The sequence below is a fragment of the Apostichopus japonicus genome, chromosome 20 (genome assembly GCF_037975245.1).
Source record: "Apostichopus japonicus isolate 1M-3 chromosome 20, ASM3797524v1, whole genome shotgun sequence".
NCBI classification, from domain to species: Eukaryota; Metazoa; Echinodermata; class Holothuroidea; order Aspidochirotida; family Stichopodidae; genus Apostichopus; species Apostichopus japonicus.
In genome coordinates, this window is record NC_092580.1 from 2948351 (window position 1) to 3192143 (window position 243793).

Here is a 243793-nt window from a genome sequence, read left to right on the forward strand (position 1 = left end):
TTCGTTATTATGATTGATACGTATGTTTTGTCTTGGTTCCAGTCAGGACGGTTTATAATTTGCGGTACTAATTTAGAATCAGTACCATCCGACAGGCTAAAAGATCGCGCTCTTTTTGATGGGGTGAGCGTTGTTAAATGGGGCTTGGATATTTTGGGGGACTAAAAGAGTTTGGAGGGGTTTTAATGAAAATAGTACATTAGCTTCAGCGCCAATGTCCCTTCATTTAACATCCCCACACCTTCATACGTTCTTATTATCTTAATTCCAGCGAGATAATGTCACCCTTGATAGTTATTTCTGTTAATCCATATCCTGCTTACTATCTCTCTCCCACATTCATGTAAACACTCCCTATCTCCACCTCCCGTTCTTCTATCTCCTAACACTATTCCCTACTTCCTACCCCTAATTCCTAACCCCTAACCCTACTTCCTAACTCTACTTCCTAACTCTACTTCCTAACCCCTAACCCTATCCCCTACTTCCTAACCCTACTTCCTAACCCCTAACCCTAGTCCCTACTTCCTAACCCTACTTCCTAACCCCTAACCCTATCCATACTTCCTAACCCTACTTCCTAACCCCTAACCCTATTCCCTACTTCCAAACCCTACTTCCTAACCCCACCCCTACCCCAATCCCAGCCCCTCCCCTGACCCTCTTCCCACCTTCCTATCCCTCTTCACGTACATATATGGATTAAACTATACCCCTTTAATTCATTCAAGCGAATCATTCACGCGACGCACCTATTCACTGTCTGTTATTCTATTGAACGGAGCACACACGTTCAACCGGATTATACAGTTGTTATTCTGCCGATTCGAAGTAAGCTTTCACATTCATATGGTACGGATTCTAAAGTCAGGCCTAATTTGCTACCGGCACACATAATTCAAGTGGCGTCGCTATTCTTATGAACAACAAACTCAAGTTTAAAGTATGCAAGGATTGTATCACCCGAAAGGAAATTAAACAGCTCTAGATCTAGTATTAGGTTATCTTACATTGTTGTTTATGGTCCAAGCATAGATATCCCTTCATTTTTAGATAATGTTAAGCGTATTATTGACGATTCTATGAGTGTGCATGTCATTGTTGTTGGTGATTGGAATGTAGTGTTGAATCCTGGCTTGGATACCCTAAATTACCTCTACGTCAACAATCATGGAGCAAGACAGGTTTTAAAGCATTTGTTGAATGAATTTAACTTATTTGATTTTTGGCGGGTCCTACATCCAACAGATATCAAGGTGTCAAAAAACACCTCAAAAACAAAGTCGTTAAAACTTCTTTTCTAAATTATTTTGGACATTTGAATATAGCTTTGTCATCCAAAATGTCGCACGGATATTTGTCAGACCACCCTATGATTAATACAATTTTTAAACTGAGCTTTGTAGCAACTGATAGGGGATACTGGAAATTTAATAATTCTTTTTTGAGAGATAATTCGTATAGGAGGATGATAAAGCAGGTTTCAGAAGATACCATATATAGAATACCATATAAGACATGTTTGATTATTGCCAGAACTACACAAGAAAAGTGATTGATGCAATAATGTCCCCTTTTGGGGGCTCATGTATTACAGTACCATACACTTGTCCAAGCAAATCTTATTCGATTCTTCATAAAACCAGGCATTTAACTTAAATCGTTTGATGTTGTTTCACTTAAGCAGAGTAACGGAACAGTAAATAGTTTTATGGTGGTAACAACAATCACCGAATTGAATTGTAAGTGCAATGTCGATGGAAATTGTCAATGTCTTTAGAGTTAGCTGACGCAGGAGCAAATATTTCCTTACTTAATTTTGCTAGGTTAGGTCCCCCCCCCCCCCTTCTTTCCAATGACATAACTCAGTCAACACCCATTTTGTCGAACTGAACTATAAGACGAATGATCCTTTATAAAAACAAATATAGTGTGGTTGAACACATATGATCTTTTCGCCAACCAAATCATATAAAAATTAAAAAATCAAATATAGCCATACACGGAAAACTCGCCCTGCTATAGACTTTTACCCATACCTATACCTAAAATGGTCAATAACAAGAAAACACGGCCTGCAATAAGTGCGCACATAGGACTTTTTTCCGAAGTTTTCTTTTTCTTATTTTGTTTTTATCTTACTATGAAATCGGTAGACACTACGTATACTAATTCTCTAGTAATAACGACAAGTTTAACATATCCAAGTCAAAGTAAAAGTCACAACTTAAAAACAAAATTTTCACTACAACAAAAAAGCAAGAAAAGGGACACACCCTAACTCTAGTACGCTAACATACGGAAAACTACCATCGATTTGTTGAATCACCAATTCATTAACAGCTGATTGTTCTGGGTGCATTAGATTGTTAGGCCTTTTATTACTACGCAATTTTTAAACAGGCGGAAATAAGTGGCATTGTCATATAGGGGTAACGTTAAAATATCATCCACGACAGAGCCAGTACTAAAATCTCACAACTTGAACCTTGTATAATCATGACGGAAAGTGGGTGTATAGCGGTAGCCTATTCATAACTACTTTATAGGAAAGCACTTGTTTCTTTTTATTTACACTATTGACATTTGTTTACACTATTGACAGATTTGGTTACGGTGCTGGTTAAACGTATTCAATGACCTAGCTCGTGTGACCGGCCTATAACAAAGAACCCACAAAATGGCTTTGCACGGCTCGAACAGGAAAGTTCATTTTGACAAAGCATTGGCATTTAATCGTTCAGTCTCGCGCTTGATGTGAATTAAATAATGCAGTCATTCAGCGTGAATAATTATATAACAATGCACACTTTCAACACAAAACAAAATCTAATAATTTCTAACATTCAGCAATAATGAAGGTGTTACTCTATTCACAATTTCAAAGTACTCACGAAAACTTATCAAACAGCTACAGGGTTGTACAAGCAGCCACGGTCACGTCAGTGTATAGTGGCGTAGTATATAGATGGTAGCCTGTACGTTATACTGATGCTGAAGTGTAAAAGCAAGGAAAATATAATTTATCTAAAATTAACTGTTTAGTTTTAACTACAGGTTTCTCCATCGAGAAACATAACAGAAAAAGAGCATGGCTCATTATGTTTGGTTAATTCACTATAGCATCAGCGGAGCCGTGATTGTAGTTGAGAATCTTTGAAAACGCACCAAATTCGTACGTTTTGTTTAAATGCTTACTGTCTAGTTTTGTTCAAACTTAGGCTATGACCAGCAGGGAACTTCGGTTTATCTCAGTGATAAAATGTTCTGCTGTTTCTCGGAATGAACGCCAGACAGGATTGAATTATATTACTTTCTACCCATTAATAACATGATTGGGCCACTGGTAACTATCACAATCATTGCAACAGCCCTCGCTAATGGTGGAAAGCACCTTTAGCTCGATGAAATGAAAGTTAATCAAGTTATTATATGGTCATTGTGCCTCTAAATTGCAATATACTTCAACTATTCTACGACAGATGTGAATTATAAATTCGTATGCGTTCAATCCAGGGACGTAGCTAAGACCTGATGCTTGGGGGAGGGGGGATGGTGTAGTGGCTGCATATCCAACTGGATGGGTTTGAAGCCAGAAAATTACGACTGCTGCCTTGTACCCCCCCTCCCCTCCCATCCCTAAACCACCCCGCGCTACTCGTCATCGATACGGTCAGTGTCAGTCAGACACCCCATCTTTGGCGACTGCACTTTTGTTCCGATCTTTTCTCGATACATATGTACCGGGCCACTGGCACTCACTTCACAAACTTATTAGCCCCCCTCCACCCGCCCCACCCCTAACCAAATATTTTTGTGAAAATTCGGGCAATATGCTGATAACTTTTCGGGCACCTACTGAAAGAAATATAATTTGTAATGTGTTTTTCAATGGTTAAACTGATATTATTATTGCCGTTAATATTGGAACGACTTCCCCAATAATTCTAACCAATATTAAAGGGTAATAACACGGAAAATGATTGTAGATATATGTTATTGGCATGCGATAAAATGCACATTAACATGTGGAACGCGCGCGAAAAAATTGGTTATATGTTTATCGGGCAAGTCGTTAGGGGGGCCAGATCAAATTGGGCTCCTACGCCTATAGCGGTAGTTCTAAAAGGCATTTTTTTTAATATTCAAAATCATACAAAGTTTTGTATGGTGCAGAATAAGAATTGCGAGATACAATTTCTCAAAGTGGCAAGGAAAACGTGGTAAATATGACTGATTAAAGGGCAATTTTGACCGATATTTTTCAATTTTTAGGTCATTCACAATCATAGGCATATATGAATAGGCCTAGATAAACTAGAATGAAACAGTCGGAAATTCCGACTGTTGCACTCCAATTTGCCAACTATCGTCAGTTTTGCCAAGTTTGAGGTGTAAGACACCCATACAGCCTCCCCCCCCCCCCTCTCGCCCCTGGTTCAATCTCCCATTCATGTACTTTTCGCTGCCCAATTTGATTTGTTAGGGGTTTTAAAAGTAACAAAGTCCAATATTTCAGGTAGCTGAACTTAAAATAAGTTAAAATTCAATTTCTCATGTGCAACAGCTTTACTATAATCTTTACTTAGGTAGAGTTCAAGAATGTTCAGTTGAACCCCCATGCTGATTTAAATAATCCTTCAATAATGTGAGTTCTTTCACAGTGTTATCATATAAACCAGTTTGATCAAAAAACACTATTGCAACAAAGTTGCAATAATTGCAAACTGCATACTTTTAGTTTTTCTAACATAATACACAAAATGTGTTCGAATTAATCAAATAAAAGCGCCTGACAATAAAAATGAATGTTTTATGACATTTTAAATATTTATCTACATTTGTAAATTCAACTATTCATCACACAAGTTTTGAAAACATGCACTACCATATAATGATGTTGCTTTTATCAGTTACAGCACAAAAAAAAGTAAAACTCATTATTAGACATTGGTTAGCTCATTTGTAAATTTGTATTTAAGTGTTTGTCTAACTTGGTAGCATCACATAAAATGATCAATGATATTCTAAATAATGCAGGCATTTCTGGAAAAGCATGTTTGCCACTTCCGCCATCTTTTATAAAAAAATGTAAAATATTAAATTATCTACATATGTAGTGGATTAAAAGCAGTACCAGCGTATACATTTCTAATTGTTTTAGGCATTACCTCTTTCAAGTAATTAATCAGTTTAGTCAAATGAACTTCGTAACCAACTAATTCAAATATCTTAAAACATGTTAAGGAAATGCAATGTCTACAAATCAACCAAATAATTAATGCAAATGTTAAAACATTTAACCAAATATAAACAATATATATAATCCTATATATATATATATATATTCTTGCAGAAAGCAAACGTACTTGAATTAATACGTTTCTTGAATTTAGCTAGTCTATCAAGTGGTAGACTCAGAAGGAAAAGGTAGTGGGAGTTGACTCGGATCTCTCCATTCATCCATAAATGTACCAATTCACCAATCCAAACATATAGCTATATACATATACAAACACACATACATAGTTTGACATTTTCAATTTACAAAAAGAAGAACATTCTTGCTTATTTCATTCCCGTTAAAGCATCTACTTCTCCCTGTCAATTGCGACATCCACCAAAAAACAGTTCTCTCGTTTCATTGAAATGAAACTTTTCGCCGTGTTTTGCTCTTCTCTCGTGCTCTGACAATCTACATATAGAATGGCATCTGTATATTCTGTCTTTTCCTTTATGTTGTTTCATCGTGTAGCCTAGTCGTCTCCAAGAATGATATCTGTTGTATTTTTCTTCATCGCTACCAATTTCCTGAATTGTCTTTGAAAGCATTTCCAATGACGAGAAGTCTTGAATGAAAATGAACGAATTCGGTGGAGCAACTTTTTCGTATTCTTCATAATCACAAGTTCATAATCACCACAAGCCCCAAACATAGAGATATCCAAATACTTTTTCAAGGAAAGAACAAGGTCAAGTCTTTTATATTGTCTGGAACTAAGAGAGCAATGCGAACTCGTCCACATTATTAATTTAGTCTTAATACTGAACCAATTCACATCTTCATCCTTCGGCGAATCAAATTTTTGGAACCACCCATACGGAGTTGGGATGTCTGATTCAGTGTGATAGATAAACGATAAATTAAACGTCACCCCTCGTATGTCTTCGGGTGGTCGTAGAGACACACATGTCAGCGGGGACTCATTAGTATGTAGCACCCAAAACTGAGACATGTTCCGTTTGTTATGGAAATCTTTCCACTGAGTTCTTGTAATGAAGTTAGTAGCCCCAGTAGAAAACACAACTATATCGGCTTCTGCCACTTCAGCAATAACATTATTAACGTAAAACAGCGTTCCTTCGCAATGGCACCTTAGAGGATAGTCGATTATAGGTTGATGACGTCCACGTCCAACAATTACGACATGCACACTAGAGTAGTTTTTTCTTGCCATGAAAAGAGTACGTAAAGTTTTGTTGACAGTCTTTGCTGGCTTGTAGTTGTTACCAACTTTTCCCCGCAAGTGCGATGTTACGTATGTTTTCAGAATCCAAACGAAAAGAATTGCCAAACCAGCAGATATGCTGAGCCATTTTTTCAAGCGCATTGTGAGTCCGCAAGTAATTATAAGAGTTTAAGAGGTGATACTACAAATTCGAATAACACACAGAAACGAAATATTCGGGCCAGTTCGTGTGTTAATGGTGTCATTGACTTACACACTACAGTCGTCACTTTCAAGGCCTACCAAAGCATCGATAGAAGTTTCAACTGGAATGGTGTGAGGCCCGGAGGAGCGTCACGTAAACGCCTCCGTACATAGGTGGCACCACTGCTGGAGTAGTTGTCCTGTTTGTGTGTATTGTTTTATTGTTCCCTGGGGGTATGTCTTATCTAATATTATTATTATTATTACGCCGTTATTTATATAGCGCATAATCCACAAGCTCTATGCGCTTTACAATTAACCCTGGTCATTGGTAACTTGTCACACATACACACCAAAGTGTGCACAATTCAAACAATCTCTCCTGGGGCACAACAGTGCACCACAACCACGTGTCCCCTGGGGAACTTCCCATAAGGTGCATCCACAAACCGGCGCACGCAACTATATTTACAAGTCACCTCGCAAGTCCCCATTTATACACCTTTTATATACAAAGTGAATTGTTGTAGTTTCACATGCTTTTTTATACCTTTTGTTTCCGTCTCCCTTTCAGCTGTCCAGCTCTCGAGACAATAGTCTGGTTCCTCCGTAGCTATGTGGAATGTTCGAGCCACGTGAAGATCTAAGGTTTCGAATCAGTATTTGAATTAAGTTAGGGCACTTGCAAATTTGGTTGCCAAGAGTGTTCTGTTTTTGGTGTTTGCCATGAGAGCCAATGCAACGTGTAGCAATTGATATCTACACATGTCAATCATCACCGAAATCGGGATTTGGAATATGTTAATGAGCTAAATCGATGATATGTCGATTTAAATAGGTATATGTCAATTTGAGTTGCTGAAAACTGGTATAAGTCCAAGGAAATGGACTTATACCGATTTAATTCGACATATCATCGATTTAAACTGGTATATGTCGATTTAAATTGACATATACCGATTAATTTTCCTAATCATCGATTTAAATCGGTATATGTCGATTTAAACTGATATAAGTCTTATTAAATCGGTATATGTCGATTTAAATTGACATATACCGATTTAATTCGACATATCATCGATTTAAACTGGTATATGTCGATTTAAATTGACATATACCGATTTATTTTACTAATCATCGATTTAAATTGGTATATGTCGATTAAAATCGATGATATGTCGAATTAAACTGGTATATGTCGATTTAAATCGATGATATGTAGAATTGAACTGGTATATGTCGATTTAAATCGGTAGAAGTCAATTTAAGCTGCTGGAAACTGGTATAAGTCGAAGGAAATTGGTATATGTCGATTTAAATCGGTATAATAGTCGATTCCCCACGATTTGAGACTGATGGCCCGCCATATACCTACGCGTGTATCGGTATGGTTACCTACTGAATCATACAGACATTCCAGAGTGGTTTCTTCAAAAGCCATGTATTTGGAAATTTCAGTATAAATTAAAGAAAGGTTAGTAGCTATTAGTTAGTTCAGCAGATCCCTTATTAACTATAGTGTTCACTACACAGTTGATCACGATGCCATGATATGTGTTATATGCGCTATTCGTTCTGAATATATTTATAGTCTTAACTATAGAATTGAAACATTGATTACCAATGACTCATTAGTTACGCAGATTCAAATGTATATGCATTCAGAGAGTTGTATCATCATCACGTGATTTTTGTTCTTTCATTATTAGGTATACAATTATAACTCTATTTAAGTGGTACATGGTGTAACAGAATCAAAGACTACTATGTTCTTTTTTTATCCAAACTAGTGTCACACAGTATGCGCCCATTAAACACAATTGTATTTTTAACACTTTTCAACAACATTTCGTCAGATGTCGGGTGATGTTATGTTTAACTTTGTTAGGATGTTTCATGTTCAGTCGCTTTCAAAAGAAGAAACCAAAAGTTTCATCAACATTTAAACCAAGTTATTTTAATTTTATCTAATTGTTTTCTCTCTTTTTAAGTAATTTTCGGAACACCCCATTATATTATTATGAAGTGATAACCACATACGTTTGATAATTTCAGTTAAGACGATGTAATGCCATGTAATGACATATGATTTGATTTTCTTGTAGAGTCGTAAAGATTAATAGTCGTTGCATACTATTCATGAAGTAGGAATTACGTTGTAAAAACACCCGTCTTCTTATTGGGGTGGGGGAGGGGGTTGCATTGCATAGCGCGGAAATTGACATTAATGTACTGTTTAGAAGTCATTTAAGGCCTAGATACAACATAGTTCAACAAGGTATTGCAGCAAAATATGACTTACTATTACTTCGAAAATGTCATAGTTCGAAAAGCCCTTAAATTTATCATTATTCCATTAGGTCTAGTCTACCTCTTTGTAGTTTAGCCATACCTAAACTACCTAACCTCTGGCATATAGGCAGAATTGCACTGTTTTTTGACTTACTGACCTTCGATTTCTGACCGTTGAAACTGTGACGTCATTAGTAACGGAGACACTACATCCTATACCAAGGCATACTACCACCAAGTTTGAATCCCATATGCACCACGAGTAAGGAGGAGTTCGCGACACGCATTTCTAAGTGCTCACTATACACACTTTCGGACATGCTTCATCATCTGACTCAATCATTATGGAACCCCAACATCTATCTATTCCTACATCACCATGGTGGATCTCCTATTGCCCGTAATCCCACAATATATGCAGTCCCATGACATTTGCTGTTATGATAACCCATGAGCATTAATAGTTCTCCTGGAAAGTTATACCTATAACGATTGTCCCCGATGTTGTGAAACAACTGGACAGTAAGATAAATGGTATTTATGTCAAGAGGCGGCCGTTGAAAGAGGGTCAGCGTTACCGCGACTCCTAAATTCTTTTAAGAATTTACGTTTCTACTTGTCCGGGGGTAGAATGAATTACAATAAAGAACAGTTATATGGTGGTGACGGACATCTCAAGCTAAATCTTCCATATTTTCATAATTCTGTTGCGAAGTTATTATGGAAAATAAAACTGCCTATAACCTAAGACATTGAATTGAAAGGAGCACGCATAGTAGAAGGAAGCTTATACTACTACATTTCATTCATTTATTTTTGTTCTATGACAACATAAGTATGACATATGACATAGAAGGAGATAAGAAAAAAACTTGTGAAAGGAAGTGTACTAAAAAAAACCTGTAGGGCTTGTCGGGTAGTGACACTCCTTGAAAATAACAGAACTTTACCAATAGAAAAGAGAAACAAAAAACAAAACAAACAGAAACCACCCTTCCTCTCCCTTCCCTCACCCCCCTTCCCTCACCCCCTTCCCTCACCCCTCCCCGCCCAGTTTCATTTCACAGTTCTAGTACATGTTGATGAAGTACTTTTGTAAGTTTTTTCTAAAAGCAACTAAAGAAGGCATCGCCTTTAAAGTGAAAGGTAGGGGATTCCAAAGTGCGATGGCCCGATGATGTAACCTATTTTTAAAGAAATTGTTGTGACATTGTCTTGGGTGCAGGTAATCAGCTTGCCAGGTATTTTGAGCGTGAATGCTTGAGTTTTGTGTAAAGAAGGCATTCAGAGTATCTGGTAGCATTTCATGTAATGAACGATAAACAGAACTGAGGACATTGAGAGTAAAAAGATCAGTAAGCATCAGTAAATTCAAAAACTTAAATAACACGTTTGTGTGATCCCTTGTGTGAGAGAGAGTAATATGTCTGATCGCTCTTTTCTGTAAAATAGTTAGCTTGTTTAACAAATGATTACTTGTGCCAGACCAAATGATACAACAATAAGTCAAATATGGTAGTACTATAGTGTTTGATAAAGAGAGACCTTAAAACGTTTCTGGAAGGGTGTGTTTAAGTTTTGACAAGATGCCTACGCCTTTTGCAACAAGAGAGGAAATATGGCTACGCAACAGAACATACTTGGAGAACGTATATACAACACACATTGTAGGCAAGTCAGCTGGGAGTGTTACAATCTGTTCCTACACAATAAGCAGCAATGGAGGTCGAAATTAAATCTGAGGGCTGTAGCTGTTGATATGGCTGAAAATGTGGAATTTATGGAGCATGAAGTAGAGACTGTTAAGGAAGCCATTAAAAAAAAGTGAAAAAGGATGATTTGGAGACCTGCGGTGAAACGTTATTGGGATGGAGAAGGTAACCCATAGTAACATGAAAGATTTGGAACAAAGATCCCGAAGAACAATCTTATTTTTCTTAAGGTCTCCCGGAAGGCAGTGAAGGCATTTCTTCAAAATGACATTTTGAACACTCTCATGGGATTAGAAGGTGATGTTACACTTGAAAGAGCTCATTGGTCCCGCAGCGGACCCCCACGCTAAAATAACCGGACACCGCGTCCTATCCTTTGCCGCTTTGGTTTATTTGCTGACAGGTACAACATTCTAAAGATTGCTCCTTCGACGTTGTAAGGGAAGGTTTTTAAAGGTAAGAGAATTTTCATTAGCTATGACTTGAGTGTGTCTGTCCGAGATAGTCGAAATGAACTCCGTAAACAGCTCCCCGAAGTAACAGGACAGAGCAGTGTGAAGTATACATATACATCCCCTTGTCTTTCCCTGTGAACCTCATTATAGTAAAGGAAGATGGAAATAGACAAAAATTGAATGGTAAATCGACTGGACTGTTCGCTATTATGATTGATACGTATGTTTTGTCTTGGTTCCAGTCAGGACCGTTTATAAACTGCTACCGGCACACATAATTCAAGTGGCGTCGCTATTCTTATGAACAATAAACTCAAGTTTAAAGCATGCAAGGAATTTAAGACCCGACAAGAAATTAAACAGCTCTATATCTAGTATTAGGGTATCTTACATTTTTTGTTTATTGTTGTGTATGGTTCAAACATAGACACCCCTTCATTTTTTGATGATGCTAAGCGGATTATTGACGTTTCTATGAGTGCGCATGTCATTGTTGTTGGTGATTGGAATGTAGTGTTGAATACTGGGATTGGATTCCCTAAATTACCTCTACGTCAACAATCATGGAGCAAGACAGGTTGTAAAGCAGTTAATGAATGAATTTAACTTATTTGATGTTTGGCGGGTCCTACATCCAACATATATCAAGTTTACGTGGTGTAAAAAAGCACATCCGAAATAAAGTCGTTCAAAATTCTTTTTAATTTATTTTGGACATTTTAATATAGTTTTGTCATCCAAAATGTCGCACGGTTATTTGTCAGACCACTCTATGATTAATACAATTTTTAAACTGAGCTTTGTAGCAACTGATAGGGGATACTGGAAATTTAATAATTCATTTTTGAGAGATACTTCGTGTAGGAGGATGATAAAGCAGGTTTTAGAAGATACCATTACTGATTATGTGTGTTTTATGTGTCTTTTTATGATCTTAAGAATATTAGTAAACTTGAAAACATATTCAGTTCGTGATAAAGTTCAGTTAGTTTTTGAACCCTCCTCATGAATAATCCCTGAGGATTATTCATGAGGATCTCTTATTCCTCTTTTATTAGAAAGACTTAGAATAAGAGAGAATTGTTTCATCAACCAACACACTGTTATGCCTCACTTACAAAGGTCGAACAGATATTATCATAGAAAAACTATATTTTGTGTCTTGTTTTGCAAAACAGTGTAAGAAAAACATATCCAATGCCACGAGGTACAAATTCTAAGCTATACATCCAAGCAGAGGATTATTGCAAGCTCAAGGTTAAGATATTGGGATATATTCTTCATTCTAAAGACATGTGTACATCTATAACGGCGACATCAGTGCATGTGTTACTTATATATTTATATACTTATATCTTCAGTTAATCATTTTATTCATTAGCCTACACCAAAATGCCCACTTAAAATTAAAAATTGTTCTAGTACACCAAATTTTAGTGTTACATGCATGAATCACTCCATATGAGAGAACGTTTACTGTTCACACCGTTGACAACAGCCACTAAATCTAGGTTCCACAACCTACTGATAAAGGCATTGTCATGCCGTTGATAACGTTTTTCTAATGATTGTTGCACTGCCAAGGGTTATATTCTGTATTTGGTTAACCTTCTTATGTGTCAGAAGCTTGTTACAAACTGTCAGAAGCTTGTTACAAACTGTTAAGCTGGCAAGCATTTAAAACTCGTTCTTTTGCTTTCACATAATGAACCTTCAGAGTACGATAATGACGTGTAAACGTCTTTTGAAGCAGTGTGGTCGAATATTTGCTAGGCTTTTCAAACTTTCTTGTCAACGTTTTGAAAATATCTGTCTACGTCATTTTCATCGAACTGAAGAAGTAGTCTTATGTTCTGTGAGAAGTCGAAAGACGATGAAAATTTTCCTTTGTAACTTTTCGTTTCCAGCGCTTTCAGAGCTATTTCATGTTCATATTCCTTTAGTGTAACTTCTTTTTCTATCTTAAACTTTTCACTTTAACGTTTTTCTCTTTGTTTCCCAATTCTAGTTCACTAATCTTCAATTTGATTGATTTTGTTTTTTGAATTTTTCCCTTTCACCACAATATTTAACAACTATACGATTCAACTGAGGTTTCTTAGCAGCAGGGGGTACTATAATGATTAGGTGCTAAGCTCAATCTAGAAGGTTATCATTCGGATATTTGGACATTTGGATAACCCATCTACATCCTCAACATTTAGTTCAATACGTGATACGAATGCTTCAGCCGTTGTAAAAGCCATATCGAAATATACATACAACGCTATTACATACGCATAGAAACACTTAAAAGACAAGAGACACTAATTTAATGCACATTTTACTATTCTGGTAGTTTTGGAAAATATGTAAGTTTATCCAATTGGACAGGCCCCAAATAATATATGTTACGAAGTCCAGATACTATGAATTGGAGACGAATACAATAAAGTAGATAAGAGAGGTAGTCTTTCAAAAAGAATCTAAGCAGTGTCTCTTGGTGAAAACAAACAACTAAACACTTTGGATAAAACACAATATGTTCTTAGGAAATATATGTAAGATCTAATGAACAAACTTACGGCAAACGTGTATAATTGGGTTTCAGAGCAACAAACATTTCTTGAATTTAGCTAGTCTAATAAGTATATTCAAAATAGAGAGGTTGTGGGAGTTGACTCTGATTTATCCATCCATCCATTAATAAACATACAAACACACATAAAAAGGTTGACATTCTAAATGTACAAAAACAAAACGAAATATTATTGCTTATTCTATTCCCGTTAAAGCATCTACTTCTCCCTGACAATTGCGACATCCACCATAATATAGTTCTCCCGTTTCATTGAAATGAAACTTTTCGCCGCGTTTTGCTCTTCCCTCGTGCTCTGACAATCTACATATAGAATGGCATCTGTATATTCTGTCTTTTCCTTTATGTTGTTTCTCCGTGTAGCCTAGTCGTCTCCAAGAATGATATCTGTTGTATTTTTCTTCATTGCTACCAATTTCCTGAATTGTCTTTGAAAGCGATTCCAATGACGAGAAGTCTTGAATGAAAATGAACGAATTCGGTGGAGCAACTTTTTCGTATTCTTCTCGAGTTGCGCCGTACACAACCGGTACTTGGTTGTATATTGTTAATGCGTCCCAAAACTTTTCTGTTATATATTGCGAGCAGCAACTATTTTCTAAGGCCAGAACAAATTTATATTCGGAAGATGTTTGCAAATATTCATCTCCACGAAGTTCATAATCACCACAAGCCCCAAACATAGAGATATCCAGATACCTTTTAAATGATAGGACAAAGTCTCTTCGTTTATATTGTCCGGAACTAAGAGAGCAATGTGAACTCGTCCACATTATTAACTTAGTCTTAATACTGAACCAATTCACATCTTCATCCTTCGGCGAATTAAATTTTTGGAACCACCCATACGGAGTTGGGATGTCTGATTCAGTGTGATAGATAAACGATAAATTAAACGTCACCCCTCGTATGTCTTCGGGTGGTCGTAGAGACACACATGTCTGCGGGGACTCATTAGTATGTAGCACCCACAGCTGAGACAAGTTCCGTTTGTTATGAAAATCTTGCCACTGATTTATTGTCATGAAGCGTGTCGTCCCCGTAGTATATACAACCATGTCGGCTTCTACCACATCAGCAGTATTATTACTTACCTCATACAGCGTTCCATTACAATTGCACCATAGAGGATAGTCGATTGAAATTTGATAACGTCCACGTCCAACAATTACAACATGCACATCAGGTTTTCTTTTTGCCCTGAAAAGAGTATGCAAAGTGTTCTTAACAGTCTTTGCTGGCGTATAATTGTTACCAACTTTTTCCCACAAGTATGATGTTTCATATGTTCTCATAATCAAAAAATAAATAATTGCCAAGCCAGCAGATATGCCGTGCCATGTTTGCAAACGCATGGTGTGTCCGCAGATAACTATAAGAGTGTTAAGAGGTAATACTACAAATGCGAAAAACACACACTTGAACGAAATTTTTAACAGCTCATAAAATATCACAACGAAATTCACAAAGAGTCGTCAATAGTGGTACGAACATTTTTACAAATGCACTGATCTAGACGATAGGGGTGGCCAACGTTTACGATGTACGGATCTACTATATAACACACTACTGCATTTTCCAAGCAGAATTAGTGTTAATTATGGATGCTTTTAACCACCGCACTGCTTTAATATTGATCCAGATTTGTATAATTACGATACGTTGTTTTCTAAGAACCCATTCGTAAAATTTCAAATTATTTTACTTTTCGGTTATAAGGACATAGCCGAACAAAGTCAATGTTTCGTAAAATAGCGAACATTTCTTATCGCAATTGATCAATCATGAGTGATGTCGTTAATGCACAGGTACAAAACATGGTTTGGCTTCCTCCAAAGTTTTCGGAATCCCAGAAAAATTACCATTTACCATACATGATGGCGCTCATTACATTGACGTTTAAAGCTCAAACGGGCTAGCGCGTGTGTTTAAGGTGTAGTACCACAATTATACCTTCCACAGACTTACACACTACACTCGTCACTTTCAAGCCCTGGCAGAGCAGGGATATCATTTTTCAACTGGCATATCATACCTAGCAGAGGTATTGCTATGTCACGGCACTTGCTAATGATTATATCATGACCGTTTAGATTTTTGAAATACTGAATCCAAACCCCTTTTTTCTGCTCGTTCGGAGTAATATCAAAATGTAACCAAATAATTTAAACAAATAAATGGTTGACATCACCATCAATCCTCCTTACTTTCACATCACCTGTACCTCACATTATTCTATTTTACATAAAGACAGAAAAAGCAATGATAGTAGCTGAGTTTTAGTTGGAATTCCGGAAGTCAAGGCGCAAGCTGCGCTAAGAGGTCATTCAGTTTTTATAGCGGATGCGGTGTAACCATATATTATGCTTCGGTAAAATTCTGTTAAACTACAGATAATGTGCCGTAAACGATTTTTAAAGGTAATCTCTTGTGAAAATAAACTGATTTATTACTGCTTTTAAATTCTGAAAGGTTTCTTATGACACCGTTGTAGTTCAACAGTTCCATTGCAAATCGAGTAGGCATCGCATATGGTTACCATTTCTTAAACAAAGGAATTCAAGCTAGACCATGGGCACGCAAATTCATCGCCTTGACCAACTGCTCTACCTTTCTATAACAAAGTCCTTAAAACAGTAGGTCACTTACCGTATGTTGCAGTGACATTCTTTATATTTTCAGTGATTAGAACAACCGCATTCATTCGGCAACCTCGCCTACGGTCGTATGTTAGAATGATAGCTTAAATGTACATGTACACTTTGTACCTACGTACGTGCACAATGTTCGTGGTGTCTGCATTATAGTACAGTACGGTTTTCCCCAAACAAAGTACTGTCGCCCTAGTCAGCATAACCATACGATAATGGTCGCAGAATATTGCTGTCTGGTTTACAAAACATGCATCATATAATAGTTTAGTTTAACTGAAAGCAATTCTGACTCATACTAAAGTATTTCGATACTTATGTAATTATAAGCAAAGACGATACGAAAACTAAGTACTAGGTCACGTGATCTTTGTAAGCAACTGTTGTATATCAATTAGCTATTTGATGGCGATCTGTCATAACAGAAACGGGCAAGTCCTATAAAACTAATGATTCAATCGTCACAGATTTAAATGGTTATAAGGCTTACAAAATATCCAACTTAAAAATGATTGACCAATTAAGCAATCACATTCGCTTTGACCAAGTAAGACCGTTGAGATTAAGAAAGAAAAACATGAAATTTCGTGGGTTTGATGATATTCTTTATTGACAAACGACGTCATTTTCTTGTGATTTCTGTGGTAATGCACTCTCTTGTGCAATTATAGCAACAATTACTTTGGGTGACCACTGACAGTTTCTGTTCATTGATAAAGCTATATATCCAGCAACTTTTGTTTAGTTTTCTTGTCGGACTGAGGTTTGAAAATAAAGAAAAGTACAAATGCAATGTTCATGTTCTAATTAATAAGTCATAATGCAAACAGTTAAAAAAACGAAACAATATTGAATTAAAATTAATAATATTGTGACATGTGATTTGTAAAAGACTACAGTGCATTGGAATTATTACACTAACAGAAAATCGTTGCTGAGCATGTGCATTTATTGTTTAATAATTGTAACTGTCCGTTCTGTCAAATACCAGAACGTTATGGACTTAAAGTACCATTCCACCCGAAACTAACATGCACCGGTTGGTCGTAGAATAACAGTTGAATGCTGTTTCAATTACATAACGGTGCTTGCAAAGGATCTGTCTTTACGATTATTTAACCTTTGTACAATTACACATCATTGCCGTTTTGTATCAATAATAGCACCTCCGTACAATATTTACGTTGCATGTTCATAAAAGGTGTAACAAATTCATGTTGTTTATGGTCTCATTGATAAACTGATTTTACTGCTGACTCATGGCACAATGGAGGAATAGGTTTGGAGGATCATTTGGCTCCGATTTGTACAAAATCATTGAGTCCGAATGTGGTTCAGCTTGTAGTTTTATGTTTAAATTATGAAACATTTTCGGAAGTTCGTCATAGTAGGTATCGCACCATTTTAGGTCCTTTCTGAAACTGTCCACGCACCGAGTCTCATTTACAAGATACAACATATGGTCTAAACAGGGTCATTATGAAACTCCTTTGGAGGGCTACCACAAAGATTTTGTAAAGCGCCGATAGCGCTGTAACACATCTTAGGATTATCGTATCATGAAGGAGAAATATGGCTTATTATCCAAAATCATCCCGTTTGCGACCTCATTATTGCAGTAATCGACTGGCTGTACCGAGACACGATTTATCCTAAGCCAACCTACACCATTCCACAAAGACTAAACACACACACACACACACATTGTAAACTGGTAGGTCTCGCATTGTGCCCCATATTAATTATTTTAGAACATTTGAAAAGCAAGAGATTCAAATTGTACTTTAGAAAGCAATAACAGCAGCGGTGCTCACATCGTTTTCAACTTCCTTTATTTATTAGAGATCATAATACTGTCCTTCGACGTCATTTTCATCGCACTGGGACTCAGATGGATTGTTCTTTACAATGAGGTCTCCTCCCTGAAATCAGATAAGATCGAGTAGTAAAGATGTATTAGTACAGTTCAGGCCATACCCAAATTATTTTTCTTAATTGTTGCTTAATTTACGACACACAATGAATCTAGTGTTTAAAGAAACTGGGCCCCCCACTCACTTTTTATAATATACATTCCGGCATTACCTTTAATACATACTTCTTACTACTTTCCATCACTTTCTTGATATCTCTAATCGACGGACGTTCATTGCAACTGTGTGTTAGACACATTCTCATGATTGAGGACCTGAAAGTAAACAAGAGAAATTAACCCAGCATTTGTATTATAAAACATGAACACAATATTTCCCAAACTTTGCATTTTGCTTTCCAGATGGCTCCGAACGAAAACACAAACTTGACATTGTATGTCTTAGAAGAAGGTCCCTTTAAATACTGTGCATATACTTACATTTGTAGATTCTTTCCAGCTACCAATGAATGCGTTATATTGTCATAAGTACATAAAAAAATACTTAAAAGAACGAGATCAGTCTTACAGTTCACGTGGGAGATGAGATGTCTGGAGAATTACAGTCAACTGCCGGAACATTTCATTTTCGTGTAAGGTAACGATTTCCTTCAACGTTTCGGAGCCTATAATTTGGAAAACATGATTGTCAAAATGTCGAATCTAAAAAAAAGGAATTATTTCTTTATCATAATGTTTGTAACATAACTAGTTACCATCATTTAAAAGTTCATCCTCTGACTATTATGAAACTGAATTTCTAATAACTTAGGCTAAACTGTGATGTATCACTGTTACACTCGTGAAGATTATTAATATATTTTTAATTAATTAGGACGCGGCTGTGTAATGGATACAGCTGCGACGGAGAAGATAAGAAGGTGCGATACATAACAGCAACAGTAATGGGGTAGGTTGGGGATGGGGTGGGGTGGTTAGTGAAGCAAGCATGCTGGGAGGAGGGTAATCGGTCTCGTGGTGGCATTTCGCCATTAATTATACTGTACTGATGTCACCTTCCTACACTTCAGTCCTATCGGCCTTTGACGTATTCTAGCTGTTATCATCTATAAAACACTCCATATATATCATCAGTTATGAAGCTCGGACTGACACAGTTGCAATGACAAAAGGTTTTCTTGTGCCTTCCACCGTTAGGCAAAATGAAAACTGAATAATCACCTTTAAAGAATAATTCATAATACAATACCAATAAATATTTCCCAGAAAGTTATGCCAACCGCCCAAACGTCGCTACACTCTGTGTAATTCAAAGATGACTTGCATTCTGGCGCTAATGACCAACTTGTGTTATCGTCCTGTGGATAATAGAAAAAAAAATCAACATTGAAATAAGCATGATGTATATCAACGACAAGGAAATTTTTTAAAGAATTAAGAGGAAGAAAAGGCTATCATTTTAATTACCGATTTTATACGCAGTACCAAAAACGATTCCGCATCTTTCAAGGAACAAAAATGTTGTAACTTGCAAGTGCCAGACATGTCTACTAGTACTTGTTGAATGCATAAACCCGGATGACAGCACTACGGAGAAAGCAAATAAGTACAGTCTGCTAAATGATTCTGAAAACCAGCTTGTGCAATGGCGTTTGTATATGAAACAAAAGTCTTCCTTAATGTTATAGCCTTCATGGAGCTTAACTCTTTTTTCCTTTGCGTGGTAAATTACTTTCTAATATTGCCTTCTAATGTTATGAAGCGACAAATGACAATAGTTAAATATTTTCTGATTGTATTAGGTATACGCTTTCACCCAGAGCAAAGAGTACAGTCAACATACTTATTTGTTGTTTGGTCCGGAAATGAGCCGTGTCAATAATGAAAGTATCATGGAAAATGTTAATTATAAACTATCCCAGACATTTCTAATTCTAGAACCAGAAAAGAACGAAAGAATGCAACTGATTGTATTATATGTTCGAATATTCGTAATATTTAGGTGTAAGGAATCGGAAGATATCTATGATAGGCAATTTTCTATTACGGAAACATTCGTTTGCAAATCTTAATAATTTGTAATCAAGTTAATGACATTTATGAGCTAGAATGTTTCAATCAAAGAACCAAGCAGTATTCAAATGCATAGGCACTGCATATTCTCACAGTCGGAATAAATAGAAGTATCACTAATAGTAAATTATAAATACCTCCATTAATGTATATGATGTAAGTATAAACTTCTTTCTAATGACCTACCGCTTGAAAAGCAAGGAATTCCATACCACTGACAATACCCAATCCGTATTGTAAAGTTTCTACAACACTGGTCTCGTGCATGACAGCGCCAATGTTAGCGTAATCGGACATTAGGTGCAAATTCAAGCTTTTCATCTCAAAACACTCTTCAATCATATAGGTTAAACCTGTTTTGAGGAACGAAAGAGTACATTTGCTTCTGAGAGTATCAGTCTGAGGAATATTGTTGTTATAAGCATTCATCTTGAAACATAATGAGATCATCGCCACTGAGAATGACGTGATCTCGTTATATAAAATCATATATATTACATCATATAAAATATAGAATACGATCAAATAAATCAGCCAGGTTTGAGAACAATGATATGAAACTGGGTGTACTTTATCATAGATAAGAAGTTTACCTTTTAAGTAGAAAATACACATTTCCGTTTATAATTAAACCTTTTCTTTTTGTTATTTAAATATTACCCTTTTGTTGCAAAATAAATATAGACAACCCTAATAAATAGGAATTGAAAAGTAGCTATTATAGAGAACTTGATTCCAAGTGGACATTAATGTGGTATAATTATTGCTTAGCAACAACATAAACTTATATTTGCCTCTTTTTTTATTTGAACATTTTGTATGTTGTTTTAACAATTTCGATGGCATCCAGACAAACATTGAGGAAACAAGTCTTTATAAAAAATGGCTTACATAATTTCTCGTAATCGGAGATTAATTATTCCGTTATTCCAAACGTTGTTTGGATGCATGTTTTACCATATATTGGCTAAAAATATCAATTTTGCAAAGGCGTATGTAAGAGGTCAACGTTGGTTAATCTTAATCTCATATCTTCGTAATTTATGATACAAATAACGAATAATCTCTTGACATTGCAACTGATATTATTTCATGTTCAAACAACTAAACTATCGGATTGTTGCCCATAAAGTAGAAATATATATATATATCATGCCTTTTATGTCTGAGAATAGAGTTTAGGACGACAGTATGTCAAGATATATTATGCAAAATGTGTTTAATTAAAGCATATTGAATTTAGGAAATACCTTCGTGTTGACAGTATCCTAACGTCTTTAAAACGTTGATGTGGTTGAGCAATTTTATCTTCGTATCAATGATGTTGTGCCACAACGATTTCGTTTCTTTGGGCGTGGCACCTACAGATGAGCAAAAATTATTGAGATCACGTAGGAGTATAATTTGTGAAAAGTATAATTAATAATAAGTTTTATAATGACAATACGATAAACTAAAAGCAGCCAAATATAAGATACATTATTTTCTTATTTCCAGTCAAAAGTGTCCAAACATTATTTATATGATGTACTGGCTATGATAGTTAAACAGACAATTCGTTGCAATCGTGACGAAAAAACCAACCATCAACGTAGGAGATGGTTACATTCAATCTTTCGCCTTCAGAGCATGACAGCGTTCCAGTCCATTTACAAATTCCAGGCAATGAATCTATTTGTTTGATGAAAGAAATGTTTTGCCATCCGTATACTTTAGAACTTTCTCCTTCGTACGGATTTACAATATCTGTTTCCTCATATTCTGTGAAACAAAAACGGTAAATGAGTAACTATAAAACTATGAAATATCCATGAAGTTTAACGACGATTTCGACTCAAACACAGCTCATGAAATACACTGGGTTTTTAACTAGGGGTGTTTATGGAGGTAAATACCTATGAAATACTTCATACTTATGAAATGAAGATGTTAAAGGTCAATATCTATGTTAAGGTTTATATCATTGTACACTTTGTTCACCGATCTTTGACGATGTAACTACATTGAACGTACAATTGCTGTGTTTGTTATTCAACAATGATTTGTTTCTATGCATGTTTTGTACATGTTGTTTTGCAAAAGCACAGTGACGGGTATAGAGTTTCGCTTCATAGCATCATAGAGAATTACCTGTGAGTGCTCCATCGAAACTGTCGTTGTCTTCGGGTGGTGAAAGCTGCAAGACAGATACGTGTCTATGGGCAAGTAAAACATGATCTGACGTATTACACCAGACCGTCTTTGAATTCTTCAACGTAGCCAAATAACAGAATGGTTCACGTCAATGCTTACTTAGAACTGAGTACGCATGGTTGAAGCTCCTAGGTGTACACAAACTATTTATTGATGTGTGGTAATTGTTTAAACACATCAGCAAAGAATGATTTCCTGTTGATTATTCAAAATGATTTTAATTGTATCATTTGTTCGACTGAAAGACCAATAGAGAATTTAGCTATAACGGATTAGCTCTATAGAAAGAGTCGAATCTATTTCTGTGATGTTAAATATCAAATGCATGTAACCATCCGTACGAGAGTCTGAAAATTAAAGTCTTATTTTACACAATATTTATCGCATATTTATAATGTCAACGAAACGTGATTCAGGATAATATTATTAATCTTAATATATTGAACACTATATAACATATGGTGAGATTGTGAACTAAAGTAATTTCACATTTTATAGTTCTTTATTCTAACGAACAAAAATAAATTACAAGATAACTGAACAAAAATATTTATTTTATATTTACAACACACACAAGTAATCATTTGTTAAACAAGCTAACTATTTTACAGAATAGAGCGATTAGACATATTACTCTCTCTCACCCAAGAGATCACACAAACGTGTTATTTAAGTCTATGAATTTACTGAAGCTTACTGATCTGTTCAGTCTCAATGTCCTCAATTTTGTTTATCGTTCATTACATGAAATGCTACCAGATACTCTGAATGCCTTCTTTACACAAAACTCAAACATCCACGCTCACAATACTAGGCAAGCTGATTACCTCCACCCAAGACAATGTCACAACATTTTTTTTTAAATAGCTTACATCATCGGGCCATCGCACTTTGGAATCCCTACCATTCACTTTAAAGGCGATGCTTTCTTTAGTTGCATTTAGAAAAAGCTTACAAAAGCACTTCATCAACATGTACTAGAACTGCGAAGTGAAACTGGGGAGGGGTGTCAGGGAAGGGGGTGAGGGAAGGGAGAGGAAGGGGTAGTTCTTTTTGTTTTGTGTTATTGGTTCTATTTTCTATTGTAAAGTTCTGTATTTTCAGGGAGTGTCACTACACGACAATCCCTACAGGGTTTTTTAGTACACTTCACAAGTTTAGTTTCTTATCTCCTTCTATGTCATATGTCAAACTTATGTTGTGATAGAACAAAAATAAATAAATGAAATAAATGAAACAGGTGAAAGTGGACAATGTCAAAGTAGAGCTGATTGCATTGAAAACATTGCGTATGATCGTTATATGAAATGCTGAAAACAACGATACCTCTGTATTTGAGTAATGGAATGTTGTAAAGCTGTTCCGAAAAGAAGAAGAAAAGGGAAGAAAAATCTTTGTGTCAACATGCATACGGAATTGACTGCATATTGAATGATGCAAGCTTCATGGGAATGCCCCAATACTCTTCATTTAATTAAAACTTCGATTTAATTTAATTTTTAAAATCAACGAATCGTAACAAAAAAGAGAATGTTAAAATATAATAGTGAGGACATTATTACTGACAATAAAAAGCACAATATATTACTATAATAAGTTATTAAATCACAAAGAGTAGAACATGCAGTTGAAAGATAAATTAATGATTGAGGAGACTATTGACAAAGTTTATCAAGAAAAAGTGTGGAATGGAAGTCCCCGGAGAGCAAGCAAAACAGGCGAAAGAAAAAAATGGAGTAAACACTGACAAACTAATTTCAAAACAAATGACAACACCACTCCATCCAAGCCATCGCTACGATAAAGGTTACAATGAATTAGAATAGTTAGACGGGATAAAAGATAAGAAACGTTAGGAATACTTAGATAACAAAGGAGCTTTGTTACAAGTTGTAAACTTAGCAATGGTATGTACAGACTTGAGACTGTCACTCAAAGAATTCCAGGTCGTAGGACCTTTGAAACAGATACAATGCTGAATGGAATTCCAATAGTTTACATGAATGCTGAGAGAGTTGTAGAATCTGTGTGGTGGTTAGGTATACGAAATAACGATTGGAGAAAATGGAGTTTTAATCACGTAGGTAGAGTCTCATTGCAAACTAGAACAAGTTTGAAGTTTGATGATTGCTGTTGTCATAAATATTGAGGATTACTGCAACAAAGAGGGAATAGCTAATTTCTGTGATGGAAGGCACTGTCCCCTGTTTTTGTTGAAGAATATGAAGTTTCTGCAGACGCGAAGGATTGTTGTTGGCCCAGGCAGAATTACAGTAAGGTAGGATAATGTGTCAGTTATCATTATAATGGAGAATGCTGTTTGGTAGGTGAACCTCAGTCGGTTGAAAATACTGATTCCTTTAGAAACATTGCTGCACACAATCTACCCAGTGCTTTCAAGTTAAATATCATGATGTAAACCCCTAGGAATTTAGCAAGATGAAAAAATGTGATATGATTGTTGTAGATACAGAAAATATAACTCAGGTACGAATCCAGTGGTAATTGTGATGAATTTTCATTGTAATAAATATATTCTGAAGTTGATAATTTCATTTAAATAACCACATTCACTAACGATAGCAGTGTAGGATTTCTGTTCTGTATCAATAAAACAGTGTGTACAATAATATCTTAGCTATGTACCTATAACAAATTTGCCTCTTACACTTAACGGATATGACCAAAACAAATGTTACCAAAAGACATGATCTGTATCAGATAAAATCGGTGAAGCCTTAATATCTTACCAAAATAGTCAGTACATACAGGAGATGACAAGGATTTGCAGTTACTCTTCGACATTGAATATCCCATTATCATCAGTATGCTGAAGATTGTCTGCTATTGTATGAATAGTTTCACAAATTTCATACAATGTCGGATTTGCATTGCAAAGCATTAAACATTCAAACCCAATGTTATCATGCTTAACACAATAGCTTTACCTCTATCATTTATCCGGTAATTCTCTGTATGGTGTCTGCAGATAGTGAGCATAAATTAATGCATTTGAAATGCATTAAGTTTATTCAGCTTTAATTTGCACAAAGTTTGGCTACACTGAATATCTGTTTATGAAGACATGCCTCGGCGGACATAATTCAGATAGATTCACAGTATTAATAACAGATTAAAGCTTAAAGGATCTATGTATTAATATATTCAACCAATTGGAATATGAACTGGGCTTTTGTCAATAATAACATTAAGATTGATGACTCATTGAAATCAGCCATAAACAACAAAAATGTATAGTTCTAGTCTGTCCTTAACGTACTTTCATTGAATGGCTAGTAAATAGATACCTACCTCTCCACTGAAGGCAACCAAAGGTTACCGCACATATAATAAATGCGGAGATTATGACACCTGCACCCAAACATGCAAGAATTAAAATATCAGACTCATCTATAAGCGGTGCATCCGTGGTGGAAGAGAACTCCCTCAGTGGAGTTGACGTTACTGCAAATATATCAAAATGAAACATTAAAAAGGCAGAGGACGGACACATGACTAGTCAAGAATGTTTTGGTGCAGACCCACCAAATAGCCTGTGCGTTATACCTGTTACACTAGTTTTCTGTCGCAAAATGATGGATTGAAACAGTGATTACCGATACATTGTTGCCTTCGTCTATTATTTGATACATCCCCTTAGATCTCAGTTAAATAATTATGCTGAGAGATAAGTTAACTTATCATAGAACTATGTTATATGCTATGATTATGATTACATCAAAACAGAGGTCGCGAGTTGACAAGGAGTGTCACTCTCGTCATTTGGTGGTGCACTAACAAGGATAGTTTAAAGGAAAATTCGTGTTTGACGGATAAATGATGAGCATATCACACGCATCTCGATATCTGGATTACGCGATTTAGGAACTGTATGCAAAACAAACTTCCTCGTTCATCAGTAAATATAAATTAGCACTACCCTTTTAAGGTTCCAGTAACATTGCAGCCGATAAACTCTTACCGTTGATAGAATCTTCTTCGGATATGTTTGGATGCATTTTGGTGACTATTTTGCAGCAGGTCGCGGATATATACTGAGCTCTGAACCAAAGTTTTCAATTGATCTTTTGGCTGTGTTTGATCGGAGTTGCTGCTCTCGTCCTCTTTCACGTGTACGATGTTATCCACTTTCCATGTGAGATTGACAGGACAGTGTTTACTTGGCTGCAAAAGCAATGTACAAACTAAGGAATTGATTCAATCAGAACAAGAGGAGATGGACAGTCATTTTGTGTTTCAAACTGCAGGACTGCCGGACTTAGAAGAGAAAACGTCTATAGGACGGGATGCTCACTAGGTACATTGTATATGGTAAAAGTTTGTTGAAGTGAACAATTTTCGCTTTTACAGCGGTATTCCGAGACTTAATTATATTCCTTTACATCAACATACCATCCAATTATGAGATTGACAAAATTATTGTCCTAAAAAATGGTGTATCAAATACTTTTCGTGTTAAGTTTAATGGACAGGACTTACTGGAGCAGTGAATTTCACATAGACAAATATGTTAGATCTTTGGAGAAAAAAGGTAAAATATAAACTTACTCAGTACTCAGAAGGACTGGATTTAGAGTCATGAAATGAGCAGTACATATCACACAAAGTCCGTGGCAAAGATCCGCAAGCTATAATGTATACTTGCGTCATATATGACAATCAAATCTCAATGTTATCGCTGATGCATCATGCAAATCTCATTCTTCACATACGGAATGAAGAGCGATATATAACGTTTATGAACTTGCATAGGGAATGACCTAAGTTTCTAATGTTTGACAGTTCATTGACTTTCCCAATATTAGTTTCGGAATGCTGCACAATATGTATTTTGCTCAAACAGTTAACATAATTATCCAGCATATATCCATTTGGACACTTTTGTCTGACATTTTAGTAATGTTTAAAAGTTTACAACTCATTAAGCTCTTGATGGATATACAAGTTCAGGAAACTGATAGTAATAAGTAAAAGCTTAAAGTAATTACAAATGATTATAAATAACTTTACGATTTGCAGTGATCCAGTTGTATGTAAGTGTAAGCTATTTCTCACAATTTAGCTTAATGTTTAATCTTAATGCATTGTCCTTTTAATATGGATCAAGGAAATATAGAACATTCCACTGAAGCCTATTATGCTTCCTGCAGTTAATGACTTTTAATTCAAGTATCATAACACTCATATAATTTCTTTGAAGGTCTTTAATACCCGAATGTTTGATGAATTACATTATGAATTTTGTCCCTTGCAATTGAAAATATGAAGCTTATATGAGGAACAAAATACGTGATCACTTAATGATTGCTAGAAAAGAAGACAAATAAAACTTGAAGTAAGAAAGGACATACTCAACACAATATGTGTTGTTCATTTAATACAACACCCGAGGACTCCAGGTATTATTACATAAATATAAATATAAAATGATGCAAGTGTAGGCCTAGAGTGTGGATGGAGATTTGTAGTGCGGTGCAAATGGGGCATTTGCCTCAGGCTGCTTAACAATTAGACTGCGGATGTTGAGGTTTATGCACAACTTTGAACAACTGGTCCCTGTCCATACCACACGGACTGACACACTCCGGGCACTTATCGTTATCTCAAATAGGATGGCTGTTTGGGGCAATTGCTTCATAAAACAGCACTTATACATGCACGTAATGTACGTTTATATTACGATTCACTGTTTACAATTTTGTTCTAATGGGGAAGTACCATTTGCGGTAAGGGTGTCTAGGATAACGTTTTACAGACACAGTGTACCATTTGATATCCTTCGCGAACAATGGAATCTCCCCTAGGGCATATATATTTAATTCTAAAAGTGAAAATTTATTCCTTTCCCTAAGCTGGTGTGTCTTTACACTGTCGGGAGATGTTATTCACTCATAATTGTTTTGGAGGATTAGAGCAATTTCGAACAGAACAAACTTCCGACATTAACTTAAGGGTAGTATCAGTAGCCTACCATGGACTATTAGCCAAGTTTAAACATTACGCTGGTGACGATTACACCTATTATTACAGTCTTAGCCCTAAGTCCTACCCATACCCCCCCCCCCTCCGTTCAGTCTCTTCTTCTTTTCAATACAAAAACAGACATATTATTCCTTATTTTCTTTAATATCGAAAGCAGTCAGCCTGATATAAAAATGATCTGCCTCTTTTTCTATACCGCTTCAGTCTAAGTGTTTGCTATTCTTGCTGTAAACGTGTTTGACTACTGTTGATTTGACATATCGTTAAGCTTATTCAAAAACAAATATTAATCACTGTATAGTCAAACTTTAACGTAAAAGGGTGGATCCGACTACGAAAGCTCTACCTAGTTGTAGCATAGTGGAAATATGAAAAAGTTTACAACTGTGTACTAAGTCTATGGTCTACTTTTTATACTATCGGTCTATATCGGTCTAAATTAGTCTAACAAAAGCAGTTATTGTGATCCGATAGCAGTCGTAGTTATGACCATCATAAACACCGCGTATATGTTTTGTGAAGGCGGTGATGCTCAGCTGCTTCTGTTATCTGGAAGATAAGTAGTGTGCTGAAAGTGTCCTGTGCTAGTTCATGCTGAAAGTCTGTGGTACTTGACCCAACTCATAACTCACCAAAAGTTCTTCAACTGTCTACATTTGCTTTCAAAAATATTTATCTTTTGACATAAGTAGACATTCAGCCACTGACGTAGGGAAATCAAATGACGAACACAAGAGTGCTATGTTAGCGAGACTTCCTGTTTTGATGCATTCGTCGCAAACTCTGTACTTAATTGTATTCTTTTGCCAACAACTCAGTCCTTCCGACACAGAGTTAAACGTGATAATTGTGGTTCCATGAATGCCTAGAATCGACATAAATTTATGCTTATAAACTTGCAGAGTTTGTTTTGACGTTTTCATTAATTATTTGAAGGGGCAAAACAGGAATAGCTGCTCTGATCACATGTAAAAGTGACAAGCATTCATCTGAAAAGAAGTATGTTTTTATTAATATGAGGAATATTCACCTTTTTTAAAGATCCATCGCCATAATTTCATATTTCCCCCTCTTTCCCTTATGCAGTAAAAATAAAACTGTGAAAACCAATGTCTGATGGTTTGTTCTATATTTCAAACCAATACTATACAATACAATGCAAACTGACATAATATTCCTAGTTGGATTATATGCTCCTTGATGTTTATTTAACAAACCAGTTTTATGATTGTGACCTTAAATTGAACGTGGAAATAAACACGTCCTTGTTGCAAGAATACGCAAAAACAATGTAAAGGAGATTGACATAACATACTGTAGGTATTTTTAAATATTGACAAGTAAACAAGCGGTAAATCGGTAGTTCAGTGACTTAAAATAAACCCAATTAAGAGCAAGACAAGAAAGAGTATGCTATTTGAATCTTTTTCAGTTTCCTTTCAAATCGTGGACCTTGATCGGTACGGAAATTTTCTGGAATGTTAATGAATATAACCTTTAAAGGAAACATTTTGCAATTGTTCTGTCCTTTGATCAAGTATTGCATGCAGATTTACATTCTTGCTGAAATGATCCATAATAACAAACTTATATCTACTGCTACGATAAGTTAAAGGTAGCCTGTTATGTCTGAAGAAGATGATATTTAGATTGAATATTCGTATCGTGATGATCCAGGTAATTTGTCACGATTAGAGCTTTGTGAACGATCATGTCTACTGCGATATGAGCAATCGCGAGATTCTGATCTGTTCCTCTCACGATATTGATGATCTAGTCGGTCTTCCATATTTTTGACCTGGTTAGTAATTGTGTTTACTCGGACAGACACTTTCTGCAACGACTCCTGAATATGTTGTATAGACCTTGGAATAACACTATGGCAACTAAATAACTGTTAATAAGTCTTCCGTCATATTTTATTTTTATTTTACTATGTTGTAATCAGCTTTTACAGGCGCATTTCAACAAAGCTATCCCAAAATCTAAATGCCGGGCCAGATAGTCTTCCATTGAGTGTAGAAGCAGGTTATATATTTCCTTTGGCGTTGGGTGGTCAATACCGTTTATTAATTATAATCTACGACACCATTACTGGTAGTTTTACAATTGTAAAATGTCATCATTATCGTCACAGCTAAACGAAGAGAGCATATCAACTTTAAACGACATAGAAGGTGACGTAACGTTTATGTTAAAGCGATCCATACATAAATAACTAACTACATCAAATTTAACCCTATTTATTCACGAGATTTGTGAGTAATTTATATTAGATAAAAATATTTATTGCAAAATTACGTAACAATCAAAATACATTTTATCGAAAACAGAATATACAATACACATTAATCGCAAATTTACAAACATTTCCCAAATTTTATGAATATGGTATGAACGTTCTATATATATATATAAGATAATGTCAACATTTTCCAGATGAACAATTATTATACAAAATGTTGTTGAACATTCTCGCAACAAAATCCACCAGAAGTTTATAATATTGTGGGCTTCTCTTGTCCAATATTCGGCGTCTGTAGTTTGGTTTGTTATTTACAGAAAAATTAATTCTTTTTTTCACTTTTCATTGGAATATTTCAGTTCCAAGATTTCCACAAAAAAGTCGTAGTATAGCTTCAGGGAATGTGATCGCCAGATATCCGAAATACAGAGTTCCAAATTTTTTTGGTAGACTTACGGCTATGACGTAATGGTAGAAATGAAAGTCATAGATTTTAACACCTTTTAGTATGTAGTTTTTCCATAGACTTATATGAACCTTTTTCTTTGAAACCTATATTAAATATAGCGTCAGAGGCAAAGCATGGTCCGGCCATAAAAGGTACCGAAATTACATAAGGTACACATACATCAAGACTTATGAAATAAAATGTAAACACTTATTTTGCATTTCATTTGCATACAGTAATATTTTACACTAGTCTACTACAATATTATACGTTAAAGTAATGACATCACTTGACAACACCATTTTTAAAAAGTTTCCAATACTTTTAATTCGTGTTTCGTTTCGTGGAAACATTCGAGGGACTGCGTTCGTTCATAACGCTAATATATATTGGTACCTATGAGGATCAATTAGTATATGAAATATAAATGTAACGGTATTTCGTTGGCTGTCACGTGACGTATTGTGTCCATACCTAACCGTTGTCAAGAAAAGTATCCATCTTCTTTAAAACTGAAAAATTAAGAAATGCAAAAAAAGAAGAAGAGATAGGTGAAAGTCTGTAATTATTAACAGTACTGTTAGCTACTCTCTTGAATGGTAGTTCAATTGCAGACGCGTTAACAGGAATTTACAAACATATTCCAGCTCTAATGAAATGAAAGGTTTATTTCGAGGAGATTAGTACCAACAGCTTTTCGATCATGATCAGTCGAGTGAGTGGAACTTTTTGCATTCAACAAAGGACGAGGCTTGGAAACAATGTAATTAACATATTAATTAAATATTCTTTCTGGTAACAAAATTGACTTTATCATACCTTTATGTTGTTCATAAACGTTTTCCGAGCTTCCAAGTCCATCTACACAGATATAAGAAAAACTGTCATTGTCCGTTTACATTAATGTTCAAAGGAAAGGATCCACACGTGTATTTACCCCCCCCCCCCCACCAAAAAAATGCAGAAAAACTCAGTGAGTCATTGCATTGTTAATGTGCACATTTCGGTATATTTTTTTAATCTGGTCATGTCAACATGATGGTCAATGTGTAAAGGAACGAATGACACACAAACAGTTTTTATTATTACCATAGGTTACGTAATTTAATAAAGGTACCATACACTGAAACATAGTGTCGTTAGCACAAATCAATTAATTTAAACTTACCAGACCGGACGAATCTAGTATAAGTTTCATTTCACCCTTATTCATCTATTGTGGTATCAAAAGAAGGAAAGAAAGTAAATTTGACTATGTTTATAGCTTTGGTTGTAAATTAAAACAACTATACGCTTATGTTAACACTGTAAACATATAGCAGCTGGTCGTTTGATTCGTTAAAAGAATTTTATTGTAATGACAATCATGTTACGTGTAAACATAAATCAGTACTTCATTCATTTGAAAGGGAGAAGTTTAGTGTTAATTTTTTTCAAACGTAAAATACTATTTATACAGCAAACGATTTGGTAACAGTTTTGTCAACTTTTTATAACGAAAATCAACCTCGCACTGAGGTCACAGAACGTATCTTGAAAAACACATATTACCTTATACGATTTTATAATGTGATTAAGTAGTTTGTCCTTCATGTCAACTCCGATCTTTGAATGGAAACAGAAAATTGAAACGTAGTGTTTATTGATATAAGTTGTACAACTCGATTGAATACTTGAATGAAACAAAAGCCACCAATAACGTTAAGGAGAAAAAGGTGTGTTGTGTCCATTAGTGGTAAACCATATTCACCTTTTAGCAATTTTTGCACTATCCAAATTCATTTTGTGGTTTGTGTATTTTTTTAGTTCGTAATTGATTAAGGACTTTCATAACTTAACGTTACAACCTTTCAACCTTTTCTTGCGTCTAATGAGCCCGAAGAACTGCCACATGGAAAGTAGTGGTATTTGACGACATTGATTATAGGCCTATCCCGGGAAATCGAACATACGAATCTTCATCAAGAGCAAAATTGTATTTAAAGAGAAAGAAAAGCTTGATTGTGATTGGCTTCTTGCAATTTTGCTAAGAGAATGTTAAGTACCTGTGCTTGATGTACCATCGTCATGATCACACGGTTACAGTCTCTGTGTTAGGGGGACTGGGCTTGAGAGTGTATACGTTTGTGTGATTTCCATGCTAGAGCTAAATCTTATATAAATTTTCCTAAAACGAAGCTTGATTAGGAATCATAATAGATTGGTGACAGACGTTAGCATATTAAATATTCATTGACAAGTGACTAAGGTTTAACAAGTTAGTAACACATGGTTCAAACTCGTGAAAGTACTCGAATCAGGAAAGTATAATTTAATTTAGGAAACCAACAATTTATCGACTTACCAATTCTTCAAGTGAAAGTGAAGCCACGTAGCGAATCCAATTTTCTTTGTTCCACTATGGGAAGCAACAATCATTATATTAAAACGAAATGCTTTTCAACTCTATATATGCGAAATTTTACGACCCTCTCCGAACTATCGCTTCTACCCACACCTTTGACCAAGCCATAGCTACATACGATCATGTTATTTGTTTAATGTGCTCAGCTAATTGGGTGGGGTATGGCATTATTACTCCTTTGAGCTGTGATGTGTAGCAATAGTAGAACATCGATAGGTGCATTTAAGAAACCGTGAAAAGCTAATTTTACAGGGAAGACTAATATAGCTCATAAAAATCTTCTGTATTAAATAATCAGGTGCCTTAAAAACAATATGTCATAAAAAGGTTTAAGAATAGAGATAAACACATGGTAGCAAAATTATCAGACGCAACGGCGCTTCCGTAAACTCAGTGAAAAACTGTTGATCTTATTTCGTTTTCATATATATTTTGATGCATATACATCATATGCAAAATTCTGTTGAAAGTAAAATTCCAATGCCGTTAAAGACACAGGGATTCATGAAAATGAACAGAAGCTACTTACCGCATCAGTTCGAATGTAACCATTGAGCAGTTGTTCAAATACGTGTTCTGACATCTGAAATTAGAATAAACCTTTACTAGCCTTTTACTATGTCCAAATCAAGCTTTTGAGTACATTGACTATTTGTGGTGGTCTACATTATGCCATCAATGATCTATAAAAGGATTTCTGAGTTGTATTGAATGAAACAGGGATGTCTTCCCTGGAAACATAGTATACAGGATGATGTAGCTTGAAGAAACGTTAGAACGGTATATAGAGATCGCCGTCAGCCAAGGGCACAGCAATTGGAATACTAGTATCTGGTTTAGTTGCCAGAAAGCAATTGCACTTGTTATTGTTACAACATTTATATCATGGAAGGTTCATCTCGTATTATAATGGAAATATTTATAAGAAACGTTGGTTAAAGTCCATTCGTCGAGCACCGGAAATCCTATATATATATTTGCCTGTATATGAAGTGGTACATTAAAACTTTATAACTTATAAAGTTATAAGGAACTTACGAGATTTTCTTTCAGTATTGTCTTTAGTTCTGGGTTGACAATTTCACGAACTTTTACCTGCAGAACAAGATCAATTCATTATTTTTTAGTATTTGTGAACAGTGAGCTATTTTCGAGATAGTCAAAAGGAGATAAAACGACAGAATGGTTCAAATAACTCGTTATCCAAAGTTACAAGAGAACAAATGTTGGTTGGGTTTTGAACGTTCATTGTCATTACAGTTTAGATTCTGTCGCCCCAATGGAAGCAAATTTCAATATTGGATTCGACTTATGTCATCAATTTAAATATAGGATAAAATCTCTCTTTGTTTAAAGAGTGGCTTTCACTGCTGCTGTGTGATATGCTTTTTTCAAGGAAATATACAGTATGTTGCCAACTCATTTATGAATATATATTAATGAATATAATGATTTCATTGTTCAAGCTAGTGATATGATGTACACATCTTTAACGATTGAAAAGGAAGAAACGTTTTCACATACTTTCTTTTCTTTAATAAGATTTTGAATTTCAACTGAATAGATTCCATCCGTAATCTGCAATATGGAGAAATATCGATATTTAGTGGAATGGTTAGTAGTGGTGGTACACAGCAAAGATTATCGCATGAGGAATTTCAAACGGGCAAAAGCATGCACATGTGGTTTTGAAATAATGCTCAAAATTTGTATAACAATTGAGTATATATTATGAGAAGTACTGCAATAGATAGCATTTAAATATTTTAATATTGTACGGTTTATATTAAAATAAAGTTTTTTTTTCACTTACCGTTTCTCAATTTAAAGACACAATAGGTTATTATTATGTCAATGTCAGTTTCAGCTTAAGTAGTTCATGGTACTTTATCAAGTGTGGACAATAATGATCGTGGACATGTATAGAAGTATATTATCTCGATGGAAAGACCCGTGATTAAATATATTACGAAGTGTTAGACACAGCAGACTGTTTTAAACATTAGCTCTGGTATATTTAACTAAGACATTTAAAATCACCATTCTTGCGCTTTTCAAAAGCACGTTATGCACAGTTTCTTTTGCATTACATTCATGTCATTAAAATAGCGCAGAAGACAAAATATTAAACTTATCGACAGCCACCATTCCTTGTTTGCCAGTTGTATCCTGTTCGAGCTCTATTAAGAGCTCCTTCAGGCTTATAAACGAGAACTAAAATATTGAGCTTGTATTAAGCAGCTCGCGTATTATGAGACCAGACTCAGGAAAAAAAACGAACATGTAGCATTCAATGAAGTTTACTAACTTACGAAATTTTCTTTCAAACTCATATGTAACAGTTCCAAAAATGAGTTTGTAGAGAGCTGTAACAGAAGAAAAGTAAACAGGTTCCATTGAGAATATGAGCATCACGTTCCTGGCTTGGGACATATTGTTGAATATGAATGTCTGGAAGATTCCGGTACAACTATGTCGAGTTATATCCCTCTTCCCAATTAAAGAATCATTCGATTAGAAGGGAGGGAGAGAGAGGACGGATAATCAACAACTTCAAAAATTACGCGGTCTTGCTGTAGTTGTAAATAGAACATTTAGCTTTTAATAAGTTCAGTTGAATATAAAGCGGCAGTTGTTAAAATTAATTGTTGTTACTCACCCAGCTTTCTTTTTCAAATGAAACAATTGTCTTATGGTAGTCAGTCTTTTGTATCTGAAGCGCAACAAAATAGAGTTTGAACAGATGCGTGACAATTACGATAATGTTTTTGCACATCATCGCCTTGACGTCATTTATTGTATTGTATATAATGATTATGACCAGAAGGGTTTAAATATTCATTTTTCCACATTCATGTGCAGCAGCTAATCTACTTACCATTTCACCCTCAATGCTCCCTACTATTATATCTGAAAACACTTCACTTGGGATCTGAAAGGGGGAAGAAAAAAGTAGTGTATGTAAACTAAATTGTTATCTCGGGGCAACTTAACATCACATTTATGAATGAATGTTCGTAGGCTGAGTTGAGATGGGTGTATAGACAAGTCAAAACATGACGACTCTGCAGTAAATTACTTTCAAAGAACAGCGAAACCAAACATCAAAGACCTTTCAGGTTGCCAGGTCTTGTCTTCCAATGAAACGTAGAACTAGAACGATAATCCTAAAAGAAACGAATAAAAACTAAAATAGCCGATCACCAAGTTAAGAAGCATCACTCACAATCACACAATTACAAAGCTAAAACTTACTGTCTTTTTGTTAAAACTGAAGACCACAACTTGTAAAAATATCCTTGTCACGTCCTGAATTGGAAAATAATATTTGAAATGAAATGTATCTCGTTAAACACATTGATAATAATCAATTGTTATTTCTTTATGGCTAAATTATGCTTGACTGAAACATTCTTGATAAAAATATTCAAGTTTGTATTCTTTTCTCTTGTAAGTGTGGATGGAAAAATGGATTTAGCAGCTTCTTGGTAAAAAGGGTCTTGTTTAAATATTTATGCTACTTTGCAGCTTACTATGCAGTTCATTGGTGCAGCCACAACAGGCAATAGAGTTCTTTGTATGATTAAGAGGAAAACGAAAACTGACATGGAATGTCTGAACAAAGACATTGGTGTTCCATTGTAGGAATAGTTAGATTTCCTCAGGAATATACCGTTGGGACTTGAAATATATGCTTGCCTTAAGACTAGAATGGCTTCAAAGTTTCAACGATGTTGTTAGGTTACGCCACTTACTGGGGATATTACATGATAGGGGCAGAGATATAAATAAATGAAATCATATCCACGTGTCGTTTGTGTTGGAGAAAAATACTTTCAATGGTTACGAGGCATTAGAAAGTTTTTGTAAGGCTTGCAACATCCTTTGATGGTTCTGTGTTATGCACTTTTTCCATAGAATCCTTGATGTTTCCCTGTTTATCCTATTTTTTACTAAACTAAAATTAAGTAACTGCAGCTTTCGAAAACATAACTTCTTGCTCTTACAGTAATACCATTAAACAAAATAATTAAAAGGACACAGCAGTGTATGGTAACATCTTGCTCATGTAAAATTAACAACAGTTCATCGCCAACTTTGACACAAGACGAATACATCTTAAACTATATACCTTTACCTTGTTGTTTTGCAACGATTCTATAAGTTTCTCCCTCCATTCATCTTCCGTTGTCTGGTGTATAAGAATAACATATATAATTATATAAATAATAACAGTAGGATATTTTGTCATTATGTTGAACGGTTACAGTAATAACATTACAAAAGTATTCATTAAAAAGGACACAACAGTGTATGATAAGTACTACTGTAGAGAGTGTGTTGTCAAGTGGCTAAAGCAATGGAATGTCTATCTAAGGATTACATGTTCGAATCCTGACCAGATCATTACATTGTGTCCTTGAGCAAGGCACTTAATCTCTTCTGCTACTCTTAACCGAGGTGTATAAATGGGGTCTGTGGGTACACTCCATAATTGTGGTACACTGTAGTGCCCCGAGAGGGATTGCTTGATGCTATATTTTAATGAACAATTAATTTTCAGGGTTTTAAAGCAAGTGTCAGTCTGGGTAAAAATGATATGCCCATATAATTCAAGAGTAATAGAGGTGACTATGTATTAATTATTCGTTTAAAAAACGAGTGGGACAACTTTTTCAAAGTGATGTTCACATGCAAGATTTCGAAAGGCGAAAATGAAACAATAAACTATGACTCCACCCGCAATAAGACCAATCAGAGTCTCTACGTTATTTGATCAATTAATGTAGACAGTTGACAGCATTAGACTTATATTATGAAGTGGACATGATTATATCACCTCTTGACATATCGCCATCATATTAATTGTATCTTTAAGAGACTTATATAATATTTATATATATATATATATGTTGATACTAGATGAGACTAGTGGAACACTAGTAGTTGTTACTCGGAGTTTCACGCGTTATAGCGATCTTCAGACAACTCAGAGTTGTCTGAAGATCGCTATAACGCGTGAAACTCCGAGTAACAACTACTAGTGTTCCACTAGTCTCATCTAGTATCAACATATATTACGCTCTGTCCAATGGACATAGAGCACTCTGCGCCAAGATAGACGCCAACCTACTCTCTCTCTCTCTCTCTCTCTATATATATATATATACACACATTTGTACATACCAATACTTTGCTCACTAGTTGCTGTAGTAAGGTGTACACATTTTGCCGTTCAGGCTCCTGTTTTGAAAAGTAACAAGACTTTCCATAAATATTTAACAGAGACCTGAATCAGCATATGAGTACATTGAAAATCAGGTACCGTGGATTTGACATAAAAAAGTTCGGTTGCAAGGTCTCTGCAAAAGTATAAATTTCCACGATACTTGAAGAACCAACCTTTTTATAACATTCATGAATTGACTGTAACAGATACGGGTACGGAACCTGTAAACAACCAAGGAAGATAAAGAAAGTTAGGCATTGCTCGAAAAAAGGAACGATGAACCTTGAATCACATCAATCAATTTTGGAATTAGTGATATCCTGTTACAAAGAAAATGTGCATTTCTAAAAACAAAAAAATCATAAATGAATACTTGTATTCTTTTCGCTTGAGATATTCTAATAAATGTTGTAGGTCGCACAGCAAAAAATCAATATTATCTCTAGTGACAATCTGACATAAATAATATGCTCTAAACGACATTTGTTTCTCTGAATTTTAGTTCATTACGTCCGCAAAGTGAAATATCTTAGTTAAAACTTTATTTAACTGCTACTCAAGATAGGACAAAACAAATCGACGGCCCTGCCTTTATGCACTTCAGCATACAACAGTGAATCAGTGATGTAATAATTACCTTCTCGCCGTCGCCATCAAAGCTAATGTTTTTGAAAACGATGTCATTTGATATCTAGTTTGAAGAAAAAAGCAAACAGGAGACAGTAAAGTATACTAAGAAGGTTAACATATGCAGGTCAGTTAGCAGAAAAAAATCACTAGGGACCGTTTTAAAAAATACTGCAATGCTGTAAGATGTATGATAGATACAAGCATTAAAACGACTGCTTCATTCAATTTCTTGCAAGCAACAACTGTTATCATATTGAAGAACATAAATAAAGTTTCATTCTTGCTGATGATGATTGATAATGATTATGATGTACTTACAGCCCCTAATATGTAGTAATGTAATAAATGATCCGTTGTTTTCTTGTGTTTGTACTGTGGCAAAATAAAAGCAATTAAGTTAGAACATATATATGATCCTAATTAAAGATATAAAGACGTACTTACATTATGCATACGTTTAATTTGTTATCATGTGCAAGTATATACATTAAATTACCAATATCTTGTTATTCTTACAAAAGCTTTGTTTTTGTTTACTCAGTATACTCAGGCAAGGAAATTTAAATAACTTTGAAATCCTACCTAATTTGCGCCTAACATTTATTTAAGGGTATACTCAAGGAGGGTAGTGTTTAAATATACGCCAGATAAAACTTCATAAAGATTAGGATTGCACTTAAGAGACGGACAGGATTGTGTTTGCCGTACAACCCAAATAATTTCCTTACCTTGTCTTCTATCTTTGTATATTTTATTATTTCATCACGTATACGTTGAAATTGGACCTTCAAAGAAAAAAATCATATTGTATGTAAAAGTGGAAAATAAGCTACAAATTGTTTTAGGAGCCGAGGTATGCAAGCAAAGTAAGGCTTTTGGCATACGAGAACGCTGGAATGAACTTTTCTGATAAGGTGGTAGTCCTAAATTATTCAAGAATGTGTAGAGATCGAGAAAAGAGACTCACCTGTTCTTTATTCAGAAGAGGGCTTGTAATTAAAGTGTATTGCTGAAGTGTGATCTGTTGTAAAGGAGGAATATGTAATATTAAAAAAAAAACACTTGGTGATGTTTAAGTGCAAAATTGCGATGAATGATATTAACCAACGGTACAAAAGGTTCAAAAACTAATATCTGTCAGTAAAAAATGGTTAATTAATAAATAAAAAAATCGGATTCATTGTGTGTTGATCATAAATCAGAGTGACATAATTGAAGCTTCAGTAGAGTCGTTATTTGTGCGATATCATGTCATTAAAGGATTAGTTTATGTGAAAGCCAATTTAGATGTTTATAATGCAATATGATGGAACCAGGTATTAATCGATACATTAACACATACACGCAAACGGACTTTGATTGTGGTATTTGTTATATAACAGTTAATGTTACCTGCTCAGTCGAAAACATTTCTCCCGTTATCTCCAAATATTCGTCAACTGAAAGCTACATAAAGAAACATTTAACAACTTAATTAAGAAATATATACAACAGTATGCGTCATTATATGTAGGGTCATTAAAGTCATTGCTTTATTCGTAATGTTAAGTGAAAGAAAAATATCTCATACAAGAGACTGACCTGATTAACTTCAACTATTGTTCGTAGTATTTCAACACCCTGGAAATAGATAATGTTAAACAGAACAAATATTTATGTTTACTCTAATTAATCTACTTAACGTTGTGATTCTTGTTTTGCATATTTTATGAAAGACTTTCAAAACATATCAAGTGCTCCACCAAATCGTCTCTTACAACTATAAGAGACCATTTACAAACAATTTAATGTGACAGACACAAATACCAAATGCATCTCAAGAACCAAAGTATACCTCTTATCTAATTGAATGCTACTAAATAACTACTATATATCTCTACGATCGGAATAAAGAGAAATTAAAGAGAATAACGGTGAACAGATGTGGCATTATGAACATACGTTAGCCTTCGGTTCAATGGCCGCAAAGAGTGTCATCATACAATGCAGTGTCTACAAATGTAAGGTGAAGAATTGGGTTAGATAACACAATAAGGTTATATAATACAATTAGGTTAGATAATACAATAAGGTTTAACTTAGATAATACAATTAGGTAAAGATAATACAATTATTAACCTATTTGGCCACAGCAAGAACAGCAAGAAATGTTATGTAAGGAGAATCTTTTGATATATATAAAAGGATAAAATGCAAAGTCGAGGAAGGAGGGGGGATTAATTTTTTGACAATATTATTTTATTTCAACTTCCTGAACTCCCATTGTGTAACGTTTGATCCAGAAATTGAAGTACCAGATGAGAAAACTTACAAATAGTTCAGGTTTCAAGAAAAAACAATTGAATTAATTGTTAATGCCTTTATCACATCCGTCTAGTCATAGTGATCATGGATTTTTGAATGGTGTCGTCGTTGGATCGTTGAAGCCGACTTCTATGTAGGGATCATTGATGTCCACCCCACTCTGAGACATGCTTAGGCTATCAATTCTAAAATTAGATCAACAATAAGGTTGATATACTTTGTTTCTTTGTGGGATTGAAAAGTGAGGAAGGGGTGCACAGTTGCTAACCCTTGGAAACGCGCCTGTTTGTATCTATCCATTTGTTTTCTATCGCTACCGTAGTACAATGAGTTTTCTTAATGGTTCATATGTACTTACTTTGTAATCTGCTTGCATCTGTGTTACAAGCGACTGGAGATGATCAAATGGGTCCCCCTTTAAATTGAAAGAAACATAAATTTAGCACATCATTATAGACTTAGCAATAGAGCTGAAAGGTTCTAATAAGTTATAAAGCGCTGTGCAAAGTACTTTTGCCGCCCCTCTCTACCACAAAAAAAGGAAGATAAGTCATCGATCTTTCATATTTTTTAAATCTAGAATTTAAAAGTAAACTGCATCAAGATTCCCTTTGCATAAACCAGTTTCTGAGAGGAATACGATTCTGGCCATTTTGACGGAGAGTTTGATTAATTTGCATTACTATGACACTTTTCATTCAACCTTCCTTTAACTGAAATAAAAGCCCACAGAAGACTGTATTACCTATTGAAATGTTAAGGAGGCGTGATATATTGTGATCTTATTGGAAGAACTCTTTGATCAACCGAAGAATGCATTCATGTAATGTATGTCTTGGATTTCGTGGATCTACTTGTGATCCCTGCACAAAAAATCATATAAAAAATCACTGCATATACTCCTCCATGATCTGACTTATGGACGGTTCCAGTTCAATAAAATCAAAAGAGAGCACATACCTTTGAATTACTTTGAAATGAACTCACTATCGTCTGCAGATCTTGAACCGTAGCCTTGAATGAAGAAGAAAATTAGACGAAATCATTACAGAATGAATACCTATTTACAGTTTTATTTAAAAAATAGAAAAAGAGTTATTTTCAATTCCATTTTACACAGATCCATATTTTCATGATATCTTCACTAGTCGCAATTTCAAGCAACAGAATAAACGTGTCTTCAAGTAACATAGTAACAAAGTAAGGTTTAAGGTAAGAAAACTTTTTTATGTCATCGAACTCATATTTTGAGAAAAAAAACATACGTTGTATAGTAACTACTTTTCTTACCGTGTCATCCTTGCACTTGGTACAAAATTTCGAGAAAGAGTTTTCAAGTTTGATCTGCAAAGGTAGAATAAAGTAGCATATTACCTTGACATGGTCGTTACAATTATAGGTAAAAAATAATATATTGTCTAATTAGTCAATATAATTGTATAACATTTCAAAATTACAAACATTCCTCTGTAATCACTCGGCTGTTTAAACTTGAAACATTTACTGTGGCTAAAGCACCTGTGTGATATAGCCTTTTTACTTGGTGATATATTCTGAGATCTTTCAAACCGCAATGTTGTTGGCCATGTATTGAAATACATAAATAGCTATTCTACTTGCATGAACACGGTTTAATACTATTTTTTTGTTAATATTATTGAAATTAATAAAAACTAAAGTTACAATCCTTAGAACAAAATTTGGGAGATTAGGAGGTTGCTTAAAGGAAAATGTTAATCAATGAAAAGGCCAACGATATGCAACATTTATGTTAATTTTTCTCTATTCACAGAGTACCTTTAAGTACCTTTCTCAGCGTTACACCTGAGTCCGTGAAATGTTTTTTTTTTAACGATAGTTGATTAAAAATGTAAAAGGGATAACTAAGCAAGCACTCTTGGTTTTCTACACCTGGCACTTTCTCTTCAATATGCTGAAGAATCTTTACCTGCATCTCTGTCGACATCTTTGGTGTTACATTTGAATCGGTAAAATCTTGGTTCTTCTGTCGTTGGATGATTAAATATGTAAAAGAGATAGATAAGCAAGTACTTTAGGTTTCCTCCCGGTTTGTTGACAGGTTGCTCACAGTAATCTGTCATCATTTGAGTTGTTTTAGAAAAGGTTCAAATAAATAGTAAAATTTAATTGCTGTGAGGATATAACACCGAATGAGAAATTTTGAGCGAATGGCACAGAGAACAAACGTTTTCAATACAATACCGTTGGGAACTACATGGTTTAAGTGACGAATCAAGCGACTTCATGAAGTATCATGTGACTTTGTGCCTTTACATAAAAATGTAATTATTACATAAAACAGATCAACCTCATATAAAAAAATGCTAAGACAAATCTGATCTTTTAAGTAAATGTATTCCTTCCCCGTTATTGCGAGTTTATTTTTCAAACTTGGCATTCCATTTTACATATCGAACACTTATTATGAAAACACGTTTACATACATTTGTTGGTATCATTGAGACCGTTTCCCCTGCATCCTCTTTATCGGGACCATTTGATGTTCTTTTTTTCTTTTTATTTCGCTGTACTGAGAATTTGAATATGAAGATTATATTAAATATTCCTTTATCATTTAAATTGTATGGTGGGAATACACAAATCTTAAAAAAAAAAACATTTTATTACCACAAATTGTTTTTGTGTCTCTGCATGCTAATGTTGTTTCTAATTAACTACCTATTTTCGTTACTCTTTATCTCAGCCTTATTTTTTGCAGTCATTGGTTACATTAATTTTCACTTGTTTATTCTTTAAAGATAAAATACGAGAACAAAAAATTGCTTTGTGCGATTATGTTCTTCCCAAATAGAAATATTTCACTGGGCAGCGACATTAAATTTATCTCATAGTGTCTTTCATTTTCGTTGCTACAATTTTGAAAATATTAACGCTCTCATAAGTGATTGGCCAAGCAGTGTTATCAACTCCTATGATGCTTTAATTAATCTACACAAATCGTAGCCATCGAAATCGAAAACCTTGCACACTCTGTATACTTGGCAGTAATGAAAATCACCATACATTTATAAAGACAAACAGCAACACCGACTGCAACAAAAACGGTAATAGCAATAATAATTATTATTGCTACCACGAGCCCTGCGTTGTTCGATTGTTCTAGTGGACACACTTCCTCACCTGGAAACGAAATATAAACATATATACGTTATGTATTAATTTGTACTTATATAAGTACCAGATGAAAAAATCTTGCTGGTTCCTAGTTTTGCCATTACCGTTATCAAATGCATTCAATATCTTGCTTCAGTGATATGTTACTACCTATCACTATATTATCATTATATTATATTATATATTGATAGGCTACCCAGTTATGAAATTACATTTTCGGCTGAGCAACATGATATTCATATTCACCCATTAAAAATGATTCATGTGCAAGGGAAGACTATAGCAGGTTTTTTTTTGCTTTATACAAAATTATTACTGTTGTGAAAACACACACACTTCACGTACGTTAATTTGATGAATAATTTAAAAACAAAACTGAGAGAAATGGAAAAGTGACTGTAAGTATGAGAACATCTTAACTATGTCAACCAAACAATATGCATTGCTGAACAATTCATTTTCAATAAGATATTTTCTCATAGTTAACTAACTTCATTGAACTCAATATGGACATAGGGGATAAACAAACTCTCGCGACTTTTCAATCGAATGAAAAGTAATACTGCTAATACTAAATTAAGACATTATGATAATACAATCATGTTTAATACTTTGAATTATGGTACCGGTCTTTCATCGAGAAAATTGCTTTTTGTAGCGAGAAAGTTAAATGAAGAAAAACATACTTAGTACGAGGTCTACTCTTGATGGTTTAATTCGTCTTCCGGAAACGTGTGGCACAGCCGGGCACATGAAAGCAACCTTACCACACCCCTTTATTTCGTATTCAACTGACAACAAAGTACAGAAGGTGCCATTTCCTTGCTCTAGGTGCGTTTCTATTTTCTCGTTGAACAAACTGACGGCAGTATTTGAACCAGGCCCGACTTCTACTGTCAAGTCAACGGGTGGTCTCGCTCCTGATATGGAACAGCTTATTGTTCCGGATAAAGAAGAATATTTGATGCACTGTTCGACCTTTTCACATCCTTTGATAACTGTCACAGGGTTTCGTGGCATGACTGTAGATGAATATCATATATAATTGGAACACGTTTGATGTATAAATGATTCATGAAATAGTTACATTTTCTTTTTGTTGTTTCTTCACTAAAATATTAATTTCTCTACAGATATTCATTAGTTTTTATCTCTGTCCCTTTGTATCAACCAGAGTGACCATTAGTATAGCGTAACGTGCAGCATTTGAAGTGTTGTTAGGTACTTCCCTAATAATAATCAAAGGCTACTGCATTTCCAGATTATTTTCCATTGACAATACTATTCAAGTGATACACAAACATACCATAGACGATTGATGAATACTAGCATTCAATGACACAAAACTTGAAAAGAACTTACCTAACACTTTTAAATGTACAGTATGCTTTGAAGCGTCAGTTTCATCACTAGAAATGCATTCAAAGGAACGTTCGTCTTCATATGTGAAACCATTAAATTCCACCCTCCCATCAGGCAACACATTGCAGTTGAATTTTGCCGCACAAGGAAGATGTTCGTCGTTAGGCCACGCTTCCATTACTATTTCCTTAGTTCCATTTATTGACGCGGTTTGAAGCCTGCCAGTGGGTTTATCATTCATTGGGCACTTGATTTGAAAACGTTCATTGTCGTTAACGTATTTAACTTCTGATGTTATTCTCGAAACTGGAAGGTTCCCTTCGACCAAACATGATGCATTTGTTACTTTAGCTACTGCATGACCAGATGCGCTACATGTAAGGAACTGCAATGTGAAAGCCCTTTTGGGATGTTTGAAAGTTACAATGGTTGTGTACAGTTGGGTAGTGTCGTTAAATTGTTTCACTTCATTGCTGAGAAGAGTAGTACCGTTATCATTCATTAATTTCAACTCTATTTCAGGATTTGTATCCTTTGCAATGCACAAGACAGTGTTTTCATCTGTTTCTTGATATTGTTTGCAAAATGATGGTGACGACATGCAGTCGGTTATTGCTAAATCTTTTAAAATAACTGTGAAACAAAAAGAGAGGAAGAAATTGATTGAATACTGAGGGTTACCGGCAGAGGGAATGGGTAATTGACATCTTTACCAGGTTTTGCGTTTGTTTTGGTATGAGAGTAAAGTAGTTCAACTAGTGTAGTGGGGATATAGTTCAATATTTCTATGAACTTAAACTTAAGACAATGTACGGGTATAAGTTCAAATACTAATAATTGTGTAATTACTCACACATTTATTTTTCATAGTTACAATAAATCATTATTTAATCCCTTTCACGCTATAATGTGTGGTAAGAAGATCGATGATGGGTATATTCGGGAGGTAAAAATTATTAACAGCTTCAACAGCAAATATAAAATACCCAGTTTTTACCTTTCCGTCAATAAAAAGATTGCAGTAAAATATATTCATGCAGGCCATTTTCATGTGAAAGTTGCTTACCCAAGACAATAACCATGATCTCAGATCTGGAGTTGCTTCCATCTGAATGCAGGATTGATACCGTGTAGCTCCTCTCGTGACTTAAATTAACTTCGTTGATAACCATTGATCCATCATCCAATATGTCATACTCTCCTGATGAATAGCCAGTCCCACTTTTCCTGGTGCCATCAATCCGTAAGAAGGAAAGGTCGGTTTCCGTGAAGTACCACCTTACGGTGTGAAAATTTCTGTCGTACTTGCAAGTAATCACTGCTTTCTGGTAACGTTCAACATAGTACTTTTCTTCACATTCAGCTTTTGGGAGGTTTACATCTTCTGTGCAGGTATGAAGATCAACATGAAGTGTAGGAAAAGTACTTTACAATCTAACGTCAACATCAATCTTAGTTCTAGTGCTTGTCAGCCTAGGTACCAAGCCCATCGTGATTATTGCTAGCAACATTTACTAATATTATCCACACATCCATAACGTCATGTTATTTTACAGAAGGGGCAGTGAACGTTAAATAACGATGAATGCGCCGTCTTTGTTCATAAATGTTGTACTGACATTTCTATCTCCATGAACAATTCCCTATATTTTGCGAAAAAAACTATTTTCCTTACATAGTTATAGGAGAATAATAAGAAACGTTCGATTGATTTTCGTAACAGTCCTGAGATGCGGTGACTGCATATGGCTTAATATCTTGGTTAACCATTACCAACTTACCGTTTTCCGAAGGGGAGAGGGATAACACATGGAGACATATTTGCCGTATTTGAGAGTTATGTCAACTGAAACAAGGCGCACTGACATATATTTCCTCAAAAAACTTACCACTGACTATCAGGAAAGGCAGCAATGTTAATGTAAGAATGAGTTCTATGTACTTCACTTGTAGAGTCATCGCTATAATCGAATGGCGGTTCTATGAAAGGAAGGTCTATGGAGAAGATTACAAATAACGATTACGAAATGATATTACTGATATAGATCATAAAATTCACTGTTATGCAACGGTATCATAAGGTTTTTATCATTTCTGTAGAAATGTATAGAGTACTAGCCACTGGAAAGTTGTATTAGCGTGGGCCTGGATCGACAGCCATTAGAAACAGAAATAAACCCTCGAACTTTAGCTGAAACAACGATAGAAAGTTGCTTCTTAAATTTAATTAAAGAAACGCATTGAAAATGCCACTTTACGGCCGTTCATGAATTAGGAAGAGTTTTTTCGTTTTCAAAGAAACACTATCATGGTCATAGAAAATCTTTGACAGAAATTGTTACCACAATATCATTCTACACCTATATACCATGCTGCGTAATATCGACCAATGAATATCTGCCACAATGGTCAAACAATTCAGACTTAAAATACATACCGATATAGACCAGTCATTTAACAACACTTTCAGATTAACGGACCAACGTGATTAACTATAGCCGTGGTGTTAATCAACCTTATGAGAAACTGGTAGTAAAGGTAGTGTGAATGTTAAAGCAAACATTACTAGTCAGTCGATGTATAAGCCAAACAGAAAGACTACGTGGTATGTCGGACTGTGTGAGATATATCACGAAATTGTTCAATAACTCAGTACAGAGTCCAAGTTGAAGTCATTGATGGTTTTATCTATGATCGATGCTTACGAAAACTGATAAACTGATAACTACGAGACAGTGGTAAACAACTTAATAGCTGCATTTTGTGTTTGCAATGGTTGTTTACCGTTTCATACAATCTAGAAAATGTAATGTAAAGTGAAACCACAGTTCACTTGACTTTTGAGTTGCTGATTTTTGAAACACATCAGCGCAGTCAGATTAACAGTACCTTTGAAAATATACTGCACTGTACCATAGATTAAAATGATACGTTTAAAGTAAACTGAAAAGCTACATTCAATCTATCATTATTTCTTTCATCGTCACCCTTTCAAGGTTTGCATAGCGTTTATAGCTTTCACCAATATCAATCCTAAGGGAATATTGTCCTAAGAGCATGGTTTTTGTTCACTTACCCGATGACGGTTCTATTATTTGTTTTTGATTTGGCTGAGTATTTCATCAAAAATAATTTTATGCGGTATTTGTATCATTTGTAACGAAACTCAGGTACGAAGACAACATTGGCATATCTTTAGACATCAACTAATGAGCACACGGAGTGATCGTAATATTACCCGACGTACATGCTAAGCGTTGATCATCATATATACACCTTCTTTATTATAAATGTTGCACTAAAATTTCGCCCTCATCCATTTTTCATCAACCCTTGGAGTAATACGGGTGTAGGAAACGGGGGGGGGGGGGGGTAGGTGCACACGGGGTACAATTCTATGGTATGGATTAAGACTGTGGAAACATCGATACAAACAAGATCGTTTCTGGACTCTTGTTAGGTAGATTGTTGAAATTGATCCTTTGATCATTAATTATATTATATTCCTGATAGTGCTTTATATTTTTCCTTTAACAGTGACATGGTTAAACGATTGTTTCGTGGTGTAATGTTACCTTATGTTGAAAACATAGCTAAAAGTTGCCAATTAAATCGTCAAAGTTACAATGACACATCGTCTATGCAAAACTTATCATTGTGTGAACTAGTCTCATAAAGGAGTTTCGATCATTCCAGGAAATACTTAACTTAAAGAGGTAATGCGATAGCCTATACATTACATTTTTGACGCATTAAATATGAAGTACAGTCATATTTTCTACTGTTTGAGAACAAACGGCACAAGGTTTTTCTGAAATGTGGTATGCATTGATTTAAAGGTCATATTTAAACACTAAACTCGAATAAATTGGAATTAAATACGCTACCATTAGTTACGTTTTCAACCTCTAACTGAACAACGTAATCCCGTCACTCAATTTAACAGCATTAACAGATAGCCTATATATCATGAACATATGTGAACCAGCTGTAGTCTTGTATTTAACTTATCAAAACACTTTGCATTCTTTAAATGAATAGAAACTCACACCCTAACTTACCATCGCAGAGCTTTTAATCATCACGTACTTTGGGCTTACGGAAAGAATGCATAGTTGATAACTGAGCGACTCGTTTGCAAAGACTTAAACATCTATTGAATCATGTATGTGCAGGAGCAGACCTATATACTACTAGTGGTGATGTCTAACGTGAGTGTTTGTTATTGTAATCATTTAAGATTCGTGATATTCAAGGAATAGATTGCCTTAGTCTGCCCTTTATTGGTAAATAAGCCACCGAAACTCTACATTTTGGGGATGACAGACGAGGCGCGACCAAGAACGCCTATAACGAAAATAACGGACAGCAGGTTGTTGAAGAATTTTGAATAAATGTCTGCCTTGCAGGCCAGAGTTGATAAAGTTGTTTACGAGGTGGAACAGTTTTGAATAGTTGCAATCACTAGTGCATACGTATTGTCTGAAGAAACTGATAGAGGTATGATTACATCCATGTTAAAAAAGTATATCGAACGACTTAGATTTATAGTAGAGTCATAGAAACTCTAAATAATCCTGTAGAAATAAAGACTAATTGTTCGGTAAAGAACTGTTAAAGTTGGACACGGTCTTTAACTAAGACACAGATATGCACGTCATTTGTGAATTAGGTGTTACAAAATATACGACATGAAACATTGTCTTAGTGTCCTCAGTGCGTAAACAACCGAAGACCAGTTCTGCGACTTAGGTTGTCAGCTGCGTCTCACGTGATCGAGATCGTGATTTCACAATTAATGGATTTTAACACAAATTAACAAAATCTTTTCAACTACATATAATTTGCTTCTGTGGGATTACCATATTAATTAACTTTCTTCTTTAAACTGTCCTTGAATTTAACGAAATAATAGTCATGTTTTAAATGTGTATGCCTTATATTGTCATGCTCTAATCTTTTAATTAAAAAATCGATATACTTACATATTTAACATTGTTTTAACAATCCATAAAGTATTTGCCAAATTTGTTATTACTGTATGTACTTATCAGACTAGTGTTGTCATATACACCATCAACTTTTATGATGTTTAAGTCTTATTTATCTCCAGCGTTGCATCAGCGTCCCTTTTGATTTCATTCCTATCTGACAATACACAGTAGATGTTGTTAATTGTTGTATAGTGAGGGACATCATCTATACTCGGTTTGATTTTGGAATCTGTTAGGTTTAATGTGTGAGTTTTTGTTTATCCTAAGGTTTAAGAAGGGGATGGGGTACTTGGGTTGGTCATCAGTAAGGATTTTAAATAATGCTATGTAATACACGTGAAGCCAGACATAACACAGGGGTTTACTAGAATGCTCTCTCAGCTCATGTTCGAAGTAGTCCAGCGTGCTGACCTATGACAAATATATTCTCTCTTTGTTTATTTGTATTTCGCCTTTTCGTAAACCATATTTCTTCGGCATGTCATACAATATGTAATTTACCGTTACATATATATGTATAATATTCAATAAAGAGAACAATATATGTCTTTGCGTGACAAGTCACGCCTACATAATTCAGTTAATGTTTGCTTACTCATAATTACAAAAGCGATGCGACAACTATTAGAAGTCACCTCAGATAAGACTATGTGTTAACTAAGAACTAAGAATTAAGACTAAGAACTAAGACTAAGAACTATGTGTTAGAAAACATACTTTAGAGGTGTCTTAAAAAATCGATTCTGACTGTTCATTTAAATTGCTGATCTGCTAGGTAGGAAGGAAGCTTAATATGTTGCATTTTAAATTCTCATCTCAAAGGTCAAAAGAGTGACACTAAAAACAATACACATATACACTCAAATGCAAAAATTATAATATAAACAATGTAATATAAACATTTAAATTGCTGATTTTCTAGGTAGGAAGGAAGCTTAATATATGTTGCATTCTAAATTCTCATCTCAAAAGGTCAAAAGAGTGACATTAAAAACAATACACATATACACTCACATGCAACATATAATATAAACAATCTTTTATAGTTGGGAATGTGATAATCAATCACGCTGGATGTTTTTATTGCTGTTACTGTAGTGGCCGTTTCATATACGATAAATACAGAGGCACCACCCCCCCCCCCCCCGTCACACAGACACACACACATGCACTGTTATAAAGAATATAACAACAAAGTCCCAGTGTATGATACATAGATACATAGCAGTCGACTTTTTTTACGTTGTGTCAAACTTGAAAAAGTAAAGCACCTTTTAGCATCTGAGGAACATCGATTATTCCAACCATTCTCAGAGGAACACCCTACCCCTAATACCCCTCCCCTGGACGACCTAAACTATTACCCCCAACCCTTCCGCCGTATCGAAAAGGTAGTTGCGCCGCTAGATAGATACTGTATGTAACGTCCATCTAGAGCAACGTCTGAAAGTCTATTTCTTATTTATTCTGTACTGTGATCCAACAAATTGCCATCAACGAAATCCACTCAAATCACCGAAAGTTATTATTATTCGACCTTTTAAATGAAGAAAAGAAAGATTTTTAATATCTTTTTTAATGCTTTAAAAGAAAAACATTCGGTAAACAACGTTTCTGATATCGCGTCATTTCATAAGAAAAAAGTAATAACATGGTGAAAATGCAGCATCATTTCAGCCAAGCTCGTCATATTCGTCGTATATGTCAGTTCCATTGCATTCTTTGTCGAATGGGCTTATCTCCATTGTCAGAAAACGTTCTTCCTAGAAGAGGAAAATGAAAAATGTTTTTGGTAAAATAGCACTAAAGGAAACTTGATTGAATACTATACATTAAAGTTTCTTGTTTTTGTCTCAATTTATTCGTATGATATGCTATCATAATAACTGTAGATTTCAGACACGATCAATTTGAATCATTAGGTTTTAACCTGTATTTAAACAAATGATCCGTCAATTTTGATGCTTGGCTAATATTAGAAAAAGTGCCGAGCTTGTATTTAGCACCATGAAGTGAAACAATCTCTTCCTTATTAAACGTCAACAAAGATGTAGTAAAGTGAAAAAGAACCTATAAATATGAAACATTGGTCAACCTTTTCTTGGCACAGTAACTACTGTGTCTTATTGACCTCTTTTGTAATGAACATCAAGAAATTATTTTGGTCCTTAAAATGGAATGTGATTACCTTTATAACACAGCTTTGCCTGTTTTCCATCACTTTCTTAATTTCTCTTACTGAAGGACGGTCGTCAGGTCGATAGGTTAGGCACAGTTTCATGATTGAGGAGCTGCAAAAGCGAGAAAAGTAAAACCGTTTTTCATTAAGAGTCGATGCAGATCGGTCGTGTTTTTTTTTGATGAAAAAACACAATAAATTGTGCATATTGTTATAATTAATCTTTTTTGCGAACGGTTAGTGTAATTTAATCAATATACCTTAAGTAATAACAATTCTTTCAAATTTCTAGAAGAAAGGACAGCTTACTATTGAAAATTGAGATAAATACTAAAAAAATACAAAAAAAAACATGCATCGGACAGCAAGAAAGAAGTGAATGATTAGAATGTTCAAATCTGATACATGAAACATAATTTGTAGTAAATGTTGATGATATTTATATGAATATCGAGCAGACGTTGTTGACAACAAAATATATCACAAACGAAATAGTAAACGTCTTATGAATGTAAAATCACATTATTGCCAGAATGAATAAAAAGTAATAATCTTACAGCTTCTGCGAAATATCAGACTGCTGGTGATGAAAGCTGAGCTGCTTCTGCATTTCAAATTCATGTGAAGCAACAATTTCTTGTAGTTTATCTGATCCTATTTGAAGAAAAAGACCTTGTATTCAGAACAGTTATAACTTACTCTCTTAAAGAGATATTTTGAAATATCCTATTTACTGTAAAATTACTGCTGATAATTTTTCTTTCCTTAAATCTTTTTATATAGTGTACATTCAGTTGCGATAATTTCGTAAGGTGTTTGTCTCTTTCAAACTGCATTGTCTATATTAATTTTCAACCATAATATAGAGCAAAGAGACAAAACTGCATTGTCTATATTAATTTTCAACCGTAATATAGAGCAAAGAGACAAATCTGTAAAGAAAGGTTGCAAGAAGCTGCACTTTGTTTCTCACGAGCAGCGTTGTAACGGTTAACTTGGGGTAAAGTTTCTTTACATGCTATAGGAATATCTAGTAACAATTATTAAGAAATCCTAGCATGATTTAATTTACTATTCCAGAATAATTGAATGCCAGACTTAACTTGAAATACAAACATTTGTTTACGGATGATATCTTTTAGTTTTTTCTTTTAGTTTAGAAAAAAATGTTGAAATTGTACCTAGAAATATTTCCCAGAATGTTATTCCAATAGCCCATATGTCACTGAACATTGTGTATGTGTCTGAACTCTTGCTCTCTGGGGCCAATGACCACAATGAGTCCTCGTCCTGTGGATGCAAACAAAACTGTCTAATGACTTTAAGAAATATTGAAAGAAACTAACCATTCTATATATTACGTACATTGTTGCCATAAGTTTTTAATTGGCTGAAAAACGGTGAGAACTGAATGGTCGTAAACTTACCCTTTTTATATTCATTTTCAGAAATGTTTCCGCATCTTTTGAGCAGCAGAAGTTATGTAACTTGCAAGTGTCAGACATATCAACGAGAACGTGCTTGATGCATAAACCTGGATGACAACACTTTGGAGAGAAAAAAAGGTATGCAAGTTCTTTATTATAGGACAAATGTATTATTCATATACACCAAAGTTTGATAGTAACACACGATAAATTTATTCAAATTACGGTTAGGCGGGAAAATATCACCCATTACTCCAAATTGTTACTGTTGGCTAACATTAGTATCAAAAGGAAGGGAAGGCACGCGTTCCTTTGACTAGTCCGTTTGTGTTGTTTAGTCTTATACTAGATTTTCAATTTCCAAAGATTTGAAAAAGTGACTGCATCAATTGTTGTAAGATGCTATGTCAAGAAAGAGTTAGTGATTAAATGGTTACTTTTGTGAAAATCTGTTTATGTTTTTGAAGTTATAATTCACGCGCAATCAAAACCAATTTTCTTGTCAATATTTCCTGTTATTATGTAACTTTCCTCCAAATAATCACCTTGACCAAAGGTTTTTTCAGTGACGAAACGAAAATTTAACGAGTATAAATTTGTGATAAGTACAGTTTTACCTATACGTCTAGATTTGAGCTTTTCAAGCATGCGGCAAGAAATTATTGTCGGGGTCATAAGCTCGTTATTGGATCTACATGATTCGCAAATGAAACACTATCAGAGTTTAGTCGCACATGATAAGAAACGGTTAAATACAGTTAAATGCACAAAGTTCTAGTTCCAGCCATTGTCGTTCTTACCCCTTGATACGTTAGAAATTCCATGCCATTTACAATACCTAGTCCATATCGCAAACTATCGTCCAGGTTGGCTTGATGCATTACTTCGCCAAAGTTGGCATAATCTGATACAAGGTGCAAGCTTAAACTTGTCATTTCGAAGTACTCTTGTATAATGTAGAGTACACCTGCATTGAAAAAGCAAATATTGCATTTAGATGCACAAAAACTCACTATTACAGCATATGTATATCTAAAGTCATAAACATATATGTGCTTATTTATACTGTGTAAGAAATTTTAACTATTGTTTTTTTAACATTTTAATTGTTGCTTAATGGTTTGCACACATATTAAACCCGAAGAACCCAATACTATTTGCAAGTTTATAGCTACTATGTATAGCTACAGCGTTTGCTCTGTGACTGTGACAGACTTCGGCTTTAAAAGACGGAAGTTTGGTTAAGTGACAGAGTGCCTTACTTTCTCACCGAGTCATGTGTTTTTTCTTTGTAAAGAACATTGGTAACAAAATATATCTAGGGTTTGATCAAAAAAAAAATTATAATGATGCACCTTCTCGTTTTGGTGAAAATGGAATATTTGTTAAGTCACACAAAGCTTCGCGCCAAACAGGAGTTATAGAAAATAAGTTCAGCACCTGTAAACATAATTACCTTCGTGCTTACAATATCCGAGCGTATTCACGATGTTCTGGTTTTTGGCCAGTTTAAGTTTAGTATTGCTGCAACTATGCCATAGACGCTTGGCCTCTGCCGGAGCATCCGCTGAAGTAATTAAAAGATCAGAAATATTATACATCGACTAATGATAGAACTTCCTGGAACCGACGTATTCACAAGAGGTAGTAAGCTGCCGAATCAATAAATGACTATACCCACCTACACACACATTTGGATTTTATTAGGCTCTTTACTCTGTTATCGATTGTATTTGTTCTAGTACTGTTATAAAGTTTGTTGAGCAGTAAATATGGACCTGTCGAATTGCAAAAGATGCTTTGCTACCTGTAAATAAATTTACCCTACCCTCAACATAAGATATAGCTACATTCAGTCGTTCACTATCGATACGGGATAGCTTTCCAGCCCATCTGCAGATTCCAGGCACAGAGTCAATACTTGTTAAGAAACAAATATTATCACGAGAGTATATTCCCTCGTTTTCTCCTTCGTAAGGGTTCACAACATCGTCGTATTCTGTAAAGAAAATGATAATTATAACTGATATTGTACCTATTCCTAATGACCACAAAAAGCAAGTTATACCATTTACATAATTGTTATTTTTTCAGGATATTAAGTATAATATCGTTGCTACTGCAATAGTTGTTTTCATCTAAAGGATCAAGTAGTTCTGGCGTAACGAAGTTTTTCACCTTGATTCAGTTGTTATTAATTTACTGTATGTAGACCAAGATATGGCCAGTGCTATCAAATAATTTACAGCGTTGTCTTGTAAGAAGAAAAAAACAATCAGTTACCTGTCAAAGAGCCGTAAAAACTGCTTTCTTCAGAAGTATTATCATTCGATTGCATTTGCAAGGTAGTAATATGGCTGCAAAGAAGATTCTTCCTGTATTAATTGTCTGATGAGTTCACAGGGTGAGCGTAAACACATGGAGGTAATACTGTCATAAAACTGCTAATTCTTCCTCGTGTTAGCATCACACATCGTGCATACCTTTCTCCATATTACCAGTCGATACATTCGTGGTAAAACACTATATAGACTACATGTATGGTATACTGGTTGAACAGACATGGATGAGTGAAATGAAATTATGCGGTTTTCCCATTGTAAATTCTACGCTATTGTTTTATAGGTACTTGTAATGTACTTGTGTTGAACGAGCACTGATTACAATTTTTTCGAGCATAAGTGCGCTGAGTACGTGCTCAAAAGTACTGGAGTACCGTTCATGTACTGGAACCGTGTATATTGACAGTTTAAATGAAAATATTGCATAAAGCTAACTTACCTCTGTAGCTGACCTACGTTACGTTGTAAAGCTGGTCATGATAAAACAAAATAGAGTTATATCTTAAGTTATTTCGCAAACGACAACTATACAGCATTTTTTGTCATTTGGAGATCCTTGTTTTATATTCTTTTATTTCCAAAGCCTTTATTTATCTACAGTTCTTTTCGGTTGCTAGTAAAATGTTCACACCTTCACACAATACAGGATAAACTTATTTGCTAATCACAGACTCAAAGCATTGTCAGATTCAATGAAATAATGAACAAATGAACTAAACTCAGTTAAAAGGCGGTGGAATTTAAATTAAACAGTCCAACACAAACCTAATTTGTCCCACTGCTGTGTAAGCGTCACATCAGATACGTAGGAAGGAGATAGGAATTTAGACAATGGTTCTCCTCTATTTCGAAGTTTAACTACTTGCAATAGGAACATTGGTGCTTTTTAGTAAGTCACTTTGTTTCAGCAAATGTCACAGTGATTGATATGACTAAAAATTTAAATAGCAGCTGTTACCATGATCAATGGCAATCGTTTAAGTAACATGGAAGAATGATGTTCTCTTGTAGGTGCTTACAATTACATTTCACGCATCCACAGGTGATGGCACACACGAGGAACACAAAGGCCAAGAAACCAGTACCCGAGTAAGCCATAACAATTATATTAGAATCAAAACTGGACGGCGCAACTGAAAATAAGATACGCATTAAATGTGTGTTAAATCGGCTGTCCAAATTAAGGTTAAGTAGTCAGAAATTATAGTCGAAACTGACATCGATTAAAGTAAAATTTCTTAAGAACATACTTTTACACTTGCATGACCAACTTGAGAGATTGCAATGGATGCTTACAATTGCAAGAAACATCAACAAACTTGAGGTGTGAGAATTGCTAAAATGCATGAAATAGGCAGCTGAAACAGAACATACCGTGTAAACTGACCTTTACAAATATCACCACCATTTGTCGACAATTTGAACGAAGTAATGCAACATACCATTCCAAAATTAGCATACACTAACTGTTATTCTAATTAACCTGCTACATTCGATGATGTACGAATTTTAGTCCATGGAAGGATTTGTCCATTGTTCGGATGGACAGCTTAAAACAATGCTTCAGTTTTGTATCGAACTTACCATGGATGTAAACAAGTTTCGAATTATTTCCAAGCAAGCAGGTGATGTTATCGTGATTACGTCTTATAAAAAGACTCAGCACTGAGCCAGACGTAAATATTTGTTCTTTTGTTGTATTAACTTGAAACAGTTTCTCTTCTACTCCTTGCAGTGTGTCAATACCGTTCACCTTCCATTTATATTTTATTATTGGGTCCACTAGATCGCTATAGCACTGGAAGTTGTAAGAGGTGAATTCCTTCAGAATAAGGAGCGAAGGACATTCTTTTTCCATACAAAGCACGGTAATGCTAGGATCTGTAAGATAAGGATACGTTACAAAAAAGTGATCTCTAACTAAGGGTACGCTTAGAAGAATTTTTTATATACCACGCCTTGCCAATGAAATTGGATCTTTACCGATCAAACGTAAATCGAAACTTATAAAGCTGTCAAAACCTTAATTACAGTATACATATGAATACCAGTCATCAATTCATACATACCTTTAATATTCAACGTGTAAGTAAACAATGTTTCTGTCCCATATAAACATTGGTACGTTCCTACATTATCTGATGAAAAGCGTTGGAAATGTAAGAAAGAATAAGTATCATTAATTTTTCCTTCTACATTTTCGACTCCTATGCCACCAGGGGAAAAGTCACTAGCGAACAATACTTCCTCATTAAACTTCCAGATGGGGCTGTCGGATTGGTTTCCGCCATAAATGCAATATATATAGGGAGAACTCCCACGAACTACTGTCTCGTTTATACGAACAGGCGTCACTGTACAGAAAAAAAAATAAATAGGAATCACGACTCTAACATTGTATTATATTTCAGTAAGATATAATACTATTCTTGGTAATTATGATCAAAGCGTGATATATTAAACGAAAATATTAAACGAAAACTTACTCTTATTGATTAATTAAGGGACATGACTCTTAATGGATGGGCAAATGTGGATATAGTAGTTTATGCATTATGGTCATTGCAGCCAACTTCCCCACCCCCAAATCAAATGGTGCATTCTGTGGTATATTTAGACTGCAATTTAGGTTTTTATTAGAAGCTCAAGACGGAAGTTTGTGCGAATAAATAATAATAGACTGATTAATGTAGGGACCTGAACCTTTATGATAGGAGGAGGGTACACCCGAAGTAGTGGTCCTTTCCCGGTAGAATGCAAACACCTCTCAACTGGATTGTGTGCCCAGACGGCGTTGGGGGCAATGGCCTAAGCCACCACTCCCACTATGCGAAATTTAATTATAGCACACCGAATGACATCGGAAATATGAACAACTTTTTTGTGATTTATTTTCTACTTGGCTCCGCACTGACCTGAAAGTTACAAAATGTTCCTTTTTTAATCGAGGAAAAACCGGATCAGAACTCAATTAGTAAGAAAAAACCGGAATGGATCGATAAACATACCCTGTCCGTTTAAAGAGGATATCTTATTGAACAGGAAGAAGGTAAAGTAAATTGCGATAACCTGAAAAGATTGAACAAAATAAGGGATAAATAGTGAATATTTAAAGATATGTGAAGTTCATCGTACTTTGCATCCATGTAAAGTGTTTTCCATACCAATTTTAACTGTACGCCATACAACAAAGCCTCGTTAAAAATACAAGGTGGAGTGCCATGCCACAGAACTTTCAAATTAAATGTGTATTAAGCCTCCTCGAGGGGGGAGGCTGTCAATGAAACTATGTAATTTTTTAATAAGTTAATAAACAGATTAAACAACATCTCAAGTACATTTTTAATTGCGACATTAAAACTTCCATGGGATTCATAAACTTCGTTAAAATATTACCGTAGCTACTTGAGTTCAAGGACAAAATCAAGTGCAAATGGTTTTGATTTCCTGCATGAAACTTTCACTGCTTTAACAAAAGAAATGTTTTATTCTGATACTTTCCGGGTTTGCCTTAGCTAAAGATCTGATTAACTTTGTAGTAACATATGTATACATTATTGTTCGTCATTAGATACAACAGTTTGGAATGAAAAACCCTTACATTTACTAGTAATTTTTTATTATTTCTACCTCCAAAAAGTAAGAAGAAATTGCTGTTAACTAGTATACGTACCATTTTCCACCAGCCAATCAGAGCTGCGTTTTTACACATGGAAGGTCCCTGAATAGTTTCCGAATGAAGGGTCAGTGCTGAATTGTGTGTTTGCTGTAAGTGAGATTGCCAGAGATGTTGACTCACGAGTGAAACACATTTAGTCTTCTTAAAATCAACACAGTCACATATTTCACATTGAGACATAAGTAACCATTCCCTTCTAATATAGTTTAACACACTAGTGCACTGAGAATTCCTTGTCAATAGAAGTGAAGGTTATATAAACGTACGACTACATACAATCTAAATTATTAGCACCTACCCTCAGGCATCCCTTGTAGTCAATGGAGATGTTAATTTTCTGTGAAAACGTATTCATTCCATATTAACCTTCATATGCTTCCCATCAATAATTAATCCGACCAGTGTTATATGTTTTCATCAGAAATGATAGGGTAATGAGTGCAATATAATCGCACTTCTTTCATCCGAAAGCTGTCCTTGTGTTTACTTTTATATGAAATACAAATACTTGGTAACGACAATTTTGTATCATATACATTGTCTTATCAAAATAATACTAGATTTTCTAGACATTCAATACATAACGCGGCAATTATATAACGAAATGCGTGTTGTATAGCAATCATATGACTTCCACTCTAACAATAAACAGACTACATTTTTTTTTATAACTAACTAATAACGTTTATATCGTGCCTTAAAACTTGATGTAGTCTTACCCGCAGAGAAACACTGGCTTGCACACATTCAGTATTACTGCATATAAATATCAGGCACAACCATGTTCATTGAATTCAACAGATGTCATGCAAAATTGCCACCGTCCGGGAGAAGTATTTCTTCCAGTTACTGATTTACTGAAGTTACGATATTAGTTCGTGAACGCTCTATAAAGTAATTTCATCGCTTGAAAGATACTTCATGTTGTCCTTGAAGACTAAAACTTGTGGTAGACAGCAAATATCGCGAACTTTGCATCAATTGCCATAGGAGGTAGTATGCGTACATTGAAGTTTGTAGTAATGATTCCTAGAACTGCTAAAGCTGAACATCTCGTCATCTGCCATAAAAGAAACTCTTGTCAATACTCAAAATAAATATAAATATATTAGTTTCCAAAACAATGACCCTTGTAATTGTAATCAGCTTGTTTCAGGATATACATTTTGACTTTCATGCTTTTGTTAACTTGACGTGCGTCTCACTAAAAGTTTCGTCATCTACTCGCCGTGTTGGTGATGTAGCACAAAGGCATGCGCTTAACTTGTAATGCCTGGCATTTAGATTCTGTTAATTAAGTTATCCAATCATTCAACAGTTCGACAGCTAGGAAGGCATGAGACAACTGTTGGACTAATGTTAGTGTTTGCTGATATGAGGCAAAGTAATAGAGATGTGATTTAAATGAGAATTATCAAAGCCCTGTGAATATCTACAGCAACGTAACAAAGTTATATAGAAACAGAAGCTCACGAACATTTTCCAGCAAAATTTTAATAGTTTTGTGACATTACCAACTTCAATGTGGGATAAACTTTTGCATCTCTAAAATGAGGAAAATATAATTTTTTTCTTCATGCAAACAAAAGTCCATAATCAGGGAGGTAAGGAAAGGGAATTAAGTGGTATATTTAAGCCTCTGTCAATAATTTGCAAAAAAATCAAGAAGCACGAAAGGGATATATTCCAAGGAAAGGTCATTAATTGCTCTTTATTTTTTAATAAGAAATATCTGAGAGTGTTGCAGTCTTTGCAGGCCTTGCCTATTACACCTTCAGCAATGTGACATAATACATTCTAAACGAATGAGAACTCCACTCTTCCGGAAATGTACAATGTCCTTAAAAATTGGTATTGGGAAACACATAGTTTGTCTGAAATGTAGCAGCTTCAGGGGTTTACCTGCATTGATCTTGCTCTGCCGGCTCGTAGGGCCCTGTACACTTTGTCAGAAATGGTTTGCCATCACACTCTCTCTCTCCACTCACCTCTCTCTCCACCTCTAACTCCTTATCTCCCTATCTCCCTATCTCTCGCTCAGAAATACCCTCCCTCGCCTCTGAAAACATCATATTTGGTATAATCTGTTTTTCGATAAAATAGAACGACGATGCCTTCTTTCAATGTAAAAATATAGTACAATATCATTACAACTATATCGTGATCAATTTAAAGGAAAGACCGTAAACAAAATACTTGGTGTTGGTGATTTTACCTCATCGTGAAAGTTCTTTTAGAACGTCTACAAGAACGCGAGGCGCTTTCTAATTTCAATATAGTAAGGTACATAAATTGTATGAGTGTTGTACAACTACATATTCGACATATTTTCTTTCTGATATATTTCTGTTATAAGGGTACATGTAAACACATTAATGCCTCTGGATCAACCCCGTGAATTGCTTATTTAGCCGGCAGATTATTGCGATCAGCGAATATCACACAGAGTAAAGATAACATAAAACTCATGCATACATTTACAGAATTTTCAAATTTATTTTCTCTTTAGCGAACAATGAGCGATATACAAAACGCACGGGATTCAAATATATAACATTGCAAATGATTATTAAAAATCAAAATTAAAAATCAAATGATTGATTAATATAGCAATTTCAGATACCTAATGTTCCAAACACTTTTGTAGTCGGAGTACATTTTACGAGTGCGATGTCGGAAAACGTATTTCTGGAAGATGGTGAATATTACTGGATAATTCGGTTATTTTCGTACATTATCGACCATTTGTACCAGCATACAATAACACGTCCTCTGATACTTGTTTAGTTGAAATGTTTTAGCTTAAAAAAATTCAGTTCTTCACAAACACAATAGGTCAGATGAAAAACTTATCACAAATTTAAGCTGGTTTAGAAACTTATCAAGGGCTAATGGTCTTCAAATCATCACTGATGGCCCCGTTGTTTGAATGAACCAATACTTTATTTTTGATACAGGATCAAACAGTAAGAGCTCAAAGTATCCCTTAAATGGGGAATTATAGCAAAATATAAGCAACCGAAACGTGCATGCAAGTCTTACATGCATTTTTCGCGATGGCATTAAAGATGAGAAAAAGCATTGTTTTATACAAGCATACCAAATACGATTATTTCGATAAACTGGTACAGCTGATATTTGACAAGTTGTCATTGTAATAATATTGTAGATGTATTTAACCTAATTACATTCCAATAATTCAGTCTTTAAAATTGCTGAAAACAATATTTAACCACCGATAATACGTTTTTTCTAGAGGTGACCAATGATTCTTAACTGCAGTATCCCTTTAAATGAATGCTTATTAGTTATTGCTACGTGCATATCAGCATCTGTAAACAATAATGTGGATATCATTGTACTTCAACCTTTGCGTAAATAAATTTACCAGATATGCGACTCATGCTGATACAGAGCAGACCAAACTTGTAACCAGATATTGCAGAGAAAAATGTGTGAGTCATTTCATTGTCATGTTAATTGTTCATGCTCAAACGTTATGATGTGTGGTGAATATTCTGTAGCGTGTTACCTTTAGAGCTATACTGTCACTTGATATTGATTATGTTATTTCCTTATCTTGCCAAACTGTCACAGCTGAGATGCCAGCTTTACAGCATTCTTATTGAACACATGATGAACATTAGTAACATACTCTTTGCATCAATTAAAGTCTCTTTTTACTACTATGCAATTAGCATGGAGACATCGGGCACACACGTAACACAAGAAGCTACACATGCATATTTTCTTTTATCAAAGGGGCCTCTGCGAATACTATATTTGTTTCTATATGTTAATAATGGATTATTGTTTGACATTTATCGATGGTAGTAACTTGCACCCATCTTTTCCAGGTAGTGTAACATGTCGAAATTTAATTGGACTCAAGATGCAACTTTACGACACAATGTGTCTCTTTTGCAACAATTTATTGAAATGCTGCCGATAAAATAACGTCATTTAACAGTCAGCTCTCATGATCAGTGAATGTAGGAGTTGTCAAATTTTACAAGCTTCAGTTAATATAAGCCAAATTAATCAGAAATTATATTAAAATGTAAAAATTAAAGAAAATCAGGAATTCACACATGGTCGGAAGTCATATAGTCGTTATCTTAGTTCGCAATACTTTTCTTGCCATCCAAGTTCATGCCTCTGTGGTTCAAAAGGATTGCATTTATTATCCTCTACCGTATCCAGCTGAATATAAAAGCAAACACAGAATAAAATGAAAAACCTAAGTCAAAACATATGGCAATTAGTGACGTGCGTGATAGTATGTAATATGTTTTTTTTCACGCGGTTTATTTAATTTATGGGTCAATTAAAGCAATATATGCTAAGCGAGTTCTAATGTTGGAGAACAAAATACATTTGTTGTTGTTATCTCGACGTCTCCTCTTTGGGAAATTAAAAGAATTGAATGTTTTGTTTTTAATCTGCTTACCCAACAAAGTCTAACAGTACACAAAACTGCACCATGCCCAGGGTGAACATTAATTTGTTTCCTAAGTTCACGATATTTGTTGTAATGTAAAAGTTAAACAGTGCTTCCTACTAGTAGTCTTAGAGTAATTCAGTCCTAGTAGAATTCATCATATTTACTGAAAGGTACAAAGTGTCTTATTGTTTACCATTACGACTTTAACATCTTCAATCGATGGACGATTCTCAGCCCGATGGGCAAGACACAGTTGCATGACTTCACAACTGAAAACAAAATTGAGGAAAGGAGTTAAAGTTAAAGTTAAGATAGGGCACGTGAAGAAAATTTAGGAAAATAACATAGTTTTCAGCTTGCTTACAGTCTTTCTGGTAGATGAGACTCTTGAAGCGACATTCTCAGTTGGCGATTCATTTCAAATTCATCCTGAACAACTATTGATTGGACAGTATCACAACCTAATTAAAGAAAGAAAAATATATGTTAATGCATGAATACGGTGTTGTAAGCTATATAGTTCTCATTAAAAGTTTTTATTTTTAAATTAGGTTCATACGTTGCCTGTGTATGTATTTAAAATGTACAGAATTATTTAATTGCTTAGTGTTCTATTTACTCATATTTATTAAGACCTAACACGATGCAAACGTTAATTGTACTGGAGAAAGGAACTGAAACGGTACCTCCATGAAATATTTCCCAGAATGCAATGCCAATCGCCCATACGTCACTCGATGTTTTATATTCACTAGATATCCTGCTTTCGGGAGGCAATAACCATGAACGTTCTTCGTCCTGTAAATATTAATTAATGTAAACTAACATGTAACGAAGTCAATTCATTTGTCAAATGCTTCTTCATTTTTAGTATTATTCACTTTATATTTTACCGGACATTTCTCTGCTGTAAAAACTTGCAGTTGCAATGGCGTGGCAAAAAAAGTAAATGGGACACCATAATAACATTTTAAAGTGTCACCTATACGTTAAACGTGATTGACTTTATCATTCATCGCGCTTTTGTATTGGATTGTGAAGCTGCAGGAGCAGGGCCGGATTTACCAATGGGCAACGTGGGCAGCTGCCCACGGGCCTCCACAACAAGGGGCCTCCACATAGTTCATGAAAAAATATATATATAAGGGGAAATTTGAAGGAAAAAAATTAAATGTAGACTGACAAATATCATCAATCAAAATCATATTGCGCGCGGCATCCGCCATGCATACGCTTGAAGTCATATTCAATTTTAATTGTATCTCTTTCTGAATGGTAGAAACAGCTAAGTGGTTGTTTTCCCGTTATTGCAAATCACACGTCGGCAGACAAACATGATTGGCCTAATATCCAAAGTCATCAATCTCAACGTCTATTTTCTTTAGAACTACGTTAATGGTTTTGGTTGAAACATTTCAGTACACCCTGACAGTGCGCCTGTCATCACCTCCCGCTAGGTTTCAGACAGGTATTGCTAATTGATTCTTTTCATGTGCAATGATGAAACAACTGTCTTCTCACCCCCTCTACACACACATACACAGGCCCGTGCGCGTCTGGGCAGTTGGCAATTGGCATTAACATGTTCGTCATGAATCATGTTAGTCCAGTCCAGCTCGTTCGTACTGAGAGTGAAAGAGGTTGTAGCAATTCCTTTTTACTTGTACTGAAAATTTTACAGGCAAACAGGCCTACATACCGTCATGAAAATTCTTCAGAAATCACAAAATTTACTTCAGAAATCACAAAATACTGCACCATTTCGCATCCAAGAACCCTTAATTATTGGAAAAAAATCCAATACCCCTCCCCTTACACACCTCCCCCAGGACGGCGATCACTGGAGGGGGGGCCTCCACCACTGAAGGTTGCCCACGGGCCTCCACATGTCTAAATCCGGCCCTGTGCAGGAGAGTATGCACGGAGAGGAAACTTATATTCTCGCAAGATATGCATTTGTATAACCTTTGCATCTTTAGAATGGATGACAGATAACGATGACAGTTCAACAATGTCGCATTTCAAAGACACATATTAAGTAATATTTCCACGGTAGAACAAAAAAAAGTACCCCAGATCAAAACAATATCTAGTTATATGGACTTAGAAACAGAGTATTGGAATAAGTTAACCATAGAGTTCTTACTTAACATTATCACATTGTGTACAGATCCACATAAAGTATTACTTTGTGGAACGTTTGCGGTATACTGTAATACAGTTTGACGTAAAACAATAGATAAAAAATATAAATAATGAACATATTGTTAATTACACTGGTAAATTCGTACTATGCGTGTCTCACCTTAGTATTATACACTGTCAGTACTGACTGTGCATCTTCTACAGGGCAGAAGTTGTACAACTTGCATCTACTATAGTTATCGACTAGAATCCATTTGATGCTCAAAAACGGATGACAACACTGTAACATAATAATAATATGTTTAAGGTTAAAAACAAGAAATGGTTTTACAGAGGCATGCAATCAGGTTCTTTTTACCTTATGAACATTGATTTTAAGTGCAACTTATCATGCACATATTTGAAATAAAATAACATATATTTCTCCCAAATGGTAATTAAACCAGTTCGCTTACTCTGTAAAAGTCGAAAAAGAGGGCAATCCATGGAGTTGCATACCTCATCTCCTTCATGACCCTTGACATTTTAGTCCAAATTGACCTTTCGCCTAAATTAACTTTGATCTCGACCCTCAAGAACCACATAAGTACTATTTTAAAATTATCTCATCACTCTCTACATATCGTGTGGTTAAATGACCATTTCCTACATGTTGACAAGCGGGAAATGGCACCTGCCGACTAAGATTGAACTTGATATGAATTCGGGTCTAGTAGTTCGCGACTCACTTTGTTTGCTCACTGACACACACTTACTCACATTTCTGATGTAGGGTGATTTACAATATCTCATTTCACTATAAACCACATGTAGGATAGCAGATAATAAATATGCATTTCCAAGTGCAGAATGCTAAAAAAAATGCTGTGATGCGATCATATGTAATTAGAACTGACCTAGTTTTAATGAATTATCAATCGTTAACAAGGGTTTGGGTCAAATATTTTAGAAAACATTAAACATTTGAAGCAGCATGGCTGCATAAGTACTTATTATTGTTTTAAAGTGGTGCATGTGTACTGTTGAAACAGCTCGCTTACCCCTTGTTGGGAAAGAAACCACATGCCATTCACAATATCTAGTCCGTACTTCAAAGTATCTTCCAGGGTTGTTCCATCAACTACAGCACCAAAGTTAGCATAATCTGATAGTAGGTGTACCTCTAAAGATGTCACACCTACGTTTTCTTGTATCAGATAGAGCATACCTGTATTGGTGTACCATAGGACATTTAACATTAATGACAAAACATCAATGAAGTAGAAATGTCCTTTTAACGATTACCATAAGGAATTGGTGTTTACAGCAATAGTGTCCAATTGGAATTCATATTATAATCACGTGTGTTTGAGATCGGGTTGAACTTGTCTTACATAAAGCAGTATGATCAAGAAAAAGGTAACTAATTTTAGGGTGTAATTTCACAAATTTGAAAAAGGGTTTCACCAGCAATTAGAGGTATACTTAGAACAGAAACTGTTTTTATTTTCATGTAATCGTGTTGAAAAGTTCGTTCACTATTATTAATCTAAAGTATACAATGTGGTTCTTAGTGAACTCTTGGCCTTATCTCTTATGACAGTCTCTTTCGAGATATTTTTTTCGAATCTCCTAGCTTCTCCTACCTTCACTCTTGCAGTAACCGAGAGTCTTTAAAAGGTTCGCGTGATCTGGCATGTTGATCTTAACATATGTACAGTGATGCCATAAATGTTTCAGTTCCGGTGAAGAAGCAACTGAAAAAAATAAATAGATAACAAACTTGAGGGCAACGACTCACGTTTAACACAAATGAATATTAATTACAGTGAATATGTGATGGAAATTACTCTTTTGCTAGCATTATATTTTCTTATTATACAGTTTGTGTTTGTCTTTGTATTGAGATACGAGAGGAGTGCGATTATGCAATATGGGAATTCATAACTAATGCGTTTTTTTTCTAAACGGTATATTCTTAGCATGGGATAGTGTTATCAATCTTTCCAATACAGCTCAATTAAAGTGCAAGACAGTGATATACACCATCTACAAACGATATTATTGTTTCTTGTTTTGTCCCTTCAACATCTCTTATTGTTTCAGTCCACCGACAGATTCCATTTCATCAGCTATCTTTTCAATGAAAGAAACATTTTGACGTGGGTATATTCCAGAGTTTACTCCATCATATGGGTTTTCAACGTCATCATAATCTGGGTAGAAACAGAAGGGAGATTATATCCATTGTGTAGCACAAATAAAACTGTTTTTTATCAAAAGAATATCAACCTGCCGCCGTGCTAAGTGTTCCTGAATGTTAAAGAGACTAACGTTAAAACACATCCATTATTTAGGAGCATTGTTTTAAAACATTTTACACAACAGTTGAATCTACGAAACGTTCCTCTGAAGACAACATGGGTGTTGTGTTTTTACTTTCTGTCAGCTGTGTTATGTTTAGACATATAGGAATTGCACTAGAAGCGAGGGAGAGAAACAGAGAGATGTAATTATAACGAATCATTATACTTCTTTACACCATTTGCTAACACATACCAATATTAAGTACATTTGACACAACAATTATTTGTGTAAGTAGTTGACCACTGAGATACAAGGAGCGGCTACCTTAGTAACATACCAAGTATATACCAAGTCAAACATGTGTTCAGAACTCTTTCCGGTAACCGTGTTTCTTCGTATCACTTCTTGGATAACAAATCAACGCAATGAAGATTAAATAATTAGTTTTCTGTCATTAAATCAACATGAGCAGGAGTGAACTGTTGGTTCTGTATTTCTGGCAAATCCATGCTATATGTTAGCATTAACGTCCTAAAATTTAAATTAAGGCACATTCAAGCATTCGAAATATATGCCTTCCAGCTAGTATTGATATCTACCATGCTACTTAGATGGATGTATTTTACATAATGTAGTATACACGAATGCCATTTAAGAAGGATGTGGTTTCAAGATATATATTTTCTAAATTTTACAAGATAACTCTCTGTTACACACCCCATGGGAAGATTGCCACAAAGCGTTGCACGTGGTTACATATTTTTGACAAAAGAACTGTATTGGTCTGATAATCACATGTTTGCACTTATTGACGAGATCAAATTGCTTGAAACCCATTTCTTTCTTGTGTAGTTATTGACGCTGGTAAGGCCTAAAGACTACGCTATACATATAACGAATAAGTCACTGTGTTGTAATACAGTAATCATTCACCTAGCTAGGTCGGATAATCCCATTGCATTGACAACTTACATTCAGAACATTCAATAGCACGGTTAATCTACAACTGTACAACAGTGGTTCAGCGTTCCTAAAAAATACGTGAAGTCTAGCATTTTTGACGGATCCATGTCCGCAAAACAGTACATGTCAAAAGAGATTTCGATACATTTAATATAACTTACTGAAGATAATTCGGTTTAATGAAGCAGCCTATATAGGAAAATGTTAAATTACATAGATTGCTAACGCAGTTGCTGTTATGATGCTTTATAGCATATGTAAATAAACGATGCTAGTTACCCATGAAGGAACCGTAGAAACTGCAGTCATCTTCAATGTGTCTGTCTGGGAATTGCGAAATGGATATGTGGCTGAGGAAATCAATTTGATATAGTTATGCATAATTTTTGGTCTATACTATCTCCACACTGCTGTCTCCAACTGGCATATTTCACAGCCCACGTATAGCTCACGGAATAAAATGTCACATGATGTAAATGTTTAACGTCAATGTGCATTAAGTTTTCGGAGACACGTTTTGAACATTGGTCTTGCTTTGGCCACACAATCTTTGCATTTAACATTCATTCATACCATAAAGGCGATGGATGAGGTTTTTCCTATATGTATGTGCCAGTTTCAGTCATTGTGTCGTATCGGTACGTTTATAATAGGGAAAAGAATAGGGTTTTATTAAGGCTGACCTTTGAACTAAGGACGGTATTCGTCATAGCTACACACTATCACATACCGTAAATACACTCATAACGTTTGAACTCCGTCGGCTTTTACAGTAATTTAAAATCATTTTAACCATTAACCTCGTGACCTTGCCGATCTATGTTTATTACTACCATGTTATATTTTTATAAATGTTTGAGGGCCGTTGATGCCATCACACATATTTTTTTATTTAATCTACTGTGATTTCGATTACATACATCACTACATCCCATATTCTGGCATTCCATACGAAATTTGATTAAGCATTTTCTCCAGCTGGTTGTATTGCAATGTTTTGACTTCGCTTTTGTAATTAGTTCACCAGATGTCAGTTATTCTATACTATTTATACCATAGTAACAACTATCCTGCTTTCTAATGCGCTTCTTTCCTATTCTTGCAAGACATTTGAAACGATTTCAAACATTGTGATAGAAAATTTACATTCCCGTGGCGCATTTTGGACCCAAACCTCCAAATCAAACTCCACCTAATGGTATCTTGTTACGATATGATACATTCAAACTAATGCACACTAAATTCAACATTTCTTTTTATTGCCACAAAGAGTGTTAGCTGGACAGCAGTTTAATCATTATTCAATGGTCAGTGAAGTACAGGAATATCCTTTGTCACATGTATGCGTTATATTATGTTAGTAAAGAGAGAAAGCATTACAATACAATTATCAGTAAACATGATGCTAGTCAATGTTTTAAAATAAGGGTAATACATCGTTCCTTTGCAAGCGACGCATAGATCGCTGTAAAGCTGTGAATAATAAAGAACATCGAAACTTTTTATAAGTAGCACGAAGAGTCGAACAAATAGCTTATTGTATTTATACTTTAAAATGAGAGGTATTGTAGTATTTGCCTCGAAACTGGAACAGAAACTGTGAAGCGTTACAATGCTATTCTATGTTACATTGTTTCATCACAATTTTCAATTGAGGATGTAGGTTCGACAGATTCACGTGGTCAGACTTTTTTATTCAATCATTAAATATGTATATACAATATATTGCTAATCGTGCATTATTCTTTTATGGTAGCAGACACTCACCGTTGCACTTAAGAGAGACAAAAGTGATTATAAGCACAAGAATGAAACAGATTAAACCCGCACTGGTGAAAGTGACCGTCATGATCATTTTAGGAAATGTTGCGGTGGATTGTATCACTGTAAAAGGTAACATAGTTTGAAAAAAAAGACGGAGGCACATTAATATAACTAGTATGCTTGGAAGAAATGATAATTGACAACGAACACTTAAACTTATTATTTGGTAACAAAAATGATTACTTAGTACGTGGCATTACAGTAGCAAAGCTTAAGGTTTCTACCGAATTTGTAAGAACACTGTCTGTGTGTATCACTTTTTCCTCAACATCTGTAAAAAGACATCATTATTCAATGTTTTATCAAATTTAGATCAAAAAATTACGGTAAGCATTCAGTAAAGCTGATTCTGTGGCAATGAGGGAGAATATTATTCTACCTTATATGTTACTTCCTATTCTTTCCAAGCTAAACAGCAAATATTCGGTTTGATATGCTTCACGCGTGTAATCTGATGCATTCCCACTGGTACTAACACAACAGTATTCCGATACTAGACCTAATATGTGTTGCTCTCTGTGAACCATTAATATAAATAGTTATAACTATATGAAGTAACTGTCATTATAATCAGTTGATATATTCTAATTCATATCTGAACATACGTTACAAAATAACATAGTCTATTTAGTAAATCACACTTTTGGAGCAACCACAGACACTTGAAAAAAAACCTCTTAACTGTAGAGCACCACGTATTTTCTTATTGATGATCGTATAAACAATCCACATCTTCAATTGAAAACTTGTCGATGTCTACACATGACCTTAATAAGAAAAAATACTGCAAACAAATTACTTTGTAAAAAAAAATTTTTTAATTCAAAGTACCTGTAATGTTCAACTTATATGTATATGTATCCCCTCCAAAAGAACATTTGTATGTACCGACATTAATCGGTGTAAAGGACTTAATATGTAGATAAGAAATGGTAGAACCCAACCTTTCTCCTTTAATATTATCAACTCCGATATCATTTGGAGTGAAATTTTCCGCATAAATGATTTGAACATCAAACCACCAAGTAGGACTGGCTGAATGATTGCCTGACATATGACAGGAAATAGATATAGAGTTCCCGATGACAATTGTCTTTTCGACATAAACGTCTGACACTGTTGAAGAACAAAACAATTAACGCATTTATTAAAAAAGACATGATACTCCTTGTTTTAAAGATGTGAAACGCCTGTTATAGGTACATTAATTGAACTGAACACATTAATTGTGACGTCATAGGAGGCGGGCCCGGTGCTCCGAAATAAAAACGAAGAAGAATAGGAGCTCAGTGACGACACACAATGTGGGAGAATTTGTTCCTACATATTTGAGATGGATACTGGTAAGGATGATTTGTGTTTTTAGATAACCACGAAGACTAAAAGACGGATCTTGAAGAAACCGACCAGCAATTTATTCCTGTAAGTCTTAGTTAAGCCAGGCTGTAGTTATATAGTATTGTGTTCGTCTCGTCGAAATGTTAGCAAAGGTAATCGGTTTGCCTTAAATTTCGCTTAGTCTTCAATCTCTTTATAAATTAAATAGCTTGATGGTAACATAAGCTCAAAAATGTGTTAGTAATATGCAAAGTAACGTACAAGTGAAATCACGAAATGAGAATTTTTTTTGTATTAAGCATTAACTACAGAGCATTAACTGCAGAGTGAGCTACACATTGTGTAAGAGTGAATATTTTTCAACTTACTGTGAACAAACAACACGAGGGACAGAGAATAACGACAACTTTCCCGAAGCTAGGACTGAGGGAAAGGAATTGCGTATTTTGCCACCAAACTATGTCTTGGAGGGTCGTAGTTTCTTTGTACTGGTAACTGGCCTTACACCACCAGTGTGTATACATACCACCACATTAATACTACTTACAAGCTCCCTGGCCCTTCAATCTTAAACTCCTATCATGGTCTTTTCTATTTACTTGTTTTTAAGGTTATTAACCGAAATATTAGAAGATTTGCACTATGATATTATTCTTGTCATTTCCTTTTTCGGACTTAAGCAATGGGCACAAACGAGTTGTAGTCTGAGTAAAATTAACAAATGTCACATCAGTATAATGCCAACTGCACTTAAGAGCATTTGTTATGTATCTGCTTTTAAAGTGGAAGGTGAATTAAAGTGGACAGGGGAAGAAGAACAAGATTTTTTTTTTTCACATTTGTGTATCTAATGACATCAGTCGTGATTGCCTTAGGCAACCTTTATATAAAAACCGTATAAATTTCAAATCAACATAAAATAATCAACTACTGCATTGTTTATTGAAGCGTTCAATTACAGAAAACGAAATTAATGTCTAGTGACCGGTTGAAAGTAAACAATGAAATATAATCTTGGTAATGTTGCATCGATCAGTTATGTTAGAAAATAAAATAAAACATATTTAAATCACGTCTTTTAGTAGGCCCTTACTAACCTTACAGTGAAAAGAAGTGACATATATGATATACTTGTTTATTTACAACCATTCACCACAACCACTTTTTTTATAAAAGCGAAATAGGACCGTGGTCTCTTACTCTACTGTAGGTATCGCCTGTTGCAGTCAAGGTGGTTTACATTGCGCTTTAACTTGGATGTACACATGTCAGACAGGAAATTGTCTTACGTTGGTAAAGCTAAGGCCGGTTCCGCTATCTGTTCTGTCAAAAGCTCAAGTAATGGAAACTTTCAAATGTTAAATATAAACTAAATCACTATAAGGTACTTGAAGTTCTAGGTACATTGTTAATTAGTATCAACGGCTCATTATATTTCACGTAGCAAATTGAGGTTCTTAACTAATTGAATTTATTAGCAACTACTATGTTTCTTTGTCTTTCACAATGCTCTGAGTATTGATATAATATTAACTTTTATGAGTGTGCTCTTTAACTTATTAATTGTGGTTTACTTGCTAAACGGACACAAACTTTCTCTTGCATTACGTTACAATGATATATCGGATTCTAAGTTATGCCTAATTTTAACCAAGCCATTATAACTTTTTGAGAGCTGTATTGTGTAAAAATTGGCATTTTTCTAATGGATGTAAATATATATTAACTTGGTAACGAAATTAACAATCTTGCAACAAGATACTCATTAAAGACAAAGTAAAAGAATGAAATATTGATCCTAAACTGTAAATACGATACAAGAGGGTACAAACATATATGAATTACTTCGAAAAACTATTCCTTATCAATTTGGTCTGGTCCTGTCATCTAGGGGGCCTGCCTTTTTTTTCTGCAGAAGAAAGTCGTTAAGCACACTTCGATGGCTGGACCAAGAGATCCAACTAGTGATATTATTTAGTTTTTGCATCGTTTGGAATTGCAGGATATTCGTAATTTCGGGGTTTCGTCATTTACGTATAGATTATTGAACAATCTTCTGCAGAGTAACTTTTCATATTTCATATACAGACGGCTCCCGGCAGTTTCATTTTTTTGCAGAACCCTACCACCCTTTCACTGTTCCTCACAAAGCGATACCGGGCTGTAGAGGTGTTGAACTCATGACTGGCAATATTGGTTGCAAGCTAAGCATACAAACTATTAGGCATAATTTACAAAGCATTATATCAGCCTGTACTAGTTAAGTCTTATTGTTGTAAACATGCATGCTAAGGGTTTATGTGCTCGTTGGTGCCTAAGAAGAAGCCGACTACAACACATGCAACAATTGGGAAATTTAGACAAGAATGCAGTTTGCAAAAGAAACTTATCATATGAAATATACAACTCCTTACCATGTTTTTAAAAAATATTTTGTCCATACTGTCCCTGAAAATTGCCTCATTTGGGCATACAGAAAAATTTTAGATGATGAATGAAAAGAAATTCATCTCTTTAAATGTTACGCCGATAGTGCAAAAGGATGACACGCTTTAAAGAGTTGTTAGCTTTGTGTTTGTATGAAAATTAAGCTTTTACCTGATTCTGTTAAAAAGCCGGGCACTCAGCAATGTTTTTTATTCTACTTTAAGGTCCTGAGATAACTTACAACTTCCAACTAGTGATAGCCGTCGTTCATTCGTGCCTTTCCTGAAATTTAGATGATGAAGTCGTTACACTTTTACCTGAATGCAAGGGACTTCAGAAAGACCCTGTATCTCCGTGTAATACGTGAATGATATTCTTTATAATTTGGCTGTTAAATATTCCAACAAGCATACAACAGATTTAATATTGAGAAACTTTGATGGGAAGGTATACGGGCCACTGTCGTGCCCGAAATGTCAAGCAACTGTTTGAGATAAATAAAATGTGGCAAGTATAACGTTTTGGCTAACAGTAGCAAGTAAATATATTGCAAGATGCCTTATATCCAAAACAATATTATCTGTCATAATAACATGGTTTGTAAACTGTTCCATAATTAAACCATTTCACCAAGTACTGAAAAATGTATGTCTATGAATGTTGCGACAATGAGGATTACGTGAGGATTATACAGTATACACAACAAGTCTGTCTATATCCAAACTAATACAAGTGAAAACAACAAAACTAATAGGAATAGCCAATCTTTACTACAAATAAGATCTATGCATGCTAACTAGGGATGTTCCTTTGCTGTTATAGTGATTTTCCTGGTCGAAGCAGGAATACATATTTGGTTGACCAAACAAATAAGTCACAAAAGCTGGTTTGCAAAACGCCAGAAAGTGCAACAAAACTTACTCACCTGATACTGTTTTAGCAACAACACGTAGGTCTTTGCGAGAACTGGGCAGTGCCTTCCAGTCGTCGAGTGTTTTCCCAGATCAAATTACTGTTAAAAAAAAGTCTGTTAGAAAACAGAATTTTTCTGGCAGCAAAATTTCCAGGAATTTCTGCAATTCCAAATTGCAGATACTCTAGGTAAAGTGTACAGTCCAAATATGTTATTTATGCAATGTTTTGTCTTGAATTATAAAAGTCTTTGTCCGTAAAATTACTATAAATATATAATATTAATATGACCAGTTATTTAAAACTATATTTTATGTAAAATACAGAGTCTGAAAACGTTTTTTTTTATACAGGTTTTTCTTGAAATATGTCTTTTTCTCTGTAAAAACAAATGTGACTGTTATTTTACTGTATCTTCTAGGTAAAATAAACAGTCTTTAATTTTATAGGCCAATTACAGTTTTTTCCTTGCAATAAATGGATCTTTGTCTGTAAAACCAATGTATGGTCGCTGTGATTATATTGTATGTTAAATAGAGAAACAGATAAACAAGGCAAGGATGGTTACAGTAATCTCTTGTCACATAGCAGATTAAAGCGGTTTATTTTCAATTTTGCTGTTATATTCACAAGAAAAGTCTTTCACACAAATTTAACTCAAGTCACTCAATTAATTACAAATTTGATATGATACGTACTTTTAATGCAGCTGCAAATGTAGTGCCTGCATACCCAAGCATGTGTCAATTACAGCTGTTGTCACTTTTAGCTGTCTAATTGAATTATTTATGATCAGTGAGGTTATAAAAGAGAAAAAGACAAATTATTGTTTTCTGAAACTTTCATTAAAAACGTCAAAACTTGTTTAAACATACTTTGAATGCCAAAAGCTAAAGTTATACATAAGACTAAATGTCATAAGGCAGGCGCTGATTGAGGGTGTTGCGGATTTGTTGGGTGCCCTGGCCTCCCTTTTGGAAAAAGTTTTGCTATTCAGACCATACTGTCATTGTTTGGAAATGTACTGATAATTTCGTATGTGTCCTTGGGCCACTACAGGAAATCCTGGATCAGCTGCTCACAGTTTTCACAATTAACTGATTATAAAACACTAGCTTTAACACTTGAGACTTGCTCCACTCCTGCTTTTTCCTCAACCTTTCTATTGCTCTACAACAAGGGTTTTTTCTTCTTTCTAAGTACAAATGAACTTGATGTATGCGAAGTTCACTCAAGTTCACCGCATTATGTGAGTAGAGGAAGTATAGTCTTCACTATTCACTGCTTCATTTTCACGCTTTCTGCATCCGTCACCCACTCCTGCTTTCAATGCGCCCCCATTACAATAACGGCAGATGATTTTTTGGACTTGACTTGACTATCCAGTCCGTGAAGTACCTTCACTAAAAATCACAAAATTGTACATTAAAAAAAAATTGACATATTCTGGAAAATGTCACATGATTTTCCTGTACATTTTCATTAGAGGGAATAAAAATACTTTTTTAGTACACCACTTGCTGTACATAAAAGGTCTGTTAAAATAACAGAAATTTACATGTAAATATAAATACCGACTTTTTCTGGAAACATACGACAGGAACGTCTGGTAGTTTTACATTTCTTTAACAGTGTACTAATTATACGTTTTGTTTTGCATAACGCATGCTTTCCATTTTCAACAATATAACTTGCATTCAACTTACAAAGGTATGCCTCCAGTGGATATTTCTGACTGAGACGGAAGATGGAATGGCGAATAAACTGACAAGAAGATATTCCGCTTAGTATCTCGGATGTCCGTGGCTGTGTGTATTTTGTTATTGATTTCAGTGAAGCCGAATGAAAACTGAAATTATTCGTAACTCTGCAGAGTAACATTAATTGTTGTGTTTCCTTTCGTTTATTTCACATTATATACTTTTTCAATTGTTACGTCTCGATCGATAACCTTTAGGGTTACAAACCTTGACTAGACACGACCACTAAAGAACCATCATGAGCCACTTGAGTCTGCGTCTGTCTGCAAATGAAATGTTGTAATTCAAACAGTCTGTTTATACGGGGTGTTGTATAGTACCTTGTTCAAATGGTTCTGTTTACTGTTCATCTTTTCTAAACAAAATCAATAGAAGCTATGGCTTTTTGTTATTTTGTTGTTGAATGTTTTCAAGAAGATTATTTTTTAATTAAATAGGATGTTTCTCCTCTCAAAATTTGACAAAGGGTACTTTAACTAGAAAGGCACTTATTCACGTTTCAAAGAAATTGAACCCAAACAAACATCATTAGCCAAAATAACAGAGATCAATTTCTCGAGCAAAATCCCACAAATAGCTAAGAAGACTCTTGCTGCGATTCGGGGATATCATAGTTTAAACGTTGTGTCAGGTAGTTATCATTTGTTAAATGCCTCTTGGATCTAAAACAATATACTAAAACAATATACTTTCTTTTTGTTTTCTCCTCATATTCAAAGTGAAAGTGTTAATAGTGTTGAAACCACTGCCATCAGTATGTAATTTAAGAACTCAATGTTTTAGATCCAAGCATTTGTAAATCTATCTCCACCATATGGCGCGAGAAGGCGGAATATTTTACGTACAACTATATATATGCTGTACTCGCGAAATACATACATGGTCATAAAAAAAATTTAGACATATTTATATATATGTTTACACATATTTATTCCCTGAGAATTATATTTATTCCCCTTAAGTATATATTTATATATTCTCCAGGCGTACAGAAAGTATTTTCTTAATAACAAATATGTATTCTGTCAAAAATATATATTCTCTCACACAAAAAAATATTTTTTCTCTGCCGAAGAAATATATTTATTCTCTAAGAGAAGAAATAAAGAATATATATATCCTTTTCAAAAAGTATGTCAATTCTGTGAACGAAATTTTTTTTCTCTATCAAAATATATAAATTCTGTGACAGAAAATATATATATTCTATAGAAACAAATTATTGTCTGTGCAAAAATAAATGTTTAATCTTTGTAAGAAAAAATAAGTATTCTCTTCTTCACATTTAGAGGTTATTAGTTTAGAACGTTAGCCGGTGTGTTACGTAATCAATTTGCCAAGCCTTGTAAAGGAAACGAACGTGGAAAAGTCACTTGCACAGCTCAAATTTCATGCGGTCTACCGCGAGTGCCTATTAAAATGTCCAAGGCAGGTAAACTGTTACGACAGTGGTGCAGAGCGCAGTTTCACTGAAATGTATATTTTTTTTAGAGAATATATATATTTTTCCTCGTAGAGAATATATATATATTTTTCCTCGTAGAGAATATATATATATATTTTTCTCTTAGAGAATAAATATATTCTTGGCAGAGAAAACATATTTTTGTGTTAGAGAATATATATTATTGACAGAATATTTACTGTAAGAGAATATATATTTTTGCACAGAATACATATTTGTTTTTAAGAAAATACTTTATGTACGCCTGGAGAATATAAAAATATATACCTTAAGGGAATAAATACAATTCTCATGGAATATATATATGTGTAAATATATATTTAAATATGTCTAAAATTTATTTTTTAAGTTAACCATGTATGTATTTCGCAAGTACAGCATATGTATATTTGTACGTAATATATTCCGCTTTCTCACGCTATACCGAGAAGGTAAAAAGGTAAAAACAACATTGTTTAAAATAAATGAACACATACGAAAAATTAGACAGATGTGGTTCGATGATGTAATGTTTAGTTTTGATCAAGTCTTCAGCCTTGCAATTTGAAAGAACATTAAATCTCACATATATGAAAAATGCAGTACGAATTTGCTTAGCTGTTTGTTTAATTTGTTCATAACACTTATCTTCATCACAAAGAAAACAAATTATAGTAGGGTTTGCATACGTTACGGTTTTAAGAAAAGCCCAACCCCCATCAACCACGTCACACAGTCACCCCTCCCCCTTACACCGTTAACCCCTTTACCCCTGTCACTCCCGTCACCCCTGTCACCCAGTAGTCTCTGTCGAAGATTAAATAAGACTTCCCATTTTACATAAGGAATCTATTATATTATTATATACGTTTTGGGCAATACATGGCACAAAAAATGAGCTTCCAACCGCGACGAATGTAGTACATGACAGTGATGACCGCACACAAAATGACACCTCCGGAAGAGCCATGGTAGGAGTATCATGCATGTGTGGCTCTATAAACAGAGATTTGGAGAAATAAAATGTATACCGATCGTAAACTTTTAATTATACTTATATTCTTATATACGTATATACTTATTTATGTCTTACCCCTTACAAGTATCCTGATTGTGACACTATCGTCTAGGATATCGGTTGGACCATGCATTAAACACGTTATCTCAATGTTGTTTTCCAATTTTGTCTCTAAATGGATTCTGTAATTAAAAGTCGACGGATGGTAGACGTTGTAGTTTTCTTCAAGAATTGTGTAATTTTCATCAGTAAAATCCATGGTTTGCCAAATTAGTATTACTTGCGGTTTAGTACCAAATGCAATACACTCTACAGTAAGATTAGCCCCTCGTTCTGCGGTATAGGATCCTGATACGTTGACACCATTTACGATGATCCTTAAATCAGGAACGACTGAAATAAGGGACGATTGAGGAATATATAAAAAAAAAACTTCTAATAGGTCAAGCGTGTTTGTAACAGACATTAACTAAATAATGCAAATGTATCATGATAACGTGTTTGTAACAGCTTTATCGCAATTTTACTTGTGCCTCGTCGTTTTCCTCTTGCAATCAGTTCAAAGTTGATCTTCACCACAATTTATTTGACGTATAGTAAAAAAAATAGTAAAATAGAAAAGTTTATCAAGTAAAACTAAATTATTGTATACTTTTAGAGGAAAAGAAACTAACAATATTGTTGAAAGTCGAATGTGAAATGAACAGTTGTTTTTTCTCACCAACTGCTAAGAGGCTTCGAACAGTAAATGCAACCAGGTTTCCAGTACTCCCTTGACGTCGGCAGCTGACCATTAGTTGTGAAGTATTTTTGCTAAGAAAATGTTGAAATTCTGCTTCCGTTATTCCGAAAAAGGATTGGGTTAGATATTTTTCTCTACCCCTCTTGGAGAGATAAGTAGTATTCAATGTGATGCGCAGTACGTTATCATCATTCTCTTGTGGACCACGATCAGTACACCGTAACCTGTACATCCTTTCCGCTGTTATGTATTTGGATTTTTCTAGGATGTAATCATTCAGGTAAATCTTCAGCTTGCCAACTGCTCGAAGGAAAACAAAATGAAATACCGTGTCAAACGAAATAGTCGCTTGCAGTGTAAAGTCGGTCGCCATCAAACATACATGAACTGAGACTGGAATTATTGTTACCTGAATTGACCAAGAGGTGTTTAAAGAAAATCTACAGAGACGTAAACCATCTCTTTAAGATATCAAAATACAGCGAATACTGGTGCAAATTTTGGTTTTGTCACCATGAAACTTTTAGATTTCAAAGTTGGTTACTTTGTAAGACGTACTGAGACCAATTTGTTCATGTTAACAAATCTCAGTGATAATAACGAAACTTTTGCATCCTGACCTATGGATAAGACGGAAAATGTTCATATAGAAAATTGATATATAAGTAACTAGACTAAATGTTGCTTAGTAGGCAATAAGAAGAACCACGACATAATATAACAATGATATATATAAAAAATGCCCCTTTAAACAGTAAAAGCTTTAAAATTCTCCATTCTTGATGACAATAATTCAGCAAATCCATTCATGAATAAATTTGTGGTTATAATCATACAGTCCAAAATTGATGTAAAACTTTTTACATTTTGGTTTTGGGTGTTCTAGAAAATTCCGATCAATTGCAGACAATGTGATTACAGTTGATATAAAGTTAACCATGTTTACCCTATTTAAGGAAGTAACTGACCTTCGTCAACTAAGTTATAAGTGCTCTGTATGGAATTGCCAACCAGGCATTTATAAACACCTCTGTTGTTATGAGAGAAATCATAAACATGCAGACGCGAATATCCTTCGTGGTCCGCTAAACTTCCGTTAACGTTGCTAAATCCAAATTCACTGGGCAGCAGGGATTCGGCAAGCATTATCCTACCGTTGAATAGCCACACCAGAGAGCTCTTCGACGGTGTGATACAAGGACAGATCATGTTGACTGAATGGCCAGGAAGAATTGATTCTGTTATTATCAACTGAGCTAAACCTGGATTAAAAGCAGGAAAATATGATGTACACTGTACCAAATTTTCTATTTATTTATTCTATTTATGATATTATGTACCAAAAATGTGTTATACATATATCAAATGGGAGAGTAGCTTCTCAAGTCCAAACGAATTGTCACAGATTATATTTTGAAAAGAAGTCATAACGAGTAACGTCAAGAAATAAAGAAGAACAAATTACGCTAATAATATTATTATCAAAAATTACTTACTTGATGTAAAAGTGAAGAAAAATAGTATCCCAAAAAATGTATGTCGACGTCCCATATTGCGTATCTTTGAAGAAATTGGTGCAGGCTATTACAGGAGTCACAGAATATACAATGGTATTCACTATTTTACCTAAAGCTGAAGAGAATGGAAACAGGTACTAAAAGTATTGCCCTTATCCAGTTACATAAACTTAGTTACAGCATAACATGGTGGTTATGACTATAATTTCATGGTACAATGTTCAGGTTGTGTTTCGCAGACGTCTTTATCATATTATTCTCTCTTGTGAATTGATCATCCAATCATTAAGACGGAAATTACAAAGTAACGTCATGTAAGGCAGTATTAGGCAGAATCAACTTAACCCGTTTCAAATCATCTACTATTAAGTTGTTTATCAATTTCTATAGCTTCCTTATTCAATTTGTTACTTATAAACACGTTTAAGATTATTAATAAATTAAGGACCTCGAACCTATTATTGTTGCTGCTTGAAGAACAATAAAGTTACAGTTGTATTTCATTTTCATAATCACGGGGGGTAACCCCCGCTTTCTCCTCTATTTCCATGCAAACTTCAGGTGAAACTATTGCTTTACAGCTTTAATACTCCCATACTGCCATGTGGTTTTATTTTCACGTGTCATTCATAAGCATACTTGTTGAGTCGAGCCACCTTAAAAAAAAAACTCGTAATTGAGGCAAGTCGAAGACAACGCAGCAAGTTAGGAGTTCAATACCAATTTGAATACAATTCAGTCGTCACACAATAAATGATGTACGTGGTTTCACAATCGGCGGTTGTCAAGATCACCAACAAATATTGTCCCGAGTAATATTTTAAAGAGTTATTCCCGTGACAATCAATTTAACACGATTTTTATAGCTTCCATATAAAATTTGTGACTTATAAACACGTTTAAAAATATTTATAAATTAAGGCCCTCGAACCTATTACTGTTTCAGTTTGAATAACAATAAAGTTGCAGTTGTATTTCATTTTCAGAATCACGGGGGGTTATCAATGCAACACGTACCATGAATAGATAAGTACTTCAAACCGAGTTAACTTGTCCATAAATCAAAAGATGGTTGATTAATTGTACCCTTTTTGGGGTATATTTACAGCACAATCGTTGTGGTGATAGCTCATTCAAATGCATTAAACTCAGAATATTTGCTTAGCTGTCAATGTTTCTGTATTTTATAATTTCATCAAATTAAAACCCTTGTTAGAGTTGTTGATTCTGTGCATAAAATGATTTTAATATGATAAAAAGAAACAAACATATTTAGCTCGATTGTAATGATGACATTATTCTCTCGTCTGTTGCCAGAGGCATGTGTCACAGCATAGGATATCACCGGATTGATATAGCCACATATTCGTCATATAAAAACTCTTTACGAGGATTTGGTTCAGACAAATTGTGCAAGTTTGCTGAGAAATCAAGTCCAGCCGCTGTAATTATTTTCTGAAAACGAAATATTAAAGCTATTAAAGTAATCCCTTTAGTTTTTCTAAATTGTTGCATTTTTATGTTATATATCAGCAATAGTGTCATCTCACTTGGCAACTTGTCTCACATTGTAATTTGAACATAACCTGAATGTGGCGTTATTGTCCATTATTATTAACTTCAAAGATTGTTTATCGATTTTAGAACATTATATTAGAAGCTCAAGACTGTAGAAGGTAAACAATGTACTTCGTTTTGTTTCAGTAAGTAAGTTTCAATGCCCTAGTATGGAAACACATAATGAACACTGGTACCGTAGGCTGCACAGAAAATTTACCGTGTATTTTTGTCCTGCGTGGTAAGGTAGTCTCTACATTAGTGATATAGTTGCATAGGTAACTTCAAATACATGACTAAATGGTTTAAGTCAGGCATGTCGAGTTAACAAAGCATTCAATGAAAATTGAAGTCAGCAAGTGACTAGATGTGAAAGATAAGAGCATTGTTGGATACATGACATGAAAAAAACTACACCGGTCAATACGCTGGCCGAGTTCGTCAGAAAACGTTACAGTTACTACAGAACTGTATGTATACATTGATCCAACATTGTTCATATGTCTCAATGATACATCGTGTGTCGTTAGAAACGAAGAACACAATCTTAACCGTTTTGCATTAAATTCGTTGAAGTCCAAAGGTAACACGTATATCGCGATTAGGTTGATAACATTCAAGATATGTTTATTTAGTATGACCTACAGCAAACAACTGTACCCTTAACATAATTCAGTTTCATTTCGTCGACCAGTCCACCATATAACAGAACGGTAACGATTACAACGACAGTGTCTGATAGATGAAACGCTTTTTGTCGAAGGTTGGTATTACCTCCATTTGTTGAAATAATGGAAAAGTAACCTTCAAGTCAGTACCGTTTAACAGTTGTGTATTGTTTATGTGCGCAAACGTTTATTTTCTTTTGGCGATTCGGAGTCAAATCACAAACAGAAGATGGAAATTTTACAACGAATTTATTGGATCTTGTACGTGCTGGTCGTTGGTGTACGAATCTCTGGTAAGACTTCCACTGAGGCTCTTCACTTAAACCGATAATAAAGTTATACTACTGGTCAGTAAAGAACAATTCTATGTTCCAAAAATTTGCATTACACTTCCCTGACGCATGCGTTTGATATTTTCATGATGTAAATGTAATTGATTAAAAACAGAGGACGTTTTTGCTATCTAATTTCCCTCTTCAAGAATAAAAATTGATACAATTTTTTCATAAGATCTTGTGAATATAACAATATGCATTAAAAATTTAGTTAAATCCTGATTCCTGCTTTCAGATGTTCCCATTTTAACCGAAAGATGAATGCCAACGGACTTTTATGGAAGGATATCGCATTTACGATAGGCTATATGTAAACCCTTTTTCGACTGCATTAAAATATTTAATAACATTGTATTAGGCTTTTATGTCCGATTGAAGTAAATTTAATTGTTAGCTTTGACATGAAGTTCATCTTAGATTGTTTGATACTTTGACATATATCTATATTACACTACATTATTATGTACTCCTTTGTTCTCAAGAGGATTTAATAATATTCTCAAAATAAACGTCCTGTTCTTGTGCCTTATTTGTAATTTTTTTCTCAGAATCAAGACTCATTTGTGAAGGTACTTATCGTGTAACCCAGAACGTGAAATCAGTTTTATCTTGCCAATACGAAAGTTCTTTTTACGCTGTTCGCTGGTTTTTTGATGGGAATGACCAATCTTTCTTAAGGATAGATAGACAAAACAACAAATATGGCAGTGGATACGATTCAGGGGAATTTGACATCAAATCAGACGGTTCCATGATCATCAATAACCCTGAATTCAGAAATGAAGGAATTTACACCATATCTGTCCTACACGAAGATGGAAGCAGCACTAAGGCAGACATGGAAGTGAACATCATAGGTAAATTAGATTTGCTTAAATATTTTCAAGTAGGTTTGGTATAAAACATATCATTTTTCCTTTCCTTTATTATTGAGGTAATTTGGGGTATGTTAGAGATATATTGTCTTCTGTATAAATTGATCATGTGTTTCTTAAAATACCGTGTGAGGGTTATATCATGAAATATCGGCTAAATGTTCCTACTATTTTCAAATTATCACTGCCCACGCCAATGTCCCAAAGCCATTAATGTAGTCGTGTAAATGTGATTAATTGAGAAAACAAGACAAGTGTGTTCGTTCCAAAGTTTTGATTTATTAATTCTCAGTTTCAAAATACTTGTTACGAATCGTGGAAAGGGAAGCAACACTTTGCTTTCGTCATTTATACTGCTGCCTACTGAGCCCGGTAATAGTAGTGCGTTGTATCACATTTTTTTGAAATCTGCGACAGCCTGATAGCTATGACTGTGTTCACATGTTCCCCAATTGAGTTACTTTTTGACTGCAAAATGTAACAACAGTTGTCTCATATAAACCAAAAGTGACTACTAAAGAAACAAGTTAGAAATTTCTCCTGCGACAGGAGAAGAGCATTCCATTACAATGGGGTAAGAACTCAGCATTCTCTCACCCTATCCCCTCGCCTCTTTTGGCGCTTATGATGTAAGTGAAGCCAAAGAGGAATCCGTTGTTAAAGCTTGTATCAGTCATCCTATGGTAATATTCAATTAATGAAAATATAATAGTGGAGAAAATGGGTGGTAAAATACTGGCATCAAACTGTAAATATAAGTTACGAAAGTAATCGTGACAGGGTTTTCCCTTTATGGAATAAATATTGAACAAAATCTCACTATCTCTTAAAACAGTGCCGTTGGAAACAATCAGCGTTGAAGACTGTAGGACATCTTCATCTTCACAGTGTGTGCAGGATGGGAAGGAAGGCACACATGTTTTAATATGTGTGGCACGAGACGCTCGTCCCAAAATTGATTTAACATGGCTCTCTCTAGGCCCAACAGGGATGAAAGAGACCCAGCCAGATGAGACAAGAGAAGACAGCAATAATAATTTGCATACAACCATTTCTACTCTGACTTACGACGCAAAGAAAAGTGTTTTGCAGCTTTTTACTTGTGTGGCTACTGGATTTGCTGTTATTGAAAACAATAACAGTTCAGTTCTAGTAACAAGTGACACTGAGGATATTAATGTGACCTATGAAAACAAGTTTGTAGAAATTGGGACATCATTTATGCTAAACTGTCCATCAAAGTCGCACAAACTTGCCCAAATCGAAGCTACTTTTCTTAATGGAACTAAACAAATGATTACAGAAGCGTCATTAAGCCATTTGGATGGGAGATGTGTCAAATATGACATTTGTCGCAGAACGGATAGCGGACAAGTTGAAATAACCGTTAGAAAATATGATCAGGAAGGATCATATGTATGTACTTCTACAAACGGCGAGGTAACTAGTATAACTAGGACTAAAATCAGTGTTACAAGTAAGTGCAATTGCGTTCCAATTTTGTTTGATGGAAGAAATTGTTATTGCAAATAATAAATCACTACTTCCTTATTATCATATATCACAACAACCTTAAATAAAATGACACTATGCCTTATTGACGTTAAATGAAATGTATATGTTCACGTTTACTTCGTTGGTTTGATTCATTAGTTCATGTTACATACTTATCATTGGCAATTAAAACAACAGAAAATAATAAAAGTAAAACGGACGAGTAATACAGGAGTTGAAGAACAAAGCATCCACAATATACCTTACACCTACAGACTCCACCCCTCACCCCTACTATCCCTTCCACCAGCAACCCCACCCATCCCCTGTAAAGCACAGTACATAACAGTGTGCTCACCCAATATAAAATAAATTTCAAAACTAGAAAGTTACACATATGAATACCTACCCATATGGATGAACTATCTACAAAGACTTCGTTGAAAAACTTAAACCAGCACGTATTGTACCAGGTGGCGAATTCCGTAAGTTAGTGGCATGAGGCAGTTGAATGCTGAGATCATTCATTACATGCTCAAATTTACAAAGATATTCTGAAACAGTATGGATCTCATGTTTTGAATCACAGTTATTCGATTCCCTTGTGACAATATATCGGTATTGGAAACTATGCATCGCATATCATGCATCTTGAGCTTCCGAACGAACTTACTTACGAACAATATATAAGTCAAAACGGTTTTATTGTATTGTTATATGTCGAATATACAGATTTTCGGTTTCATATGTTGTTGGTGATGTTAGGTTTTACAATCAAGTTATTTTTATCCGTGTAAATGGAAATGCCACAAAGTCTAACCCTGGTTGAGAGAGAGAGCCAATGCTGACTCACCTAATTGAGTTTGAGATGTGAAAACCCACTGTTATGTTCTGGGTTCTATTTAAAAGTTGTGCAGTGTTTTATCCCTTATTTTCTTATTTGTTTTAACACTGTATAATTTTTATAATACCTTCTTACAAATAGCGTTAGGTTAGTGCACTGTTTGGTTTGGTCTTTGTTAATAAATTACACTAACTGGACATCTGGAGTTAACTGATCTTCATTGGCTAGCCGTCCCAAATATCCGTACCCACACGGGTGTCCAACATTAAAAGAAAGTACATTTTGATGAAAATATATTCCAGCTAATATTAAGCATCTTAGACGGTTTTCATTATACTGAGTGACAGCCATACTTGTATTACTTTTCAATTTTTTTGGCTGCGTTTTTCATTACTCCTTTTTTAAATTTCATTCCTCTTGTGTCAGTTTCCCCAAGGAATAAGTCTGTTGCGATCGATGGATGTGAAAATGAAGAGGTCTGTTCGATACAATCCGCTTTGTCTGGAAGGATAACATGCTCGATTGAAGGATATAGACCTCCAATGCCACTTACTTGGGTTCAACTTGATAAACCCAGCTATACTTTAGTGTCGAATGTGGAAAGTCGCACCGTCCTTAACAATAAAACCGGGACAAGCACGTTTCATGTAACTGCGGATTACAAATTCGAGAACTGCAGTGATCAGGCGGAACTCGCGTGTGTTGCTAATGCATCTATATATCAACAGAGCGAGTTCTCCTCGACTGTATCGTTAAGCGCAGGTGCAGTAATTGCATATATATATATATATATATATATATATATATATATATATATATATATATATATATATATATATATATATATATATGTATATATATATATATATATATATATATATATGTATATATATATATATATATATATATATATATATATATATATATATATATATATATATATATATATATATATATATATATATATATATATATATATATATATATATATATATATATAAAGCATCTTAGACGATTTTTCATCATACTGAGTAGCAGCTAAAGTTGTATTACTTTTCAACAGGTTCGACTGCATTTTTAATTACTTCTTTCCTACATTTCATTCCTCTTATGTCAGTTAATATATACCGCAACGAGAATTATATCATTATGAATCATTATTTCTGCTAAGTTTATGTAAACATACTTAACGTCTTCTTTATATATTAAAAGAGTACTGGGACCACAATTTATTAAGTTTATGTTATTTCTGCCGGTTACTTTCAGAATGCTCTACAAATCCACCAAATGCACCTGCCATTGTCATCCCTTTGGTTATTGTGATCATCGGTGTTTTTGTTATTCTCATCGTGGTAATAAAATACAAAAGAGGTATGTTTCACAACACATGTTATCGGCGTCTGAAGGATTTTGTGATATTAAATGAGACAATAACCTAACCGTCGTACTTGCTTATATACTTTTTATGGAGAACAAAACACTTACATTTTAAGAAATTCTTGTTTTGTTTCGTTACGTCTGGGAGCAATCAATTTGTAAATATGTGATGTCATAGTTGCATTAGATCTGAGACCTTTCTCGTTCTCTGTTTTGGTACTTATTGCAGGGTAGCCAATGTTGAACTTAAATATAATGCCATCATTAGGGTAATCAATAGGTCATATTTTACATTCGGTATTGCAAAACCCATCTTTATCATGGGAGATAAATATTTTAACCAGGAACAACGTAAATTATTGAAGCACACATATGTGGATCATGCAGTGTTTACACTTGACCACGTCTCCAGCCTTGTTTGTAAAGAATCACTAACTCCGAGATATCTCTAAAATTGAATAATAACTAACTTAGCTGTTTTGGACCAATGATGATGGTTGGGTTTGTGTCTCATATAATATTTTGTTATCATAATAATTTGGCATCTCAAACAAGTTTGTGTGATTCGAAGCACCATAAATTTTAAAGGTATGATCTGCGAGGGTTATGTCAGATGCCATTTGAGTTATTTTGGTTTCAATTTCAACTCGATTTTTTCTCTATAGTTCTATGCCTTTACACTTATTTTCTTCACATGAGATGATATCAGAAAACTTTGGCCACCACATAAACAAGCTGAAGAAGATGAGGAAGCGACAATGGAATACGTTAGTTATTTGTACATTTCAATCCTTATGCATCACCTTGGCAGTGTTTAATCTAACAATAGCTCTTATGTTCACACAAAGATAACCTTAGTACAGAGCAAAAGCTAGGTTTCTCATGTAGTGAAAATAAAAATTTCACACCAGTTTCAGGCAATAGGTGATCCTTATCTAACTACTCGATTGCATAATTACCTTAAGCAGTGATAGAGTGAAAAGAGTGACTTTGATTGAAGAAACTTACCTTTAGTTCGCTAATTTGTAGCTCAATGTACATATAATAGCATAAACTTGTAGGTGTTTACAATCTCTTTAAATTATAACATTGTTTCAATCTGCAGAAAAAGGTTTCAATAAAATCTGAGATGGTAGAGAATACAAGTGGTGAAACTTCGTCACTCATCGAAGGTCATCAAAAAACAGAGGCAGTTGTACGTAAGACGTTCCTTGGAATGATTACATTGTTTAAACTAAAAACAAAACCAGTGCATTTTAATAATCTTTACGTTATTAAAGTATATCCTTTATTCTAAGATAAGAATGCTTTGACCAGATAAATTACTTGTTCTATTATTATTTCACCTTTAACGAGAGTTATCCAAGTATATACACGATCTAATAGTTACGATGTTACTATTTCGATGTCACTATCTACAGTATTGCCTTGCTCTGTTTCTATCTACCTTCGAAAAAACAGGATGCCATAGCTAGTGTGCCTGTTACCCGGTTTGATCAAGACCACAGACAACATTAATAGTCTATTTCAACTTCCACAATATTCATGGAAAGTTTTTCGTTTTCCAAGATTCACTGTATCTACCACAGTAAAAACAAACATAATGTTGCATAACCGAAGGATGTTCAATATTTCTTCTAATACTTTTAACAGACTAAGGATGTCATAAATGGCTTTAAGAAAATACTGAAAACATTTCACAAAGACGTCAAGCAACTTAAGGTATGTAAATATTATTCACATTTACTAGTCTGGGGGAATCAACTGTGTATTTAAGCAAATGAGAATGAACTGATACATTCTACTGGCCAAATCGTGAAGGTTGTGCGCTGAGTTTACTATTTCTTTGAAAAAATGTTATAAGGGGAATGTTATTTTTTGTCAAATGACAACTGCAAAATTAAGTCATATCGCACTGATAAATTCCAAAATTTCATTCTATTTGTAGGTAGAGTCTAGTTCATTTCAGAAACTACTTGAAAATTTCGAAAAGGAACATAACGTAAGTTATTCTTTTAGCTCATCAAACCTCCCTAAACATAATCACCCCAAATGTATCCATTTTGTTTATCCGTTGATGTTATTAGCAAAACACTGTTATATTCACTAACTGTGTAGGGACTTTGAATGTTTGGGGTAATATTTCCATCCTTTTATGACCTCTTTTGTAATTAAATGTGATCCCAAAACACGAAGATATTCATGAATAAAACAATTAACATACATGCGTACATACATTTGATGTGACAGGTAGCTAACATCATGTTCGACCATCCAATCTCTGCTGTAGTGTCTTGTTCTATGTGTGTTTATGGTACTACTTAAATGTGGCATGGTTTGTATACTTAACTATTTTGTTTTTTTATTATGTACTATGCATTTGAATAGCGACATATTCTTCACGCTTTTCTAACGACAAATACAATAATCATTTTTTTTTCGGATAGAAAATTCCATCCAACAACTCATGCTACAGCAAGGCTTGCGCTCTAACACACTGCTATCATGACAAGTATCGTGATTGTTATAAAAATAATTACTTTTATTTGCATAACTTTTACAGGTGGATATGACAACGAAATTGCACCATATTGTTCGCAAATTACAGAAAAAGGTATTTGTCGTTCTAATTGATTATTTTTAGATGCCCATAAGTTAAAAATTTAATATGTTTTCCAATGAAAATACATTATGTTTCCAGTCATGGAGAATAATATATTTTCGAGATGGTTGTTTTACTAACCCATTGGACTGACACCTCCTTGTGATGTTAATTAATTGATATTTTAGAAAGAATAATTATTTTAAAGTTGTTTGCTAGATACATTCCTGATGAATTATCTTTCAAAAAAATTAACTTACATGTAGGAATATACATTTCAAAGTACATTTGTCATCCATAAGCGATCAACATTGTTCACGTATACAAATAAAATAATTATAATAGGTTATATTTAATAGCATCGGAAGTCGAAGAGGTAAAACGGAAATAATGATAAATTAATTCTTGATTATCTTTCCTTGAAGGAAGCCTTACATGTAGCATTATATTTGGCTGAATGTTCAACAACATGGGTGAGTAAACTTAAACAAGTAAGTTTGTGAAACATTGATCGTTTTCCCCTTTGGTTGTGCGACTCACATTAAACCAACAATTCCATCCATTCAGTCACTCTCAAACCGCTTCCATTCCCAATACCAATCTCTCCCTTAAAATCCACTGTACACCAAATTAAACTGCCAAATGTCCTAAGGGGCTTTCGATTTGATTATTTTAATGAATGACATGAAGTTCTTGTGATTAAGCTATATACAAAATAGGACATTAACCAACTTGAAAAGATTAAATATCTACAAAAATGAGACTATTTGATGCCAATTGTTATATATAACTTCATTTATTCTATGTAAGCATCTGTCTGCAAATTGGTTCATCAGCTAGCAAAGCTATAAAATTCCAAGCATCTTTGAAAGCACATTATCTTACAATTACCAATGTCTGCTTAAATTCCTCTACTTTAAATGTAATGTAAAATATGATTATGACAAACACATTACATTTTCTTTAACTTGCGCCATTGTAGACTGACGAATACGTTAAAATCATTTGTGGGCTTCTGAAAACTAAAAAGGTACGTATTACAATTTAGTATTCCAGTTTATTTCTATGAACATTTATTGGAAGGTGTATACTTTTACATGAAACCGCAAGGTGTAGTAAAGTATAATTGTACTAGGTTCTTCCAACCTTCGAAATACAAGTGATGCAAACTGGTGCTTGAGAATATGCCAACACAGTTTTGTTAAGGGGTTGAACAAACTTTTCCTGTTCTAGGTAAAATTTGGAAGGAAACAATTTAATTGTAGGTCTCATACATCCTTGATGATGTTATATAACAAGTGCAATGTAAAGTAGGTAAACTTCGCAGTCGGTAAAGGTGAAATCTTTTACATTGTGTATAATTTGAGAAGGAATAAAACCCTTGGTATATCAGTAGTTATAGACCGCGTACCTTGATGTTTTTCTGTAATAAGGTAACTTCTACGGTCATAAAAGGTTTCATTAATTTTATATGTGTATGGACGTGATTGGTTGATGCATTCGTTGTAGGTTCAGTACTTACTATTTCTTGAGAACATTTAATCATTGTGAATTTTTACACAAATTACAGATAAAAACCGACCAAATGATCCGTATTTTAAAGAACAGCGGAACGGTAAGTCTATTAGAAGTTATCCCTTGGACAGCAAAATCAAATTTACAAGACAAGTCTGAAATTAATACCGACTTATTCGATTTACTTTTTCTTAGTATTCAGAGAAGGTACCTGATGTTCTTCTGCAACTTTTTGAGGAGAAAGCCGTAAGTATTTACTCTTCTCTAGAATAACTGTAATTGTCAATCTTAGTAAACAGACGTTTATAAACGCCGGGCGATATGACAAGTCCAGGTTGATCTACAAGGAAAGAAAGAATATTTTGTATGTTCCGTTCAATGCAATGTTAACAAATTATTTATCTCGCACAACACAAATTAATCACAGTTCAACATGTGTCGCGTGTTTGTCGCGTTCAGTTGTATTTTGTTTTATCCTGACAGCGCAAGTAAAACAAAAATGGTGGTATACAATGATTCCAATTAATTGTTGTCTTCTTATTATACAACACCATTAGATCAACAAAAATGACATGCTAAAATGTACTGACAGAAAAGCTGGTGACAGCAAAGTTGGTGGCGATGATAAGGTAAGAAAAAATGGCAGATGTCCAGATTATGCTAGATTTATGTGTCATGTCAAACGGCATTTGATAGAGAATTGCTGTTGTGAAAATGAAAGTTAAAATACTTTCAACTGTACATACATTGCTGTAAAGTGCCATATTTATAGCCTTTTTAGAACTGATGATGTAGTAAGTTACGTTAGGCATCCATGTCGTATCTGAAACGAATTTGTGTGCTTGTGTGTGCTTAGCATTATGACATAGCCAGAGAATTTATGCTTAGTATTCCAATGAAATTGTCATTAAATTACTATGTACTGTTTTCAACGTAACAATATTGAAGTTGGGGCAAAATGAAATATATTTATATGGACTATACTTCTGAGCCTCCGTCAATTAAACGATCAAATTATAAGAGACAGAATGGAATCAATCTGTTCTAATCAAGTTTAACAACACTTAATGAATCTGCTCCATTTTCTTAAATCCAATCGGATATTTTCCACTGTCAAATATCATTTTAAGCTTGAATGTAACCTTTGTTTGTTCGAAATATTCAAGATATCGTACGCATGTTTTTTTTTATTAATGTGCAGTAATAAAAGTAAGCTATACATTGTCTTCCTCCTCACTATTGAAGATCAATATTTATATGACCTTCTTTTACATTTTTTCTTCAGATTTTCTTCTTGTCCTTCTTACCTTCCATACAACGACATTTCAATCAGGTATCTAATTTAAGTTTTGTTGCGACTTAATTCAGAAACGATAAACGTCGCACCTTAATATGCATATCAGCATGCAAGGAAGTTGTGGTACTTTTGAACTCTTCGAGTTGTTTCATTAGGATTTCATTTTATTTTACCATCAAATTGATTATACAGTCAGTCTTTGCACTCATTTTTATATAGATTATTTAAATTATTGGTTTTTTACATTTTGTACACACGAAAGACATTTCGAAAATACACTGTCGGGTTATAAAACACTTTTGTGTGCATTAGCGGTTGGGAAATTCCCAAACTGATCTATTTACAGAATTGTTCGTGAATATTATTTCTACACTTAGTAAAATACTATGCAAAACTTGAAAACAAGTAAAACTTCCGTGAGTAGTGTTCTTCAAACAGATTAATATATAGCTTGCAGTATAACACAATGTCACTTCACATGAATTTCGTATTGTTTTGCGTTTATTTTGTTATTATTTCATCCACAGTATGGTGACACAATCGGAATTGCAGAATTGTCCAAGGATATTTTAGCTAAACACATGGTATGAATCTTTGTGTTAACAATGCTTATATGAATCTCAAAGTAAATTGATGTTTTGACATTATTTTCAAGTATGTTCGGAAGTTTGTCAAAATTCAGAAAGGACTAATTTACCGAATATTAATTAATAGCCTTCAGTAGCTGATAAGACTACAATATAACCGGGAACAGGGTCAAGTTTACATTGTCTAACTTCTGTTTAAAAGTGGTATAACACAGCAAAAGTAACTGACTTGTAAATGCAAATCATCGGAATAATCTCGTCAGAGTTTGAAACTGTTAATAAGTACTTCTTAATAATATGATTTTCACTGCTTTTATACTGTATTGTATTTTAATTATGAGTTTGATTCGTTTAGATGAAACATTAATGCAGGATAAAATAAAAAGACACTTTTGTGTTTTATCAATCGAGAAAATTGTTTGGTAGCTCTCTATCAATAGTGCGACAAATCACTACACTTATTTAACTTTATCTTTACAAAAATTTCAGCCTTCAGATAATGAATTTTTGGAAAATACTTTGAAGTCGGAACTCACAAACAAGGTGAGTTCAAAGGGTTAACTTTCATACGTTAACGCTGTTAACCAATATATTATTAGCATGTATACTTCACCACATAATCTTTCCTACCTCTATATGTAAAACAATTTGGTAACACAGAGGCACGATATCGACTCACCATAATAAGGGAGAGTAAAAACAGAAATGGAAAAAAGGGCCATGACCTGTTTCTATACCGTATTATCAGCTTCATTGCGAACTTGGTGAGTGTTGGAGAAATTGCCCCTGTTTATGCTGTCGTAGAAGTCTCTCAGGTAGAATTGTATATTGGCCGTATATTGGCCATTATTTGTGTCCCACAAAAAGACGGTGATCGACACCTTCTTAGAGACGCTGGAAATAAGCTCATTGTTAACGACGGACTTCAAACTTGTCGGATGTATGACAGGTTATGAGTCATGTGATCCAAAGCAATTGGTGAAAAAAATTATATATAATAATAAAAACATGTTTTAGCCAATGCGCATATAAAAATGACAACATATATGAAACTATTAAACCTATTAACAAAATATACCTTTCAGTGTTTATGTATAGTAATAGTTAACTTAAATTCCCAAATGATTTTATGAGTCAAGAACGTGAACGGTTCTAATACCTCTCCTTAACCTAAATATTGTGGTTTTTACTTGTTTTATGGTGTTCATCTCAGATTATATGTTATGTTTGTTTATAATCTGGAAAACCATGGACTTATAAGAGTTTCTGGTATCAAATTTGCCTTTTTTTACCCCTCACTACTCTCAGTATAAATAATCAGCTGTTGTATGATTTTGACAATTGGTCGTACAAAATACCATACACAAATTTACAAATTTCTGAATTGATTTAAAAAAAGAAACTGATCATTTAAAGAAACAAGAAACTTAGTCATTGATTTAAGTGTACTGCCGATGACCCCTTACATATGTTTTATCACTATTTATCTTTAAACAGAAAATACGAGAAACATATTTGAAAGTACTGCTCTTCTGTCTGAACGATGGAAAAGTAAGTATAATTGTCGCGATTATATACTTACAAGACAAGTCAGTCTTTCACGTTAGTTATATGTAAACCGTTAATATACCATTATTTATTTTGTATACTAACGCTTACAAAATATTTCCTCAACGTAAGCTTGAGTTTCAAAATTATTTGTTATTCTGTAAAGTGATAACGTTCTTACCCGTGCATAGTATTCCCTTTGTCTACATATGTCCTTCACAGTTTCAAAATATGCTTTGTACATGTGTCATCGTAGTGTCCTTATGGCAAAAATCTTGAAATCACGTTTCTACAAGCGCCACTCAAAATTTACTCTTTGACAGGTTGAATTGGAAGTTTACACCAACATATGCATGGAACTGATTGGGGGGGACGAAGAGGTGAGAACAGCAGTTATTATCGTTTTTGTTTTTATATTACTTGATTTAATCCTTGATAACTTTAATAGAATTGATGATTCATGATGCCGTCCAAGGTGCTCAATTAAATGATTTGTTATCATAATTGTTTTACCGTGTGAACATTGCCTATATTTATACAAAGGGATTTAAAAATCAAAGCAGAAATAAATGACAAACCTGATATTCTGTAATTTTGGTTTTTATTTATTATCGTAGGTAGAGAAAGTTACATATCGCGACGTTTTACTTCAATGTTCAGGCGAAAAATGGGTGAGTTTATCAAAAGGAGTTTTCAACTATAGAAGTGTACATATATCACATATTGTGAATGTTTTTATTCATGGCATTATCATGCAGTTGGCTTAGAAAATAGTATGAACGGACTAGGCAAGATAATAAAACAAATCAATAAATTGGCTTCAATATTTATTTGTATTTATCAGCATGCTTCACGTATTTAAATGTTTTAATTACTGCAAAACGAATCAGTCACCCATTACATTGTTAATTTGAACAATTCATCAATAGCCTTAATAGTTTCTGATTTTGTTTTTGTTATTTTCTATTAGGTTTGATATGCCCATTTTTCTTCTTTCATACCATAATTTTTCCATTCTTTATTGGCAGCTTCAGCCCGAAACCTTGCTCAAATGTTTGCAACATGATTTACAGGAAGACATAGTAAGTCCTACGAGCGTACTACATATTCAATATCACAATATGTCGTTGATGGCCATCGTATTGAAAGTACCATTGTTTGTCGGTTCAAGTTACAAGTGTGAATTTTTCCAATGTATTTTTGCATTGCTTCGTCTCGTTCTCATTGCCTCATCAAAGGCCAGGTCCGTTAACTGAGCACTACTCCTACGTAAATGGTCACTTACTAGAATCCCCTTTTTCGTTTCTCACGTCGTCAAGTGAAGTTAAATAACTGGAACGAACGGATTATACATTAAAGTATAAATACAGAGTACAATTAAATTAAATGATGTTAATTCCGTGATACGAATGCACGAGAACACTACATATATTCGTAAATAATTTATTGTATTAACCTACATGTGACATGTCACGTAATTTATAGAGAAATAATAATATAATTTCTACATTTATGAAAGCTCTTGTCCACATTTTTTGTTTTCAGATTGATGCAGACATGTTCACACAGATCGTGACGAAGCTGTATTACGTCGGAAGGGTAATTACTAAATACACGTTTCTTTATTCTGAATTATCAGATCAACGAGAACTAGGAGTTCTTTTATAGCAAATATTTTATTTCTATTTTCGTTTCACAGATTAAAAATGATGAATACGTAACAGAACTTTCAAAGCCCAAGGTAAGACAATAACATTATGAAACAAACTGGATAGAATACAAAGTATAATTTTAACAAATAAGTAAAAAATAATTAAATTAATTTAACAACTGTATTTCTGTCACCGCTTTGAGCAGTTTATTAATTGGGTACTGAAGACTATCATAGAAAACTAGCTGTTCGTAAGTGTGTTTCATTCCCCTACGTGATTGTGTACCACGAATCTTGTGTCTGTGTACCGTTTAGTGAATACTTAAATTCTCCTTTCAGATACCTTTTGAGCATGTTTCTCGTCATCTGAAATCCTCTACTATCGAACACGTAAGTAAAGCTTTCGCTTGCCGTTTGGGTTTAACGTTTTAAGGTAATGGTAACAGATTTTTTTTTAAATAATATGACATGAATAAACAGTTGCATTATATTAGTTCGTATCCAAATTTTGGGATGCAAACAATTGTTTTCGTATCAATTTCCTACTTTAGAAGTCATGTGAGAAACTTGCAAGGGCGGTTGTGCAGTTCTTTGCAAACGAAGAGGTAAGTTCATGAACACATCAAGGTATCTTCACGTATCAGGTGCTGTGTGTTATTAAATCAAATATTTGACTACAATATAATATAGCGATAGTTAGTAGAGGCAATACGGTCTGAGGCAGATTCGAGGGAATCGGCTGTTAATCAACTTGTGGCAGCTTCCAAACCTATTTCTGTATTCAATAAACGAAATTTGAAGCAAGTGATATATATGTTTGAAGATGTGTTGTTAGAGAATTGAACATCATTACGAATACTGTACAAAATTGTCTTGCCAGAAGATATTTTTCTAATTTTTTATCAATGAAAGGGTCTAATTTTTGAATGTTAAATAGTTTTTAATAGGCATGTCTCAACAAAAGAGCAACAATACTGACTTTATTTAGGTTTCGTTTATATGAGTCGCGTTATCTTCGTGTCGTATATTCATCCTATATGCCAGACTCTCTTAGAAACCTTTTCTAAAATGTTGTTGTTAAATTTCAGATTAAAGAAGATGCTGTGCTTCTTTTCATAAAATATTCCGATGTTTCCAAACCTTCTACCGATGAGGTAAAGTAAATAGTATATAATTAATTTTAGTTTACGATTATTGAAAAATTTTCACTTATTGTCTAACTAAGTAGACTAGAATATGAAGTGATTGGCCATGTAAAGAGTATACCATGGAAAGCTTTCCTGTCATAAATAATCTATAACAATAAGCTTATATTGTTCTTTTACTGGAAAATACGTTTTCCTTACCACCAAGAAAAGGGACAAAACATTAATAGTATTAAAAAGCTTTATGTTTCACACTTATTTTACTGATGGAAAACGATAACTTTCGAATGTTTCATTGGGATTATGGTAATGGTTAGTGTGAAAGTTGTCTTTAATGTAACCATCATTTTGTCTAATTTTACTTAAACCTTACTAGTTTGTTTACTTTTCATAATCTCTCTTTTGCAGTAGACTACGTTGTAAAAGTGAAACTTCATTTGTCTTTTCAGATACCCTACCTACATTTCTTGCATTCTATCCGTGATATGTTGGTAGAAGTAAGTTTTTGTTTTGTTTTTAATGTTTCTTGCAGTAAGTCGTAACATACAAAAGACGGTGTATGGATCAATAAAGTTACAAGCCCACATTATTATTTAATGACACATTGATGACACAAATAACAACATGTGGTTTAAAAGTGTGTTGACGTTTGATTGGGGAAATAAAGAATTTTCTCGGTGATTTAAGCATATATGGTGTCCTTTATGCAATTAACTATAGCTTTACCTTTGTTTTCAAGTGAATTCGTAACGCATTACATACTCATCCAGATGTTTTAAATTCAACCACTATAAAATGCAGTATTTGTTTGCTTTTTTTACTGGCAGAAACAAAATCGGGAAGAGCACGTCTGTAATCTTTTCCATCGTATATTTGATGAAGCATTGGTGAGAAATTTAGCATTATGTAAGATCGAACACTTTTCCTCATGGTTCCCCTTAATCAGGACAGAAACCTTCCTTAAGCTATATTCTGCCTAGAGAGTTAGCTTAGACCAAGTCACGTTATTTTATGATCTTAGCGCCAGCTGTAATTTTTTATGGTTGCAACGTAACACTTCTTAGATGAGCTATTTTCGATAGAGCCTATCTCTCCTGTTGCGCTTCTGGTACAACAAATATATTAAATTTATTTGTAGATATTTCATTCTTCTCACATGCAATAGTCAAAACGCAGAAAAATCAATGACAAAGCTCCACAGGCACAGATAGTGATTCCTTAAGTTAAATATTACAAGCACAGCTGCAAGTAGGAACATTCAGGTAACATGTCCTTGACGTTACTTTCTTCCTTGACAAACAGAAACACGAAAAAGACGTCGATAAAAACGAGATGTGCACAACACATGTATACGCGGTAAGATATGTCAGTTTGGATTATTATTACATTTTTGAGGTTCTATGTATATACACTTATGCAAATGATATGAAATTAGAGATATAAACTTTATAAAGTATGGCATGTGACTGGTATAGTGACATCAATTATCCATTGACATAAACAAAATGTAATGTTTCATCCCAGAAAACAACCATCCCTACTTCATGATGAGAAAGATTTATATTTCGTCCATCGCAGCCGAAATATTTCGTGCGACTTTTCAAAAACAAAGACGGGTTATAGGCACTGTGGTTCAAAATTTGTAAAAATTAACACATTATTAATACAGAGTATTATTCCTATATCACATGGTTTTCTTATTCGTGTTTTTCAGTCTCATCGTGAAAGAATTAAATTCAAATTCTTTTCTTTGTAGGACATTGAAGAAAAATTTCAGCAGATTGTTCTCCTCAACTTTGCTAAACACACCGTAAGATTACCATTGTTTCTTTTAGCGTTGAACCGCTACTTTTATAGTAATTGTGAAGTTTAAGGATGTTGAAATAGTACCTTAAGCTGAATTTGTGAGTACATTTTTGGCTTTAACATTTCATGTTTGATTAGCACTAAATGATATATTCTTTAACGTATCTCCCATTGTTATGGTAATCACTCGTAATCCTTTTATATCAACCATGGCGATATTTATATTTGATCAATCACAAGACAAAGTGATGTAGTTTTATTCTTCATCAGAATTTTCGGTAGGTTGGTTGAATAAAAAATATGTAAACTTCCTCATTATCAACAACTTTGAGAAATTAAACCTATAAAACTGACCTTCAAAATAAACTCCTTATAGTAATCGGGCAAAATCGGCTGTAAATTGATTCGGTTGATTTTAGTGTCATATAAATTATAACCAAGACAGGACGAAGGAAGCAAACTCATAATTCTACTTAAATATGAGATTTATGAAAACTTCAAATAGTATTTATCATTAGATAAAATACCTTTTGCTTTGTATTTCCAGATAAACATTAAGGAATATCTGGAAATTATGAAACGCTGCTTCAAGAATGCAAGGGTAAGAAACAGCAAGAGACGTAAGTTATTTACATTTGGCATTTTGTCAGGATTAAGAGGAAACAAACAAATTGAAATGTCATTTACTGACGATTCTCATGTCCTTAATCTCCAAAATTGTCAATATAAATGTTAAGCAAATATGTTATTGTTTCCATGTAAGCCAACAGATCGATGCACTTCATACAAAAATCTGAACAGGGTAGAATACCCATAAATTGTTTGATAATTGGAGTCGTAGAGAGGGCTGGGGAAGAAATGAATTTCTCATTTGCAGGATTAGTTTTGTTGGATTAGTTCACTGTAGCCATGAACTTTTATATTTATTGATGCGTGACGTTAATAACATTTTGCTAAACAAAATCCTCAATGTCAAGAATGTATTCGTCAATAAACCTTGCATAAAGTTCTGTAGGTTTAGTTCTGCAGTTGAAAGAGAGATGTGTCGTGAGTAGACTAAATTGATAGATATTCATCTCGATAACGTAAAAAATAACGATTCTTGTTTTGCTGTATTTAAGCCCACAATATGGCGTAGGTGGAAAACGATATTTTATTGATGTTTATTTTTTCCAGTGCAGTGAAAAGAAAAAGATAATGACAACATCGAAGTAGTCCCTCTTACAATTTTTTTACAACATACGGTTTTGAAGTTTATATTCGAATGCTAACGTCTACAAATGCAGATAAGATATACTTTACATATATTGAAACTGTGTTTTTTACTAGAATATCTATAGATATTTGAAATTCAACATTACAACGGATTTATAACCACAAAAATTACAAAACATTGAGCTGCTTACCATTTGATTTCAAGTGAAAAATCCAGTAACTTTAAATTTGCAAACTTTCCCCAGAATCAGTCACCTGATTTTTCAACAGTTCTGGCGGATTGTTCGTTGAAAACATGGGTAAGGATAAAACATTTTATTACTAATGCCGTTTATTAGCAAACGTGTTCCAAGTCAGGTTTTACAATTTAATGTGTAATGTTATCATAAATAGTGCTACTTGCAACGACTAAAAGCAACTTTCTTATTTACAGATAAACGCGGAATCTCTGCTACAGGTTCTACGCGGCAGTTTTGAGAGCAAGTTGGTAGGTACCAAATTTTCCGTAAGGAATCTCATCTCTTATTCTACTATCTTGTTTCCAATCATTACTATAATCATTTATATATATGGGCAGAGTACTATCCTAATGTTAATATAATAGTTGCGTGATATCTGTTGCGAAATGTCATGTCAAATTAAAATAATTTTTACAATTTTACATACGGTACCTTGTCTCGAAATGAACCTAAATTAAAGACATAAGATGCTTCGTTTAATATTTAGTTATTACAATAAGGCAATTCACAGTGAATCAGAAACTTATAACCTACAATGACGGTATATGATACTCTGATCATTTCTAAAACCTAATAATATCAATAAAATAACTCAATATTGATGACATCATCAATCTTATTGCACATTATCTAACTAATAACGCGTTCCTATGGTTTCGGAAATGTGCATAACTTTCATATTATATAATTATTATTGCTTTTTTTTAGCTCGGTAATGAACCTCTCTTCAAAATTGTGGTAAAGGCCTTCACTAAAGGACGGGTAAGTACTTCAACAACATATGTGACACATGAATATGACATCTAGATATGAATATTGAAAAGTCGAATACCTTCTGCGGAGAAGTGTATTCTCTGCTCTGAGTATCGATTTTGAATATCAACTTTTTAACTGTGTATTACACTCTTACCAAGTTAAGTGAGTTATACCTAAGAAAAAGCTTGGCCTATAGGTTTGTCGCAATGTCATCTATAGATAAAGGAATAACGATTCCTCAATTTCGCACAAATGGGGTAAGCTGATAATTGCTATAATAAATTCCTTCAAATGATTTTCGATTGTAAAGACAGCGTATTTTGTGTTTCTAGGATTTGAGACTTCAATACAGTAGTGATTTGTTTGTTCAATTAGGTACAGGCAGCAGATCTAGTGGCAACAGTACGAAACGTCATAAATAACAACAGCGTAAGCTAAACAATTACATTTTCACAATTCTTACCAAGATGTTCTTTGATTGTCAAAAATAGAAACTTCCTTCAGGTGGATATCTTTGGTTTATACGTAATACAATCATCCGTAAGAATTTTCTAAATAAAGGCAGCCATCACTTAAGACCTTACTGCATCGAGTAATATCAAATTGTTGTCAATACTGAAGGGTGATATCGAGTAAACCTTACTGTTATCGTTAACAACATGGACATGTAACAGTTAATCCGAGCAATACATTTGTGTCTACTCTAACATTAGTGTATTTTCTTATGTTCTCAAAGAGTCATTATAACGGCCTTGAAGTAAGCTTAAAGCTGATATTTGTTCTGAACTTTATGAAGCTGTCGTTCCGTTTTGATAATTGAAACATATAACATTATACCTCATGACATGCGCATTGAATGAATTGAATGTTGAAAATTGTGAAATGTTCAATCTGCATTGTTGCTGTGCTTCTTTTTTCATTCGGTAAACAATTCTCGATCTGGAGGTTATTGTTGTTAGTTTCAATTTCGATCGGAACGATACTCGTTAAGATTGTGTAAGGGCCATATATTATTGATTTGATATAAGACAACATGTACGATTTAAGGCCTTAATTGATAGAAATCCTTCATTTTTATTGCAAAGAACACCGATGGGGCTGCAACAATGTTCATAGATTTTGTTACAGAAGTATACCTTGATCATGAGGTAAGTTTTTGAAGAGGAAGCTTAATCTACTGTAGAATTATGAACTAACTGTTGAATAATCGATCACGGAGGTATATCTTTGAAGCATGTTAGGAAATTAAAATCCAAAGAAAGTAACAATATGGCAGTACATCAAACAAGTGTAGATGTTTTATTTAATTGTTTACTGTCTGGCGATTGGTGTTAATATATTTGCGTTATTTAATTGCATAAATAAAGTTCTTGCGATTATGTCCATGTCCCCAGATTAAACAAAGTACAAAGATAATTAGTTTTATCTTCTATGGGGCAATAGCCAACTCGTTTTATACGAAAACTCCTGGACCAGTTAATCCGCGCGCGTTGTACACAGAACATTAGAGGCACAGTGCGTTCGCAAGAGCTCGCTCGACGCTTAACCTTGCTAATTAGTACATGTGCGTTATTCTGCCAGTACAATAGTTCCCATTCAAGCTACAACCATCGCGACGGTTCGACCGTGTTTGTAGAATCCGTTTGTATATGTTCTGCAAAAGACGTTAAATCAAATTGTAAGCATTCATTATAGTCGATACCTTACAATTGACGAAGCACAAACCGTTTTCATAAACGCAACAATTTTAAGGAAACTATCTAAACCATAGTTTTCACCTGAACTAACAATTAACATTTATGTTTTCATATAGTTATCAGAAACGCAGTTAGTTGAGATCACAAAAGACTTTGTCATCGACAAGACGGTAAGAATAGAATGTACAATCTTCTATGCTTAGACTATGGGCTTTGTTGAAGACTTTCTTCTTCTTTTCTTTGAATTCATGAAGTTAAGATATCTATGTGAAGAATAATGTAGATCACGAAATATTTCTCATTTACGTAATATCTCTAAAAAGGTATAATGACGTGTATTTAACAGAAAGCACGTAATGAAGGCAGTACATAACTCATATTCTTTCCCTTTGATATTTGTTTTATTTTCCCTTGTATGTGCAGGTACCTGTCCAGCAAGTTTTCAAAAGTATAACGAAATCATCAAATCCAAAGAAGGTAGGTCTTTTTTACAGGAAACATAGTCAATAACATTAATGTTACTCTGATCAAACATTAAAAAGTTTATTTCAATTTTATGTTATTAACAGGTTCCAGTCGAAACAGTTGTATCAGCAATTGTTCATTACTGCAAGACATTGGAAGTAAGTTGTTATTTCAAGTACATTTCTAATAAATAAGGATTACATGTGTGCCGTACGTCCTATTCATTGAAAATATGTTTGTGTAAATTTAAGTGGCAACACCCTTATGAATTTCTTGAAGGCAAATGATGCTAATCCTAAGAAACGAAACTGAAAACAAACATCAACAAAACTGGGTTTTGTGAATTAGTCTTGGCACAAAGCTGTAAAATGACCGTACGTTTACATAGGGCGGAGTCATATTTTTTGGTATTCTTTTCATAAGCACAATTTATTTATAAAGAAAGCACGTGGAAAATTAAGCAAGAGAATGTCGATCGAAAACTTCAGGATATTAGTTTCATTTATATCCGTAATTATATTGATTTGAACTATATTTTCTTTTGTAGGTGTCGCTTGATGATGTGAAGAGTGTCATTGGCTACGGTGACTCGAACAGTGAAGGATTTGAAGAGTCATCTTGCAATGTAATTTCATTCGTTTTTGTTTTTGCTGTGTTATTATTTTATTAATAGTTATTTGAAGTTCATTAAAGTTCACTTGATATACAAAGTTCGTCTTAGGTTTATATCGGATATATTTATGTATCCATTACAAATGATAATGTTCGTTGACGTATTAAATTTAGTACTGTAGTTATTATGATTGAAAGTGCTGAATGAGCTATTTCTCTTTCTTAATTTTTATCGATAACTGGTAATACGATTCCGGGTTGTTACTTACTAGGACTAACTAGCGATCAGAGTCGTTCTATTCAAATATAACCCAGGAAAAACAGAGACGATATTTCAGGAGAAATATGGCTCTACTTACATAGAATCCATATATTAATGCTTAGATTTCCGTTCTACATCATGTTGTTCATTTACCTGTTTGTTTTCAACTGATTTATCTTTTCCTGGCGTTTAGATTTCGTATTTGTACTTCTTACACTCCATTCACCAAAACAACGATGAGGTGAGTTTGAAACATTTATATATTTGTAAATCAATATTGAACACCCTTAACATCGCCCTCAACAGTGTGCAATAAAATATACACAACTCGTAACATCATCGTCTAATTACTTTCAAACACGTGGACACAACGCTGTAATAACTAGGATTATCACACTATGTAACAAACCGTAAATATGCTGCAACAAAGAATCCATACTTCTCTGGCGAACCAGACTGTATACATAATGCACGTATTATTCTGATCCCATCATAGAACTTGTAGACCTAATTCTCAGTAAAATAAGAGATGCTCCAAACAACTTGTATGTCCACAAATTCATAACAATTGTATACATATAACAAGTAAATTCATGGTCAATTCCTTAAGAAAACATCAAAAACAAACAATGATAATCCATCTTTCGTATCATTTTATCATTAGACCATACAGGAATTGTTTCATGGCGTTATGATAGAGGCACTGGTAAGTACGTAACAATCTTTGTTTATATGCAACCGTTCCCATACTCCTGGATATATAGATACACAGCATATGCATGTGGCATTCGTAGGTAATAAAGTACCATGGTGTGTATGGCCACCCGATACACACAGAGAACACAGTTACTACTGTAAATCATAAAGTTTTGTACCAAATCCAGTTCTATCCAGTTGTTGGGATTTGTTGGGATTACACATATCCTCAGTTCTTACTGTAAACATAGTAGCACATGCTACCGATTTATCAGATTTGTCAGCACAATCCAGTTTTTACTGTGATACAAAGTTGTAAGATATACAGTAGTTACCGTAATCTCTGTGTGAACCGGTGAGTATGGCAAAACCCACACAAATGTTTTCTGAGAATGGACCGTCGTTTGAACACAATTGGACTTTATGTTAACATTGTTTTTATTATTCCGTAGGTTGATGGTTGTTACGTTTGATAAAAGAAGCAGTTCTATAATACTTTTAGGCCTACTCTGAAGTCATTCATTACCAATATTTGTTTTCATATTAAATCAATTTCATTTCAGAAGAAAGAGTTCGTCTTCAACAGCGAAACTGAAAATAAATTTCATAGAGAAAAGGTAGGGGGCTGGTATCATATCCTATGAAAGATTACTCAATATTGCCCATGTCGTAGACAGCCTATCAATGTGTAATATAGACATTAGTAATAGCATGCTCGTATAGTAATTTCTTATCTCCCTCCAAAAATGCTTTCATATTTGTTATGATTCCTTAACATACCGTTTACCGAGTAATAAAAGTCGATTACTAATGAATCAGGCTGCTTAAAAGAAAGTAATGTTTCCTATAACTCTCACAGAATAATGTTCAAGTACTTTTAGTGAAGTGTTATTTTTCCGACTTTTTTTTAAGGATCAAATGAAGATATTTGTACGCTTCCTTTTATTTCTTCGGGCAAAGGATACGGTATGTATAGTTCTTTCCTACACGAAAGCATATTAACATGTTTTTCCCAATATAAGAATCAAAAGTAACGCCCGCGCTGATTTCGTTAACATTTTGTTCGTTGATGCATAACTTTCGTTTGACTAATATTTATATATTTGCTATATATTGATTAAAAGCCGGTACCACTTTGGAAGCTCAGTCATAATTTTGTTTAAATACAATATTAAATATTTTGTTTAGTCATTCGCCTCCTACTTTTTTTGTAGTAAAACTGTTAACTTCTTCTGTGTTGTATTCTTGGCCTAATGTATTAATATTTTGCTTACTTTATTAAATTGATTAAACTATTTATATTTATTGACAGATCAATGCTGATAAACACAAAGCATTGTTGTTGCGACGTTCACTGGTAAGTAATATGAACTCTTCCTGTGATTTCAAGACTATTCTGCAACATACCTATCCATTTTCAAAATTACATCAAGGACACACATACGTCATCAATGTCGACCGCAATTGAATCCAGTTGTATCGTGAATACGCACTTTGCTAGGTATATTTCATATTTGTCCGCAAAAACATATTCATATGCAAATTATCACATTTCATTTATTTACAAAAGGAGGAGTATAAATGTGTAAATGTCTTACACGTTTGATATCACCATTTCTATAACTATACGTTCATTGATCTACAGATAGATTTGAGTGTGTACAATGACATTTTAATGACCGATGCATTCAAAACCTGGGTAAGTTTTTTTGTTCATGTTCCTAATTTTTAACTCATGTATCGAGCACTTTCACGCATTCATTCTCTTGTCGATGAATGGCAAATATTACACGATTGCTATGGTACACTTGAATATGAATAATAATGACTTATCAAATACATGCTTTTCACATCCGTAACAAAAACATTCAAGTCGTTTCCTGCTTATATAGACTCTTTCTTCTTACTTGCCAGTTAGAGCAACATAAACTGATTGACATCTTACAGCAAGATTATCATGACGGCTTGGTAAGTTATAGAAGAGAATAACGAGAAACATTGTTATACTTTATTTAACACGTCCACAAAATGGGAATTATATCTCAAGTTTGCCAATGTCATAAAAACACGCATGTTACACTCTAAGACAGTTTTTTTACTTTTGCTGATACGTAGGTCAAAATATAACGTGTATTACTCAAAATGAAGGGACATTTGATTATATTACATGTCCTAGGTTTGGTTATCAAATGAACATAATGTACTTAATCTTCAATAACTATGCAGTACTCGATAGTTAGTCCCATGATAAGCACTTAAAGCGAATTTTAAGAACCTTTGTTAACTGATCGGTCCTTTTCGTTGGTTCGTATTGAAAATGGTAAACCTTGTAAATTGTTATGTAATTTAATGAGATGTGTTACAGGAGGGTATGGGATATTAACAAGATTCAACTTAAAATTAACATAAAATTTAGTATTAAGTTATGCTGTCTAATATCAGTGCGATTGAAGCTTGGTAAATACTTCTTAAAAACATTTTTCTTAAATACATTCATATGCGCTGAGTTACTTACTTTCGAACAGATTGTCGATGGAACTGTCATAGGAATTGCCGTGCAATTATATGTACAAAAGAAGGTAAGAAAGCTTGAAATGCACAGATTGATTGTACAATACTATTGTCACCAAACCATACATGGGGTACATGACTTTCAACTTGTGGAAGCTTGGAAATCACTTACTATACATATACGTTTGGCATATTTTGCACTCAATTTTCAAGCATTGTAACTTGGTTTGCCATTGAAATAAACTCAAACACTTTTTTAAATAGTATTGTTTTGTTTGGGAAATTGAAGTCACAACTGTCGACTCAAATTAAGAGACAGGATGTTTCTTTCCAAAACCAATATTATCACTTAGCTTAGATACTTGCATGTCACATGTACGTGCCAATCCGTTACAGTTCACAATCAAAGTTAAAGAGTTGTTATTAAACTTTTAAGGCTTTGCAATAATTAATTTCAAATCATTTCATTTGCGATATGAAGTATTTTGAACATGCATTCACTTGACTGAAGTACCTTTCTTGCGTAGATAGATGGTATAGAGCTGACAGAACTAACGAAACAGATTTTGAAGGAAGATAAGGTGAGTAAAGTAAACAATAACTTCCGTTACCTCAGTAAACATCAGCAAATTTACATACCTAACAGAATTCTTAAAGTAATCGAGTTTTATGTAATTTATTAATTCAGTCAGCATTTAAATTAACTATTTATTTGTAAGCCATTGTCACTGTATCATATTTAATTTCTTACAGGAGAAGTTTGCAAACATATATGAGGAACTGATTATTTCATCAGAAGATTCTGAGGTATGTATTAACTCATGTTTCGTTGTAAAAGTTTCTTTTCCAATCGTTCTCATAAAATTCTACAACTTTCAACTTTCTTTAATATCAACTTACAGGAAGGAATGGAAATAACAATTAACGCTATATTGCAGTACTACAGTGACAATTTGGTGAGTAATAACAAGCTGTCAGTTAAGTTGTTATACCTATTGGTTTCCATGGACCTAATATATGAACTTGGCAATACGAATACTGTTCAACCATTACTGTACAGCTGTGTCTAAACTTCAATTTATGTATGTATTTTCCTTTAACTTTATTCTCATAGATATCACATGATGACGTCTTGAAGAAAATAGACTTCACAGGACAACACACCAAGGAAAAAAGACTTGTGTCAAAGAAGGTAACAAGTCCACATTGTGTTAACTGAATGTACTATAGTCTCCGATTTCCAAATACTTTTTGGCATCACAGTATGCATAAAATCATGATGCAGACAGCCATTGGTTACAACGGATTCTCTTTCTCTTCCTCTAGTTTCCTTTTGTGTGTTTTTTAAAGATGAATCTCGATCGGTTGGAAGATGTGAGACTTTTATGATTTTTATGTAATACTTTGAATTATAGCATGATCACACAATCACATTATATATTTTGCTAAGTCTACAGATCCATTATTCGTTGCAGACAAAATTTATTTGACAAAAAAAATCAATCGTTTATATTCATGTGATTGTGGATGTTTGGCGTTTAGAATTTCAGCCAAGCTACACATATGACTACTACAAGACTGCAATTGAATCCAGACTACAAAACGTCTAGAAATTATAACTTCTGCAATAACGTATACCAGTGTTATAATTACATTAAACGTTGTACAATGTAGGACACAGCGAAGTTGGACTTTGAAGTTAACATAACTAAAGCAATTTCTATGTTATGGCTCAATTGGTTTACAGTGTCTTCATTAAAAATGAATAAGTTAAATTTGTATTGGTTGCTTCACTTCTCATTGATTTTCCCCCTTTTCTCGCAGAAAAATCTTACAAAATTGTATGATATCGTTGTAGAGAAGTCACTGGTAGGGTACTCGTCTCTTGATTACTGTAATAAATTATGTTTTTGCCACAATTATTTACTTTTACTCAATATGAAATGAACTTTTTGGGCAGCTTGTACAGCGATGTTCCTCTCAACAGGTGATCGATACAACGAGTTCCACTTGTTCAACATACCTATGAAAGGAAACAGATATTTTGGGCATTTTAGGCTTCAAATTATATGTTTTTATATTTTCTAGATTAATTAGACTGTCAGAAGGAGATGTAGTTGAATAACTGATTACTACAAAGAAATGCATTGTTACGTCCCAAAGTTGCCGATAAAGACCTATGTCTTAAAAACGTAATGTCGATAAATACTTAATGTCCATACGACATTATATCATATGAATGAACATATGGTGATTACATCGAATTATTAACTATTCATACAGTGTACTGACTATTACTATTTACTTAAATGTGGACCTTGTTTCTATAAAACTTGTGTTTGAAATAAATATGTCATTGAAGTAGGTTAATTATCAGAGAATTGATCGAGTTGCATTTTGGAGAAAATTATCATATCGTGACATACCACTGTACCCAAAGGCTCAACCCCATTTCCAATAAAAAAAAAGGATATGTGGTTTTTGTAGTGCTTGTTTATACTTGCTGTCACGCAACAATATGTACTCCTACAACCTGGTTTCAGGGAAACAACCATTTATGTGTCATGTGTTCTTCTTACTGTTTTTTTTTTAATAATGAAGGCTAATGGAAAACAGACTGAAGACGCTGTTACAAGCGAAGAGGTAATTTCATAGCATATACATTACTATTATAGAAACTTTCAAATGACTATAATTTATGTCACAAAGGTTACTGATACCTCGTTTAGTGCATTACTTAACATAACTATAGATGAAATGACGATACGTTGATGTTGATAGGTTTTGTTTTTCTTTATTGATCACTTTTGTAATACATTAAACACAATAAATTATTTTAAATTTTCTTCTTATCTTAGAATCGAACAGATATCTTTCTACGGGTTTTGCTTGTTAGTGTTACATCTGACAGAGTAAGTTCAAAGATTTAAAGTATGAAGTTTTGCATTAGTGAATTAATATTTATCATCACCATTACTGGACTTCAAATGCATCAAACCACTAATTAAATCTTTTGATAAGCGGTTTTCAATGATAATTTTGTTCACGAAGAAGAATTGACGAGCAAGGGTAACGTTCTTTATAACAAGAAGAACTGCTAAACGTAAAATAACAGCGATAATTGCCAAAAGGTATTACCATTTCTTAGAAAACCTGTTTGTGGCCGTATACATGAAAACCACGCTCTCTTGCTTGATCTGACAACATTTTCTTTCCCTGCAGATATCTGTTAACGACTTAATAAATATTGCCAAGCAGTTAGTGAATGAGCAAAAGGTAACATATGTGTTATTATATAGTACATAGGTGTTGGCTTGAATGTTAAGTACGTGTTTTTGTTAATATGTATTTGTCCCATTCCTTTCTATCTATGAAGAAAATTTTGTAATAAATAATAAACATAGACGTTGTAGCGCCTGGCCTGACAAACCTAAGAAATAAATTATCTACCAATACATGCGGTTCAAGACCTGTTTTACCATTTGTCAACAGATAGAAGAACATGCTTTCTTCGCAGTTGTTTCACGAAACACCAATGAAAATTGGGTAAGGGAGATGTGGTATTCGTCCGTGGTAGTTATTCTATGGATATGTATTCTATGACAAGACAGTATACATATGTGATTTTAATCTGTAGTCATGTTTATTAATTATTTACCTATTTGGAGGCGCAGATATTTATCTTTCTTCAAATAAATTAATATATGGTGAAGTAGTGCTTAATTTTTGTTATTTCATCTTGCAAAAAAAGTGCAAAGAATACATTAAAAGAATACAATGTTGACTGCAACCCACACTTTAGATTGCACTGCTGCTGTAGTGTCGTTATTATGCCGAAGAATAAAACCACAAAAGGAAAATAATTATGCAAATTGTACTGTCATATTCCCCAGCTCAAACTAAACTTTCTTGTTGTAGAATTAATAACCTAATTTAGATGAATTTATAAGCACAAACAAACTTTGTTAACAACCTCAGAGTCTCGAGTCCAAGAAAAAAACAATAAGACTTTATCTTTAACAAGATGTTTTAGTTCAGTTCGAAACGTTAAGCAACACTGCATGTTGGATAAAGCACAACCATATGAGCCATTCAGAGTATTAAATGTATAAATACCATTTAGCATATAAAAGTTTTTATTTCTTTCAGCTATCGATAGATGTCCTCAAGAACGTTTTGAAGGAAAGCTTGGAGCAAACTTTGGTAGGTCTTGTCTCAGTTTATATATTCGTGCGACAATGCTTGGTAATTTTCAAGCAATGTTTTCTACCCAGTGGTACTACAATTCTTATATTTTTCTTGTTCCAGATAACTGCTAAACAGTTTGTAGAACTAATGACCAACGTTTATCTTCATAAACGAGTAAGAATATCTTGCAAATTTGCAATTATTTTGACATTTCTTTGATTTGATGTATGGAATCATATGCTGTCATTTCATCTGTAATTGAGTTACATTATCAGTCTTAGTGTTAGTCATGTCATTGGTGTGAGTCACTGTTAATATGTTTGTTGTGAACACGATACTATTGCCTTATGAAACATATTTTCAGGGGGTGGGGTGATAGTAAACACAGTACAATTAATTACTATCTAAACGTGTTACACCAGCCTGATCTTTATCAACAGATTGAAGATAAAGATTACGTTCAGACTATCGTATTTCTTGTTGATAAGAAACAGGTAAGTAGTTGGATGCGAATGAATAACTGTCCCTTCCTACAAATCGAGGAGAGACCAGCCCAACTCGGATCATCTTAACAATTGAAATATTAAAGGAAAGTGTATATGCGTAGTCTGTCTTAATGTATGCGCACATGATCTGATAGAGAAAAATACGATTGACAGTTAAAGACCTCAACCATTCAACCAAATTATTAGTTGCGCCAGTCGTTCATAAAAAAAAATTAGTTTGCATTATGGTTAGACATCATACTGTCCCAACGTTTTCATATAACCAGTGAAATGATTGCCAAGTGTTTCTCTGCATTCACAGATAACACTCGATCAGATTTTTCAGCAACTAAGGACTACAGAAGAGGCTAATAAAGTAAGTTTTGCATTTAATATTCATTTGTAAATTTGGTAAGGTAAAAAATTTCTGTTCTCTTGACCATATATGCTGATTAAGGACTAATAAGAAGCAAATAAGTAAGTTATGCGTTAGTAATTGTTTTTGAAATTTGTAAAGGTAAGAAGCATATATGCTGAGCCGTTAACTGTTGTTTCTACATTCCAGCAGTCGGCTAAAGGAATGACGATGGACGCCACTCTCCACTTATACATTAGTACAAAAACTGTAAGTGGAATTCACACCAGTTGTTAAGAAACATTTCACTGTACCATCTTTTCATTATTTTTTAAGACGTCTTGCAGTACACTGTTTTTATTGCATAGTTCTTTAGCTTTTTTGTGTAATTTTCACTGGTCACTTACTTTTACTTTAGTTTTTACATGACCACAAATTATCTTTCATCTTCTTCCCTTTTACTAAAATTTGGTATATCAGGTTACTCTGGACGATGTAGCAAATGCTATGAAGAGGAGTTATATCCTTAAGATGGTAAGCACAGAGCCTTCCTTATTCTAATATTTGTTATATGTTTATCGTAACTTACAGACATTCCTTAAAATAAAAATATCAACAAAAGGTATACCGATTACTGGATAGTGCACATCACCAGTAATGAACACTTACCGATATCTGATTCAATACCTGACTTCAATAGTATAAGCAATCCGTCTGATTTACATTATGTATAAACTATTTGAATTTACTACTTTACACAGACCCCATTTCAAGAATTAAGCGAGGCTCTTCTGACTCAACATATGCAGAATAAGGTAACTTAATGGTTACAGTTTTCTGATTGGCATGGTAATTGTATAGAATTAACTGTGAGGTAATTATTATGAAAAACAAAATTGTAAGCGTTATTGCATTTTATTTCCTCGATTTCTGTTGTTTTCTAGATTCCAAAGGCCACCGTAATGGAGGTCGTTAGATATAAAGCAGATGCAATGGAAAATAAGGTACTAGCATTTTTTTTATTTTTTATATCTAATTTCGTTATGATCACCCATTGCATGACCCTCACTAGTATGATATTTTTATGTTAAAAACAAATTTGCGCGTCCTTTTATCAAATTTTGATTTGGTTTCTTATTGTCTTGTCTTAAATTTAATAGTTGAATAAATTTCACAATCGTTCGAGTAATTTTATGTTCTATTTACAGTATGTCTGCCTTTTCTGCTGCGCAATATGCACTTGTACTAAATTAGTTGAGACTAGTTAGAAACTAAGTTATATGACATTTTAATGTAGTGTTACCTTTAAGGATTGTGACATTCAAAAGGGTTCTTCAAATGAAAGTTATTATCTGCATGTTGGTCTTTTAAGCAATCTGACGTGTTATCGTTTTGCAGATTTCATATCCATACATGCTTCAAAGTATTTTGCACCGATCGATACTAAAGCAAGTAAGTGTCCTCTTGAATAAATTAAGAACAAAAAAGCCCGATGAGTAAGAGTTTGAAGTTAAAGTGTTTTACAAGTTTAGTAAAACGTACAATGCATTTTGAACTTCATTACGTAGAGAATTGTGGAGAATTATGCAATTAATCAAATGATGTTTCACGATCATATTTTTCGATGTAGCACCGAACATGATTTAGTACCTTATTTACTCTTAAAATATTTCCATTTCTTAGTCAATTAATTTCATTCATAAGATCACGTATCAATCAGTAGACATATCAATATAACATCATATGCCAATATATGACGACAGTCTTTGTTCACATCTTTACAGGACGTGAAAGGAAACTTATTTGAACTCTTTAAAGATATCTTGGAAAAGGCGCTGGTATGAATAATTTGTTTTTGTTTTTTATCAGGTTTGACTATTTTGTGTGATTATTATATGTTTGTTCCGATGTCTTGTGCCTGTTCTTTTTTCTTCTTTTCACGTTTGGATGATAGGAATTTAACAAATTAATTCTATCGTATCTCGCACTCCGTCCATACTTAAATCAGTATTGTTATTGAAGTCATAACCGCGTTCAAATACTGGAGAGGACTGAATGACTATATAAGAACGCATTGCTCATATAGATCACATAAAGATTACTGGATCCTCAACAATTTCTTCTTTTTTTCTTTTTTTTTGTAAATAATACTTACAGACTGACAAAGGACAGCATGGACAGGAAATTCGAAGCCAATTAAAGGTAAAACGAAATCTACAAATGCATGATATTACTTTTCTCTTTAGCTATTTGTTGGTTACATTCGCATTTGTAGAATACTTATATTGAATCATTGTGCATGTTATCGCATGTTTTACTATGAGCAATACCATTTCATACTTTGTTTAATTGATTGAGTAACATGGTCAACAAGAAATACAGTGTCCTTAGCTCCTATTATTTATATAAAACGTAAGGTGTCATATGAAAGGCTATGCACACATGATTACAATACTTCATTTTACTCTTACTAATAGATTGAAAATACCTCTCTGGTGTTCATGCGAGCCCTTTTCTTTGGTCTAGAGAAATTAGTTGTAAGTATTCGTATATGAGATATTAAGAGTAAAATATACTATATATTGTGTAATATTTATACGTAAGTATATACTATTGTTATGTTATTTTTATGATTGATATACCTCGCACGAAAAACTAATATTGAAAAAGGATTTATCTTCTGTTTCTTTGTTGTTGTTCTTTATTCTTAACGTTTATAGATTGATACCAAGGAATGCATGGCCATACTTACATCTAGTGTAGATGACATAAAGGTGAGAAGATATGTTTGAGACAATAAATGTTACATCAGCTCGTTAAAGTCATATTGTATTTTCAACGAGCATAAATCTGGAAAATACTGAATCATATCTGGAGAATACTAAATATTTGCGTATATGCACCATATCTTATTTTATCAATAATGCTTTTGATATGCACAAAGATGGGCATTCTTCATTGAATCTACCTTTTACTAAGTACAAAGAGACCAAATCAGTCGTGACACAGTGTTTGCTACCAAGCACGTACGACGCAATGTACACAAGTATTATGCAATCCCTAGTAGAAACTTTTAACGTACCACCCAGTTCATGATAAGTTAAACCAACTTTCCACAACATGACAGATCTCCAAAAAACTACAGTTTGTGTGTAGGGAATGATGGTTCTTGTGCCTAGCCTAGTTCAGTAGAGAAAAGACTTCTCAATAATGGCATTTGTTGTTGCGATGAGTGGAATCGCAGAATTAGTGATAAATGAGGGACAATAAAACGAGGGACATAATGATATCACTGATGCAATGACGGTATTACAACAAAACTCGATTGACAAGTTAAGCATCCTCTTAATATTAAAATGCCTCCCTTCATTTCTAAACAGATAAAAAAGACTGAGTATACAATTGCTATCAATGTGTATATTAAGGAAATTTGGGTAAGTACTATGCTGATTTGTAACAATGCCAAGATGAGAAGATTTTATTTCTACAATAGATGACATCGATAATTTAACCTTAACCTGTTGTATGATTACGTGATGTTGAGGAGCATAACTAATAGCCAAACTAAAAACTGTTGTTAACATTTTGTTTGTAGTTATATATGTTCTCACTATCTTACATCATACAACATGTTCTCCGTGTTTACGGTGGTCGTATCAAGATGCTGTGTAATTCGTTTGCGAGATGCTAGATCGAAGTCAAATCTTTGTACATACTCCTATGTTCCTTTGATTTTCATTAACTGTTTCCACGAATTTCTCTTCATGTTTTCTTGTTATTAATTTTTTTGCATATGCAAAAAAATTAACGCCACTCACTTCATTCTGTTAACAGGCAACTGTAAATGTATCAACTGAGATACTTCATATTAGCCTGCGTGAGAAGTTGGTGAGTTGCAGATTTGGAGATTATTTGAACAATGCATTTGATCAATGGCCAGTCTAGAATTAATTATGTGACTATAAACTATATAACATGCCATATTTTCTAATTTACAGATTACAGATGATGTTCTTTCTTCAGAACTACAATTTTTACTGCAAAAGAAGAAGGTAATTTTAATTGACCTTGGCATATTCAACTTCTTTTCAGCAGGGACGTAGCCAAAACTTTTAAAGGGGGGGGGGCAGAATTTAAAGGGGCACTTCTCGCAATGGGAACATCATTTGGGAGTATTGTACTACGTAGCAGACGAACTTTCAGGGGAAAGATTGAGGAGGGTCGCTTTGCTTCCTTATACCTGAAAAGAGGGCTTTATTGATATTTCCTGCTTTTAGTTAATTTTAATTTCAGGGTACTCAAGGGGGGGGGGGGTTAGCCCCCATTGCTTACCCTGGCTACGTCCCTACTTTACAGTATTGCTTAATTGTTAAAATAAATATTGTTCAGCATCATACTTCCATTTATGGAGAAACCATCTAACTAACATACCGTTCTTTTTGCATTAGTTGAGGTACAATGACTACAAGAAGATTATCGACGAATGTCTCACTGAGAAAATTGTAAGGTTTCCTTTATTTCATTTTTAAATCCTAAAAGGGCAAAAGCCGATCAATATCCATGTTATGCACATCTTATCACAATTCCAAATCGAGCACTGCCAACTACTCGGGTCATGTTTTCTTTTAAGTACATGAATTTTAACATTGATGTTATTACGTAATAATAATATAAGTACACTTTAAAAATTTGTTCAGTTTATCCCACATTCAGCATTGGTAAATTTGTATAAAACGTTGTATGATAGTTTGAAAGATACGTCTACATGTAATCCTTCTCAATCCTCCTCTCATTTCAGTTGACTGAAAACTGCTTCAAGCAGATGGCAGCAGTTGACATAGCTAACGACGAGGTAAATACATATATAATTACATGTTGGTGTATACTTACACCAAAATCATAGGTGAACATAACATATTGCCCCAAATATATCAGGTCAAATACATTTTCTGTTCGGATTTATTTGAACAAATACTGTAGTTTATTTATATATTTCATGTGTCGTTCTGCAACGAACTCGTAATTAGCCGTAGAAGTGCAAGTTATATATTACATTTATTAGATAAGAATATAGAACAATCATCAAGTCTTGAGTTTCTACACTAAACTTGACGGTTTGATTTGTAAATTATCATTTTGTATCTATTTCTAGGCTAACGGAGAATCCTGGTTGAGAAATTTTGCTTCCCTCTCGAAGAAAAATCTGGTAACGTTATTTAATTACAACTTTTTCCACGTGGGTCAATTTATCCAATCCAATTGCCTAATGTCCATTGTGTTTTCACCCACTACGTACAATATGAGAGGTTAACAGTCAGTCTGTATATTCTGATACTTGACATAAAGTGACGTTCTCCGTTATTTTCTATGTAGATAAGCGACGAAGCTAGAACAGAGCTGCTCAATGCAGTCATCAAGAAATGCTCGGTAAGAACGATATTCAATGTTCTCGACGTAATATGAAAAAAAAAGAATATGAGATTATGTAAGAACCGTAAAGGTATGTAACATACATTGAAAGCCATATTCATTACCGTCTTATCTGCATTTGTTTAATTTAACAGATCTCGAAAACGGACGTGAAGTCAATTTTAGATATACATTTAGTGAGTATTCTTTCTTACGGGTAGTTTCTCATGATGTTGTCTTTATTGTTACAGAATTATTTTTACACAATTTTTTACGTTTAGTTTCATACCATTATTCTCAGTGTGTTGAGAATTGGACCGAAAGAACTATATTACACTGTTTATTTTTACTCTATTATGTAGATGGTCTTGTGATAGCTAAATTCATTTCTTCCTCAGGGTGATGTTGAAACACGAAAGCAGTACATGGTAAATCTTAAGGTGGGTAATACGACAAATTGTACTCTCATGCTATAAGTGAAGAAATGCCAGATACACGAAGGAAGTGTTAAATAAATCAATGTGTTTGTTACAACTATCACACAATAAAAGTCACGTAAGGCTAAATGATTAACATTAATTAATGAAATGAAACAGTAGCTATAATACTACTGCAACTGCACAAACAGCTAAAGAGAATGGAAGTGATATTACTATTCCCTCTTCCTCTATATACATGCCATCGGAATTACCGCGTACCAAATTGTTCAAGCAAATGAACAAACGTTCTAAGCAAAAACACTACTAAAAAGCGTTTTAATGTGTCATGTTCTCTTTCCTTTTGTCTATTTTTTTTTTTCAGTTTCCCGGGGTGATGAAAAGAGCCAAACCAGCTTTTAATTAAACATGTTGACTATGACGTGAGTTGCTTATCAGGTAAGACCAAGTTTGCAAGAATAACTGAGTGAAACATATATTTTAAAAATGTATGGTGCTTCATCAACTTCATACCAAATGCCGATATGTTTCATCCAAACAGGCCGAATCAGTATTCCGTCTCAAAGTAACATATGTAGTCCATGGGCTAGCAGGACCCACCGAGCACCCCCCCCCCCCAGACTCTCCGCGAGTGGTATCATTTTCTTTGATGAGGGTGAACCGAAGTTTATCTGTGCTTTTGAATCTTGGTCGACCATAGATAGCACAGGTGAATTCTTCCAGACCAGCAAACAGCTCATCTGTGACCTACCATTCACGTCCAAGCTCTGCCAGGATGGGCTGGAATTTTGGAAGCTTCTGCATCACTTTGATTGGTTTCACTTTCCCTTTCCCTCGGAAGGCACTGGTTGTGTCACAATGTGTGAAAGCATGTAGGAGGGCCAGCAACGCCGTGCAGTATTCTTGAGTTAGACCACTTGCGAATTCTGTTATGTTGATGATTCGCTTGTTGTTGCCTGTTTCGGTGTCAAAACGCCAAGTCACAAGGTGGTGCTGGTGGATGTGGAGCTGGATTGACAGGGTTGATGTCACTGTCGTCATTGTAGATGGCAATGCAATGTTCTACTGCATGTGTGACATACCTAGCAACTTCAAGGAGATCAGCTACAAAGTGTTTGACATCATGCCAAAGTCATCTGATATCATATTCAGCACTGACATGTACAATGAAAACTCGATAAAAGCGTTGGAAAGACAGAGAGTGGTCTAACTCAAGAATACTGCAAGGCATTGGTGGCCCTACATGCTTTCACACATTGTGACACAATGTGTGTTGCGATGATCCTAAATTGCATCTTGGTCGCAACGTGGACCTGGCGATGCTACCACCCTGCCGTGGGGTGTTGCAACAGCATATCTGTAGAGTTAACTACCAGGTCGCTATATGGAGACGTGCAGACATTCCCATTCAAGACGTTCCATCGCCAACAGATGGACATGGATGGACTCTGAAGTCTGGTTTCCTGGAGCCATTGTGGGTGGACGGACCAATTCTTCCCCAAGCGCTAGTGGACGAAGTGGAACTACTTGACCCAAGCTGTGAATCAGATGATGAAGATTCTGATGACCAAGACTCACTACCTGCTCCATCAGAAAGCGATGGCAGTGACAGTGAGGGTGAATTGTAGTACAGGTGGAAAGTTACATCAGGATAACTGTAAATTTAGAGAAATACTTGCATCACATGTTGGTTCTGAATGCCAAGCAGCCATTTTGGAATTCAAGACGGTTGAATATGTTACCAACAAAGGGGCCCAGCATTAATATCACTGAGTCTAGTGAAATACTTGACGATAAAAACATGGCAATGTTTTATTTTGTTTTATTTTTATAATGTTGTTGATCTTATTAGATTCCTTAACTCTGGAAACATGGGTTTGTGAAAGTGAAAATAGTTCCAAATGGCGGCCATTTTGAATTTCAAAATGGCTTCCTCAGCACAATGTCCCAGTGTTAATGTTGTTATTCTTATTGGATTCCTTGACCCTGAAAACATGGGTATAGACACCAGAATTATAACTCTATGTGCCTCAGAAGCTGAGTTATAGGTAAAAATAGTTCCGAATTGGCGGCCATTTTGAATTTCAAAATGGCCGCTGCAGCGCAATGATCCAATGGTTATGTCTTTGTTCTTACTGGATTCCTTAACCCAGAAAACATGGATATAAACACCAGAATTATAACTCTATGAGCCTTAGACGCCGAGATATGGGTGAAAATAGTTCCAAATGGCGGCCATTTTGGAAAATGGCGGGAATGCAGAGTCGATCCCAACATTTTCAATGGTAACATGCAAAATATTGTTTGGACGGGTCCCCTGAACAAAATGATACCACTCGCGGAGAGTCTGGGGGGGGGGGTGCTCGGTGGGTCCTGCTAGCCCATGGACTAATGTGCACGATATTTAGCAACCGTATGATCATATTGTGTTCTACCAGAGACTGATTTGATACAGACAACAACAACTGCATTTGGTAGTAATATTTACTTTTATCTTTCTAACAGATCCAAACTTTTGGCAAGGGAACAGTATCTGTAGATAGCAACCTTTAATTACACCGTCGGTCTACAGATTACAACAGTTGTTACCACATCTCATGTATGATTCGTCTTCGATAATATTTTTGATTGTTTACTGTTACCAAAGAAAATATGGAAGAGTCAGTTTCAAAGATCGATCAAGTGAACGAGTCCAAATCAAATGAGTAATTACAGCTCGGAATGTCGAAGCGTCCCTCGATACCAAGAAGGATTTTCAAACTGTAACGTAATGTAAAATTGATCTGTTAGCAGTGTGTCTTACCATGGGCCGAAGAAGGTCTTTAGTAAACGTTTGTAAAACAACGTCAATCCCAATTGAATTGCCTTCTTTATGAATGACAGTGTTAACAATAAACTGATTTGAAGTATCATTAAGATAACTTGGATCGGTAGAGCAATTAGTTGTTTAAAATAGTTTTATTTTTTAGTCTGTTTATCCCTGTCTGTTTAAGCAGATTGTGGAACCATAGCTGTATATATGGATACTTTGCACTCGCCTCAAACACTTTGTTTGTCATTCTTTTCATTAAACATGTTTCCATCTTTTGACTTTTTGTAAAAATATTGACAAAACCATTTCAGATTTCAGTTTACCGACGACAGACAATGATCAATATTGCAGATGAATATTGATAATAGCATATTTGAAAAAAAAACGGAGCAAGACTATTAATGATTCATTTCCGTAGCAACATTTTCCCATTGCTTAATTGCGACTATGGTCGTTCGACGTTGTTCTGAAGCAGAATTATTTTGCTGTATTTTAACATTTTTTAACTATTATTGCAATTATCAATAGAGAAATACGTGTACAGAAATATTTCTTGTGAATCGAGTTGCTAACAGTTCAATCATAGATAAATGGGTTAAATATATATGGGTTATGAAATAAGTGAAAAACATTCTCACAATATTAGGCATCCTTATATTTCACACAATGCACAATCCACGTATAGTCTAATCTATTTTTTACTGCTAGCCTGCTTACCTTTGCTTTATGGAGTAAAATAAAACATATGTAAGGATTTCTACCGTTGTACGATGTGTGTCTAACTTCAGAGAGGAGAACTCGATTGTGTACACTACACGAGAGGTTTTACCACTTAACATTGGAATAATCTGTTACATGTTACTGTATCATGGCCAATATAAATTGTAGCATGTGTTTCCCACGTTTAGCTGCCACAATGGATTATTATGACATGCGTTCATGATTTTCTTTCATATTGCATTCAGTAACCTATATGTTTGGTGACTCTTGGGAAGTATTTTCTATATTCAGTATATAAATCATTTGAGAGGAAAGCTAAATCAATGTTTCACGAGATATATATAGAAGTGTTACCTGATTTCATATATGTCACGTTTAATGTTTGTAATATCACTGAATCACTTGCAATACTTTTTTAAGAGTTTGGAACTGGTAGTGATATTAAATTAGTGTGGTATGTATATTGTGTTCTTCAATAACGCTACAAGTCATTACAATACAATTTGTAGTTCAAAAACAAATTTCTTTCAAGTTAATATTACTTGAAGTACATTCCGATGTTGGGTACGTGGTGCACTTTATTACGTTTACTTCAAAAAAGAATACACGACAGTCCCTTCCATCCTCACGGGCCCCTTGTTTTGTCTCTCTTAACGTTTGAACTTATGAAAAGCTGAAGTGCATTCCGGTGTTAAGTTCGTAGCGGTATGTTAAATGTGTACCATCATCTTCAAAAAGAAATCCTGTTTATACTTACACTTTTCTCCATTCAAGACCATGTTCTTTGTTTAACAGGTCTACCTAGTTTTCCGCCTGATAAATGCAAATTCATGTATCTTTCACTTAAATTTGCAGTCGTCTCAAAAAATGAATATATGAACGAATCAATTGTAATTAAGATGGGTTCTCAGGCCATTGATTGACTCTAGCATGTTATTTGGGGGAGGGGTGGTACTCGTTTTTATTTCAATTTCTCACATCCTTAACCTCATGTTTCTTGAACAGAAGTTAGGAAACTTGCAGTTTTGAAACACCTCCGTATCTCATGGTATAATCCACCGTGTATACAGATGAGACGTGTTGACATTAAACAGATACTCAATTGCTAATCCAGTTCACACACTCGTCAATCCATTGCATATAACAACACGTAGGTGAAAAAGTAAGGTTTGGTATTAGAAATGACCAAAGCCTCCTGTGTTAACAGCTTTGAATCTAATCAGCAATCGTCTCCCAGTTTACTCTTATTTTTAAATACATATCTTTTACATAAATTCTTGTTTAGTTGTACAAACCGATAAGATTACATTGATTTGGCAGGGAAATTGTAAAATAAGATATAAAAAAAATTAGGTTTGAATCTAATCTGCAGTATTTTCACAGTTCACTGAAAGGACGTGTTTAGAAAGATGAATGTCGCTGTTTTTGTTTTCTTTTTCATATATATACCGATGTATGTAGCATTGATTTGGCAGGGAAAATAATAAAAATAGAAAAGTAATTAAACCATTTATTTCATTTTTATTTTACCATATCTCTACTAAACCACCACGGGAATGAAATATTCAGCATTTTCTGAACCTGTTATAGTCCAAATTGAGTTTCGTTTTTGTCTTATCTTTTGTTTGTTTGGTTATTGATATAACATGATATAGTCTTTAACATATTTTCGAACAATCATCTGAAGCAAAGGTTGACTACTAACCTTTGGAACAGCATTTACGTTTATAACACAAAGAATACTGAGTGTTGTATCAACCATTGTGAAACTCATACTTTGAGTGTAAACAGGAACGTATCGTGAAACTCAGATTTCGTTGACTTATGCTAAGTGGATCCCAACGTTATTCTATCGACGGCTTTACAGGGAACGTTTGCATGAACGGTGAAGGTATGTAGACTTATGATAGTACTGTACGGTTTTCGTAAAATAGTGTTAAGATTTATCTATGCAAATTGGTCCTTCATTATTTTTCGTGGCATTTTGATGATCATTTCCAAACAGTTGGTACAATATGTATATTAACAAACATGTATTCTGGGCTTAAGTAGTTGTTTATAGTCATGCTAAATTATACAGTATGTTACATTTGAGGCGCGGATGCACTGCGTGTTGGGGTTTACATCCTCACCCCAAATCACCACCACCTTTTACAATCTCATATAAATTTCAGTAGTTATTAGCATAACCTATACCTATTAATAGAAATTGAACTTAGAATAACTATATCTCATCATGTACCATTTGACATATAGAAACATTCTGGGCTAGGATGCCATAAACCTACCCCGGAGTCGGCTGCAACGAGGGGCCACTTCCCACGCTGTATGAAACCACTGATCCGTCCCTGCTTCCTTAATTAGTATTGTGTTAATCCAGATATGCTATTGCATGGTTCTCTTAAACTTTTCTCATTTTAATAACAGACGGTTATCACCCGAACATTACAATGAAGCTATCACATCTGTGTGTGATTCTCCAAATACTAGTAGCAGGTTGGTATCATCAATATGAAAAACAATTCCTTACGCTCCGTTCTTAAATTAGAAACTTTAACGCAAATTCCTAAATTAACGTGTTTCTCATAATTAGTATTTTCCAAGTCTGAAAACAAGTTGTAATCTAAGGCGTATATGTCAGTTAAACAGATATGGTTTCGGTGTTTCAATGTCGTAGATAAGTTTATAAAATACTTTTTAAAATATCAACAATATCGCACAATTATGCACGGCCAATATTGGGAGTTGATAAAATAGTGTGAACCCATACTCATTTAGAAAAACATAACACTCCACACATACTTTCTATATGTTTTCATCTTTCTAAAGCTCAATGTGTGAAATCGGAAGTCATCTGCCAGGATACATATAAAGTTGTTCTTCACGAACGTGCTGCCGTTTCCTGTACGTATGACATTTCGTTTCACACTGTACGGTGGTATCGATATGGTTCTGATGAGTCGTTTTTACGAATTGACGGTCAAAAGAAATCTGGTAGCGGCTTCACCTCTGGAGAATTTGATATAGAAGCAAATGGTACCATGATCATTACAGAAGTTGACATTAAACACGAAGGCAACTATACAATATCGGTCTTAGGCGTAGACGGTCGGGGAACGCGTCAGGAATTACAAATATATGTCATAGGTACGTCATTTGCTTGTCTAGTTTTATGTCATCCGAGTCAATTTTTCGAAGATATAATGAATGAATAATGTTCACGTTGTGTATTTGACATTTGGAGTCTCGATTTTCTATGTTATTATCAGTTTTTCATGTAGATAATCAATTAGATATGATGCGACTACCAACAGAAAATTAAACAACTGCTGATGTCTAGGGCTAGTTGGAATATATGACTCACTCTTTCTTACTTTCGTACTATTTTCCAGCACATCCGAAAGATATTGTTATCCAACACTGTGATTCCTCCAAATCATCAAAAGCATGTGACCATGTACTCAAAGATGAATTGGCCGATATTGTTCTCTGCATAGCGAAAGATGCAAGACCCGCCGTAGATATTACATGGTTTAGGATTAGTCCAGATGGTCCACATAAGGTCAACACACCAGACAACTACACCCGAACATTGAATAAAACGACTTCTCTATACACCACTCAGTCTGTTTTAAGCCTTGATAAGAATTCGTTTTCATTACAATACTTCATATGCTCAGTTTCTGGACATGCATTGAAGGATAAAACTAATGTTTCTATTTTAATAAATGGAAATGTTCCTTATGGGAATGGGAAGATGGAACAGAAATATGTTATGGAAGGAGACACAGTTGAACTTTTTTGTCCGAATATGTCTTACCCTTTAGCATATGCAAAGATTACAATGGCGGACAGACGCGAAGAAGTATGGATGCGTCTCAATCCATCAAGTCAAAGTGATGAATGCTTCGGTCAATCTATTTGTGTCTTCCCCACAAAAGGATTGGTTTCATTAACAGCGCTCAATAGAAATCAAGATACATCATTGGAATGTATATATGGCAACGGAAAATCCGCCGAACGACACGTAACCAATGTTACAGTGATGGGTAAATATGCACAGCATATCTCAATTTGGGTTAGGAAACATTCCTTTAACGAGAGCATCGTGTTATTGTACAGTAAACGATATATTTATGTGTGTTTTTAAGATAAACCCTTGCAAAATTTAATACATCGTTTTAGCGCTTTACATACTCTGCAGAGATAATGTAAACACCAACCGGCTTTAAGTAATCAGGTCAATTATTAACATTATGACAGTAGATATAAATTTTGGTCTAAATTTATCTTCAACACAATACTTCATTTTCAGTAATTCCTAAGGCTTCCAGCACTGTCATTTATGGATGTGAGAGTTTCGAAAACTGTTCCAAAAGCATTCCAAGTCGAGGAAGAATAAAATGTTCTGTGTTCGGCGTCAAACCTCCAGTTTCGCTAATAATGAAAGCAAACGAACGTTCAGCAGGAGATATAGAGTTCTCGGAAGAAAGCAATACTATACAAAAGGATTATGATTCTGTGACATCAAGCACGCATTTATCAGCAGCATATGAAATTCAAGAATGCGTTGACCTGGTTAAGGTAACGTGCCTTCCGAGTGATAATGAACTCCAAGAATACATCTTAGCATCTCAGGTGGTTTTACAGATCGGTAAGTATAACATATTCATCCTCAGTTAGTTCTTATTTCATAACAATTGACAGCATTTTTCTGCACGGAAACTGTATTTAATAAACATATCAATGATTTCACTTTTTGATTTGCTCTATTGTATGATATACAACTGTTTCAACATACATTATACAGATGCTAATATCAATCATATTATTTTTTTAAAACAACATTTAGCTATAAGTAAAAATTATCAAATTATGTTATATTATTAAATTATAGTGTCAGTTAAGTGTTATAGTTTCAATAGCATTATTGAGGAGATAATGTATAATCACAATGTCCGCAGCGGCTCTGGAGTAATTAGTAACAAAACTTTAATATCCTAAATCGATATTGATCATTTAAGAATTTCAATCACCATGGTTAAAATTAATATATTAATGAAGAAATCAATAATATTAATCTAAGATGATGAGGTTGGTCAGGAAATAGGTTTTCAGACTTAGATTCCATTTTGTTCTATCTTTAAAAGATAAATCTACCTGCTCCGGTGGAGGGCATGGAGCGCTCGTGGCTGTTCTTACTGTTGGTTTTGTTTTGATAGTATGCGCTGCAGTAATCTTCACGTATATGTACACGAAAGGTAAGGCTCATTGATTTCAAATGCGTGTGACTAGACGTAATAATTATGTGAGTATTAGAGAGTAATTAATTGACGGAATTTCTTGGTGAAAATCATAGTTATAGATCTTATTCATCCTATTGGGCTTTTAGTTCAATACAATAGAGAATATTAAAAATAAATGTCAAGCACATGTTTTTACTTTTGCTCTTTGACCATTACAAGAAAGGCTCTCTGTGGTAACATTGTTGCATAGTTTTGTTATTGAGTATTGCTCGTAAATATGGAAACACTGATTTTATTTCCATGTGCAATAAAGGAGTGTCAGTGCGAAAATGTGTCATTTGATTTGAAGTGAAAACATACGTTTCCACATGTACACAAACTCCATCCCTTACACCAATTGGTTGAATAAGGTATTTAAACTGTAAGGTACATCAAACTAAATGCAATGAAATGCTTAAATAAAGTACAGCCAACACTATACTGATAACTCAATTAACGTTACGTCTTAACGAAGGTCACTTATCAAAGGTCAGTGCGAGATGTTCAAGCCAGAAACACGACAGCGAGGAAGGCACGGCATTAAATACTGACCAAACCGATGGGGCTCAGGAGAAGGTAGATTTGCTTTGCTCTTCTATTTCTATGCACTTTTCACTAATTAATTGTTTCCCAATTTACTATAGAGTTGTACCACACATCATTTAAGTTAATTAATTTCTAGCTTACATAAAGATAAGCTGTGCGCAATGAATTGCTCTCGTAGAATACTTTTACTTCTTACCTCCAGCAATGATATGTCTACATAGGGGTCGTTACCGACTCATTTCAGGGAGCGGTCACTGAGCCCCTACTCAATGGGTAGAGCACAATATTTGTAATCATCTAGTCACTGGTTTGGACCGTTCAGTCAAACTTTTGTTTGCTCTTTCAAACGTGAATATTATTTCGTAATCGGTTTCCTTTTTTTCATTGGTATCTTACATCTCTCCTACAGTACTAGTCGACCATATTTGTAGCATGTACGTAAGTGTATATTTCTTTACCAAACATCAAAACGAGGAATCGTCTTCAACAAAGGAGCTCAGATGGGATCAATGAGCGGAAAAGAAAAGTTAAAGCATCATATATATATATATATATATATATACATCTCGTTTTATATATATATATATATATATATATATATATATATATATATATAAATATATATATATATATATATATATATATTTATATATATATATATATATATATACATCTCGTTTTCCTTTTTCTTAATGTAGAAGGTTCATCAGGATTCGAACGAGGTTACTGGGGATGATCCTTTGTCTCATCAGCCGTTATTGCAAGACGTACGTGCTACTTCACATTAAATATTTTTAATTAGGCTTTTCTTCATTCATTATTGGCTATTGTGGCTATCGAAATCACTTTGTTAAATTAAGTGGGATTTTGGTGGAACTTACGTGGGTATTACTTTTTTTTTCGTTTTATGACCAACTATGTAATGTGTACCCGCATAAAAGGATACTTCGGCAGCTAACTGAAACGTACTTTTACTGAGAAGGAGCTTTGCAGACTTTTTTTGCATCATATCGATCGTTTTTACAGTATGTAAAAATGGTTGTAACAATTTAAGTTCAACCTAATATCGAATCTGCGTTGTGATCTGCGTTTGTTCCTAATACAATGTTTAATACCCTTGTTTTCGTTGGCGATTAAGTAACCATCAATTAGATCACAGATATAGCTAGAGCTAAAAGAAATTGGATTCTTTCGGTCATTTGAATGGTGATCACAACGATTGATTAACCTAGCTGACTATAAAATCGTTAGAACAAATGTTACATAACTATGATCTGCCTGTTGGAATCACAGGATATGAATGGAAAATCGAAAGAAGACGGAAAGGAATTTACCCATGATCATCCACATAAGGTAACGATAAAAGTTTGAATTACTGTTAGAAAAGGTCGATAACTAATGCAACAAACTTCATGTCTATATTTACGACACTAATATTCATTGATATTCATTAAACAGAATAGCAAGTATAGATATAATTTGTGTAATTTATCCAATACCGGTACAACCCTGAAGGATTTGGGGCTAGTTAAGCTCGACTATAAAACTTGTCTAATATTGCTTGTTGTGTCTGAATTTCGCATTCACAAAGATAACTTTTCATGCTGAACTTGTAACACAGGTTGAGATAACACAATGAATAACTACACCACGTTATCACCTCTGTCTTCATTTGCATTTTATGAACTTATTTATAGGATTCAAAACTTTCAGGCAATCAACCGAACGAGGGAGAGGAATCTACACTAGCAGATGTACCTCAGATATCAAAGGTTAGAATTTGATTGACGATGTAATGAAAATATTCACAAGGCACAGTTCTAATTTGTCAATGTTAATTTTGTTGGATTCTTGTCCACATGTTTCTCTTGTTAAAATTCGTTCAGAATTATCTGTTACTGTCCTTACTTTATTTGCTCTTAAATTTTTCTTTCTTACAATTCTTTATTTCCTATATTATTACTTCTTCTAACCTTCTTTCTGTTTGTAAATTATGTATGCAAATAGGCAGAAGAAGCTACACAAGAAAGTGCGCCACAGGTACACTATACAGTTGCATTAAATTAATGTAAAATATTGTAAGGAAAAACTGGAAACTTGACCAAAACTGAGTATAACATGATAAGTTTTACTTCAGGTTGATGTTGGTAATGAAACAAAGCCAAGCAGCCAATGTATTTGAAAAGGGTGTTGAGGACCGTTAAATGTACGTTGCGACATTTTTTACTGCTTTCTGGAATCACAGTCTTTCAAAAATTCTAAAGAATGAATCAACCGTGGATTTTCGAATAGAAAACTTCTGATTATGCCCTTACTTCATTATTATTTTCATTATTCTTTCTTCAGTTATTTAATTGCTTTACTTGTATCTGTTCAAAATTGTATATTTGTTTCTGTATGCTAGTAGTTAAAATATCCTTCTTATATATCAAATTCATGTAATTGAATAATTCCTGTTCCGTGGTATAATTCATCAATACGGTGGAAAACATGACACTGGTTGCCACCATTATATGGTTACCCTAATTTTTAATTATGTTGTATATTATAATCTGATATACAGGATCAACAAACTCAAATTAATCAACCCAAAGAGGAAGACAAATCTACCCAAAACGGAATGCCACAGGTACACTATATTACATCAATAAATATTGTATTAAAACTTACCAATGATAAAGTATGACTTGATGAATTCTTTGCTGCTCCTGAAATCACATAATTTTTAACACTTTGATTTACAGGAGTCACAGACTCCGAAGAATGAATCAACAGAAAAAGAGACATATTTACCAGGGGATTCACCAGAGGTAACAGTAGCTACAATTTGCTATGAATATTTAAAGGATAACACTTGAAATAAATGGAGTATAGCCCTATAACGATAATTCCGTGTTGTATTTGATATAATCGCATTATTAACGGTGTTTAAAACCAATTAATCATATGTCATATGTGTTTTAGGCTCCTCAAGTTGAAGTTGAAAGCAATCAATCAACACAGGAGGAAGATTCTACACCAGTGGAGGCACCACAGGTAGCAAATCCTTCTTAACGATTTAATTTAGATTTTTTTATTTTGTAGTTTTTTGTGGGGTAGGGGTGTCTCGATTGAATAGTCGAGAATTGCAAAAATGCATGTACCAAATGAACGTGTTATATTTATTACTTTCTAGTCACTTTATAATCATACGATTTGTTCTTCTTCGCTCAGACTACCAATCTCGACGAACTCGTGGAATCATTTATAAATGAGGTAATAACTTCTACCCTCGGGGTTGGGCTAGACGAGCTAAAAGTAGTAGCATTTTGATTTCTAGTACTTATAGTCACAATGAAATATTTACACGCGATGTTATGCATACTGCTATATTTATTTAGCCGGAAAACCCAAAGCTAACATGTTTGTTGGTATGACCCAGTATCTTAAAATTATGTGTCTTCATTATCGTATTACGACATATCGTATTCTCAACAAAAGGTTTTACTCTTAGTATACAGCTTATTATGTAGCGTAATGCTACTGTAATACTGTTCTATATCGATGGTTTCTCGAACATGATAAAACTGCACAGAATATGGATAGAATATTTATTATATTTATATATTAAATAACTGAAAGGATATGAATGATTCTCGTACCCATTTAACATTTCAATTTCATTCAAAGTATATCAAGAAATAACCGTACCGAAGTTACATTATACTTGTTGCAATTGTACTTGTTTCTAAATTCCGTCAATAATTTATACTTCTCTTTGTAGCCATCAAAGAAAATGTATGATCTTTGGAGAGGTATACTTGATTCACGCAACGTAAGTAGTATATTAAGTCAAAACACACCATTAGGGTCAGTTGTTCCTGTTAAACAGCTAGTAAAAAGTAACCACGAAGACTAATACAATCCATTTAATTAATGTACAATAATTTATTTTGTGAAATATGATGAGATATATATGTCTAGTAAATTATAGTATAGTTGTAAAGGATGAAAATGAAATTACCGTTTATGATTTTCTCATTATAACCAACAGGAATCGCTTTGTATTTATTTGAAAAGATATATTCCAGATAAGATGAAAATGACCGAGGTAAATATACAAATAACGTCTGTAATCGGGGCTATTTTTTTTTACAATGGTGATTCGGATAACGAGTTAAATGTGTATGATATGATTTGATGGAAATGAAACAAGACATTTTCTGCTGTTCAAACACCAGAGGCTGTTTCAATACATATTTGTTTGACAAAACCACTTCACTTTGAATCACTTCTATTGCCACGTTGAAGAAAATACGAATTGTAAACCAAAATGATTGTTTTGAAAAGAGTTAAACAAAAAAGGACTGTGTACTTATGTATTTCCTTTTAATCTCATTTACTTTCATTCAGGACACGATTACTGCGATTATGAAGTTCTTCGCTACCTGCAAAAAGAATGATTGGGTGAGTTTTTGCTTTAATCTCTAAAGTAAATAAGTATTCCATGAGAACTGTCCTATAGGATACCACCAATCTACAAACTGTAAATTAAGTTTACTGTTCAGTATATTGCATTCAATTCTTGCTTTGTATACTTTTGGAATATCTACTTTTGATACATATTATGATATTCTCTTTCAGATAACTTCAGAGGAAAGTTTGGACTTGGTCAAAATTACAGTGGAAAAGGTGATAAGAGAAAGGCGATTGCATTGATTTCAACGCGGCAAAATACTTGAAATATTTTTTTTCTTCTGAATCACAATTTGCATTACCTTTCATAGTTAATTTTTATCCGTGTTTTAAGAAGATTTCCCTTAAGTGATTACAAAGCACACATGAAACGCACAAAGGTCTTATTGTTGTGTTTATTGCCTGTTGAACAACACTAGCAAAAAAAAAATCATATATTTGCCGCGATGTATAGAATAATAGAACAATAAACATAGAACAGAAAAGGATGGAAGTATATTACATCTGTGTCAAGATGAAAGGACTTGGTATTTATTTGCCTTGGCTGAAGTGTGATTTGAGGCGAAATCGGTCGTGAAAATTAGATTGCGAAAACTATTTCCTTAGTGTTACTTGAAAGATGTATACCAAATTAAACTATACATGTTGTAATACAAGCTCATGGTTTCCGAAGCTAAAGATAATTATCAGATCACTGTTACTTTAATGATTAAACAATATCAGTCAACTAAACTTGCCCTTGTTTAACGTTTAATTGTTATTTTTCTTTATTGAACAGCAATCTGTTAAATTGGCTTTACAAGGACTTGGGATAGCATATGCACTTAAACAGGTAAATTGGCAGCATTTTCCCAGCATAAGAACTTTGAAAAAAGCTGAAATTGAAGATAAATTAAGGCGCACAATGTATTTAGGTATGTTATCTACCATTTAAGCAGCTGTTATTGATTTGAGTAACTTTTTATTGAGCACTATTCTTTACATATCGGCATTTTGTTGATAAAGGGTACCAAAAAAAGACTTGTCATCTATTTCTTTATCTTTTATTGCTAATTGTACAATTTGTTTATAGTTTACAACGGTTGTGCAATGTTTCATGTGCTGTCTTATGCAATCGAGTAATCTCATTTGTTTTCTGAAACTATACAGATTGACGATAAACAGTATGCGCAGATAAGTAGGCCCTTGAAACCCGAAATTCAGGTAACAAGAAAATTCTTAAAAGATAAATAATCATAAAGCTGCATAAAGTTACGCTCCATTACATTTGATCAAGTTAAACGTTTTGAAAAGGTCCCTAGATAACTTAACTATAATTCATGATTGCAGTAATCACCCCATAAATTGTTGTGCGTGCCGTTTCCATATGCATTGACATTACATCGTTTGTTTCATCAGCAATCGGGTAGAGACCTGGCAGATGCAACAATACACTATTTCATTACACATGAGGTAAGATTTTATCATCTTATATCTTGTTCAAAGTCTTGAAGACTGTAACTTATTTATCATTTTATTTATTTAGATGTTTATACGAATAAATTAGCTATCAAGTTGTGCCATCTATACAACAAGACGAAATAACCAGTAATACCTATCTATGAAACAGTAAGAACTCAAACGAAAAGTCTTTCTGAAAGTATTATTCTCAATATAGAAACAGAAACGGATCACAATGATGGATGGAGATTTATGCTAATAGTATCGTCGCCGATAAACAAACAGGGGTAACGCATTTGTAATGTTATTTTTTATAATCTACAGATAGGGAGCGAATTCGTTATGCCGATTATTGGTTATAGAGGAATTGGAAATAAAGTAGGTTCAAACGTTACTATAAAACTTACTATGTTTTCAACTACAGCGAATTAATATCTGTTTACGTTGTATTGTCACGCAATCTATAAATTCAACATGCTGATAACATTTTGATACGTGAGAAGGTAAACATGAGTGAACTCACACCCTAAATGAATATGAAATCAGGTTGCACGATGCATTATAGTGTTTTTTGAATGGCATGATATAAATTGATGGAATTCATAACCTGGAGTAATTTGGTGAACAACACGTGGTCAAAACTATAATCGGCTATTCTTTCTTCAAAATTGGAATCCAAACTAGCTCAGAATGCTGGATTGTAATCGGTGTTTTTACTAGTTACAAACATTCCTTTGAAACTAATTTGACTATCGTGACTATGTCTTCTTCTACAGATTCCTTATCCCTACTTCTTGCAATCTATCCACAACAAATTTCAAGGAGTAAGTATTATCATGCTTATTCTTTCATTAAGGCTATACAAAGAATTCTATAGTTGATTGTAAAACCAATCGGCTTTGTTGCACACTACGGGACGAAATGTTGTCATGTAACTTAATGATATTTCACTTGTCTTTTTAAACATATTCATTTGTAAGAATGGTAATTCGCCAATAACTGTTTATTGTGATAGAAATAATTTTTCATTTAAATATGTTCTAGTTTAATGTATATATGTCAAAAGAACTTCATCAAACTACATTGCGATTCTTTCACAGGATCGTAGTAAGAATAAATTATCTCCCCTGTTCAAAGCTATCGTGCAGACAGCAACATCTACGGTAAATATTTATCTTTATCGAAAAAGTATTACAACAAACAGTCAAACAGTTTCTAATTCTTTGTAAACTTGTAGCATGTGTTTTGTGTGTCCGACGAAATATTATATAGAAGGTTATAAATCACTTATATTTCGTCCTTGATCTGAAAATATTACATTGATTATTTTAATCATTTCAGGCAAAGAATAGTATCTTTACAGATGAAGTTTTGAACGATTTATCAAATGGCCAGGTAACCACTTCGATTTGATATTTATTTGCGTTATTTGTTGTTGTGTGTGTGTGAACAAGAAACCACAACAACCGTTTGAATATAAGAGCTGGAAGAAGAACATTTGTATTCTTAAACAGTGCAGACAAGTGCGTAAAGAAATAATAAGGTTTGTCTGGAAGGTGGCTTGTAGAGCTTGAAGAAAATAAATCGGAGCTGGGCACGTACTGTGAGGGGCAATAGTAGTCACCACAACGGTGACTCAACACCTCCCGACAGAAGGGAATATTTTATTTGTTGCACTTAACACATGGGAACTTGTATTTTTTTTAAACAAAGAAACGCAAGTTTTAATATTACTAAAAGTAGAGTATGGTATATCTTCCTTTAAAAGAAAAGTTTTTTTTATGAAAATGGCCATTTCACGCTTTGCAAAAAATACGTGGGCCATGTACCCGGCCCCACACAAGGTTCAATGCCAATGTTCAGCTTATTTGTTAGTGAATAGTTGGTGATAATATTGCTCTTTTACATACTACAACTCAGCAGATGAAACGTCGATGTGAAAAATGGCAAACCTCTTAGCAGTTACTTTATTGGGTTGTGTCAATATCTAAATTGTAACACTGTTCACCAACCAATGTATGTAATATACTGGCCATTAATCGGCAGTGTACAATAAGAATGTATTGATTTCAACCGCTGAAATAAGCAATTTTAAGTTTCACACCCTTTTAAATAGAAGCAGACGTTAGAATTGTTAAAAAGGTCGGTAACAGGATTTTAAAACGTGAAATGCTTTCTTCTTATTTGTAACATGGTCTATATAGCATAAATGCTTTCACTTTTCTTCACAGGAACTATCAGAGATATTTTTAAGAGCATTGTATTTCAGCGTGCAAAACACAACTGTAAGTTGTTGTTTTGTTTTTGTTTTTGTTTTTTTTAAAGTGGCGTGAAAGATTGAAGATCAACATCTCAATCCATTACTTTCTTACAAAGTTTCTGAGGATGATTCTGTTTAATAAAAAAAAATCATATGTGAGGGTTTGTTACAAAAATATTGTTACAAATACAAACAAGGGATATGAGATGAAGAGAAGTTAAACAAAGAGTGAAAATGGAAGAACTTTCTCTATCAAAATAATTATTTTTCTTTCTATATGACAGATTGATGCAAGTACGTGTGTGGATATTTTGAAAAATAGTCTAAAGAGTAACCAGGTAAAATATTAAATTATTGAAAATTATTATAATTATTCTCTGAAAAACATTTATGACACGACATTTAAGTAGGACATCAGGAATGCGTTTTAGTAAATAGGTAATCTATTTGTGCGGCGAGCCCCAATTACAGGATAGTTGCCAATACATTTATAATAAATAAGATATCAACAGTCAGAAGAGTTGTTCGAACTTTCCTGAATTTAGGTCATGTATAAAAATGTATAATTTCCATTTAAATAGTCGACCTGATTTTTCTAGAAAATAACATTAAATGTTTACATTAAGTGAAAAGAGTATATGCTATATATTTATCCCACTGCTCTGCTGCTCGTTCATTTTCTCAAAACATTGCAATGCAATAGAACTGAATGCTGCGTTAATTGTATGTGTACTCAAATGTAGTTTGTTTAATGTGCATAGTATCAATTTATTCTTCTAGATAACTAACGCTGACTACCACAGGTCTATGAACACATGTTGTAAAGACGGTTGGGTAAGTAATAATGATGAGCCTCTGTCTAAAATATTATCTATATATTTGAAACATTTCTGGTGGAGTAATTTCTGGGTTACTTAATCGCATGGTTCTCTATGTTCACATTCACGGGGAAAGGGACACCACCGAAACATAATAACAAAATGTAAATCCACATATCCATTCACCCATCTATTCATGTGATCGATGTGATATGAAATTGTAAAATTGCAAAAGTTAAGAATGAGACCAACTATAGTTTTCAATACGAAACCCAGCACGTAGTAGAACGTAAACCCGTATGAATAACCTCTGAATTTCTTTTCCAATATGCAGCTGACAGGAGAAAATGTATTATCAATATTACACCACAGCTTGGATAATCATTTGGTAAGTGTTAATTGCAGCTTAATTCATAGCACTGGAAACCCGATTTATAGCTGTTAATTTTGAGTTCCATAACACATGGAACTAATCGGAGCTTGAGTGTTGACCGATTTGGAAGTGTCTTTATTTTATGACAAAAGGCGGCTTAATCCATTCACTCAAAAAGTTCTCAATAACTTGGTATTGATATGAAAGTGTACGGGCAGGGACAAAAAGGGAAAACTACCTAAAAAACACCGTCAACAGTTCACTGAACAGCCGATATTCAGGGTGTTATGAATCTACTAGCTGAAAAGGTGCCCGGATTTTCTCAGGCAACAAGGTGTGATGTTACCTTTCATCAACATATGTTGAAAATAAAAAATAAATAATAAATTATTTCCTATACTTCAACAAAAAATCATTATCACGACATTACGGAATCTATCCCAATCGCCGTGGAAGATTTTGCGGTAAATGCGTCATCGGCGTTTACTGCATTATATTAAAACGCTAGCACACCTTGAGAGAACTGCGACCAAAAGAGAACCAAGAACGCTTTGTAAATAAAGCGGTTAGTTCTTAACGGTCAGTAAAATAGACTCCATGAAAAAGACATCGCATTAGCTAATTCCAGCTTTTGAATAACATTTGACATATCTGATTAAAACCGACAAGAGGAAACCATTAACTTAAAGCGACATACCCCACAACGAAGTAAATGATCGCTATTATAACTATATATATTTAGTTTATGTAAAGATATTTACGCTATAAACGTTACACAGAAAACCTTATACACTAAATTACATCATATTTTTCTTGCATAATAGGACAAAGAAACATATTTTCTTCTGCAAATGAAGTCTCTTCTTCAAGATAAAAAGGTAATAAAGAGCTGTAGACTTACGGTATTGATGGATATGAATACTTCAATTTGCTAATACATAATACAAAAGCCACTACTGCAGAAGTTTGGTATAAATTCAAAGAGTTTCATTCGATCATATTGCTATAATTATCTCTTAAATCTGTAAAGCAACAATTCTTAGCGTGGCAGCAGTGGCATCTATAGTCATAACATTATGTTTACACGTATGAAAGAGAATATAAAGAAATAACGAGCGTTCCATAAGAGATCATATGGAAAATAAGTCCATAGGTTACTTTTGATTTCATATCAACATCCGAAAGATGTTCTAAATAGTGTCACATATTGACCCGTATTACTTGTCTAGGTATAGTCCACTTAATCGCATATTCGTATAATTCCAGTAGGCTTTTGTAGATGTAGGATAGCCGGACGGTGCAATAATTCATTGATGAATAAGAATGTCACTCTGTTTACTGTTATTGTAACTTAGAATTGTCGTACGTCTTCAATCTTGTATGTCACTTTAACAGACATTCCTATAACCTTTACATATCCTTGCTACATGGTGGCCACTCTTTCAAAACCAAAGTGTTCTTTCCCCTCTACAATAGATTAATCTCAACCAATGGGTTGATGAATTAAAACTTTGCAGAAGAGAAGGCATGGTAAGCCCTTTGGTGTGAAATAACGTGTTTCAATTGTATTGTGCCTGCAATCGTTTTTTTTTTTTTTTTACGTTATTGAAAATGTGGAATGGATCACAATGAATATGTGCCTTTTGCTGCTTTTTTTAGGATATTGAGAAATATAATTGATATTTTCTGTGGGACACATTTTGCGAATGGAAGCCCCTTGCGTACACGTTTAAACCTTCATTTGTTGTCAGTTATAATGAAACTATACGTAATTTGTAATTGTTAATCATGTATGAGTGCAGTTCATTCCCGTAGTTTGTCCTTGAAAATAATGAACAAATATATATAAATAAACTTCCGATTTTTTAATTAGATTATGTGATTAATCGACACTCATAACCTTCGCGCGATACGTTAATCTTAGACTAAACTATAACTATATAACGGTGTTTCATATTCTCTTACAGGTTGATAGGGATTCTTTGTATCTTCAAGTGAAGGATTTCATATCAAACACTACTTTCGGAGTAAGTTTGACGTTGTTTGTTTGCTACGGGAGAACCAATATACTTAACCGGTTTTAGCGGGAAATTTCCGCTCATCTGGAAAATGTATAGTCCCATAATATTATTAACGTTTCTAATTCATCTATTAAACATCACTTTCTTCAGTGATTTTTTAATTATGACGCAGTCCTATGACGCAGTGAGTACACTTCGTGCCACGTGACGATAAGTGTAATGATTTTCCTCATTCCATGGGTTAACATTTAATAAGATATTATTTAAAGTCAACATATCCTCGATGATTTGGTTTTTTGTTTTACTTTATTGGTTAATTTGAGGTTTCCGGTAAAACAAATTTTAAGTTAGGTTGAATTGCGCTTAAAGACATTATAAACGTGACCTAATGTAAATTGCCCTTAACTAACTTTCTTTATATTATGTTCTTCTGGTTTCTTATAGTGGACCAAAGAGAAGTGGATCAAACTTGTCTGTGAACTACAGGACGAAAAATTGGTACGGTATCAGTTGAATCAAAACTTAAATAATAAAAGTCGATCGTTTACTTCATAAACTAAACAGGAACAGCTTCAGGGCATGATTACGTCTGATGAAAAGCAAACGTGCAAAAACTCATTGTTGAATTATCGCTAAGAAAAATTTCATGAAGGCATTAAAAAAAATAAAAAATCAACGGAATGAACATTGTTCCTTTACCATATTTTTCTGCAGCTGGGAAGCAAGAAGTGTTCGGACCTCCTGCAAATTATTATAGACAAACATGATGTAAGTATCAATTCATTTCTTAAAAGAATCAGTTATGATCAAAAAGATCAGGTACCTTCGCTGTGTGTCTCTTCGTTTGACGTGTCTTACATAAATGTATGCTAAATTTATTTATGGCAAATTCGTATCAAGAGTAGTCAGTTTGAGAAATATTTTTCTAACTTTCTCCTGAAAGATGACGGAGAGAGAAATGAACAGTATTCTCGAGTTACCAACATTCGTAAGTAAAATAAGTCTTTTGCATTCCCTAACCATCGTGGACGACAATGCTTGTTAACGAAGGGCTTAAAATAATTGCTTTAAAGGCAAACGTTAGCCTGGTAGGCTTTAGTATAGCCTAGGAGCTTAGATATATTTCTTTTTAAGGGGAGCGGAAGCCTTTCCAGGGGCTGGCAGAACCTAGTGTTTACAGGAAAAAAAAAAGATTTACTGGTGTTCAAATAGGCCTACGTTTTCAAAATATTTCGCTTTAAAGCTGTTAAATCTCTGCAATTTGACTGTTTAATGAATGAATTAACGAAGAAGTCGTCTCCTTAGTGCAGGCCTACATGTTAATCTTAATCCATTGCTCTATACATTCTATTAACTCGACTAAACACGGATTGTCTCGTCCATTTAAAACGGGGATCGATAGATGACATTCAACATATTTGTCCTTTGTAATGTTTTGTAAGTATGTTATTTGAGTTTATTTTGAATTAAGTGTGTTTCATTGGTGAGTGTTATGTAACATGTGACGAACTGACGATTATCTTAGTGTACGACTGCGAATTTAGGTCACCTTAATTTATGAGTTCGAATGTTGAATGCGTTATTTTTAATTTGAATGTATAGAAATACAATCTAGACTGAAAGCATTGTCATTTATCAACATGTCTGGATGAACTTAGTCCTTTTACAGCCATTGCTATCATCATAAATGTCGTGGATTATTTAGAATAATTCCGTCTGTATGTGTGTATTGTACTACACGATGGTGCATTAAACCTTCATGCTCATTTTCATTTCTGTTTTCACATATGCTTCCCTCAAAGGAGCTTACTTCAGTACCAAAGAATATTCTTCATAAAGTTAAGGTACGTAACAGGAAGTACAAGAGATAGTTTCCATGTGGAATGTTATGAGTCGGAAGCAACCTAAAGTTATCAATAACGCATGAATATATATATTATGTATATGTGTGTATACTTATACAACAACAAGGTGCGCCTCTATATGATACTGACCTAACGCTACCTATTTTAAGATCAAGCACATTATATGTTTGCTGTTCCATTGAAATTTGTTATATCTCTTGTTATATTTAGTTCAAACAACAAGATGAGGACCTAGAAAGTTCCCAGCTGGTAAGCATTAAATATATATATATCTCTCTACTTTATGTCAATAAACTAACATTTCTGGAAGGTAAGCAACCGTTAGTAGTGTTTCCTTTATCCTTTCTCGAAGAGCTGCTAACAACACCCTTGACTTAATTGTGACAGTGCTCTATCATGCACTACTTTCTCTTTTCCATTTCCGTAGTTGAAAAAGGATGCTTCCAAAATTGTACGTATTTTGCTTATTGCTTCATTACGAAGAATTGTAATAAGTGTCTCTGTACAAATTTCATACGGGGCTTTAGATTTAACGAAGTCGAAATGTTGATGTTCATTTAACTGTGCAGGACTGCTTTGTTTGTAGAAGTATTTATCATTAGTTACCAACAAAGCCATGCGAAAGAAAGCAGCAAGATAAATTGACACTGTGCATCAGTAAGAATCTGAATCTGACCAGGACAGGTCTTAAATATAGTTTTGGTGATATAGGAAACGTTTTTTTTTTTTGCATTGTAACGTCGACCATTGTATACAGAAGACGTTAGGAGCAATTCAGCAGTGGAACTAGCCATATATGTGATATATTTATACAAAAAAAGTGCGTTAGCAGTTGTATCCATAAATAAACAGCCAAAATGCTTGAAATATTTGACTCATATTTTTATTGTATTTTGCATAGAAGAAATCCTTCATGTTGCTTGGGGCTTAGTTGCAGACAATATAACAAATGTTGTTGAATGTTTGTTTCTACTTGCAGTTTGGTAAACAGAAACACGATGGCCTTGCTGGTAACGTTGAAATGGTAGGTAATACCAAAATGAGCACTAGTCTGTAAATGACAATAGTGTACGTTATTATCAGAAAGCATAACTTTTACTGGGGTTGTTCAATTTCCAGAAGGTCAAACCGTTTCCCCAAAACTATTAGTTCAATGGAACCATTCACGTCAAATATGTAACCTTGATAAACATGACGTGCACTAGTAAACAGCTAAGAATATGATCACGTGCAGTATGATGTTCCGTTTGTACCTGGTAAAAACTTCCTCAGTCATATTCTTCCTTCGTTTTTAGAAAAGCGTCAAGAATCGTGAAGAGCTCAATTAAATATAGTAAACTGAAGAAATGTGCAGTGTGCGGGGAGCTACAGTTGAGAAATTGACGGGAACGATGTATATACATAACACACTTGTGACAACATTTGATGATATCTCTCAACCTTTATCACCAATCTTGATTTCGATAATAGTTTCTTAAGGTGTTACGTATGATCTTGTATTCAACTGCAGTACTTATTGGTAATTGAATCCTCACCTTTTTTGGATATATTTCGTGTTCTGTTATTATGTTTTCATTGGTTCCTAAACCAACGGTTATATCAGCGTTTTGACCACGAAATGTCATCTTCATATGTAATCTTCCCTTATCCGTAAAAGTTTCATTTTTACATCGCATACGACGCCACCAACTAGTGTTATGTGCGTTGACTCGTTTTAACCAAAAGGAGAATGGCAGCACCATGTGCCTCGTGAGATAATAAGAAGTAATCATTGGCGAAACTTTATACAGCATTGTCGATTAGAATCTACTTAGAACAGTTCTGTTCGAATACAGGTCTAAATTTACACATGTATTTCAACACTGGCCTTATTTTCATCTCCAGTTTAGCAGTTGACAATACCGAACACAAATCCCTCTCTCATCCCTCAGGGCGTTCTCACAGTAGCGATAATGAGATAATGTTTGCGACTTGGGATGACGAAACAGTACGATTTTATGGTTGATTGGTGAAGATGTTAATTGTAAAGGGGGAGGATTCAATTAAGATGTTATGTCTCATGACTTATCTGTATATGGAATTAATTATGTTTCTCCCCTACAGAAACGGTCATTAATTAGGGCAGATCTGTTCATATCCTCTTCTTTTGTTCTTGCTGGGTCTCTGTAAATTCAAGTATTCCATTTCCCACATGTTCCTTCGTTAAAGTCCATAAATTCCGTACATCCGTATTTAACGTGAAGTATGAAGTCAATCGTAAACATCAAACATGTTATATGTGAGTTCATTAAACTCACTACTTTAGAAGTTACATTCTCTTGTTTTATTACAAGCTGCGTACACTGGAATTGCTGGAACTAAATTTGGTTCATCTAGTTGCATGAAGCTTTTCGATTTTTGTCTCAAATTAGCGCGGTCCTGTAACAGAATGTATTAAATAAGTTAATCAATGTATATTTCATTGGGTGGATCATAACTACATCTTAGAAATCTATCAACTGAACTTCATCAAAAAAAGGTTTTATTTAACTTCATGTGGTGATATATTTGTTTAGTGTTTTGACTTAACGATATGCATTATACCTGGGATTTTCTTTTGACGTTGACTTTATCAATTTCTTGGTTCATGGTGACAAACGAAGGCCGTTGATCAAGTCTCTTGGTGATGCAGCATTTAATAAGGCGAAATCTAAAAGCAATATAGACACAGTCTATTAACTTAAATATGGGCGATGTGGAATTCTTTCCATCAACCTTTACAGATGGACTATCGTACTAATCATTCACAAAACTCGCTTCAGTACCAACTTTTACAAAAATGTTAAGGATAGAAGTGGAAGAAGTATAGGCAAATAATTAACACTTGTTATTGCAAGTTAGTATTTCTCTCTATGGTGTGAAGGACTTTTCGGTGTAAACTTAACATTGTGTTACTTACATATGTCTCGGACACTGAGGTCTTCTCTCAATGGTCATCAACTTCGTATCATATTCATCTGACGTTATGAATTTATATAGTGTTTCCAATTCTGTGTTCAAATTTGAGAAAAATTCTTAAATAGATTACTTTTATTCAAACATGTTAAAATTATTGATAAGAATTTTATCTCCTAGTAGACATTCATAGAACGAGTGAACTGTTGCGTCAAGTTATGAATCGGCTCATATACCGGAAACAATAAAATCGTTTTTGCAGAATAGGTTTATGCCAAATGCGAAATAAGTGTGCGATGATGCATCGGTGAACCTTATTTAAAATATAATAGTTAATGTCACAAACTAGTGATCTTAGATGTTGTGACGTCGGTCATACCTCCGAAAAATAGTTCCCATAATGTCATCCCAACAGCCCAAACGTCACTGACCTCGCTGTAAAAACCACTGTATAAAACCTCCGGTGCTAATCTCCATTCAAGTTCTCGATCCTAAAATGAAAACACAATCGATTTTAGACATATATTTCCTTCTTTTCTGAGCAAATGTGACATTCTGCACATTAGATTATTTGACACACATCTTCCAGGAATAGCTTCACATACTGAATTGAATTAAACATATTCTCCATAAACATGTTTCTTTTATTAATTGGCATGTCTCAATATGTTTACTACATTGTTGAACATACCTCTTCCAAGAATAGCTTTACGTACTGTAATGCATTTCGCCTGGAGCAAAAGTCGTATAACTTGCAAATTCCAAATGAATTGACAAGAATCCGCTTTATACACAATCCCGGATAAGAATACTAGAAGGAGACAAAAGGATTTATGTTGAGTAAATGGAAGAATTTCAATAAGACTCATCAGAATAACCATACTCGACTAATACTGGTTTATCAGAAAGACAAGCAAATCAGAATCGAATGGTGAAAGCTTGCCATCTTTTGTTTTGTATAAGTTAGTCAACAATGAAAAATTGACTGAGAATTATTAACACCTTTAAAGAGCAGCAACTCTTTTTTCTTTTCTTTTTTGCACTTTCCAAACACGTTTTACTTTACTTGTTGTATTTAACTTTTGCATGCTATTAATTGTTACCAAGTGTTTTTAAAGGGTGGGAGTTCATGTCCTTGTTTATCTGTAGACTAGCCTTAAAAAAATAATGATTTCATAAATATTATTGTACACCATCATATTAAGGCAATATATAATAATTTTAACTTACTTCTTGGGAAGACAAAAAGCCCATACCATGGACAATGCCACGTGCACATTTCATGCGATTGCCACGAATTGAATTAGACGCTCCTGTCTCAGAACTAAGATAGGATTGTAATACTGTCATATCGTTAAAATCTTGTACAATCATGAGGATACCTAAAGGCAAAAAATTAACATGACTCTTTAAACGTCCTTTAGACTGAGCTTTACATTACGCTAAATGATATAAGTCTAATTTCAAAATTAAGTATATGTGATGCGATCATTGCAAGTCACGTTTCATTTTGGTTGAAGTTTCTCTTGTTGCTTATTTAAATAATGAAGTTATATTTCATATTTTCTGTACGTTCACTGTTTATGTATCATTATAGTTTAATTATGAATCGACTTGTTGACTTACCGATAATTTACTTATGCTCGACAAGAATGATACATGATAAGTTAAAAGAGAACAACTTAATTTCAGGATATAAATTTGAGAATCCTCCTCATACTCTATATTTACAAACAATGGAAGAAAGCTCTCAAAACATGTACGCAAGTAGATCCTAGATGACCGAAGAAAGACTAAAACTTTTAATCAATGTTGTTACCACTGTATTTGCAATATCCAATCGTTTTTAAAACGTTGTCGTGTTCTGACAATGATAATTTTACTTTACAGCATTCTTCCCATATCCGTTTTGCATCTACGTTTACTCCATCTGGATTTTGAAGGGGAAAATAACAAAAGAGGATGTTGCTGGTGTGCTTACGTCAATATTAGTGGAATATTAGGCATTTCTTACACAGTGTTAAGATTATTAATAAGAAACTTAATTTCTTTTAGATTTTGGCAGTGACAAAAGCTAATTTTCAGATATTTTAGACTATACATCTAGAGCGTTTAATGCTGACAACACAATCATTTCATTCCCATCTTAATTAGTTAGTATTAAATATATGTTTTAACCATTTCATGTATATGTACAATCATTACCGGAGTCATTGGTACAAGACCATCATATTCATGATTCGAATTATATAAAAAGTGGACGTCCATTTTAATATAGAATGTAAAAAAAACTGGAAACATTTTGGGCCGTTTGTCACATAAAACCACAATTCTCTGATACAAACTCTGTTGTTTTTATAACAAAAATCGTGATTCAATATTACGTTCATTAATTACAATTTTGGCCGTGCAACTACTTTATTGTTTGTTTGCATGACTCTACCTTCTATGTAGGACGCAATAATGTCATGTACTTGGTCTTCATCATCTGTTAATGTTCCAATCCAGGTTATGAGTACAATTGAACTTAAACCATTGTTTGTGAATTTCATATTTTCCCTCGATAAAGCACGGGAAGCCGTTTCTTCGTATTTATTTCCACGATGCGGAAAATCTATGCCGGAAAGATCAAAGTTATATATCGTTTACTTCGTAAGCACACTGGAAATGTTTGAGAGCCGTTGCATTTTGCCAATAATTACGAAATGTAACTAGTACATCTGTTGCTAACGTTTGGGTGGACTGAAACTGGTTACTAAGATTAGGTGAACTAGCTTGATGATAAAATAGTCAAGTTGTGTCATAACTTAATCATATCACACCTAGTGTAATCATGAATTCTCACGAACATGTGTTTAATAATGTGCCCCTTCTCAAGAATGCATATTAATTTAGGATCTGTTAACTTGATATCGTTACCACAGAGACAATACAGCATGTTAAATAAGACAATAACCATTAAACTGCTTGATCATTAACTGACGACGTACCTGGGAATGATTCGTAACGCCAGTTAGTAGCGTCGTGTTCCTCTGAATTTACTGTTGAATGCGGTGATTCTCTGTAAGGATAAGAGAGAAACACACAATTATTTTTTATATGTTACATTTTAACAAAGTGCACTGGTTTTCTTTTCGTTTTACGACGGATTTGATTAATGCATGTCATAACAATTTTAGTTCTCACCCCTATCTACTTTAAAAGGGCTTGGTGCTTATGTTAAGCCCGGAGGTCACAGTTTGTATTTGATAAATACAGAATATATTTATGCTGATCGTAACGCCATTGTTTGCAGTTTTGTCCGAGTTGTTGTAATGAACAGCCAAGAGATTGAACATGTGATTTTTAAGATATCATTTTCTTCTTTGATGTTTAATACTAGTAGTTCTAACTCCCCACACACACACGCACACAGACGCACACACGCACCCATATGCGTAGGAGGGGGGCTGCAACCAAACGTTTTTGTGAAAATTCGGACAATATAATTAGTTAGTATTAAATATATGTTTTAACCATTTCATGTATATGTACAATCATTACATTATCATTATATGTACAATCATTACATAATCATTATATAATTTTTCCGGCACCTACTGAAAGAAATATAGTTTGCAATGTGTTTTTCAATAGTTAAACTGATATAATTATAATCATTATTATTGTAACGACTTCCCCAATAATTATAAAAATATGGAAGGGTAATAACACGGCCAAATATCTTATGTTATTGGCATACAATGTAATAAGGGGATGCGTGTCTATATGATACGCACACTACCATGTTGAATGCGCGCGGAGCGCGCGAAAAAGTTTGGTTATATTTTTCGGGCAAGTCGTTACAGCACCCCCCCCCCCCTCCCACCCCCCCCCCCCCCCAAAAAAAAATATCAAATTGGGCTCCTACGCCTATGCGCGCACCTAATCTAAAACTTTGTAGTCGATCGCAATCTCAATTCTTTACAATACAACTTTCCATTTATCTTCAATGTTAATTAATGAAGAATTACACGAGCGCACAGTACTTACGGTGGCGGAAGTTCATGCTGAGTTCCTCGTGAACCTATAGAACGGAAAAGAAGTGAGTATATGATTAATCTAATGAATGAACATACTATGTTATTGAATATAACTCGGGAGAAACATTGTTTTAGGTTCCGCATGATGTGAAAGAGCGAAAATGCGTCTCCTTAATCCACATAACAGTCTGATAATACTGGTTTGTCAGATATGCTGGCTTTAAAGCCCCCCCCCCCCCGAATGTGTACCTGCAATGAATCCGAGTAATCCGCAAGTATTCAGACATTTATGAGAATCGTTCTGTTGAACAATTTATCAGGCTTACGAAGGTTATGTTGTTCTTGTTTTAACAAGGGTTAAGTCATCGCAACACATTACATTAAACGCTACAGGCCTTGCAGTTACATAGCACAGATCCAAACATTTCATGATTTCATGAATACATGGCTATCGTTTGTTACACTCTTTTCTATCGTTCCTTTCAGTTGGTGTGTTTTCCTTTTCTTTTCAGTTAACGAGATTTCAGACCTACTATCTGTTAGATATCACAGAAGTGAAAACATGCAACAAATAATAACAATGGCATGTGATCTTTAGACCACATTGAAATACGCCAGGAATTAATATGTATTGACATTCGGTTATCGTACCATAGTTCTTTTGAAACAGGAAGAAGCAGATGACGATTATAAAAAAAACTCCAGTAACGGCAGCTGGTTTCCAATAGTTAGCGAGAGTCTCGGATGCAACACGAGGCACTACAAAAAAATCGATACATAAACGAAATTAAATTATTTGCACCTTTGCATTAAGAAGAATACGATAAGATTATACAAACAATAATCTATGGAATAAATAAGTAGTAACCTAAAGTATCATTATTTTCACCTATTTACATTTCAAAGAGTTTTAAGAGATTTTGACAGAGGCTACGATTAATCCTACAGTCTCGGTTAGAATCGCGTAGAATGAAAGTGTATAACTAATACTCACCAATGACAGTTACCGTCTTTGTGGCATTACCCACGGTGCAACCTATGATTGTGTGATTCGGGTATTTCGTTAATGAAAATTTCTTCATACTCCCTCTAACGGTGACATTTATACCCCGTGTTACCGATGGAAATGATCTACTTTTTGTTTCAAAATCTGTTTTCAAATTATTTATATTCCAAGAATGTTGATCCGCTTGAATCATTTGATCGCCATAACATTCCATCTTGAGGACTGTTAACGTTGTATTTAAACTCAGCATTCCAGGACATTCTTGACCCGCACAGTATAAAGACAACGAAAGTGCTGTGAGTAAATTAGAAAGAACCATGTTTGAATGGTACTGTGGCAGGCCAAACTGAGAGAACTATGTGGGGACACAAGATGCGGATCAGGCAAGCTTGCGCCACAGTCGTCAGTTCAAGCAGGGAGTTGTTACAACTCCCTGGTTCAAGAGTAAAGCGAAAAGTCAAGTCAGCGTAGGGTCCAGGGAACACCATAAGGCCTCTGAAGCTTTGCGTTTGGTTTGGTTTGGTTTTGTTGTTTTTTATCCTTTATTTGCTTTGAATTGGTGGGGGTTGAGTATTTTTGTTTCTCGTTTACGAAACTTATATCAGCTTTAAATCAGAATAATGGGGGTATACACACACATGACAATTTTAAAATACATAATTATAGTCTGTAAACTTCTAAGAGTTATTTGTTGTATCTTTCTGACTATTTTCTTCTACATGGCCAGTTTAATTTGGGGAACTAGTAAATGCACAGAACAGTTCTTTGAGAAGGCGGAGGGAGGGGTGGTTGTTAGAAATTAGGTACAATGTCGACTTGATTAACATTAGCCAGGGTTTGTTTCTACAGTTGCAATCATGGGGTAGGAGCCGGGGTGCACTGGGCGCACGTGCCCCCCCCCCCGCAGTTTTTTTTCCTACACAGCAAATGTGCCCTACTGGCAAATAAAAAGTGCCCCTTTGATGAAGAACTGTCTGTTTCATATCTTAAGACTCTGTTAATTTTAATATTTTATTTTAATTATTTATTTTAGTCTATACATACTATATTTAAAATGGCATCCCATATCTTTTTTGTAGCACGTTTAACAATAAACAATCTCAATAAATAGTATTGATAGCATACGAACACATCATGTGCATCGGTTTATAGCATAACGCGTGGTGGTTGTGGAATGAGAAAGTGCCCCTCTGATGTTGTGCCCCCCCCCCCCCCCGACTGGTTGCAATGTGTCATACAATGCAATGGATTATCTTACTTTCTATATCTAACAGATTTGAATAACAGTTACATCATAAAGTTGATTGATATTTGATGAAAAATTAATCATTACACTTTTACTTGGGCTCAGAACTTGATTCGAACTTTTGGAACTTATAAACTTGTACATATAATTTAAGTAGTATTATTATTTGGTAACCTGAATCAGGCTAACAAGCAAGTAACACACTGTGAAGGTATGTTATGAATGATCGATGCATTGTTCGCTTTTTAAAGACTCAATAATACCGAAGAGAAATAATGATTCCTAAGATGACGCTTTCCTTACGTGTGCTTTTCAGATGATAGGTGGATGTCTCTTTCTCTCCGAGAATACATTTGTAGTTGCCTTCGTTTTGAGTACTGAATGAGTCCACGTACAGAAATGCTTTATTAGGGTCAATATGAACATTCTTAAGGCCGATATCTCCAGGTCCAAATGAATCTGCTCCAGCCATGAAGAAATTGTTGAAATACCAAATTGGTGAAAAAGTCGTTTCCCTTTCCGTTCTGCAGCTCATGGAGATATTGGCTCCATGAATCACTCCGGTACCTATAATAAGAACACTGGATAATGAATTTCAAGAGAAAGTTCAACATTGTTAGTCCTCTGACAAGTGTTCAGTTTCAAGAAAGATATTGCAGACAATGAACCTACAAACAACTCGACCTTATTTTTGCAATTCATCGTGCACTTGTCAACAGATGTAACATTTGGGATTTGGCGCTAATTTCAAAGAATTACATCATGAGAGTACAACATATGTTTGCCTGTGCTGTTTGTAACATTGTATGTTTAGCTATATTTTCAAGGCCTATTCACTCATTATGTTCATTAATATTTCTTAACTGTCTGTCAAAAAAATATATTATGACGGAATTCAGTCTATATTGTACAATATTGTTTGTAACACTGTTTTACTCACGTTGCAATTTCACTATATAAGTGACAATGCTTACTTGTCCGAAAGCACAAGTGTAATTTCCTTCATTTTGAACCTTAATTGATTCTACTTGCAAGAAGGAGGTCGTCGAGTTGATGACAGTGCCGCGAACATTTTTAAATCCAATCTCTTCTGGTAAAAAGTTGTTACTAGCCAATATGACTTGACCATTGAACCACCAAACAGCCTGCGTCCTTCCCTCTTGATCGTGATGACATTTCATGGTAATATTCGTATCTGGAACAACTGAACTCATATCGAATATTTCTTTACCTGTAAAATAGGATTATCAGATGTAGCAGATAAACAGTTCGTTTTCTTTTACAATTTTCACTTCTCTGCAATATATAGCTATATTGGTATGTATGGTAAACATACCACCACGTTCGTTCCCATAGATTGTTACGGATCTTTAAACCAAAACTTAAATAAGAGATTACAGTAATTTTATATTCTAAATTCTTTATAAATATACCTTTGTTACCAGAGCTAATGACTTATAATTGTTAGCTAAATTATCAACAAGTTTTTTTTTCAATACTGAACATGTCATATTCCTCTTGTCATGCATGGTTACTTTCTTTAAAGATTTGCTTCTTTTTGAAGTTATTTAACAATCAATGCGGTTTTCAACCAGTAGGCTATTTTTTAATTTTTAATATAACAGTGATTCTCTGATTTCACTGTATGACAAGGCCATACTTGATTATACAGTTTTTGGTTTCACAGTATGTAGCCTGCTTGGATGATTATCTCAGTATCGCACCATCTAGCTAAGTAAAGAGTCTACTCGAACTGATTTGAAGAAAATACCTCAATTTTAAACATTGCATACTCACAGTTAGAAGTGGTCAGTAATGAAAGCAATGCTAGTAGTTGTTTCATCGAGCAAGCCATGATTATATCTGTCTAGGCAGAGGTTTTTTCCTTCACTGTTGCTTACTATAGATATAGCATATCCTTTAAATAAATTACATATCACGATCAAACACTTGAGTCGACTATAATATATTCTCTTATAGTTCGGTAAACTTTTGTTTTCGATACAGCAGGATACTACTTTGTGAAGCCGCTTGTCTTTACACTACATAACTACGAAATATCATTACTTTGAATGTGTTTAACATCCAAGCATTCGTTATGTTTTTTTGTTCTGTTTGTGTCATCGTTAAGATGTTGGATATTTGAAACCAGATTTGCTAATTCCAATGCTTGGGAGCAACATGGCAATACTTACTATCGATGGCAGTTTAATATCTTGTAATCATCGACCTAACTTGGTTATTCATTATGAATGTCTACGTGCCCTTTTATTTCACTCACTGACAGATCGTGACACGTGACCTCGCATTAATTAAAAACAGTTAAATCAAAGTTCCTGGTACTTATTTTAGCATAGTACCTTAAAGTTTATACTCTTTAGAACTTCATTCTAAAACAATGCATGATGATAGGCATATTTTCATGGCCTTTACTTTCAAGTCAACAAGTCGAAATATTACCTTGTAAAAGCGATTATATATTTACCGGGTACTACAATGAAATTCAAAATTATGTTTGGCAATTAGTTACGAATAAACAGACGTTTGTTATGATAATTTCAACGGACGCGATCGATGTTCTATACGCTGTATTCTACCATACGGAAGCTTCCTTGTCGTGTGAAATCTTCCATAAAGACTTGCTATATTCAGCACACTTGCTTAAAAGCATTGAAGACTCGCCCACAAAGAAACGTCTCATGCCGGTAATCTGACCTAGTTTCGAATGGGGTGTAACAGAAGTGTTAGATACCACTATCGATCCCAGAAAATACACACACAGCTTGCTACCGTCGGTAATTAGACACTAGTGCATAGTCAATACATGCAGCTACGGTCAATACCCACAACACAGTGTAGATAGCAGCGATGGACATCTCAGGTCTAGATAAAGATAAAAAGGTATATTCACTTGCAAGCAACGGAAAGTTTACTTTTTCAGATGGCCGCACACGGTTTGGGCGAGTCTGTCAATGCTTTTAAGTTTGTATGGAAAAGAAAATAATTAATTTACTGGAAATATCTAGTCTGTTGGGAGACTTCTATTGTAAAATTTTGGTAGATTACTGTGAAGAAGCCGTATTGTATGTGTTTCCCTTCTCGCTAGTTTAAGACACCCAATATGTGCATATGCTTTATTCGTTGCAACATTTCAAGGACGTTTTAAGCAAAATAAATAAATAATTATCCTTAACGCTATGTAAAGGGTTTTTTTTGGGGGGGGGGGGGGAGTTTGCATCTTGTGAAATTTGACATGATAGTCACGCATAATTATAAAGATATATTAATTATGATCTGCGAGCTCCTTCGATTCCCTTGTAGTCACCATGAATGCAGTTCCCAGATTCAATGCATCCTTGGGAGCGCCTATTCTCGTCTGTTATCTCGCTCAAATATAAAGGAAAAGTTAACAAGCTCAGATCTGTATCGAAAATCGAATAGGAAGGGTCTCCTCTGTTAGTTAATCACCAGGGCAAGTACCCTCTACCCGAGCTAGAGCGAGTCCAATCCCGTAACCCGACAGTATGCATGGATATTCTCTTTCTTGAGTGACAGACAGATTAGGGGACGGTGTAAGACCTTGAATTTTTTAAGATAGGCAGTAAGCATTGTTGGTAGCAGATACAATGTGGTAAGATACAATGTGATAAGATACATGTCACATGGTTATTGTATTGAGTGTCAAATGGTTATTGTATATGGCCAATGTTGTTGTCTGTTCAATGCCAATGAGGACGATACTGTTTGTGATATCACTAACCTGTTTTGCTCTGAATATATATATATATATATATATATATATATATATACATATATATATATATATATATATATATATATATATATATTTATTTATTTATTTATTTATTTATTTATTTATTTATTTATAACTAACAATGTGCCTCGCTGACGTCATTTTTGAAGCGCCCTCGTTATACTAAGTCCGCCGACACAGTAGGTTTGAAATTGAACAAAAAAAAAACGATTAGGAAATATAGCAGGGATTAGGGACAGTGGCGTCACCAGACTTTTCAGTCTGGGGGGGCACAGGGGGGGCACCAGCATTTGATGGGGGGGCACTTAGGTGGATACGGATCAACGTCCTGGGGAGGGTCTAAGGGGAGGGGGTGCCCTCCAGGCGCGGCGGAACGGGAAAATTATTGGGGGGACTAATGTGTAGAGACTATCTAAGCGGAGCGCCACCATCGGTTGGCGCGGAGCGTACAAGAAAATTTTGGGTTTTTCAAACCCCCAGATGGCCGGAAACGGCACTTCCCGAGTGTTTTATGCTGCGAATACCTAGCCCTAAAATATGGGTCTCAAGCCTGCAATTTCTCAGATTGCAAGCCCCCCCCCGGTTCCGCCGCCACTGCCCCCCCTCCCCTTTGGAAAATTTTCGCATACGGAGGATGGGCTAGATGCAAAATGCTGCCACATTTGATGCTAAATTCGATCTGAAGATATCTCCAGAAATTGCTCTTTTTGAGGTAATGATTTTAACAAGGCGCAGAATTTTGCGGAGGATATGAACCACATGCTGTCGATATTATGCCTAACCCTATCAATAGAAGCTACATTTGTTGAATTAATGTGTGCATGACCCCGACTCCTTTCTTGTCCTTCTCGTTTTCGCCCATTATCTATTAAGATGTAACAGGTCCCAGCATCGTTATTGGCTCCTATCAGGGATCTCACCATGCAATCCAAAGTTTGATCACACATCGAGTATGGCTCAGTATGCAGGTGTGAACATTCGCCATTTGTTCCTACAAGCATCTGACCTCAAATGACCTCTGCACCCCTTACACAACAGGGTTAATATATGGGTCCACAAATATAGGCAAGTATGGTGCCTACGGACCCTCACATTCTCACATTTCGTCAGCTCCTAACCTGTCAACCTCAGACCAAGGCAACATATTGCAGTACCCTCCCTTCTCACAGTCATGTAGCTCGCGAAGCGGACTTGTATATCCGCTGGTATGGCGTGAGCACTGACACATTCAATGTAAATATCGACACCTGTTGTGATGGCGCGGGTTACGACTCCGATACCCGACGTTCAAGGATAAACTTTTTCATTTTTTCGCAGCTCATTTGAAGAAAATACGAATTACTGTGCTTCTTTGTCCTTATGAAAAACCAACTCAGATGATGGGAGTTGAATATAACAACATATATATATATTTTTTTACCAACCCAAATCTCAGATGGGGGGCACCCGGGGGGGCACTAGGTTTTCCAGGGGGGCACGTGCCCCCCCCCCCCCCCCCTGCCCCCTGCCCCCTTGGCGACGCCACTGATTAGGGAAAGGAAGTTTAAACTAGTTATTTCACACATGGTGTAAGATTTATTAGTCTCTACTATAAGCTGGTCACTATACAAACCCAAGGGTTTATATCTCATATGGATTATGCCCGAGCAATTGTTCTTGACTGCCAGCTAGAAAGGTACTCACAGGGAAGGGAAACCATTTCTTCAAACACAATACTCAATACCTTTGAAGCTGAATTCTCATTCTCATGGAGGGTGTGAAATAATGAATGTAGTGCCACTATTTGGGTGGGGTACTGCACCCTAGAAATTACTTGCACGAACGGTGAACGTTTGGATCGTGCACACACACACATGCACCCCCCGCCCCATGAAAGCAAGTTGAAATGAAGACGGTATGGTATGACTGAGACCGCACCCAACATCAAATTGGTACAGAAAAGTTACTTCTGTTGTGACCGTGACACCAATTATTGCATAGCCTAACTCCCTAATCATATTTTACTGAAAATCCAGTATGTGCACTTTTTATCATTTAGTCTTGGAACGTTTATATTCATAGGCCCACTGGTAATGCATGCTTTACTCCCAACTTGCAATGCTACCCGGCTACTTTACTTGTAACGTTAGGCTAGGACGACAACCTACACTGCGTACAATTAAACAAATGAATAACAGTCGGAATATAAACACTATAGGCCTAGGCTGCAGCTGCATTCCTACACAAGTATAAACATACTTGCATGGATGTGGTGTAGCCTAACATTTTCATGCATTCTGGTATTGTTAATGTAGATGTTAGATGTGAGAATATTAATACTTTGGTCACCTAGCCTAATTGTCACTAGGCTAAACCTAGTTCCCAGCATAATGTAGCCTATTTGTGCCGAGTATATAATTGCAGAAAGCACCTCAGTCTTACTCTTAGACTCCTACTAATACTAGATTTAGCTTCTTTGTCTTTGCAACATGGCTGAGCATGCCAGCAATGCCATTGGATAAGGGAAGTTAATTGAGTATGTTTACCGGCCAGACGACAGTTGTTTAAGGTTGTATCATTTAAATTGCTTTTTATTTATTCCATCAGGGATCTTCCCTTATCCAATACTGCATGGCCGACAAGACTCTTGCTGAGCCACATTACACAAACACTCAATGAACAGAATGCAGCAGACAGCTGATCATGAACTATGTTAGGAACCAACATGCAGTATCATTAAATTAGTAAGAGACAAGCTGTTTGTCAAGCTATGTTTATGGTTAAAGTTGACTACAATTTAGAAGAATGAATTGTAATTTTAATCCATTCAAATATGTTGAATGACCTAATTAGTGAGCCCTACTCATAATCAGGTTGTTAATTACCACTTTGTTACAGTACAGCAATGCAGGTTTGCACTTCACCGTTTCCCACAAAAGTATAACGGCAGAAAACAGGTGGAATTTTACATATAATTGACCAAAATGTTGTACTGGACAGGAAGGTTCAATAAACTTTTGAAACGTTAACACTTCATTCACTTATATGAGTAGAACCTTCCTTATAGATGTGGAATAAACAGTTGTGAGAAGAGTTACATTAGAATTGACCCTTTCTAGAAACATCTGAAAAAGGTTCATAGCAACTATCATATATAGTAGGGGAAACTAGCTATGAGGAATGATGTGGGCATGTAAATTCCCATCAGTAGTGAAGATAATGATATTCCAAAAAATAGAGCTGACATAAGTGATTCATTTCCCAATTTCCACTTGTCAAATCAACATCTATATCCATATGCAATACATATAATGAGATTGGGGAGGTTCACAATTACCCAGAATAAATTTTCATGAAGTTTCTAATAAATTGAAGACACTTTTTGCCTCAAATATTCTTCATTTAAAGTGATTTAGTTGAATTGGGTTGGTCTGAAGATTATTCAAATATTCACAAAGTTATGAAAGAAACATCAAACATTTTGCTCATATGGCATGTGAGAGCAACCATGAAACTTCAGTTTTGCAGACAATAGTTGAATATGTTGGCACCACTGCAAATTTGTCTTGGACTTAATCTTGTGGGAAAAAGAAACATTTGAATATTCTAGGGCCCTTGCAGTCTTTGTTGCTAAATGATGATAATTTAACTCATGTGGTTAATGGACATAGACCTATGTCTAGGAATGCAGATATTATGATGAACCATTGTGATGGAGCCAACCATGAATCTAATGTAAAGCATTACATTTATAGTTGGGTATTCAGTTGTATTTTTTTTTCATTTGTCCAAGTGCTACTTTATCATGCAAGAAATGGACACTGATTGTTTTGATAGGGATTGTCAGGGAGAGTCAAACAAAACAGTGATTGTATACAAAGCTACCCCTGGCAGCTAAGAGAAGAGCCACCAGGGTCAACATTTGAGCATATGCTCTTCAAAAGTATTGTGCAAAGAAAACAAATTTGAAGTACCAAACATTTTACATCTCCCACATATGCCACAAAAGCTTTTGTGTGGAGGTGTCACATCTCTCAGCAGAATCTTGCAGTGTACCAACAGCAGGTCTTGCAAGTTTGATGGCACTGGGTTTTTTTTTTTTAGTTCTACCAAGAAACTTGTACTTTCTCTCTCTGAGTTGTGCTCTCCTCCTTCTGTATGCTATGCCTCTCTTACATAATTTATCATATTGTTGTTTTCTTTGCATCTGTTTCAGAGTCTGAATACATGGACTATTTGAGCTCACCTTTAATCCTGCAGCTTCCATCTTCCTGGCTATGGACTTTCTGTTGTTTTGTCAATTTTCAGAGAAAGTTGATGTGCTAAGTCCTCAGCATGCGCAGCTATATACTTTGAATGGGTGCGGTATCAATGGGCTCAACTGGTTAGATGAGGTAACAACAAATCCCAAACAACTCTGACAGCAGAAAGAGATATCCTGATGCTTCCATGGGAGATCTACTGTAGTAACTATAGGAACCAGTGCTTGCCACCAATGGAGAATACGGTAATTTGACGTTGTTGTTCTTTGCCGAGCAACAAATTTGAATGTTTTATCATGAAATATGCCCCCCTATCCACCTCTCTTCTCTTATAACTGTCTTTAATACATTGCTACAACCTATGCACAAACCTTTAAATGGACTGGGTGTGCTATTGAGGTGAACAGTGTATCTAGATAGCATTCCAGTAAGCTTTTCTTTTGACTACTGTACATACTGTTACAGTGAGGCTGTTGTTTACAAATCCTGATGATCCAGTTTTGGTAAAGAACAACTTCAATTCTCTTCTCTTATTCTTAGTAACTTAACTGTTGCACTGGAGTGACATGCAATATCAGTTTAACATGTTCCAAACAGTTCAGGAATACATTGGGGTATGGCCTGTGGGTCAGTTTGGGAGGAATCTGCTGAGATAAACAAAAGTAGTTTTCATCACTTTTCAGAGCCAGAGACGAAAAAGCCCTCCCCGCTGACCCTTCTCTGGATAATTTTTCTGCAGGTAGGGCAAGCCAGACCAAGTGGACTGTGATCAGGGATACCAATAAAACCTGCAAGAATCATAGATGCACCCAAATTGGTCAAGCTTATCAAAATTGGTGACTGGAAATGTTGTTGCAGACGTAAACCTGGTTACTTCTTACACAGTATTGCTCATATGTGTATTTACACACTGCACCGTGCATACTGAAATCTCTGAAAATACATCTTTATGGACCTAAAATGATAATTGCATAGAAGTCTGTTGTGGTTTATATTGTGACAACTATGAAAAGTATCATTTTGGTAATAAAAAAAATTCATCTCTCACTTAAGGTGGCATACTCCTATTAGAGTCTATATCAATCCGCTCGATTGTTCTCCTTCAGGAAAAGTGCCAAAAAGCAGCGGGAGAACATCTTTTGTGACCTGTTATCAATCATAATCTAGGTTTTTGTGGCTTGCATGTTGAAGAGCATGAATGGAAGTACATGTGGTGAGAAAATTGGGTCAAATGAGGCAATTTTAGACCCCTTTAGGCCTCCCAGGAGCAGCGTAGGAAATTTGTTTACCACTGAGTGAAGAGGTTTGTTTACAAGTGACGAAAACTCCCGGCTCGGATAGCAAAAAATCTACATGGTCATGGTACGGAAAATTGATGGTGCCATGAAAGGCCAACTTGTCAGCTATCCGGTGATGGGTAGCGTTTAGCTAGTGAAAACTTCTTTCTAGACTAAGAGACCACATTACTTTTGTGATTTAGTGTGTAAGTCAATGGGGCTTTCTAATCGGCATATGCTACCTTAAGTGGGTTCTTACCTGTAAGTAATTTGGATGCACAAATCTTTCCACTATTCTGTTCATCTCTGATTTTGGCATCTTTACTGAACAGCTCTCATGGCCTGGACATTGTACCTTTTGACCCCTTCTTCTATGCATTTCATCAATTAAGTACAACTTGTTAATGTGATGGTAACCAATAACAAATTTATCCTTGGTGACATTCTCAACAATTACATCTCTGCATTGGCTTGCAGGAACAAATGGAGTCATACCTTTTTGCATCATGCAGAGGGTTATTATATTGACGATCATATTCTGCAAAAATTAGAGTCTATTGAGAGGCCATGCAGTTGCAGTGTCTACTTGATACACCCCTTTTCTACCATATCATTTTCATTCATTTCTTTCATGACAGGTCCAAATTGGTTGGCTAACTTTTGTATTGTACTGACAGCAGGACTGGGAAGAGAGATGCTGCTGAGCAATCTACGAGCTGCACTTGAACTGATCAACATCTGATACAAGCCTGACTGCAATTCAATGTTTAGTTCTGAAGAATTCTTGCCAGGTTTGCTTCTTGAGTTTAAAACTTTGTCGATGGGCAAGAGCTCACTTTGGTAGCTACATAAAGTGCATCCAAACACAACCTTTGTATCAAGTCCCACAAATTCATCCAGAAAGAGATATAGGGAGGCCCCCACATCCATTGCTTGTGTCTCTGTGAGCCATCATAGCGCTGTGACAGGCTCTTATTAAGACTTGCAAATTTACTAACCTGTTTCCTGTAGATTCTGCAACACTAACAATGCAATTATGAGCCATTTGACCAAGCTTGCCAGCATGGTGCTTATTAGGCCTGAGAACATGGTTTGTTGTGACTAAGTTGAAAATATCTCATGTCCTTTGACAGGAGAGTTAACTACTCTCTCATACTCTTCCTTGCTGAGCATTTTTAAGCAGGTTACCAAGAGGAAATAATTGCCACATCTCATGAAGGGCTAGGCATATCAACAGTGTGGTTGGAATCAGCTGTACGAGCTGTAAAACCAAACATGTTACCTGGCTTCAAGGTTGTTGCAAGCCTACCAAACATGCCTCTCCTTTAACCCATTCTAATTTAAAATTTGCAGCTTTATATAATCAGTTTTTATCCTTAAATTATAATAATTTTCCATTGACCTATTCACTTGTTTTGTTTGTAAGCATTTATTGGAAGTCTAAGCAGTTGAATAGCTGCACATAGAATGATACAAGACAAGACTTACACTGTGAAACTAGTCAATATGATTGACTAGTCAATATGATTGACTAGTCAATATGATATGACTAGTCAATATGAAACTAGTCAATATGATTACACTGTGAAACTAGTCAATATGATTGACTACAACGATTTTGGAACGTTGTTTGAACAGCGCCCTCATTATAGATCTGGTCAAAGCTAGTACAAAGCTCTCCTGAGTACTTTTTGCAACAAAATCTGACAAAATGCCTGCAGTGCCAAAGTAACAAGTAACTTTTTATCTTTCATTTTTAGGCCACAGCTAAGTGCTCATGCTTACTGGATGCTGGGAGTGATGAAAGTTTCAGAGGGAAGGTGGCCAACTTGCATCAAGTTTCCAACAGAGGGGGTAAGTAGCACCAAACTTAGGGACTGTGCTTAAAACACATTGTGTGGACCCAAGAACAATTTAGATTTAGACATGCAGTAGATGCCAGCCATGCTGATGAAATGACTTAGCAGCATTTTATTGCATGCGTCCATGCGATTTGCAGTGATAGGACGAAGGGGGGGGGGGGGTGCAGGGTCAATGATGCAAGGTACAAGAGAAGTAGGGTTTCAGGAGCTTTTGTATCCTTCCAGAATTTTGGAGGTTTTCATAGACATTCCTTTATTTTTCTAATGCAAATAGCTCTTTCAAATGTTCTACTGCCCTTTCCCTAAGTTGTCAAGTTTAGAGGATAAATCTGTCCTTCGTCTGGACAAACATCATATTTCTTTCTGCAGGTAGGCGTAGTACCTCCGTATATGATGGGCTGTATTTGTTGTACTCCCCAATCCTTACTCCTGTGAGTCCTGTCACTGTACCTGTCCCAAATCCCTACCTTCTCACCCCTCTGGAATCCATTTAACATTCAACTGTTAGACCACACTGCTACTTGTTAGACCACACTGCTACCGTAGTTGAACATTACGGTGGAGTAATTGCACACGAGAATAATCAAAATAGAATATTTTGGAAAACAAAAGTCAATAATAAGTAGTTTACTATATTAACAGTATCAGTAAATGGAGCAACAATAAGCTGTAACAGAAACCAACAGGGTAGGATTTAGAAATATTTATATATTGATAGCAATTATATAATGCAGTTTGGCGCCTTAAATCAGCAATTACAATTTTTACCTAAGTACCCAGTTTATTTATGTACTCAAATTAGGAATCCGAGGGGCACGGCCACTATTTGAGGGAGAGAATTAGAAATTGTCTTTGATTTTCATTGAGATGGCAGGGGCACTATGGCAACTTTGTAGTTTAGTATGAAAACAAGGCTATTTACATACACTTGTGAAAAGGCACCAAGGGGCATGGTTTCCAGAGTGAGAATAAACATGTAGAACTGACAGAATTTTAAGAGCAACTTTTCTTTCAGTGTTGTTTTTAAAACTGTACATAAAAACCTTAACATTTGCTGCAGCTGCTCAATATTAAATGGCTCTTGGTGCAAATTTTGCTGGAGTTTTGGACAGTCTTAGAGCCCTGACTTAGATGATAAAGTTGTAGGATGATCAAGAGGGCACCTAAGGCATTGAAAGGGTTAAAGGGCATACCGCAGTTGTTGCTATCAGTGATGGATGATTTTTAAGCTCATTACCGCAAGAGGTATTTTGCCATCAACCTGCTTCCTGACGTACATATTCTTACGTCCATTGAGTGCGTTTTGTTTGTTCTTCTTTCACCCTCTGTCTCTCTACATTGTTGGTTCTCTTTTCTTTCATCTTCCGCTGCAGTTTATTCTCCCCACAAAACGTCGCTATAGAAAATTTAGAAGATACGGCTCAGTCGGAGTACAAGCATGGCTCATCTCTGAACACGGAGTCCAGTGGTAGCGATAGTTACAGGGACATTTTAACCAGTCATAAGTAAGTTTCACTCTCTAAACATGTTTTATTTGAACCAAGAATTTGTATGCTGGCAACATATTATCTATGTTTTATACTTTTGTAAAACAATTCAAATATAAGAAACTGACTGGGAAAAGTAAATGCAATGTACTTTATTGAGACAAGTTATTGGATAATCCCAAACTGAATGTTTACTTACCATAAATTTAACTGGCTGAAAGGTAAGGATGTGTCATTTTAACAACATTTTAAACTATCTCAAGTTGTAAAGGATTGGGAAGGTAAATAGAAGTCGATTTGGGGAGGGGGTGAGTGGAGGAGGGGTGGGCGGCTAAAATAAGTTGCTTGTATAGATATGATTTTTAAATTAACACTCTAAACAGCACAGTGCATTTAAAGTAAGCCACTATCTATTTCTTGCTGTAAAGCAGAACTGTTTGTGACTTTGTGTTGAGTTTGTTTTGATCTCATCTCCCTTCATGTAATGTATAGGGAGATGAGATATTGTACTTCACCCCACATCAGAAATGTGAGTGAGTGTGCGTTGGTAGGGTGGGTGGATGGGTGGGTGTGTTTGTGAGTGAGTGAGCAAAATTAAGTATGTCGCAAACTCCTCCTAGACCCGAAGTCCTGTCAAGTTCAAGCTTGGTGGGTGGGTGCCTGACCATGTTAACTCATGCCTGCGTGATTGATGATGACAAAGAGGTCGAAGGTCAAGAAATCTTAAAATTGGTTTTAGCTATTTTCTGCATTCCAACTTGTTGGACAAATGAATTAAACCACATATGTAGAGAATGAAGAGACAAAGTTTAAAACAAGACAGATTTAGCTGTTTAGGCTTGTAGTTAACGGGTCAATTGAGTTAAAGTTAAAATTGATCTAAATTGTGCAAAAGAGTGTGTCGTTTTCCTAGACTGTAAGTCCGATCAGGGTCAAACTTGGTGGGTAGCTGCCTGACCATATACTGTAAACTTGATCTTGGGTGATTGCATAAATGTCATAGGTGAAAGGTCAAATACCCAGAAACTGTAGCCATTTTCTGTTGTCAGTATGTTGGAAAAAGTCATTAAACCGCAAAATATGTAGACTATACTGGGACAAATTTTAAATTAGAACTTATGCAGTTGTTAAAGGTCAAGGTCTAAGTTCATTGTAGATCCATTCCATCATAGATGCCATGGATTGCCATCTTGTCTTATTGTTTTAATCGTAATAGATGCTAAGATCCCATAACAAGGGAGTTTATTAGGCAAGTTTCATTCGTTTCTCTCTTTCTCGACAGGAAAGATATGATTGATAAAGATGGCTACTTTCAAGGTATATAAGGAATTAAGATGACTAATGAAGCAATCCATGACAGAATGAAGGTGAGATGACAAAACTATTATTTAATGGATCATTCAACTGTCAATTTGAGTATAGTTTCATTAGTTTAATGTAAGTTTAATTGCTTTGTTCAAGGGCTGTCCTAACATTGTTGGTGTTTAGTACCATTAGATGCAAGGTTACATTGCGACTAAACATGCAACATCATGTAACCTGTTGAAAATTTCAAAGTTTCATTGCTTACACTACATTCGTGTTTAATAGAATGCTGAGTGAAACTACCCACTGCTGTGGAGATGAAACATTTGGTGTTTAATCCGCAAGCTCCAGTTCATTCAATTTCAACTACTACCCAGATCCCAACGAAGAGAGTAAGTGACGTCTGCTCCTGTAACGCAACGCGACAATAGCATAAGAGACGGTGGTATGAACAGACCTAATGGGCAAAAAGTTAACAAGTCATTTAATGAAGTGAAAATATTCCCCATCTTGGTTGGGTGGAATTCAATTCCCCTGTGGGTTGTATAACAAAAGAGAAATCTGTAAGCAATGATGATTATTAATGCATGTTTGCGTGATTGATTACTAATCCATCTTTGCGTGATTGATTACTAATCCATCTTTGCGTGATTGATTATTAATCCATCTTTCTGCTTAGACGTTGACGGACAGCTTAGTAAAATCAGAGGATTCCATGAAGAGACTGGTAGCAGAGATCAAGATGCTAGCTCAAAGGGTCGTTCAATCTCATAAAGCCGTACAGAAGGAGGAAGAGCCAGGTACATTTTCAAGTTTCTTCCATTTGGGTTTGGTACGTTGAGAGTACAAGATGGATATGGTGCTCGCATTGTATAAAATTATTGGTAGCAGTATGCTGAAGACAATGGGTTGTAGGACTATTGTTTGTAAGCGGGTCACAGATATGGTCATGTGCGAAGAAAGTTGGAATTAATTTCAAAACTAACCAATGAGTCTGTCTTGCGTACAAAGATTTACTTCGCTGCCAAATAAACCCGAGCGCGTGTAGCAGGAGTGTCAAGCATAAATCAGGGACGTTTAAATTTGGTTAAAATGTTCTATTTATGGTAGTTAGCAAGCGAAGATGTTACCTAACTTATATGGAATTGATACCAAGTTTTTGTATTGAATGAGTGCAGTTGTTATATTTTATGTCCCCGCCAACCCCACCCCACCCCCGGAAGAAGTATCCCTAACCATGATGAAATATCAGTTAGTAATATTTAGTCTTACTAGTGTATTGGAAACAATATTATGCCTGCCGTTAGTTTTGCCATATGCAACTGTGCATTATTTTGTTTTTATTGGGGGGGGGTTTCCCTTAAATTGTATGTGCATTGTGTCACGTTTGTTTTGACAAATGAGGTTTTGTTCTGTGCAGTGATAATTTTTTCCTATTATCCCTGAGATGAAAATATAAATATATTAGAGGAAAATCTTGAAAAGGGTGTAACAATATTAACGTCGGGTCAGGTCAGATCTTTCTGGACAAACCTACACGTAAAGAGACTAGGAGAGAATTGGTCGGGGGGGGGGGGGGGTCTTGGTGGAATATTTAGGGACATTGCAGTTATTGTGTGTTGTTCTCCATGACAATTAAAGACCTGTAATTTATTAAAGAGTCGTTCCCTCAAAAATTAAAAAGTGGCATAAAAAATCGAGCCTGGCCTGATAGCACTGCTTTTTAACTGTTCACAACAAACTAACTGAGGTTTGTTTCTATTGTTTTCTTTTTTGAAGCTTTCCTTCATGTCTTTCCATTGTAATATAGCTTGTAAATCTATTGCAACTCAAATACTTTTGGCCTTCATGTTGTAATATATTCCTTTTTTTTTACATTTTTTTTTTACATTTTATAATAATATTCTGTAATTCTGTAGCTGATACAACAATACTAGACATTTTACTAGTAAATGGGTTATAAATGATTTTTTTTGTTGTTGACATTTCTGACATTACATAAGTTAGGGAAATCATTAAATGTTCTTACATCTCTGTCTGTGGCTCTGACCCGTTCCCACCAAAAAAGTGTTACTCCCCCACCCCCTACCATCACCCAAAGCAATCCGTGTTTGTCCTTAAAATTATTGGCTATCAACTCATTTGAGTCTTCAAATGTTACATGCATGATCTACACTTTATGCAGAATACTTTCGTCTACATGGCTTGTGTATTCCTATCTAGTAATTTTCTTTCATACTCTCTTTTTTTGGCAGAACCACCTATGGTGTCCACCATGGAAAAGCTCCCCGAGAGACTTCCAGAAGACTTAAATTTGGAAGAGACTTGGGAGGATGACGAAACATCAGACAGAGACAATAAATTGGAATCCCAAGCCCCTGTAGGCGATTCAGATCCCTTCTCTAGTCTCATTATGGACATGAAAGCCTCCATCTCATCTCCGAGTAAAGTAGGGTCTAACTAGGACCAGATCAGGAAAGGCTTACCAGACGATAACCTCCTGAAGGCAGAAGAAGACAGAAAAGTTTGTTCCAATTCTGGTAGCGACGTGCCGAACGCTTCATCAATCCAAAGAGACAAGCTGATGGAAGTTTCCTTCAGAGGGATTAGAAATAGGATTAAAGTTGAAGAAGAATCGGAAAGTGATTCGTTCCAGCTACCAGATACTTTCAGGATCACAAACTTTTTGAGCCACCGATGTTGCAGCTTCTTAAAAGATATATGTATTTTAGATATATATATATATATATATGTATATATGTAAGCTTTCCTACTTTTTGTTGTATGACCATGTGTGTAAATATTGAAGCACTAAGGATATGCATTTCTTTTTTTCCTTAAATAGCAAGAGATAAAATGTAGAATACTGTTATGAAAGCTGTACTTAAAACACTTAAAAAACTGCTTTCCTAAATTTTCAGGAACATTTTGGCAGAATTTTTTCTTGAGAAATCTATTTATATTTCATGCATAGTCTTGAATACTTCTGCAATACCATAAGACCATCTCTGCCCTGCACCTAAAAATACTGGTGTTTTTTCTCTCTTGCATGTTTTCAAAAGTGCTCTTCTCACGGGTATTGTGTTGAAAATTTTCTAAGATTTACAGATGGAAATAATGAAAGGTTTTTCGTTAAGGATGGTCATGTGATGATGCAAGCATTTCATGCATGAATTTCATGAAAATTAGGATGTAAATTTACAGCATTGAATTCTTTAGCTGCTCCAGTTATTGAGCGGAGTCAAAGGTCAATTGCGGTCATCAGCAGCCAAAATACAAAACCTCCTAGTCGAGTTTAGTGAACATCTGTAGCATCGGTAAAATGTCATAGTTAGGTGGTAGGTCCCCCTTACTGAGCATTACACTTTGAGCAGTTCTGTTAAGACGTCAAATGTAAATTGGAGTCATCAGCTGCCAAAAGCCTGAAATCCTTGAAAATCAAAGCTGCGATTATCCTCATGCTCAGAAATGTACAAGAACTGAATGTTCTATGAAGAGGTCAAAAGTCACTTAGGGTCAAATTCTGACCACCTTGATAACTCCAAAAGTTAAGGTCGGATGAATCGCACACCTGGTATCATGGTGCCCCCACTGACATTGCAATCATTTCCTTTTGATGAACATAATTTGGTCAACTTCAGTTTTAGTTTTTGAAGTGGCCCAAATTACAGATAGGTCTAAGGTAACCTTGAACAATGCATAAAACAGTCAATCAGGTAAATGATATCTGCTTCAGAAGTGATAATCATGTGTTGGATGATCTCAAAACACACCTCAAGTGATCCCCGGCAGTTGTCACTAGTTGAGTCCTAAGGGGGTAAACAGGCTGTCTGAAAAGTTGCCTTCTTTTGTGTAGTCTATATATATATACTAGATGGCTTTGGTTTTGAAAATATTTCAGTGTATTGAAGGGGTAGATTGGTGGCAGAGCTGATTTGCTAACTCAAAAAAAGGTTATGTCCATTTGCTGATACATATTCAACATCTATGTGTAGTATATTTCACATAAATGGAAGACTGTTCATTTTTGGCCATAAAACTTATGTACTGTAAAAACGTTATCATTGACTGAATAGGTTGATGTCCAAAGAGTGAGTTAGTACATGTTTTGTGGTCTAGGGAGTTTGAATTGTTTGATCATTTCTGGTTCTCACTTAATTCTTGAACAAATGATAACTCACTTGACTCTACATCAGTCAGATAGTCAAGTGGGATTTTGTGCAAATTATATGGCAAGAAAATCACAATTCTTTGCCTCCTGTCTAGAGAATGCTTAATCTCCTCTCTTTGGGGGGTTTGATATAGATGCAATATTTTGTTGTCACTTAGTTAGTGGACATAGTTTGTTTATTTGCAAGTTTTGGTTATTTTTTTTTTACTTGTAAGCTGCAAAGTGAGAAAATGTGAAATGTGTGCGGTGAGTTTTTTTTACTTGTGCTTTCACTGGAAGAATAAAAAAGAAAAAAATGAGTTGCAATTGAACCAGGGACCTTGTGATGCCTACTTTTTTTTGTCTACCACTAGACTATAAATAAGGTGAGATGCTACCATAGGATGCATTTCCAATAAAATACATACACCTCCACTGAACCTTGTCAGGGGGGTGGTGGCCAACTAGCCTCACCCGCTTGGAGGCCTTGGCGGCCAACTCGGGTGCCACTTGGGAACCTTGTCAGGGGTGGGGGTGCCGGCGAGCTCCTTTTACAGAATTCACCGGCCCACCCGGGGCTTGAACCCATGACAGTGTGTTGTCTGTCTCTCTTAGTCCAGAGCACTAACCACTGTGCCACAGCAACTGTTGAGAATTATTGCTCGTTTCTAATATTTAAGGTTCATAATGGAAGGAAAGAGGTATAAGAATAGTAAAAGAAGACCTACCTTTAGTGGGGTTTGAACCCTAGACATTGAGATTGTCTTGCTCTCCAGGTACAGGCACTACCAACTGCGCCATTGTAACTGATGAAAAATAGTGCTCGTTTCTAATATTTGAGGTTCATAATAGAAGGAAAGCGATATAAGAATAGTAAAAGGAAAACTGCCTTCACTGGGATTTGAACTCATGATAGAGTATTTGTTAGTCCAGAACACTAACCACTGCGCCACAGCGACTGTTGAGATATTTTGCTCGTTTCTAATATTTCTACTTCACAAAGGAGAAGAAAAAGATCAAAATGCGTCGAGCGCCCTCTTGCGGCCTCGTTTTTGGTCAGTTTTCAACTTCAGAGGAACAATAGGAAAGCGAAAAACTTTTAGGATGAACAAAGGTTTTCAAATCTTTTGTTCCCCCTAAAAGTTTTTCGCTCTCCTATTGTTCCTCTGAAGTTAAAAACTGACCAAAAACGAGGCCGCAAGAGGGCGCTCGACGCATTTTGCCAGTGATACGTGATTTCAAAGCAGTCAAATCACGTATAAAAGAAATATTTTGGAATTGGGTGCTGTGTGTGGGCGTGCAGGGGGGCCAAAAAAACCTGATTTATGATTTATGAACAAAAATAGAAATCATATAGATAAAAGCCTTTCCCGGTCAGATAATTACACGAAATTGGTGTATAACAAAGACAAGGGTGTCTTCTACTCCACGTCTAATTTTAATGTCGATGGGTGTTTCAGAGAGGACAAGAGAGGAGGCTGAAAAGAGGGGGTTTTCCAATTTGTACACTTATAGGGAACACATATTTCTATCTTGTACTTTGGGACCACGTATCTCCCGAACGGAAGCAGATATGGACCTGGGAGTTGCAGATTTGGGCTCCTGAGCATCGATTACTCCCTATTACGTCTTTTGGGCTAAATCGATTTGGGGTCAATTTTTGGCAATTTTTATTTGCGCCAAAAATAGGTTTTTTGTCTGAAAAGTTAAAAAAGTACTTCTTTTTGGTACCCAATTCCAAAATAAACTTCAGATTCGTAATCAGCGTGTCGCGAACTACCAGAAAAGATACACATTTATCGATTTTGCGACAACAAATTTTTGCACCTCAAACTCGAAAAAGTAAGACCGAAAAACTTTTACGACGAACAAAGGATTAAAATCTTTTGTTGCCCCTAAAAGTTTTTCCGTTTTCTATTGTTCCTCTGAAAAGTTGCAAACTGAGTGAAATAAAAGGGCGTTCGACGCATCTTGCCAGTGATACGTGATTTCAAAGCAGTCAAATCAAACCTTTGTTTGTCATCTTGAGTTTTATCTTGACATTTATGAATAAATGGGTCAAATTTTGGCATAAATTTTGGAAAAAACTGCTTACGGTTTTTAAAGGTGAAAAAACTTTTTGTCGCAAAGGCGATAAATGTGTATCTTTTCTGGTAGTTCGCGACACGCTGATTACGAATCTGAAGTTTATTTTGGAATTGGGTGCTGTGTGTGGGCGTGCAGGGGGGGGGGGGGGCAAACAAAACCTGATTTATGATTTATGAACAAAAATAGAAATCATATAGATAAAAGCTTTTCCCGGTCAGATAATTACACGAAATTGGTGTATAACAAAGACAAGGGTGTCTTCTACTCCACGTCTAATTTTAATGTCGATGGGTGTTTCAGAGAGGACAAGAGAGGAGGCTGAAAAGAGGGGGTTTTCCAATTTGTACACTTATAAAGAACACGTATTTCTATCTTGTACTTTGGGACCATTTATCTCCCGAACGGAAGCAGATATGGACCTGGGAGTTGCAGATTTGGGCTCCTGAGCATCGATTACTCCCTGTTACGTCTTTTGGGCTAAATCGATTTTGGGTCAATTTTTGACAATTTTTATTTGCGCCAAAAATAGGTTTTTTGTCTGAAAAGTTAAAAAAGTACCTCTTTTTGGTACCCAATTCCAAAATAAACTTCAGATTCGTAATCAGCGTGTCGCGAACTACCAGAAAAGATACACATTTATCGACTTTGCGACACCAAGTTTTTTCACCTCAAACTTGCAAAAGTAAGACCGAAAAACTTTTACGACGAACAAAGGTTTAAAATCTTTTGTTGCCCCTAAAAGTTTTTCTATTGTTTCTCTTAAGTTGCAAACTGAGTGAAAGAAGTTTCATAAGAGAGCGCTCGACGCATCTTGTCAGTGATACGTGATTTCAAAGCAGTCAAATCAAACCTTTGTTTGTCATCATGAGTTTTATCTTGACATTTATGAATAAATGGGTAAAATTTTGGCATAAATTTTGGATAAAACTGCTTACGGTTTTTAAAGGTGAAAAAACTTTTTGTCGCAAAGGCGATAAATGTGTATCTTTTCTGGTAGTTCGCGACGCGCTGATTACGAATCTGAAGTATATTTTGTAATTGGGTGTTGTGTGGGGCGTGTGGGGGAACTGATTTATGATTTATGAAGAAAATAGAAATCTATAGACAAAAAGCCTTTCCCGGTCAGATAATTACACGAAATTAGTGTATAACAAAAACAAGGGTGTCTTCTACTCCACGTCTAATTTTAATGTCGATGGGTGTTTCAGAGAGGACAAGAGAGGGGGCTGAAAAGAGGGGGTTTTCCAATTTGTGCACTTATAGGGAACACGTATTTCTAGCGGGTCCTTTGGGACCACGTATTCCCCGAACGGAAGCAGATATGGACCTGGGAGTTGCAGATTTGGGCTCCTGAGCATCGATTACTCCATGTTACGTCATTTGGGCGAAACCGATTTTGGGAAAAAATCAAATCAGGTTTTTTGCCCCCACACAACACCCAATTCCAAAATAAACATCAGAGTCGTAATCAGCGTGTCACGAACTACCAGAAAAGATACACATTTATCGACTTTGTCGTACGAATGAGCTCGACGCATCTTGCCAGTGATACGTGATTCCAAAGCTGTCAAATCAAACCATTGTTTGTCATCTTGATTTTTTATGGTTTATAAGGTTCTAAGTTTTGACAAAATTGTTCAACTGAAAGTTGGGGAGGAAAGGGTGGGGGTGGGCTGGGTTGTATTATGCATTACAAAACACATTACAGAATGTTTCAATTGGCTTAAAAGGGTGTAGTAGACCTATTGCTTTAGTTACAAGGCCTTTCAAAGGGCAAAACGATTTTTGAGAAATATCTACCTTTCATATCGACTGCAATATCATCCTGTCTTGTCAAAACAATTGTGTTGGCAAACTAGTCTGTCAGATTATTCATAACATCCTGTTATATGTATGTGTGGGTATGTTAAGCAAGGTCAACTTCCAGTTCCATTTGTAAGGACCAGACAAGTTCTCAAATCGCTCTCTGTTTTTTCTTCTACACACTAGAAATGAGAGAGAGACAGACAGACAAGAAATAAACACGGAAAGAAAAGGAATTTCAGGAATGCCTGTTTATTTTTCCACCTCTTGCGGATCACGATATTACCCCCCCCCCCCCCCGCCCCACCATTTTTGATTGAAAATTAATACCGAGTTTAGAAAGGTTAGGGTAACAGTAAAGTTTGTCCGAAAACTATCAATATTGAAAAAGAGAAGACCCTGTCACTCCCCTGCCTGGAATAAAGAGTCGATCCAAAGTCTACTCTTCCAACCAACCAAACACTTCACAAAACAGAACCTCTTATCTGGAAAAAAAAAGAAGAAACTTCAGATCGACCTGGGTGATCTTGCCGTACAAATACAACGTCACGATTAATACCATGGCAATTTCTTTACAGCGTTTCTGACCGTCATCATTCACTTTCCTATAACCATTTATAAGTTTTGTTATATCAATATTCAAATTTGGTTACATAACACTAATTAACTACCATACAGGATATACATTCAACTTTTTATCTCAATTTTTAACTTTTTGTGAACTTTGTATCATTTTACAGCCTTGCAGTTATACCTCGCTTCACCTTCCCAAATTTTTTGTATCCATTCTTTTTTTTTATATTTCTGTGCAAAGAATCTATTTTTCCAAAATTGTAGTTGGGCTAACTACATGCATGAACTATACAATCTGTGGGGTATCGGTTCCCATGGTGACTGCAAACCCCCCCCCCCCCACTTTAAACACGAATGCTCACATGACAACAACATGGAAAATCAGGCATAGGAATCATGCTAATTTTGATATATGACAAAATTATTCATTGTGCTATTAGTTTGTAATGCACATCAGTTGATCCAAACTTTTCTATAAATACTGCCTATTTCTTTTCGTAATATTTCCCTTCAACCTCTGCTATTGTTACAAATCTCTTAATAAGGCACCACCCCGACATACACACAATGGCTGCAGAATGAGTCATTGCAACCACATCACCATGGTAACCTCAAAAATAGGCAAAATACCAAGGAAGTTGTTGAATGAACCCGCCCAGAGGTACACGGGGATACACTTCCTCGTGGTCTGAAGATAGCTATTCCCTTATTATCCAATCACAGCATGCATAACTACAGGTTTGTTCACACCTCCCCATGCTGGCTTTTGAAACTTGTGAAATGCATTTGAAGTTTACAGGCAAATATTATTCTGCATCATCATCATAGCTACACCTTTCATAAATCAAGAGCAAGACTAGATACAAATAACGAGTCAACAGCGGGCTAACAGACTTCATACTTTAACAACCTGTCGCCGTATTTCACTGCTTTTTCTGTGTAAAAACTTTAAAAAAACGAACACAGTTTAATATTTCTATATAAATAACATAGACGAAACAACATTGAAGAACTATCTTAGTAATGTCAATAATTGAGGATACAAGTCGTAATGAAATACTTTAAACATGAATACATGCATCCAAGACGTAACCTAATAACACAAGGAATGAGTAATATATTCATTATTTCTACATGTCTAGCCATTTAATTATTATGAATTAAGAAAAAAACAGAAAAGATTGGTTTTAAGCTTGGCTTTGTTGTACAAATGAAGATTACATCTCATATCCAAGGGAATATAGGAAAAAATTTCAACATGCAGTCATATTTGAAAAACAAAATACCCTTTGAAATGTTTGTTTCCTTCTTTCTTTCATTACAAAATACCAGGTTTCACAAAGCCCATTCATTCTTCATCCATTCAACAAGGTTAATTGTTTTATTCATGCTCCACTACACTACTAAACAAACCACATTCCATACAGATCGGCCTCTGTTGACCAGATGCTGTTACTGAAATATTCCCCATATTCTTTCTTTTGTTAAACCTGTGAAAATAAAGAAAAGACCTATATGATAATTACGTTATTTTTGTTTTGTTTTCGATACTATTAAAATTGCACTTACTAGGGTACTCCTACAACTAAGTTTTAAGGTCTGAATCCAAAGCCAATAGAAAAAAAAAGAGAAAGGAAAAAAAGCTATCCTTCAATTATGGAAACAAAATGATTCAAAGTTTTCCTTATTGACATTAGAGAAAAGCAGAGTCTGCTCGTTTACTATGTATAACATCTTTGGCAAAACATATAAAGCAATCCCAGATCAATTCCTATCTCCATGGATCGTACATGGCGTACTAGAAATTGGATATGGCTAAAACTCCTGGCAAAAAATGCTTGTGCAAGTTTTCTTTAGTGATTTTAGAGAATAAGCCAAAAAAAAAAAAATACAAATGATAAATTAGCTAGGGGATTGTTTCTATTCTTATTTCCGTGTGATGCTCCTGATAACAGCACATAAACAGAGCCACGTGAATAAATATTAGCTTCATTGGTTACTGGAACTTTGCACTGCTGCATGTCGAGAAATAATTCTGAACATGCCTCTCTCGGCCTGTGAAGAGAGTTTTGTTACAACATAATGCTAGTCTGATAGTCCTTGATCCACAGGAAAATACAGAAATATTTTGGCAAAGCGATTTTCAATGTCTACTTTCACGAAAGCAGTTCTAATGTGGTTAAAAAACTCTTGACTGGATTTTGTCAAAAAGTGACGTTTGTGCTCCAATGTAATAAGATTACGAACGAGTGGCTTTCTCACGATCGTGAAGGCAAGTTTGTACATGTCAAATAGCTGTAGTTATCATGATTTCTATCACTGTGACCTGGCCTCGAAACAGAAACAAAAGACAAACTTTTTCTTCACAACAATGCAAACATTTAGATAGGTTTAAAAAAAAAATACAAATGAGAATAACATTTCAGGGAAATACACAAACCGAACCGACACATGGTCCGGTTACGGAAACCCGGGCATGCAAGAAGGAAGGGGCCTTTATGTGTGCCATTCTCATACATATCTACACAAAATAGTAACCGAGGAAAGTGATACGACTCCAAGCTTAAAATCTGTTCAGACAAATACATGATATTATGCACTATACAAAAAAAGTTACATTATGCGACTGGAGTAAATAGACCGTGTACAATCTGCGATCCTGTAAGCCTAAAATTTAAGTGAAATGTAAGGGGAAGAAATAATAAAGAGAGGGAGAAAACTTTCCCCTGGAACATAATGCTGATCCAGTCTAGAGTTAATTTCACTATTTAACAACAACCTAATAAACTTATATAATGGAAGCCAAAAAAAAAAAAATCTGGCCCAAAAAAATCTGGACATTATTATACCGTTGACCACTGTCCTGACTACTTCCTGTCGCCGTGGACAATTGAGAGAAGCTTCTCGCATCACAGAGTAGGCATATACTTGACTTAAATGAAGCTGTTGTAATGCATCTACAAACATAGTACTTGCAAAGTGAGAAAAAAATTCTTCTTCTTGGTCGGGGAGAGAGACAGGTCCTTCGAGGGGGAACCTTCCACGCTCTGACTGCCCTCGGGGTGGAGGAGGGTGCCCTGTCATCGTTGCCATTCACGATACTGACTGTGGTCGTTTCTACCAACCCCGGTTGATCTGAAATAGTTGTGAAGAGAGAGAGAGAGGATGGAAAACTGCGATCGTACAAGAAAGAGACATTGATGAGATCATAATTAAATTCTACCATGACTGTATCAAACCCAACAGAAACGCACCTATTTATGCATGTGATGTATTGAGTGGGCCATAGTATGGTCTCTCGTGGCTTTGGAACTTAGATACATACACACACACACACATACATACTATAGTTAACTTATTTTAAGTTTCAAGAGGGTTGTGCTGGGTTAAGAGAGAGGAAGCTGGAGAATACAGGACTAAAATGAATTGTAAGATCACAATCCACAGCTAGGTTATGTAGCCGCGTCTTGAAAAGGAGGAATGACAACGACCTTCCATCTCTCTCTCTCTCCACCAGCCGTAAGTGGTAAGCTCTAGCAGACTATTACCTCCAAGAATGGTCACAGTCTTGGTTGTAATTTTCTGTGATCTGATCTTCTCTCCATCCTCTCTCCTCCTTGGTTTCTTTAATTTCAGTCTCCTCGGCTTGCACGATCAGCTCAATCTGCTTCACATCTTAAAGAGGACATCTTCACATCTGGAAGAGGAGAGAAAAGTAGATCTATGAGTGAGAGATGATGATGATGATGTAATCCATTGTCTGAGAGTGGGTCAACACCACCCTCCAGAGGTGTGATGCCAGACCATTCTATTTCAGCCTACAAACAGGGTATAAGCTAGGGTGATGGTGTAAGTAGGTAAGCAGTGGTGGTGGGGGGGGGGTTGGGATGATAGCCGAGTTTAACAGAATTGGAGTGGGAGGGTAGGAGCAGGATTTTAATGTGGTGGGATGGGGAGGGGGGTAGCATGATTTAAGACAGAAATGGAACTGCTGAGGAGAGATTCAAATCTGTGTTGCGGAGGAGGAAACGTACAGAGATGGGTTTTCTCACTCTCCTTGAAGAGTGAAACAGACAGACTTATACTGATAACATCTAAAGTAAGGTGTAAATCTGTCTTTCATGGCAGTTCCCTTTCTTTGGTAGGGGTAGGGAAAGAGAAGGGGGGACAAGAACTGAAGGTCATAGACCCAAGCCGTGTCAGTGAGCCCTCATATGAGACCAATATGCCCACCCCCTGGACCCCCCACCCCACCCACCAAAAAAAAAAACCTGGATAAAACAATTGAAAAAATATCTACAGGACTTGTAAAATGAGATGAACAAACCTTGACCAGTTTTGTCTGCAATTTCTTTCTTGTAATCAAGGATTTCTCTCTCTGGCATCGACTTGAATGGATTGGGAGCGTAGGCCGTGTACAGTACAGCCTCTTCTTGGTACTCCCTCTGGATAATTCCGTTAGACTTGGCATAGACTTGAGCGTTTTGGTCGATTGGCTGAGGAGGGCAAAATCAGGGAAGATGAGGTGTGAGCTGTTAATTCATATATATAAAAACCTCTGTTGTGTTTCTCTTGTCCCTCTTTTGACCAAGACAAGAATCAGCAGAGGATGAAACCATTCATCACATTTGTCAGTTTAATTTTCTCCATGTGTAATATAATATAATTCCAACTTCTGTGTTATATGTGTTTAATATAAAATTAACTCATACTTCTTCCATTTGTAATATATATATAAAGGCGGCCATCAAGGCATGAAAATATGACACCAAATATTGCAGAATGACTGTCAAATATACATCCCTCCCTCAAGATGGAAAGCAGAAATGTAATAGTGTTTGTTTTGATATAATGTACATGCAGAGGTTCATCAAAATAATATTTATATAGATAAATGCATTATAGGTTTAATAATTCCTATCAACTTTACATTTGCATATATGTTCAAGCTTCACTGAGATGATCGCAAAGAGCAATAAAAAGTAAGACTTGTAACTCTTGACAGGAGGAACTCTAAACAGGTAAATTTGTCAACAACAGGTTGGAAGAAAGACTGGACCCAGTGACAAAAGGTTGTAACGGTTTGACCGTCACAAACGCCCATTACGATAATTACGACCAATTTTAACTAAAGGCAACTGTACTGCTATCACTTTGTTTCATAGTCTCCTTTTAAATTTCTTGTTTGTTAACTCTTCTCTCAACAGTTCAAAGACGCTTTTCTCATTTAATAACAATGGCTTTTAAGAGTCCAAGGAAGTAGAGGAAAAGAATGCCACAAAATGTGATAACTTAACATGGTCCTGGAGTGATGCTGATTGGTCAAATCATACAGAAGATGAGAGCATTGTACATTAAGCAGGACATGCAGAACAACACTGACCACAAAACTTGATATGGCGTGACATCTCCCTCATTTCAGCCCCCTCTGATGGCCAACGATCTCCCATCCTCCACCCCATCCCAACCAAAGTGAAAACTTCAATGTGAAGGGGAAATATTACCAGAATTTGTCCCCCAAAAATGTTATTATTCAAAAAATTGAAATTTTATTCAAATTATATAACATTATAACAAATATTTGGAATAATAACTTTGAAAATATAAAGTAAACGTGAGTGCAAGCATGCCAAAAAAAAAATGAAGAAAAAAAAAAGGAATACATGAAAACCTAAAATGTGAGAAGGCACAGGCAAAGCAGTTAATGTGTAGATAAACATTAAAGGAGGAAGGATACAGAACTAAATCCAAAAAGAAACCTTAATAGAGAAATGAACAAAAGCACTCTAAGTATTGAGATTTGGGCTGCTTGAATGAAGTGCTTGAATGCAGGAAATTTTTATTGACAATGCACATTTATTGGTTTGTTTTTAACTCCTTCTATTCTGCTTAAATAGGCCGCACAACGTACGTAAAGGCATTATTGTTTTTATAACCATTTCCACAGCTGTTTGTCTGGACTGGAAAGTGATAACGAAAAAACAGTCAAACCGTTTTTTTTTTTTGGAGGGACAAATTAATTTCAAGAGTAATATTTCTTGATTCTTTGACTGCTAAAAAGTGTTAAAGATCCGCCACGGCTGGATTGTATGCGTTCAACTTGCCAAGATAACTTCCTCCACAGGTTTGGTTAAATTACTGTTAATCAATCAATTCAGTTGCCCTGAATTCTTCTGAAAGCCTTTGATTTTAATTACAGAATTTCAATATCAGGAAGACAGGCTGTTTTCTCTTTTGGTCTTCATTTGTGCACTTGTAACCTCATTTGTGCATTGAAGTCACTCAGACAGACTTGACAAACTTGATGTTGCATAGCAACTAACAGCGCTCTCAGAAGACACTGTGAGTTTCTGTGTGAAACTGTGACTACAAATTTGACCATACCCTGTCTAGTCCCACGAAAACTGTTAAGTAAGCAGGCACCTGGATAACTGTTAGACAATGTTTGGTGTCATACAGTATTACTATCAAATGAATGTTTTCTTGTTTTTGTGTCTTTATCATCTCTCTGTCATTCAATTCACAGGGGTTTGAACTTTTGAACCATCATGATACACCCACAATAACATATTGCCAGCGAAAATAAATCTTCCGATGGCACTGTGAAGAGAATGCAAAAAATAGTGTTAAAAAAATGATTGCAATGTTTAGGAAAAATGAAAGATATAAGAAAAACTTCCTAGTGTTTATGTAGTTTACACGACTGAAATTTCTGTGCCATGCAATAATTAACAGAACTGCATCTGATGTGTCTTAACTTCCAGATTGGGTTTGCTTCTCTTTGGAGTTGTACATCCAATTTTTCAATGTTCAGACCAGAAGCAACTTAATTGGAAAATCATAGCCTTTTTTTCCCTTCAATTTTCCCTTCAAAATGATCAGCATTTCCTTGTTCTTTGGTTTTAATTTCACATCAATCTTGATGCAGTTGAAATTTCTTGATGTAGGTGAAGATTTTATTTGTCTGTCTTTGCTTTTTCAAAATTTTGTTGTAAACTGATTGGTTAATGTTTTAATATAAATATTGAAGACTTAAAAAAGAAATTATCCTGCATTTAAAATTGTCTGATCACCGGTTTGAACATCTGAGCACCACACTAGCATTGTTAAGCATTGTTTTGCTGTTAGCGTGTAAAGGAAAAGCATTTTGCAGCATGTGGGTTGTGTTTTTGTCTTTTTAGCTTTGGTATACATTTTTTCATAGGCCAAAGACATTGACTACTGGCAGTCAAACCTGCAATCAGTACAGTGCCTAGTAGCAATTCACTACTTGTTTTTAACCTGTATCTGGTCAAGTAGCTACTGGATAAAACCCTGAAAACACTTTAATGAGTTTTACTTAGCACCGTCGCAATGGGTGCAATTAGCCCATAAATATATGATGCTTGGCATTGCAAAACATGAACGGTACAGACATTGAGACTTTCATATTTAGAGAGGACAGAAAAAAACAAACAAGCAGAGACTTAAAGTAGACTCCAGATGTCGAATGGAGAATCGGTTGAGAGAGCATTTCAGAGACGAAGACTGAATTGAAAGCTAAAAGATCAATCAATTTTGTGAATTAGCATTTAACCTACTACACTTTACATTCAATTCCAATTACCACCCAGGTGAACGCAATATCATGCAATATTTCTGTACGAAACCCTTGGTGTATTTCTCCCCCTCCAACCCACGCCCAAAGAGGTGCAACTTCACATGGCTAATTAGCCTGATCACCTCTGTCCCTTCTGCTATATGAAAAGTAAAGTAAGACATCTTGATCCTCTCTTACATTTGATCTTTCTGTGGTTTTAAGAATTTTGCTTTTTTTTAAATATTCAGTGGCATTTAACCCCACCCCCCCCCCCCCACTTCCCCACACCCATCACCCTCCACCACCAAGAAAAATGAAAATAGATGAAGTAAACAGGGTGAAAGAGAACTTCAGTTTCTACTGATGTTTGTTCTAATAATGTCCTCATATATAATACGCAAACCTCAAGTCTGCAATATAAATCCACCGTGACAAAATGATGATATTTCGGTTGCTTTTATTCCCAAGATGTGCTTTTGTTTTGCTTTTGTTATTAAATTTATTTCCTATACCTGTTGGCCTGGTTCCATACCATCACATGAATCTGACAGCGGCGCATCCTGGATGACCGAGTGGGGAAAGAAAAACAAAACTTGCAACAACATCAACGACAACGACAGAGTAAATACAGACTTGTGACACGTGACAAGTTGTGACAACGTCACAGCAAAATCACATCATTGTAGCATTTCTTTGCGCAACAGCAACAACAAAAAAATGCCCAAAAAGATTTATGAATTAAGAAAGAAAACAGTTTCTCCTTTCTCCCTTCTTTTTGGTCAAGGCAACATCGCAGTTTGGAGAGAAAGTCAAACAATTTTGGGGGATCTAGTTTAAGGAGATTGAAGAAAGACAGGGTTTAAAGGTGACATGCACTTCTGTAATTTGACTAAAAGTGGAGCTATATTCCAAGCAGGCAATTTAGATTAAAGGAGCACTTTTGCCCCAATTTTTTTTTTTAACTGTTTGTTAGCCAAACACTAAAGCTAGAAACAGTAAAAACATGGTAAAGACAGTTAACACTAACAGCTAATATGGACATAGTCGGAGGTTAAAGCTTCCTCTTTGTGTAATTTCCATCATTTAAACATCGATTATGTTCATATTTGATATATTATACATGGTTTGGTTTTGAATTGAGATGTTTCAAGCTGAATGCTACTTTAACTGAACAATAAACATACAGTCTGGCAGGATCAGAACCGATGTTTTCAGGAAATCTGGCAAATCTAAAATAATATTCTTTGAGAATCTCCTGGGTATTTATTCTCTAAACTCTTCTTGTGTTTTTTTTTTCTTTCTGATGTTCAGCAAAGATACACACATTACCGTAAAAACATTGTTTCATGCAAAATGAGGGTGAAAGTGAAGCTTACCAAAACAATATCACTTCAAAAATAATTTCAAAACAATACACTCAATTGAAAAGAAAACAAAAGCTGCAGGCAAGTCTTTCAAACATGTGAGTTAAGTCAAACCAATACAAAAACAACTGCAATTTGGGGGGTAGGGATAGGTGGGGGGGTAAAGGTTGGGTAGAACAGCACTGATCAAACCGAGTTCACCAACAAAAATAAAGCAAAGCATTGATTTATGGAAACTCACATAAAAGGTGACATATTTTCTACACTCAAACCCAATCACTTTGTGTAATCATCAATGAAGAATATCAAAACAAGCCATAACTGGAAGATATTTGTTTCCGAGTAAGCTGACTTGAGTAAGTTAAGATTGATCAATTAATTCGATCTTATCAATGGAAGTTTGTTCAACCTATTGATTTTAACATGAAGTGCAACTCCAGTGGCATGTCCAAGTACTAGCTTCAGTGTCAATTTACCCACACATTTTACTGGGTGGAGTGGGTTGGGTGGGAGTAGGGGAAGTGGCTAATTTCTCAACTTTTCCCCTTAGGAACATTCACTAATATTACCTACATAGAACCTAACGGCAGGGATGTCAAGACCATTCTTAAATTTCACCACACTTTAATAACTACACATGAATGGTATCTTTATGACTATCACACCAGGCACATTGATAAAACAAAATTGCCCCCCCCCCCCTTTTATTTTCTCTCTTTTATTTACTTAGTGCTTGTTTTGGATTAATGATGAAGATTTTTTTTAAATCTCTAAGCAAGGATACTTAAGTTTTTGGCATTGGTAGGTGCAGTCAAGATAATGCTTAATCAAATAACATAAAAGAAATTGTTGGGATTGGGGGATAGACCAGCCAAGCTATTACCTAACTAACTGAGGGGTGTTAAAACACAACAGGTAGCGAGGGCGCTTTATTCCGTCCTTGTCTACAGTAGCACCCGTACAACTGCTGTGTAACCCTACACCAACTTATTACAGTCTTCTCCATGAAACAAAAAACCTTATCAGCTGACATACTACCGAACCTAGTAGGTATACTTTATACTGGTACACAAATCATAAACAATCTATAAACAGAAATAGATGGGTGGCTCTGCTCTTCTTAATCTAAAACAAGAGATGCCATAGTTTAGAAATGTAAGCTTTGGTACCTTTAAGAATGTGGACTTAAACAATAAATGCAGAGTGGGTGGGGGGTTGGGAGAAGAATGGAAGGTGGAGGGGGCCAGAGACAAGGAAAATTCCAACGCACCTGTGTCCTGGGAGCATCTCCGTAAGTTATACCTGCCAGAACTTCGTTATACCTTCGTTATACCTGCGAGATGGGTCAAGGGTGCGTCTTATCCCCAAAACGCTCTTGCCTTTAGAACCTGAAATTCAAAGAGTAGACAACTTCCTCGTTGGTAACATTATAACACTTTTATTCACAGTCTCTCTGCCATTAAGGATGAGGCATTAAAATTCATGCCTTTTGCCACCGCGGTCCTGGCACCAGCTGCAAGGAGCGTGCGGCATGAGAGCTAAATGCCTTGTTCTGTTGGATGTTGGATGTTGCCTTGTTCTGTGTTACCTCATCAATTATTCATTTCTGGCTAATATGATTACTGAAACTTCACAGGCAGACACTCTTTGGGACATCTATCAAAGATGTCAGAATGACAGAACACATAACAAAGCACTAAGAAGACACATGACATAACACTAAGAGGACATTAAATAGTGGTACTAAGGAGGAGAGATTTAAGAATGAAAACTTAAGTGTTTAAAGTTCTCACAGCAAATTGTTGAGGCTTGCTAAGGGTCTACTGTGTGTAAAATGATACTGGGTGGGAAGGGGTTGGGGGCGGGATGGTATGGAAATATACACCCACCCCGCTTCAACCTGACATAAAAATACAAAAGTAGTAAATAGCATAACTTAAAATACTTTCTTGGGAGAACCCTCCCTTCATGTGAAAAACGCTCCCTACAAGGGGAAAACACTACCTAAGTGGGGAGTCCGCTTCAAAGAATCACCACTCTTGGGGTCCTTGTTACCTACCCACTGTGAAATGTAACAAGAGAGAAGAGTTGTGGATGACGCATAATCACACTGTCCAGAATGGTGACAATCCCGCTTCCCCCTCACCCCCCCCCCAAACCCTTCTATCCCTGTTCTCCCTGTGAAAAGATCAAACATTTGCTAAATAAATAGCAAACAAACAAAGGATGACTAACTTCTGATAATTCCATCTGTAGGACATTTTAGATTTTTTAGTTTGTGCTAAAATCAAAACATTTTCATCACGTTGGCAAGTGCCTCTTCGATGTCTTGAATTGTTAAAATCGCCATATTGCCCAAAATTAAGGATTGCGTCGGGAGATTCTGTCAAAGGGATGATGTACCACCAATTACATGTCACTACTACTCACGTGTATCTTCCTCTTGTAGCCCTTGTCTTCCCTTTCCTCTTTCTCTCCCTAGTCAGCGTACACACCTTGGAGTATGTGTTTGGTGTGTTCAGCCATTTCGTCTTCTCGCCGGCCTGCCTCCTGTTCAACATCTTGATCGGTGACTTGTATTTGCTCTTCTCAAATTCGTTGTCGTAGATGTAGGTGAAGTTGGTGGAGGCGGCTGGGCACGCAACATCGCTCTTGGGCTTCAGTTCGTGTCTCACAAACGGCTGGTGGTACACTGTAACCCTGTCACAAATTAAGAAAGTTCCTGCGATCGAATATTTGTGCTGGGTGCAGATCTATGTCACTCTTACATCAGCAACACAACATTCTTCCATCTTTGTCTTCTTTGCTGTTTTACTTATGAAATGATTACATATCAAGTCTTCCACAAGTATCTCTTTGAAAATCTCACACATTCGCTGTCTTTAGAACTGTACAGTGTGTGGATTCCTAACATAGTTAACGATCAGTTATCTGCAGTATTCTGTTTGTAAAGTGTTTGTGTAATGCGGCTGAGCAAGAGTCTTTCCAGTAACGCCGTTGGAAAAGGGAAGATCACTGATGGAGTAAATAAAAACAATTAAAAGATGCCTTAAATAACTGTTGACGAGCTGATCAACATACTTATATTCTTAAATGCAATTTCCCCAGATTAGCGATAGTGTATACCTAACATGTCTTCATCCTTGGGTGCAAGAGCAATTATTTACTCTGTCATTGTGAATTTCCTTGGCAGGAAATTTAGAAAGAAAAAAAAAAGAGAGAGAATATAAAATTTCCCTCATGCAGTGGCATTGCTGGCACGACTCTTGCTCAGCCGTGTTTGTGTTACATTTGCGAAGAAAAAGTTAAGCTTACTGTCTAAAAGGTTAAGTTAACCTTCTAAAGTTCCAGTTCAAAAATGTTATGCCAAATATTGATGCTACTTTGTGACTTATGGAGTTTAAGACAATAACATCTGGTAAAACTACGATTAGCAAACATGAAAAGGTCAGTGAAGGATAAATTGGCAAAACGATACACAATCTTGAAAACCTGAATCAAGTCACCTAGTAACCTCCAGTGTGGTGAGATTCAACAGTTTCAGCAGCCTATAATAAGGAGAACCCTTTAAGGAAGTTATCATTCTAGGAGCCCTCCTCTGGACCTTTTCGAGTACTTCCTTTTCCTTAGCAAAATATGGGTTCCAAGCCTGCATACTGCATATGAGGCCTAGCCAACTGCTTATAAAGCCTAACAACTATATGTCCTCTTTCAGAAAACTGAAGTTCCTCTTGATTATACCTTAAACCCTATAACCTCTTATAGCAGCTTCGAGACAATGTTTATAAGGTTGCAGAGATGAGTCATTGTAGATTCCTAGGTCTCTTTCAACAAAGACCTCCTGTAACTCCTCACCATTAAGATTGTAGGTATACTTTTGGTTACTTCTACCAATATGCATCATCTTGCATTTATCAATATTATAAAGCATTTGCAATCCCTGAGACCCGAAAAACCCTTATCCAAATCCATTTGAAATTTCTCAATCTCTGAATTGCTTTTCAAAAGAGACCTCATAAGAATTGGTGCCATCAGCATTCTTAGCTGTACACAGCATATCTCCATCAATGTCATTCATATAGCCTCTAGGCAACAAAACACAAGGGACCCAAATAGAACCTTGTGGAACCCCACTAGTAATGTCCTGCCAATAACAACATTAACAATGCAAGCATGCATTGTTATGTTAACTTCTGCTACACCACATTCATGCGAGTCTGTTCATTCTTAATTATGGCTGCAGCCTAGGCCTAGTGTTAATATTCTGACTGCCATCGATTCTTTTACTAGTTGGGGCCTACGCAGTGTACGTTGTCGTCCTAGCCTATCGTTACAAGTTCACTAGCTAATAATCAAATAGCACCTGCATTAATACTACTTACTTAAAGGTGGGATCGCTCGTAATTTCCTCGTAAATTCTGTCCTTCACACCACCCGATTCAAAAATAATATCAATACTACCCTCTACCGGTTCGTCGCTGTTGTCTCGTAATTTCTCAGCAATCCAGTATTTACGGCTAGTAAGCAATAAACGGGTTCGGTTACTTGAACGGTGGCCTTGGCGAAATTCCTGCATAGTTTCTTGTCTGTGGCAGTACAGGGAGTTGTTATGGAACAACTCCCTGGTCAGTAGTATGCGGTATTACGCCGCGTTTTCGTGTGTGTTGTGTGATACAAAACTCTGTGCTTTGTTTTACGTTCAGAACTTTTCACAACTAATGGGCTGTACAGTATAGGTTACGGTCGAGCTTTGCATCAGGCGTAATAGTTTGACCAGGGAGCTGCTACTCTAGCAGTTCCCTGCTTTTACTCTTTTAGGCCTACATGGTGAGCAGTCAAAGTCAAGAAACAGCTCAAGAAACTAATAGTTATGAACTTTATGTCTGATTCACGCTGACTGGTGTCACAAAAAGACAAACGCGAATGAGTGAAAAAATTGACTGAAGTGATTACAAAATTGGGTATCAAACGTAAAGTCAAGTCCGTCATGTGTGAACAAGTGGTATTTCAGCCAATATAGGTATTAATTATACATAGACAGAGTCACAGCTTACATTGTATTTTATATATAAATTTTAGTTATATATCAGGAGGGTAAGACAAAGCATTTTATGTCATACACCATATATAGATAAATATGTATATTTAATTATTTTTGGACCCCTGGCAACGGGCCCTTTAGGCGATCACAGAGCACTTGCCCTAGCTGCACCCCGTCCTCCTAACCGGTGCACGTAAACCCTGTCCTTGCACCCCTTGACCCGAATTAAAAAAAACGAAACTTGAACGGAAAAGGGAAGGAAAATACGTTGCCATAAGGGGCGGCTCCACCCTCTTTAGAAAGGATTGGCAAAAAGGGAATAAGTACATGAACAATAAACTAATAGTTATTTCCATTGAAAAGTGTCTCGCTGAGCATCGGCCGTCAAAGCAAAACCTTTTTTTCTAAATCACGTCAGTGTATTGCTTTCCAGCGTACTGTACTCCCAGAATTGACTCTCCTGCTTCTTGTTCCGAACGGCTCCCAACGAAATGCCAAAAAGTCGGCAACGGGGTTGGGGTGGGTTACCCAGCTCCACCATGGGGCACCTCATCTCGACTGACTCGAATTACAACTCGAAACTTTAACTGAAATTGGATTGAATTTAAAAAAAATATATACTAGCTGTCTGCATGGATCATACTTGTCTATACTATTGTGTGACCATATAGGCGTACAGGCTCTATATAGTCAACCAGGAGAGACTGGGGGAAGCTTTTTTTCTTGCCACAGAAAATTAAACATTGCCCGGAAGTTCCTAGCACGATTAATTCATTTCAAACTTCGACGGCAATGAAGGACAAAGAGAACCATATAGGCCTATGCCTGACTATAAGATCATTGAACCATCACGAACAACTCCGAATAATCTTCCATTTGCCGATTCATTACACTGAGAATAAGGGGTGGGGGTGGGGCTTTCCATTTGATCCGCAAGTATATTGAATGGTCACCACAACAAGGGTGTATAGCTTGGGACTAGCACGGGGAGACTTGTCAACCTTGTGAACTTTTTTGGGGGTGAGATGCGGGGGGGGGGGTGGGAGTTGGCAACCTAAAACATACAGGGTAAACAGAGGGGAGGAAAGAGGTCAAAAAAGAAAGAGTGAAAGACAGATGAAGGGATGGAGGAAGAAAGTAAAGAAAATGTGGAGATGGAGGCTATGGGTAGAGATAGATATGATATGAAAGTACAGAGAAAAAAAACCAAGAGCAGAAAAATGGAGATCACTGGGATACTGTCAAATACACAAGAAGAATATACAATCTAAATACTGGAATAAAATAATGCACAACATAATTACAGCTTTATGACATCAACAAATCAAAGGGGAAGGATATAATGTTTCAAGGATGCTGGAAAATAAGACACAACAGAAGATGATTATGGTTTCTGATCTATTAGGCTTCTTCTCTCTACTGCTACCAGGATGTAAGAGACCACAGGGACTCGCACAACTCTTTAAGTTGTGATGACCTCTGACCCTTACTATGCCTAACTGTTATCTTGCCAGGAAATAAATACACCAGTGCATGAGAGGAGGTGAGAGACAGGACTGATTGATCGTGTCGATAGGGGTACATGTGATTCAAGAAGATAGATGTAAAGATTAGCATCGTTTGGACACTTCAAATGGGACCCCCTCCCCACCCCCCCACACCCTCCCCCATGTTCAAATCATATCCCCTCCTGGCAACGGAAATGAACACCAGTATAAATAAACCGATACAGATATTTATACACGCTGTGCGTGTAGGCCTATATACAATAATATAAAGCTGGCCATTCTCTGATTGTTACTCCTTGATTGAATTTCCCCAACCTTGCCCACCTTGACTTAGAGGGTGGCCAAGCTCCTGATTTACAGTCATAGCTACTATCGAACAAAATGGACGAAAGCAATTTATCTCAATCTGGTGATGCAGATGTATCATTAGCTGCTAATCCAACGTTTGTGAATGTCGCACAACCTGTCAACAAAAGTCTGGGAAAAGTGCTTGCCCCTGCCATATGTATGATCTCTTTTGTTCAGGATCATGTAAATGTGGCAATGTGTATTCGTATAGTCTGAGGTTTCTCTCCCATGCTGCTCCATATCTAATCCTACTGGTGACATTGGACAGAACATTGGCAGATGGCTTCTTGAGAGGTGTTGAAGTAACTGGATCAGGAGTATCTGTAGAGATTACATAAAACAATAGTTACTAGATTGCAAGTATCCTGCTATAGCTTCTATGGCTGTGACTAAAAATATACAGTACCTTTTGTTTAGAACTTATCACACTTATGCAGCACTGGAAACTGATATTTCAATTTAAATGGTGTCATTGAGTTTAGAGGACATTGAAGTTACAAGTATGTTGGTGAAACCAAGACCACCTTCAAGAAGCAGTTCTAGTCACAAGTCAATACCATGAAAAGGGAGACTCCAGTAGGGGAACACTTTCAGCTCCCCAATCATACCATTAAAGACATGTCCCAACAGGTAACTAACTTCGTAGACTAACCATCTCAGACACAGTACACCACAGCAGAGATAGAGAGAGTGGACGGAGTGCCCTAGCACCATTCAACTGAATGGGCTCAATGTACAGGAAGGACATGACTATAACTTTATCCTGCTCCATCTCTGTATTCTGCTATAGTTTATTCGCCCTCTCTCCTTACTTAATCCTTGCTTTGTACTCCACAGTTTATCTAAATACCTCTGCTTTCACTGACTCCTTTTGTTCAATACACCATTAACTTCTTTCTTTGTGTTCACCATGTCCTCTCTGTTCCAGGCTCTATTGTGTCTCTCGAATTTACTGTTACTAGTCAGTTTGCCTCTAAAGAAGATCCTGATAATATCAGGCCCACTTACTTTTATAAATTCTCATACACATGTATGCTTTTTAGTGGATGAGCAATAAGCTACCATCTTTTTCTTTTCTTTTGGAATTTAATGAGAATGAAATTGTATTATTTTTCTGATCACACCAGATCAGATAAGATTAGCACTGCTCTTCCAGTCTGTAATTCATGCAAGGATAAACATATAAATTTACCTTCTCCCTTCTGAGTGTCAACTGATCTTTCTGTGGTGACAGCCGCTGAGAATGCCTCTGTTTGACTTTCAGCATCTTTCCGGAAAAGATGCATTTGAAACCTATACAATGAAACAAAAAAAATTGTCTGTAAATCATATAACTGAAATAGTAATTTTACTGTACACCCCAAGCTTAATTGTATGCGTAATGAATCTGGTAATGACCAAATCATTACAAACATACATGTTTTTATCATACCTACCCAAGAAAAAATATGAAAGAGAAAAGTAACAAACAAACACTTAGGCAGATTTCAATAATAACATATTGTTAACCCACATTGATTTAAACCCAGATAAGGATGAGATATTCTTTCATACTCTTCTTCAACATATCCATAAACCGCGGTACCTTTCAAGAATTGTAAGGATAATTTTGTGTTGCCCAACTGCTTGCCCAACAACTTGAGCTCACATGTCAATGTAAAATTTACTATGTAAACTTCCTGTCTTAGTGAACTGATTGGTTTCATATCGCTAAAAGATGTCCAGTCTTTTGATCAAAGTTTGATGTACACTCATTATTTACCTACTGTGTAAACTTCCTGTTTATGTGAGCAGTTGGTTTCATGAGTGAGAATTGAGATGCTAGCTTACTCCATGACACCATTGTGAAAAATTCCTGTTTACATGAATAGCTTGATTTCAGACTACCATTAATTTAACGCTAGATTACTCTCCACAAGAGATAGTTTCGGCCACCAAATTTAATAGATATTATAATTTTTGAACACTAAACATCAGATCATTCACAAGAAGCTGAACAAAAACAAGCATAGTACTGACTATATATAAAAAATATGATAACTTAGCACAGCATCATAAAGTATGAGCATCAGGCCTACACAAAAAAAAACTGGTACTTTCTTACCTCCAGGCATGGCTATATAAAGGTTTATAAAGGTATAGCTATATGTACTAATATGGTCCCTCAATTTGTGAGGCTAATTTACCTAATTTCTTGCATAGCAGTTGGGTTCCTTCAAAAATCCCAAGCACAGAAATGTACACATGATTGCTGGAATATTGGACAGACAGTCAGTAGATAACAGTATAACACCCTATTGCCCAAATGTACCATTAAAACTTGATTGCATATATGCTGGCTGTGGCTGACCTTAGAAAAACATAAGGTCTAGTTGCATACGCAGCGGTGTGAAAACATGTGAATCAGTTAGTAGTGATTCTAAATTATTTATGTACAGTAGATGCATTATTTTTATAGGAAAAATTGCAGGTCCATGTGGTTGTACTTGTACAGCACAGTAGGCCTTCCTCACTGGTGTATATTACAAAATTAGGGAATACAGTTACTATGAACACTAAATTCAGATACTTATTACTAATACTATAGGCCTTAGTCCTATGTTATATGCCTAGTTAATTATGACTGGGCATAGGTGAGGCTTTTCTTTCAAATGCTCATTCACAAGAATTATTCCTCAAACAAGGACAGCTGATAACAATTTAGAACCTGGAGGGGTGGGGATGAACAGATCACCTAGGCCTAGTGGTTAGAAAATATATTTCCATCAATTTGTTGAGGCAAAAAAACAGTTTACTTTTTGGTGATGAGAAGGCCCAGCTTTCCATGGCATAAATATGAGGAGTGAAACTAAAGACCCCCAGTCCCTGTCAGTCTTCTTTAGGAAGGATATTTTAATTTTTAACTGTATACAGTACAAAGTGGCTATTCTTACAACTAGTTGTAAGAATAATTTCCGACTACGCATGGGCAGTTGCTATTTTTATGATTAGGAGTACTAATTTTACGACGAGGAGTAACAATAACTTCCGGTTAGGGTTAGGATTGAGATTTAGGGTTATGTTTAGGGTTAGGGTTACCCCTACTACATGCGCAGTTGCTTTATTTACTTTACTGCACTTGAATTTGCCTTTGTCGTAAGAATAGTTCATAAATAATTGTTACGACTAGTCGTAAGAATAGCCACGGCCTATACAGTATCCTCATGACAAGCATTCACAAACAGTGATGATGATGACTCAGTAATACAACTTACTGCTATTTTGTGCTAGGATAAGTATGATAAGGTTAGCATACGCTAGGTCCATTGGAAAAATAATGAATGATAGGCCTAGTTACAAAGCCTAGGCTCATCAAATCATGTATGTTACAAATACAATAGCATAGACACTGCGAAGTTCGAACACCTAAGCCTTAAAATACCCCAAAAACTATCTTCATTTTATTGACAGATATGTACGTACATACTTGCGCACGGGTCATTTTGGAGAGGAAATAACTGTAGCTTCCTAGTTTTTAGTGATATTGGCTTTCGCTTGTAGGTTATCATGGTGAAATTGTGTATTTCTTAGGGGTGTCCGAACTTTGCAGTTTTCTGTACTTCGCAATACTGACAGTTACCTAGGACAATACCCTGTAGTACTACTATGTACTAGTATTACCCTATATAGTTTTAGCCTAGCTTAGCAAATCATTACCTTTTTGTGTGATCCTGAAGCAAATGTTCTGCGAAATCTGCGTTGCTAACAGAAGTCAAATCGTGGACATGTTTGTAGAGTTCTTTCTCCATTTGCCAGTTTACGTAGGAACGTAGAAGATAGATCTTCGTGGCATCTCTTCGTCGCTGTTGTTCCTTTGCACTGCTGTTTTTGTCAGGTCCATGCAACAATGGCTTTCCTCCACTTGAACCTACGCTCGTTCCAGGATAAGGTCGTTTTCTTTCGCCCGATTCTCCTTGCCCAGATCCCTTTTCCATGATTGTCACTATACTCTAGTCTAATCGAATGTATTTGTACGAAAATCGTACAGTATTCTTTACTCAAAAGGCACACAAACAACTATCGCGTACGAAAATCCTTTGCGGTAAACAGTACAATAATCTGAAATGCTGTGTTATAACATTATGTGTGCATGGGTACGGGCTTGTTACGCATACGCTTGCCTGTGCTATTCACTGATCTAAATTTGCCACCGAGGTCACGTGAGTTTTCGGGGTCCCATTAAACCTCGCTGAAACCTCGAAAATGCCAGCGCCCTCAAAAAAAAGTCTACGAGCGATATCGCCTTTAATCAGACCCGTCAACTCTCCCGGTTATACAGTTTTAGCCCGAATCTCCTGGCCTCCCGGTTTCTCATTCTATTCTCCCGGTTTTTTAATGTTTCATCACTTGCGACATTTCTGAAAATAGGCAACAGTTAGTCCTATGCTTATTGCGTATTAAAAGTAATCTAAAAATAGATTGATTGTTTACAAACAAGTTACGACTGACACGGTGCTGTGCGGGACTCTCGACCAATAGCAGGCCTGAAGACAGTACAGTAGTACGGCGTGCACTGTGCATATGCCAGGATGCACTCAGTTTAATATACACAAGTTGTAACTTGTTTGTATACTCGGTGCGGCGTACCATATGTGTGCAATTTGTATACGACGAAAACTGTTAAATTCTATGCCGACAAACACTTTACCTGTGTCCTCTTCGCTGCTAGGTGAATATCACGTCTTTAACTACGATTTAAGAAACGACTGTTTCAAATATCTCACTAATTCTTTCGGCGATTATTCATTGAGCACATAACTTAAAGTATAGGATACTTTTTGTCATAATTAATACTACTTTTAGTACTTAGGCTAGGCCTATGTAAGTTTACACGTAGGAGACGCTTATCCTCTATTTGGACAGTGGTGGTTATATTTTCGGAAGGTTATTTATACATTACATTGCATACTACAATTTACTTTTCCCGTTTTTTGCAACCCTAACACCTGCAATTATATGGATATCATATTTTTGGTAATTCACCCAGAGAACTCTGAATTGTGTCATAAAACATGTCTTCAAATGGCGTACAACCATTTCACGTTAAAATTTAAATATGCTAGGCCTGATTGGTGCAAAAATTATGATATTCTTAGCATGTTTGGTTAGTTGTAAAAACTCAACCCCCAAAACTGAAGCAATTGCTTATATGGTACATTATAATCAGTTGTATGCTTGAGCAAAGTTGTATGTGCATGAACAAAGTTGTTTGTTAGGCCCCAGTTTCATTGCCATTTTGTTTACCCAATTGTCATAACAAATTAATAAGAAAAGTATTATATAATTTCCACCTTTTATGGCCCCGCCTATCACAGAAGTTAACAAGCATAACCAAATCGAATCACTTAAGCTGACAGAAATAGTCTTGTCTGCATGGATTTGACGCACAATGTAAAGATACAATTAATAGACTATATAGCCTAGCCTTCTTCTATAGGTAAGTAGTACTGAATTAATAATGTCTGTAACAAATTTGTGGTTGGTGAGATATTGAATGCCTCATGTGGCAACTACCATTTGTGCAGCCTTTTTTTTTTCGATGATTAATTTTCTTATCTCTTTGAAGGTGCACATTTTGGCAGAGACAAAACTAGACAGAAGATGATAAAGTATCAACATGGAAGTATGTGCAACATTGCAAGATGTGCCAGGGGGTCAAATGGTCATTGTCCTGTCCACGAACAAGTCTCTATAGGATTCCTGTGACTGGATTATGGAAACAGGTAAATTCTCTAGTTGTTTCAATTGTACTGGTTGTCCACAGCATGCAGTAAAGCTCAAGTTTATTTAAAGTCACTTTGTCTGGACAAATGAAATTTAAGTATAAAGGTAGTCTACAGGTATATAGGCCCTAAATTCTGGCTACTGTAATTGCTAGAAGTTTTCAAAAAGTACTTTCCTAGAGGATTTTAACCCTTCAAATTGTGGTCAGACATTGTAAATGAACCCACAAGATGATTGATAACCCTAGTGAGGTGAATTACCTCCAAGGTGGAAATAAATAAAAATAGTTTAATAAATTTGACCAAAGTGACCATATTTGAATATCTGGCATATTTTGGGCCAAGACAGAATACCTTAAGCCACACTTTGGCATAACTGGAGAGCAACCACCAATATGGATGTATAGTTGTAGCTTGGAAAAAAGTGATACCATTTTCTGTCTAGTGGCTTAAGCAAAATAAATAGGGTGCAATATGGTTTATGTTACAAATGCAATGTAAATATAATTGGCCTAAATCCACCAACACCAGCTGTCTTGATAAGATATCCCACTATTTTTTATCTACGACTACAGAATGAAGCAAGCAATGGAAATAGAAGAACAGCTAAGGCAGAGCCTGCAACTTGCAAATGTTTTTGAAATTAGAACCTAAATGTTGTATTCTTTCTTAGCAGGTATTGGTCCTCTGCCAGTGATAGCTGCCAATAACCGATATATTATTACACTGTGTGACTTTTATTCAAAGTGGCCTGAGGCTAAGCCAATTCCTGACAAGACTGCAGAATCAACATCAAATTTCGTTACTGATGTGATGATGAGGTATTAAATATCCAAGACATTATAATTTTATGCAGTTACTCATATCTATTAACAAATAACTGATAGTGCATGGCAGAATGGTCAATACTGCTGTATTTGAATATCACTATTTCCACATACTAGGTATAAAGCATACACAGAAAGGACAAGGTCTGGAGGGAGGTGAGAAGTGTGAAGTATACTGTAAATCTTTTGCAGTATTTTCCCCATTAGTTTATCTGCAAGTAGTTTCTGTTCCTACATATATTTGCAAAGGTTCACCTCTGTTTCTCACCCACATTTGATACATGCAGCTTCTAACAATTTAGTGTCATATTGCTAGACAATTGTCTTCATTTAGTGTACATCCCCAATAGAGGATTTTACCTGGACCTGATCCACTGAATCAGATAATTTAAAGCAGTTTGTTCGAACAAATGATGAGTAAATAGTTAAGACCACATTACACAGGTATATGTCACCTATGGTGGTATATTGTTGTTCAAAAAAGTGTTGATCAGTTTGATATTGTAACCACAAAGAACTTTCTGTTCACAAAGTGCGAACTTAATACTACTTGGCTGTTTTGACTAGAACTTCAACATGATAAGACTGATAATGTATCAACTGAGGTTTGATACCATTTCTCTATTCCATCCTTTGAGGAAATTGCTAGTAGGGATACACACAATTGCATGTGTGTGTGTGTGTGTATTGGGGGGGGGGGATACTTTCTGAACCTGGTGGAGGGTCCCCTTTTCTTTGGCAAAATAAGGCAAGTTTTAGGTCTCTTGATGCAAAATGATGTATTACAGTACACTTTACTATAATGGTGAGCTAGCATTATTTTGTTTTTGCATTTGGGTCATACAGAGGGTGTTTTGAACCCCAATGGATCCTGGTTAAGGAAAATTAATGTTTGTTTGACATTTATACAGTCTGGCATATCACATAAGTCAAGCATCTTGCAAAAAGCATTAAACCTCTGGTATACCCTAACTTAATCTAATTTTATAAATATCTTTTATTTAATTGAATTAATATATCACAAATGTTGTATTGGCTCGTATGGTTAGAACTTTTCAGTTTGTGTAGTAAACTGTGCGATACATTATGCAATGCCTAAAACATGACTTGCAAGCTCCAATAAAAGAAGTTCAGCCAGTTAGCCAATAAACATGTAATTGTCACAATAAAAGATCATCCAATTAACTCAATGCCTGAACATACTTCATTTGTGCCCTAACAGTCTGCACTCAACTAGCATGGTGAACATTAATTATTTCTGTAGTGGAGCTTAAACATTTCCTTTCAAGATGAGAATTTTATTTTATGTATGAATTACAGTGTGGCATTCACTACCTATAATATTGCTTTCAACTTTGCATATTGCACAGATTCGGTTTGACTGATATTTTTAATATCTGACCAAGTAAGGGAGTTTGTGAATGAAGTCAACAGAAGACTCCTTCACAGGTTCCAAATAGAGCACAGGGTCGCCTCTGCTTATCATCCACAAAGGAATGGTTTGGTTGAGCGTAAACTATTGAGGTAAATATATCCAACTTTGTTGTATATAGGTTAGCTTCATTTTTAATGCACCTATTTTTTGTATTGCACATGATCGGACAAAGATAGGACTGAAGAAGCTACCTTAAATTCGAGACTATATGCTCCATAATGTGTAAAATGAAGACATGGGAACAGAAATGTCTTAACAATATGGAGACATATTTGGGCAAACATAACCACTCCTTAGGTCATAATAGGGATGTGTGGGATGGGATGACAAGGTGCATCAGATAATGCAGTTTGGAATTAAGCAGTGGCGGAGCGTCCATACAGTCAGGGGGGCGAATGCCCCCCTGACGGACTCAAATGGACTGCTGGTGCCCTTTTCAGCTCTTTACCACTTTTTCACGTTTATTCACGTTTATTGACTTTTTTATTGCGCTCTCATCAACATATTGACATTTGTCACATTTTGTTGGTGTAATTTGGCGATGACACCTATTTATTCTTTGTTTATCTGCAAATTAGCCAGGCCCAGAAAGAGTCATTTCCAGCTCTAGGGAGTATCTTTACTCAAAAAAATTTCTGTCCGCTACGTGCCAACCTGTGGTGGCGCTCCGCTTAGTGTCGAAAGCGCCCCTACAGACCATTCTCCCCCCTCCTGACCAATACCCCTAGCTCTGCCACTGGAATTGAGTGAGTTCCTGTAATTGACATGAAAGATGCCAATAAGTTTTATGTAGTCCTATAGAATGTAAAATGCATAGTACACCTTTCCTCATGCTAATCTGTCTTAAAATATGTGAAAAGGTAGGCATTATTATACCAGATTCATCAAATTTCCATATACACAAGTTCTTGCCATGCACTGACCCTGTAGGCCTCTATGTAAATAGTGAAATGATGCCCTGTGCTGGCTTTCTTTGCAGGTGCCGAGCTCCTTCAGTGCTGTATAAATAGGTAATAGTTTATTAAACATGTGCTGTCAATGTTGCAGTATTTGAGGCATATCATAGTGCAGGGGTTCCCTAACTGGGGTACATGAACCCTCAAGGGGGTGCGTGAGTCCATCCCAGGGGGTTCATGAGATGTTTCTGAAAGTCAAACCTAGAGTACTTTTTGTTGAACTAAAGTCTGATATATAGTATAATTTAGTAATGTGCAAAAGTCGTACCTTTCGACAACCTCTACAATATACCACTATGGACTTGATCTTTTACGAAGCACTGTCATACGTATTATAGTATAATAATGACTCAGGTCGTGTCTCGAAAAGTTGGGGGTTCGTGCCGTGGACAACTCTGACATCAACAGGGGCTTCGTGGGGGGATACAGTTAGGGAAACCCTGTCATAGTGTTATGCAACCATCAACACAATCCTTAAATGGCACCTGTGACAATTGAAATGATACGAAAGAGCGAAATGCTTTGTATGAATTCACACGGGCACACTGCCATGTAAGCTGGACAAAGAGTGCCGGGGATGTACCCACAAGGTCAGTTATTGGTTTTTTATCTACCATTTTATGTTTCTAGGCTGTGCTACTGTATACAATTTTGAAAAACAACCATGCATACAACTTAAAGCAATCTAAACCATTTGGCTGACTAAGCTGTTAGGGATTAGGTGAAAATATAATTGTAATTCTTTCATATCCCTTTATCATCAGATGCCACTGGTATTGGAATTTGTTTGGAGTGAAAACTCTGAAGTGCAGTATGAGAGAGTACAAATATGGACGGCAGCATTATTTTCTTTACTGCACATTATACAATGAGGTCATCCTGTTATTAGATGCCTATATACAAACAGGTTTATCTAGAGTTTGATATGGATTGAAAGTTATTACTTATAGTGCATCTCATCATGAAAGTTCTTCTCTAAGGAATTCGCCCCAAATTTATCACTGCCAACACTTAAATAAAACTCAACGGCTCATTGATCTGTATGAAACCAATTAGCAACAAGTTTTGTTTGTCATTCCCCCACATCGACTCAAGTTTCAATCGTAGGTGCAAGCGTTTACTCAAGACCATTGCAGATCAGCTATTTCATCACAGAAATTGTGTTTGTAAATCATGCTGTAGTATAATTCTAAAGGCAAAACTGCAGATCTTTATGGCATTCCTAAAAATGATAGTTTGTCAATGCAAGAGATTAAAAATTGTGTGATACAGTTTTGAATTTGAATGAAGCTATTGACATCTTGTAGCAGTATTGTATTTAAGTTATATCATCCTGGTGTCAAGCAAATATACCAGATGACGAACAGGTGTTGTCTGGTTAAGTATAATCTGCTTCTGTGTGATTGGAACAAAATTCATATCATACATCTCCTACATAGTAACTCCCAGGCTAGAAATTTATATTACTCATACATGTATGTAACTAAAGCATGATAATACTTTAGATGTGCATAATAAGGACGCTTTGTGTTTTGTTTCAAATGTCAGTGCTCTCCATACATTTATAGAGAAACCAAAGCTTCCATGCGACTATGCAGCTACTACCGATGGCCCAAGTGAAGCTGCACCACATGCCAGTGAGGCCACTGCTGAAGACATTGCAGCAAACAAATTTGCAAGAGTGGCCGGAGGTTCACAAAAATCTAATGAAGAACATCCAGAAAGCTCAGGAGAGGCAGAAGAGGAATTACGATAAGAGACTTAAGCAAAAGGCATGTATTTCTGCAATTAACTTTAATTATTTGTTGTCACCCCCACCCAGAAGGGATGATTGATATCCATGTTACTAACATATAACTCTTATACATTCGGTCATATGCTTCTTTAGCTGTGTGTTTGACTTGTATTCTTTTTGTATTTTTTGACCTTTTTATTTGTAAAGCGCCCTGAGACTTCTGTTACGGGCGCTTAATAAGAACTGTTTATTATTATTATTATTATATTAGTCTGGAGAATATCAGTAGTGTGGATACACATTTTCTTGACTACTGATATTTCTTTTAGGAATGATTGTATGCCAAACAATGCATTAGTGTTGAAATTCTCAACTAAAAAGTGAATTAAGAATTTGTAGCAATTGAAACAGCATTGCTTGTGTATAAAGATCTCCCCAATAAACCTGCCTAGACACTATTTCAGTTAAAAGTCAAATGTTGAATTGCAAAGGGTTGAAGCGATGGAGAATAAATATTCATTTTTAAATGCATTGTACACTGACACATCATCACTCCTATGATATTCTTTTTTTATTTTCCCTTTAGACAGCTGCTATGGGATGGTAACTGTCATTACTATGACGTGAATGCTCTCTGGCAGTTAGCTGGTTTAGGTCATCACAGAATATAGTCGTTGATAATTTTCAATGAATGTTTTTTGAGTGTACCTTTTTGCAAAGTTAAGTAAGATTGAAGCCATCATTATCTACTGTGAATCATGTTGTATCCATGATGTAGCTTCGCCTGAGTTTTGTGAGTCACTTATACATGTTCTTTGCAGCCCTATCTCACCACACTGCAAAATAAATTTCTTTTATTGAATTGAATTTTGTAAAGAAACATTTGAGAATAACTTGTTCTCTAAAAACTTCCCACAGGGTTTTAACATTGGAGATGCAGTCATGGTGAAGAATGCGCGGAAGGAAGGGGGAAAAGGTGGTAAACTGGAGAAATGGTGGAATGGGCCATACACAGTCCATGAAGTTCTCCCAAAAGGGCTATATAGGCTGCAAAATAAAAATGGGGAAGTAATGAAGAAAAAGGCTAATAGCATCCATCTCAAGGAATTCTTCAAGGAGAAAGCTAATTTATTTCAGTAAGTAAAAGCTATCTATACATTGTGTTGTGATCTGCTGTGACTAAATTTGATGATGTGTTTTGTTTAAATGGTACAGAAATACTTACACATGCAAAGTCACAGGCTATAGTGCAGTAAACGTATTTAAACAGCCAACATTTACTCAAAACGTTCTAATGTGATATTTGAACAAAACAGGTTAACATTATGTTCTAGTTATTTTATTCAAGATTCATTTTGCATCCCTAGTCTTAAACAAATACACAAAGGACAAGGGATTATACAAATGCAAAGCTCTAGGTGTTGTTTGCCATTGGGACTGCATTGAATGTAAATGTTTGCTCACATACAAAATCAACAGTAAATTTGAACAAAAAGTGCTCTACGTTTAATGGAATTCAGATTATTCATTCAATGGCCCCTTTTATATCTCATCTAGAACAAGCTTGTTCATCCAGAGGTAAAACAGTAAGTAGATGCCTGCTGTTTAAAAGTATGTAAGGCATGCCTTCAGAACAACTAATTAACATGAATTTGTTTTTCCAAGCAGTGTTCATCCCACATTATAGTTGTTGATGCATGATTTCTAATTTTGCACATTGACAAAACAGGTATTTTATTCATTCAGAAACAGTCAAATGAAGTATGATTCCATCTAAACTTTAAAAAAAATCACACTACATGCAGACAAGGCAAGTGGATTTAACTGTAGTAAAAAACATCTCTTAGTGCCTCTTCCCTTCACATCATTAAATTAGTAATTTAACCGGCAAAATAAGCTAAGTGAGATGCTCGAACATAGTGTGAATAGACTGTAACTCGTATGCAAAGCTTCATCGTTTTGAAGTTATAAAGTGGCTCGCCTACGTCACTTTTGAAGTGCCCTCAATCCTCAATGTAACAAAATGGCCGTTATTCAAATGGGTAAATGAAATAATTGGAAAATCGCGTAAAATTCAGGGAAACTTTATTTTGCTTAGTTATTTCACAAATGGAATTAGAAAATTATCCCCTACTGCATGTACTCTGCAAAAACTCAGAGTTTATTTCTCCTTTAAATTAGTAATCATCTTTAAGTGACAGTTGTGCTTTTTTCTTGTAAATATATTTCAGTAGTTAATAATGTTACATCATCTCTTTCTCTCCTCATGATGCAATTTGACTCAATGTATCATCGTTTTTTGCCAAGTGAAGTCTAACTCACAGTAACAGTTTAACAACATACTTGATGTCATTCCGTTACATATCAACTCCTTCTACATCCACATTAGTTTACTTGTCTGTGTTATTCTTTCAACACCCACCCTGTGTTGTAATAGAATAACTGTCAAAAAATTTCTCTTTCTCCATCTACTCAGGGATGCATTACCTGACTCTGACCCTGGTCGCATTCTGTCACATATACTAGACTTGACACTGAGATGCAAACATTTGGCATTATAATAATAATAACAATATATAATAATATAATAATAATAATAATATAATAATAATAATAATCAGCAGTTATTTTTACGATGCTTAAGCGACCACAAATTTGGGAGAAGCCCGCAAGGGCTTATGGATGACAACTTACACGCCCAACCCTTTTTAATTCCCCAGTGAATGAGGTCGCCAGGAGGAAAATCCTGTGGCGACTAGATCTAAATTTTTCCCAAATTCTGGTCGCCCAGAATGAAAATGTGATCGCCACTTTGATATGCTAAATATTAGTACAAAAAACACTAGGCCTAGGCTCAACATCGAGTAGCACTAGACTGTACATGTGTACATGCACAGAACAGGGTTGGGCGATGTATCGAAAATTATTATTATCGCGATAATTTTTTTTCAAGACGATATTTTTTGAGGATTGAACAAATGACGATAACTTCTTGTGAAAGAAATTTGATATAAATGTGGGAAAAAAATGCAATTATCCTTTCTCCGTTTTATGTGTAAATGTTATTCAAGCATTCCATGTTTAAGAAATTAGTTGAAAAGAAATCAAGTTTATCAACTTCATTTACTGACTTTTGAACTTCGTTAAAACCCGTCCTTTACAACATTCACTGTATAGAGAACAAAACTCTGAAAATCAGTAGAGAAATTACCAATTGTGTACGAAAAGTAAGTTGGTACACCTTTCAAATCTTACGAAAGATCGAGCAAAATACTTTCGAAAAATTCACGCGAAACTGGCATATCGTGCTAAATGCAACAAATGTCATGTAAACAAGGCTCTAGTACACCCATTTATGAATTAACCATAAGACCACATCTGGCGTTAAGCGGGGGAAAAAGAAAGTATTTCTAGAATTTCCACCAAAAAAGGAAAAATTATTATCCTACCTCAGTTAAGTGTATAGTAAATAGCCTAACCACTTCGTCGGCTACGGATCTCACGTAACAACAAAAACACAACTATAAATTGTATTTTGACGTTCTCTACAAGGACATGGAAACAATATTTAGCATTTAGTTAATCATGCCAAGTGGCCTAAAATATGGAATTGCAAGGTTTACTTTTATAAATATGACCATACCGTAGCTATCGGGGCCATGATATCGTGCTATGTCTGTATGGTATAGACTGTGCCTCGTGTATCCACTATCATGGGGAAAAGAATGTTTTGTTCATGCGGAGGAGTCGGTTGGCTTGAGGTGTGTTTTACTTACCTTCATGTTACGGGGATATTTACCAACTTTTCTTAAACGTCTAAGATAATATTTCGCATAACTTTACCGATCCTTTACTGACGGACCTAATTAATTCTAGAGAGGAGCCAAAATAGTTTACTCCATGAAAAGTTTTTTGGAAACGTGCCAAAAATGTTAACAAACAGGTGTTAGACAGGGGGTTGCAACTTGCTTGACAAGGTACCTAGTAAAATTTGCTGCACATGTAGCCTACCAGGGTTAAACACTGCAGTTGTAAACTGATGTACGTATAGTGCACGCTGTTCATTGTTAGGCAGTCTTGAAACGGGGCTTTGCCGAACGTAGTTTGTTTCATAATATCGACAGTTTTGTAAGTTAAACTTTTTAAAGATTGTAAGACAGATTAAATCTCTTTTCATTTTATCACATAATATTGCTACTCTAACTTGTCATTTTAAAATTTTGAACAGTTTCGTGACAATTTAAATTCATCATGGTGAAATTTTCAGTTGCAAAAACTGATCGCCAAAGTATTATAGGTCTGGCGACTAGCATTAATTTTTCCAGAAATTCTCATCGCCAGCCGAGAATTGTGGTCGCCAATGCGACCATGGCGACCGTAATTAAAAAGGGTTGTACACGCCAGGTGGCTACCAATTCAACATTTTTAACTCAAATTTGGAATCTTTTCAATTTAGAAAGTCATTTCAGATGGGAAAACCGTCGATTGCTCTTGGATGAAAAACCCACCTTACTATGACCCGGCCGGGAATCGAACCCCGAACCTCCCGATTGCTAAGCCTCATTGCTTCAAATGCCACTGCCTTTATCCACTCAGCCACAGCACCGGCATTCTCCATATGCCCCTGATCTTTTCCTATGATGCTTTACTCTTTTCATAATCTTCCTCTCATTCATCCCCTCCCAGTGATGTAGTACCCTCAAAGAACTTCCTGGTACTGGTTTACTGAGTTCATGTAATTTGTACAAACAATCATTCTGTCAGGTTGTAAAAGATGCTGCTTTTAATATAATTTTGGTCCAAACCAATTTTTCTGTTAAACACAGTTTCAGTTATCATTAAGTGACACCTTCACAGAAATTATGAGCTTTCTGTGACTTGTAAAAAACATTGAATATTATGTTTATTGAGTTTTCAAGTTCCAAAAATGGACATGCTGGCATAACCAACAATGTGAAGAACTGAGCTATTAAATTAACTTTCAAATGATGTTCACAGATCCACCTGTTGAATGCCCAAAAGATTTCAGTGTTTTAACATGTGACATGTTATTTAAGCTGGCAAACACTCTTTCTGTACTATTCAAAGTTTTATGACAAAGGCTTTCCATCCAGCAGTAATTTGAGACCTTATGAATGTGGAAAGATGGAGATGCTGGATAATGCTACTAAAGTTACAACTGTTTGAGAATGTTTATGGTTTGATGTAGCATAGCAGACCAACAATTTTGTAACTTTTTTCTTGATAGTACAGTATCTCAATCAAGCGATACAAAGTTGCTGCAGTGTAGTCTATTTATGCTCATTAACTCTACATGTCATGTCGCTTTAGGACGGCAATCAAAGCTGAGCGAGTCACATCCCCATATTTAAATATAATTTCTATTTCTTGTAAATGTGTTTAAATTTCTTAATTCTCTAGGAGTATCAAGCAAAGGCCTCATCTGGAATGGGTCTTAATGATGCACCGAATGAAAGAGAAGTGGATGAGGGGGCAGCAGTCATCAGTGTGAGTAATATTGTACACCAATGTCTTGCCCATGACACGGGTTAAAATGATACTTATTGAGCTAAGTAAATTTTCAATCCACATTCCTTTGGTTTGGATGACAATCGTGACATCTGCAGTTGTGCAGTCTTGTGTGGAAATATATTTGATTTAAATGTGTGTTTGTGATGCCCAGCTTGTAAAATTATAGAAGGCAAGCTTGGAAAGATGTATCATAGTTCCTATGTAGGTGTACTACATTGAGTATAAGAAGCCTGTTGTTTGTGGTCTAGGTCAAAGGTCATTTCAGGTCAAATTATGATATCTCAAGAAGAGTGTTTCTGGTTGAGGTCAGCTTATGTCATGTGGGATCATACATAGGTCAGATTGTGAAAGAAATGTATCTCAAGAATGGAAGCTTGGACCAATCTAATAGTTGGTATGGAAGGGTATCATATTGAGTTCAAGAAGGCTGTTGTTTCTGCGTGACAGTGATCAAAGTCCATAACAGGAGCCAAATTGTGAATAATTTGTAAACATGGTATCTCATGAAGGGGAGATGGTCAGATCACATGTTTTGGTATGTTGGTGAAACACATTGATAGAGTACAAGGAGCTTATTTGTATGTAAGTCAAAGGGTCAATTCAACAAGAGGAAGCTTTTAGAGATGTCATATATACATTTGCATCAATTGGGCAGAAGAAGTTGAGCATCTCACATTGTCATTTTGAATATATTGTTTGAATATATATATATATGTCAGATTCATACAAAAATGTAACATATGTGTTACTTTGTTTTAAACCCTCGGACTTTATGATGATTTTACTTTTCTCAGAAAGTCAAACGCAAAATACCAATATTGCTCAACATGCATGAACTACATTTATTGTCTGCAGTTATGACATTGCACAGATGACAGAAATAAATACACGTGCATGTCACAAATAGTAGCACATTAACATACCTGGAGCCGGGCATATGTAGAAAACTAGTTAATGTTTGCCAAAGCTGCACATCCAGCTTCTTTGAAACTACGCAATAGTAATTTTGGTTCTAAAACTTCTTTTCAGTTCTCAACAATGTAATATATAATTTATAAAATACTCAATAGCTCTGTTTACATAAACCATACCTGACACCCTGGGAATTCATGTGATTATGGTTATACCAACTCCTCTCTCTGTGGAATGTACATGAGTGATCATGACCATACCTGACACCCTGGGATTCCTGTGATTATGGTTATACCAACTCCTCTCTCTGTGGAATGTACATGGGTGATCATGACCATACCTGACACCCTGGGATTTCCTGTGATTATGGTTATACCAACTCCTCTCTCTGTGGAATGTACATGGGTGATCATGATCATACCTGACACCCTGGGATTTCCTGTGATTATGGTTATACCAACTCCTCTCTCTGTGGAATGTACATGGGTGATCATGACCATACCTGACACCCTGGGATTTCCTGTGATTATGGTTATACCTGCAACTCCTCTCTCTGTGGAATGTACATGGGTGATCATGACCATACCTGACACCCTGGGATTTCCTGTGATTATGGTTATACCAACTCCTCTCTCTGTTTAATGTACATGAGTGATCATGACCATACCTGACACCCTGGGATTTCCTGTGATTATGGTTATACCAACTCCTCTCTCTGTGGAATGTACATGGGTGATCATGACCATACCTGACACCCTGGGATTTCCTGTGATTATGGTTATACCAACTCCTCTCTCTGTGGAATGTACAAGGGTGATCATGATCATACCAGACACCCTGGGATTTCCTGTGATTATGGTTATACCAACTCCTCTGTCTGTGGAATGTACATGGGTGATCATGACCATACCTGACACCCTGGGATTTCCTGTGATTATGGTTATACCAACTCCTCTCTCTGTGGAATGTACAAGGGTGATCATGATCATACCTGACACCCTGGGATTCCTGTGATTATGGTTATACCAACTCCTCTCTCTGTGGAATGTACATGAGTGATCATGAGTACATATTGAATGTCTTAATACAGAAATGAAGCACTATTTGGAAACACGGTAATGGGTTAACAATCTTCATTATGATAATGCGAAGGGTTCACATGATCTCGATCACACCTAGCCTCTGATTTTGATAAGTTAATGACCTGATAACAGGTGATAATTCAATTTTCCCATATGAATACATGGTACTTCATCTGCATATTAATGTGTGAACAATGTTTTGTTTCAGGGGGTGCCTTACAGAGGAAACACATGCTCTGTAGCAGCAGGTATTCAACTGATTAAGGCCTCACAGATCTTACATAGCTACAGTAAATGCTGAGCAGCATTCTTTACCAGTTTTAGAGTGCATTACTCAAGTGGTTGAGTCAATGGTACAGGAATATTCTCCAACTTTTTGCCTTGAAAGCCTGGAAAGTGTCTTGGAATTGTTTCCAGAACTGAATGATGGACTGGAACATGACACTGTTGAATTTCTCCAGTGTGTTTTTGCATCAAAGTGTAAACTTTGTGAGACCAAATGTACACTGCATGCAAGGTAAATTATTTATTTTATCCATAGTAGTAGTAGTACAGTTGCAATATTTAATTCTTTTTTTTTTACTATTCTTGTAACACCCAGACAATATCTTGGCTTCTATTTCACACATGACTTCCTGCTCCATTATAATTATAAATGAATGCTTCCTTTCTCATGATGGGTGTATAAGAAACATCAACATTGCATGGTTATTAGTATATAGTTGAACAATATGGACACATCAGTTCATTTAGGGTTTTTTCTTGTAGTATCATCGTTGACAGGTTTTACCTGTACAGCTCACTGGCGTAGGAAGGTATTTTTGTCAGGGGGGTCTGATGCATGATGGATTGTGATTGGGGAGGGGTCTTAAAAATTTCAAAATGGGTGGGGGGCACCCCTCCCCTTTGGAAAATTTTTGAACAATTAGAGGCCAACAGATGCTGTTTAATGCCACAAATGTCTGAATTTGTAATAAAATTTTCTCATATTTCCTGATTTACTTTACTCATCTTACGTGCAGTTGCCAGGCGTGTACGTGCTATACGGATATGCATGAACTACGGAGTAGCGGCGATGGTGTATGTACTATGTCAGTATGTATGCCTGACCTACCGTACATGAACAAAACAAACGGAGTTCTGTACACACTGTAGCATATAAGCTAGCACAACCTAAACATGCAGCACATTGGTCTGGATGAGGTTCGATCCTGACTTATTTTGACGGTATGCTAAACACTAGCGAATTTCCGGCGGAGATAGTGATTCCCAATAATCGCAGTACTAAACAGTCTGAACAATGGTGAAAGACTACGTTCTGAATTTCAGAAAATAGTTCAAAAATGAAAGGGGTTTTTACCCTCGACAACTGGGGGGGCAGAAGCATACTTCCGTCCCCCCATGTTTTCGCCTGTCGCCCCCCCATCCCCCCGCTTCCTACGCTCTTGGTACAACTTGCAGATTGCATAACAACTCCTATCCTGCAAATAAGGCATTGGTATTATGCCGCAGGTTTTGCACCTTTGATGCAATGATCATTTTGCTTTTATATCTGCATTGCATTAACAGTAAGTGTATATCCATTACATACAGGTGCTTGATGGTGGAAACAGAAAACTCAATGATGTGTACATCATGCAACAGGTCATGGAAAGGTGGTTGTTGTGATTATACAGTCCTACCACTATATCCTTCTCAATACACTGATTGCAGTGTTCAGTGACTGCTTGCGAGAGTTCTTCGACTGGGAACCTGTTGATGGTGGCTTGTGTTAAACATGGTACACTTATAATTTTCTACTTTGTTGTGATTAAAATGTCACAAAGTAAAGCAGATCATTAGATGCATAAAAGAGCCTCATATAGAGGATTAACATTGACCAAATTAGTGTTTTGTCCTTCAAGATCAGATAAACTTTAATGGGAAATATTGGTTCCATGAGGAACAAAAACCTATGTGGTCATGAAAGTGTGTGTATGTTTGTAATGCCCTGCTTTAAACGCAATATCTCAAGAAGGGAATATTGGACAGATCTCATATTTGGTAGGTAAGTTTACCACATTGAGTACAAGACAGTGTTGGAGGTCAAAGGTCATGTTATTGATGTAAACAGGGGTCAAATTGAGAAACCTAGTAAACACGATATCTCAGGAAGTGCAGCTTTATCAAAAGTCATGTTTAGTATGTAGGTGTACCAAATAAAATGTTAAATTTAAATAGATATCTCAAGAGGGGGAAGCTTGGGCAGATCTTGTGTTCAGTATACTGATGTAGCACCTTGTGTACAAGAAGCCTGGCAGTGTAGGTCAGCAAGTGTCATTGTGAATAATTTGCTAGTCAAATGTTGTTGCTTTGTAGCTGTGTTAAATAAGAGCAAGTTTATTACACTCTCGAAACAGTTTGTCAGATTCATAAAACTTACTAATGTTTATCATTGAATCATTTTACATTCTGGTTCTTAATATTACAACGCTGTGTTAGATCCATGTTCTTGATGTTTATAGGAATGTGTAGCAAATGAAGTTACTAGTCAACCTCAGTAAAGTTAAAGTTGACTTCAAAATTAAAATGTTTGAACAGACACCAAAAAATGGTGTCACAAATAATTTACAAGTGCCAGTTCTGATTGAACTTGAAATGGAAAAAAATAATTCTCTTTTTATACACTGTGGATCCACCAACAGCATTGTAATATCACCTGTATCCATGAATACACCTGACATTCTAATGGTGCAGATTGTTCGCTTCAGTCTGTCATCAAGGCCGAAAAATCAGAGAAGTGTTACAGTCAATAAATCTGTAACACTGAGCAGTGTGGAATACGAAGCCGTGGGTGTGTTAGTATGCTTGGATAGTGATTTCATGAATAAATGCATATGCGCCTGTTTGTGTATTAGAATAGTCAGCTGAAAAGCAGTATCAATAATATGCAAATTAGGTAAGAGTGCATCTTGCTATAAGTGAAGCATGACTTAATAGACTAAATTGATATGATGAATTATGCAGTTTTATATGCACATGTCTACCAGCTGTCCAGTTTTACCTGGGTTTGTCTGGGTGTGCCTAAACAGGTAATACAACAAGTTTTGATTCCAGGAAATATAAGCTGGTCTCCTACTTTGGAAGGGAGGTGCACCCTTTTGTGACCCATATATACCCTGTCAATGACAGCAATACATATTTATATGTGATAATTTACAATGTAATGAAAAAGTTTATGTCCTAAGACCTTTGATGGAAATCAAATAAATAGTGTCTCAGAATGCTAATTGTTGCATCTTATAACATCTAAAGACTCAACAGCTTCCAGTGGGTGTGTGTGGAGAGGTGGGAGGGGTGACCCCTGCCAGGTGCCTGATGGCAGAGCAGGCCCCTGGACCCTATTTGTTAGAGCTTCATGCCAAAGTGCTCAACAATGCTGGCTTTGCCCTGTTTCTAAAAATTGAATGCATTGGTCGAATGTTAATTTAATGCTCACAAATACACTAAATTGAGATAAAAGATAATTATTCTTTTTTTCCTCTCTGACAGTGTCATGAAGGTGACAGCATTGATAGAGGTCATTACAAAGCTGTTGTTAAGGATGACAGAAGGAATAATTGGCTTCTGACAGATGACAGCGAGGTGTCACCAACTTCAGAAAGTTATGCTCTGTTTGGATGCAAACAGGAAGCATGTGCAGTTGGTTACAGACAAGGTAACAATGTTATTAGCTTGACTGCAGTATGATCAATGTTAATGTATGGTAAAGTTATTTTCCACTGTTGCACTTACAAAGTATTACATTCACATTGACAATCGTAAGGTGATTTGAAGACAATGGAAGTCAGTGGGTGTCTTGATTTTAGAAATTGATCTACAAAATAACAATATTATTTTATAATGATCCCTGGACGTAGTGGCTGAATATGTTTGTATGTGCTTATATGATTTGAAAAGGTTATAAAATAAGTAAAATTTCACATCCCACCAGCTGCTTGCCAAAATATTTCAGAGTAGGGTAAATTTAACATTTTTTTCCTTTGGCAAATGATGAAATACTTTAAGTGAATGCCATTAGTACTAAATAAACTTAAGAGTTGCCATGGTGAGAGTGGAAAATGTTGGTAAGTTTATTGGCTAAAATATGAGTGCGTGATGGGTTCAAGAATTGGCCATGACATTGAAAACCATGCAACATGATTTCAAAAGTGAATTCATTTCATATCTGTAGCCTTCATAGTGCATAGATTTTATGTAATAATTTATAATTCTCTGTAAGCTGTTCTGATCTGGTAAATTAGATATTCACATTTAATGCAAGTGCAAAATGGGAGGGGTGATTATTACTTAATTGATGATTGATTTGTCAAAGTTACTTCACAATGAGGTACTAATGTACCCTGATTGTGTTTTGTTTATGTCAGTTGTGTTCAATTTTATATTTTGACAGTACATTCTGTTGAATTCCATTCCAAAACCATGTTGGAGGAAAGTGACCTTCAGCAGCGTGTGAGCACAAAGGCTGTTGACTTGCAAGAACAGGTAATGAGCCTAACAATCATTGTCATCAATATGTGTATTTACTGCATTCTGTAATTATTCTACATAAATTAGTTCTAGTGCAGAGACAAATAGTAATTGAAATTACCATTAGTGAACTTAGGGAGATCTCTTTGGTCAATTCATTGTTAAAAGTATGTAGTTCCATCCTTGTTTCGTATGCTGACATATTCATACGTTCACTAATGATGAAAAAGTGACTTAGAATTTGACAAGCTTATCATCTCCAGTATTTGTACTGAATCATACATGATTACTCAATCAATATATTGCACAATTTTGCTTTATGTAGATTGAGTATAACTGAAATTGACTGCATATGATATAAAAACATTTTTGTGTTCTTTTTCCAGTTTCCAGCTGTATTGAAGTACCTTGAAGAGATTATGAATGAAACTATCTTGTAAGTCTGTTGCTCTATCTGTTTCTTTCTAATGGTAGCTTCAAGTAGCATTTACAACAATCACTTGGCATTATTGATTACAATTATATACATCAGTTCTTTGCCTTAATTTCACAGAAGAATTTTCAACTCTTGAAAGGTTGATTAAATTTGAAAAAAAGAAATATTTTCATTAAAATATCTACAAACCAGTAGCCAAACTTGCTTATTAGCATTGTAGAGAAATTGAGGAATATGTTATTTTGTTTTCTAGTAGACTTTCCTTAAGTGTACATGTTTTGCACTACCGTTTATGTCACTTATTGAAAAAAGGAAATATGTTATGCTTCTTTGCAATGCATTAATAATATATGTACTGTGTGATATTGTCAACATATCAGAAACTGAAACTCAAAAATAACTTTTCTGGCCAATTTTTTAGATTTGTGCTCTTGAGGTTATAATAGGTAATTTCTATTTCTTTGTTTCTTGTCTTTCATGATTTCATGTTGTATTATTTTTTTTCCTAGGTCAGAAAGACACAAGAACTTCATTACTGGAAAACGTGAGAGGAAGGGATACTTGTTTGGTGCACGACTAGTATCAATTGAGGTATTACATAATCCTTACATATCTACTTAATGTAAGTGCATTTGTATATGTGGAGTGAAATATCGGTTTTGTGCTATGTATCACATATATATAGTAGTATGCAACTCAGATAATATGTTGCTTTTATACATAAGGTACTAGGATTGACTAGAGTTGGAAATTAATTGTCACATGAATATGTTGCCAATTGAGCATCGGTCTGCCATCACCATGCAATGCTGATCTTATCAACAGTGCTTCGGGCTTGATAACAGGCACCATAAAATGTCACTTGGGATCATGAAATGAGAGAAAATAGAAGTTATAACGATCGATGAATATGTATATTATATGAAAACTAGCCACATAGGATGTGCTATCCAATCTTCATAGGATCAAAGATGTAACTTAGTTGTGTTAAAAAGAAAAAGCTGAGTACATGCACTTGGACTGATGTGCAATTTTACATAAAATTTGTACTTTTACTTGAAGGTTTTTTTATGTAATTATTTTATCCTTTTTAACAGCTGAAAAACACCCTGCATAACATGTTGGATGCCCACTTTAAAACTAAGAAAACCCTGACTCAAGGACCAGTAGATCACAGGTAACTTCTTAACCTAGCCATTAATTTATTTATTTATTTATTTGTTTGCCACAAAAGTACAAAGTGGAGGGAAGTCTTCCATAAAGCTTAAAAGCTTAACAATGTGGAAGACTCCCTGAAGAAAGAAAAGAAAAGAAAAGAAAAAACAAAATATATATATGTGTGTGAATACATACATAGATATAAGTACAAATTAAATGAAACTAATACTTGTTAGAATGTATACCCTAAAGAGCAATTATTTATGTGAATTGTCTAAAGGATTTCAATGGAAATTAAGCATATTAAACATTTGTATTACTTTAAACTGCACATGCTTGTGCTCTTTTGATCTACTGTTATTTGAAAAGCTATTGCTATAATGTTACTAATGGTTATTGCAAATGATATTTAATGAACATGTTAATATAAGCATACATTCAGTTTCAGACTCCATTATGTCTATGGAGTGACCTTGATGGTTTCTTTAGACAAGTATTGGCATCGATGAAGCAGATTTTGTTTTTTATTGTTTTTTTTTTCAATGTATAATATTTTCCAAGTTGTATCAAGTTGCACATTAAAGCATTATATAGGTAGTCCTACTGTTAAAAGATTAGGCGGGTGTGGAAAGCAGTTCAAGGGGGAATTCAATAGGGAAAATTCTGCATCGTTTCATTGAGGTCTGTTAACAAACTCCCAAGAGGAGAGTCTTCATGTGGATTATTCAAGTTTCTTGTACATATTGTTTGAAGAAGAGTGACAATATTATCTCATTCTAATTAAGTAACACCTCCCTGATAGAAGGATGTTCTAGAAAGCATCAATTATCTTAAGTTGCCTCAGAGCTACAAATGGGGGGGTGGCCACTTTTTGAGGGACAAAATCTTGACTCGACGTTTGAGTGCGAAAAATAAGGAAGCGCAATAAAGTAAACAATAAAGTTGTCATGAAAGTCAAGAAATAGGTGTCAGGTCCCTACGGAGAGGGTTGGGGCAGTGATGACATTTTCAAGGTCAGGGAAGTGTTTTCCAGCTACCTCAAAATTGTTATTAGCAAACCAAAATATTTTGGAGGCGATCACAACTAGGTCACAGACTAAACAAGACCCCTCCCCAGCACACAAATGGTATTCTGTGTGTGTATTTGTCCTTTCTGTTACTGTAACTTGTCATTCAGCCTCTCAAGAAGATCCTGCTAGGATCGAAACATTAGACCCTCTTACTTTTACACAAAACAAGAACATGATTAAACATCTTTTACAGATGAAACACTTAATTTTCCTTTTTTCTTGTCTTCTATTGTTTGTTTTGTAGCAACGCACAACTTCTCATTTATTTCCTGTGACATCAAACTATCATGTGTCCATCTGCTTTAACGACTGATATAATTAATAGTTGCTTTTGAATGTCAAATTGCCAAAATTTTATGTGGGACAAAATATACTATGAATTATTTGTGGACATTTTGTACCAGGACATTTCGTCCGGTCGGACTGTATTTGCTGTGAGGGTGGGACACAATTTTCAGCAGATAATGTCCGACCGGACTAAATGTGCTGGTACAGAGTGTCCCCGCGGACACTTTGTACAGGGGGACAATCTGTACTGTCACACCGGCTACGTGCGTGTCTGTACATGTCGTATGGTATTGTGGATTGCGCAACGTACCTCTCAAGTTTTAACGATCATTTTTTGAACACGAACTGTGCTCAATGTGTTTGAAAAGATTTTCTCCATATCCTTTACTGTTAAAGACAAAGAGGACAAACACGTTGGATATAACAATTTATTTTTAACTGCATCTCCTCATTTGAGTGTGTACTGCTCACAACTACTAACGTTGGCCACCAAGGTCAGTTCAACACTAGAAGGTCACCTAACTGATTCACGCGTATAAGGGCTGAATAGCCTAATGTTAGACCTAGCTATCCACCCTCAAGCACTGGTAATGACGTGTGTTGATCGTATCTGACAATGTCGTCTAGCAGAAAAGGTTTCTCTTGTTGCAATTTACTTTCATATTACATATTAAACCAAAGTCAACAAATGATGGATGGAATCATGGAAGCTTAACCTTTGTTTTTTTTTCAGTATTTGCAATTCACATTTCGGTATTTTGTTTTTCTTAAAATAAAAAATAGTACCGAAATTTGGTCGAAAAAAAAAAGGTTTCGGTACTAACACCGGTTTACCGTGCAAGCGTAACTGTTTTAAATACCCTTAATGAATTGAAGTCATTTTGGGTCATGGCAAAATGTGTTATATTTACTGTACCACCACACCAGAGAAGTAGCCCCACATGGTATTTGTACATGCCCTTCCACCAAATCAGATGTCCATATAGAAAGGGTCCACCAGGATTCCTTCAAGTACATTGTAGCCAGACCCTGCAAAAGTCTTCCACATAAAAAATCCAAAACTTTCATTCTCTTAATGTTTTTAAACTAAGTGTGCAAGTTTCATTAATCAAAATGTGCTTAACTTGCTATATTTCTCCCTGTGCGATATTAATGTGTTCGATATAATTAAATTTTTGGGGCATTCTTTTGAATTTTTTAATGGCTTTCTGAACTTTTTGTACTGCTTATTTATTCTATAATGCTATATTTGTTTTCACCGTTCTAAGTGCCACTTCATTGTCTAAGAAATGGAGACTGATCATTTTGATAGAGATTATCATGCATATGTTGTTGTAGACCTTCAAATTAAACAGTGATTGTAAGAAAGCCAGAGTTCTGTTGATCACTGTACTTTGCGATTATACAAAGTTGATGCTAAGAGCTATGTAGTGATCAAGTGTAAGTTTCATGAAGAGTATTTTCAGCTGTAGATGTCTATAGATATTGATAAAATCATCTTAGTTGTTCCAACAACACCATTACAAGTAGCATGTGCAGCGAAGAGCACAACAGCTTATTACAAAGTGCTGTAATCTCATTCCTTTTCTTTTTCATCAGACTGTACAGCATCTAAAGCAGCCAGCATCGTAACACAATAATAATTATGCCAGACCCTGCAACTTTCTTCAACGATGGCTCTTGCTTTATCTTTGTACTTGTGAATTGCAGCAAAAGAAATCTGGACGTAATGGATTGTTTGTTGAAGGTAAAAATGCAGTAATATTTAACTTTATGAATGGCTTCTCCAAAATGTTTTACTGGATTTTTAGAACAAAGTAGAAGTATTGTCCTCAAACTTAGTATTCATGAACTCCTCACATTGGCTATCTATCACATTACCTTTAACGATCTGCAAACAAACCTTTGAGTTGGAAGAGTTAGCAACTTTTAAAGTTTCATAGTCATTACTACCAGTGTTCGACTTATGGCCAAAAAATTGCATAGCAACAAATTTCGACAATTGCTATACAATATTTTTGTTGCATAGCAGTTCCCCAATATTGAATAGCAGTTTTGAAATTACCACAAAACGGACCAAATGTTGCATGGCGATCAATGTATTAACTAGAAAATGTTTGTGTATTATTATTATTTATACTAGTGTTGCTACGATAATCGTTTTCAATATCGGTATCGGCCGATATTTGCAATATCGGCAGCATATCGGTATCGGTAAAATTTTGCCTAATTGCCGATAACAGCAAACCGATATTGAACTTTTCTTTTTAACAGCAGAGCTACCTGTACTTATTTATACTTGCAATGATTTGTTAATCTGCCCAAGACTATCCATTTCTTTAGCGTCAGTTAAAGTCAGATTCATTTTCGATTAATATCCATGGAAACCTGACTCTCCGTAACATCTAAAAACACGTCTACGGCGCGCGAATATAACCAATGACCTTCGTGAACCTTGGCCTACACACAGCATTAGTGCAGCATATATACACTGTACTAACCATTCATTTCCTCAAAGGCCTCCGTGAAAACCTTGAACATGATGCATACAGTAACTGCACAGTTCAGCAGTGTTGGAAAACCTTGTTCAATTTCCCGCGAACACACTGCCGATTTCCCGTCGGTGTTCGCCTGCCTAGCACGCGTAACGTGCTAGCATAAAGGCGTGGTGTCCAGGGGCCCGTCTTAGGGCTATGGTGGGGTCATGGGGTAGAACCCCTCGTGGGGATCCTGGGGGCGAAAGCCCCCAAAAATCCTTGTCATGTCTGGCGATGAAAAAATTTGCAGTTGAGGATGCACAATACTGACAACTTTTTTATTTAAATTGTCACGAAACTGATGAAAACTTTAAAATGACAAGTTGAAGTAGCTATATTATGAAAAGAGATTTAATCTGTCTTTCAATCTTTAAAAAGTGCAACTTATAAAACTTCCGATATTATGAAACAAACAACGTTCAGCAAAGCCACGTTTCTAGACTGCCTAACAATGAATAGCGTGAACTATGCGTACATTTTTACAACTGTAGTTTTTAATCCTATACCCAACTACTGTACCACGGTACATGTGCTGAGAATTTCCCCAGGTACCTTCCCAACAACTGTGAGCTCATCCCCTGTGTAACACCTGTTTGTTAACATTTTTTGGCACGTTGCCAGGGAACCTTTTAGTTACGTGAGATCCGTAACCGCTGAGGTGGTTAGGCTATTTGCTTTACACCTAACTATGGTAGGATATTATTTTTTTCAGGTTTTTTTTCGCTCTACGGTCAAGTGAATTAGTTGTACATTGAGTATAAACTCAATAAATTATAACTTCTACATTGTGATCGACAGTTCGTAACTTAAGGTTTGAGTGTTTGCTCCCAAATCTGACTAGGAATTTGTATCGCACAAATCGGCACAATGTGCGATGCTGATTTGGAAACGTCTCGCAAGTTTGTCGTTTTGGATCGCATTTTGCGATTTTTCGCATTTTGCGTCCATGCGATTTGCAGTGATAGGACGAAGGGGGGGGGGGTGCAGGGTCAATGATGCAAGGTACAAGAGAAGTAGGGTTTCAGGAGCTTTTGTATCCTTCCAGAATTTTGGAGGTTTTCATAGACATTCCTGTATTTTCTAATGCAAATAGCTCTTTCAAATATTCTACTGCCCTTTTCCCTAAGTTGTCAAGTTTAGAGTATAAATCTGTCCTTCGTCTGGACAAACATCATATTTCTTTCCCCAGGTAGGCGTAGTCCCTCCATATATGATGGGCTGTAATTGTTGTACTCCCCAATACTCCTGTGAGTCCTGTCACTGTAACTGTCCCAAATCCCTACCTTTCTCACCCCTCTGGAATCCATTTAACATTCAACTGTTAGACCACACTGCTACTACTGTAGTTGAACATTACGGTGGAGTAATTGCAGACGACAATAATCAAAATAGAATCTTTTGGAAAATAAAAGTTGATAAGTAAGTAGTTTATTATGTTAACAGTATCAGTAAATGGAGCAACAATAACAGGACAGAAACAGAAACCAACAGGGTAGGATGCAGAGATATTTATATATTGATAGCTATTATTTGTTGCAGTATGGTGCCTTGGATAAGCTATTACGATTTTTACCTTAGTAATCAGTTTATTTATGTACTCACATTAGGAATCCGGAGGGGCACAGCCACTATTTCAAGGGAGAGAATTAGAAATTGTCTTTGATTTTCATTGAGATGGCAGGGGAACTACGGCAACTTTGTAGTTTTAGTAGGAAAACAAGGCTATTTACATACACTTGTGAAAAGGCACCAAGGGGCATGGTTTCCAGAGTGAGAAAAAACATGTAGAATTGACAGAATTTTAAGTGTTTTTTTTAAAACTGTACATCAAAACCTTAACATTTCCCGCAGCTGCTCAATATTTACTGGCTCTTGGCGCAAATTTTGCTGGAGTTTTAGACAGTCTTAGAGCCCTGACTTAGATGATAAAGTTGTAGGATGATCAAGAGGGCACCTAAGGCATTGAAAGGGTTAAAGGGCATACCGCAGTTGTTGCTATCAGTGATGGATGATTTTTAAGCTCATTACCACAAGAGGTATTTTGCCATTGACCTGCTTCCTGATGTACATATTCTTACGTTCATTGAGTGCGTTTTGTTTGTTCTTCTTTCACCCTCTGTCTCTCTACATTGTTGGTTCTCTTTTCTTTCATCTTCCGCTGCAGTTTATTCTCCCCACAAAACGTCGCTATAGAAAATTTAGGAGATACGGCTCAGTCGGAGTACAAGCATGGCTCATCTCTGAACACGGAGTCCAGTGGTAGCGATAGTTACAGGCATGGGCGGCGACCCTGGGGGGAAGGGGGGGATATATCCCCCCATGAAAATGGGTGGAGGGGTTGTAATACACCATATCCCCCCCACCAAATGCCAGGGATAAGAATATTTTCATGCCTACATTTATGCATCATCGTGAATGTACGGCTCTTTTTTAGCTTCATTTCTCGCCTACCATAAACGCAGTGCGATCTTTTCAAATAAACCGTCTTTATAAAGCAAGAATAGTTGACTGTAGGCTTCATTGGCCCTATAACAACAAAATGTATTATTGCGCCCACGGTATTGATATAGTACATATATGCACCCTCATAGTATTCATATAGGCCCTATAGAAGGCCTTCACACGTACATGTTCCCTCGAACAGCTGAGAATCTCATGTTGGTAATGCTTAATACACGTTTCACCTGGATGCCCTAGCAATCGGTACCTAGGAATGTAACTATGTGTAATTGTGTATTGCATGTGTATAGGCCTATAATAGCCTGCATGAGGCCATTTTCTTCATCAAATAATATAAAAGAGCTCTCGAACATTCTAACGTAGCGCCTGAAACAAGGTTGACAGTGGCAATTTTCCCAAAATAACACCCGAAATTAAAAAAAAAGTATTTTGGATCCTGATTATGAGATATTTCGGACATGATATCCCTACTTTAAAGTTGGGTATATGCCGCTTGGAAACCTCGGGAAGTGCCGTTTCCGGCCATCTAGAGGGTTTGTAAATCCCAAAATTTTCTTGTACGCTTCGCGCCAACCAATGGTGGCGCTACGCTTAGATAGTCAACAAGGTCATATCCCCCCCACTCGGAAATACGGATCGCCGCCCATGGTTACAGGGTCATTTTAACCAGTCATAAGTAAGTTTCACTCTCTAAACATGTTTTATTTGAACCAAGGTTTTGTCAGCTGGCATCATATTATCTATGTTATTCTTTTGTAAAACAATTCAAAAATAAGAAACTGACTGGAAAAGTAAATGCAATGCACTTTATTGAGACAAGTTATTGGATAAACCCAAACTGAATGTTTACTACCATAAATTTAACTGGTTGAAATGTAACGATGTGTCATTTTAACAACATTTTAAACTTTCTCAAGTTGTAAAGGATTGGGAAGGTAAATAGAAGTCGATTTGGGGAGGGGGAGAGTGGAGGAGGGGTGGGCGGCTAAAATAAGTTGCTTGTATAGATATGATTTTTAAATTTACACTCTAAACAGCACAGTGCATTTTAAAGTAAGCCACTATCTATTTCTTGCTGTAAAGCAGAACTGTTTGTGACTTTGTGTTGAGTTTGTTTTGATCTCATCTCCCTTCATGTAATGTATAGGAAGATGAGATATTGTACTTCACCCCACATCAGAAATGTGAGTGAGTGTGCGTGGGCGGGTGGGTGGATGGGTGGGTGTGTTTGTGAGTGAGTGAGTGAGCAAAATTAAGTATGTCGCAAACTCCTAGACCTGAAGTCCTGTCAAGTTCAAGCTTGGTGGGTGGGTGCCTGACCATGTTAATTCATGCCTGCGTGATTGATGATTTCAATTGAAGAGGTCAATGGTCAAGAAATCTAAAAATTGGTTTTTAGCCATTTTCTGCATGCCAACTTGTTGGACAAAGGCATTAAACCACATTATATGTAGAGAAATGAAGAGACAAAGTTTAAAACAAGACAGATTTAGCTGTTTAGGCTTGTAGTTAACGGGTCAATTGAGTTTAATTAGTTCAAATTGATCTAAATTGTGCAAAAGAGTGTGTCGTGAACTTCTCCTAGACTGTAAGTCCAATCAGGTTCAAACTTGGTGGGTAGGTGCCTGACCATGTACTGTTAACTTGATCTTGGGTGATTGCATAAATGTCATAGGTGAAATATCAAATACCCAGAAACTGTAGCCATTTTCTGCTTGTCAGTATGTTGGAAAAAGTCATTAAACCAAAAAATATGTAGACTATAATGGGACAAATTTTAAGTAGAACTTATGCAGTTGTTAAGGGTCAAGGTCAAAGTTCATTGTAGATCCATTCCATCATAGGAGAGATAAGATGCCATGGATTGCCATCTTGTCTTATGTTTTAATCGTAATAGATGCTAAGATCCCATAACAAGGGAGTTTATTAGGCAAGTTTCCTTCGTTTCGGTTTTGCTCGACAGGAAAGATATGATTGATAAAGATGGCTACTTTCAAGGTATGCAAGGAATTAAGATGACTAATGAAGCAATCCATGACAGAATGAAGGTGAGATGACAAAACTATTAATTAATGGATCATTCAACTGTCAATTAGAGTATAGTTTAATGTAAGTTTAATTGCTTTGTTCAAGGGCTGTCCTAACATTGTTGGTGTTTAGTATCATTAGATGCAAGGTTACATTGCGACTAAACATGCAACATCATATAATTGTTTGAAATGCACATTCCTATTCATTACAAGAAATGTGTTCACCTGTCTCTAGCTATATTAAGCTTTGTGCTTAACAGCATATTTTCCTTCCTTTAGTGTCTCCAGCAGCTGCACCAGTGAAGACAGACAGCAATTCAGATACTGATGTAATTTATGAGGAGGAGGAGGATTCTCAAGATCATGTTTAACTACCCTCCACCAGTTCTGTACCTCCAATGAATAGATTAAGAGAAACAGTTCTAAGCAGGAACAGATGAGTCCACTGAGGTAAAATCACTCATTTAAACATTTCTTATAATATTGAGGAGGGCTTTATACCATTCATTGGAAACCTGAAACCTGGCAATACATTTGCTCCAATTACCAAGTTTTGGCATCCTCCTTAGCATGTTACATCTTTGTGAGCAAATGTATTGTATTTATTGATGTTTGAATCTACAATTTCTCCCAAAACTTTGGATATAGCAGGGAACAATTTAAGAAACAGCATACATTGGTGTTGGATTTGGGGTTTGACAATTTGACTGAATAGAAATATTACATTTGAGATGTTAAATATGCTGTTAATTTGCAAGATTCTGAACAGACTATTCACCTAACAAATTAAGGTTGCCTTAAAATGTTTTGTGTGTATGTGTGTGTGTGTTTTTTTTTTTTGCGGGGGGGGAGGGTGGTAAATTATAAATGGATTTGGAATGTATTATCTTAAAATAAGTAGGACTGACCTTTTGATGCTGGGAAGATCTCCTGCAGAGGCAAACTCTGGATTTGGGATCGTCCTTGGGTATCCAATTCAGGATTTGAAAGGACTTTAAAAAACAATAATACAAATATTACAATAATAAGAATGAAAGGTATTTTACTAATTTATGTTATGAAAGCTCTGATTATGAATCTCTAAAGTTCATTGCAACCTTCAAGAATCCTTGTATTTTATTTTCTACACCTTATAAAAGCTCATAAGGGCAGTACTTCAAAAAAAAAATGCAAGAAAGGCCACTGGTTTAGCTGAATACAGAGCCCAAAATATGTCTGAGTGAAAAGTCCAGGAGATCGTTGGTGAGCATTGTAGAACTGCTAACATGATGGAAGAACATGGGTAAGTAATTTTTTTTTATTGTATTTGTAAACTTAGATACTCATGATTGCTGCAATGAAATGTTCAAAACTGTAACATGTAAATGAACATAGATTAATTGACACTTGTTGTGAATATGAAAGTGCTCCATTGATGAAACATTTAGATGGTCAACCCGTGAAGATAGTTGGAGAATTTGAGTGTGGCAGTAGTAACTAAAGACTGCCACACTTGTGTGTCAGTTTTTCAACCAGGCTAATTGGTATGTTCCTGTCACAGAATGTTTTTGTTCGCTGACAAGAAAAAAATCTTGGATCCTCACATGCTGAAACAGAACTTTGCATAATTTTGAATTAGTTTTTTTAGCAATGCAGTGCCTAAATTGAGGACCTAGGGAAACAAATTTTCAACTTTTGAATTGTTTATCTTAAAATGTGACCTTTTCACCTCACAGTTTGGGTGTTCTTTTGCCAAAACTGAAATGTATGTCAAAATTGTGACTGCTTGTCTGGGGATTGGCTTTTTTAGTTCACTTATATCATCTCAAACTTTTTTGCAATCAAACTTTTGCCTTGTCATCCCAAACAATGGACTTTTCTATCAAGTACTTTTGACTTTATAAGTTATCATAATGACTTGACCTTTTTGTCTCTAAAATTTTCACCTTTTTGATCTCAGAAGTGAGTAAGGAGTTTGACATAGAGCATTCATGTTTTCCATAACATAACAAAATACAGCATGAGCCTTCCCAATACCTCACTGGATTTGTTAATTAAAAATTGGTTCATATGTCATTTTTTTCAGATAAATCGCACCCCTACAGTTGTACAGCAGGAGATATTTTAAGAGCTAGTTTGGTTTAATTGAGACTAGTAAATCAGTGTACAGAGATCATTCAGGATATCAGATCCTGATGTATTACCTGTGTAAATTATGCAAATCAGATCCAGATCAAAGCTCCTAATAGAGTGACCAGGATAAACGGCAGATCAGTCCATCGCTTGAGATCAGTTTTTGAAGTGTAAACAATGTTGAGTGGTGAGCATACAACAAATTATTAGCCAAAGATTCAAGAACATAGCTGTTTTATAAACATGATAGCTATAAATTCCTGTTTCTTGATATTTTGAGGGATCTCAGTATGTCAAAAGATCCAATGTTAATACCCTACAGTTCACAGGGGGGGGGGGGGTGCAGTTTGCTCCTTTATCAGAGATCTGATCTTAAGCTGGGGATCAATCGTTAACATGGCCTTAAAGATCTGCTGCATTGGCCCCAAAGTTGGCACAGTAATAGAAAAAATATGTTTTTCTTTCAAGGACAGTGCTCTGACATGCTCAGTATCAACCATCATTGAACACCAGGTATTGCTTTTCAGTCTAAATATATATAAACACACATTGAAATTGTTTACACAAATACTTAGTGGAGCGCTAACCCTGGCAGTTCAATTTCATAGTGTTGGAAACTTTACGAGTTCATATCATGGTATATTTGGGAGTTGTGACCAATATAGCAGATAGTTGAGCTCCTTTAAAGACATTTTGATCTTCTGTGCTAGAGAATTTCATAGCTCAGGTTATTGAATTCTGCATTTGTCTACATTGTTATTAACCCAAACATAACATTTGAGCTGACTGGTATTGCAGGTAAGTTAATGGCAGATTTGGGGTGAGAGAAAAGGGCCTTTAAATTATCACTCATTTAATAAGGCAAATATCTAATACACTTGTTATATTTTGTATCCCTACATGTACCATCACAGACGGACTCCACCGACGGTCACTAAAAGAAAGTATGCAATTGGTATTTGCCTTAAAGACCCACTAAAAGCCTTAACGACCCACTTACACCAACAGGTCATGTAAGTAATTTATTTCAATAAAGTGGTCTGAATTTTATTGCAGATGGTAAAGCACTCAGCCGAAATTTGATTTCTATTGACCTCAAACCTTAAGCCTTGATCCTCTGCAAGGAATGGACAATGGTGGCACTTCCCTCCCATGGAAATTCAAACAGTAAAACATTAGTTGTGATATGACATTATGCTTGCACCAAAAACATGGCTATTTGGTAATTATCCTGGAACATACATGATTTGATATTGGAAAAGGCCACAGAAGCCATCTAATTTCAAAGAAAATTTCTGCAGGAGGACCCGAGAACCCCCACCACCCCCCCCCCCCCACCCTCTCCACCAACGGTTTTGTGGTTTTGGCCCTCGCTGTGATAGGAACATTATTGTAAATTTTGAAACCATACTTCAAAACAGTTGTTCTGAGATATCTTAGTTCAATATTAGTTGCAAAGAAATTATCATGTGTAGGAGGAGAAATAGTTTCTCTAATGTGCAGAGCCAGTCAAAATTTAAATTATAGGTATTGTAATCTTTCCAAGGCAAGAGAATCTTTTTTCTCACTTAAAATGTTGGGACAATGCATTACTCGGCACTGGACATTGCCATGGAAAACATTTCTTCCCCCCTCCCAACTTCACAGTAGGCAGGAACCTTCTTGGTAATGTGTTCCCCCCCCCCCCCTCCGAGTCCCTGCAATTCTTCCTCTAAGATGCCTGTGACTTTAGCAGAAATAGTGGTTAATTATGCATCAATTATGAGCCCACCATGCTACTAGCCTAGGCCTAGCCCTGTTCTGTCAAAGGTTAGTTGACGACTTGACCTAGCCTATAGTTATGCCTAGGCCCTAGGCTAGTCATGATTAACTTAATTACATTGCACCCCGTCTTAGATACGTAGGCTCTCCATAATAATGTCTCGGGTAGGACGCCATACTGTAAATTAGGGCCACAGTTCTATTGGCTGTGCACCAACAAAACTAGGCTAAAAGTCTAGACTAGCCCAAAGGCCCTAAGTAGCCTCACACAGTAATCATCAAGCTGATTATAGGCCTAGGCTTACAGGCAACATAATTTTAAGGTGGGTTCTTGATTGTTTTGTGCTGCTTTAAGCTGCTATCAAATGCCATAATAGTTCCATTGAATCTCTTGAGCTGATCAGCATGTCTGAGTTTTGAAATAGCTCATCTGTGTGTTCACCAAAAGACTTTTAATCATCGTAGAAGGCTTCTAGGCTTAAATGTAATTGTTACACTGGATAGCCATAGGGCAAATTTCATGCCTAGTAGTTTGCAACCCTCAATATTCCGGCGTGCCACAAGAACATTTTATGCATATTTAGCCTATATAAAGACCACACAATTAGATAGACCTAGGCCTTATATCATTTCTAATGTTGCCGTTTGATGACAGACCTGATTAAAAGTTTCGATGAAACTAAAGCTTGTATTTTATGTTGCTTTCGGCCAACTTTGGACTGAGAAAAGAAAGCATATGTCTAGAGTACATACTTAGTGAGGCAAAACAAGTAGATCATTTTGAAGGGCCTCATTGCATATTTACATGGTCAATCTTGATTTTGAAAGGAAAACAATGCAGGTCAATATGATATGACTGTGGGCTGCAATGAAGCTGCAACTCTTTTTCACTATGTTTCTGTTTGTATTCACTACTGTGACGCCCGGGAGGAGCGTCACGTAAACGCCTCCGTACATAGGTGGCATCACTGCTGGAGTAGTTATTGTCCTGTTTGTGTGTATTGTTTTCTTTTTCTCTGGGGGTCTGTTTTATCTAATATCTTTTATATGTAAAGTGAATTGTTGTAGTTTCACATGCTAATTTATACCTTTTGTTTCCGTCTCCCTTTCAGCTGTCCAGCTCTCGTGACAATAGTCTGGTTCCTTCGTAGCTTATATGTGGAATGTTGAAGCCACGCGAAGATCTGAGGTTTCGATTCAGTATTTGTGTTAAGTTAGGGCACTTAGCAGTTTTGGTTTCCAAAAGTGTGTTCTGTTTTTGGTGTTTGCTGCTGCCTAGGAGGTCCGTTGGCCAGTTCGTTAAGTTAGATATATGTTGTATTATAGTATAGGCAAGTCCGAGTCCTTTTTCTTATATTATTGTTGGCGTCGGTCCCCGTTTGTCTGAATCCCTTTAAAGTATCACATCTAAACTTATTAAAAGGTTGGGAACACAGTGTTTGTGTCAGCCGATATTATTGCCACACCCTGCAGGGTTATTCTCATATTTGTGGCTTTGATTCGGGTTGAATTTTCCCTGAGGCAACGCCTATGTATTGAAGATTTAGGACTCGTTATTATACGTTTTGGCCACGGACTTCGCAGGTATGTCTTATTATTTATGTAAATTATAAGCTGGGATTTATGTGGATTTGTATTGTTATTAATTATATATTGGTCTTAATTTATCACCTTGCTACATTATTATTGGAGGTCACTGCGATGACCTCAAGTATTATTTAATTTGGTTTTTATAGACACCTGCCCAAGTTGGGCATCGGTTTCGTATTAAATGTATTAGCACAAAATTCAATTTATTTGTCCGTGTTTTATTGGTTCAGGTTGTGTTAACTTGTAGTTGCTCCACATTCATCCTGACATAGGGTGGCCGACAGCGGCCCTATCGAACCCACAGCCCCTTGGGTAGTTACAACTCTGTTGGGGGTGCTACACTTTCTTGCAGACAAGCATTTTTTCTGAGAAAAAGGACTATTTGAGAATGAGTTAGACATGATACTCTCTGTGCTGGCCAACTCAAGGGAGGGACTTTAATGGTACAAGGTCACCGGCTGCTAAATTTAATGGGTGCAGACCTATTTCAGTGTGAATTCCTAACAAGATAGATCTAATTAATACTACTGATATGGATAAATATATAAAAATTTATGAGTGCTTGCTGGTTTATTCTGTTTTCTTTCATATATGATACAGCAAAGAAGGAATTAAAAAACTACTGAAGATGTGATACTTGTGGTAAGAAGAGGATTGAGCAGAGATTGATGAAGATTCCCTTGTACCTCTCCTTGAAATGGAGCCAAACACAGCAATCATGGTGTTAAAGAGACTCTGAGGTGAAAAGTGGGGTAAGTGGCAAATAAGGGAGCTCCAGACAATGAAACATACTCTGCTGACATGAATAACCAGATGTATTCCCAATGTATGTAAGTTAGTTTGTAATGTATGTAAGTTAGTGTGTATTGTAGGGTGTTACTAAAACTAATGACAGTTGTGTTACACATAACAAATGACAATATGTTGTACACACTAAAAAATTACGTTGACTAAAACGAATGACAGTGAAAGCCAGCACAGACATTTGCTTCAACCAGATAGCACAGTTCAGACTTCGTGGGTATATTAAAGCCACGCAAACCGAGTGGACGCGAAGTGCGTGGCTTACAGATAAAGTACGGACAAGATACAAACGCACCTTAAAGTTATAGTAAGCAAAATTATAAGTCTGATTTAAAAAGTAAATTTAACGTCATTTTTCCGATATTAATTGTTAGAAACTAACAATACTATAATCTTGAAATGGCTTCAGTTATATATCTTTCAATATAAATCTACAGAGGTAAATGTCAAAAGCACATCACTCAAGCGCATCCTCACACAAAAACTTTGCCTGTGGTTTCTACCCCTAAATTACACCAAAACCCTGCAACCACGTAACATGCGATTTTCCTCAACTTAATCATTTTTTTGCGCAGAAAACCAATAACCGAAATTACTCCACTCCGTTAATCATTCTATCTCTTCTCACCACAGTCCTTCCAGGAGTCCTATATGTACAAGGCATCAACAAACCTGCTTTGTTGGCAAACTAAACCTCAGATCTATATTTAACATGCAAACTAGAGGTGCCCCCATTTCCTAATAACCAAAAAGCTTCCAGGATCCCTATATGTACAAGGCATCGACAAAAATGTTTTGTTGGCAAACTAAACCTCAGATCTATATTTAACATGCAAAACTAGAGGTGCCCCCATTTCCTAATAAACAAATAGCTTCCAGGAGCTCTATATGTAGAAGGCATCAACAAACATGTTTTGTTGACAAACTAAACCTCAGATCTATATTTAACATGCAAAACTAGAGGTGCCCCCATTTCCTAATAACCAAATAGCTTCCAGGAGTCATATATGTACAAGGCATCGACAAACATGTTTTGTTGACAAATTAATCCTCAGATCTATATTTAACATGCAAAACTAGAGGTGCCCCCATTTCCTAAAAACCAAATAGCTTCCAGGAGTCATATTTGTACAAGGCATCAACAAACATGTTTTGTTGACAAACTCAACCTCAGATCTATATTTAACATGCAAAACTAGAGGTGCCCCCATTTCCTAATAAACAAATAGCTTCCAGGAGCTCTATATGTAGAAGGCATCAACAAACATGTTTTGTTGACAAACTAAACCTCAGATCTATATTTAACATGCAAAACTAGAGGTGCCCCCATTTCCTAATAACCAAATAGCTTCCAGGAGTCATATATGTACAAGGCATCGACAAACATGTTTTGTTGACAAATTAATCCCCAGATCTATATTTAACATGCAAAACTAGAGGTGCCCCCATTTCCTAAAAACCAAATAGCTTCCAGGAGTCATATTTGTACAAGGCATCAACAAACATGTTTTGTTGACAAACTCAACCTCAGATCTATATTTAACATGCAAACTTGAGGTACCCGCAGTTCCCTTCAAAAATGTGATAACATAAACCTAACAATCAATTTACACCTATATCCTGCCCATGGCTTCTCCTAAACATTAATAGGCTATGGCTACCATCAAAATAACCTAGCACGCTGGTTTTTATTTTTAACAAAATGTTCCAGTTTTAGAAGTGAAACTTTTTAAACCGTGAAATCTCAAAATTAACAGTGTTTAGATACAACTTGCTTCATATGATTGGAAAGGGCCTTTATCCCTAGTGATCTGAAAGACAATTTCTTTGCAAAATTTCCTTTGCACAATACCTGCCAACCAATGGTAGTGTAAACTTTAGATGCTATGTATTAACATCTTTACACAAATTATTGTAACTTAGTGAGCATTAAAGATTTCATTGTATTTCAAAATATAGTCTGCTGGGCAATAAGCTTTAAGTAGCATTTAACACATGCATTACTGCTACAATTCCAAGTCCCCAAACTTTAAATTGACAACATTTGCTGTAATTATTGGAGGTGAGACAGGACAAGTCAAGCTAGTAAGTAACATTGTTGTGGGATAAAAAAGGGGTACCAAATATTGAAAGCCAACACAAAATGCTCCTTTATAGAGTTTGAAACAAATTATGCCCCTATCTTGCATTTTTCATTTTTTCAGTAGAAGTCAGTCATATTTACGACTTGTTTAGGCATTTTGGTAATGTAGTGGCTGGCCGGTCCAAAATAAAATCTGATTCACACTTTAATACAACACCATTGTGTAACAGCAAACTTTTGTTAAACATTTACAATGTTGAATTTCTTTTAGAAACTTAAATGAAACTCTCCGTACAATCTAAAAAAGAAAAGTTGATTTAACTTGAAGCATATTATCAGACCTTAACTGTTTTGGTTTATATTGCATATTTATTGATGAGGTCACAGCCTCACAGGGTCAAATCTGAAAATATACAAATGGTAGAACTCTGCAACTGTTAGTCAGATTTTAATCAAACTTGGAAGGATGTTGATGGGTGATAACAGGTACATGGTGGTTATATATAACTTGGTTATATGCATAGTACTAAGGGCACAGAACTTAAGTAAATTCAAAGTGGTTATTAGCCTTTAACACACGGCTAAGTACAGTTGGGTATTTAGATTCTGCTGCTTTGCTGCTCTAGTTGTTTAATCTTATTTTTTACTTTTTTTTAGTTTGTTGTAAACTAACTTGTTTTGTCAAGTTTTGCCTTGGAGATTTCAATAGTTTTAGTTTAAGTGACATTTGTTATATTATTTCAGTACTTCTCACTGGAGAGATGAGCTAGCTACTTGATACTACATGGAGCCAGTATTGGGTGATGTACATTGGCTTATTTCAGGTTAGGATGTTTAAAACATCATTTTGGTTCTGCTTTTAACTGCTTTCAATGTTATTGCATGTGTATTGTTTTTATGATATTAAAAGTTTTGTGATGTTATCTCTCTCTTTTTTATGTAGTTTCATAAAAGGATCACCCTACACCAGGACTGCCTCCATCATGCACAATCAAAGTGTGATAAGCAAAGACTTTGAAGTGAGGTTCATCAATGATACCATTGGTAGGATGTAAAAAATATGTAAATGCCTGCTTAGGATATTTCTGTATGATAGTGCATCAGTTGTTGCAAATTCAAGTGGGGCCTCAATCCAAAACTTTGCAGACTCTAAAACTAAATATTTCAAGTTGAAGGTTGGTTAGATTGCTGAAAGTTCTACTGAAAGTTGACATTGTAGCACAGTATGTTAAAGGCAGTGTGTATTGGCCCTAAATTTTGCTAGATTGTTCTCAAAAAGTACTGACCTAGAGGTCTTTACTTTCCAAACTGTTCTCATATATTCTACATGAACACATAAGATGATTGAATGTCCCATTGAGCTAATTTTATCAAGTTTAAAAATGGAAAGTACTTCCATTTATTGTTGCTCAGTGGAGTACTATTATCAAGACAATCCAATTTTCCGTCCTGCCACCTGTGGGGAGGGGTGGGGGTGAGGGTAGTTGGATCATGCACAGTGTCTTTCTCATATTTTGTAATATGTATAGTACCAGGGTAATGCAGAGTACTGTTTAAACAGCTTTATGGAACTTAATGACACATTCCTTTTCTTTGGGGGTCGGGGGAGTTGGTCTTGATAACAAACAGTAGTCTTTTAGCTTTGTCCTCCCTGGGTGACTACTCATTCCATTGTACTGCCCTCCTTATTCTACCATCCATAGTTTTCAGAGCTTTAACTTGGGAGTAGACTTTCTATCTCCAAATTCACTGACTTTGATAGATCATCAGAACTTCTAAAAGGGAATAATAAATGTTTACAGTGTAATGTTGCTTGCAACAAGTTTATGAATAAGAACACTAAGGTACTTGAAACAGCATTATTACAAATATTAACAGTTTGCAATAAGTTGAATACATACTGTCTTTAACAGAGTTCTTATTGATGTATCTGTTTCTCTTTATCTTTAGGTTTCACACTCCAGTCTGGAGTACCTTACACTAAAACAGTAGAGTCTGGGGTACATCTCACAATGGCAGCCTTGGATGAAAACTGTAATAATGGTAATGAGTTGAAGATTAAAGGCAAATGCATTTGTAGATTTGTGTCTATGTGGCATCATTGCTTCAACCTCCTTCATACTTCTCTGTTTTGTAACACATTAGGAGAATTTCATCCAAAGATTTGAAAGTTCTCTTGAAGTATTTATGCAGAGGTATGGCTGCAAAAAATAAACTTCAATAAAGATCTATCTTCTACATTTTAAAATCTACTATTAGATTGATCAGATTCTTTGGTGAGTTTATTTTTTAGAGTGGAAATTGCAATGCCTTTTGTCATCAGACTTTGTGCATCTTCAATGCATCCACAGGTGTGCAAAGTGCAGGCCAAATGCTTCCCTTGGACAAATTTTCTGTGACTACAAGAAGGTTTCAAAATCCTATTAGTGTGGCCTGCAGAACCTTATGGCAAGAAAAATATGTAACATGGATACTTGTGGAGTTTGAGTACTGACCAAAGGCCTACGTACCATGCACCAGTAGAACTTTCTGATGTTGTTATTTGACAATATAATGTAATTTTCCCTTTTAAGGGAGTAGGATTTTAAGTGTTGTGGTCCATGTATTGGGTTCCATATTTCCATGTTCCATTTAGTGTCCACCATACCTTATTTCTAGTTCACATTTGTCTTTATACTTCATTGCTTTCTTCATTATTGGCTGATGCTATTTAACTGCCAATCCATTGTGGGTTATGTTCCTCTTTTGGATCTGATTGCCTATATCTTTCATTAAATATTTACTAGTTCTTTCTTAAACTGATCTATTTAAAGTTAATATAATTCCTGTAATAAATGAAAAAGAAAGAGCAATTTATCTCTTGTTTCATTAGTACAGTAGGTTACTTTAAAGCTTTCTTCCTTTGTGCCTACCTCCCTTCCCATCTTTTTTGTAAATAAATGTCTTATTGATCTTACTCCTTTGCTTCCATTCAGATGTAGCAGGGAAGACTAGGTGTCAGGTCTTGGTGAGAGTCCATTCTACAGACGATATTTTGCTCTGCACCTTGGTGGATGGACTAATATTCCAGCAGAACCTAAACCTGACTCTGATGCCAGGAGAAAAGGCTACATTTCATGCTAAAGGAGGAAGTGAGTTATGTATCTCCCTTATGCAGGGGGAGGGGGGGGTTGAGGGAGAGGTAATAATAAATAGATAGATTTACAGTGGTGCCCTACATAGTCCTAAAGCTGCATCTAAACTCATTTGTAACTTGATGGACATTTGTTCGGAAACTATACACTCCTACTGTATAACCTTAGAAATTTAGATCTTATTACAAGAATTGATGTTTCAAGAATCTGTTGAATAGAAGGGATGCACTGTGTTTGGCCCTATTTAAAACATCAAAAATATACAGTGTCAACTTAATATCATTTCTGCAGATATCAGACAAACAGTTTAGAGACCATCACTGTTAGCCTTATCTTTTAGTTTTATATGAAATTAAGAAGAAAGACTCACTGAACATGCTATTATATATATATATATATATATATATATATATATATATATATATATATATATATATATATATATATATATATAAATATATATAAATATATATAAATATATATATATATATATATATATATATATATATATATATATATATATATATATTGTATAATCTGGTAATGAAAGAGCTTCATATTGTATTCAGGTACTTCTTTCAGCTCATTTAGTCATGTTGGACAGAAAACAAGTTTTCAGAAACTTTTAAGATTATCTTTGTTCAATTGTTCTCTTATTTCAGAAGTACATCTAACTGGCTACTCCAAGTCACATTTAGAGGATAATTCCCAGCTATTCAGAGATGAGGAATGGGAGGACAAGATAAGCCAGAGAGATAGTGAAAATCAGAATCGTATTGGTGGTAAAAGTTATTTTATGTGTATGATCTTGAGAGCTTTCTTACAAAACTATTTCCGACTTTATTTGTCAATTCCAGGAGTAAGCTTGAGCTAAACTAGGTTTGGACTTTGCAAACCCTGTCTTGCCTCATTTATCTACATGTATTTTATCAGGTTAAGTATAATAGGCATTTTGACATATTTGAGCAGGCACTTGCATCCACAGTGGGATTTTTTCTATTGTTTTTTATGATGGATTGGGTTTATGCAAGCCTCTGAATGCATGCTATTGACTGGTTATATGCCAGAGGATTCTTGCCAATTGTCTGTAGGAAATAAGGCACATGCATTTTTCTACCAGTAAGCACATGTTGGGTATTTTATGATTAAGGGAAATGCCAGTGGGAATATGGTTTAGCAAGTAAATTAATGCACTAGCACTTTTTAGCAAGTAGCTGAAATTTGTGAAATTCGAAATCTGTACACTGAAACAGTTTGATGCAACATTTGTATTTGAGAACTTCACTAACATTGATATTATTTTGTCTGTCAACTGTTCCCATTAATTATCACAACTTATCATTGTTTGTAACATGTGTTTACGTTCTTGTTCCATTCAACTTATTTCTTACTGAAGTAAAAAATTATTATTTATTTTAAACCAATTTGTCAATTTCTTTGTAGTGCCTGAAGAAGATTGCATAGATGAAATTTTAGAGGAAGTGCAGACTGTAACATCTCAAGAATTAGGTTTGCTATTATTGATTTTTTTCTGTCTTGATTTTTTACTTTTTGTTAATGCCTAATATGGAAAAGTGTCTGGGAAATAAATGTATTAGTGACATGCTTATCAAAGTTCTATGAGGCCAAATATTTTATTGACTGGCAATTTTGAGCAGGTAACCAAAACTTGTGAAATTCTAAATCTGTACACTGTTACAGTTTGATGGTATATTTGTATTTGAGAACTTCAGTAATATTGATATAATTTTGTCTGTTAACCATTTCATCAATTTCTTTGTAGTGCCTAAAGAAGATTGCATCGATGAAATTTTAGAGGAAGTGCAGACTGTTACATCTCGAGAATTGGGTTTGCTATTATTAGTTTTGATTTGATTTTCATATTTCTCATTTTTATATCATATTTCTCTTATTTCTTTTTCTCATTTTGATTTGATTTTTTTCCAACTTATTTTCTTACTGAAATAAATGATTATTTATTTAAGAACCAATTCATCAATTTCTTTGCAGTGCCCGATAAAAATTGCATAGATGAAATTTTAGAGGAAGTGAAGACTGCATGTAACATATTGAGAATTAGGTTTGCTATTATTTCATATTTTTATTTCATTTGTAACATGTTGTTAATGCCTAATATGTAAAAGTATCTGGGAAATAAATTGATTGGTTACACACCCATCAATGTTCAAATGAGGTTGACTAAATTCAATTTTGAGTGGTGTTTAAAAAAATGTGCCTCATGTTCGATTTTCTCAAGTTTGATACAAACGTAAAATTAGTTCATTCGTATTTTCCTTGCAAATTTCTCCTCACTGTATTGATTACTTGAACAAGTGTTTCATAGTTCTGTTGAAGAATGGAGAAATGTTGAGTGTAAAGTTGCTTGGAGATCCCCAGAGATATTGTACTGTACATGCACTGCTCTCCATGGAAATGGATGTGGTGTGTTTCCATTACAGAGTTCAGTCCCGTCCAAGTCAAGCAAGAGATTCTTGATAACCATAGTTTGGATTCACTTGATTTCTGTGCTCCTTCAGACAAGAAAACATCATTAGGTAAGACCTAAGAAAATATTAAGGAGAAAAGAGTTCATTTATTCATTGGTTTTCCATATCATTCTATCAAAAAGCAGCAATAAACGGAGACAAAAATATCAAGTTTATGAATATTTAATACCAAGCTCGTAGTAAAGAAGTTAATGGTTGTACTCTGAGCTTCATAATTCATTGAATTATTGAGTTGTATAAAATATTGAACTCTGTTGTTCAGGGATAGGTGTGTTTGTCATGGAATGAGGAGAGTTCAATAGCAAACTGAATTTGATGATCAGTACACCAGCTGATGTGGTTGTTGCATATTCAGAAGTTAGGATTCATCCAGCAGAGAGATCACAAGGTTATTGCTGATCTGATGATCATTGCTCTAGCTGTTTACCAGAAGATCATATCTCTTAAAAAAACAAATCTCAACAATAGGAGAAAGTTATGTTTATGTTTGCTTATCAGTTTTAACCTTGAGGTGACAACCATCATTGTTATCCTCTATTTTGAGAAATCATTGTTATTTTTTTTTTTTTTTTTGCTGTTCATTAGTTTCTGTCAAGACTGAGGAGCCAGATGAAGGGAGCTGTAGCAGCCAACAAGAACAACCAGAGAGTTCATCTGCAGGTTGGTTGTAAGGAATAAGTTATAATGAATTGTTTGACATATGGGTCAATCCATGCCAAATCAACATAGGCCCCCACGTCGACCCTCTCAGAATTGCCTGAAATTGATATGGTGTCTTTGCCACATGTCTCAAAGGATGATATTGGGCAAAAAAACTTTTAAAACTTTTTGGTTGCTAGGTTACGTCCACACCTAGCAACAAACTCCAGGTTGCATCTTAAGAGCCTTAAATTTTCCCTCAAGTTTGGAGCCATCTTTTTCATAAATATAAAGTATTTTATGTCTGATATTGCAGAAATTGTGGAAGACATGTGACCAGTCTTCAAATTTAGCTCATTTTGAGGAAAATTTACGGTCTAAATTTTTTGTAACAAGTAATTAAAATGGCAGAAAAGGAGATAGGGGCCTTTTCTTGACCTACTTTGAGTGTGCTCCATATTCACAAACAAAGGCATGTTTGAGATTTAATTTGCATTCAGTTTTGTGAAGAGGCTCAATATACAATAGGTCTGAAGTAACTCTTCAGCCAAACAGGAAAGAAATCTTCAAAGATATTCTTGTGTTGGGTGATATAAACAAATTCAAATAGCCATCTCTTTCAGTTTTTACACTCTGAGCTTCAAGGGTCAATAGGTTATCTCAAATGATCCTTGCCAGATTTTCTTAATGGATCACCCGGTTATCTCAATGGTCTTAAAATTGGCCTTATGCTCAGTGATATATACTAGATGTCTTTTGCTTTAACAGTAAGTTGTGAAAATATTTCACAGTGTTTAAACAATGTCATGTAACTCTCATTCATTAATAACAATTATTAAAGGGATGGTTAGTGGTAGAGCTGATTAGCTAGCTCAAAATAGGTAAAAGGAAATGTCCATGTGCTCATAGGTTAAACATCTGTGTTTCTATTGTTCACATAGGAAGACTGTTCTTCTGGATATTGAAACATTTTGTCAAAAAACTCAATATTTTAAAATCCTTACCAGTGAATTAATTGGTTGATGCCTACAAACGAGTGCTACATATAAGAGCTGGAAATCTCTGATCTTTTCAGGTTCACACTTAATTCTTGGACAAATTTAACTTATAAGTCAGATAGTTAGGTGGAATTTGAAGCATATTATATGGGCAAGAATCACAAAGCCTTCAGGCTTTGTGTTGTTACTTGTTATGTTTACTACAACTGCTACACAATGCAAATTTATTATGAATTAGCCCCATTTGTATAGCATACTTTTATGCCCTACTCAGACTTAAATATGATGTTGAGTTGTGTAGAATTTGTTTCTTTTCACCATATAGATGCACATGATGAATCGGTGCCATTTACCTGTGACATTCAGACCACAACGGACACCAGCACCCAACACCCTGATGTTGAATGTATCCAAGAAGCTATTGCACTCAGTCGAAGTCCATCGCCGGTACCCGAACATCACAACATAATGAAGCCTTTGACTACATCCATGCAGACAAACAGAGTAGGTTACAAAGTCCCACGGCCGGTTGTTCAAGTTATCCTTCTCCTCCACCTGTAAGGTTTATGCCTGCAGTACAAGGTAGTCATGTTGAACAGTGCCGAACACCCTTTGACGAACCAAATTATTCCAATTACCTTAGAGCAATGCTCGCTGAAGCCGAGAGACTCGCTAACCAGAGCCGACCTTTAACAAGTTATAGTAGTATTGATAGTGTGCAGACTGACACTTTACCTTTGCAAGAGGATATTGTTAGAGGTGATAAATTGAGACAACAGCGTAAGAGACTTTACCCCTCCAGGGGTGCAGAACCATCAGATGTTGCTCCTGCAAGTATCTCAGAGGCAGTGAGTTTACAGCCTGCAGCTGGAACCAGATCATCATCCAAGAGGAAATGCTTACCAACTAAAAAAGATGTAACAGGTAGGATGGCCATGAACAGAGTCCTGCTCATTGTTACTCATCTTTAAAATATTGTTTCAATTACAGTGTTGTAATATCATGATTATACCCAGTTGGTGGTACACATTACATCTAACTAGTAGTATTGATAGTGTGCAGACTGACACTTTACCTTTGCAAGAGGATATTGTTAGAGGTGATAAATTGAGACAACAGCGTAAGAGACTTTACCCCTCCAGGGGTGCAGAACCATCAGATGTTGCTCCTGCAAGTATCTCAGAGGCAGTGAGTTTACAGCCTGCAGCTGGAACCAGATCATCATCCAAGAGGAAATGCTTACCAACTAAAAAAGATGTAACAGGTAGGATGGCCATGAACAGAGTCCTGCTCATTGTTACTCATCTTTAAAATATTGTTTCAATTACAGTGTTGTAATATCATGATTATACCCAGTTGGTGGTACACATTACATCTAACCATGAGCATAAGCATAGTCTCTGAATAGTTAGAAGAATTGTACTCTTTTATTTTGTTTTGTGTCACAGGTTTCCATTTATTTTTTTGTTCTGTATTCTTCATACTAACGTATGTAACTGCCTCTTAGCTGCAATCAACAGGACTTACCATGACTCCTGCTAACCAGTAAAACATCTCTCCCATCCAAACCCTCAGCATTATATCTGTATTGCTCAAATATTGCAGCATGATAAAAAATGTGTGGTTGTTGATGACAGTAGTTGCTAAGCTGTGATTTTCAAACCATTCTTGTTATGACAGAGTTGTAGATGTGTTTCTGAAATTATCACGGATTCACTGTTTCAATATTCTATTATGTTGACTTGAAATACATTGGATGACAAATCATTAGTGTTTACAAAGCATGTTTATGAAAGGGTTACATTTTATGGCATTTCATATTTATATGTACTAACCTAACCACAGTTTTATTAGGTATTACTATTACACATGAAATCAGATCAAAATTAATTTATAAATGTTAAATATTATTTATTATTACCAGATAATCGCTGTCTCCCCCTACAGTAAAGTTACGCTAGCTACCTGTCAAAAAAAAATCTACTTTTTAATATTTAGAGAACTTTCTTTCAGCTATTCTTTGGGATGATGTTTTGAAAATGTAAACAGCTTATATGTTTAGTTTAATGCAAAGGAAAGTTTTTATTAGAATGAGTATCGATTTTCAGAGAGCTTGTGTGGGGGCTTATGTCATTGATCAACTGTCATTTTCTTGCTTTCCTATCAGGGGCTAAGTCCACCTCCCTCACTTCAGAGGTTAACAACCCTGTGACCCTCAACCCAGGGTGGTCCTTCCAGCCAAGGAAGTCATTCGGAACTTCGTACAAGATGAACAGACACAAGTTGAGGCTTTGAATCTATCTATCTAAGAAGCATTTGGCCATTCGAAAGAAAAGTGCACAATCGCCTACTTTGGTAAATTCATGTGCTTGCTGTAAATCGAAGATGTCCAAACATTATAAAATCAAGTTAGGTGACTGAGAACATTACTTTTGTTTCATGTGTCATAAGATGTTCACACAGGATAAACAGCTGCAAAAGTATGTTAGAATTATTCCACACCCAAAGAACAAACCTTCCAAATAACCTGTTGCCTCATTGATTTTCACGTTTTATGCTAAGGTTCTATTGGAAATGTCTGTTGTCCTTGCTTATATTGAGTTGTTGCACTTGAGAGGAATTTTTATAATAAGTTTTCTTTCATAATAACGAAATGGCTGATGTCCTGGCTTGATTGAGGGTTTTATTTAAGGTTTGGTCTGAATGATTTCAAAGTTACAGCATAAGATACAGGTATAAGTTGTGCTGTTCTCCCAAGTATGTATTAATATATGCATACCAATATTACAACTAACTTCAAGTTAACATTTAAACTAAAAGTAACTGCTTGTTATTTGCATCAATGATTTATTTTCTACATCCTGATAATCCAGTAATATTGATGCTTTCATGAAACTATAA

The 243793-nt window shown here is 35.4% G+C and overlaps 10 protein-coding genes and 2 long non-coding RNA genes across 50 annotated transcripts; 6 read left to right on the forward strand and 6 right to left on the reverse strand.

The window, feature by feature from the left end:
- Positions 1-10000: 10000 nt before the first annotated feature.
- LOC139961526 (fibroblast growth factor receptor 4-like) lies at positions 10001-29451 on the reverse strand. Of its 5 annotated transcripts, none has more exons than XM_071960753.1 (14): positions 27050-29451; positions 26463-26665; positions 25793-25945; positions 23807-23837; positions 22418-22482; positions 21872-22048; positions 21538-21648; positions 20474-20640; positions 19682-19801; positions 19464-19572; positions 18783-18879; positions 18427-18529; positions 18156-18263; positions 10001-14890 (listed from the first exon to the last, which is right to left on the reverse strand). In XM_071960753.1, exons 2-13 carry the CDS (start codon positions 26497-26499, stop codon positions 18180-18182), a joined length of 1254 nt encoding a protein of 417 aa, XP_071816854.1. In that variant the 5' UTR covers positions 26500-26665; positions 27050-29451; the 3' UTR covers positions 10001-14890; positions 18156-18179. The 5 variants fall into 5 exon arrangements, with proteins under 5 accessions (XP_071816854.1, XP_071816857.1, XP_071816856.1 ...); XM_071960754.1 differs by lacking the exon at positions 10001-14890 and adding an exon at positions 16745-17099; XM_071960752.1 differs by lacking the exon at positions 10001-14890 and having other exon boundaries at positions 16746-18263.
- Positions 29452-29595: 144 nt separating this feature from the next.
- LOC139961524 (uncharacterized) lies at positions 29596-48879 on the reverse strand. Of its 2 annotated transcripts, XM_071960747.1 has the most exons (33): positions 48700-48879; positions 48152-48257; positions 47329-47646; positions 46263-46895; positions 45587-45922; positions 44790-44906; positions 44210-44295; positions 43693-43749; positions 43035-43088; positions 42705-42758; positions 42103-42159; positions 41382-41432; positions 41022-41060; positions 40833-40886; positions 40408-40461; positions 40169-40225; positions 39759-39812; positions 39448-39501; positions 38984-39031; positions 38768-38824; positions 37719-37772; positions 36836-36889; positions 36459-36512; positions 36240-36293; positions 35893-35946; positions 35105-35158; positions 34619-34675; positions 34110-34163; positions 33521-33574; positions 32728-32781; positions 32345-32389; positions 31996-32037; positions 29596-31688 (listed from the first exon to the last, which is right to left on the reverse strand). In XM_071960747.1, exons 2-33 carry the CDS (start codon positions 48219-48221, stop codon positions 31683-31685), a joined length of 2886 nt encoding a protein of 961 aa, XP_071816848.1. In that variant the 5' UTR covers positions 48222-48257; positions 48700-48879; the 3' UTR covers positions 29596-31682. The 2 variants fall into 2 exon arrangements, with proteins under 2 accessions (XP_071816848.1, XP_071816849.1); XM_071960748.1 differs by lacking the exon at positions 35893-35946.
- A 3310-nt stretch (positions 48880-52189) lies between these two features.
- On the reverse strand, positions 52190-62218 carry LOC139961525 (uncharacterized). 3 transcript variants are annotated; one of them, XM_071960750.1, is made up of 16 exons: positions 61603-62218; positions 60878-60970; positions 60213-60273; positions 59274-59558; positions 58789-59085; positions 58224-58337; positions 57644-57674; positions 57146-57219; positions 56691-56861; positions 56331-56429; positions 55663-55829; positions 54863-54982; positions 54617-54725; positions 53993-54089; positions 53445-53547; positions 52190-53019 (listed from the first exon to the last, which is right to left on the reverse strand). In XM_071960750.1, exons 2-16 carry the CDS (start codon positions 60914-60916, stop codon positions 52930-52932), a joined length of 1857 nt encoding a protein of 618 aa, XP_071816851.1. In that variant the 5' UTR covers positions 60917-60970; positions 61603-62218; the 3' UTR covers positions 52190-52929. The 3 variants fall into 3 exon arrangements, with proteins under 3 accessions (XP_071816851.1, XP_071816852.1, XP_071816850.1); XM_071960751.1 differs by having other exon boundaries at positions 56319-56429; positions 59274-59342; positions 61603-62213; XM_071960749.1 differs by having other exon boundaries at positions 56319-56429; positions 61603-62213.
- A 2580-nt stretch (positions 62219-64798) lies between these two features.
- On the reverse strand, positions 64799-71073 carry LOC139961475 (tyrosine-protein kinase Fer-like). The gene is made up of 9 exons (XM_071960665.1): positions 71001-71073; positions 69498-69667; positions 69098-69208; positions 68513-68679; positions 67633-67752; positions 66014-66125; positions 65692-65788; positions 65521-65596; positions 64799-65086 (listed from the first exon to the last, which is right to left on the reverse strand). The coding sequence occupies exons 3-9, from the start codon at positions 69147-69149 to the stop codon at positions 64997-64999; spliced, it is 714 nt and encodes a 237-aa protein (XP_071816766.1). The 5' UTR covers positions 69150-69208; positions 69498-69667; positions 71001-71073; the 3' UTR covers positions 64799-64996.
- Positions 71074-86157: 15084 nt separating this feature from the next.
- Positions 86158-119982, forward strand: LOC139961290 (uncharacterized). Its single transcript, XM_071960402.1, has 73 exons — positions 86158-86221; positions 86812-87120; positions 87974-88615; positions 89903-90238; positions 90743-90847; positions 91553-91620; positions 91959-92048; positions 92507-92575; positions 92802-92855; positions 93417-93467; positions 93881-93928; positions 94438-94485; positions 95026-95070; positions 95166-95216; positions 95528-95599; positions 96256-96303; positions 96795-96851; positions 97344-97397; positions 98352-98405; positions 98726-98782; positions 99020-99073; positions 99431-99484; positions 99948-100001; positions 100102-100143; positions 100393-100443; positions 100605-100658; positions 101142-101207; positions 101648-101695; positions 102026-102085; positions 102501-102554; positions 102955-103008; positions 103552-103605; positions 104465-104518; positions 104653-104706; positions 105167-105220; positions 105590-105643; positions 106300-106362; positions 107028-107081; positions 107335-107388; positions 107481-107534; positions 107924-108001; positions 108444-108491; positions 108915-108956; positions 109510-109563; positions 109859-109912; positions 110259-110303; positions 110592-110645; positions 110861-110914; positions 111472-111525; positions 111985-112038; positions 112211-112264; positions 112360-112413; positions 112572-112649; positions 112784-112831; positions 113282-113326; positions 114059-114100; positions 114316-114369; positions 114680-114733; positions 114950-115003; positions 115607-115660; positions 115766-115819; positions 116086-116139; positions 116453-116506; positions 116696-116755; positions 116966-117019; positions 117247-117300; positions 117430-117489; positions 117884-117937; positions 118270-118323; positions 118643-118687; positions 118963-119022; positions 119206-119259; positions 119866-119982. Exons 1-73 carry the CDS (start codon positions 86158-86160, stop codon positions 119980-119982), a joined length of 5256 nt encoding a protein of 1751 aa, XP_071816503.1.
- Positions 119983-127310: 7328 nt separating this feature from the next.
- On the forward strand, positions 127311-146824 carry LOC139961812 (uncharacterized). Of its 4 annotated transcripts, XM_071961353.1 has the most exons (40): positions 127311-127754; positions 128291-128359; positions 128693-129010; positions 129256-129912; positions 130179-130517; positions 131014-131124; positions 131624-131724; positions 132393-132461; positions 132988-133047; positions 133392-133466; positions 133702-133734; positions 134258-134323; positions 134439-134504; positions 134659-134730; positions 134908-134949; positions 135458-135508; positions 135728-135784; positions 136087-136140; positions 136318-136365; positions 136928-136981; positions 137299-137352; positions 137548-137601; positions 137914-137967; positions 138366-138413; positions 138690-138752; positions 138931-138984; positions 139821-139874; positions 140134-140187; positions 140630-140683; positions 141002-141055; positions 141865-141918; positions 142517-142570; positions 143008-143067; positions 143506-143559; positions 143776-143829; positions 144005-144049; positions 144864-144905; positions 145137-145175; positions 145906-145950; positions 146222-146824. In XM_071961353.1, the coding sequence occupies exons 1-40, from the start codon at positions 127688-127690 to the stop codon at positions 146252-146254; spliced, it is 3432 nt and encodes a 1143-aa protein (XP_071817454.1). In that variant the 5' UTR covers positions 127311-127687; the 3' UTR covers positions 146255-146824. The 4 variants fall into 4 exon arrangements, with proteins under 4 accessions (XP_071817454.1, XP_071817455.1, XP_071817456.1 ...); XM_071961354.1 differs by lacking the exon at positions 133702-133734; XM_071961355.1 differs by lacking the exon at positions 132988-133047.
- Positions 146825-147080: 256 nt separating this feature from the next.
- Positions 147081-156355, reverse strand: LOC139961784 (uncharacterized). 5 transcript variants are annotated; one of them, XM_071961280.1, is made up of 15 exons: positions 155932-156305; positions 155075-155365; positions 154438-154701; positions 152877-153182; positions 152534-152641; positions 151893-151926; positions 150851-150921; positions 150304-150474; positions 149680-149790; positions 149091-149242; positions 148552-148671; positions 148240-148351; positions 147865-147955; positions 147510-147615; positions 147081-147344 (listed from the first exon to the last, which is right to left on the reverse strand). In XM_071961280.1, the coding sequence occupies exons 1-15, from the start codon at positions 155987-155989 to the stop codon at positions 147228-147230; spliced, it is 2112 nt and encodes a 703-aa protein (XP_071817381.1). In that variant the 5' UTR covers positions 155990-156305; the 3' UTR covers positions 147081-147227. The 5 variants fall into 5 exon arrangements, with proteins under 5 accessions (XP_071817381.1, XP_071817382.1, XP_071817383.1 ...); XM_071961281.1 differs by having other exon boundaries at positions 155906-156305; XM_071961282.1 differs by lacking the exon at positions 150304-150474 and having other exon boundaries at positions 155932-156355.
- A 3304-nt stretch (positions 156356-159659) lies between these two features.
- Positions 159660-241879, forward strand: LOC139960866 (uncharacterized). 23 transcript variants are annotated; one of them, XM_071959514.1, is made up of 19 exons: positions 159660-159923; positions 162105-162395; positions 164066-164218; positions 165188-165281; positions 166663-166794; positions 225198-225282; positions 225544-225714; positions 226404-226546; positions 228291-228389; positions 230250-231557; positions 234558-234658; positions 235565-235678; positions 236590-236745; positions 237411-237530; positions 238192-238257; positions 238532-238597; positions 239208-239303; positions 239841-239915; positions 241218-241843. In XM_071959514.1, exons 10-19 carry the CDS (start codon positions 231529-231531, stop codon positions 241451-241453), a joined length of 1059 nt encoding a protein of 352 aa, XP_071815615.1. In that variant the 5' UTR covers positions 159660-159923; positions 162105-162395; positions 164066-164218; positions 165188-165281; positions 166663-166794; positions 225198-225282; positions 225544-225714; positions 226404-226546; positions 228291-228389; positions 230250-231528; the 3' UTR covers positions 241454-241843. The 23 variants fall into 23 exon arrangements, 21 of the variants coding, with proteins under 21 accessions (XP_071815615.1, XP_071815616.1, XP_071815614.1 ...); XM_071959515.1 differs by lacking the exons at positions 159660-159923; positions 162105-162395 and adding an exon at positions 227470-227563; XM_071959513.1 differs by lacking the exons at positions 159660-159923; positions 162105-162395 and having other exon boundaries at positions 230250-230326; positions 231328-231557.
- On the reverse strand, positions 176430-189590 carry LOC139961626 (uncharacterized). 3 transcript variants are annotated; one of them, XR_011790944.1, is made up of 7 exons: positions 189494-189590; positions 188069-188338; positions 187643-187700; positions 186909-187026; positions 181023-181191; positions 180244-180370; positions 176430-179830 (listed from the first exon to the last, which is right to left on the reverse strand). XR_011790944.1 is itself a non-coding variant. In XM_071960959.1 (4 exons), exons 1-4 carry the CDS (start codon positions 184877-184879, stop codon positions 179776-179778), a joined length of 444 nt encoding a protein of 147 aa, XP_071817060.1. In that variant the 5' UTR covers positions 184880-186398; the 3' UTR covers positions 176430-179775. The 3 variants fall into 3 exon arrangements, 2 of the variants coding, with proteins under 2 accessions (XP_071817060.1, XP_071817062.1); XM_071960959.1 differs by lacking the exons at positions 186909-187026; positions 187643-187700; positions 188069-188338; positions 189494-189590 and adding an exon at positions 184787-186398; XM_071960961.1 differs by lacking the exons at positions 186909-187026; positions 187643-187700; positions 188069-188338; positions 189494-189590 and adding an exon at positions 184787-184819 and having other exon boundaries at positions 176430-178185.
- Positions 197043-200631, forward strand: LOC139961627 (uncharacterized). The gene is made up of 4 exons (XR_011790945.1): positions 197043-197243; positions 198141-198297; positions 198974-199118; positions 200495-200631. It is a non-coding gene; the product is annotated as an uncharacterized lncRNA (long non-coding RNA).
- LOC139960869 (uncharacterized) lies at positions 203720-220010 on the forward strand. Its single transcript, XM_071959535.1, has 9 exons — positions 203720-204386; positions 208672-208758; positions 210985-211293; positions 214308-214473; positions 215209-215300; positions 215672-215721; positions 216231-216312; positions 216819-216898; positions 219837-220010. Exons 3-9 carry the CDS (start codon positions 211276-211278, stop codon positions 219850-219852), a joined length of 504 nt encoding a protein of 167 aa, XP_071815636.1. The 5' UTR covers positions 203720-204386; positions 208672-208758; positions 210985-211275; the 3' UTR covers positions 219853-220010.
- Positions 241880-241937: 58 nt separating the features above from the next.
- On the forward strand, positions 241938-243194 carry LOC139960873 (uncharacterized). The gene is made up of 2 exons (XR_011790652.1): positions 241938-242156; positions 243060-243194. It is a non-coding gene; the product is annotated as an uncharacterized lncRNA (long non-coding RNA).
- Positions 243195-243793: the final 599 nt, after the last annotated feature.

Excerpts from the sequence above, each read along its gene's own strand:
- LOC139961526 (XM_071960753.1), bottom strand. The coding sequence starts at position 26,499 with ATGCATCCAAACATATCCGAAGAAGATTCTATCAACG. Across the intron at positions 23,838-25,792 it reads TGGTTGCCTTCAGTGGAGAG|CTTTACAACATTCCATTACT; the intron begins GTAGGTATCTAT and ends TTTTCGGAACAG. Across the intron at positions 18,880-19,463 it reads TTTCTGGGAAATATTTATTG|GCTCCGAAACGTTGAAGGAA; the intron begins GTATTGTATTAT and ends TCCAAATTATAG.
- LOC139961524 (XM_071960747.1), bottom strand. The coding sequence starts at position 48,221 with ATGACTCTACAAGTGAAGTACATAGAACTCATTCTTACATTAACATTG. Across the intron at positions 39,032-39,447 it reads TTGATGGCGACGGCGAGAAG|GTTCCGTACCCGTATCTGTT; the intron begins GTAATTATTACA and ends GGTTGTTTACAG. Across the intron at positions 36,513-36,835 it reads TCAGTTTTAACAAAAAGACA|ATCCCAAGTGAAGTGTTTTC; the intron begins GTAAGTTTTAGC and ends TCCCCCTTTCAG.
- LOC139961525 (XM_071960749.1), bottom strand. The coding sequence starts at position 60,916 with ATGTGTAAAAACGCAGCTCTGATTGGCTGGTGGAAAATG. Across the intron at positions 60,274-60,877 it reads TGATTGGCTGGTGGAAAATG|GTTATCGCAATTTACTTTAC; the intron begins GTACGTATACTA and ends CAATCTTTTCAG. Across the intron at positions 57,675-58,223 it reads TGGATGCGTGAAATGTAATT|CTTTACAACGTAACGTAGGT; the intron begins GTAAGCACCTAC and ends TATCATGACCAG.
- LOC139961475 (XM_071960665.1), bottom strand. The coding sequence starts at position 69,149 with ATGCCAGATCACGCGAACCTTTTAAAGACTCTCGGTTACTGCAAGAGT. Across the intron at positions 68,680-69,097 it reads CGGTTACTGCAAGAGTGAAG|GTATGCTCTATCTGATACAA; the intron begins GTAGGAGAAGCT and ends ACACCAATACAG. Across the intron at positions 66,126-67,632 it reads TGACAGTGTATAATACTAAG|GACGAAGAACGTTCATGGTT; the intron begins GTGAGACACGCA and ends TAATATTTACAG.
- LOC139961290 (XM_071960402.1), top strand. The coding sequence starts at position 86,158 with ATGGAAATTTTACAACGAATTTATTGGATCTTGTACGTGCTGGTCGTT. Across the intron at positions 86,222-86,811 it reads CGTTGGTGTACGAATCTCTG|AATCAAGACTCATTTGTGAA; the intron begins GTAAGACTTCCA and ends TTTTTTTCTCAG. Across the intron at positions 93,929-94,437 it reads CTGAATGTTCAACAACATGG|ACTGACGAATACGTTAAAAT; the intron begins GTGAGTAAACTT and ends GCGCCATTGTAG.
- LOC139961812 (XM_071961353.1), top strand. The coding sequence starts at position 127,688 with ATGCTAAGTGGATCCCAACGTTATTCTATCGACGGCTTTACAGGGAAC. Across the intron at positions 136,366-136,927 it reads TCAAAATTACAGTGGAAAAG|CAATCTGTTAAATTGGCTTT; the intron begins GTGATAAGAGAA and ends TTTATTGAACAG. Across the intron at positions 141,919-142,516 it reads CTCTTCTTCAAGATAAAAAG|ATTAATCTCAACCAATGGGT; the intron begins GTAATAAAGAGC and ends CCTCTACAATAG.
- LOC139961784 (XM_071961280.1), bottom strand. The coding sequence starts at position 155,989 with ATGGCTTGCTCGATGAAACAACTACTAGCATTGCTTTCATTACTGACC. Across the intron at positions 151,927-152,533 it reads CCTGTTTCAAAAGAACTATG|GTTCACGAGGAACTCAGCAT; the intron begins GTACGATAACCG and ends TCCGTTCTATAG. Across the intron at positions 148,352-148,551 it reads TAAAGCTATTCTTGGAAGAG|GATCGAGAACTTGAATGGAG; the intron begins GTATGTTCAACA and ends TTTTCATTTTAG.
- LOC139961626 (XM_071960959.1), bottom strand. The coding sequence starts at position 184,879 with ATGTTGTTGCAAGTTTTGTTTTTCTTTCCCCACTCGGTCATCCAGGAT. Across the intron at positions 181,192-184,786 it reads GTATGGAACCAGGCCAACAG|CCAATCGACCAAAACGCTCA; the intron begins GTATAGGAAATA and ends TGCCCTCCTCAG. Across the intron at positions 180,371-181,022 it reads TGCAGACAAAACTGGTCAAG|ATGTGAAGCAGATTGAGCTG; the intron begins GTTTGTTCATCT and ends GTCCTCTTTAAG.
- LOC139960869 (XM_071959535.1), top strand. Across the intron at positions 215,301-215,671 it reads CTGTTGACTTGCAAGAACAG|TTTCCAGCTGTATTGAAGTA; the intron begins GTAATGAGCCTA and ends TTCTTTTTCCAG. Across the intron at positions 215,722-216,230 it reads ATTATGAATGAAACTATCTT|GTCAGAAAGACACAAGAACT; the intron begins GTAAGTCTGTTG and ends TTTTTTTCCTAG.
- LOC139960866 (XM_071959514.1), top strand. The coding sequence starts at position 231,529 with ATGAATAACCAGATGTATTCCCAATGTAT. Across the intron at positions 231,558-234,557 it reads CAGATGTATTCCCAATGTAT|TTTCATAAAAGGATCACCCT; the intron begins GTAAGTTAGTTT and ends TTTTTTATGTAG. Across the intron at positions 239,304-239,840 it reads AGACAAGAAAACATCATTAG|TTTCTGTCAAGACTGAGGAG; the intron begins GTAAGACCTAAG and ends GCTGTTCATTAG.